The sequence below is a fragment of the Cygnus atratus genome, chromosome Z, assembly GCF_013377495.2.
Source record: "Cygnus atratus isolate AKBS03 ecotype Queensland, Australia chromosome Z, CAtr_DNAZoo_HiC_assembly, whole genome shotgun sequence".
NCBI classification, from domain to species: Eukaryota; Metazoa; Chordata; class Aves; order Anseriformes; family Anatidae; genus Cygnus; species Cygnus atratus.
The window spans coordinates 50,545,214-50,803,321 of record NC_066396.1 but is presented as its reverse complement, the minus strand read 5'-3'; the positions used below and the strand labels follow the sequence as shown (position 1 = coordinate 50,803,321).

The window sequence follows — 258,108 nt, the reverse complement described above, 5'->3', positions numbered from 1 at the left end:
GTCAAGGTTTTGTCCTGCCTTGCTGCCGAGGCACTGCAGCCTCTGCCACCATGTAGGGAAACCCTCTCCAAACAATCTGATGTTTGCAATGACAACTGCAAAACTCTTCGATATTTCAGAGTTGCATCTGTACATGCACATCACTGGGCTTTCCACGGGTTTTGCTTTAAAGGTCTGGGATGTGAAAATGATGCTTTGGTTAGAGGTAAAATGGTCACTTCTCCTGGCTGTGGTCAGGGCTGTCTTTCACACCGTCCCTTTACTGCATGACCCACTGGTCCAGCTGCAGGTGACAGCAGGTCCGCAGGGTTTCATGCTCACCGCAGGGTAAGCAGCCTGCAGCTTGCAGCTGCAGACTGCTCTGCACAGGCACCATTTGCACAAGCAGTTGCAGGCAGAGGAAACTCAATCCACCTAATCCTCCCAGCCAAGCCGCAACCATTTGACTGCTTTTTGGCACACAAGTGAATATGAGGTAATGATTACTGTAGGTCAGCCGGATTGAAGAGAAAACGATTTTGCCCCTACCTGCAAAAAACTCCTAAAACATACCCAGAGGGACAGGACTCGCCATCCTGGGCAGGGCTGCAGGCTGGTGCAGCTGTACCGCTTCTGGGGGAGTTGCTGCCCCCCAGCTCTAAGCGCAGGGAGAGCCAGCAGATATATGCCTGTCTCTACCAAGGACCTACCCCTACCCACGAGGCTCACAGACAGGCTGTACTTGCACAAGTCCTTAAGCAACCTGTGGTTTTCACCCGCAAATAAACACTATTTCCAATCCTATTGAGACAAAACCCAGCTGGCACAAAGAGCAATTCAGGAGCTCAAGTACACCACAGTTGCTTACGGCCTAACCCCAAACCTCGGCCTGAGCTTGCCCAACCTCATTAAATTGCCACGTTTTGTAGAGCTGATGAACTTCCACATCCGAGCTATGAGGCTGCCACCTCTCTGCCTTGCTTTCTGTGGCAAACAAGAAGTGGCAAGGCTCGTTAAGCTCAAGCAGCCAGGCCTTTAGCTGTCTTGTTCATGAACACCATGTGGACAATGTTATTAGCCACTGCTTTGCTCTGGGCAATATGGATTTGAGAACAGACTTCCTATCTGTCAGCATGCTGCAACTCGCTTCTAAATAACATCACTTCCAAGAGGAAAACAAAACAAAACAAAACAAAGAAGAAATAAGCAGCCATAGCCAGTGATCAAAGTGTTAAGGTCCCAGGAGACAGAAGTTTTCCAAGTAACATCCAGCAGTCACTTGGGCCATAGGCCTCCCATTAAAGCCAATTCACAGCATGCTACCGCTACAGTCCCTCCCTTCCTCTTACAAACCTGGTAGTGGCTTATGCTCTTTCCCTATCAATGGTAACTTACAGTGACCCAACTGGGTGCTAAATTAGCCCCAAACCAGTCCCACCAGAGAACAAAATAGCAGTTTTTTGGTGTACCTCCATGAGCCACCTCAACACAGAGCTGTCTGAGCACCAGCCTTTGGCCTAAGGCACACCAACGTACTCTTTCATTCACCTGGTGGCAATACCACAGCACCGTGGATCAGGCTGGTTTAAACCAACATGGACCTGCATGCTAAGTTTCAGCCTTTGCCTGTCATACACAACATGGGGACAAATGGCATTTCTCTCCCTCGTGGTCTGAATCTTTCCAGCACTGATAGTTTTCTGAAGGTCTTAATTATGATGGGAATGGGGCCCTTCAACAACTGCATGTTTATAAGGCTAGTCTACGTAACATGCTCTCTGTAATGCTCACCACGAGAATCAGAGTATTTGGGCTGTCAGTAGTTATTTCTTGACTGCCCCAGCTGATCCAACAGGACACTGTTTGAAGGCTCACCTTCTTCAAGGGGTGAAGAGACAAGCACAGAGCCTGGACCTGAGTTTGGTGCACACACCCTGTTCAGATTCCCACAAGGCTTCAGAACTGGTTCCATCACAGCAGAATAAGCAATTTTTGAGGAACCAGTTAAGGAACAGCCCTAGACTGCTCTCATGGTGTAGCTTCTCCCAGTTTGTCCGCCAGCTTACCTCCAGTGTATGTTCACCCTACAACACAGGCAAGCAGCCCTCATGCACAGACAGTGCAGGAGGCCTGCTTCCCACCATGCCTGTTGTACTGTGGAAAACACATCAGCCTGTTTATGATGCTTGATTATTTCTTTTCTGTCTTATAAGTACAAATTTCTTGGGCATTGAAAAGCTCTTTATGTGATTCAGTAGTCCAAAGCACAAGAAGGTCTGTGTAATAACTCTGTTTGCTATTTCCCAATGTAATAAAAATTTTTCTTTATTTTGTTTTTATATAAAGCATGCTGCTGAGAAGGGGACATAATTCAAAACAAGCAGCAAATGAGGGGCAAAAATAGAGAACATGTGGAAGTTTATAACGATTTTATTAAATATCCCTGACACAGTCAGAGCTACCACCACACTTATTACAGTAGCACATGCAGTTGGCTAAGTATGAAGCTCTACCACACCAAGCACTGCACAAACACAGAGGAAATACTGAAGTCCTTGTCCCAGATTGGTTATAGAGTACAGACAGACAATGAGCAGAGAGAGCAAAACACAAAATCAGAACGATGATGTTAGCAAAGATATCGGCTCTACCATCTATGTTTTGGCAAGGGAAGAAAAAGTGGAAGGCAAATACTGGCCACATGGAAAAATAGAAGTGCACGACGTCCAGGCAGAAAAAGGGTGAAGACATGGAAGTGTGTAAGGATGCTAAGGTAGCAAGACTGGGGACACAGACATATTCCAGGTCAGAAAGAGACATACCTGAGACACACTTAACATGTGGTTTTCTTACAATTCAGTGTTGTGTGGGTGTTACCATCTTAGATTCCACTTTAAAATGCTGTTCTTGAGATTTTTTCAATGGGGAAGCAAGGCCTGGTAAAACTATTTTGAACAAATGATTTTCATGTCAAAAACAGAGTGTTTTTAAAATGATGTTCTCCCACAGGATCCCACATATTTTTGACACATCCTTTTATTGGGAAAAAATGAATGAGGCATTTTGTCTTGGGTCTTTTTAAACCGAATCTAAGCATTTAGTTTCTGGGGGCCAACAATCTGTGAGCACCTAAGCTCTGAACCCCCTGCATCCCGCTCGTGAGAGGAGAGCAAGGGTGCTCAAAGAGCCTGTTGGGCTGAGATGGATTTGTTTTTTCTGGATGGATGGATGGATGGATGGATGGATTTTCTTTGTACCAAAGACCTTAACTTCAGGATGGAAACAAGTGTCAAGATAACTGAATTTTTAATAAAACAAGAAGTCCTGTTTGGAGAGTTTACGCAGGAGAGCTATGCAGAGACTTGTTAGTCTTCAGGAAGAAACAGCTCTTCCCTCTCTCCTTCCCACCTCCTCCCCCCAAAAACCAACAAAACCCTAGCAACTTAGACTCTCACCAGACCAGTGAGAGTTTTATACTAAATGATTGCCCGCAGCCACCCCGGGATATTCAGCTGAATTAAGTCAAAGAGACTGCTGGTAGGCTTAAAAATAGATGTGTTTAAGAGCTTTGCTGCTGCAGTAAAACAAAACAAAACAAAACAAAACAAAAAAAGCAAAAGAAAAAAGAAACTGAGGAGGCCTCAACCTGGAATTAAAAATATCATCAATATCTTCAAGACAGAAAATATAATTGGAATTAATAATTAATTCTGGTCTATAATGCCTTTCATGAAGCTTAACTGAGAGCAAAGTGAGAGTCACTAGCTCTTTTTCCTTCCTGTTATTCTATATTTATGCAAAAACAGGTTCAGTAATGCAAAGAAAGATAGATTCAAGACTCTGCATGGTGGGAAGGGCTATATCATAATAAGGGAAGGGAGGAATAACTGCTGTACTCAGTGGACTGACACAGCGAGGATGACATACAGGTGAAGCTTGAATTCCTTGATAAGCGTTCTACTTTGTATTGCCACTTTGGTGATTTTCATGACTTCGATTTTGTGACAAGCCTTCCTGCACAGTGTCATTAATATTCTTCCTTCCCCTAAAATGGTGACTGTAAGCAGCAGCCGTATTTCTTCCTGCCAGCTTTCAGAAGGAAAGGAAGACAGCCCCTCTGCAGAGGAAATCTGTTGTGCCTACCTTTCTAATGCTTTCACACACTTTTCCTCAGCATATAATCTATGTTCTATTTTAAACAAAGGATGCCCACAATGGCTCTTCTGGGCTTGCTCTGGTTAGCTGGAATCATCTTTAGGGTAATATATCATTCAATCAATAATGGTCTGAGGATAAATCTGTTCAAAAGGTTGGCAAAAACAACCCCTTTAAGGCTTGCATCAAGGGACCTGGGGAAAAACTAATTGCAGAGAGCAAGCTATGCAGCTGCTAGCTGTGTTTTCAAATGTAGATGAAGTTCCAATATTATGCACACCTCTGAATGAGTTTCTATCTACTGCAGAGATGCAAGAAGTAATACTCTATACAAATTCAGAAAGGTGTTTTAAGAGAGAGGGCAGCAAGTGTATCCATTTTCTTTTTAGAAAAAACATGTTTCAGTAGCATCATCCCAGTGCTTCCTCTTTCCTACTTTTCCTTCTGATGCTCTTCAGTGCAGCTCTACCTTACAGTGTCATGCAACGTACCCATTACAACTAGAGTTATGAGAGTCGGCTTTGGCATCAGAAGTACACATAGGCACCTAAATACAGAAGATAAATAATCATGTGTGAAGATTCATGTCACCATGATAAAAGCACGGCCAGTACCTGAGCTTGCTCATTGTACCCAGTGCTGCAGCCAGAGGTTCAGCAAAGCAGGATGGGCTTTTTCTCTCCATGATGTCCTATGTCATTCACATGCCACACTGGTCCCCTGCTGTGGGGAAGAGCAACTGAGCAAGCTTGAAAATTGCCTCCCTGACTTCCTCCTTATTTTCCATGTTTTCTCCTCTTGTCTGTCACACAGGCAGGGGGCTGCCCCCTACCTAGGGCAGTGTAATACTAGCTGTAGTACTTTTGGCATGGCTCTGCTAGAGGTCCTTGTTATATAGCTCCTGTTACCTCCTTAATCTTCACCTGCATATGAGACAGCTGAAGCTAATCCAACTCCAGCATTGCCAAAAGAGGCTGCAACAAAAAGAGTGTTTCTCTCTACCACCCAGCCATCCAAATGACTCATCTTAGATAGAGCCCTTATGGTCAGCATCTCAGTATCTGCACCTAACCAGTGGTGGAAGGAGGAATTTTACAAGTAAATTTGCAGCTACAACACAGAATGTGCTACCATACCTGCATCAGTTAGCTGTGCTATCTTTGAAGGAGCTCTCTTGCATTGTGGTAATGCTCACTGCCCTATGCCATGTTGAAATGCTCCCAAAGTCTAAATTAGCTGCTCACACAGCCTGGCTGTTTTGATGCATGCTCTATGGCAAGGTTCATCTAAGAGGGAAAAGCAGAACCATCCAACAAGCTGAATCACAGGGGAAGCCCCAGTGGCCACCAGCACTCCACCAGGTACCATTTTTACAGCCCTGTGTAGGGCTGAGGACACCCAGACACCAGACCCAAAGTATTTTCTCTGATTGCTGCTGAAGGCAGTCGCAGGTCAAGGCAGGTGACCCTCAGCAGACAAATTCAGGAAAGCAGAAGAAACAAGACTAAGCCATTTCCAATTATTAAAATGTCAATGACTTTTTAAACTGTACATAGCACACATCTCAGACTATCTGTAACACAGGAATAAACCAATACCCAAACCTGTGAGTGGTTGTCAGATACACTCCCCTCCCCCCCCACAAAAAAAAAGCCGCTTCTAATAGGTAAGTGTCCTCTGCTTTCGCTGATTTCAGGATTTTGAAGCAGCTGGATCACTCCGTAGAGCCTGAATTAGAGATCACCCAGTGTACCTCTTGCACACATTGCTAAGAGCCCACGTCTAAAGATGAATGCAACACAGGGTTAAAATGAAGTTCAAGAATCTGTGGATATGGAAAGCTAAACTCCTCCACACTCTGCAGATGGTACCGTGTAGTTTCATAAGCCCTTATATCCACAAGAGCCACACAAACCCTGGCTACTACTACTGCAAAAAAAAAAAAAAAAAAAAGGCAGAAGGAGGCTGAACCTCATGGATGGCTAGGGCTTGTTACAGCCTCTGAGGGTCTGTGTGTTTTTCTTTTCTTTCCTGAGGGGACACAGCCATGTGGCCAGACCTCTCAGCACTCAGGTGGCTGGGCCCCGTCTCCAGCCGTGGGCAGGTGGCAGTGACCACGCAGACCCGCTCTTGCCATGCTGCCAGCTGGGCTGCCCGCTGCTCCCCGTCTCTGGCTCCTACTACTCCACCGATGGGCACCCTGTCAGCAGCCGGGCCCTCGCATGGCCCCTGCTGCTGCCCTGGGCTGCGGCCTGCCCTGGAGCAAGGGGGAGCCCTGAGGTACCGATGCAGCTGCGGACCTCAGTGCAAAGGGGAGCGGTGCCAGGCCCAGGCTCGGATCAGCTTCTCATTGCAAAAAAGTTAAAACCTCAAAAACCCTGCTCTCAGTGGTCTTAAAGGTCTTACAGCTTTTCTGAGGCCAGCTGCATCTCTATGCCTGTGAAGTGGGTGTTGATGTCAAGGAAAACACCCAACTAATAAAAAAATTAATCTAAAGCTGTATCTAAAATGATTATGAGTTCTGAGACAGCAAACATGAAAACCTAAAAGAAACATGAAAAAAAACATACATGCTTGAAACTTTATTATTTTTTTTAAATTATAGACCTCCATTCGTACACTTTCCCAAACAGCCATGCTGTTTCTTCAAAAACAAATGAGCATCACAGAGCTGATGTAATACCTGTTGTGTTCTCTTAATCATAGAATGGTTTGGGTTGGAAGGGACCTTCAAGGCCATCTAATTCCAACCCCCTGCAACATGCGGGGACACTTCCCACCAGACCAGGTTGCCCAAACCCCCATCCAGCCTGGCCTTGAACGTTTCCAAGGATGGGGCATCCACAACTCCTCTGGGCAACCTGTGCCTCACCACCCTCAGAGAAAAGAATTTCTTCCAAATATCTTATCTAAATCTACCTTTTTTTAAGTTTAAGATCATTACACTTGTCGTATCCTTAAACCCCCTGACAAGAGTTCCTCCCCACCTTTCTCGTCACCTCCTTTAGGTACTGGAAGGCTGCTATAAGGTCTCCTCGGAGTCTTTCTTTCTCCAAGCTGAACCCCAGCTCCCTCAGCCAGTCTTCACAGGAGAAGTGCTCCACCCCTCTGATCATCCTCGTGGCCTTCCTCTGGACTCGTTCTAGTACGTCCATGTCTTTTCTGTGCTGGGGACCCCAGAGCTGAATGCAGTGCTCTCTCAGGTGGGGTCTCACGAGAGCAGAGCAGAGGGGGAGAATCACCTCCCCCACCCTGCTGGCCACGCTGCTTTTGATGCAGCCAGGATATGGTTGGCTTTCTGGGCTGCATATAATTGTGCATTAAAACACCAGGATATACTTTAATTTCGCTAGAAGCCTGATTATATTAGCCTGCCTTCCACCCAGTGGGAGGAAAAAAAACCCTTAACAAACAAACAAACAAACAAGCAAAAAACAGCTATCTTTGCACCTGACTGTGTGTTCCCCTCCAATGACACAGGTGTTCTTCCAGGTGGAAATGTAAGCTGCATACAGGTGCTACTTGTATACTGAAATAAGAGGATAGGACCTGACAGCGGTATTGGAGTCATTCAGCCTTGCTGTAACGCAGGTGAATTAAATGAAGCAGAAATGTAGATGTTCACTGGAGTGTGAACATTAATAAAATCACTGAGTATCCAGTCTTGCAGACAGATATGATGAGTCACGGTGGAGCCACTGTTGAAATGGATGCCTCACCTCCTAGGGTAGAAGCTTAAATCTATAGACCTATTAAATCTACGTATATAAATGTGGTCCCTGCTCACATTTTTAAGTCTCTGAATTTTACAGTGCAAGCAAGCACTTCAAGCACTTGTCTCCAACTAAACTGGTTGATTTGTGAAAAACGGAATTAATGAAGCTGGTTACCGTCAGGTTGGTGTCCTCTGTCCCATAAACCTCCTTCCACCACAGCGGTACAGCTCCATGGCATATTTGCTATGATATGCTTTCTGGATGAAAGATGTTAAATTTCATGGTCAGTGTAGAGCTACCCTTTTGCTACTAACTTGGGAGCAGCCAGCTGGCCATAATGTAGGGTGGCTTTGTTCAGTGATTTTCCCCCACTGAGGGGCATTGATGCAGAGATTTCTGTCACCTTCCAGAAAGCAGATCTTCAGGAAACTTGTAGGAATGTAATAGCTGAATAAAATTGTTTTATCACTTTGTCAAACTGGTCCATGGGCTAAACATTCCTGAAAAGAGACAGAGAGGAAAGGGAGAAGAGAAGGAAAAGAATTGTGCTGATACATGATTATGTGCTCTAAATCTCATTTCTTAATGGGATTATCACTTAAGTGACAAGCTAAAAACATATGGTATGAAGTAAGTTCCAGAACTAAAGCTGATGCTTCTAGACACACACATCACCATAAAATGTAGGTGCTTTCCAGTAATGCATATCATATGTTGTTCTGGCATCTTCTGCCTAGAAATGAATGTAGCTGTGTCTCATTTCAGTAAGATTTGTGTTTAATTGGAAGGGTTTTATTTTATATTCTGTGTAGTTTTGATCAACTGTATATATTCCAGAATGGAAAAACGTGGAGCACCCTCAGTTTCTGCAGTTCATTCCACAGGCAAAACAGACACCTGAGAATATTTGCCTCCTGGACAAACTCTATTTACCTTTTGAGATATCTTAGGCATGTGCCATGTAACACCTGAAGATAAAGATGAGGAACAAGAATATGATTTGAAATGCTATGAGAAGTGGGGATCAGAGGACAGTTTTGTTTTTCTTACCATGCTTTTTGCCAAGGAGGCACAAGTCAGTATCCAGCTGGAGTACTGTTCCCTAACTGCTGAAACTTTCTTGTTCAGGTGTATCTCACAACTCCAGTCTTGCCCAGCAGCAACTCAGGTTTGGATATTCAAGGTCCAATAACTTCTCAAGAATAGGACAGAACCTTCTTGCCAGCAGGATGATATAAAAACAGATTATACAGTATAGGGCAAAACTTACTAGAAACTTATGCTCTCACTGAACGAAAATAGGAGCTAACACTATCTTGCTAACACTTGCACATGTGCCTGTTTGCTTCTGCACATTGCTGCACTTGTAATTAATACAGATTGCCATGACTAGATTTCAGTCTTGCATACACAGAACTTAATGACTTGGGAGTTAGATGCTAATAGCAGTGTGAGAAACACAATATAGACTAGAATGATACTTTATTGAAAGTTTTCTTTGAGCAGACAGGAGGGAAATCTGGGATTGCGTATCACGTATATGGGAGGACACTGTCCTAGAAGTGCTTCACTTAGAGAAATGAGACAATCCCTTCTGTGGGCCATGTGTAATTTGAAGACACAAGTAAAGAGTCAGTAGAACATAAAACAAATGAGCCTGGTGGGTATTTGTTATTTATAGTTACTGGAGCAAGACAGGACATTGTGTATGTGCTTTTCAATTGGCCAGAAATAGGAAGTAAGTTCATCTCTTTTTACATTGCAGGGCTAGTACATTATGGAGCTTTGCATTCCTGCCAATGTTCACTGTCAAAAGAGTAAATTGCTAGTTTTCACAAAGTTGCATATGCCTCCATAAACACATATTCAGCAGGGGCATATGCCTTCTCATTTTGAAGTTACATTTTAACACATTTGACTAAGAGAGATGCCTGTGCTGGGAGCCTACTGCTTTTATTATATATGAAACAGAGGAAAACAAGTTTACATATGATTTGTACCTTCTTGTATTTGGAAGATGAAAGTGACAGACCCACTAGTCATGCTAAGTCACACAAGCACTTACTCAGTCTCCTTGCATGCCAAAGGAAGTGCGAAATAGTTAACTGTTTGAGGCAAAACTCTGGTCCTACTGAGGTTCTCCCACTTAGGGAGGACAGTGAAGATAACAGAGGAGGGAGTAACATCTGCAACCTTGACACAACCTAAATTTGCAATGAGAATCCTCCAGTAGAACCTGTGGCCTAAAACTTACTACCAGCCCCTTGCTCATCAGCTTGTACTTCAGGGCTTTTACCTGGCAATGATTATAGCTCAGCTCTTTGTCTGAGGCGTGCTACCAGTGCTTCATATTCATATGTTCCCATTTCCTGTCTTTATGCCCAAACTGATGAGAAGAGGGATGCCACTCCCTTGAAAGAGCAGAACAGCAGTGTCTTCTCAGATACTGCTGGAAGGTTTGGGAATTATATCCCATATTTTGGCTTTGGAAGGCTATGATGGGATTTTAAGATCCACAGTTGGAAGTGATCTTTCCACTCCACAGAACACCTACCCAGTTGTCTGGGCCTGTTGCTTGCACATAGGTCTACAATGACCATTCTCACAGACTTGTATTGAAAACGAAAATTGATGAGGCACACACAATACATGGTTGTGTTTGATTTTAAACAGAAAGAAGAGTTGGAAGAGGCAGTCACCCCTTATCTCTACATTATACACAGCTAGCACCTACAGCCAAAATAGAAAACTTCCATCTCACTGATAAAGTCTACACCACGGACAAAAGCTATTATAGAAATCCTGTTATCATTCATGTTACAAAATAAAGAGGAAAAAAAAAATCTGACAGTGACTACAGAAGAAAACCTCCACAGTCCAAATGAATAAGGAACAAAAGATTTATCATCTACTATATGATTAAGAAGCTTGCTTTTGACCTCCTTTTTTTTTTCTCTTTTTTTTTTTTTCCCCAAAGCAAGCCACATTAAAAATAAAGGAAAATTGCTCTATGATGGCTATTCCAGCCACTGTCAGTGTTGCATATTAGGAAATGGGGCAAGTCCACATGACTTCCATTCTCTTTATCTTTGAGATAATAATGGTGTATTTTAGAAAAGTGCTTGATGTATGCCTGAAAAGCACTATATGCCGGTCATTTTATTACAAAATCTCAGCAAGGAAGAACCAGGGCCCTCTGAAACCATCTCAGGTTATAGAAAGAAGGAAAATGGCACTTGCTTGCTTATACGGAGAAAATTCACACACATTATTTAACAGTAACTTGTGGTAAACTTAGAAATTTAACTGCAGCATTACGTACTGCGTAAAGTATACTTTTTTTTTTCCTCCTGTTGGTGAAAGCATTACATTTAATACTTTGTTGTGTTACTGGAGTTCAGTCACTTACTCCTGACAAGTTTCAGCTTGTTTTTTAAGTCTCCACAACTTACTCTTCATCTATAATGTAAACGATGATACCAGGGTAAAAAAGACAGGATCTAGAGGTAAAGTAAGGTTACAGAAAGTATAAAATGGTTACATAGAGTCAGGAAGACTGCTTTCCTTTAGAAGGAACAGTTGGCTATAATTTCAGTCTTGGACCAAACAGTTAATCAGAGTTGCTGATAAAAAGTTGAAACGGGTTTAATGAGATGCTTAAACGTCTAAGCTGGCTCTTGAGTTCTTGCAAACCTAGTAAATCCACCTCTGGACTGATACTTTTCTCTTTCCGCAGTCTTCTTGAGGAGAAGGAAGTACTATGAAATGAAGTTTTCTGAAGTCCTCTGAAGCAAATCTCAGGGTGTAGTTCGATGATGTTCCTGAACTTACTAAAGCTCTATGAAGAGCATAGCTCTCTGTTCTGGCAACACTCAGATATTTTCAGACCCCGTGCAGAGTAGATTCAAGCTGCTGAACTGGAAGAAAGTTCTAATTTCTCGCCCCCCTGTAAAATTTCATCTTGCAAAATTCATCATCATTGTGTAGTGAACAATCTGTGAAGTGCTGAAGACACTGCAGGATGGGACCATAACAGGACTGCCTACTTTCACAATAGAAGATTAGCTGGTTTCTTATTGAACCATACCTCAAAAGCTTAAGTCTGTAATGAATCCTAGTGAATTTCAATTTGCTGTCCTAACTAGGTTTTGCGTCTGGATTTTTCTCCCTGTGAAGACACCATCTGTTGTTTAAATTCTTAGTAAGTAGAGAAGATTGAATATTACAATGACAGAAAGAATAGAAACGCAGCAGGTATGGATTAGCTTCTGTTTAGGAAGTTCTATTAAGTAGAGCTTAAGTAGAGCTTTCTTCGGTGTATATTACAGACTATTCAGCTTAGAACAGTTGACTTATTAATTTGCCTTTCTCCTGCTCCTGACATTTAACTTAGGCATTCTGTCTGTCCACTTTACATTTTTTCATCACCAATAATGCACTAACAGAACTGCAGCACCCCTCCATAAAAGGATGTTGTTGCCAAATGATAAATGGATTTGCAGTTGTGTTGCAGAGTGAAACTAAATGTGATTCCTTTCTGTCAGAAAACATAAAGACTGGACTGAATTACCACAGAACTCTTGCCCAGAGGCCCAACCACTGTTCCCATAACACAATTAGAGAAACAAGTTTTCTCTGCTCACTGGGTTTGTAATGATGGAGAATTACGCCACAAGCATCCCTAAGCAGAGCAGAAGACAGTGTATTAGCATGGCTTTTGTTTTAGAATGTAATTGGAATGTAAGTGAGAATTCCCATTGTCTTAGGCTAGGAAAATTTTAAAGAAACTCTTTGGGTTTCTTGCTTCCATTTTATAGTCTGAAGTCAGTGGCACTAGTAGAAATTAGTTTGGAGTTAACAAATGTTGTTTTCATTACAGATTTGCTTCTTTTGGCTGTATTACACTTTATTTTTCTTATTTCTTTCTCAGAAGTGACCGGGAGTAATTCAAATACTAAGCCAAAAGCTTGCTGTAGTAGATACAATAGACTTAAGTGCAACACATTCATCCCACGAGAAGGAAAATAAACCATTTGGTGTTCGCATATGCATAAGAGCTATATCAAATTGTGCTGATTGTTCTAGAGGTATGACTGTTTCACTGAGAGTGTGCTGTCCTTAATCAGATGTCCTTTTCATTTACAGTACATTTACAGCCCTCTTCCTCATTTCAAAATCAGCATTTAGGATACACTCCTCAATTTCTTCATGCCTCTTAAAGACTTGCAACTTGCATGTACTAACAATTTCAATGCATATTTCATTTTATCTGCTGCTAGGGAGCAACATTTATTTTGTCAATGAAAAGCCAGTCCAGGATAACAGCAGATGCAGTAGGCACAGTAAAGGCTGCTAGTGGGGCTACGTGTATGGTTGACTAATACAAAATACAATATAAGTCACTCCATTTTTTTTAGGACAGGAGTACCTTAAGTTCTAATAAAAGTAAGGCCAGATAATTAACACAGTTTTATTCATGCCATTTATTTTGCACAGTCCTTTCAGAATCACATGAGAACAGTTTCATTTTCTTCAATGGTTTCCGTCATTATGCAACTCCAGCTTTGAAAGCTGGTCTTCAAACTTTTGAATGTCTACTCGATGCTTCATTAGGAACTTTCCATTTAAATGGAAAACAGGTATGTCATATTTGTACTTATCGTACCATGCAGAGTTCTCTGGAAGGGTAATATCCACCTCCTGCAAAATAAACTATGACGGAAACGAAATATGTTAGTACATACTAAACACTGAAAAACAATATCTGATTGTCTTTTGATCAAGATTCTTTCTCAGAAATGCACTGTGTTCATTGTGCTTTTGGATTTATTCTTCCAAGTCGCAGACAATTGCCCATTTTGTGGGTGCAAAAAATAAGCAGCCACAGTCTTTGGCTGGGTATCTGCAAACGACTCTTGCTTTAGTCCAGCAAGGCATTTTTGAATCCCTGTGCAGAACCACTCTCCTTTGAGCATTACCTACAACAAACATACAGCTGGAAACACAATAGCTTCATGTTAAGCTGCAGAGTGCAATACCTCTTTAATGTTGCTACTAACAACTTCTTCTTTCAAGAAAGACATCAAAACTTGGTTGAAGAACAGCAAAAGCTGTAACAAATATAGTTCAAATATTTGAAGCCCTGCATCAATACCAACATCCTTCCCGAATGATATCATTACATGCCTCATAAGAGTTGCAAACTCCTCTATTAGCAAGGGAAATAGTATTTATAAACACAGTGGTTCTAAAAACTTTTGCAATTAAGTGTATGTTGGTTTAGTTTGCCAATAGATATTAGAGTAGCATTGCTGCAAAATGTTTTTGGATAATGAGTTTTATGGAAATCAGTGCTGAAATTGTCTTGAAGAGGTCACCCATGAAAGAATACTGGATGCAAATAAATCCAAGCAATTTTCTTTCACAAAGAAAGAATCCTGATTAGCTATTCTTTCTGTATATGAACTGTACAGTATTACAATACATTACCCTTCTCTTATATGGCTCGAGCACTTCTTTTGCTTCATCACAGAGAGGGCAAGGTTTCTAAAGGAAAACATTCAGACCATCTTAAAGCATGCAGTAGAACACACAGATCATTTATAGCGTCAAGTGACATAACAGACAGGAGTGGTTATTACTGTAAATGTGGGTTCCCTCTCCCATTTCTCTCCTATGTCTTACTGCTTCTAAATCTTTACCGGTGCAGAATGGATGAAATGAAAAACTTCTCTTGCTTCACCCACAAAATTTATACATTCACTGTTATTTTTCTCATGGTACAAATTAACAGTTTTCAACTGCTATTCTAAAAGCAAAGGGCACAGTTTAGGTGTCGTATCCCCCCCCCCCCCCCCCCCCCCCCCCCCCAGTATACTTCAGCAGCAACGGGTATTGAAAGCATTGCCATCTCCAGCTGGAAACAACTGCTGGTACTGCTCTTGTCATGAAGGGGAATGAGGGAGTCACCATGACTAACTCCTAGTCTGCTTCAGATCAAGTCACTGGGGGCAGTTCAAACAGAAAAAAAAAAAAAAGTAAGTTAAAATAACATGGCCGAGTTTGCCTCATAGGAATTAAGCACAATCGCTTCCAACCTGCACAGCTGGGAGGATAGTGAACCTCCACCAAGGTGAACTGGAAAACAGCTTTGACCTGTGACAGGGTCAGATTTTCCAAGAAAACCTCTCCTTTTTGAAAATTCCCTAGACTTCCACTACAGTTATACAGCTGTCTTTTGCTGATCATGCATCATGATTGTTAGAGCAATGCATATCTGAAGAACATGAAGGCATGTTGCTTCAGCATTCAGTAGTAGCAGCATTTGGCCTACAACTCATAACAAAGTATACAGTGGCGAGTATGGTGGCTCCATCCCTCTGCCATGAAATACCACTCACAGCTGGGAAGTATTTACTTCTCTCCCTTCAACTTAAAATCTTCTTTACACACAGAGTTAATCTGAAATAGTTATTTCTTATTTCCCATGTGTGAATTAATTTGGATTAAGTACTCTACTTTTAATTCACATCTGATCTAAGCTGTCTTTCATACACAGACAAATCCTTACACTCTGAAAACCTATGCAAGATGCCAAAGTTCAACAGTCCTGTATTCCTGCTAGTTCTTGCTGCTTTTGCAGGGACTGATATATTAAAGACTCAAAGGTATGTATCAGTGACGGAGACAAATGCCCCAAAAACCTGTTTTGTAAAGTGTCAGGCTCCTTACAGTGAGAGTAGGATGTACACGGTTCTCCTGGGTTTGTGGAAAGTATTCTAACAGTCACACAAAAGCATTTGAAAAAATAAGTTGACTCTTAGCAAAGAATATGCTTTTACTCTTACTTTGTTGACAACCCTTAGCACTACGTGGCACTAACAAGATTGGAGCTGGTTTAAAATCAGACAGTAAACTATTTCAATGAACAGTGAAATTTATTTAAAGGTCCATTTATATTATTACACATTTTCAGTACAAGAGTGCCCAAAAGTAGGTCTCTGCCATGACTTTATCTTAATTTGTAAAAGGGCTGCCTGGATGAAGCTGTCTCAGAAAATCTCCCATCTGAGAGGTACATTACAGTGGCAAGTGGGACTCCTATTGCTGAGGTAGTAAAAATCCCTTCCTAAAGTGACCACTGTTGGGCTGTTAGCTAAATCTGTTAGAACGTACACATGGTGGAAGACAGAGTTTTATTTCTACAGATAATTCTCATTTATGCTGCATATTTAGACCGAAGTTTTGTGCTCATTTTAAGCTGGCACTGATGAACGAAGCAAGCCCATTTTCCTGCCACTGCTTCTTTTGTGCTGGCGTAAGTACTCATAAAGCTGCAAGTAAAGCTAGACGGCAGAACTGATCTGACTTACAGTAATCTTGAAAAAAAAAAAAAAAAGTGTTCTTTTTTTCCTTAATCCTGGAGCAGTTGTTATATGAATACATGTGTCTTGGCATAAACGGAGTCCGTGAGGGGGGAAACCATTTGGCAGTGCTAGCATCTACCAGTTTGAAGAGGTCACAGAAGCCATAACTCTCTCCTGCCTTTTCCTCCTTATTCTTAAAAATACAAAGGAACGAAAAATGTAGTTAAGTAGCATTAACTAAGAGTGCTGACTAAATTTAAAGCAGTCTGCATTTTGCTTTGCATCTGCCAGTAATATCAGACATGAAAAACATTTTACATTAAAAAGATGTTCAACAAAAGAGGTCAGTTTAGAGAACTACTTGAACTCTGCTCCCAGAAAATTTGATTTGATACAGTTTTACTAGTTCAAAATTTTATGACACAAAATGATACAAAAGAGCTTTTTTCCAATTATTAACCCAAAGCTAAGCTCATTATTCCCTACTTTATCACATTCTGACTGTGAGTGAACTGATGCTGAATCAGGCAGGGAGAGAAGAGACCTTTAACTTTAAAGTATAATACATCTTAAAGAATGTATTCCACTGATTAAGAAACAACTAGTAAAGTTTTTTTTTAAAAAATCTATTCCTACATTACATAGTTTAAACATTCCTTTATGGCTAGGGATGGACTGAACAAACATTGTGCAGGAGAAGGAAATCATTTTAATCAAATCCATCATCAACGAATACCTCCATACTGATTTCAACATTCTCAGTGCTTTGTATTTTTAGCTTTTCTCCTCTCAAAGACCCCAATGGCTATGTGAACCATACAAACGCAGCACAGACTGCAGTGTGCCATCCTGACTAAAAGTGAAGAAGACCTCTGCAGACAATGTAGGCCCTTAATAACAATTTGTGGAAGGTGACAGTTCACAGATGACCATTCCTGATCATGACATACGCTTAAGAATAACTGCTCATGCCACAGACAAAGCTTTTTCTGCATTTTATTCCTGTTAGCTTTACAGAGCCAAAAAAGCAAAAAGAGAGTGAAGCAGAATTTTCTTTTTCTTCATACACTATCAATACTGCTTTGGTATATTTACAGTCTCACAGTTAGCACTGAAATTAAACGTGAGTGCTTTGAAGAGCCTGCTTTGACTGCTCATGCTTGTCCTGAGCAGATTAGGTATGAAAACTCATCTGTGATGTCCATTTCCAGGATAAAACACTGGTAGTTACAGAACAATTTTCCACTAGAAAATGGACCATAGTGTCACTGAGATTCAGCAGTCTTGAAGTCTCCATTTGTTGCTTGTAACTACTTCTTTGTGAGAGGAGTGTGCTGTAAAGCCTAGAGTAAAAGACATCCCCAAAGCAGAATGCCCAATACTACACAAAAAGCCAAGCTGCTTCATCTGGGATTCACATATATCAAAGCTGATATATATGCAGCCTTGCCTAGCTTTATTTTGTAAACTACTTTTACCTTGGTGAACAAAGTCAACACTGGCTTATTTGAACCGGCTGAACACAGTTGTCTCCCCAGCAGACTGGATGAATATCTTGCTAGATGCACGGTTCCGCTTAGAAAACAAAACACCATTGTCCTATTAAGGCAAAAATAAAATGTGTAGTTTAATTGTTTTGTGGTAAGTTAAAACTCATTAAATTTAATTTTAAAATTAATGTGGAACAGTTCTAAAGTACACAATCAAACCATTTTCACAGCATTTTTATGTTCACAGTATCAATATATTAGTCAGAAAAATACGTCAGTATGTGATTGGCCAGAAAGAACTTGGGGTAGCTCCAGAACTGTAGCTCCATCTAAAAAACATTATACTTTCTTGCTGAAATGCCTCTTTTAAATTCTGTAACATCGATGCTGACATAAATGCATTATGGTGTTTCAACTCAATATGTGCCAGTAAGAATTACATGATATTAACAAAATGCAAAGTGAATGCTTTGAACCTCTGTAATCTTGCTACAGTGCTTGACATATTCTACTTAAAATTTTTCCATCAAACAAGTAATCTCTACTTAATCGGAATATTAAAATAACGCTTCCTGCAGCAAAAGAAAAGCTGTAGCCAAGACATTTTAACTCAGCAATATTAAAAACATGCACGTTGCCCTGAGTCCATAATGCAACTGCAAATTAATTTATGAAAGATGCTGATTTGTTTGTGGTTTCTTTGGGGTAGTTTAAGAAAGCTGATTAAAAGTAGTGTTGTTGAAGCGTGCCATACTGGAGTCTTGAAGTCATCTATTCCAAGTAACACTAATAACAACAGTGCTTCCTCCCAGGTTGCATCTTAACAGGATCTTTACAAGACATTCTGGGTCTCGGAGGCAAAAAACAGAAGCAGAAGGGAGACTGCACTGAGAAAGTGGGCAGAGATGATACACAGTCTACACTGTGGAAATCAAGTTGCTTTTACATAAAGCTAAATCGTTTCTGTTCAATTTCTGTCCAAGCACAACTTGCCTGAAGTTTTACTAACTACAGCTGATCACAAACATAATGTGAGAGCATATGTTACACATTTGAGCTCCTTAAGCGTGAGGTATAATGTGGAAGAAAAGAAGAACTGTTGCAATTGATAAGCATGTTTTAGGATGTGCAGCAACAAAGAGCCCAGTGCTTTCACTGGATTTCTCAGTACTGATATTATACAGTATTATATGTTTTAAAAGAAACAGTTTAACCAGCATATCTACTACAGAACAAAACATTGCAGTGGAGCCTAAACTTAAGGCTACGTTTCTACACAATGTTCACTATCTTCAGCTCTAATCTTCAGCTATGTTTCTACGCAACAATCACGACAAAAATCAAACATGCGACTTGACCCTACTCTACCTGCCTTAGGGCCACCCATTTTTCCATGGGACGTGGGTAAGGGTGCCCTGCCACGTTTCCAGAAAAAGTTTAAACAAAACAAATACAAAGAAAACTTACTATCCATTGAAAATTGTAACTGGTGTGGTCAAATTTCAGATGCTAGGAAATATATACATATAATTATTTTTCCTTTTTTTTTTTTTTCTTCTGACCACATAGAAAATGTTGTTTAAAATGGAATGTTCTGCAACAAACAGGTTTCTGTGTTTGGGTTTACCGTCTACCTTGGGCCAAAAAGGGTTCTTCAGCTGCAGGCGTCATGCTTGGCACCAGTTTGAGAGTCAGCTGCAGGGGCAGAGCAGTGCGCCTGCTGTCCCTGCAAAGCGGCAGGTGACCGGCACAGCACATGCTGCTATTCCTCAGGGTGCACGGTGGTGCATGTGTTTCACTTAGCCAGCTGGAAATCTAATTGTTCAGGATTTTACATAGCAAATACACAAATACAAAAATCAGCTTTGAGCATTTTGGAAAAAAAATGCAAATCTGAATGACAGTGACTAGCCTCAGTCATATTTAGAAATGCTTAGGTCCACAGCAAATAGCTGCCCAGAGAGGGTGCATTTTTGGCATAACAAAGTGCAGCATGTTGGCCAGCTCACATGCAAAATAAAAATGTCAGAACAAACCGTTTGCATTCTGGCAAGTTTTTAAAGGAATACTTTAGTTGCCAGCTTAGCAAGACACATTTTGTTCCCTCAAAACAAGTGAAATGCTCCTCAAATTGTCCTGTGACCAGCAGAATGAGTAAAGACCAGGTTTCCATGGATCTTATTCCCCCACATACATACATTATGTGTATAAAATGACTCTGGTTCCCTCCTTTATCCCCACTTTTTAGATCCCTCCATCCTTGGACAAACTAGAGACCAGTGGGACTGCTCCTGTCAAAACACCAGCTAAAGGGGAATGGATAAAACAGTATCAATACCTAAGCTTCAGGATCTCACAAGAATAAAGAAGCTAGTGCAGTGTGTTACTCCCCCAACAATTTCAAATAATCATAAGCAACACTACCTTGAGAATTCAGAAGCAAAACCTCATTGACCAGTACTACTACTGAAACAAGAGTCTGTCATTTCCAGAATTTGCATGCATCTGTCTGAATGTTTTTATGAATAATCTAAGGAAAACAGAACCCTGGCTGTCAATTTATTCACCTCTGGAGAATGATGCTAAGGCCATACTGTAATGGCAGTTACAAAGAGAATCTAAGGACTAATCCTGATGTATTAAATGACACCAGACTCAGTCCAGGCCTCAGACATGCTCTGCTCTTCCACCAGCACAAAAAAGTTTGAGACATCTAGCCCTGAGGGGGGTGAGATATCATCAGAGGGCATCATGTTGCTACAGCACAGAAAATACAGCTTGGCTTCCCTACATCTCTGAAGCCCACAGCTGCCAGACAGCATCATTATGAAGGAGAGCAGTCAGAAAAGCTGCATTTAACCTGGGCTAAAGCAAGGTGCTAGCACAGAGCAACTTGAGCTTCTCAGGACTGCAACTAAGGTTCTGCTCCAGCAGAAATTTGCTTTTAAATCAGTAGGATTTACTAATTTTGTTGGGTTAAATAAAAAGGTTTTGGATAAAACCGACGAGCTGTGGTGCTGCAGGAACCCTGAAGGTTTCTAGTATTGTGAAGGGTTAAGCATAGCTGCTATTGATCAGGAGCTGATGAAAGGGAATATCCCAGCATTCATCAGGCAAACCTACTGCAGCAGCTCAATTTATCTGAACGGCATCACATGAACCACTGGGTTCCCAACACTGGCCTGCACAGAGCTGGAAGGCAGAGCTCCAGCCTCACGGATCATTTGCATGCCAGTTTCATGGCTGACAAAAAGAAAGGGAAGCATCTCAGAGGTGCCCAGTGGCGTTCACATCCTGTTCACACTTGCATCTTATCTGTCTGTTGTCACACGGACTAAACTGCTAAAAGCAAACATAAAATCTTCGAATGTCATTATTCTGGACTTCTCCTTAGCCTACCTCCAAGTAATTATAAAGACTTGTTTAAGAGACAAAATTAACATGTAAATGTAAAAAGAAAGGATGTTTGTAAACTGAAAAGCTCTGCCTCCCCTATAGTACAACCGTACACAATGATTTAACACATGATGCTTGTAAATCTAAACTTGGCCCAGGGTGCATTTCGCAAAGCCAAAATGGATTCATTGCCTATTAACACAATTTCCACCACCTAATAAATTCTGGCGTGCTGCAAAAATAAAATGTGAGACTAAATCTAGCCGTTATTTGGATGAGATAATTACCTGTAAAAACCTTAGGTTAGCATCAATCATTGAAGGTAAGTATGGCTGACTTTTCCCCAACTATGTGCTTTTAATGATGCTATATACTCTTAAATAGTCTTAGCTTCAAGTCACCAATATACTCGTGCTATGTGTTTCTGAATGTTTTATACACATTATTATTAACGTTTTCAGACAAGATTACATCCTCTTTGCTTTCCAGGCATTTGTCTGTATACAGTGTACATTGATGTAGTATTTCATTTTGTAACCCTAATGTGGGGTTCCCAATTGATCAGGCCCCCCTGGAGAAATCAAATCTCTTTCTGCAAGACATCGGCAACATGAAAATAGTTAAATTTGTCTAAAATGGAACTCAGTCCTGTCCTAAACATTTCCTAGCTGTTTGTCTCAAAGAAACTTTGTCTATACTGCTGACTCCTACTCTCTGTTTAATCCTCATTCTAGCGTGACAAAGAAACAGCTTATAAAAAAGCAGAAAAGCAAGTAGATGCAAATGTGAGAATACAGGCTGATGGCCCAAGTGAGTGGCAGCTTATAACAATCTTTTTCTGCAGTTCCTGTTTCAAAACCAGCTATGGCCATCAGAGAGTGAACTTGCTGGCAGTCTGTTCTTTTCGGTTTGATACTTACCAGGGAAATGGCGAACAACAAAATAATGTGCCACAGCAAGAGACCTGTGAGTAGAAAAGCCAAAGGATGTGGTTGCTGAGATCCCCACAAGGCTTTTACCCACCAGCCTTCCAGAGGAGGCATGTGAAGTACAGGAAGACCTTCAACCTTTTTGTGAAGGCACGTAATTATAAAGTTTTTGGAGTTTTTACACTAACTCCAAAGGCTTTTATGTCAACTCAAAATTCAAGAACATCTTTGATAATACTGCGTGCTTCTGTGTGGTGCCGCTGTACATCAATCTCTATCCATTTCACAGAATCACAGAATCAGCTAGGTTGGAAGAGCCCTCCAAGATCACCCAGTCCAACCTCCGACCTAACACTAACAAGTCCTCCACTAACCCATACCACTAAGCTCTACATTTAAACGCCTTTTAAAGACGTTTAGAAGCCCGGCTGCCCCCGACCGCCCCCGCCGGCCGCTCCTGCGCCACCACCGCCCTCTGCCGATGGCTCCTCCAACACGGCGGCCGCCATCAGCCCACCCGCGGCCTGCCCGGCGGCCGCAGCACGGCAGGCTCATTCACAAGCCCTCGCGGCCCGGCCCGGCCCGGCCCAGCCCAGCCCGGTGCCTCCGGTGAGCCCCGGCGAGGCCGCGAGGCCCGTGCCGCGACACCCACCTTGCCGCCGGGGATCGGCGGGCGGCCAGGCCGGCCCCGCTCCGCGCCCTGCCCGCCAAGGACGACAGGCCTCGGCCCGGCGGGAGGCGGAGGGGCATGGCGCCGCTCGGCCGCCGCCTGCTGGCAGCGCCAGGGCTGCCGTCTCTCGCCGCCCCCATCGTGTGAGGAATAATAATTTTAAAAAAGGGTTATTCGCGGCGGGTCTGTATGGAAAAGCAGCCGGCTGCCTCACTGTCTTCTGCTCCTGCCCGCTCAGCACCCGGGTGCTGGCAACCCGCTCAGGATGAGGAGGGAATACCTCTGGATAAAGCAATCACAACGAACAAACAAACAAACAAAGCCAACCAAAAACAAACCCCAAAACAAACAAACACACACACAAACAAACAAAAACATTACCAGTATGTATCATTAAAGCACATAGAAATCACGAAGGTTCATAAACATACCGTAAAGGAATCAGAAATGTGTGGGGAAAATACACAGAAAAATTGCAGGCAGTTTAGACAGAAAGACACAAAATTTGCCCTAAGCAAAGGGCTGACCCTGCAGCACTTTTGCTCATGCTGCTTAACTGGCTTCAGGTTGAGTAAGTGAGCTTTAGTTCAATTTATTTCCTTTGAAAGTGAAATAAGTCTGATGTAACAAAAGGAAGCAGTGGACCTAAACTGTCTCTTTATCGGTAGGTAATTCAGTTTTAGTGAGACTATCCACTTTCCTGTGACTCAAGCAGCTGCAATATAGATAAAATAGATATTATTTTAAAAGACGTGATTTCTCTCCCCCTCCCTCCCTCCTTCCTTCCTTCCTTCCTCTTTCTCTCTCTCTTTCTCTCTCTCTCTTTCTTTCTTTCTTTTCCTTCCTTCCTTCCTTCCTTCCTTCGTTCCTTTCTTTCTACCTCTTAACCTCTTAACCTCTTAACCTCTTAACATTTAATGCAGACACCAACTATATTCATGACTGGGAGGAAAGTGGGGAAGAAGAGTGGGACACTACAGAGATCCTTTCTAAGCACAACACTCCACTTCTTCTATTTACAACTTGAAGCATTACATGTTATGTATGCTAAGCAAATTAGTGGATGATATGAAGCAGGGATTAGCAAGAATATTTTGGAGTATATGAATAAGTCCAAACTAAATTGTAAATGTAGTTTACACATTACAGATTATCACAATTGGATTCAATTAAGTAGAAAAGAGGTTAATCTAATAAAGCTATCAAGCTGACACTCATGAGAAGTCTTTCTCTACTGAAATGAATTGCCACATTCTTGTCTGAAACCATGACTTTTTTGTCCCTTCTATTGAGACAGATACTTGTCCACAAGAGAGGGCCCTGGGATCTTTTGATATTTGTCTATGTACAGAAATGGGCAGTGTTTTAGTTTCCAGGTGTATTGGTTTTCCTTTCTCCAGGGAAGTGTTTTAAATAAAAAATAACAAGTGTTCACCTCTGGGGAATGAAAGCTGTAGGATCATGTTCCTTGAGTTGTTGTATTTCTCTCAGGGGTTCAGTTGTGCTTTTGTAGTTATTCCTGTGCTGAGAGAGGGAGACAAACCTTTTGGGGTACAAATTCAAGTCAGCTTCCTCTCCTCATCTGTGCTAGGAGAAACACATCAGCATGCAGTGGGAAAGCCTGCAGGAGAGCAGTCTTACCCTGCCAATGTGACATACCTAGTTAACTAGCAGAGTAAACTAATGTGTCTGCTGAGGATTAGTCAGCTACCAGTGACTCATTTCCAAGCCTTATCTTAATCCCTTCAGTTCAAGAGAGGTGTAATGCTGGCAGCTAACTCTGGCTGTTCATTTTTGTGTCAGAATCAGAAAATCCAGTGTCAGGCTTGGGTGTTTGGCACTGGTGTAAGCCAGACCTGTACAGTCTCACTTGAGGCAGTGGGTGAATTGGCTCACACCTGGCTCTTCCCCAGGGAGTCTTAGCTCTGGTCTGCACCTGGTTCGTGTTTCATGGTGCAGAAATGTGCCTTTAGTGCTCGTTTAGGAAACCTTATGTCACGGATGGGGTGGAAAGGACTGGGGCCTTTAAATGCTGAAAAGGGAGTGGAAGGAAGACTTTTTGTGGAGAGGATACATTCAGAGGAGTCTGGTTAAAAAAGCAAGGATAGATAAAGAGGAAAGCATGTTGATGTCTCAGATACCAGATTGGTTTTGTGCCTCTCACTCCAAAAAGGAGTCTAACCTAATCTGGGGTCTGTATATAGGATTTCCAGAAGAAACTGAAAGAGATGGGCACACAGTCCCAGCCTGGCCTGTTTATTCAAATAGAACAGCTGCTGAAGCTGGGCTGTGCACTGGCCATGTTCGTTCCCTAACTTCAAGGTGATTGCCATATTGCTTAAATCAGTTCAGTTATTTATCAAACCACTAATTGGCCCTGCTAATGCAACTGTTCTGAACAACATTAATTTGATTGTGTATGCCGTTTTCAAGATAAAAATATTTTTCGACAGCTTTCAGTCTTACATTGCTTCTTATGTTGATTTGTTCTGTGTTTAGATGTATCTGGTGTGGGCTGGTTTCAACCGTAATCCAGTTTATTTATAATCTGAGAGGAAAAAAAAGAAAAAGAAAAGAAAAGAAAAGAAAAGAAAAGAAAAGAAAAGAAAAGAAAAGAAAAGAAAAGAAAAGAAAAGAAAAGAAAAAAGGGAAGAAGGTGATTCCTTATGCTACAACTTTCTGCAAAGAGCATTTAGGATTAAAGTGTTGTGTAATTGGCTGGTTTTGCTTTGGCAGGTTTTTGGTACATCACTGTGGATAGTTCAGCACAGAGATACTTTCAGTTTTCATACATTAGTTATGTGATGCATCCTCTTTAATGTTTGTAGTTGTTTGAGAAGAAAAATGTTACAGAGGCTGAAAGAGTTATTACCTTAGAATTTGAGTCACTACCACTATGCTTAGGAACATGATAGATTGCTGTGCAGTTTACTGTATAAAACATGTTCTGAGATCTGGAAGTAGTGCAACCCCATTCATTTTTCATTCTGGTGCATAGGATGTCTTTAAATATCAAGGGCAGCCATGGCTCAATGGTTAAATTTGCTGCATAAGCATCCTGCTATGGTGGACAAGCCTTTCTGTAAATTTTTTTTTTTTGTGTGTGTGTATTCCTTAAACAACGTCTGGACTTGCTTCCACAATTTCAGAGTAAAAAGAACTCATGTTGGGATGGATTGCTATTCCTAATGGCCTTCAATTAGGTACTCTTCCAGATTTCTTTTTTATTTCCCTAGTATTTTGATTTTATGTACAGCTTCACAGTTTTATATCTGGTATATATCACAATATGCTCTCCACTACTTCACATGGTTTGTTTGTATTGGCACATTTATTAAATACCATATTTAAAATGCAGCAGCATTGAGCTGTTAGAAGATGTATTGTGTACTCCTCTCTTCAAACAAGAAACTAAAAAAATAGGTGTAGTGTCTGTGGAGAGGATTTTAAAATTACTTTGACATCACAATTTATCTTAAATATTATTTAATATAATTTACATTTTCTGATGCACTTTAAGATTGTAGTATATGTGTGATAGTGCTTTTGACGCTTTATTCTTTGCCCTCCTATACACAAAGAGCCAATTGGCACTGTCAGCAGAGAGTCTGGATATTGTCAGGATTGGCTGTCATCTCTATTAAGCCATTTGTGATTTGCAAGTCATTATGTGAAACAGCCACATAATAGCCAAACCTGAAGCTTTAAAGTTAAAGCTTGAAAGAAAAATAAATAAATAAATAAATAAAAATAGTATGCTTGTATGGGAAGCTACAGCTATTTACATTTTTAGGGCTGAAGTACTCTCTGTTGAAGTTTATGCCAGAAAGAAATATACCTTTTCCTTCTCAGAAATCCTCAGTGCCTCTCACTAGGAGGTTTCTGGTACATTAGGTGCTGCTGTTCAGGTTTCCCCGAAGCCTTCTGTTGGAGACTGCAGCTCCTGTGCTTACAGGGTGCTCTCAGACTGTGCCAGCCCTGCTGAACAAAGCATGGTCAGGATGCTGGTGCCCACTTGTCCGCCTCATTTAACCACTGTCGGGCCCTTCTGTGCCACCAGCAGCTTTCCAGGTGGTGCCTGTGTACGGTGGGTACCGTGAGCACAGCTCAGGCCTGGCGCCACCCCCTGCAGGCAGCATCCACGGGTCAGAGTGAGCATCGGGGGTGACATGCCCTTGCTGTTGGGGACAGGGATCACTGGCCAGTTCTGTTGCCTCTCGAGAAGGCAGCCTCAGACCCCCTGGGGGCATATCTGGATATACTGGGTCCTGGCATGACTGGCCGAGGCTGTAAGACCAGGAAGAAGGAAGCCTGGGATGAAAGCTGCCCAGAAGTAACTGTGGACCACAGGTAGCTGGTGGGACCATTGTCCTTAGCCTGAGCTACGTAGTGGGAAAAGGAGAAAGGCGCTGCACTCCTGCCTGCCCACTGAAAATCTCTGTCTGTCTTTCTTATTTGGGAGGGCATCGCTTTGTATGTGGTGCAATGAGCCCTCATATCCAGGAGTCACCTCCCCCAGTTTACGTGTGAAACTCTGAAGGCACAATTAATTTAAATAATGAAAAATGTAACACATTCTGAGAACAATCACAGTGTCAGAGACTCAGTAACTGAAAGACTAGGGGAATGTCAGGAAAATATTTTAGAGAAGTAAATTTAGTTGTAAGAGTATAGCAATTTCTTGCAGTAAGGTATAATTGCAAGAAATGGTAGTTAGAGAACTTACCCTGAGGCAAAGCAGCTTGAGAAATATATTCAAAAAACCATGATGTGTTTCTTTAAATGATGAATGTCAGCTGTAGAGCATTTTCATTTGCTTTAATGACCTACAGAAGTGAAAGTTAGAGAACTGCCTGCATATGAACTTCCACTGCCTGTTAGTCCAGTGATCACCAGAACATTAGATATACTGACACATAAATCAAGTGTTGCGCAATAGTGGTTTGGACAGCACTTTGACTTAAGTTTTACATCTAACCATTCCTATTAGAACATCCCTGTGATGACTGCTAAAATATCTTCACATTTTGCATTGTCAGGGCATTTGGTTAAAGCCTAAGCCACGGCCCACTGGAAATTGACATCATTCTTTCCATTCTCTTCCAAGAGCTTCAGTCAGACCATTCATTTGCATGTAGCACTGAAAAGGAATCATGGTGTGTTAGGTTTGAATGCTAAAAGAGTTGAGCGTGTTTGCGTTTAACAGCTTTTTAATAGTAACGTTTGTTTTACACACATACTAGCTCAGTGGGGAGTATTTGCAGGACAGAAGACAGAAGTTTTTATGGAATTTAGGATAAGCACTAGCTTTTTCTTCAATTACTTTTAAGGCAGCTGTGATAAATGGCTGTAGTAAATGTCCCACTCCCCTCATCTCCAAGATCGCACATTTGAAGAATAAAAGGACAGTGAAATAATGTACATAATTTTGCTCCATGTATCCTCTGTAAATTATGTGAAGGTCTCAGCAATCATTTTTCTAACCAAAGTGTTCCCATCACATACTATTTCTTTGATTACTCATAAATGGTGCATTAACAAGTAGTAGTTGTCTGGCATTATAAAGTGGAGATTTGGGTTTACTCCTATACATTCATGTATTTTTTTCCTAGAAATGTCTTCATGCATTTTCAATAGATTGACCTGCTAAAGAAAAAGCTTTTCCTTGTGTCATACTGCAACACTGATCACTTGCACACATGAAAAAATATTTTATTTCTCAGTACTATTTTCTCCTCTGCTACATGGTGAATAATTGACCCACTGCTCTCATAATCCACTCTGTAACCCACCTCCTCTGAAGCCATGGGTTTTTTGGATAAGCATTTTGTATCAATTCACAGCAGTGGTAGCATAGTGTTTTGTGCCGATTTAAAAATATTTGAAAAACTGGTCTCCGACTTAAAATTGAAAGATGCAGAGGAACACCACAGAGTTTAGTTCTGGTATGGAAAGCCACCTATTCAATGTGTAGTTTGTTTTAATTGTTGGGTAATCTGATTCATTTTACCTTCTCACTGTGTAATAAAAGTACTGAATCATACAAGCTACAGTACTAACTAAGGTGACATGCAGCCGTCAGGGAAGTCTCCCGATCTTGCTCCTCAGGAGGGGATAGGAGTGTGCTCCTTTCTCCACCTGCCAAGGCGAGTATCCCCTCCCCATGCCCCTCACCATTTGATGTCTGGATGCATCACTCAGCTCTTTCTGCATCACCGGGCTGTGGCTCAGCACCAGCCCCGCATCAACACATCAGTTGTGTTACTTATTTTCAGGTAAAGGAGTTGTAATAAAAGTTATTTATGCATGCTAGTTCAACTGCAGAAGGGATTTCCATGTCTGGGGACGTTTTTTTATTTATGCTAGAAGGTTTTGCTTCCAACAGTAAGACTGGAAGATGAACAAATGGAAAACTCTGCATCTTCAAATCCAAAAAGAGCTTGTCCTCTCAGCAGAGCTACTTGAAGGGATAAGAATGGTTAAACAGTGGGTTTACTATTTGTCTCTTAAGTAATTACCGAAAGGCATGAAACAATGGCTTCATCATTCTCTTCTGGACCTTTACTTGGATTTTTCATTTTTTCTTTGTAAAATATGTATATATTTCAGCACCTGCTTTATTGGGCCAAGACCTCAGGGTGATGATCCATGGGTTTTGCTGCAAAAGCCTGGGGGACCATTAATGCATTGTGGTCAGGCAGGGGAGAATAGAAAGGAAGAAGCTAGTTTCCAGATTCATGGATGTGTCTGTTTTTGCGGTTATCTACACAACAACAATTTCTGTAGCCTGAGAATCTTTAAACACAATTTTTAAACACAATGTTTGTTTCTTGTAGCAGTCTCTTGTAGCAGAATTAACACGAGTTCAGCCTATGCTTGTTTACTCTACTTCTTGACTTAGGCAACAGCAGTATAGGTAGACTTATTACTTGTGTTCAAAGAAGTTGGATTGCCAAGATGAAAAGGCCATTGTTTTCATGCCTTTCAATATAATGTCATCTAGCTAAACATGATATTACTATGATTTCTCAACAGATGAGGACTCTTACTTTCTGTGCAAAACTTGTTACCAAAAATGTGTTGAGCTGTACAATCTTCATCATCTAGACATCTCAAGGATTTGGTCTCACAGCAGCAAAATTCAGTTATGGAATGGTTTTGTCCAGAGGAGATGGCAAAGATGATGAAGGGTCTGGAGCACCTCTCCTATGAAGACAGGCTGAGGGAGTTGGGGTTGTTCAGTCTGGAGAAGAGAAGGCTCTGGGCAAGCCTTATAGAGACCTTCCATTACCTAAAGGGGGCCTACAGAAAAGCTGGGGAGGGACTCCTTTGTCAGAGGGTGTAGAGACAGGACAAGGGGTAATGGTTTTAAAGTAAAAGAGAGTAGGTTTAGATTAGATATTTGGAAGAAATTCTTAATTCTGAGGGTGGCGAGGCACAGGAACAGGTACCCCAGAGAAGCTGCGGATGCCCCATCCCTGGAAATTTTCAAGGCCAGGTTGGATGGGGCTTTGAGCAACCTGGTCCGGTGGGAGGTGTCCCTGCCCATGGCAGGGGGGTTGGAATTAGATGGTCTTTAAGGTCTTTTCCAAACCAAACCATTTTGTGATTCTATGATTCCATTCTCCATGGATCACTGAAGGGATCAGCTCTTAAACTGCATTCAAAGCTAACCTACTAATCATGGTTTGTTTGTTTTTTGTTTTTGTTTTTGTTTTTGTTTTTCTAACATATGGGGCCATACTGCCCTGGTACTATAGACAGACAGATGGTGGGCTAAGTCATGCTTGGGTGTTGCTGTGATTATGATCACATTGCAGAGAAGTTACATGATGTGTTATATGATGGTGACACCTGATTATTGCTACAGACATGAAAAACCATCTATCCTAAATAGAAGGTCAGAGAAACTTAGCTTCACTTTTTTATCCAAACGTGGCCAGTCAGTATGATCAAGCAAGCCATCATCAAAGGAAAATGAATGCCAGAACACATACAAAAATCTTATATTAGATTAAAAATCAGAGGGAACAGGTGAACTTTAACTGCTATGTAAGTAAGGAGAATTAACTTGTATTTGATATGGCAGAAAAGCAAGAGTCATGGATTGAATGAAACTAGAGATATGACATGATGAAAGTAATAGGTAAAGAAAATTTTACTTACATTGAGAAAGACGCATAGCAAGAAAAAAAGACGGCACCCTTCCCCCTTCTCATGGTTTTTCTAATTCATAGCTGGGTATCTACAATGTTAGTGCAATACTAATGATCAAAGAAGTAAAATAACAAATGGAGTAACATCTGGATTTGTTATGATCATGACAAACTCGAGCTGTATACTAGTAATTTATTGTAGTCATTTTCTTTGTTGTAAGACCAAAGTAAACGGGCATGAGTGGGATATGGCATTCAGAATCTCTTTCAGAAAGTTTTCTTTGCATTTCTAGGATGTTCAGTTTTGATTCAGAAGCTATGGTGTGCTGTTCCTTTGGCTTCAGCAAAGTGGAGTACTTGTTTTGGTTTCAGCAATGTGGAGTACTTGTCAGTAAACAAAACTGAGCCTCAAGACTTTGTAGTGTAATTATCTTTTCAAGGACTTCCACTTTGTCAGAACAGAACAAAATACCATGATTCAAAGGCTACAACCAGCAGATACATGGTTCTTTTAAAACATGCCTATGATTCTTTAGTAAGACAATGTAATCAAGCATGTTGAAATAAGCAATCAAATTTTGTAGGTGAAATATTTAATTTTAATTAGCAATTCTTCACTCTAATGAGCTTCAGAATGTTTTTAATATTTGTCACATTTTCATAAAGACAAAGTTTTAAGTACTTTCAGTCTTTAAGTTTAATTGTAGTTAGCGTGTGCTAGCAGGGATAAAAAAATGACAGAATTGCAGACCTTTTATTTTGGTTATAAATTATCATTGTCTGAAAAAGTGGATGGTTACATAGTTGGCAATGAAATAGTCTTGAAAATCCTTGAATCCTTAAAGTCACCAGTTCAATGGCATCACTGAAAATTGTTTTTATGGGAAATATCGGAAACAAATTACAGGACTTCAAACAGACTCAGATGCAGGATCTATACTTGAAGAATTCAGTCAATACAATAAAGTAGACCGGATGACAAATAAAAGAAAATGTGAAGTCTCAGCTTTATGTTAACAGTATCGCTTCAGTAGTTATTTAAAGTGAAATGGGAAGAGTTTTGAAAACCGTTTTATGAAAGAAGAATTCTGGCTGCAAAACTCCAGCCTTTTAAACAAGGATTTTTATGCAATGAGTGGACTAAACTGCATCTGTTTTTAAAGTGTTGACAGATATAGCTCAACACTTGTAAAAATGAGATAACTGCAAAATACATTGTTTAAGATGTTATAAACATTACAGTAGTTTCAGAAAAATTCTAATTCTCTTGTATTGGCACTTCAAATCAGGCATTTTGAGGGCCTTCTGCTGTGCTTGTGGGAAATTTCTTCTAATTAACACCGATTTATTCCCTTTAAAAAAATCTATAAGTTAAACTGTTACAATCTGGCAATTAAATTACCTTTAAAATAAATAAATTTTGGATCCACTTAAAAATTCAAACTGAGCATGTATTTAAATACAGTTACAAATCTGATTTTTTTTTTTTTTTTAATTCTTAATACATCTACAGTGTTTTGACATCGTATGGCTTTAACATAAATTCAGGACAACATCTTAGTGAGTTTTATTTTATTCCCAACTTTTCTGAAATCTTTTTATTCAAATACTTACAGTCTTCAGTAATAGCACCGACTGCATTGACCTACCTGATGTTCCTGAGGAGCCTGTGGATAACTCACATGGCAAGTAATCAGTGATCATTATCAGTTACTGAATTTTAAAATATAAATATTGGCCATGAATTGGAAGAAAACTTCCCATGTCAGAACTAAAGAATTCTTGAATCCAAAGGAGACAAAACACATTTCCAAGAGTGTGATTTCCAGAAAGTACCAAACAGTTTGTTTGAAAATCTGACCCCTTTAAAATTATGCTTTGCTGAAGACAGTTAAGGTTTTTATTTTGTTTTGTTCACCCCCCTCCCCCACCATTTGTATTTTTATATTTTTATTTTTCTGGATACATAGTGATAACTGTATGGAAAGAATTATCACACAAGATAACTCGTTATCAATTTTTCTATTTGGTATCACTTTACAAATTGAAATGATGAGCTTAGGGGCTAGAAAAACTTATGCTTATAAATCCAGATAATATATCTACTGAATATCTTATGGTAAGTACTAAGGAAATTAAATAAATAACCTATATTCCATCCCTTCTTAGTAATACATTGAACTTGTCTGCCAGTATAGTAAGCATTCTAATTCAGTGGCATAACATTTTTCACAATCAGATTTTGATACTACCATTCTGATAGTACACACAGCAATATTTTATCCATTGCAAAGTTCATTGATATGTAATTTTATATTTGGCTTTACTGTTGGTTTTGCATTGCCACATGGAGGTGTTGATGACTGCTTCCTGTTCTTCAGACATCAGAACCCCAGAAAGGGAATTGTAGGTAAGATTCAAGTTTTCAGCTGAGAACTAAGATGGGGAATATGACCACCATAAATTCATTGATTCAAAGAATCGATACAGTGAGCTGAAGTTGCATAATCTTCTGTTTGTCCCACTTCTACAGCAGCTGATGGAGGAGGAACGATCAGAAGTTTGTGTGATGGTGGAGTGGAAATAAACCAAAATTGTTTTAGAAACTGTCAGTATCTGTCTCTGTAAGTTGTACTCCCTTCTGTAGTTGTTTCACTTATGCCATATTTCACTTCTCTTTCTAATGGTTTTAATTGTACTGGAGCAATCATAACAGACCTCATAATTCTTCAGGGAGAGTCATCAGGGTACCACATCGTTCCTTGGTTCTTCTAACTGCATTTCTAAGCACCGTTTACAACGTTTCTTATTGTCCTTTCTTGGGCAATAAAATGCAGAAAAATAGTGGTTGACAGCGGGAATAGCGGCACCCTGTGGCTTGTGCTCCACTTTGCAACATTTCAAATACTACACTGAAGTCTGCTAGATGATGGTTATTATTAAACACGCATGCAAATAGCTATTAAATGCAGATTTCATTTAGAAACCTTGATTCTCTGTGTATGAGATACAGTGTATTCAGAGCAAGAAAACGACTCCCACTTAGGAAAGTTATCTAAAAGAAATAGGTTTCACTCTGCTTCACCACTTTTCTGTTACTCACAGAATGATGCAAAGTCATCTCTGAGCACATACACATGCATATATATATATGCAGTGGTATGGATTATAGTGCATCAAATTGGTCGGGACCTCCAGCTGTGCTTCATTCATCTGTGCTTCATTCAGTGTTTTACCAGCCTAGAAACCCTATATGTACTATTTAAATTCAGGTGGGAAGTAAGCATGCTAGTCACAGAATGTTCAGATTATAGTGAATAAATGCAAGGACATATTCCAATTTCAGGAGGCCCTGTGTACCCTTTTTGGCATGTGCAAAGGGCTCTAAATAATGAGACAATGTTCTGTGCACCTTCCAGTGTTGCACCTACTGCACACTGGCATCTGGCTGCTGTGGCAAAGACTGGGAGGTCTCTGTAGCCTCTTTGGGTGTCAGTGTCATTAACGATGTTTTGACAAAATTCAGCCACAACAGTCACAAATATGAGACAGTGACATAGTGACAAAGGATGCTATTGTTTGTACTCTTACTCTTTTACTTACTCTTTGTAAACCAGTCCTAAAATCACTACAGCTTCTTTCAAAACTGGTGTAATGATATACCGCTCTTAATAAACACACCAGAGTTTGGTTCTCTACTTGGGAAGAAATGGAAACATTGACAAGGGTCTTCTTTTATAGCCACCAAATTTATGGTGCTTTGCAGGGTTCAAACAACAGAAGTCCTAGGTGGTGGATTTTGTTCCAAAATTACAAACTTTAAATCCTGGCCCTGAACACCCAATATAAACCATAAACTGTTTTTCTTGGTCAGTAAAGTATACCTAAAGAACATGGAGAAGTGTAAGGGATGATGTCTGGTCTGAGTTTGGGTGGAATTTTGGTTATATTGATGAAAGCATGGCTTAACATGTTGCTCAAAACCAGCCCAGACTGTGAAACACTTCTAGTAACAATTTTCAGTTATTTTGTTTACATACAGGTAATGCTGGAAGTGCTTATTTCATATGCTACATCCAAGCTAATGTATGCTAATTTTTCTCATGCATGCTAATTTTTCACTATTTTTCAGAGATTTGCCTTAGACATTGAAACAAGAACTGGGTAGGCTCTGATAACTGAGATTGTTTCTCACATACATTTAAATGAGGGTGACCATTTCAGAGTGAGCAACTGAGTCTGTTTGTGGCTGGGATAGAAGCAATAATACTGAGGCATGAAATCCCAGAGCAACTCAAAAGGAAAAAAGATAGTTACATAAAACCCAAAGGTAATAATGCTATCAATGCATGCTGAGCTGCAGTGTGGTTGCTGTCCAGTCTGAGACACACAGATGTTTCTGTACTTGATCTATTGCCCTCAGCACCATAGGGATTTTGCCAGTAGCACTGCATTGCTGCAAATATAATTGCCTTATTGATTTCTGTCCTCTGAGATATCAATGTGTGCAGCAGTAGAAGAGAGCTGTGCTGAACACAGACACAGTCTGCTACGTCTCAGAGTTGCATGGAATATCTGTATGTTTTCTGTGCAATCCTATTTCCATATATCCTTTGTAATGCAACTATCCCATTTATGTTGCATTCAGGGCAGCGGGCAACATTACTTCCAGATGTTCCACATGTTAAAAAAATGGAAATGTACAACTACATAATGAAAATGAGTGTCCAGGACTTGAGTTAATGCAGAGTGCATGTAGCAAATAACTTATGGCATATAATTGGTTTTCAGGCTATGGAATTACATTGGAGGGAATGTGACATTATTTTGCACTTTTGTTTTTCTAGCCTGGCAGTCTTTTCTAGACTTTGACAGAAAAATGTAATTATAAATATAGCTTGCATTAACTTTGAATAACATGCCTTTAGTGAGGAAGACTAATAAGATGTTTAACCTAAATTTGCAATTCAAAAGGCATAATCCCACAACACAATTTTCTTAAAAAAGTAAATAAAAAAGCACTAAATCTTTAAGGAGGGTTAATTAAATGCTCCACAGTTTTAAATGCTACAGAATCTGAAACACTTAAACATATATTTGAATATATAAAACACCTCTGACATTTCCCAATGCAAGCCAGTACGTCAGCAGTCAGTGCCAGGCAGCACATAGCACTCCAGTGTTTGTGGACCTAACTGAGTGATAATTTACTTCTGTTCCCTGCATGTAAAGGTTTGATTGATCTACACTGCACTCAGTTTTATGAGGCTCTGAACATCCTAATTTTTTTCTCCAAACTGTGGATGGATTTGTGTAAAAGTGCATAATTCATTACTTAGCTTTAAATTTTTGGTAAAACAGATTAGCTTTAAAACAAACAAACAAAAAGACACAAAACAAAACAAGACAAACAAACATAAAGTGAAGAAGTTCTTAACAGCCAATTTGCATATGAGTTTGCCTCATTTATCTCTTTTCTGTGTTCTTGTTAATGTTAAATTACTCAACATAGCATCCTCAGGATTTTTGTAGCTAGGTTGTCTGTCAAGATTTCTACTTGGATACCTCTGCAACAAATGAACAATTTCCTTAGCTTCCTTATGCTAATGTGATGTACCTTACTGAGAGGTTACAATGAACTGGAAAATTAATTCTGTTTTCTTATAAGGTACCAGAACGTGCAAAAGAAGCACTATATTCTTCCACTGGGTTCAGGAAAATCTTTTGCCTTTATGTAATGCAACAAAATTAAATGTTTAAATATGTTACTTAAAAAAATCAGAACTAACTTCAAACAATGCTCTTTATTTTTGTGTATATTTTCTCTACTGTGTTGTCTCAATGCTAGTTTGTCAACACCAACTTCATAAGCTATATATAAAATTACTTGAGAGACACAAGTGATGTTCTCGAAAATTACCGAGCTTATTCCTGTCCCCTCAAACCATGTATACCTCATTCATATACGTAGAACTTAATATTGGAATAGGATAAATCATAGTTTTATACTAGACACTGAATAAACAAAATTGCCATTACTCTTTTGACTACAGGCACTTCTCCTAGAGTATGTGAGCAAGTACAGAGAGCAGAGCCTCATCTATTGTCATCATGTTCATGAAAATGTCTTTACTAGATTGGAATTGTTTCTTGGTACGATTGACCACCATATATATTCTTTTTTGTTTATATGTAATGTCACAGACTGAAGACCTGCAATTGTTGATACAGAAGATTGTACGCTGGGCCTAAAGCATTTTCCCAGAAATGAAATTTGAAGACCTTACTAGCAAACGTGAAGAATTTGAAGTGGCAGCCAGTCAGCACCTAGTGCAATCAGAGATTTTGGGCTATGTTTTTCAAAAGCTACTTGTAATGGAGGCGGGGGGGGGGGGAAGGGGAAAAAGGATTCTCATAGAGAAGCTATTCAAGTATGGGATGGATGAGCCGACGGTGAGGTGGATCAAAAAGAGACTGAAGGACTGGATCCAGAGAGTTGTAGTCAAAGTCTAGCTGGAGACCAGCAATGAGCAGAGTACCAAAGGGGTCAATAATGGCTCCAGTTCTCTTTAACATCTGTGTTAACAATCTGGAAAATGTGGTAGAATGCACCCTCAGCAAACATTCAGACCACGTGAAACTGCAGGGAGTGGCTGACTCATCAGGTGGTCATGTTGCTATCCAGAGGAACTATGACAATCTGAAGGACAGAGTGGCTGGAAAGCTGTGCAGAGGAAAAGGATCTGTGGGTGTTGATCGACGCTCACCTGAACATGAGCCGGCAGTGTGCCCAGGTGGCCAAGAAGGCCAACGGCATCCTGGCTTGTATGAGGAATAGTGTAGCCTATAGTGTAGGTGATCGTCCCCCTGTACTCTGCTCTGGTGAGGCATCACTTCAAGTACTGTGTTCAGCTTTGGACCTCTCAGGTACAAGAAAGACATCGAGGCCCTGGAGCATGTCCAGAGTAGGGCTACGAAGCTGGTGAAGGGTCTGGAACACAAGTCCTATGAGCTGCGGCTGAGGGAACTGGGGTTGTTTAATCTGGAGAAGAGGAGGCTCAGGGGAGACCTCATTGCTCTCTATAGCTGCCTGAAAGGAAGGTGTGGGGAGCTGGGGGTCAGCCTCTTCTCACAGATAACTAGTAATAGGACTAGAGGGAATGGCCAGGGGAGTTTCAGGATGGAAATTAGGAGATATTTCTACTCCTGTAGAGTAGTTAGGTGTTGGGATGGGTTGCCCGGGGAGGTGGAGGAGTCATTGTATGTGGGTGTGTTTAAGGAAAGGCTGGACCTGGAAGTTAGGGGCACGGTTTAGTGGGTGATATCGGTGGTAGGGTGATGGTTGGACCAGATGATCTTGGAGGTCTTTTCCAAGCTTAATGATTTTATGATCTTTGTGGGTTCCCTCAACCTGGGGATATTCCATGATTCTGTTATACAGTAAATTGCCATGCTCAGCAGTAACGTTTACAGCAAGGGTAGAGACAGTGACACCAACTGTATTGTTACAAATACTGAGACATTTTCTACAGATTTCTTGGCTTTATTTGCTTTGTCTAAAAGCCTTGGACTGCTGTGAGCCTTCCGGTCCCCCCCCCCGGTTGACGGCATGTGTCCCACCTGCCATCTCAGCCTCAGCTTCACCAGCTCCTGGGGCACAGTTGGAAAAGAGTGGTGAGTGCCCTCCTTGCTCGCCCTCCCTGCGCGCACAGTTGTAGACGCATAGAATCTTCCAGGTTGGAAAAGACCCACAAGATCATCAGGTCCAACCATCAGCCTGACCTAGAGAGTCCCATCACCAGACTGTGTCCCTTAGGGTCACAACCACCTGTCTCTTAAATACCTCCAGGGATGAGGATTCCACCACTTCCCTGGGCAGCCCGTTCCAAGGCTTGAGAACCCTCTCCATGAAGAAATTCTTCCTAACAGGCAAGCCTGGTGCAACTTGAGCTGCACCCTACGCATTGCACGCTGGCTCAGCTTTGGCCATCAGCGGGTCCCTTTTGGGGGAGCCAGCTGTGTCCCACTTCTGACAGAAGCTGTCCCTGCCGCTCCCCTTCATGACCTTGCCATGTCAACCCGATACACTTCCCTGCTCAGTATTGCTCTGCCCAGTGCTGGTTACAGAGGGTATTATTTGTTTATTTTTTTGGAGGGTAAACTCTTTACCAGGGAGGGTAGGGATAGGAGAAGGGGTGACGGTTCTAAACTAAAAGAGGGTAGATTTAGATTAGACTTGAGGAAGAAATTCTTTGCTCAGAGGGTGGTGAAGCACTGCCATGGGTTGCTCAGAGAAGCTGTGGATTCCCCTTCCCTGGAAGCGGACAAGACCAGGTTGGATGGAGCTTTGGGCCTCCTGACATAGTGGAAACCGTTCATGCCCATGGCGGGGCATGGTGGGAGGGGCAGTGTGACTGGATGGTCGTGAGGGTCCCTTCCAACCCAAACCATTCTGAGATTCTATGGTTCCAAGGTGGTGTCCAGCAGGACCCCAGATCCTTCCCAGCAAAGCACTTATCCCCAGCTGGAGAGCTCCCAGCAAGTGCTGCTTCCTGGGGTCGTTCCTGCTCAGGTGCAGGACTTTGCCCTTCACCTCGTTGAACTTCTTGGGGTTCCTGCCTTGGCCGGACACAGCGTAGCTGCAGACGTGCAGGCCTGGAAATGGGTAGCATGTGTTTTTTGGGGAAGCAACTCAACAGTGCCTTGTACGTGGGGAAAAAACACGCCAGCACCAACACCCCAGCTGGCCCTGCAAAGGGCTGCATCGACGTACCCTTCTCCCACCTGTCTGAACCCATCGGCCTTCGGGTCCAGCGGACACACGAGGAAGCGGGGGAGTATCAGGAGGAAAAGGGGGAGAAAGCAGCGAGGGTAGGGACAGAGACACCAAGTGTGTCGTTACAGATACTCAGACATTTTCTGCAGTTTTCATGGCTTTATTTGCTTTGTCTAAAAGCCTTAGACTGCTGTGAGCCTTCCTGTTCCCCCCGTTGCTGGCGTGTGCCCCATCTGCTGGCCCAGCCCCAGCTTGGCCAGCTCCTGGGGCACTGTCCTAGCGTCGCCGGCGGGGTGGCCTCTTTGCGGGTGGGGCAGAGTCGTGGGAAGTGGGGGCCCTCCTCTTCGCAGCTCGCTGGGGCCCCCTGCGTCTTTGGTCCCCGCCCTGGCCGGCAGTGGAGGGACCAGCCACAGCCTCCTGTGGTTCCTCCGGTGGCACTTGTTGATCTCTAGGCTCAGGAACCGGCACGGATGGAAGGCGGCTCGGTCCCCCACGGAAGGCAGCATTTGAGGTCCCAGGGAGCTCCTCTGCGTTGGTTCCCTCGGAGCTCTCTGGGCCAGCTGATGGTGTCCCCAGAGATGTGGCAGTGTGGCTGGGGAGTGCTGCAGGGCTGCCTTCCTGTCCTCCGGCAGCACGGGAGGCCCCCAGGCCCAGGATGTTTCGGGCCTCCCCGCTGCACCGCTGCACGGCAGTGACAATGAGCCGCTGCACGAAGCCGGCCGTCTGCCTTCCCAGGGAGGTCCTCAGGAGCAGGGTGAGGGCCCCCCTCGTCCAGGCCAAAGAAGCGCAGGCCTGAGATGACGTACCCTGCGCTGCGCTTCTGAGGCTGCCCTGCCGTCATCCCCGAGGAGCTGCCCCAGCTCGTGGCGCAGCCAGGGCAGCAGGGGCTGGAGCACAGCAGGGTACAGCCGGAACAGGGACGCCCAGGCGACGGGCGTGGAGGCCGCCCACAGCGGCTGTGGGCACTGGTCCTGCAGCCTCTGGTCGGGAGGCTGGGTGGGCAGGAGCTCCGTCTGCCTGCTGGGCGGTGACCGGTGCCTCCGCAGGTGGTGGGATGACGAGCTCCTTGAAGCTGTTGTCCGCCCGCACCGAGTGCACGATGGAGCTCACCCATCCTCTTGCAGAGGGGGCACTCGGGCTTGCTCTCAGCCCACCGCTGGATGCATTTAAAGCAGAAGCAGTGGAGGCATGGCACCACATAGCTGGGGTTCACCCAGCTGTCCAGACAGATGGGACAGCGGGTGTCCAGCGCCGTGGCCATGCTGTCCACCTGCTGAGGTGAGCTGGGGAGAACTGGCGATGACGAGCCGCTCCCTCTCACCGCCGCTGCAGCAGCAGGTGTCACGCTGCAAAAGGCAGAGAAGAGGCCATGGTCATCGGCTGAGCCGGGGGCGGCTGGAAGAGTTGTGCAGGGGCCGCTCAAGGAGGAAACCCTTCCAGCTGCCCAGGGAGAGATGTCTCCGCAGCACTCACCTCTGCTGCTGCGAGCGCTCCTCCTGGGTCTCCTGACGGCCCGAACGAGGCAGAGCCGCAGAAGGATCTCTGATGGCTCTGGGAAGGGCACTGAGAGCTGCTGCAGCAACTCCCAGAGCACGACACCAGCACCAAGGCCAACCTTGCTCCTCACTCCAGACCTCGCGTAAACGCTCAGCCGGAGTGCGGGCACTAGCCGGCGGGGTGGGACTCTGCGCCCGCATATGAGCAGTGAGGGCCACGCAGTCACAATCCGTCGCCCCAGGCTCTCACAGTGCATCGCTCGGAGCCATCACAATGGGCCGTCCTGCCCCGCAGCGCTCGCTCTGGCAGCGCTCTGGCCCCAGCACATGCGTCTGTGTCTAGCACAATGTCACTTACCCCTCTGACCCACAAAGTGTTTGTCTTCTTCTCGGCATCGGTGTTATCCACCAGTCACTGGAGCCTTGGCCATGTCTTCCCAGTGCACCATCAGATCACCCTGGCCATGGCAGACACCTCCAGGGCCCATGAAGCAAGAGCGTCCATTCCATAAAACCTCGTGCCTGCCTTTGAGGCTGCACGACACAGTCCTCACACCGCTCTTCCTACACTGCAGCACAGCTGGCCAGCCCTCGGGTGCCCTGGTTCTCCCCACAGCAGGCTAATGGCAGCCCTTGGCTTGCCCTCAGGGATCTCCTTGATTTTGACCCTCTCTGGAGGGAGCAGGGCGTTCCCCTCTGCTTAGCACCCATCAGGCCTCATCCGGGCATCGTGTCCTCTTTGGGGTCCCGGGCGGGAGAGACGTCGACAAGCTGGAGGAGTTCAGGGGAGAGCACTGATGCGGTGGGGCTGGAGCACTCGCCCCGTGAGGGGGATGTGGGGCCGGGACTGGTTCAGCATGGACCAGAGTAGGCTTAGGGGCACAGCGTGGAGCCTGTGGGAATGGGATGACTGCAACGGGGACAAGACCTTCCCAGCAGCACGTGGCAGGAGGAGCGGAGGCAGATCTGGGCCTGGAGAAGTCCAGGCTGGTGATAGGGAAAAACAGAGAAGTCCTCTCAGGGTTATGAAGAACACTCAAGAAGTCCTGTCAGGCTTAGGAGTGGATTTTCTAGCAAGGTGGCATCACCCCGAGCATGGAGGTTTTCGAGACCTGAGGGAGCCAGCCCAGAGCACAAGGGTCACGAGCCTGCAAAGGGACACGCGCGGAAGTCCAGGGAGGGAAAGCGTCGCCAGCGTGAAATGGAGACGGGGTTTCCAAATGAGCTCATTGCAGCCAAGTCAAGACACAGAGGCCCTACAGACGCAGAAGGCCCAGCCCCGTTGGGCTCTCTCCTCCTCAGGGCCCAGAGCCCCTGGGAGAGCACACGTCCCCTCTCTGTGGAGCTCAGAGCAGGCTTTCGAGCCCTGTAGGAGCAGAGGGCCAGGTGCCATGGTGCTTGATTTAGGGAAAGAGCAAACATAAAAAGCCACGGTACCAGCAGTGGTGGGACATGAGTGAGTGGAAAGAGGTCCAGCAGGAGCAAGACACCCAACTCAGAGGTGCTCAACTCAGCACCAAGAAGCTGATGAGTCAATAGCACCAGGCCCCACAGTGCTCAAGAAAGGGAAAAGGTCTCCTGCAAGGTTAAAGGGCCCAGCTCCTTCTCCTCTGGAGCAAAATGCACCCAGAGAGCTCCAGGTTCAGGCCCCACGAGGGACAAATGGTGGCAGAGGCTGTGCAAGAGCAGGCAGAGAAGACCCACAGTGCTCTGCGGAGGACAAAGAGGCTCTGCAAGAGCAGTGGGCAAGGACAGCTGACCCAAATTGGCAAGAGGGATATCCCATACCAAACTGGGATACCAATACAGACGATACCAAATTGGGTGGAGCTGTTGACTCCATCGGGGGTGCTGAGGCCCTGAAGAGAGACCTAGACAGGGTTGGAGAGCTGGGCAATCGCCAACAATCTGAAGTTTAACAAGAACAAGTGCCCGATTCTGCACCTGGGAAGGGGCAGCCCTGGCTATATGTACAGCCTGGGGGATGAGATGCTGGAGATCAGCCCTGCAGAAAGTGGTCGGGAGTTCTGGTCAGCAGCAAGCCAAACATGAGCCAGCAGTGTGCCTTGGCAGCCACGATGGCCATCCGTATCCTGAGGTTTATCAGGCACCTAGCAAGTCAAGGTGTCGTTGGTCGAGTGGGTTTACGTGGCATGGTTTTGGTAGCGGAGGACTGCAATGGTGCCCTCTGTAAGAAGAGTCCAGCAGCTGCCCCATGTTAGATTAGGGCCAGTTGCGGCCAGATCCAAAGGGACCCACCGCTGCCCAGAACCGAGCCAGTAAGCGATGTCTTTTGCGCCTTTCTGAGAGCAGATTTAAGAAAAGGAAAAAGCAAACAAGCAAACAAGCAAAACAAAACAAAACAAAACAAATCTACTGCACAGCAGCAAGTGTGTTTTTTTTTTGTAGAGTGAGAGTGAGTGAGAAGCAGCACTGCAATCCCCCAGGACAGTGCAGCAGGAGGGCGGGAGGTGCTCCAGGCACGCAGCAGCAGTTCCCCTGTGGCCTGTGGAGAGGCCCCTGGTGGAGCAGGCTGTCCCCCTGCAGCCCACGGGTCCCATGGCAGAGCACCTCTCTACACTGCCCCATCTCAATCCTTATGATGATCTGGCACGGAAGAAGACTGGTGTGGCTGAACAGGGCACTTTTGCTGAGTCTCCAGGAGAAAGAGAGTCTATATCCAGTGGAAGAAGGGAGAGGCCGCTTGGAGAGAGTACAAGGAATTTGCTAGCATATGCAGAGAGAAAATCAGAAAGGCTACTACAGTCAAACATGAGCTCAACCTGGCCACTATGGTAAATGGTAACAAAAAATGTTTTTTTTTTCCAGATATATTAACAGGATGAGGAGGGCCAAGGAGAATCTCCATCCTTTATTGGTCTCAGGGAGGAACATGACTACTGAGGATAAGGAAAAGGCTGAGGTTCTTAATGCCTTCTTTACATATGTCTTTCCTAGTCAGACCACTTATCCTTGGGGTACTCAGCCTCCCAAGATGGAAGTCCGGGTTGGGGAGCAGAAGAAACCTCTCACAGTTCCGGTGGGAACAGTTGGAGACCTGCAGCTCCACCCGGACTGTCACAAGCCCATGGGGCAGATGGGATCCACCCGAGGGTGCTGAGGGAGCCAGTGGATGTGGTTGCTGAGCCGCTTTCCAGCATCTCTCAGTAGTCATGGTCATCCGCAGAAGTCCCAGATGACTTGAGGCTTGCTAATGTGATGCCCATCTCTAAGAAGGGTCGTAAGGAGGGTGCCCTGGGAACTACAGGCCTGTCAGCCTGACCTCGGTGCTGGAAAATGTGAGGGAACAGGTCATCTTGAGAGCAATCACACAGCATGTGCAAACAACCAGGGAATCAGGCCCAGCCAGCATGGGTTCATGAAAGGCAAGTCCTGCCCTGACCAACCTCATCTCCTTTTATGACCAGGGTGACCCACTAGCAGATGAGGGAAAGGCTGTTGCTGTAGTCTACCTAGATTTCAGCAAAGCCTTTGACACGGTCTACCACAGTATTCTCCTGGAGAAGCTGGCAGCCCATGGCTTGGACAGGTACACTCTTTGCTGGTTAAAAACTGGCTTGACGGCCGGGCCCAGGAGTGAGTGGTGAATGGAGTGAAATCCAGCTGGTGACCGGTCACCAGTGGTGTTCCCCAGGGGTCGGTGTTGGGGCCCATCCTCTTTAATATCTTTATTGATGATTTAGATGAGGGAATTGAGTGCACCCTCAGTAAGTTTGCAGATGACCACCAAGTTGGGGGGAAAGTGTCGATCTGCGAGGGTAGGAAGGCCCTGCAGAGGGACCTGGACAGGTTGGATCGATGGGCAGAGGCCAATGGGATGAGGTTCAACATGGCTAAGCGCCAGGGTCCTGCACTTTGGCCACAACAACCCCATGCAATGCTACAGGCTTGGGGCAGAGTGGCTGGAAAGCTGTGCAGAGGAAAAAGGATCTGGGGTGTGCTGATCGACGCTCACCTGAACATGAGCCGGCAGTGTGCCCAGGTGGCCAAGAAGGCCAACGGCATCCTGGCTTGTATGAGGAATAGTGTAGCCAGCAGGACTAGTGTCCAGGTAGCAGGGAGTGATCGTCCCCCTGTACTCTGCTCTGGTGAGTGCTGCACCCTCGAGTACTGTGTTCAGTTTTGGGGCCCTCAGTACAAGAAAGACATCGAGGCCCTGGAGCATGTCCAGAGAAGGGCTACGAAGCTGGTGAAGGGCCTGGAACACAAGTCCTATGAGGAGCGGCTGAGGGAACTGGGGTTGTTTAGTCTGGAGAAGAGGAGGCTCAGGGGAGACCTCATTGCTCTCTATAGCTACCTGAAAGGAAGGTTTGTGGGGAGCTGGGGTCGGCCTTCTTCTCACAGGTAACTAGCGATAGTGACTAGAGGGAATGGCCAGTTTTGGAGTTTCAGGGTGGAAATTAGGAGAAGCATATCTTGCTCCTGCTAGAGTAGTCAGGCCTTGGATTGGGTTTACCCAGGAAAGTGTGGAGTCACTGTCCATTTTTGGCTGTATGAGGCACAGTAATCCGCCAGTAGATCAAGATAAGTGATTCCTTCTATTCTAGAATTGATGAGCCACACCTGGAGTATTGTTTTCAGTTCTGGACCTCCCAGTAACAAGAGAGACCTGACCAAACTTTAAAGAGTCCAAGGTAAGGCCACACAGATGATGAAGGGACTGGATGTGGTTTTCTCCCTGTAAAGGACAAGGCTGAATACAGCAGGGACTTTTTACTCCTAGATAAGCGGAGAGTTCAAAGAGGGTCTTATCAATGCACTTGAACCTTAAAGCAAACCTCTGCTGAAACTTTTGGACCTTATAGATTGTGATGTTCTGTATTCCACAAGCAACACCAGTTATTAAATGAAGGAGACAATAGGTTTACTTCCAACAACGGGTATAAACATGTGGTAAAGCATATCTGATTGATTATGTCAGTGATTGTGTGCTATTCATGGCTTTATTGCTACAAGAGACATTACTAGCTTGGTTGCATAAGCTGGAAATAGCTTCCTTCTATTGCCTTGACTGTTCCACACATCAGAAATTGGTCTACAGTCTAGCATAGAGAGACATAAAAAAATCAGTGACATTAAAAGATGCTCCTCTTCTGAAAATGAATTACATATCTTTTAACATCTTATGTGGGAATACTGAACTTGAATTAAACTGAACTCATACTTTTGCATTAAAAAGATTTCAGGCAGACTGGATAACCAATCAGCCTGAAGTTTTTGCAACCTCTCCTGGTTCCTCCCTCCCACTACCCTTCCCCCATCTGCCCCTTCTCCGCATCCTCCCCCCCCCCCCCCAAACTTTGTGCATTACAAATAGTTTTTGTTACAAGTATAAGCATTGGTACAAAACTCTTTGGGGTAGATTGTAGCTCTGTTGCCCTGCAACAGAAGTGTACTTCACTAATGTGAATGCTTTGGAACAGTAGCATCATTTAGAAAATAGAAAGTTTATTGTACATAGATATTCTTTAAATATGCTGTTTATATTTTTAAGTGGAAATATGTGATTTTGGTCTGAGACAAATAAAAGGAACAGAAACATTAAATATTTTTTGCTAAAGATAAAAGAACACCTGTAGCATTGTTAACTGAGGTGACGCTTAGCTGTTAGATGACCTGTTCAGATTATTCTTTCTATCACTGCGTACCACTTAGAGGAGATAAATGCAATATCATATTGAAATATATATCTTTGTTGTCTGTGCTAGGCTTGACCATATTCTGGAGCAGTATGAAGAAACCCCTTTCTGGGTTTCTGCCACCAGCCTCTGTGCATTACTCTGAGCTGTTGTAAACTAGCAGAAAATTTGTATTGTATTGTGTGATCTGAACTGCTCATTTATCTTCTTCCAGAAAGTCAATAGCAGAGAGACAGTGAGAAGATATGGGGGGCACACTTGTGGATAAGAGCCATTCCATGGGGAAGGGGAGGGGGAGGACAAAGTAGAAGTCTCCTTGACTGGTGTCACCTCTGACTGGACTATAGTACCCACCTTGGGCATTACCATTTCTGTGTACTGGAATGTTACAGAGCAAAATCTTATCTTAAAAAAGAAAATGTATTGCTATTACATTGCTGGAGTGTTTTTTAAACAGAATGTATCTCTATCTCTGTCAGTAAGCCTGAAGATGCTGTTACAGCTGCTCTTTTTACCAGTGAGTAAACTCTGAGATTTACTGAGAAGCACACAAGGCAATGCATTTCATTCTGAGGTTTCAGAGCTAAAAAAAACAAAACTAATTCCAAGTTTCAGTGGTGGTGTGGGGCTGTGTGTGGGGAAGTATATTTGTAGCAGTGTAGAGGTCTTATGTGGTATTAGCAAATAGGGAATCAGGTTTCAAGGCACTCACACTCATTAGAGATGTTAAGATTGGAGAAAGCCTAGGCTGCAATGACCACACCCTGGTTGAGTTTGTGATCTCGAGGGATGTGGACCTGGCTAAGAGCAAAGTCAGGACCCTGAACTTCAGAAGAGCCAACTTCCAGCTGTTCAAAGAATTAGTGGATGAGATCCCATGGGACACGTTCCTTAGGGACAGAGGGTCTGATCAGAGCTGGCAATTCTTTAAGGATATTTTCTTTGGAGTGTAAGAGATCTCTATTCCCATATGTAATAAATCAAGCAGGGAAGGTAGAAAACCGGCATAGTTGAATAAGGATCTGCTGGTCAAACTTAGGCAAAAGAAGGAAAGTCACAGATGGTGGAAACAAGGCCATTGTGCCCTGGGAAGAATATAAAAATGCTATCTTGATGTGCAGGGATTGGATCAGAAAAGCTGAGGCACTGACAGAAATAAACTTGGCAAGGGATGCAAAGAATAACAAGAATGGGTTCTACAGGTACATTGGCCACAAAAGAAAGACTAGGGAGAGTGTAGTGCCTCTGACAAATGAAGACAGAGAATATGTCTGATGACATGCATCCCAGGGTCCTGAGGGAACTGGCTGATATAGTTGCCAAGCCTCCCTCCATCCTATTTGAAAGGTCTGGGCAGTCAGGTGAAGTTCCTGGTGACTGGAAAAAGGGAAACATCATTCTCATTTTTAGAAAGGGTAGAAAAGAAGACAAGGGGAACTACAGACCAGTGAGACTCAACTCTGTGCCTGGCAAGATCATGGAACAAATCCTCCTGGAGGCAATGTTAAGGCACATGCAGGACAAGGAGGACAGCCAGCATGGCTTCACCAAGGGTAAATCATGCCTGACCAATCTGGTGGCCTTCTACGATGGAGTCACTGCATCAGTCAACAAGGGAAGAGTGACTGATGTCATCTACCTGGACTTCTATAAGGTCTTCAACATGGTCCCACATGACATTCTGATCTCCAAATTGGAGAAAGACGGAATTGAAGAGTGGACTATTTGGTAGATAAGGGATTGACTCGATGGCCGCACCCAGAGGGTAGTGGTCAATTGTTCTATGTCCAGGTGGAGACCAGTAACAAGCAGTGTCCCTCAGCGGTCTGTCTTGGGCCTGTTTCTTTTCAGTATCTTCATCAATGACATAGATGATGGGATTGAGCACACCCTCAGCAAATTTGCAAAAGACACCAAACTGAGTGGTGCGGTTGATACCAAAGAAGGAAGAGATGCTATCCAAAAGAACCTGGACAGGCTGGAGAAGTTGGCCCAAGTGAACTGCATGAGGTTCAACAAGGCCAAGTGCAAGGTGCTGCACATGGATCATGGTAATGCCAGACAAGAGCACAGACTGGGAGAAGAACTCATTGAGAGCAGCCCTGTGGAGAAGGACTTGGGGGTTCTGGTGGATGAAACGCTCGACATGAGCCAGCAGTGCGTGCTTGCAGACCAGAAGGCCAACTGCATCCTGGGCTGTATCAAAATAGGTGTGACCAGCAGGTCGAGGAAGGTCCCCCTCTGCTCTGTCCTTGTGAGGCCCCACCTGGAGTGCTGTGGACATGTTTGGGGCCCCCAGCACAAGAAGGACATTGGTCTGATAGAGTGAGTCCAGAGGAGGACTACAAAGATTATCAGAGGGCTGGAGCACCTCTCCTATGAAGAAAGGCTGAGAGAGGTGGGGATGTTCAGCCTGGAGAAGTGAAGGCTCCAGGGAGACCTCATTGCAGCCTTTCAATACTTAAAGAGGTCTTATAAAAAAGACGGAGATGGACTGTTTACTTGTGTAGATAATGATAGGACAAGGGGGAATGGTCTTAAACTAAAAGAGGGAAGATTTAGACTAGACACTAGGAGGAAATTCTTCACTGTAAAGGTGGTGAGGCACTGGCACAAGTTGCCCAGAGAAGCTGTGGATGCCCCATCCCTGAGGTGTTCAAGGCCAGGTTGGATGGGGCCTTGGCCAACATGATCTAGTGGGTGGCATCCCTGCCTATGGCAGGGGGCTTGGAGTCTGATGATCTTTAAGGTCCCTTTCAACCCAAGCCATTCTATGATTCTATGATTCATATATGGTCTGTTTTAAGCTCTATCAGTCAGCCAGTCTGAGCCTCTGTTTACTAATGTATGTGAGATATATAAGAATCTCATGATTCTCTGAATTAATGCTTGCAAGAAGCTGAGAGTTTTTTGATAAGTAGTGTTATAAAAGAGTGAAGAAATATTTTTAAGAACTCTACTTAAGTTACTTCTGTTTGTCATTTTATTGGCAGTAGGATAAGCAGTCCTGGATTTTCCTACTACATTACCTTAAATAACACAAGCATGGCAACACTATTATTTTTCTAAGGAGGATCATTGCAATGTGAACATAATTTTTCTGTATATAGAAAACACCTCCAAAAAGCCAATACTGTAAGTTATATCTTATTTCAGCTTATTTTGTTTTGATGGGATGATTGTACAAGACTGCTTGTGCCTGCTGTACATGTTTTGTTGGGCTTGGAATGTTAAGTAGTTGTCTGCTGGCAGTACTATATATTTATTTTTTTTTTACCTGACAGTGTCCTTGGGTGTAGCCAAGGTGACCAATGTAAAATGAATAAAATCTGATTTTGAAGTTAAACATAGAATGTCTATTATTTCTTACACAGAAGAAAACTTAGGAATTCCAACAATGAATGTCTTTATTTTTTGCCTGTGTCTTCAAATAGTAGACAGTTCCATTATTACACTTAAGTTTTTGACATTTTTTATCTTACAGATTCATTTGAAAGCCTGTAATGTTACATCCCCAAGTCTACAACAAAAAGAAATGGAGAGCTTTGTTAAAAGAAAGAATTGTTGATTAGAATATTATGTTAAAAAATCATCATTGATTTTTAAACTGTTCCATTCTATTTCAATGTCACATGCCACAGAAGGATTACGTCTGCTACTTGTGCCCAGAAATAGACCCACAATACTATGCAATACAATACAATGCTGTAAAATGATAAGGAATTGTAAAAAAATATTGTTTGTCTTGAAATGCAGCATGGATTTAAAGTCCCTGACAATTCAAAAAACATTCTTGCATGTTCTCTTCTGTATATTTTTTCTTGCTCCTTTCTCCCTCCTTGTTCAACTTATTGCTTTGCCTTTTATCCTTGCTGTCTTTCTATTTTTCCACACTCATTTCCTTTCTTTCTTTACTTTTGTTCTCTTGTTTTCCCATCACCATTCCCCACAGCCTTTTACATTCAAGTTTATGGCCATCATTTCAACTTTTACTTCTGAAGGCCAAAGCACAAATAGGAGACAGACTGATCTCAGTGACCCCCTTCTTTTACTTTTTCTCTTGACTGTTTTTACAGTTTCTAACAAAGTAACACTTCCCCTATCATGAAAAAACAGAGTATAAATGAACCACTCAGGGAATGCAGCAGCATTACTCTGCTTTCCTGGGCCATTGAGGTTACGGGATGAGAAAACCACTTTGGACTGGGAGTCACACCATTTCTCTTCTTTGTACCTCATTTTCTGAGAAAGAATACGTCAACTTGAAATCACGACAGTGTGAAATTGTAGACACAATCTGGACTGTGATTGCAGGTTTTGTGTTCTAATGAAACATGTTGCTGTGTTGCTGTTGAGTTAGTCAACTTATTTATTTCCACGTGCAATTATTTTCAGATAAATAATTTTGGTTGATAAATTATTGGTGATAAATAGAAGTGGTCCCAGTCTAGAAAATATTGGGTAGGTGTATTTGTAGATAACACTTCTTGTGCTGTATTTATACATGCATATTTTATGCCTATGTAATTCTTTTTCTCAGTACACAGTGTTCAGCACCTTTCCTCTTCTGGATCTGTACTCTTCCTGTTGCTGTTTTACTACTACCCAGTGTCTCTTAGGCGTGTTGTGTTATATTATGAGTGTGCTCAAAGGCTTTGAGATATTGGTATGGCCAATGACGATCCCCCTGTGATTTCTAATTGCTATCTAGAATCCAGATGTTCCACAAAATAATTTAAAAGTTTTTCATACTAAAAAAAAAAAAAAAAGGAAAAAGAAAAAAAAAGAATCACAGACACCATCATACAATTTATTTTTTCTGGGCAGTCAAAGAGTGAGAATGGCTATTTTCAAGAGGTACATCTGTGGAGAAATAATAACACTTACATAGAAATTAATGTGGACCACATATGGACACTCCACCTGGAATGTTTTGAAACTAAGCCTTGTTGGTTGAATTGAAGGGCATTACTGATACCAGGAGACTGTAGACATGAGAAGTTTCATTCTTTGTCCTTTAATCCTCAGAATTATTAATACTGTTTAGCTCTCATTAACAACGGGCATTTTTATCATCCAGCAGTATTCAAGATATACAGCTTTCTTCTACAACTCAGAACAGGAATTACATCTTCATTGCTTCTACAGAGAAAGACTGCAGCTCACCATGAGCTTCTGGCTGGCAATCTGGATGCACTGCCTAGAACATCCCCAAGCACGCAGCATTGAGTGGCTTTCATCTCACACCACCTATCACTGTCTGAAAGCTAAACATCCTATCTAGGTCGTGTTTAGTCAGCAGTGATAGACAAACACCTTTAGAGGCCAATTCACCACATCCCAAGAGTAGTGTCTTACCACAGCTAAGCTGAATTTCCCTTTGCAATGATGACTAGCTTAACCTGATGTTTAACTTTCAGTGATGACTGTATTTTCTTATAATGTTTGATCTTCTACAGGTACATAATTTTTAGAGCAACACATGAACTGTCAAATGAGTTTGAGCATATTCCCTGAACAGTGTTACAAACTTTGTCTGATTAAGGAGGTCAGATTAGGATGGTTGAAATGAAAACACGATATTTTTTTACACTTGCAATTACTGAGAATAATATTCCAAATAACCATAAAACAGTGTAGGCTTTAAGACTGAGAAGTGCAAACTAGCTTCTAAAGCAAATAATGCTGTCTCTGTCCCTGATCTGTATATGTCACAGACCTCTAAAGTGGACACTGATTCTTAACCTGATAGTAAGATGTAGACTGTCTGAAGATTTCAGTTGGAAGCGATACAAAGAAAGAGGGAGAGAGAGAGAGAGAGGGAGGAACTTCTCAAAGAAGATGCAGTTTTCCAGTACAAGATCTCTGCATCACTTGTTGCTAAGTTTGTTCATTTTCAACTTGGTATGTGCATTTCCATGACAACTGTGATAAAGAGGAAGTTGTCTTCAAATGGGCACTTAGGGCCATATTCTTACAGCACAGTTCTTTCTGCAACTTCCCTTAAAGAAAATGATACAACTCACAGAAGAATGTGGTTCTCACTGTAAAAAGGGATGAGGAATATAAAGCACTTTTCTCACTATTTCATGTGCATATGCATACGTTATATTTGAACAAATGATTACGAGAAACAGCGAAGATGTCCTCCAGTTTATAAGAGATGTCAAGGAGTAGCACAGCACTGGCATAACTTTGTTTGATGTGTTGACTAGGATCTGAGAACGAATATATAAGAATATCCCTTTCTGACACCAAAAGTGGAGGAGCAGTGATTTGCAACTCAATTACAAATTTACCATTATTTGGAATGACTGTTGTGTTTTAAAACACTACTAAGTCTTTAGACACACATATTGAGAACAAACTGATACATTCTCCCGTGAAGGGCAATGAAGGTAAATTTAAGCAACAATCTCAGAAAAGAGAATAGTGATCTTTTTCACTTTGCTGGACAAGCTCCTTTTGCAGACAAATCCCAGTTTGTTCTGGATTGCCTTAAAAAGTCTAATCAGGATTTTTAATCTGTTTCAACTTGGAAATAAACTTTTTTATTTTTATTTTATAATATTTGCCATCTTAATGGTTTTTTTTTTTTTTTTAATCACTTAGACTTGAGATCTGAGCACCTTCTAGTGGGGGGTGTCCCCATGGCAGGCGGGTTGGCATTAGGTGATCTTCAACCCTTCAAACCATTCTGAGATCCTGTGAAAACTGCCCTTAGTTCTAACAGGGTTAGACACAGGTAATAGGAGTGCACGTAACAAGAGCGTTCGGGTCATCGATTTTCCTTTTTCTTTTTAATTTTGATCCCTGCGAGCTGAGGTGGAATCAGACCCGCGGACCTTCACCTGCCGGGTCTCCAGGTGCCCGCAGAGCCGCTGCAGCTCCACGCTGTGCCCGAGGGAGGGCGGAGGCGACCCGTCCCGGCAGGTGTCACTGCTCCCCGCCGCACCCAGCAGAGGTCCTCGGGCTGAAACCCACCCGCTCTGCCGGGAAGCCGGCGATGCTGCCGTGGCACAGCTTCCCCGTGCGGGAACAGCAGAGCCCGGACCTCCAGCCGCGCTCAGTTTGCCCTGCGCAAAGGGTTTCCCCTTGCAACAGCTAATTTGGCAAGTTGCCTACTGTCCTGGGTATTTATGGTTGCTTTTTTGTATTTAAAGCGTATCAACCAACGCTGCAGAAGCTGTGTTAAGAGGAGTTTTAGGGGATAGGATTGCGTTTGTCAATCCTTCTGGGGCTCTCTTCTGCAAGAAGACGCAGGCAGTGCTTGCTTAGCTTCGCGAAACATTTTCCTTCCACGTCCGATTCACCTGAAACGTGTGGGAAATAACCCCAAACCTCTCCCCACTTAATTTCGCGTGAATATACGGCAGCGGAAAAGCCGTGATGTCCTTCCCCACCCGAGCGGTGTCGAGGCGGGGGACACGGGACGTCTGTCTGTCCGGGGAGGGCTTCGCCCCTCGAGCACTACAATCCACCCAGCTTTACCAAACAGCCTCCCCGGGTAATTTTCACGTCGCCAGAAAGGGACTGCACGGGGATTATTTGGGGAGGTGGTGGGGGTTTGGCAGCACCCCTAGCCGCAGGGGGCACCACCATCCCCTACAGCGGCTGAGTGCCCGTCTGTCCGTCCGTCCGACGGGGCGGTGGGGCCGGGGGACGGAGGGGGTGGGGAGCGCTGGGCCGGGCCGGCGTTGGGGCGGGCGGAGGGAGGGAGAGAAGGAGGGAGGGAAGGAGGGGCAGCGCCTCGCCGGCCCCGCCGCACACACCGACCGCCCCTCGCGCGGTTCAGCGGCGGCGGGGACCCGGCGGCGGGGACCCGGCGGCGGCAGCCAGCGCCCGGTCGGACGGGGCAGGTGGGCACAGGGGGGCTGCGGGACGGAGGGGTGCGGAGCGGGGCTGGGGGGTCCTGCGGTGACCACCGGTGTCCCCCTCGTCCTTGCGGAGCAGCTGGCAGCGTCCCCGTGAGCATCTCGCCCCGCGCCGCCGAAATTTTTGGGGGTCCGGCTCGTAGCGGGGCTCCGGGTCTGGGGGTGTCGCTGCTGTCCCCCGAGCCCACGCTGCGGGGTAGGAGACAGCGAGAAGCTCACCCCCCTCCGCCGGCTTCGGGCGCGCTGGTTTGAGCGGTTTTATATATTCTTTTAAAGGTCACCATCGTTGTCGTGGAAAGCTTTCGGCAGTCCTGAACAGAGACTGGAAGTAGGGCGTACAGGGAGGGAGAGGGATGTTTGTGTGCGTATGTAAATAAGCATGACCTGCACATGGAAATGCACATCTGCCTAATAGCTTGACTTCGTTCCAGCGGACGTCTTTCTGCACAGGCTGCCTAGAAAAATTCGCACCTGTGTGGTATACCGTACATATTCTGTTTTGGCTGCAGTCGCAGAACTGTAAATATTTCCTTATTTTTGTTTCGGCCAAGAAGGAGGCTCACACTGGAAATGTAGGTACAAATCAGTTAGGAAAAACAAAACACCCCAAAACAGCTGCTTTTCCTAGAATGAGCTGGGAATGCCATTTTATTTGTAATCTTATGAATTACTTAAGTGTTGCTGCCAATCTCTGAGTGTTTTCATGTAGTCAAAGCAGATGTGCAATTCCAGTATCTCTAAATGAGCTCTGAAGTTTTCCTTGGGTACCCAACTTTTGATTAGACAGAGAGTTTAAAACCTCAACTTGTAATATGCCATCGCTACTGAAGGTGTCTGATGTACTTTTCTCAGGTTTGTAACTGAGATTTGGCAGCAGCAGATTAACATAATGACTATATGTAGGAAAAATGTTTTTATCCACTGGCTTGGAAGGAGAAAAAAAAAAAAAGGTCTGGAGAGGGACATTTTTTTCCCAGCAGATAAGCTACAGACCCATGTGGAAAACTCTTAGATGCTTTGACTGACCAGCATGCCTGTCGTGAGACTGAAACTGAAAGCTGGCTTCAGGCTTCAGCTTCCCTGTCGACACCCCTAAATGACATTTGTGCCCAATAACACAATAACGAGAGGAAAGCATACATAATTAGCTATGTGTGTCCTTTTTGAAGTGAAGGAGGGGCATATAACTCTGGAGACAGAATTTAGGGAAAAACAGGCTGGGTGGGCAAATTATCTCTATTGGTTGCTACTCTTTGGACCTACAAATAAAATGGTGTTAGAAAGCCTGTTTTTGTCTTCTATCTCCATTTCCATAGGAGTTGGACTTGAGGACCCTTATGGGTCCCTTCCAACTCAGGATATTCTGTGATTCCCCGATCTCGAGTCAGAAATGCCAGCTGAGCAGGTGTGGTCTGGACTTTTTAATAAGCTGGACAAACAGTGTAATTTAGGTCCAAGTTCCTAGTTGTTCATACAACTCATGTGGCTGCACAGCTTCAGAACATCAGACTTAATCTAGTAAAATGTATTTCACTTTTCTTACAAAGGCAACTGCAATCACCATGTGCCGTTGTCATACAATCAAATTTAAATGCAGATCACTCCCACAAGAGGTAGATCAGTTGCATCATGCTAACATTGATTGTTAACAATGCTTTGGAGACAGCACGACTTGGCATTTGAGTTCTTTGGATGCTGAATTTGTTAGTGTTACAGATTAAAGAAATCTCTGGTGGAAGCTGAGCAGCTCCCAGGATTGGCAGTGAATTTTCTGTTTCTTCCTTACTAGTTCAAATCGTATCTTGAAAAAAAAAAAAAATCACAACTGCTGGCTGCTCAGTGACCTATGGGAAGTGGGTTGGTTGTGTCTATTTAATTTTCCTGGAAATCACCTATCATTCTTGCACTGTTCTTCAGGGCAGGACTGTGTACGCCAGTTTCAACCCTCCATAGGCAGCACCAGTAGACAGAAACTGTGCTGCCTTTGCCTCTGTGATGTGATTTTTCACCCCCTTTGTATACCCTTAATTTTGCTGTTTAGCTGCTGTAGCTGAAATATGCATAGCTAATGCCTACACTTCAAACACGACTGTAAGCATGGACTTGTGTCCTCAGGTGGCGGGTGTCCAGGGAGGGCAGAAGGTGGAGGAGGAAGGAGCCCAGGGGTGACAGTTCTGGCCTTGTGAGTGGTCCATTGGTGGCTTTCATAACCATGTTTTCCACAAAAGGATGTTCTACTAAATGGGGGTGTACACCCAGGGAAGCAAAGGCACTTTAACAAAAGCAGTTAGCTCAGCTGTGCAAAGAGCACAGGAACCACACATTAACATACTTAAGTTTGATTAACATCTAACAGAGTTTGGAGTGGGCTTTTGACTGCAGCTGGTAAGTGTCCCTTGAATTTATATTCAGATTACTTGGCAGGAGTTTTGCACCATGTCTCTACATACCTTTTTGTTGTCTAGGCATTTTCACTTCTTCTCATTAGGGAAAGTAAGTGGCTTTTGAGGAAGGGAAAAAAAAAAAAGATTCTCTTCACATGTGCTACAATTTTAGTCAAAATTAGGGTAGGTTAATTCTTCTGTGGAGAATGCTGTAACATGGATGTGATCCAGTTCCTTCATTTTAAGGAATACAGAATATAGCAATAAAAATCTACAGTGAACCTTTCCTTAGGTGTGGGGTGGAATAGAGCAGTGGAGTTACAGTCAAGGTTCTCACACCCATATTCCCGTTAGGTGGTGCCTTGCTTGATGAATGATGCCAGTGGCACCAGATTTCGCTATATAGTAGTTATGTTACTGACTTGCTGTCAGCAATAGAATTTGATTCTGATTTTTGATATTAAGAGATTGGTTTCTGAGTAATTGGTACTCATATTTCTCTTCAAAGATTTGAAACATGCACTAGAATCAATATATCATGAACTTAGATATCATTGCATTATTTTTTCATCTATGATTAGATTCTGTTTCTGGATATTCCAAATGTTTTTCATATGAAAAGAGTAATGTATGATCTAAAGCCATCTGTCAGAAAAGTAGGAGGAGTATTCTGGGCAAGGATTGGCTTTACTAGAATAGCTTTATTGATTGTGTCAGCATTCTTGTTAATTAACCCATTCAAACTGTCTGGATTTTAATTGATGTTTTGCTTGTGTAAGGATTTGTGGTTCATTCCTTTGGATGTACACATTAGGTTTATATTAAAATGTAGACAGCCAGCTCTTAGTGTTTTATCTGTGTTTTGTATCTGATTGTCAGAGAAATTAGACCACAGTCAGCAATGAGGTGCTAATTCTGAGCCCTTTCAATATGCCAGACAATGAAAGAATATAGATTGGGAATCAAAACTCATAAATTTAACTTTGAAATTGACTTGCTGTGTGACCTCAGAAAAGTTGTTGATTTTTTTTTTCTGCAGCTGTAAAAGAACACTGCTTCTAATACAGCTACCAAATTATTTTTGTGGAAGAGATGCAAGTTAACATTTGCAAAGTTACTCAAATACAAAGACTTACTATAAAAGTATCTTATATTTAAAGTAGAAATACTAGCACTGCTAACAGCTGTAGGTTGTGTGGCTCTAGTAACAGGAGCTGTATAACAGCACAAAAACAAAAGCAAAAATGATCTTGCCTTTTATAGTCTAAAATCTAAGACAAGACAATAGAAAAAAAATGAAGGACAATGAAATCATGAAAACAGCTGTCAAGCCACAGTCATAGTATTGTTTAGAAAAATCATGAAAATGTTTAAAGAGGTTAATATAAGTTTTTTCAGCTACTAACAGTTCCTCGTAAGAGGGGGATCTTTAAACAGGTGATGGCACGAAACTATTTCCCTGCAAAACTAGTATATTTCCAGTGAGGGCTAGTGCCATGGCCCTTCCAAAAAAGGGGTCAGCATCTTGTTAGATACAAGAAATGATGGGTATGGGAAGAGGCCATGAAAACCATGAGTTGTGAAAACAGGAAGCAATATAGGAAGTGTTTCAGTGAAATAGCTGACATGTTGTCACATAGAAATGGGGAAACATTCTTTGTATCAGTCTTCTGAAGGTATATGAAGAAGTATTGATCAAATTTCCGATCCACCAAAAAGAAGCTTCAATGGTCAGATAGGTGTCAGACTGTACAAGAGTTTTGTGTGTGGATAGAAAGTTATAATTTGGACGTTTGCAGGAACATCCAGGAAATTTGAATTCAAAACATAGGAGTATTTAGAGAGAAAACTATGTCAAAGATGATTCACCAGATACTGGCCTGAATAGCTAAAAGGATGGTGTCCCACAGATACCGAGAAGGTTTTCAGAAGAGAGGAGAGCACTCCAGCTTTAGTGGTAGAGAATTTCATGTGATGTCCTAAGGGGCAGTAAGTAAAATAGCTTGAGACTGTGTGCTGGCTCAGAGGAGTCATGAGCTTATGGAGATGCAGAAGGTGGAGTTGTCAGCCTGGTCTAGAGAAAACCAGCAGGGCTTTGTGGTGTCGGTGAAGGTGTCCAGACATGCGGATGGGGGATCCTGACCTGTCCTTGTGGTGTCTTTCAGGGGCAGTGCTGGTCCAGGAGGGAATGCTTGAAACAATGACAGAGGATGCTGAGAGCAGCGAGGGCTGGTCAAGGCACCTAAAGAAAGAAACATGAACAAGAGAGCAATAATGTGTGCTTAGGGCAACTGACACATCTATGAGCAGTAATAGGATAGAATACAAAACCTGGGTTTAGCAGCAGTTATGCTGCTTTAAGGGACTGCAAAGGAAACAAGAATGAACTGGGTAGGAAACAAATAAACAAGCTGATAGTTTGTTGTTTCATGCACACTCCCACATCTTTTGGGAAGAAGTCATTGTTTTTTAAAGTTTTGCATACATTGCAAGCACTATACTGTAAGTTCTTGTTTTGCTACACTTATCTCTTTCAGGGTTAGATCCCGTAAGCCCTCTTCAAAGTGAGTAGTACTATATCCCATAAGCAACAGTATGAGACAAATATATGCAGCACAAAATGCTTCAAAGAGACAGTGAAGACATGAGGATGTAGTTCTTAAAATATTTCAATCTTAGCCTTGTGAGAAGATTTTGTATTAATGGAAACAAGGACATCTGTTTAGAGACTCAATGAGTTCAGCATGTGCACAGCATCTTTTGAAGTTTGTCTTACACTGAAATCTTGTTTATCTACTTTTCAGGACATTTTTTGTAACAAAGTCTGATCGGGTGCTCAGTAAATTTAAAGGATTTACGTAACAAGTAATAATATTTTCACCTGCTAAGTTACTCATTTATCTTGTAGAAATATTTTGAAATAGCTTTTATCTTGCAGGCATTTTTCTAAGGTACAGGAGAAAAATATTCAAGGTGGAGATAGCTTTGACTTAAATTTTTCCCTGTCTTGGCCCATTATTTGGAACAAAATACTTGCTGATCAAAAGAGGTTAGGTAAAGTCATGATGAGATCTTCAGCCATAGTTTGCAGCATGTCTGGTGATGCTGTCCACTGGCTGAGCTCAGCAGTCACACCGCAGCTCTGCCGCAGTGCTAGCCCAGGTTTTGGGAGCTCTCCCAGAGCTCCCCAGCTTTGGCATAGGTCGTGTGTGGGGGCTTCACATGAGGAACCAGCATGTGCTTGAGGAAGCCATATGCTGCAGTCTCGTTGTGACATGCAGTTAAGACGTGGTCATAATTCATATCTAAAGATCAGGGCTGCAGGGTGCATCTGCCTTGCATTATAGACCCAGCCAGGAACAATGAGGTTGTTAGCTGGTGGAACAAAGGGGAGGAATTTGCAGCTGTGATGCTGTGCTTGTCTTCTCCTAAGCTGGATTTTAGGGGGATCCCACTAACATGGTGGTATCCTTATGACATCACATACTGCAAAGGTGAACTAGATTGAACTTTTTTCTATGTTTTCACTCAGTGTTGGCTTTATTCAGACCTTTTGTACCATAGCCGTCTGTTTTCTTATTAACCACTTGAGTTTGATTTTGATTCATGCATAATGATTTAGCTGATGGTTATTTTACGTTATTTGCCCCTTTCTTTACATAGAGAAGTTTTAGAATCAGTTGATTTGGATGACAGCTTTTGAATCCTTATGTTTAAAGTTTCAGAATTGCTAAACTGATTAACTGCAGGAGCAAAAGAGTCTTCATCACAGGGCTCTGCCAAAAAGAGCCCCCAAAGTGAATGTTTTGTGTGAAAGCATGCCTTGCAGTTTAAGCCTGGAGTGACAATAATTGTAACACAACACTGTTCATGTGACAGCCAGACAAAGAGGCCATTATGCATGGCTGGCTGGCATCAGATCCTCCGAAAGCCAATAGTCAAACTAAGCTTGGTAGCCCTGAGAATGTGAATATACTGGAAGCAGTTGCATGTTAAAAAGAAGGAAAAGACATGTATGTGTCTGTGTGTATGCGTGTGTATGTGCCAAGGTCTGGTTAAATTGTACTACAAAATGACATAACTGGTTTGTGTATTGTTTTTGGAAGTTGCTGTCAGAAATCAACAAAAAAATAATGTAATGTAGAACTGAGAACAGACATGGTGGAAATCAGGAGTATGTCAAGAGACCATACAGATCTTTCAGTTCCTTTTGCCCTGTGCTACAAGGTTGATTCCATACAGTGCACTTCTAAGCATGCATAATTGAGTTATAATTTCCTCTAGAGTGTTTACAAAACTTAGAACCGCACTGGTCTGTCAACACATACATGTTATGGTTACTAGAACTTATGCACAAATAATGGTCATGTGTGTTTGTGGGAAGCATTTGTTTGGTGACTTAAAATCCCTCTTGAAAGGGTTCAAGTTGATATATGAAGAAATGTCCTTGACAACTTGTGAACTGCAGCAATCTTGGCCCCAGAGGCAGCATACTTGCATCAGCCATTGTAAATGTACTTAAAAAAAATAGGATACAGCAGCTGGAGTGGAAAGCTCTTCAATTAGAAATGTATTTGTATAATACCAACTGTTCTGCCTTTGCAGTCCTGAGGGCTGGATTGTCTTCTCCAGCGCACAGGCGGTTGCACCCAATGCTGGCCAGAGCTGCTGGGGATCATGCCCGGCAGAGGTGCCTTGGCCTCATTCGCCACCTACTGCCATGCGTTACCTTTTTGTTTGAATTCTGACAGAGGACTCTATTCAACTTGCCCCTAAGCCCACAGCTAAAGGGAAACATGATTTACAGGGGTCTTTGCCTATTTGTTGGTATATTGGTACTAGTATAAAAATAAAGCACTGTGAGGTCAGTATCTTAAATTTCCTGAAAGGCTCAAATATATGTTTTTCATTTGTGACTATTATAATTTTTGAATACAGAAATTCAGAATAAAAAATAATTCGGTATTCTGTGGTTGTGTTTTGTTTACACACTGACACATAATTCCTACTTTGTTTGCACTTTCCTAGTGAATATTTTACAATTTTACATTAGAAAAGCTTTTGAAGTGCTCAGAGAAACAGAAAGCTTCTTTTTTTTTTTTTTAAACTAGTAACAGAGTTGTATTAAATAATTCATCTTCCTATTTATTCAGTCCTCTGTCATAAGGCTTTTTAGTGGAGGGTTTTGTCTATACTTTTGGGAGAGTCTCTCACCAAAATTACCTATGCTTGTATTAAGAGTTTTGTGTCAGCAGAATTAAGCTGGAGAGGGTTAGGCTGTATTTTGTGTTTGGGGTACAAATGATAAATCAAAAAGCATGGTATATTGATATCTGTATGCTAACAAATAAGTGCCTGGAGAGCTGATGTTTTTGTTTCTTGCACTTGCACCAACAAAGGTCTGAGCTGTGCCCTGCTTCATCCAGCCCTTTGCCACCCTCACTTCCCACACACCAGAAACATAACTGTCAGGTGTTCTTGTAGGCTGTATATGGACTCAGCACAGATTATTTTTAATGACAAGTTGCTTGTGGTTGAGGGTCAAAACTGGAGACGTTAATGACTTTATCTGAATTTTGTATGTCAATAAAAAATCCCACCTAATTTTGACCTGACACTTGGACATTTTTTGGTGGTTGTTGCTTCTTTCTTTTACCTTTAGTATGCATGAAGGACACTGCAGAGTTTTGTTGGGAAAATACCAGGAGGTGTTAGTTTTGGGGATCAAGATGGGTGTAGTTAGACTCCAGACCAGCTTCTTCTCCAATACTTATCTTCTGTATTTTAGTAAATTTTTGTGATAGAAAAAAATTTATAGTGAGGATACAATTACCTTAAAGGAGGCTATAGTGAGGTGGGGATTGATCTCTTCTCCCAAACACCAGGTGATAAGACAAGAGGAAATTGCATCAAGTTGTGCCAGGGGAGGTTTAAGTTGGATATTATTAAAATACTTCACTGAAAGGGTTGTGAAGTATTGGAACAGGCTGCCTAGGGAAGAAGTTGAGTCACCATCCCTGGAGGTCTTTAAAAAACATGTAGATGTAGTGCTTAAGGACATGGTTAAATAGTGAACTTGCCAGTGCCAGCTTAAAAGTTGGACCAGGTGATCTTAGAGATCTTTTCCAACCTAAATGATTTTATGATTCTGTGATTCTATGATACAGGATACAGCCCAGCTGGCATCCAAGAGACCTAATCTAAGAAATTTATCCCATTGATAAAGAAACCTTCTGGGATGAGTGGTTTGTGAGTGAGTCAGGTGAATAAAGCCTTCCCAGTGGTAAAGCTGGGCTAAATGGGCTGCTTTTCTTTTTTTTTTTGGGGGGGGGGGGAGGGGGGAGGAGGGGGTTGTTGTTTTTCCCCAAACAGTACTCAAGAAAAGGGTTTGGTACTTCCCCATATTTTTAAACTGTGTTAGGAGGATGACAGCCTGCGTAGGAGCTGGGCTTCCCTTTTCTCCTGCAAGTGCTATGGAAATGACGCTTGTGATCTCTGTATGTGCTGCCACTAAAGGATGTTTGTAGGCCACAGCACAGCCTTTTTACTGCAGTGGATTTTAATTATCCATATAATTACTTTTTTTTTTTGTGTGTGCGTAAGAATCTCTTCAATTATAATGTCATTTCTAATGTCTTAAAAGTGCACATCATATGAAACAGGAAATTGTCCTTTTCCTAAAAACAGCAAAGCAAGAAGCCTCTTCAAATATGAAATCTGTTTTCTCATGTGGCCATTATTCTCAGTGAGAGGAAATTGTTTCCAAATACCAACATTTGGATTTGTACAAATGAACTCATGTCCCAAGTATGTTTTTCTGTTCAGATCACATCTGTCTGTACCGTGTTTGTTTCTGAGGCCACAAAAGCAGAACATTTGAGTATGTATTTTAAAAATTACGGGTAGGGCATAATGCTGAGATGGTGTTGTATGTTTCTTGTCTATTTCATACAGTTTGGTGTCACTGTCTCTCATGACATAAGCTCCTGCAGTCCTGCCTGATGCTGTCAGATTCTCCCATTCTTTTGGCATTTTCTAATGCATTGGAAGTATACAAATTACTTTGCTTGGTGACTATTATTATACTTTTATTACGTATATATTTTTCTTAATAAATACCAATATGTATAATGTATAAATAAACCAAAGTTTTAGTACATCAAAGCTTTTCTTAGCTTTTTTACATCAAAGCTTTTTTTCTTAGCTTTTTCTTTATCATATATGATAGAATCATCAAACAGCTTGGGCTGGAAGGGACCTTAAAGCTCACCTAATTCCAGCCCCCTGACATGTTCCCGGATGCCACCCACTAGACCAGGTTGTCCAGGGTCCCATCCAACCTCACCTTGAACATCCTCCAGGGATGGGGCATCTGCAGCTTCTTCTCTGGGCAACCTGTGCCAGTGCCTCACCACTCTCTGAGTGAAGGATTTCCTCCTAACATCTAATCTAAATCTCCCCTCTTTTAGTCTAAAACCTTACCCCCGTGTCCTGTCACTGTCTGCCTGAGAAAAAAGTTGCTCTCCATCTTTTTTATAAGCCCCCCTTTAAGTATTGAAAGGCCACAATGAGGTTTCCCCAGGGCCTTCTCTTCTCCAGGCTGAACAGCCCCAGCTCTCTCAACCTGTCTTCGTAGGAGAGGTACTCCAGCCCTATGATATATGAGTGCTTTTACTTCATCGTGGTTTACAACAATAATACCAATATAGAAAAAATGAAAAAGGGAAAAATAAAGAAATGAAAAAGCAGACAAGTAAGAGGGCGTTATCAGTTTCTTTAGAGATGACCAGGTAAAACACATTATAATAATTATTATAATGTACTTGGTTATTATCATTGCCATATCAGATTCTGGTTAACCAAATGATTGTTTCATGTGCCAATTAAAAAATAGTTTATTCTCCTGACATAACAAAGTTCTTGGCACCCATGACCAGACTGGTGCTGCTGCTGCTTTGTACCTGGGGTTGCCTTCCTGGCATAGCATAAAGGAAAGAAAAAATACTGAAAACTGCAGTTTCTCAGAGTCATGTTTACAAGCAGAAGAACTGGAAGCCAAAACCCACTCCCTCTGGAGCTTGCTCAGCCTGTACAGACTTCTCCACAGAGCTGGGCATTGGTGGCTGCGCGGGCGCAGTACCTATCAGTCAAGCCCGGCCTGTGGGGCCTTGTTGTGAACTGTCAGCCCTCCCTGATTGCCTCTGCGATCAAAAAAAATCCGAGAAAAATCGATTCAGTCCCCTGTGCCCATGCCCCCCCCTGCCGTGGGCGGCATGGTGGCTGTCTGGGCGCTGCTTCCTGGCGTCGAGGGCTCCCTGGCCCCTGCACCTCACAGCCCTGCCCGCCCTGCCATGGCACTTTGGTGCTACCCAGGCCCGCGCCACATGCGGGTGGGTGACCTGAGCAAACCCTGCGGGAGGACAGAAGCCCTGTTGTGTGCTCGCAGAGCAGTTGCTCAGAAGCTGGTGTACAGCTGTGGCCAGGCTTGTTTAGAAGTGAAGAGTAACTTGATCCTTTCATCTTTTTTTTTTTTTTTTTTCTTTTTTCCTTTTCCCCAGACTGATATTGTAAATAACAACTGTTTCTGAAGGGTATCTGCCAGTGAGATTGAAGTGTGTATTTTAAATTGAGGAATAGATGTCATGAAGATTTATGCTGTCTGCAAATATATGTATTTTAAATTTTACCTATTTTAATTTCTTCTAAAATAAAAGGCATAAGAGAACAGAGGCTGAGGGCCTGGTGTTCCCACTGGCGTCAAGTAAACCAGTCAAAGCTTAAGTGAAATCAGTGGTTAGGGGGTAGATGAGGCGAGGAACATGAATGTGGCATCTTCACACTTTGCCTGGGTAACATGCTGTCAGGTGTGTGAGCATTCAGAGATCCCAGTGCTGCGTCCACAAGCAGAACAACTTGTCTCTTTTAACAGATTATTATTTTTTTCTTTTATAGAAGAGCTGCATTGCCAACTCTGTGATGGACTCTGCTGAGGACACATAACATCATTAGTGCCCTGTGTGCTTCAGAGTCACTTTGGATGCAGAGCTAGGTGTTGTAAGTATTGCTGTGCAGGTATACAATGGGGCTTCACCACTCTTCACTTTTACTGCCATTAAAGACAACAAAAAATCCTTTTACAAATATATCAACGCGAAACGGAGGACTAAGGAGAATCTCCATCCTTTACTGGATGCGAGGGGAAACCTAGTTACTAAGGATGAGGAAAAGGCTGAGGTGCTTAATGCCGCCTTTGCCTCAGTCTTTAGTGGCAATACCGGTTGTTCTCTGGATACCCAGTGCCCTGAGCTGGCGGAAGGGGATGGGGAGCAGGATGTGGCCTTCACTATTCATGAGGAAATGGTTGGCGACCTGCTAAGGAGCTTGGATGTGCGCAAGTCGATGGGGCCGGATGGGATGCACCCGAGGGTACTGAAAGAACTGGCGGAGAAGCTGGCCGAGCCGCTTTCCATCATTTATCGGCAGTCCTGGCTATCGGGGGAGGTCCCAGTTGACTGGCGGCTAGCCAATGTGACGCCCATCTATAAGAAGGGCCGGAGGGCAGACCCGGGGAACTATAGGCCTGTCAGTTTGACCTCAGTGCCAGGAAAGCTCATGGAGCAGATTATCTTGAGGGTCATCATGCGGCACTTGCAGGGCAAGCAGGCGATCAGGCCCAGTCAGCATGGGTTTATGAAAGGCAGGTCCTGCTTGATGAACCTGATCTCCTTCTATGACAAAGTGACGCGCTTGGTGGATGAGGGAGGGGCTGTGGATGTGGTTTACCTTGACCTCAGTAAGGCTTTTGACACCGTTCCCCACAACATTCTCCTCAAGAAACTGGCTGCTCGGGGCTTGGACTGGTGTACGCTTCGCTGGGTTAGAAACTGGCTGGATAGCCGGGCCCAAAGAGTTGTGGTGAATGGAGTCAAATCTGGTTGGAGGCTGGTCACAAGTGGTGTCCCCCAGGGCTCGGTACTGGGGCCGGTCCTCTTTAATATCTTTATCGATGATCTGGATGAGGGCGTCCAGTGCACCCTCAGTAAGTTTGCAGATGACACCAAGCTAAGTGCGTGTGTCGATCTGCTCGAGGGCAGGAAGGCTCTGCAGGAGGATCTGGATAGGCTGGAGCGATGGGCTGAGGTCAACTGTATGAAGTTCAACAAGGCCAAGTGCCGGGTCCTGCACCTGGGGCGCAACAACCCCAAGCAGAGCTACAGGCTGGGAGATGAGTGGTTGGAAAGCTGCCTGGCCGAGAAGGACCTGGGAGTATTGGTTGATAGTTGGCTGAATATGAGCCAGCAGTGTGCTCAGGTGGCCAAGAAGGCCAACAGCATCCTGGCCTGTATAAGAAGCAGTGTGGCCAGCAGGTCTAGGGAGGTGATTGTCCCCCTGTACTCGGCTCTGGTGAGGCCGCACCTCGAGTACTGTGTTCAGTTTTGGGCCCCTCGCTACAGGAAGGGCATGGACGTGCTCGAGCGAGTCCAGAGAAGGGCGACCAAGCTGGTGAGGGGTCTGGAGAACAAGTCTTACGAGGAGCGGCTGAGGGAGCTGGGCTTGTTCAGCCTGGAGAAGAGGAGGCTCAGGGGCGACCTTATCGCTCTCTACAGTTACCTTAAAGGAGGCTGTAGTGAGGTGGGGGTTGGTCTGTTCTCCCACGTGCCTGGTGACAGGACGAGGGGGAATGGGCGAAAGTTGCGACAGGGGAGTTTTAGGTTGGATGTTAGGAAGTACTTCTTTACCGAAAGGGTTATTAAGCATTGGAACGGGCTGCCCAGGGAGGTGGTGGAGTCACCATCCCTGGAGGTCTTTAAAAGACGTTTAGATGTAGAGCTTGGCGATATGGTTTAGTGGAGTACTTAGTGTTAGGTCGGAGGTTGGACTCGATGATCTTGAGGTCTCTTCCAACCTAGAAATCTGTGTCTGTGTCTGTGTCTCTAAGACAGAAGATGGCACTGAATAGAAGTGAATTTCTGGGCAAGCTACCTAAACCATGAACTCACAAAATAATCAATTTTTAATTATTGAGTAAGCAGGTTGGGCTAGTAGCTGTTGAAAACAAAAAAAAAAAAGCACAGCAAGGAATATAATTCCTCACTGTAAATATCCCTGCTGCTGTCAGTAGATTTTTCCATCTCCATAACCCATTTCAGAGAGCCAGGAGACTTGGTCACATCTCTGAAATGGTATTGTTGTTCTGCAACTTTAATGCACTTTCAAGATGTGCTCAACCCTTTCTTGCTCAATGCTAGTTTATGCCAATTTGCACTATGTATGAATAATAACAGCCAGGAGTTGTGAAGTGAACCTCCAAGGATGCAGTGATTTGGAAAAAAGTCCAAATTTGCAGTCTTTGTCTGCACCACTAAAATACAGATATATATATATATATATATATTTTCAATCTTTGAAAACTGTCAAGCTTTCTATGCACACCCCACCCTTTTACAAGTTGAATTCTATTTTGACAGTGAATCAACTTCAGAAAATAGATTTTTGTTTGGTTTGGTTTAGTTTGCTAAAGTAGTATTGGGATGCAGGGAGGAAATGCTTTTCTCCTGGCAATGAGAAATGTAAAAAATTCTTAGCTTTCTGCTTCTTGTTATTTGGTAGGAAGCTGTTGGAATGAAGTAGAAATCCACTGCAGTCACTCCAAATATGTTTAGTGGAATTCAGAAACATCTGTGGAGTCTGCATGCGAGGACGTACTTGAAGCTTCCTTTTCCTCTCCTGTGGGAGTCTCTTACCACACTTCCAAAAATTACCCTGCTTTCTTCTGTATTGCCTATCTCCGGGGAAATACCAAAGTTTTAGTACATGGAGGTTTTCTCTTAGGCATGTATGTGTGTTTTTCTTCATTGCAGTTTACAACAAGAATGCCAGTGGGAAGAACAAAGAAATGCAAAAGCAAACAGATAAGGAGGCATTATTGGCCTCTTCTGAGACAAACCAAATCTGTTAAAAAATTCTCTCACTTGTGATTCTGTGTGCAGTGATTTCTTTGTGAATGCCCAGTAACCCCAAACCTGTCTTTCCTGGTTCTAATAATGATGCTACAGACATGGTAAGCACAATGTGGCAAAATAATATACTGGAGGCATTGAGTCCTGAGGGTTGGCTGAAAACAGGGACTAGGAGACCTAAATTCTATTCTCTGCTCTGCTGTTGATGTCTTTTATGAAATTAAATAAAACATCTAGACAGGAGTCTAAATACTTTGTATACACTGTGTGGTTCATGATAGTAGCCGAGAGAACAAAAAGCCTTACATTGTTGGAAAAAATGTTGTAGAACTTGAAGGGAGTTATGCTGATAAAAATACAATATGCAAGATTATTTCATGACATACACTTAAAAGTAAGTGTGCTTAAGTAAGCGAAGCCTAAATTAAAGAGAATAAGGGAGATCAGGTATTTGCAAAAGGCACATAAAAAGAAAGACACAGCAAGGTAGAGAACCACACAGGAACTTGCTGGAACTCGTTGTAGTCTGGAGTAGCTTTGGACTCCTGAGAGCACAACAAAGACCTTCAGATAGTAGCAGAGAGCATCTGCCCTGGCTCATCTCAGCCAGTGGGGGAGACTTTCCAAAAAATGGTCACTTATTGTCATGGAGGGAGTGAATTGGAGTGTCCCAGTCTGCCCTCCAGAGAGAAGAAAGGTTTATTCATAGATTAGTTCACAAGGCAGCTGATAGATTGGGTTGGATGAAGCGACTGTCTTTTGTCCCAGCCCATGGTAGGCAGCTTTTTTTTGGCTTTCAACATAAGGACATCCTGGTGCCTTTCAGGAGAGGATGCAATGGATATTGGTAGAGTTTTTGTTGCTCTTTTACGCATTCCTACCTTTCTTCTGACTTGCTAGCGCAGAGCAGAAAATCAGTAAGGAAGGTCAAATAATCCCTTGCTCCTTACTGGATGAACTGGATGAAAAGAAATAATTCTAAGCAATATGGCAGCTGGCCTGTCAATCTTCCTTGGTAACAATAGCAACATACATTTCTGTGCATTTAGTAAAAAGGCTGTGTGAAATTGGAAAAGAGCAGTTAGTTGAGGGAGAATGCCTGAGTAAGCTCAGAATCATTTTGTTATGTCAGGACTGGTAGATGTGAATCGTTTGGATTTTAGAGCCAAAAGAATATCAGCTGTTAGTAAAAACACTGTAAAAGTGGTCATATACCAGCCTGGGTGTGGAGTTGTCATAGTAGTCATTACTGTGAAACTGAGTCTTCAGTTACAAGAAGTCAGCTGTCAGCATCATCCAGCATATCGCCATGGGCAGGAGGAGAGATGTGCTTCCTCCCAGCATCAGGCAATTCCTCGGGGTGGCTCCTTTGATTGCTCTCACTAACATGGGCTTTTACCCTACCTGTGTAACGGCAGTTAGGTTTGCTATCCCTGCATGAAGTGCCCAGTTAAGATGCCTGGGGCATCCCTGCTGCAGTCAGCCAAGTGACCTGGCAAATGCTGGCAGCTTTGAGCTGTTGGGCTGCTCTGTATCTCAGAGGGAACAAGAAGTTTCATGACTTAATTCAGGTTTCATCCCAAATTTCCATACTGATCAGAGGAGAGTGTCCATGTCGTTTTTGTTCTTCCCAGAAGCTCCCTGACTGTGACCGACTCTGCAATCCCTCTGCAAATTCCGCACTGTTTTTCACTGTCCTCTCAGCTGGTTGCTCATCTGTTATCAAACTAAAACAGTAGTTGTACTACTCAATGTGAAATTTTGTCCTTGTTGGTTCTACGGATTGCTTATATCGCTCATTAATTAATGAGAGATGACACATTCACACATTCAAATGACCATTGCATTTCCTTCTGAATGTTGTAAATGCTTTAAAAAAGCACTTTTTTTTTTTTTTTTTTCCTTCTGATGAATGTCTGAACCAAGGCCAATGTTCATGTAACTTTAACTGAGCAGCAGCAGAAGTTGTAACAGAGATGCTGCTAATACCAGTTGGGCTACAAGTTATAACTCTGCTTACAAAGTTTGCCTGTTTTCTGGCAGGGTCTCTGACACATACACTCCAGTCAATCATGGTGAAGTGCCTAATAACAGATGTGGCAATTAAGCTGAAGAATTCTGTCTGTCTTTTAATTTTTATTACAGAGAATGACAAAGTACCTCATTAAACCCATCATCATAGAGATTCTTTGAATTTGGCATACAAATGTCTACAAAAATTAGATCTCTGAATAGGGTGCCTTGTTACTAAAGGTGCTTTGTCAGACAATGCTATCAATAGACCGTTTTTGTAGTGACTGATATGTGCTCATGCTACTGCTGTCCTTTTACAACGCATACTGCAAAGAGGTACAGATTTAAAGAATGCAACATGTGTCCTAAAGGATAACAATTTGAGGGATTTAGGGCCTTGTGCTCAAGTTAATAAAAATGCAGTCTTGATTCTTCTAGCTTCAAATTACACTGCTTTCAGCTGGAATTAGCAGCAGACATCATTTTTAGGAAGGTTTCAGATAACCTGGAACCAAAGTAAATTAACATATTTTAATAGGAAAATTTATCTTGAAAGAAATATTAATTAAAACCAGAAAGGTCTTCTTTTGATTGTTAGAGCTTCTAAGGCAATTGCCTTCATTAGTTTCTTTTAATGATGAACCAGGCACTCTTTTTAAAGGAGACTCTGGTTCATCATTAAAATAAACGAATTTAAGAATGTAATAATTTGGAATGTATTCAAAATTAAGGTAAGAGAAAACTGAAAATGATATAAATCATGACTGGGAACTTTGATATGAAATTACTTTCATATTATCAAAGTATTTTTATGCATAAAATGCACAGTTGTTTACTTTGTCATTGTTGGAAAGAACATGTTTTATTACTACCAATCACTAGTGCTGGGTAGCAGTTTTATTTCTTTAGAAGTAGTATTTTTTCCCTAAAGCACAGCACCTTGCCTTCCAGCTGCAACTAGTTAGCCAGTAGTATAGTGAATCTGTATGTGTCTGCGTGCATTTACCTGCATCTATATATATGCACCAGCGTGTGTGTATGTGTGCAGGTGTTCATGCATGCAAACATGGAAGAGAGAAAACCTCTAGACTCCATAGACATCTATCAAGCTGAACTTCTCTCCAGGGGTATCTTTTCTTCTCTGTTGACAAATAGGAACACCAAGTACTAAAATTACACGACCACAAACATATTTTTAAGTTTGATTTCTTTTTTTAAATAATGAAATGTTGAATTTAGGTGTCTTAAATGATCAGCTGTTCCCTAGCCCTTTGCTTATTTATATGTCTGCAGATATTACAGGCTACAGATGGGGCGATGTGACCAATCCAGATTGTTACTCAGTAATGTCAAGGAGCAGTACAAATCAAATAAGCTAGTCTAAAGTAAAGGTCAGGGATTATTTAGAGAGAAGGCTCACACATACAAGCATTGTTTTCAGAACTGCAGATGTTCATAAGCTTTACGAAGGGCGTACAGTTAAGAGTAAAACAAAGTCTTGCCCATGCTCTCCTGGGGGCAGAGGCAATGAGGTAGAGTGACGACCAGTATAAATGGACACGATGTGATCACTTGGCAGCATCTCTTAGGGCATTCGGATGTGGTAAATTAGCTGTGGTGAAGGAAAATAAGTGAGAGATGAAATGACAAGATGGGAAAATCAGCCTGATCTTGCACGTTAGTCTATATCTTGTTCCATTTATTCCAGCTAGTAACAAATCCAAAAGATGCACTGAAAGGAGCTCCTGCTGTTGTTAAGCCACTTTGCTGTGGTAACCGTGGTCTCAACATGTTGTTCGCTCTATAGGTTAGCCTCAGCAGGTTATCTGCTAGGCTCACTGAAAGCTGTTCAGAGAAGAATCGCCTTTGACTTTAAGGGAGTAGGATTTACTCCTTTAACTGTGGATTTGTTAAATAGAATTATTCAGGCTCTTTTGGTTTTGTATTATGGTCTTCCATTTTCCCCTTTGAGGAAAGAATGGAGGAGTACTATATCTATTCTAACTTTTGCAAAAGCCAAAATGTGAAAGAAATGAAGGAATGAATTTCACAAAGTTCCTCATTCTTTCATCAGAATGTTTTGGGTCTACTTTGCTCTGGGGAGGGAAGTCTTGTTCAAGTCATAGATGCTTTGAACTAGATTGCTGGAGATTGAAAACAAAAGTTGGTGAGTAATACATTAACATGTTGAGAAGCTCCATAGGCTGTTAAAATGAGTTGGCATCAGAACTATTTTTTTTTCCTTTGAAACTTGAAGACTGTAACAAAGTTATGTGATAAGAATTTCCAGAAATGAAATGCTCAGTCTAAATCATGAAAAAAGGAGCTAACTGAAATAACAATTTTGTTTGCTGTAGTGTCATATGTAAATAACATTTCCTTGGATGATTTAAAAATATAAGTGTACTGAAGCAGTATTACCAACAAACTTATTCACAAATTACAGCTACTTGTTAGCAAGTAGAAGATATGAACAAATGAGGGTGCTTATACCTGTGTTGTTCATAATGAAAGGGCCCAGTGAAAGGCTGTTGTAAGTGTGGGGAACTGCAGACTGAAGATTTTTGTCAGTGATGACAGAGGCTATGACAGGAAAGGAGAAGAATCTAATGTAGGAGGGCAATGTATGTGGAAAAAGAGAATGTGTATGTAATGGGGGAAGGAAAAAAACAACAGAGGAGGTCTTTGAAGAGAGCTGAAACAAGAAAGCAAAAGACTGTTACAGGAAGATGAACACATTTGAAATGGATCCTAAAATGCATAGGAAGCTAAAAGAATAGTCAGTCTTGTGGTTGTGCTACTTTATGCATTGGCAAAAAGTTGGATACAATGTCTGGAAGGCTGGTACTTGAGATAAAAGGAAAAGAAAGTTCACAAAAGCTACGGTCAAGAGAGGGTAAAACCATGAATGAAAATTTCCGCATAAGTGGAACCAGGGAATTGGTGTGTTTAGGCGACCACAGGATTGTCCCAGGCAATTTGTCAGCAACCACAAAGTTTTCACAGTTGCATCCATGAATACAATATCCTTAGGAAAAAATAAATAAAAAATCAGATGTCTGGTCATGTTATCTGATAAAGGGACTATGCTAAAAATTCAGTAAAGATTACTTATTGTGTTATTCTGTTAAAAACAGAGCTTTTATACATGCCAGTAGCATCTAACTTTAGAAATAATTAGCCCTAAACAAATGCATCTGGATAGACCTTAGTGCTCTAGCCTTCACCTGTACTATTGAAACAGTGCTGGGATTAATATACAGACTGATAGTCCAGGAAGGAGTACATTATTTGATTAAAAAGGGAAAAGGGTGGGGAAAGGTCTGTTTGTTTGGATATGGTTTCTGGATCGACTCCTGTGGTGTATAGCCTTTCTTAAAATGTATGTTATCTGCTTTCTGTTAGCTGTCAACAGCCACGCTGGGAAGGATGCCCAGGGCTGATGAGTGCCATCTGTGTATGGACTGAAAGCTGCTGGTGCATCTCTGAACAGTCCCGTGCCCGCCAGCCCAGCAGACTTGCGCCTAGTGCCTGTTCCCCACTCGCTGCAGCTCCCTGCACTGGTGGCATCATCCCAGCTGGGGGACGGCACCAGCCAAATCCCAGCTCCTGCATGTTCCTATGTCCTGCCACTGCTTTCTTCCAAAATGTGGTTGGTGGCTTCCCCAGGAGCAGCTGGCCAGCCATGGGGCCTTCAGATGCTGTGGAGAGGGGCTGGAAGGAGAGGAGGAGGACCTCGAAGGTCTGGATGGAGGGTGCAGGCAAAAAACAGCTGTAGTAGCTTGCTTGTGTTTAGGTGGTCTGCTTGGAAATGGTAACCTCTGAACAGCTACACAAAACTTGAGAGAAAGATCAGGCAAGACAGGCTCCTGTATGCACTTCACTTTGTGTGGAAGAGAGAGACCTGATCTTGGACCAAGGTTCTCCGCTGGTGAAAGCTGCAGGTTGTAGTGACCCTGAGGCAATGCTGCCATCAACATATGGACACAACCTGTTAAGATTTTCAGTGATCTCTGTTTACAAAACTAGCTAATTATAAATTCTTTCCAGAACCAATTTCCGTTTGTTTGTCCTTACTCATTTCACATGTAGCTTCTCTGTCCATCACTTACTCTTGTTACATTATTTGGCTTGGGATGAAGGAACATTAAACATCTTGAGGAATTTCCTTCTTTTTTTTTTTTTTGTTTACTTTTTCTGTGAGAGCTAAATAAATCATTCTCAAGGGATACCCAGACCAAAAATAGATGCTAAGATACTAAGTACACTTACTTGACATGGTTCACTTAATGTTTCTTGTTTAAAAGAAGTTATATCAGGATTTATGCTCTAGCTGCCATTTCATCTTCTGGAAGTGTGCTTTTCAGATACTTTGGCTTAGATTCTAGACAGCTTTAACTGTCTTTATTTGGTAACTTTTCATCTGAGTAGAAAATAGGTGGACAGCACATTTAGCCAAAAGATTTATTTGTTAACAATTCATCCTTTCAGCTTCCTATGTGAATAATCTTTAGACATGTTCAATGTGCCATTCACACAGTTCTGTGTGCTATGACTAACCTTAATGATCACAAGCTTGCATGTTAAAGACCTGTACTTGTTATCTTCCTGGAAAAAGAAAAAAAACTTTTAATGTGAACAGTGCTCTGGTTTAGCGCACAATGACAGCTACAGTGAAATGACCCCATGCTTGTGATGTTTGGCAGCCTTCCCCAGAGGAATAATAATGAGTCCATCTGCAAAGGATCTGGCATGCTGGCATTTGTTCTTTACCATGCCTCCTTGCCCCGTGCAAACTTGACTTCCACTGAACTTTCTTTTCCTCCTTTTACTATTGATCTGAGGGAGGAGAAGGGGACTGATGAATGGATGTATCATCCCTGGCAGCTTAACGCCTGTGGAAGTTCTCACTGTGCAGTCAGTGTGTTGCATGGCAGTAAGTGAGTCTGGTGGGCCAAAGAAAGTCTTATTTTTCAGGAGGCCTGAAGATCCTAAGGAAACTCCCATCTGGTCTTTTACAGTGAGACTGTATCTGCTCAATAACTTGCAGGGAAGTCTTGAGTGCTACAGGACCAGCTACGGAGTTCATGCCGGTGATGGAATAGCACTGTGTTTTGTGTCTGTACTGCAGTGTGATGCTGGGCAGCAGTGCTGCGGGGTTTCCAGCCGTATGGGACTGTGCTGCAGCGCTGGGTGGCACAGCTAGTGTAAAGCTGAAAGTTTGCTGAGAGTTAAAGATTTCTGATTCTTCCAACGTGCATAGTTACCTTATTTCATTCTGGAAACGGAAACTTCCTTGTAATTGAAGTCTGAGCATTTATTAGACAGTTCTGGAGCAATAAGCAGTGTGACACTAACCAGCCTCTCCAGGTTTCCACCTGAAAGTTTTCATGCTTAAGTAGAAGGTGCCTATTCCAAAACATAATTTAACAGATGCTCTCTGTTATTTAACATAAAATCATATATTACTCCACTTTTTAGTTTGTTTTTATTTATTTATTTACTTATTTAGAAGGAGCAGTTCAGATATGCAGGCTATGAAATGATATCATTTGTTAAAGGATTCTGATGCCATAGCTTCCAAATCAGGCATTTCTGTGAGTTATGGGCAAATAATGCCTGGTTATCTGCAGACTTGTGGGTTGTCAGTGGATTCTCTGGAACTTGGTGAATCAAGACTTCTTTCCCTCCATTAACTTCAGTTGAAATGACCAACAGATTTGGAATTTATTGGAACCATTGGGGCCAATACATATATGCAAATAGTGGGATTACATAAGCCTCATTTCTTTCCTTAGGAACCTATATAATTTAAAAGAGACAGAAAAAAATAATAATAATAAAAAAGTAACTCAATCAAAAAACAGTGATTCATTATTTGTTTTTCTTCATAACGTTACCCTTGAAAAAAATAGCAAAACATCTGTTCCCATAAAGGAGAATTTTTCCAGCACACTCAGTCTTTAATTTGGTTATTTTTCAGATATCAGCCTAAATTCATGATTTTTCCATTTAATTTTCATGGTCTGTTTTAAAAAGCTTTGGACTCTTCAAAGTTTTCATTTTTTTCAGTTTGAATCTTAAGGATGCTAGTTCTTAAGTTTGAGACTCTGTCTGTGGTGTAGCTGTTCGTGAGTGTCTTAAGGATATGCATGTCTTCATGCAAGACCTGCTAACAACTGAGAAGGGGTGTCTGGGACATTGCTATGTTGCCTTGTAGGCTTAAACTTGTGTTAACTGGTGTAAATGGCTGCCATGCCCTAGATACCTCAAGTATGAAAAAGCCATTGGAAGAATAAATGTGTGAGAAGTGGAAGGCTGGAGGGACTGTTAAGTAACTATGGTGTTGTAGGATGTGGAATCAGGAAATCAACACCCTCTCCTGTGGGAACAGCTTGCTTGGTGACTGGGTTACTACATGTCATGGCTAGTCATACATCTAGCATATTCAGCAAGCAAGGTCAGGTTGTCATTAAGCATGTGACTGAAATGGCCTGTCAGTTAGTAGACATTTGGATGTGCATTAATGCTTAAAAGTAAAGAAGCACAAGTTAACAGGGTTAACTCGATTAAGTTGCGCCAAGAAAGGGCCTTTTGTCATCTCTGATAATCAGGGTGTGAAAGAGTCCTGCAGTTTAGGGCCCTATTGGGTTATCATTTAGCTAATTGTCCAGGTTCCACACATGTTCTGTCAAGAAAAGTTCAGCCTTGCCAGATGAGTTGCAGTTTGGTCTCTTCTGCACTCCCCTAACTGGGGATGATGCCTTTGGAGTGACATTTTTTGAGCACTCAAGAAAAGACGGTTGCTTTATTTATGTTTGTTGTGATGTTTTTTTTTTCAGCCAGTCTAGGCTCTGTGTGATAATCCTGCTATTCAGGCTAGTTCATATCTGTTTTATGGGTGAGGTTTCATGTGACACCGCATCCAACTGACTTCCAAAGAAAAATCACCTCCTATTTTTCACCTATTAATTTTCTAATGTACTCAGTAAAAGTCACTTTTCTTTTTTTACTTTTTTTTTTTTCTCATGGAAGTTAACATAGGACTAAGCATCACTGACAAGATTAGGTCAGGTTCAGATTTTGCTTTGCCTGACGTTGGCAGTGTAGTAGATGATTTTATAAACAAATCGTGGCTCTGATGGAGGAGCTGAACTTTGAGAATGACAATACTATAATAATATGGAAAACACTTAACAGGAAGTGAAGAATCAAAGAATTCACCAGAAAATCTTTACAAAAATTCTTTACCTCATCTGGAGCTGTAATTTCTAGTGGCTACTAGCAGTCATTAAGCCTATTTTGGGTCTCTGGCTTAGTCATGGTATGGAGATGGTGAAGGCAGAGGTAGTAGCAACAGAGTCTCCAGTAATGAGTGTGTAGTTTACAGATTCAGTCTGGGAGTTCAGCTACAATGGACAGAATGAAGATTTTTTTAAATAGTATTTGCTGTATATGTAGGATAATGCAATATAGGCTTAATTAAAAACAACCCTTTGGGTTATAGCCCAGATAACATTGTTTGACATACTCGTGCTGTATCACTGCAGAAAGATGGAAATGAGTGTTGTAAAACCTTGGATACACCATCACGGAGTATGAAAAGCTCTTACTATCCTGAAGTTCTTCCTCCAATTATATTGCATGTTCTTGCTGCATTTTTTATGTTGCAGTGGTAAAAATGCTTTTGAAACAGTAATGAGAAAGCTACATCAGCATTTCCCTTGCTCTTGGGTCCATTATGTCATGTTAGCAACTGTATCATCGCATTCTGTATTGCTGGTGCAGTTCTAATCCTGCTTAATTCACTAGCAGTGCTTGATTTTGCTGACCATAAAATATTTGTTCACAGCCTTGAGCAACCTTCACTTTCATGTTTTGCATTGCTTTGTCTCCCTCTTCTCCCCCAGTTACATCCTATTTTTTTACCTTTTGTGCAGACCAATCTAAGGGAGAGCTGTGTGCTCTGTGTTCTGCTCGTAGCTCTGCTTGGGGCAGGTGGAGAAACTCATCTGAAATCATGACTCAGTTTTCAGTAGATGGAGGAGAAATGTTTGATTTTATTTTTTAGTTGTTTACTCTTTTTCTAGTTTTGATTTTGGACTGTACAGGAAAAAAGTGTACAAAACTGGCAGCAGTAGTAGTCACAGAGAAGGTGCCTACAAATCTCAGATCATGTGTAGCACTGCTTAACTGTTTGTGTTTATGCAGTACACATACAGGCTTTGCCATCTGCTTACTAGTGGGATGAATATAATTCATCAAACGTATTTTAGGTGAATACCTGTAATTTGTAGGAGTATATTTTTGGGGTAACTGTACACCTGTTATACCATCTTAAAAATGAACTTGATAGTAATTTTAATATGCCTTGGGATGATCAGAAGAATTTGTTAATATGACTATTATTGATGACTATTAATATCTTCATTTGATATAATAGAGAGATCACTAGCTAAATTTATTTAATAGGAGTAGAGAAACACATAGGAGTAATCTGCAGATGCTTCATGCAGCTGTGCTGTTCTCCTCTTAGCATTTAAAAACCATGGGCCTGTACTAAAGGTTGTGGAAACAGAGACAACTCAGAACTAAACAGAACTTGACCTCATATTGCACAGGCCTTGCCTTAAAGGTCCTGCGCAAATGGGAGTAAAGATGCAGTTTTGTCAACTAAAGTTTTTTTCTCCAAGAGTAGTATCAAAAATGTCAGGGGGCAGTAAGATTTTAGTGCTTTGTTCAGATATGTGTTCTGTCATGCACTGTGCTAATAGTACACTGTAGTGTACACTAGAAAGACCTGGCAGTAAAATGCCTTAGGCTCAGTTAAATTAATTGTGTGTTCAGTTGGATGTTGAAGTCATAGACTGAGAGAGTTGTACATGCTGGTTAACAATCAAAATGACTGGAATACGCATTTTGCTAGCTTCCCCATGACTTGGTCACTGCCATATTGTCTTAGCCAGCAGTTCTATAATTTTGCTGATTTAAATACAGTTTCAAAAGTGTCATTTTTTTCTGTATATGCAAACATGTTGCTGGATATTAGAGAGTGTTTGGGAACGACCATTTGCCTCTTTGAAGTTGTTCTTCATTGAGGTCAACAGTGCTTCTCACAGGAGAGGGCTGGATGACTTGTAGAAAGTGTTTATGGCTTGGGGACGTGAATTATAAATATATGCTGTAGTAGGTTGGAGGAGCTTTCTGTTTTAGACTGAATTACTATTTCCCTCATACTTGAACTAATCATTGATTTACATAGAGAAAGCATTCTGCAGCATGAGCACTTTTAGTACTGAAACCACAGGTACTATGTATATGTATTTAGACAGCAAAGACCTGATGTAGTATTGGGTGAGATGATTTAAGCAATATGCAAGAAGAAAAGTGAATCTCTGAACAGGGCATCTCAGTGCCAACTGCAGACAGCAAGAGTTAAATCAGTCATCTGCATTTTTTATTGCTAATATAAACACTTTAGCAATGCTAATCAGTGGTACTGATTTTCTGTTTTGATTTTCCTTAATAATTAAGCAAAAGATTGGGAATGCAATCAAGTTTTACACTAGGGGGTTCATGCAAATTATTAATTTTTTAATTTTAAATTTTGTTAAATGTATCCAAAAGGAAAGTTACTGAAGTTGAGAAGAAGAAAAAAAGGAAATACAGTTTACAGTCTGCATAATCGAAGTGCATATTTCTAATGAGGGAAATCACCACTTCGTTGAAATTATTAACTGAAAATACAGCTGCTTTTATTCCTTCTTAAACAGTTCCACATTGACAACTTTGCTATGCAGTGTTTGTGCACAGAAACAGTTCTAGACCATGAAATGTCCTTCAGCAGCCATGGTTTTTCAAGAGGGATTCAGCAAAATGGGATCATCTCTGTGTCCTCAGATATCTTAAATACAATATTTTCATTTTTTTTTTGTGAGCTTTTTATGTTGACTACTGAAGAAGTTCTTGTAAAGTAAGACTGTTACATCTCTTTATTTTCATGGATTAGTGAACTTTTTTTTGTCTTAAAGTAATTTATTGGTGTGTTTTACTCTATTCTGTTCCATAATATTTAAAGTAAGAATTTTCTATTTCTAGTTATTTTATTTTGTTAAAAATATTTAGAAAATAAAATTAGAAGTTATTTTCTTATTGTCCTATGGATTACACTCAATTATCTCAGTTTTTGGTGTGATATCAGAAGCCACATAGTATTAAAATTTGTGTGAAAATGAAGATAAAAGGTCAAATGTTTCCCAGAAATGGATGTTTGAATCATTACAGGTTACCTTCTGCCAGCTTTCATTCTGGCAATTGTGAATTAATGGTAGGCTAGATTTAAAGTGTTTTGGTATGCAAATCAAATCAGTTGCTTGAAAACTAAGATAGACCCAGTCAAAGTACTGGGATAATCTTTTAGATTTTTATGTTATAATAGTAACTTTTTTATGAGCAGAAAGCTTTTTCTGTTTGGGAATTGTACAACTGGCATAAAAGGGGATATTTATGCAAACTATACTGGGAATTCAACTTAAAAGAGCGTTAACACTGGAGAATAAAATGTGAGACTGACTGTTAACAATTTAAAGCAAAGTCATTTAAACCCTTCCCCTGACTGATTAATTTGCTTGCATGGGAATTATTAGTTAGTAAAAGGCACTGTGCCATTTTTAGCAAGTCCTAAGCTGACATTGTATCTACTAATAATGATGTTTAACATCTTCAAGGACTGAGAAGCATTCATGCATATATATATATATATAATTTCACGGACTGAGAAGCATTCATGCATATATATATATATATAATTTCACGTATACATTTGCGTAAAAGAATAGTACACAGACATACACACTCCCACCACAGAACACTATAACACTGCTTTTTGCTCCTCTAACATCCATCTCTCTGCATTACGCTGCTGTGTCACCCCACAGGGAGGCACCTGGGTTGAGGTAGTGCCCCGGTGTTGGGGTGTAGCCTTTCCAGAGCACACCCTGGGCATCACCCCATTGGTGGCCCAGGTACTCAGTGCTCTGGCATCCCTAGTGATGTGCAGTCACTGTGTGATTCGGGGGTGAGCTTTTCACAAGAAGGTGCTACGTTGGTTAAAGCTGCTTGAGGTGGGGCTTTATCTGGGGTTTTTAAGAAGTTGGTGCTGCTATCAGTGAATGCTGTACCATTTTGGTTAAGTGGTCTTCAGGCTTTCTGATGGCATGTTATCAGCAAAACCTTGAACAGGGGTGTTTCTACTCTTGTGGTCTTGAGCAAGTGCCAATCTGTTTTAAAACTGCAGCTCTGTTACCTGGTAGGGATGAGCCATCGCTAAACAGACTGAGCCTGGCTGCCTGCAACGTGGTAGGACCAGCTGGCTGCCCGGCTACTTGCATCAACTACTCTATTTGTCTTCTTCTACCACAATGGGCATGTATTTGCTGCCACTAGGCATGCTTCATGTGTTTCTTGAAGTACCTATTCATATATATCACCAAACCTTTGATTTTATGTGTAGCCTAATAAAATGAGTCAATGGTTTTGGCTCCTTTATTGTTTATGTAATAACATTAATGTATTATGTATATTTTTTTCTTACAGGTCACCTTTTTGAAAAGATGGTTCTTAACTCCTTTTTTGGCTTTCCTGTCATACTCCTGTACCATTGGGTAGGGATAACTTTATCTTTGAACCTTGAAGATCCAAATGTGTGTAGCCACTGGGAAAGGTAATAATTTCTTTTATGTAAGACTTGACACAAATTCTGATTGTAAAAGTTTTGGTTTGCTTTGCTTAGTACATTTTAATTGATTTATAGCTTTCAGTTAAATAATGATCTGGGAATAAAATTTTGCATAACCATGTGGGCAAGGTAAGTTCATGCATAACTAAAAGACTGTTTCACAGTGGGCTGAAATGCAGCCATCTTTGCAGTAGTGGTTAGGAAAAACACAACAGTGGCACCAGTAATATTACAGAACCATCTAGGGACAAGAAAGAAATTAAAAATAGCTTTTTTCAATTTAAGTGAAAAGGAGCTTTTACATATGCAAGATGTAATTAGCCATATTGGAGTTTGGCCAAATTTGATTATGCTGATTCTTTCCTTTTCAACATTCCTGGAATCTAAATTAAGATTTGTTGTTTAATTTTTTTGATGAGGTTCAGAAATTTATAATGTGCAGCTATAAATTCATCAGTTTAGTTAGTCCAATTGTTCACCCAATTTCAGGTTAATTGCGAGTGGATTGCTCACAGTGGGTAGGAGTGGTTGAACCGCAAGCATTTGTTGTAGTTTTCTTGAGCAAAGATTATAGTAGTGAAACCAGGCCTGAATGTCTCATTATTATTATTTAATTAAGCCCATGACTGATCAGCTGACCCCTGAGACAGTCTAACTGTTCATTTGAGAACATAAGTATTTCCTCCATTGGAGGTAAATTGTTTTTTTATGTTTAGTTGCTGGAAATGCCGCTGAGCCACTGTACATATATTTGCAATTGTTTGGGCTAAGTCTTTGTAGAGGAAGTTGAAACTTGTATTTAAATTTTTATGAAGTCTGTATATCAAAAAATGTACTTAAGGACTTCCCCCAGCCATTTATTTTAGCTTATGTGCAGCAAAGGTAGGAGCAGATTCTTGGTATGCAATTTGGCATATACGAAATTGTGTATATGAAGTAATTACCATACTAAATACCTGGTTACAATATTCAGGCACAAGCCTAGATTGCTACTTGATACGACTCCATATTGTGTATCATTTGTTAACTGTTCTTATCTATATAAGTGTTTTTTGAGGGAAGAAGCATCATAGTGAAAGCAAAATGGAAACAAACAAAAAAAAACCACAAACAAATGTTATAGTGCATAATGTATTTTAAAACAAAGTAATTAAAGTCTACAGAAGAAAAAAATACTCATCGAGTGTTTCCAGTTTGTTGAACGAACTGAAAGATCCATGCTGTGTCTCAGAGCAGGCAGCAGGGGAACATAGCTACGAATGAGTAAAACCACCAGATCCCAGTTCATTGCTGCTGCTGTCACTGGCAGCGCTATATGCTTTAAATAAACCTACCCCACCCTGTCATGAAACATTCTTTACAAATGAACTGCGATCACAGCAAGAACGGATGGGCTGAGCATCGTGTCCAACAACAAGCGCAGACGTTTTGTCGGGCTTGCTCTGACAGCTGGACAGATTAGGGATGCTTGCCTCTATATGGACATAAGGAAAACAGGGAGCAAGTGCTGGGCAGCGAGGAGTAAGTAGATCTGGACATGTTTTCTCTGAGTGTAGGTGATGACATTAGGAGGAGGAGACTGTGGCTTTTACCGTGTAGTAGGTGCTGAGGGGGTCAAAGACAGTGTGAGTAAAAGCCAGACGGGCTGTGCGCTCAGCGTTTTGACTGTTCCCGGGAACCAGCACTACAACAGGAATGGACCACACATTCCCATATTTTCTAAACCCCTTATGCAACCAAGGACTGTCGGACTGCCAGCACAAACAGTCTGTGCAAGAGTTTTCTAGGGTGATTCAATATTTTTCCCTTCTGCAGCAGGGCTCTGTTTCTCTGGCCCTACTGACAGCTCTGGAGGCTCTGGATTTTCACTACACTCATAATTTGACAGGCAGAAATAATAGATCTTCAGATAATAGATCTTCAGCATAGTACTTCTGACAAAAAAAAAAGTATACTTCTATACTAACACCCACTTTTATATGTAAGTACATTGAAAGACCTTTTCACTACTGATGAAAATGTTTTATTATGGATACAGCTACAGTTTTAAAAAGATTTTTTTTTTTCAGAAAATCCAGTGAGATTTTTCTGTTTTGTATGATAAAAGAAGAAATATAATTTTGTGTCTCTTAACTAGTTCTTCAGCTCTCCAGTGATGTTAGTAAAACAGGAGAAAATGTGCCACACATCTCATTGCCTTGCTGCTTCAGTTAGCTGCTCATTTGAGACAACAACTGCTTTTAAAATTTAGACATAATTACTTTTCTTTAAATGTCTTTTAGTACCATTTCATCAAATGTATTACACAGAGACATGATTGCTTTCTGCATGTGTATTTTTCTTCCCTTAGTGGATAAAAACCCTTTTAATCCATATATTCTGTTTTATAAAGTTAGCTGGTTCATATTTAGCCTAAACTTGCACTTGCTGGTTTTGTTGCACATGAATATTTTGTTATTTTTTTATACCATTATGTTGAAGCATTTTCTGATGAATTTTGATACATATTTTATGCCTACATTTTTAAAGAGGAAATTAAGAACTGGTAGCATTTAGATAGTAGATAAAAACAATAGCAGACTGTAGTAGATCCTTTGTAACAGACAGCGTTAGGCTGAAACTGACTAAACAACGTTGCTTGTGAGGGCTTATGGAACACCTTTTTAACAGACTCCTCACCTTAGAAAGCAAAGAAGCATTTGTCAAAGCCATGGTTGTCTATTGCTAAGTGTGCTATGACTGTGTGCACATCCAGGAGTTACAGGATGTGCCTAAAAGGTGTGCTTAAATATGTGCCTTGTTATCCATTCTAACTACAGCTACTTACTAGAACTTTGTAAAAGACTTAATAAAATCACTGTACTGTAAAGGACTTGCTCAATAATCTGTTCACTCTCTTTTTCCCCAGTTATTCAGTCACAGTGCAAGAGTCATATCCGCATCCTTTTGATCAAATTTATTACACCAGCTGTACTGACATCCTAAACTGGTTTAAGTGCACACGACACAGGTGATGTATAATTGCTACGATTGTCAAACTGCTGATATTGTAGATATGTGTAGAGATCTTGTGTCTGTTAAAATCAAGCATGGCATACAGGATATTTTATTTATAGCGACTTACTTGTGTAGCACTGATTGTCGGAGTCAACTGAAAAATGTCTGATCCAAGCAAAGTCACATATCTGTTGTCAGCATGTCAGGGTATATCATCCTACAGAGGACTGACAGAAAAAGAACAAGTTAAGAAAAAAGCATGCAATGCATGAAGTGAAATTCCCCAGATCTTACCAGGTGCATTTGTTCAAAAACTTCATGAGATACCTTGCTGCTTTGAATCTTATGTTCCGGGGAAAATGTGTGTTACTTGAAAAGGAAGTAAAAAGAAGGTTGGAAGGCACATCTGGAGGTTATCTGGTCCAACCCCCATGCTCAAGTAGAGCCACCTAGAGCAGGTTGCCCAGGATCATGTCCAGATATCTCCTTAGAGATATTCAGGATATCCTCAAGTGTCTTAACCAGCACTTCTCTTGTCTTAACCAGCACTGTGTCTCAGCCCCCAGAAACCAGACTCTCCCTTGTAAGGATAAACCCCAGTAGGCTTTCCTTGGAAACTGACACCAGTAGTGATCAGGGAAATGGATTTGTTTTGCCAGACTTTAATCTCCATTGGGGATGCTAGTGGTGAAGGCAGTGATACTCTGGTTTGTGATTTGGTTAAGTAGCCAGAATCCTTAACTTTACTGCTGTCTGTCCACCCATGGAAATAATGCTTGATGAGGAACCAACAAGACTATTAAATACAACAACAGATAAATAAAGGTCTCTTTCTGGAGGTTTTTTCCTCTCCTTTTACTGATATCTGAAGATTTTAAAAAATCTGTAAGTGTATAAATGATTTAGTTTCTGAACTATGAAATATAAGCAACAACCATTCATTCTTTTCTTTAGAATCAGTTACCGTACTGCGTACAGACATGGTGAAAAAACGATGTACAGACGTAAATCCCAGTGCTGCCCTGGATTTTATGAAAGCAGGGAAATGTGTGTCCGTAAGTCTAGCTTCTTTTTGCTTTGAAATTCCATACATTCATTGCAGGGCTGGTTTGGCTCCATTTCAGGGGTGATTTGTGGGAGCTGTGTTACTGGAGTCTCAGTTATTCATCAGTGGTGCGCATGCAGATCTCGTTGAAGTCAATTGGTGTTGTGCATATGGAAATGACAGGATAATTGGATCTCAGAAGTCTAAGTAACCAACCTTGATGTGATTCTCACTAATGATTATATGGCACATTACATCTCAGATAGCACAAGTGTCAGAGCATTTTTCAACACAAAAAATAAACACCGACAAAACCAGTAGGGAAATACAAGGCTGTCCTCCTCAGCATGGGCCCTGGTTGATCCCTGAGGAACTCTCTCTTGCAGATACGAAGGTCTGTAACAACTGTTTGAAGGCAGCAGCACCCTTTTGTAGGGCACATGCTGCTGTCTCCAAAGCTTTCTAAACCTAAACTTTGAAGAACTCTGTCCAGACTGGTAGTGCCCCTGGCTTGACTCTCTTTCTCCCTCTTGTATAGCCTTGTGAAGAACCTAGAAAGGTCTGATATTCATTCAAGATCACAGTAGAAAGGAAGAATGAAAAGAGAGGGTGTGTTAATCCAGAGCCTTGAGAGTGTATGTGAGTGGCTGAACACAGGTCACCTGGAAAGTTGTTCAAAGCTGTAGGGCAGGCTGAATAGCTAGGTGCTTGCACTGGCAGGAGTGACAGCAATGAGCTTGTAATAGGTGAGCACATGTGAAGGGCAGTGTGTCCTCGGAGATGTGTAAATGTGTACAGCTAAAAATAAAATTAATTCAGTAGTATTTAACATTATTTTCCCCTATGGATACACATGTACACAGCATGGACTGTAGCTGTAGGTTTTCCAGAAGTCAGGACATTGAATATGTCTTCAACTTTTAATTTCCTTGAAAAACTGGGCTTATCAGAGTCAGTCTTTTGTCAGTAATGTCATTTGCTATATTGACTGTGCATATACTTGTATTAGTTTTAGGGGACAGAATGATCACAGAAAGCAGCTATCTCCATTCATTGGGTTTGTTTCAGCTGTTCTAACGAGATTTTTTAAAAAACAGAGCAACCCTGATGAACTCTGTCAGAGGGACTGAGGCAGTAGCTGATTTGGGGGTGAATGTAGGTGTCTTTAAGAGCAGCCCAGTGAGGGGCTGGAGCCTCTGGATTGTGGGGGCTGGTCTCAGCTTGCTGCCCAGTTGCTGAGCAGGCCTGTGCTTGGCAAGCCCAGCCAAGGGAAAATTGTGACAAGCCCTACATACTGGGAGAGCCGCAGCGTGTATGCTGCCCTGTCAGACGTGTAGGCTGCTCATGCGTGAAGATCAGCCTCGTGTCCCCCCAGCCCAGGCCTGGCCCCCAGGGCTTGCATGGTGCAGCCTGCGGGTGGGCTCCTGCCGTCCTGGGGCAGGCCTTCGCCCAGGTCACCACGTCTGTCACCACACATCTCCTGTCTAACCATCTACAGCACGCTTCTTTACCTGGTGCTTTTCTCATCTGAGAGTGGGAGAAACAGAGATGAATTCATAGGTTTATTGTCTCCTTTACTGCTACAACGACAGTGGTGAAGCATAGTGTTCAATGTTTGGAGGAGCTTCTCCAGCAAAACACTCTGCAAAGTAATGGATAACAAGAGATTTGACATTGCTGCTGGATTTTGCAAACCAGTTTAGAAGTCAGTGCAGTGGATGCACCTTTGGTCTCTGGTAAACAGAGTCTGAAAATTAGTATCAGTAAGTACATTAAAATTATTTATTCAATATAAATGTGAAATAGTGCCTTAATTTGTTCAGAGGCATGGTTCTGTGTATTGTGAGGTGCATACTGGAAGTGACTGATTGGATTTATTTGTATTTTGGAAATTTGTACCCCGTGAATGTCAAAACAGCATAAGATCCTCATTTACTTTTTTGTTTTATGGCACTCACTGGAATTTGAAAATAAAGCAGTAAGATCTTTGATTTAAAATGTATTTTCTGCACAAGACAAAGCAAGGTCAAAATGATAATGGAAAAAAAAAAACCTACTTTAAAAGAGAATCAATCTGAGATCAGATCAGCAATTTTTTATGCTTTTTTAAAATGTATTTATTGGACTTAAAAGAACCAAATTTTGTCTATGTTTGGTTATTATATGAATGAGAATGATCATAGAATCATTAGGGTTGGAAAAGACCTCCAAGATCATCTGGTCCAACCATCCCCCCGCCACCAATATCACCCACTAGACCATGACCTTAAGCACCATGTCCAACCTTTCCTTAAGCACCCCCAAGGACGGTGATGTTTTTTGTTTGATGTTTTGTTGTTTGTTTGTTCCTTTGCTTGACTTCTCAGTTTAAAAAGCTCAATTAGAAAATTCTACTGGCAGATGATTTTGGTATGACTCAACACTTAAGTGCATTTAGTGATGAAGTGAAATCTTGTGACTTCCTTTTTAAAATACTAGTTAGGAATGTACAGCATGAATACTCACCAGTGCCAATTGTCCTACTGGTAGCACTTACTAATGATAGTGCTACTGCACTGTCGTGGGAAGAGAATTACTTGTCACTGTATAGAGTCATAGCAAGAATGTGGGAGCCTCACATTGCTGAAGTCTCTAAATGTTGTATTCACTAAAGAAAAGAATGACCAACAGCCAGAGAAAAGCATGGGCTGAAATTTAAGTGGTTTACATACATTTTTTTCATTTTTTCTGAGTTCAGTCTGAACATACGAATTTGAATTTGTCTTAGGATATAAGTTTTCTGTGGAACTGTGACTCTAACTTTCATACTTGTTCCTGAAAACTTTCAGTTTCAGGTGGTTCAGTAGGTGACACTTGTGTTAAGATTTCACTTTTCAGTAAAAATTAAATTTGTGTTTTGTTTTTGGATTCAGTAAACAAACTCATGTGTGGAAAATATATAAACAGGCCTTTTTATCACTTTAACAATAATTTGTATTTTGTTTGTTCTTCTCTAAATGACAAATAACTGTTGTAATGTAAACTATTCAAACCCAGATTCAGAGTTTTAGTATCATCTTTTAATTAATGCCATTAATAAGCCTATGTATCGTGCCACAAAGTGAAAAATCAACAATATAAGTACACGTATGATCGCTCAAAAAAATCCAAACTCTTGCACCTTTTAGCCAAGAAACAGTCAAGTAACACTAGTGGCAGAGACTATAACAGAATCAGATATTGTTAGCAGTATCAGCAGAAAAATATCATCACACTGTCTGTTAAGGTTGAGGTATTTACATGGATTGCAATTCTGACTTGTGTCTTTTATTTAGTTAAATGAAGGAAGTGTAACACATTGTGAATATTGCAGCTCTTGTTTTTTTTTTTTAATTTTAATTTTTATTTTATTTGGAATATGGATGCTACTCTGGGCTACATGCTGAGACCTTTTTATAAGAAGTGTATTATTATTATTATTTATTTATTTATTTATTTATTTTTAAATTTACAAAATCCATCCAATTTTTACCATGTTTCTGAAACAAAAGGATTCAGACTTTAAGATGTCTTCTGGTGGCTTTGCTGTAGATTAATGCACGTAAAGTAGATTCATCCTTGTAGCATTTTGGTAGTGTGAACATTAACTTACAGTTTCTGACAACATAGCAGGATTAAGCCTGTTGAATTTCCTTGAGAAAGAAAATGGAGAACAGGCAGAATATAGGTAGAATTAAGAAGCTATCTTACCACATAACTGAATTTCCCTCACCTTAATAAAAAACAGACGTTAAACACAGAAAAAAAAAAAAAAAAAAAAAAAAGGATTAACCAAAGGATACATTCTAGCATACAGTATGGAATTGAAGAATTTATTTGAAAGAACACATTTATAATGTACTTTAAAAGTTATGTGAATTTCATTTTTCACAGAAAATGCTGAGGGACCATATTTTAATTAATTTCAAGGAAGTTGAAGTTAAACCTTGTACAATATGTGGAAGAGTTCTTTTACATTTCCAATCTAAATTGGTTTATGCATTCAAATTTCATTCACAAAATTTTGAGGACTTTAACAGATAAAGAAGCTTATTTTTTTCTTGAAAAGGGATATATCTCTTCAAATTACTCTTTCTGAAGACTCTAGGAATCCAAATCAGGATACAGTGGTATTAACAGAAATGACAAACACAGAGCATGCAGTCATGCATGTGGTATGACTTCTTTTGTTGGAAGCGATTTATGTGAAAGAAATAATATGAAGATTTACTTACAACCCAAAAGCAGACCTTGTTCAGGTATCACTTTTTTGCTTCTAATATGAATTCTCAGTGCAGTTGATCAGAATTTTATTTGAGATTTATTTAATGAGATTTCAGGTATGAAATTTCATGAAATCAGGTATGTCTTCAGGTAGCTGCTTATCTGATGTTGTGACTCATTTGCTTAAAAGCTGAAAGTCTAAATTGGAAACCATAGTGTATTCTCCTGGTCATTTACGTACATAAATAATTACAGGCAAAATATCTCAAGCTTTTGTTTGTGTTAGTTGATCTACGCCTGGCTTTTCAAAGGGAATAAATGACAGATAATATAATCATAAAAATGCATTCATGAACTTCCATTAAAGATAAAAATAGCCTTTTCACATTTGATTACTGGAAATTCTTCTGTATCTTCTTTTAACATCAGAGAATGTAATGCACAGCTGTCTAGATGTTGTCTATGGTGACTTATCATTAAATAACTTCATATCACTTTCTTAATCACAGAGAGCAGATTCATAAAATGCCATTCAGAAATTTCAAGTCTTATCATATTCCGCTCTTCATACATGCTCTAGTTCAGAAGTGGAAGTGGCATGAGGCACTGGAGTTACTCCACTCAGCTGTGATACTTTAAGTAGGTATCACAGCGGAGGAGCAATCTGCATTTCCACCGCAGGTGGTATGGTGGAGCCCATCAGCATATAAGTAGGTGTTTGAATTGTAATCTTCTCTTGAGTTGGAGCAGTCTCTCCCTCCCTTCACTGGTATTGGTATGAGCCACGTAATCAGTATGTAAGAATGGCAACTTGATCTAAGATTGCATTACACGTCCTGTGCTTCTGGCACGACTGGCTTAACCCCCCTTAGTATGAAGCTATGGTGCTGCAGCATGTCTGTGATAATTTTTGTGAAGCCCTTGCCTCACATTGCTTTCAGCGTTCTGTACTAGTTTGTGCGGATGATCTGCACAGGTTACACGTTTCTTTTCATGTTGATTCACATTGCTGAGTTTTCTCAACAGGGCATTATCATTTGGCTGGGTGCAGAAACACCAGTGCCTGCAAGTGAGTTAGGAACAGGGACGAAGATACGCTTGTGTCTGGGGAACTGGGCAGCCCCTCCTGCACGTGCATGCAGCAGCAGGTGTTTTGTAGATACTTCAGGTTGGCTGATGATACTCTGTAGTCAGAAAAAGCAAATCTACCTTATGTGTTTAAGAAAATGAAAAAGATGTGATCTGCTGAAATACAGACCTATAAGTTGGACAAGGCAAAATTTTAGGGAAGATTTTGAAAGAAGCAATAAGATACAGAAGAAAATGGAAAATAAGGTAAAAAAGCAGGTATGCAAGTGTAAGCTCTGATTGCTTTTCATATGTTAATTGATTTTCCATTGCAAAAGAATAAGATATGACCTATGCAATTTACTGCTGTTAGTGAATTATTGGTGCTTCTTTACACTGCTCGTTTGATATCAAAGAGACTTCACATTAAGTTTTTCACCTGTTCCTGCCCATAAGTATTTTCTTACATCTTGTCTATGAGAAAAGTCTCTCTGTTCCTGATGTAATTCGGGTCTTTTCAGCTTGTTCACTAGTGCTTTTCTCATTGCTCTCATCTTAAACACTTTCTAGGTCATGTAGTAAATTGTGGCTCTCTTGTCCCAGCGTTCAGTGAAATAATCTTGGTATATATGCTGTCTCTTAGGAATGTTAACTACAATTCAGTTAATAAGAATCAGTTAGCCCAGTTAGTGTCTGGAGAGTAATTTCTTCTGCTTACAAAATAGGTATATCCAGAATATAGAAGGAAATTGCTCATTGATCAGATGTGTTTTGGGGCACTAAGTAACTTAAAAAAGAAAAAAGGAATACTGGAAAATTATTTTTTGTAAATCTTGAACATTTTTGAAACATTCTTGGCCTTTGTTTAACTTCTTCAAAGTAAAGGATTTCATGTCACCCTCCTCAGAGAAAGAAATTTGTGTATTTGTATGCCACATATATATATATATATGTGTGTGTGGCATACAAATACACAAATTTCTTTCTCTGAGAAGGGTGACATGAAATATATATATATATATATATATATATAATTTTAAGCGATCTTTATTACGTTTATTTGGAAACAACAGTATTTACATTTTAAAAGGTCTTTCAGTGGTCCTTATCTCATGTTTTTTTAATTGCTGAAGGTAGCAGAGGTTTGGCTGTCAAAAATGTATACAGTGGTAATGATGTTGGGTAATGCGTGCTGGTATTCAGTAAGTTATTCAAACGTGCACACAGCATGTATGTGCTACCTCATGTTGTCTTACAGTTTACTGGGAGGATTTTTCACACACTTGGTTTAGGGAGAGCTTCATTGGCCATGTCACCACTTATTAGGCAAGAATCTTCAAAGATGTAAGTAATTCATATCTAGATGTAAAACTAATGGAGTTGTGGGATGTACTATTTAGTCATTATTTCCATAATAGATAGAGAACAATGAAATGGCTTTAGGAGTATTAATACACGTTAATATTTTTTATCGTTTGACATTTAAAAATACATATTCTCCCTGTTGAAGGTCATTTTAACGCACATCTGGAAAGTAGCTTATTAAAACATAAAAGTTGCAAAGGGAACCTAAAGGCTGTAATATGTAATTAGTGGCTGGGATCCCAGATAACCAATGATTTAAGTAATATATACTGTTGATCTCTTTGTGGCTTTCTTTCTTTGTGACCACACAAAATATAAAGATGACTATCCTGCTTCATCATGTTTAATTAGAAAAAATATCACAGGACATTTTGCAAGTATTTGTCCCAATTATTGTATGGCATTTTCAATCTGTTCAGAACAGAAATGATTTGTGTGGTCTCATTAAACTTCTTGTAAACACCAGCTTTGTCTTTTCCCCATTGTTCACCTTGTATTCATTGGTACAGTGATCACATTCCTGTCATATTTTTTTTCTGGAAATGTAGGTACAAAGCAAATTCTCATCCTGTGCACATTTTTTAAGTTTTATTGTTGTTTGAACTGGATGGAAATAATTCCAGTGTATGTATTTTGGAAGGCTGAGGGCATTTCCTTAGGAATATGATGCCAACAAAGTTGATGGTTGCCAGTTCTTCCTCTTCAGTGTATTGTGAGTCAGTTATGTTGGTGTGCTGGATATAGAAGCCATTTCAAGTTTTCTGTGTGTCAAAATGGGGTGTCAAATAAGACTTATTTCAAAATAAGCCTTAACTGCAGAAACACAGACATACATTCTTGCAAATCGTAACAAAAATAATAATGAAAACTTTTAAGCAGCTCTGCTTATCACTTATTAAAAAGGTTGCAGTGATTCATAGGGTTTATACCTTGTGCCTTACCTTAAGTGTCATCAGTGTTTTGTTGTGTTTTATTTGAACTGTGCAACCATTCAGAAAAATCAATATTAAAATACTGACGTGTTGCAAATCATATTTTGTCCATGCTGTTGCAAGAGAACCACAGGTTTTTTGCTTGCAGTTTTCCCTCTTTCTTAGTGTATAAAGGGTTTGGTTTCACCCTTGCTCAAGCAGGGCCATCAAGAGCAGGCTGCCCATGACCATGTCCAGGCAGCTCTCTAACCTAAATTACACTGTGACTGTTTTTTCATTAAATGTGGACAATTTTCTCTTTGTTAAATGCAGAAGTATTTGAGCAGCAGCACCCTGGTTTAGTTGGATCCTTCAGAATAAGGAAAAATGGAAGAGACAGAAGTCAGATAACTTATTTTGAAGAGCAGCCATCAAACATTCATGTGCTAATATTTATTTTACTTTTAAACAGTATTTGAGGCATGAAACATCTGGAATGAGAGTAAGTTTTGAATATTTTTCCAAGTGTTAGGAGTTGTAATTTATTTTTATTTTTATTTCCTTCTCTGACAGCTCACTGTGCTGACAAATGTGTCCATGGTCGCTGTATTGCTCCAAACACCTGTCAGTGTGAGCCTGGCTGGGGAGGACCCAACTGCTCCAGTGGTGAGTTTTCACCTGCTTCTGCCTGTCTTGGGCTCTTTCCACTGTGTTGTCCTCTATTTTGGGTGGATTATCACTGATCCTGTGCTTGGTCTCCTGGTCAAGGCGTTTGTTTTGAGTTATCAGGTTACTATGTGTGGTCTGATTTTTTTCTTCATTTACTTGCAGACAGTGTTAACCTTGTACCAGCACCAAATGTCTAGAGCTATTTTGTGCTCAGAAACATTCCAAAAAGTACAGATCTTAGTATCTGGAGTAAGTAAATAGTTATATTTGAACAGTAAAATCTCCATTTTTTTATTTTCTTGCTCTGTGAAGAATGATGGTGCAAGGTCAGGTATAAAAGCTATAAGTAAATCTTCCAGACAACCCTATCTTCCTTTTTTTTTTTTTTTTTTTTTTTTTTTTTAAACCAGCTGTGTTCTTCTCTTCTCTGTTCTTCTCTTAATGCGTCCTCCCTGTTTGCTCGGTCTCTTTACATTTCTCTCTCACTTCAGTCATCTTTCTCCAACTACCTTCTCCTTCCCCTTTGCCATGAGAGTGTGTGCAGAAGAGAAGGGAAGCAAGAAAGGAGTATCGAGGACATATGTAGGAGGAGTCTGGGACACTTTGATATGGTGTCCTGGTTGATGTATGGCTTCAGTCACACATCAGCCAGCTGGTGGTCATACTTAATAAAGAAATTATGAAGGTGGAGGCCATCACACGCTTGATACAAGAACATAGCAAAACCATGGTGTGAAGTACTAAAGTAATAGCAGTGGATGACGTTTTTGGGCATTGCCACTTTCTGGACCCTCTGAATGTGAAACCAGGTGCTGCAGTCCAGGAGCCAGGCTGTAATAAGACAATGGGTCTTGACAGAGGGCAGAAACCCCTCCATAGTAGGAGTGGCATCTTTGTGTACTGTCTCTTCATCTGTCAAAGGTAAACAATTCATGGTCTGCACAAATTATTTTTTCCCTTTGCCCAAAATAGAGTTTCTCAGAGTAATTCTGTATTTTTGCTCATTATAACAGGTTATTTATTCAGTCTTTCTATTCTCCTTCATAAGGTCTTTGGAAGTGTTATGTTTAGTCTAACGCTAAACCACGTACTTCATTACAGTCAAGTTCAAAGTAGGTCACTGCTAATGACTATCCATTTGAAAGGAATGTATTTTTTTTAGTCAACAATAAAAGAAATGTTTATAATCTAAATTTCACAGACCATATAAAAATATAATTCATAACACAGAGCATATGTCTTGCATAGCTGTTATGCTACCAGTTTACTTAATATGGGATTCCTGTAAAAAATAACAACTGTGAAAAACATAGATAATCAGCAGGACAAAAATAATTTTGGTTATATTTTCACCCTCTTTTTTTCACTTAATAAAAATATGGATTTTTTTTTTAGCAAGATACTTTAGTGACTCTTCATCTGGAACTGATCATGTGTTGCTTTGGCAGCGTATTTTGTGAAATATGAGAGAGAGAGAATTAATAAATTACATGAAAAAGAACTTGCTATTTTAAAATTATTACATTTGGTGTACAGTCTTTGTATGTACTTACAAATGCTTCTTTTCATAAACAGCTCTAAAGAAGCAGCAAATTTTGCTTAAGGCATAAAATGGAAAGAGTTGGCATTGCAATGTTACGGTAATGCTGATCTTAATCTAGTGTGCTGAATTGTAAAAGGAGATTGTCAAAAAAATGTTATCTTTCTTTCTGAAAGCCTTATGAATTGAGCTCCTCTGTAACTAATCAAATGTACAAAAGAAATGTGTATCACTGTACAACCTAGAATGAGGAAATACTTTTATTTTTTGAAATTTCAAAGTTTGAAACTCACTGAAAGGGCAGTTTTGATGAGAGAGGAATCTCTAAATCTCTCTTTGGAAATAATTCTTCCTCTCACAGGATTTTGTAGAGACCATTTCCCTTACCTGTCTGGTATAATTCATTCTGAATACATGTGCAGCTATTTTCCTGTGCTTCTTCCTCAGTTCACTGCCTTTTACTGCTTGTCACGGCAGTCTCAATAGCAAAAATACTTCCTGGTGTGAATACACAACAGGCCAAAACTGAAAGAGCCTTTGTTCAAGCACTTTTGAACAGTGTGATCTCTTGAGAGTTTTGTGATCCTCTGAAGGCTTCTGCATGACATTAGAGCTAACTGGAACTGCAGAAATTTGTTTCAGATTGCTAGTGTGGCCCTAGAAGGGAGGTAGGCTAAGAAGGGGGATAGTTTTGTTCATATGTTACTGGGAGATTTGGCTTGGAATTTGTCCCATTCCATGCAGACAAATTTAAGTAAGATGTTGCTTTCACTAGATTGTCCTTTTGAGTGTGAATGCTGCTGTTTGTTGCTAACCATGTGTGATTTACTTGTCCATGTGTCTGAGAGCTACAGTGCAGATCACATCAAATTGTAGAGCAGAGAGTGGTCTTGGAAATGTAAGTTGAATCTCTGGCGCTGGCTTTTATTGTTGCTTGCCCTGTGTAGATTTTCACATTTTGCTTTTAAGTGTATTTTCTGCCTGCTCCCTGACTTGATTAGTTTTAGTAACAGAAAGGCACAATAAAGAGCTTTATTTTTATAATCATTTCTGTTGATACAGTAAGTTATTAATTAAAGCAAAATACATGTGAATTGCCATACTGTATTAATGTGCATCATATAAACACTTGATTACTTAATTGAGTAATGAAGAAGGAACAATGGTTAAGACATGCCAGTACTTTTGTAAGGCATGTAGTGGTTACTGATGACCAAATAAGAGTGTGACTGAAGGAGAGAGACTATTCTCAAAGTGTGAGACACTAGCCAAACTCTCAGATTTAGAACTCTGTTCATTTTCATGGACACAAATACCTTGGAAAAAACTGTTTTCTACCTAAGCACAGAACTTTTCATAAAACTTCAGAACTAAAGATTTTCTTCCAAAATACGAACCTTTCTCTATTGGGATTGATTATTCTCCTTACAAAGGAATTTCATTTGTAAGTATCTGAACAACACAGTTTGACCTGTTGCAGCATCTGTCCATCTGCAAAATCACACCCTATACTTGATTTTATCTGTTGTTTCTCAGTTCTATTTACCCACTTTGTTTAAAACAATTTTTTAAACCATATGCTGTGGCTTTTGTGTTACAGTGGATTACTAGGTGGTAATTGCAGACAAGTGCTTCCTGAACACTGTAATATTCTCTCTAAAAGTGATAGTAATTGCATGGACTAAATTGGTTTATTGTACAATAAAAGCTGGGTAATTAAGCTTCCTCCCCTATCTTTGCACACCACCACATGCTATGGTCTAATAAACTTGTCAGGGAATAAACTTTTTGGTAGACTCTCATTTCCTTTTGTGGCAACCTTTACATCCCAATAGCTTAGGTCAGCTGCTGCTTTCAGTTCAGGGGAAAGAGGGATAAAGATTTAAGTAGAATACTGTATCAATGTCTCTGAGGCTGTCCTCATTCAGTGCTTATTTCTTACCTAACCCTCATCTCTCCAGCCTTCACATCCTCTGCCTTTCTGAAAACCTTATATCCTACCCAAGAAAAACGTATGAGTGGATGTTTTCTTCTGTGTGTAGAACGTGGGTCATGTTTTATGAATTTGACTAATTAAATAATATCTCCTTGGAGAATGTTTCCTCTGTGAAATGTATTTTTTTTTCTTCAGGCCATTTTTTTTTCTAATTAAAGGTATTACAACCCATTAGATGGTACTTGCTTGGAGTGAATTTCAGTGGGAATTGATGAAGGAGATGATGCTAACATACATCTATCTGAAAAAAACAAACAACTACTTGAATTGGGATGTCACTCATTTACAGAACACTTCCATTCTAGCAGAAGGATAAAAGTCATAAAAAACAAGTTATTCTAATAAAGATTTATTGACTGAGCACAGTAGACAGATTAATGACAAATGAGTGGACAGAAGACATGTTGAATCTGTACCTTGAAGTGAGTCAATCAGCACAAACAGCACACTCTCAGCACCACTTTGAAGTGTTTTTGAACTTCAGGAGTGTAAGTTGATTGGTCCTGGGGAGAAGGACAAAACTCAGAAAGGGAGACAGATAGATATGTTTGTAGATGAAAAATGTGAACAAATAAATTTTATTGAAACGAAACATCAACCAACCAAGCCCAATTTTTCCCTTCTAAGCTAGATTATTGTATCAGATTTTTAAATTGCATGCGTCAGGTTGGGTTGTTATATTTATAAGAACATTTTTGACTATGGGCTGTGTATAGAAATCTGTAAAAGTTGCTAAGAGTAGTGATAGCTGGCTATCTAGACGTGTAGAGCAGATCAGACTGTTTTCCATTTGTAGATTACATTTTCTGTCCATTTTCTTTTGTCACTATTGGAACAGTATTTTGCTGTAATACATAATATACAGACCTCATTATCAGTTTTGAATGTGTGTGCAAGTTAGATACATATGCAGCCTAATGTGGATCCCCAGTAAAGCAATCATGACATTCACTTTGTTTTTCTTCTTATGCCCAGTAGTCCACAAATAATTCCTTCAAAATCAATAGGACAATTTCTGAATAAGCTGGAGCAGAGGCAAAAGGCCAAAATCAGTATTTCACTGGCATGTCTGCAAGGAATATAGCCTTCCCAATCCCCAGCTGGCTTGAGTAGTAAGGCAAAAAGGGAATGGCGTGTATTCCATTTTGGTTTATGACAAGTATGCTAAGATTGTCTATGGAAGCATGAATATGCACTTTCTGTTCTGTTGTGTAATCTCAGATTTGTTTGAATCATTGGATTTTCATTTGTAATTTAATTCTGTTGGTGATTAATAGAATAATATTGGGACTATAGTCCGAAGGCATGGAGGTAGAACAAGTAGCTTTATGGCGTTAAGCAATTTGGCTCCAGAGTTTTATAAAACATGAGAAAAGAACAGCTTTGGTTTTTTCTTTAGTATTTCAAGCTGAGTGTTTAAAGCTGTCAGCTCAGAAAAACATCTTTGTACCTTTAAATGCACCTGTTAAGGAAAGGTACAGTAGCTCTGCTACTGTCAGATTTCATTTACTCTCGTGGATGTTTATAAAGTTTACTAATTCCATGAAAATCTCACTGTTTTCTTCATGGCACTTGGCAGATGCAGAATATGGCAGAAACTGGATCCCTTGGCATAGGTTGTGTGAGACACTCACGTGAGTTGCAGACACTGCCAGTTTCTCAGTGGAGCTTGTAATATCCGTTAACCCTGAAGAGGTGGATGTGTGAATGTTTTCTGCAGACAACTTTGCACCCCAAATAAAACAGCCCCCAAATTCCAGGTGCAAGGCAAGGTGCCTAGGAGCATCTCATACACTTGACAACACAACTTGTGTATCTTGAATGCTTCTAAGGCATTGCTTTCTGTTTTGTTTCTCAAAAACATTTTAACTGAGAGCTTGCAAGATACACATAGCCTAGTTCTTCCTTAATTTTTCTAAGCCATTCAACAGGCAGTAGGAATAAGTTCTGGTTTTAATCACATGCTGGTGCTACAGAGGGTTAATTCACAGAACTTAGTAACTGCTAAACACACTAGTGAAACTGCAGAGTGTCCTGATGCAGAGCCATTTGTTTTTATGGAAAATGTAGAGAATTAGCTCATTCAAGTAATTTAGAACTCCCCTCCTGCCCCTCAACTTCAGAATGGCCACATGTAAATGCATTGTGTTAGCAAAAGTGACAGAACATCATAAACAGTCTTAAATTAAAATTTTTCCTATTATGCATATCCTTCCGATAGTTTTCACTTCCCTTAGGCGGAACTTCTATAATTCCGTAACTGATATAGCAGTTTTGCCAGCTGAACAATTTATTTTCTCCTCTAACAAGGCTAGTATTTTTGGGATGAGAAACCAACCCACCAGCAAGTTAGGACAGGTGCTTACAGGGAAAACAGGTATTAATGGAAGTAGCCATCATGTTCTTTGTCAATGGAGTCAAAACAGTGGCACCACGGTAGGTCATATCAAAATTCCCAGGGCTACACAGAAGCTGTGCTTTTCTGGAGTACAACAATGCATTTTAAATTATATTATTATTATGTGTAAGATCATTTCTATAAAGCAAGTGAGTTGCAAAGTTTTAGGGAAATTGATAGGATTTATAGGATGCTTCATTTTTTGTGCTGGATTACCATTCCAGTCTTGAAGTGAAAGCATAAACGAAAATGTATTTTCTACTAAACTGAGTTATCAGTTACAGAATTTACTTAAACTGAGATTTACTGAAAAAAGGCGCTGAAGTAAATGGCAATCGTTTTATTCATTTGTAAAAAAAATCTGGATCAGAGAAGCCTTTCATTTTGTCTTTGACCAATTTTTTAAACTCAGTGTATTTGTGGTTTTACCTGAGTTGATTTCTTCGATAACCTCTTTTTTCTTTTTTCTTTTTTCCCCCCAGTAACAATGCAGAAGTATTTTTAGTACTGGTTTCTTTTCAGTCTGTTTTATATATTTAGTCACTGGCTCATTTAGCAGGTTTTCAAACACGTGAAGGATAAGTATAACATTTTTTACTAACTTAACAATTAAGATGACCTTCAAGTTATTGGGAAAAAAAAAAAAGGAAAAAGGCTAATTTATGGTCCTACATGGAGATCTCTGGAATATCAGAATCATGGACAACAATATATTTTATACAATACAATCTTTTGTAACTTTTCTTATAATAGTGATTATTTTTAACACATTTTATCTCAGTACCAAGTAAATTGAACACCAAGAGCCATCTGTATGTGTTTTCCCTAGCCATTATCCAGACTTGTGTTCTGATGTCCAAAGCACTTTAAAGAGTCTTCTGAAATTTATGGCATGTGAAAGGCATATAGTTCCAGTCTTTTATAGGATCTGAAAAACACATTTTCATTGTTCTTCCGCTTCACGGATCAAAAGGCTTTTACAAAGTAATAAAATAAAATAAAATCCCTAAATTAAATTAAAGCTTAGCATTTTGAATAAAAATCCTTTCTTTTGCACAAAACAAAAAGGAAGAATGAAAAATATGCCACAGGGTAAAAGGCCTTCAATATACCAAATGAAATCAGATAGAAACAAAAGACTCAAAGGAAATTCAGATGTAATAGAAAGTGTGTTCTGAAAAAAAAAGAAAAAGAAAAAAAAACACTGTGCATTTTTGTGTCTAGGTTGTAGGCATACTAACTCTTTTAGTAAAAGTCAATGATATTTTATAATTATTATAAGTGATTCTTTGCAGGAAAAGATTTATCTTCTGATATGTACATGCATGAATTTTCATAACATCCTGAGGTGGCTAGAACAGCATATCCAAAAATATATGGAGAATAATCTCATGTTTTTACTAAATCAGACTTTGAAACTTTTCTAGAGGATATTTTTATTCTTGTATTCAGAATAGCCAGCTTTGTTTTTTGGCCATTTAGACTCATCTCTGAAATTTTTGTTTGTCATGTTCCATGTTTATTGTCTTGCAATCTGGGCTGACATACAGGTTGTTGGCACTAGGGGCTTATTGCATCTTGTCAATGTTTGAACATACTTGGTTATTTATAGATTTCAGAATCAGCAGGACTTGAATTTTATTTGGTTTTAATTCCACTTGGGAGATTAATTATCCTGCAGGAATGTTCTAAGGGAAAAAAATGCCATCGGTATAGATCCACAGCTAACCAAAGCATAGTATCAGAGAATAGTTTTAATGCTCTGTAAACTTTCCAGTAAGGTTGAGCTGGATTTACGTTAGTGACAACTTTCATATTTTTGTCATGGCTTTTGCTTAGTGAATCAACAGATATTGTTCTAAACACAAACACGCTCAGAAATAAAGATCATTAAGAGTAGCATCTGCATCGCTATGACTTTTCCTGTCCATATCAGCAAAGAGTAATTGAGGATCCATAAAGTCTTATCACATTTAGTTTTGTATAGACCAAAGTTACATCATGTATTAACATAAAATATGATCTGACTGCTGTTACATCAAGAATATATATTCTTTCCTGTCAAGAAGTTTATTGATCTAATTTTCTGACAAGATTTTAATCTGGAATATGGTGTATGCCAAGTCTTTGCAAATCTTCATATTGTAATTATGGCACTCTCCTTGGGGAAAAGAGTGAACACATGTTCATGTATGCAACACATGAATTAGAACTGAATTTCCTTTTTCCTGTTGACAATTGGAAGTTAGATAGGGCATCTCTTGTTAATGGAGAAAAGGGAAGTATGTGTGCGTTTCTTTATTGAGGTCATCAGAAGGATAGATGAGATGAGTGGCTATTTCACCTATGAATGGAAACACAGCCTTCATAAAAAGTCATTCTGTTTTGTTGTTAATTTCTTACTGAGATCCACCAGATTCTACTTAATACTGGATATCTGAGATATTAGTTCTATTAACATGTATTTAGGTTAAGACAAGCATTTTTTTCACTTCTGCAGTTGAGGAAAAAGAAGTTATTCCAAATTCAAAACTATGGATAGCTTTTGAGTGGTTTAAGACAGCCAGATTGTCAGTGGATTACTCCTTTAGATACATCAAAGTTTTCTCAGTGTTAGTCTGCTTCATTAACATCGTCTATTCTTGGCTGTTAGTAGCTGTTATTCCCTGATAATCAGAGTCATAGAATGGTTTGGGTTGGAAGGGACTTTAAAGACCACCTAATTCCCCACCTCCCAGCCCCTCCCCCCCCCCCCCTCCCCCCCCCCCCCGGCATGGACCCCTTCCTCTAGATCGGGTTGTCCAATGCCCCATCCAACCTGGCCTTGAACACTTCTAGGGATGGGCATCCACAGCTTCTCTGTGCCAGTGCCTCACCACCCTCAGGGTAGGGAAGATCTTCCTAATGTCTAATTTAAATCTCCCTCTTTTAGTTTAACACCATTCCCCCTTGTCCTATCACTTCACTCCGTGACAAAAAGTCCCTCCCCAGTTTTCCTGTAGTTGCCCTTTAGGGGGACTACGCCCCTTTTAGGTACTGGACGGCCACTACAAGATCTCCCTGGAGCCGTCTCTTCTCAGGCTGAGCAACCCCAAGTCCCACAGCCTGTCTTTGTAGGAGAGCTGCTCCAGACTCTTGATCATCCTCCTGGCCCTCCTCTGGACTCACTCTAACAGGTCCATGTCCTTCATGTGCTGGGGGCCTCAGAGCTCCAGGTGGGGTCTCACGAGAGCAGAGCAGAGGGGGACAATCACCTCCCCAGCCCTGCTGCCCACACTGTTTTTGATGCAGCCAGGATACGGTTGGCTTTCTGGGCTGCAAGAGCACATTGCCAGCTCAGGTTGAGTTTCTTGTGAACCAACACCAATAATGCAAATCACCTGTGGACACTCCTAGAAATGCTACTCTTTTCTTATTTATATCCTCTGCTCCAAAAGACTGGAATACTTTTTAAACAGGGTATGTTACAGTTGATGTACTCTTAGTTGTAGGTGATGGTGGTTCCTGGAGCCCTTGTGGACGTCTTGTCTGTTTCTGCAGGGTAGTCTTAGACTCCTTCTACAAGAAAAAATACAGAATAGAAAGTTGCTTCTGTCCTAGAGAACCTGTCATTGAAGGAAAGGAAAGGAAAAGAAGTAACACAAAGCTCAAAACACATAGGAGACGAGGAAGGAAGCAACACTGACAAATGACCATGGCAGATGCAGATTTCAATGTACTTGCTGCTTACATCTACTTTTCGTGGACTTCATGGGAAGGAGGAGTTATAAGGTAGGGACATGGAGAAGGGCAACATGACAGTTTTATAGCTTGGGGTTGTGGTAAGCTGTGCCAAGTAGAGGAAACTTGAGAAGCAAGAAAGACAATGGTCTGAAAATGTAACAAAGGGGCTAATGTCATGGACAGTGTAAATGTGGTGGTTGATATTTGGATACTGTATGAGAAATGATAGATGAGGGATAGACCGGAGAGGCCATGAAGTAAGGACAAGTCAATAGATATCTGAGAGTCAATGGAGGGATGCAAAGGGAGGCGCAAAGATTTAGACTTGTCCTTGATGTGGCAGCCTAGAAATGAAGAAAGGACAGCCACAGATATTACAGGCAGCTTCAGTTTTATTTTTCCATACTGGAGCGAGGAAAATTAACTTTCATTTAGAAAAGGCTGTGATTCCTTGAACATATATGAAGAAATTTTGCTGACGTTTTGAAGAGACAGAGAGAGAGGAATTCTGCATATTTGCCAGTGTTTATTTATGTTAAATTTGTACTTTACAATATTGTGTTTGCAGTGAGAGAGTGGTTTACTATGTCTCTGCCACTTGTGGAAGGGGATATTGTTTTAAGTTGTTTTAAAAGACCATAACAATACCATAGCCTACTGCTGTGCAGTAAGGGTCTCCTCTGTTCTGGCAACAATGTTATGTATATCCAGAAACACACAACAGCATTTTTCTGTACAAAAGCAAAGATATGTAAACTAAAATAAAATCTTGGTGCTACATGTAGGACCGCTGCAAAAAGCAATGGTAAGAAAAGTAAAGTTTTGCTGTGATTTTTTTCCTTTTACCTCCCCATTAGCCAAAAAGAAAGACTAAAGGAGAAGGAAGTCAGATATCAAAACAAACAAAACATTGTCTGACTTGAATGTGATGTTATAAAGGGAGCTATAGCATACTTAAAAGGTAGTTGTAAGTCAGAGTTTCTAAAGAGAATTTTCTTCTGAAATATTCTTTGACTTGATTTGATAGCCTTATTTTGTTCTCATTATGGGCCATTCTTTACAGAAGCATAGAATTGTAGGTGATCAAGGTAGGCTTGTTGAGAATACTTACTCATTCACGTTTTTTTTTGCCTTTCAATGAAATCAACTAAAAATGAAATGAAATCAACTAAAAAAAAAAAGACAAAAAAATGACAAATATGCAACCACATTTTGTTAAAACATCTTTGTTTAGAAGGAGCAGAAAGAAGTTACCAATTTTTTCAGATATGCTTCTAATTATTATAGAAACCAATATTATGTGATATAAAATGTCAGGGCTCCCTGAACCCAAATTTGCAAGTCATCAGCCGCTCACAGAAACCATTTGCATAAAACCACATCTCGCCTCGTATAGTAACTATGTGAGTTAAAGTTATAGGAAATACACAACTTTAATTTCTCAAAGATGCTACAAAAGGCCCAAGAATTATAGCAATTTGCGTCACAGATTTTAATTTTTTTTTCCTTGAAAGTGGTTTTTTTTTGTTTTTTTGTTTTTACTTGAATCCTTGAGCTTCTCCTTGTTCCTAAAATCATCATTCGGCACTCAGTTTCAGAGAGCATTTCTTTATGTCTGCAGACTGTATTATCTTAGATTTTCAAACCATTCTTGCTTATTTTACAGGAGGGTTTATTCAATGTGGTGTCCCTATTGCCAAAGGCACGCTTTCGCTTTCACTGAGCATCCTTTTGAAGGAAAAGTTCTCTATGGTATCTGTAGCACTGTATGACGTGCACTGCATGCACCGTGGAGGCTAAAAAGACGCTCCCAGATGAACATAATGTATAAAAAGAAAAACGGCAGCAAGATGTGGCATCAATATCACAGTGTTGTTAAACATTTCCTTTGATGCTTTTTTCCCCAGTGGTGTAAGATGAAGGTAGGGAGGATCCCGGGAATCTCCTACAAAAACTGGTAGTGAGCGTTACAGCTAGCTGTCTTGTCTGTTTAAGTTGGAAAAATGTGGGGGTGAATACAACATATGTGAAAAGGGGAAGGAGAGTGACTTTGTAAGAATGGTACTCTGCATAAAACAGCAATATCTGGCAAGTTCTATGTGAGAAATACAGCAAATTAACTGCGGTTTACAGATTGGGTTTTGCATTTCTGCAGTATTGAGACTGTTCCCAGGAGTTAGTGGGGCTAAGATGCATTGTCTGTTTGTTGAAACCATTCTGAAGAGAGGATTCCTCTCCCTATACTTTGCTTCTATTTCATGCATACCCTCTGCTGAGACAGATGACGTACAACCTCAGCTCTGTTCAGAAGCCAGGAGCTGGCACTTCGGTGTGTGTGTGTGCATGTAGTGTTAGCATATGCGCGTGTCTGTGACCTTGGTGCAGTCAGGACAGTGGAGCAGCTATTCTGATTAAACTCCAGCTGACAGTCTGTAACCTGACGATAGTCATTAGCACAAACACTATCCATTCCACCAGATTAGCAGCTGTGCAACTTCCAGTCCAGCTTTCTCAGTTTCTGAATACTAGGAAGCAGCAGAAATAGTCTGGTATTGTAGCTGGTAAAATTAACTTCTAATAACTAATTAAAAATAAACAGAAATCACCACAGAAAACATTTCTACCCTTTGCCCTTTTCTTTTTTAATAGTAAACTGCGTATCAGTTTCTGACAAATCACTTCAATTTCCTATGGGGAACATTATTGATTAGCAGTCAATGGACATAGAGGTAAAATACATGATCTATCTGTCTCATTCAAAAATACTGTTTTTTCCCATTAATCCTGCAAATTTCTCCACAGCTCTGCCCGTAACTCACAGTTAGGTACTACACTGGTGACAGAGCTTGCATAATGGACTGTTGTGCAGCCACGCTATGGTATGGCCATCATGATCCTGGTGGGATGCTTCACTGTTGTGATGTAATGAAAAATTACATAGCCAATATTTGTTACCCACCTGGCCATTGCCAGGAGAATGGTCATGAGACTGGAAATTCTATTAGCAGCCATACCATGCTTTTTATTTTAATGATTTCCTGCAAGCATAATGTGAAGATCACGTCAGGAAACTAATAAATTATTATGTACTGTGCAGTACATGCTCTTGCAGTAAAATAGTCTAGAGAGGTTCAAGTTCACAGACACAGCACGTTCACCTCAAACATCAGTAAATCTGCAGGTGTCAGCAGGATGCATCGAGGGAGGCAGACTGGGGATGGGGCTGTAAAAAGAGCAAGGGGGTACAAGGCTCCTATGCTTCACAAGTGAGGCAGTCTCTAGCAAGGCAATCTCCGTGCCTGGGTGTCTGATGCAATGGCAGGTGCGTGGTGGATGGTTTTGGTCTGTATGGCTCTGAGACTCATTGTGCTGGTTCTGCAAACAGCTATGTGTTGGACTCCACCATTTCCAGCTGTTGGTGGAAGAGCACAAGCTGGAATTTTTCAACCAAACACTGTCTGTTGTGTCTTTATATTATAGGGTGGGTTCAGGCTACGTTCACCCTAGAATGAGCTCTGCACGGGAACATCCATGATCTGTTGGTCAGTCTGAATTCTTCTGTTTATCAGACATCTCAGGACCTCTTTTTTTGTTTTAATTATTATTCCATGAGGAATAACTGAAATTGAAATTGTCTATTTTGTTTGGGAGCAGAAGGATGACTGTTATCTGAATCCAGACTAATCTGTTAAGTAAAGAAAAGTATAGGGATCAGAAACTGTCTCAGAAGTCCCACTGCCCTTACATGTATCTCCAAATATCTAGTTTGCTGAGGACAATTTGAGGACTGATTAAGCAGATTACATGTTCTGTTCCATGCAGACATTGAAAATAAGTATATACAAGTTTTGAATGAACATGAGTTATCAAGGGTAAAGGCATCTTGTGACATGCTGTGTGCCACAGACAGCAGTGTGTTGTGTGTATAGTTCAGAACAGAAAATAAGCATCTTCAAATAGGTAAATGGAGAAACTTTGGCAGTAATCAGATGGACAGTCACTCTGTCAGTTTGAAAGTACTGCTGAGTGCTTATAATACATACAATGCTTTAGGTTGCTCTGCATTTTCTTGCGTCTAGTTGCTACCAATATCGCCATTAAGCATGCGCATTCTTGTGACCTTTACTGGGGAAAAAAAGATCTTAAGGAAAAGATTCTTTAAAAGACCTTAATCCCTTTTTATTTGTGTAGCCTAAGTGAACAGCTCCCATAGCTCAATAATTCCTACCCTGAGGATGTGTCTTGAATTACGTTGTCTTACTCTCGGAAAGCGTGCCTGTTCTCTGCCTGGCTTTTTTGCCCCAGGAGAAGACGGGGAGAACAATGCTTGTCAGTCACCAAGGGGAGAGCCCAGACTACCAGTAGCTGCAATTGAGGCTTTTCTGTTGCATTGCTGTTATCAACAGAACATAAAAATAAAACCAGGTCATTTGACCATATGATTAGCACATTCCTGTTGAACTCTGGGTGACCTTAATCTTCCGGCTATTTACAGAATTCCCATGTTTCTGACTTAAGAAAAATTTCTTCCTAAACAATGTGTTTTTTCTTTTGATGCTGAAATATCCTGCCTGGTTTGATTGTAGGGTTTAATGGGCTGCATTGGGGCAGACGAGAAAAGATGCACTTGAGTGATTGTGACAACACGTTGGATAACCAAAACTGTAACATCCAGATGTTTTAACACCAAGTAGTTAATTTCTATTAAGGAGCTGAGGAAGCACCACATAACCATTTCTGGTTTATAATTTTTTTTCTTTTTTCTTTTTTATTTTTATTTTTTTTTTTTTATGGTTTACTCATAGTATCTTCAGTGCTCTACCACGAGCTATTACAAGAGTGCTATAAAGTGTTACTTCTGCCCTTTCAGCATGTGACCCTGACCACTGGGGACCTCACTGCAGCAGCCGTTGCCAGTGCAAAAACGGAGCCTTATGCAACCCCATCACTGGAGCATGCCACTGTTCCTCGGGATTCAAAGGCTGGCGCTGCGAGGAGCGCTGTGACCAAGGGACGTATGGAAATGACTGCCATCAAAAATGCCAGTGTCAAAATGGAGCCACCTGTGACCATGTGACTGGAGAGTGCAGATGTCCTCCTGGATACACTGGTGCCTTGTAAGCAGAGGGCATATTATATCCTGGGGGAAGGTTAAGGATTTAAATAGTGCTAACAGGAGAAATAAAGTCTGGAGTAAATTCTGCCACTGAGTTGGTGTTTGTTCTGCTGTGTAACACAGAGAAGCAGGGCTGGCTGAGAGGCCGCTGTGCAAACCGTATTTCAGTGCATCCTCAAGTCCTCTTGATCTGCACTGCTAAGTAAAAGCCACAAAAAGTAGCAGCAGGAGCTTCTTTATGACAACCATGAGGATTGTTTGGCTACAAGTTTGGAAAACTGCATTGAAACAGTGATTTGGTTTTGTCCTAGCAGAATATATTTTGAGCTTTGTCAGCAGAAGTGAATGAACACCAACCACTGCAGAAAAAAACATGTTTATGAAGAAACAATGCCTAGATTGCTGTGTCTGTTTCCTAGTTGTATTTTTTTGTTTTGTTTTGCATTTTCATGGATGCTATAGAATATTCAGTTTGCTTCTCTTTATTTTGGACTGCTTTCTGTTGCATGCTTTTGGCTAGAAAATGTAACAATAGCATTAAAAATGAAGAGGTGGCTGGAGACTGGGGCACCTGCTGAAGTAACAGTTGTCTGTTGTGCACCAACTCTCCAGCTGTGAGGATCTCTGTCCCCCTGGGAAGCACGGGCCGCAGTGTGAGGAGAGGTGCCCCTGCCAGAATGGAGGCATCTGTCACCACGTGACCGGGGAGTGTGCCTGCCCGTCAGGATGGATGGTAAAAACACTTTCTGAAATCAACACGGCCCCATAAAATTTCCATATTTGTAGATTTCAGGCAGCATCAGAAATGGATAGCCAATTAGTATAGCAAATGCAGTCTCCCTGTAGCCAGGAGTAATAAGAAGTGTATTTTAGCTTAAGGGACTGGAATAAAATACTTGCAAAACCATCTGTTACTGAAAGTCCTCCAGTTCTGTGCTGCCTTTTTAACCATGTAAGATTCTGGAATGCTAAGGACATGAATCACACTATGAAGAGACAATATCCTTTAAATTTGGTCTAGAAGGTGCTCATTTCTAGATATAATTTGATGCTTTAGGGAGATTATAATCTCCCTAGATACCTCCCTAGAGAAAGGGTAATTTTTTGAAATTTATTCATTGGTTGTGGTGGATTTTTTATTTGTTCTCAAGTGTATGGTATGCATACATTTCCAAGAAAACACCAAAGTACCATGTTAAATGGTTAAATGGTGGTGACAGAAATAGAACATCAGATCTTGGACATTATCTTTAGACTTCCTACCCTTTTGTCAGTGGGTAGGGAAAGAAGAATTGACCTCTGAGCTACAAATGAAATTCCTCGCTTGCCTGTAGGCTCCCTTACCACAAGGCTGCCATGCCAATTCTGAGTTGGAAAAAAAATGGAGTTGGAAGATGACCAAAAAGTTGGAAGTAATAAAAGCCCAACTATTTTCTTAAAATACAGTTGCAGATAATATTTATCGATTGTATTTATTAATAATTTTTTTTAATGTACATTTCCATGGTGGGTAAAAAAACACATTTATTGTTCTTCTAATTATCTCACAGTACATGAGGACTTTTGTGGTGGGGGTAAGTTTTTCACCAACTAGAGAACTTTTCAGAAAGTGGATGATGTCTCTTTGTGTGTTTGAATAGCACTGTTTACTGTCTCCCTAGCTTGGATTATGGTAATTTTTACTTTTTATTCCTCTTCATGATAGAAGAACAGAAATTATTGATAAATTTATGCAAATACTCAAAATATTTGCATAAATTCTTTACATTCTTTATTATCCTCAATGCAGCTAATGGAAAAAACAATATAGCTTATGAAGAAGTGATGGAAATTTTATACCAGTGTGTGTCTTAACTAATAAATTACTCGTTATGTATCTCATTGACTAATTTTCCATTGTAGTTATTTAAGCATAACTTGTTGTTAGTTTTAGATTTTTCAATTTTGTGAAACACAATTTTGTCAGCATAGTCTTTTTTGCTTTTCATGTAATGATGGCATGAAGAAGCCAGGTACAAGCTCTGTAGTATCTTACGTTTGCTAAAATTCCTGTGTATTTTTTGTCTGAGATGCTTGTAAATCTGCTTCTCTTGAATTAGCGTCTTAAAAGTCTTAAAGTCTGATACTCCTATCACTACATAGGTGCAGTTAATTCCAATGATGTAATTAGCAGTGCAGAAATTCAAAACCTGTGGAAAAGAAGCAGAAATCCTACCTCAGCTTTTAATATATACTGCTTTCAGTGAAATTAAAGAGCTTTTCCTTTTGTCAGGAAAAAAAAAAAGATCATGAAGTAGTATAATTGGGGCATTAGAGTAATTACAGATTTGTAAGCCACTATTCATTGGAGGGCAGTTCTGGATGTCTTGATGTATACTACTCCTGATAAAGAAATTGGGAAGAGATTGACATCAATTAGTCTTAAATGTCTGAGTGTTTTCACTGTTGCCTAGAGATAGTGTTTTCCCTGAGCTTTGGCCTGCAAAATGGAAATCCTAGAAGATTGTTCCTACATTGCTGAAGCGTACCCTGTGTTTAAAGCTGAAGAGGAGCCTGGCATTTCCAAGATCAGGACTAGATGGGTGACATGATCTTGATCTTCCTTCATTACAAACCTTTCTTCACTGTCCATCTGACCTGCAATTCCAAACCTGATGTTAAGGTTTTTTTTTTGTTTGTTTTTTGTTTTTTTCTGTATACACAGGGCACAGTTTGTGGTCAGCCTTGTCCTGAGGGTCGTTATGGGAAAAACTGTTCCCAGGAGTGTCAGTGCCACAACGGAGGGACCTGTGACTCAGCAACAGGTCAATGCCACTGCAGCCCAGGTTACACAGGGGAACGGTAAGTAAAAATTTTTTTTTGTGAGACTGCTGAAACTGCAAAGGGTCTGCTACAACAGAGAAAATTAAGAAGCTGTTAGAAAGATGAATGAGAATGCCCATGATATGAATAAGAGTTTTGTGAAATGTTTGCCATGTTGCTTAGCTGACGCTGGGTCACAAGTTAAAAAAGCCTATATGATTACTCTTCTGTGAAGATTTGCTCAGTTTCAGGATTTTTCTGCTGTGTCACAAGAGCTGCCAGTATCCTGTGTGTCTTCATTTGAGCGCTGTGCAGAATAATGCAGTTTGGGCTGTGGGGTAAGGTGGGAAGCTCTTGGTTTTGTGCAGATGTTTGGCAGTGGTAGTAGGAAGGAAAGCTCATCCAGCTCCTCTTCAAAATGAGCATGCTGAAGAGTTATCTCATAAAGTATTCCATTCAAACAAAGTACTGAAACTACATTATTTTCTGACTTTGCTGTTAAAAAATCTTTAGTAGATGTCAGAGAAATGAAAACATAGCAAGACATCATTTGTGAAGGCAGGAAAAAGGTATAAAAGAAGTGCTTTCCTGCATTTATTTTAAATAGCACACAACTCATTTGCTGAAGTCAGCAGTAGCTTAATCACTGGGGTCAGTCCCGGGGATCTCTGCCAACAATAGTAGGTATTATAACTATATGCACTTCCCACGCAACTGTTCACAGGACATGGGGAGAGCCATGCCAGGCATAAGGGAAAACAAAATCATGAAAAAGAGACACAATTAGTCCAGAGCTTGCCAAAATTAAATTCGCTTCTGTGAAGAAACGGTGCAGAAGGTAGCAGATGCATTTAAAGAAACACATTTCAGCTGGGAAATCAAATGAGTATCAATGTGAGAATCCACGTACCACTCTCTGATGTTTCTTAAAGCAGTTAAATTTTATGTCTTGGAATTAAAATCTGACTGTAGTCTGAAATGCCTTACAGGTTGCAGTATTTTGATCCATTTTGCAAGTCTGAGCTCCCTCTTTCCTGCAAAACAGGCTGTATTTGCAATTCTTTCGTTTTTCAAGATACTCTAAGGGCAGGAATGGGACAGAAGCAAGGCTGTAGACAGCTGGTTCTTATTTCACGTCAATGGATTGGCAAGGGATGGAAGTATTAAAAGAATTGTGTGGGCATTGGCTGCATGGACATACCAGCAGCAAAAAGGACAATCTTTAAAGGTGCTAAGCTATTCTTCACTTTTGTTTGTAACTTAATGGTGTTTGAGATTTCAGTGTGGTAGTGACTCCTGGAACTTGGTCTAACAGAAAGAAACAGAGGACTCCTAGGGCATATTAACACAAGGGAATGCAACTTAAACTAGAACTTTTTGAAGCTGAAGAAGATGAAATTAAAAAGAAGTAGGAAGGTTAAATTTTGTCCAATTTGCCTGGGGTCATTGATTGTCATTTGGAGAGATTTCATTCTCACCTTTATTTGTATAACTACATTAAGAAAGACTGAGACAGGGCTGTCCACTTTAGTGTAATGCTCCAGCTCTAAAGTAAAAGGGATTTTATTGCTGGCTCCACTCTGAGCAGGGATAGTGTTGTCCAGAAGTTTCAAGGTATTTATATCAATTTGAGGCAAATACTGCAGAAGTGTGAAATGAACACCTCTTCCTATTCTACCTCAGTCAGAGGGCTTTGCTAAATTGTTACATGTTGCAGTGTCTTGTATCACAGTAGTCTTTGAAACTTTCCTGAAATAAACCGTAAACCATAAAAGAAAAAATAATTACAAAAAAAAAATGCTATAAGAAAATGCATAAGAAAAATGGAAAGAGACCAACAGGGAGATTCTTTTATAAGACTGGGGAAATGAGCAGGTTATAATCTGATAAAAGCATTAACAGTGTGCCATATTATCAAGTGATCTGTAACTTGATATATTTTACAGGCATCCAAATTGCAGAAGATGTTATGTGTGTGATATTCCATGCTAAATTGACAGCAGACCTCAGACCTTCAGTGTCATCATGTTCTGATCTGAAGCTTTGATATTTAACCATTTTATTTTTTTTGTTTCTGTGGACTGGTAAACATAATTCATAGTTTATAGGACGCTTACATTGATGAATATGGGGATTTTCTGTGTCATGTAAACTATGAAATGTTGTCATCCCTGACCCCGAGGCATGAACATGTTTAGCTGAGAGGTCTACCCTGATGCATATATAAAATATTTGAAGTGTACTTATTGCTGGAAACTTTAGTTATGCTGTAGAACTATTGACAGTTAAAGCTGAAAAAAATAAACTTGCATTGTGTTTCTGAAAATCACCAAATGAACTTTATGAACTTTAGAAACCAAACGAACTTTTGAAACTCCTTAGTAATTGATTTGGAAGTTACAGAAGTGGGGTATTAGAAATTATTTTTTAGTAGTCAGGCTGGACATCTAAACATGCAGTCTGATAATTAAGTTAAATTTCTTTAATATGTAAAACATTAAAGAAATACAACTTAACTTAAACATCTGTCTTCTGAAAGCTCTGTGAATGAAAGGGAAAGGTTTGGTGAAGAACTGTCTTTATTAGGAAACATTCTGCTTAAGGAGCAACAAAAATTATTACTACTCTTCCATATGGGTTAAACCCAGCTTTTTTTCTAACATATGAACGTAAGTAAAGTCAGATGAAAGAAAGAATTTGGGGATCTTGAAGATTTTCCTATGTTGTTCTATGAGTTTTTGAAGGACAAAATCAACCTCAAAAAAAAAGTTTAGTGTAAAATTCTGAAAATAAAGGTATTCTGGAAACTTCACAGATTTGCAAACATAGTTAGAAAATACTCTCTTTGGAGTCAGATGATAGCAGTTGCTGGGGAACCTCCGAGCCTGAGTGCAGGGGCACAGATGTCTGCTGGCTGATCACAGTATTACTAAGTTGAGAATCCAGAACACTTAAAAAGTGACAATTTATTCCATTTCATACCTAAGATCTAATTTTGGAGGATTCATTTTTGTTCTGTTTCTTGAATGAGAAATGCAGTGGTCTGCATCTGCATATGCATGTTGTCTCCTTTATTGGAGAGAAGGGAGACCTTTTCCAGAGAAATCTGCAGAAGCAATGTTCTAAAGTCTTTCTTACTGAGCAGCAAAGGAAGCCAAAGAGACAGACACTTTTAAATATAATGTTATATAAATTCCTGCTCTAGCTATGACGAGTTTTAGACCTGTGTTAGAAATTCCTCATAAACCCTATTTCCCATAAATCCCCCCGAACTGTAGTTTATGGGAGGTAAACCTAATTTTTGTTTGTTTGTTTTTCTCACAGATGCCAAGATGAGTGTCCGGTGGGGACTTATGGAGTACGGTGTGCCGAGACCTGCCAGTGTATGAATGGTGGGAAATGCTACCATATTAGTGGTGCTTGTCTCTGTGAACCAGGATATACTGGAGAGCGTTGCGAAACAAGGCTTTGCCCTGAGGGAGTTTATGGTCTCAAATGTGACAAAAAGTGTCCCTGCCACTTGCCTAATACCTGGAGGTAGGCTTTACACGTTTTAGCGTGCTAGTCCTATGCATAGGACATAGAAATCAGAATCTGGAAAAAAAAATAAAAATCTGACGTAGAAATGTTTCCTGATGTACTTTCATGCAAACAGAAACAGCTGAAGATTTCTGAGAATGCTTAGTATTTTCTAACCATGTCAAGAAAGAAAACACCAATGCAGACCTTCTGAATGTTGGTGCTTGCAACTATATTTGATCTTAATATTAACCTCCATATTCAATCAATGATTCATGAAATAAGGCAAAGTATGACCTTTGTTTATATTTACCACATGAATAAATCTTTATATTGTTCACTATATGAAGCCAGTATTCTCACATATTGTAAATGAGAAGTAACTGAATTGAAATCAATGGAGATACCACATTAAGAGATACAGCATAAGAAGAGAATCCATTTCTCTTTCTCCTCTTCTCCCCCTCTATATGTATATAAGAATTGAAGTAGGTTCTTTTAATAAAAATTTCTGAAGTCCTAGCAACTGTAAATCTAGATTTCAGAAACACTTTTTTGTTTGTTTGTTTCACTTAAATATTTTTTTCTAGAAACAGCTTAAAATCTGATCCCTAGAAATCAAATGAAAATAGTTTTCCAGTTGGCTTACCTTCTAACATCTCTCCTCATCCAGGGATAATGAATCCTATTTTTGAGTTTTGTATGTCTTTGTGGATTCCACACTGCTTGAACATACTGTTATGAAAATCTAGAGACTAGCTATTCAGAGACAATCTTTCAGCTGTGAAGGAGGAATGTCAGTTGAAGCAAGCCAACATATTTATAGAACAATTCTTTTCTTATAACAAAACACAATTGTTTTGATGAAATACTTTGGTTGTTGTGCATGTGTTTATATACATGACTTTATTAATAATCACAGTACCTTATATAACTTTTGTGAGCATACTGTAAGGTTCAGCTGTTGAAAGCTGTTGTGGAAGAAATTTGCAGAAATCATTGACTGTTGCATAGAATGGTGCTGTACTTTGTATACAAGATGCAATTTTCCTCACAGATGAAACAAAAACCTTTAGTCAGAATTTAAAAGCGATGTTAAAACACTCAAGCACTTATGTGGAAATACCTGCTAGGCCTCTGTGAAAAATTACTTTGTGGATTGCCTGAGTTGTTCAACATATCTTTTGCTGGCAAACCGTGTGACAGCAAACTGAATTTACTTTCCATTCATACTCTTTCACAGTTGTGTGCTTGCACTTCTGTTTATCCCATTTACTTGAAAAGCCTTTTGAAAAAAACAAAACAAAACAAAACAAAAAAAAACCTGAGTTTTCAACATAAAATCAAGCCATTTATTCTCTTGGCAGTGCATTCAAGAATAAATGGAACTATAATGCTGACCTGTCCAGCTCTCAGATTATGCTAGCAGACTGAATACTATTGTGTTATGAATTATGGTTAGCTGCGTTCCTGAAAATTTGTCTGTAGACTGTTGCAGAAGCTTTGTTTGACAGGAATGCGTTACGTGTATCGTATTTCTGATATTACAGGGATTACTTCTGATTCATGTTCAACACAGCTGTTTCTTCATTTATACTGCTGCAAGACAGCTTGTGGTCAAATCAGATCACAAATGTTCACTTGTAAACAGTAACACATGGTTAGTTGGTCTTTTTTTGAACATTTTAACCTCCATATGACAAATCAAAACAGCACTTTAGATGTGGGAGCACATTTGCAAAGGCATAATAAAAGTGGGGAAAACAAAAATTTTCATGACTTTACAAGTGTATTTTTCATATCCATTTCATCCCCTAAGGTCAGGAAATGATTAAGACCACCGAATAAGAAAAATCAAAGGGTATCTTAGGAACAGAATGGAAGAGAAAGCTCCTTTGTGGACATGTTCCTTTACGCTTTTGAGAATCTTTTAGGAAGCCAGTTGTGCCTGGCTATGTTCATCTGTGACTAAATATCAGTCATCCAGGAGACAACTTGCTAAACACATCAGGGAATAGCCTCATCCCTTACTTGCTTACCACAAGTAATATTTAGGCTGGTAGTAGCCAAAGGATCTTCATGGCATTAACCATTTAGCAGCGTAACAGTGAGTAATTCCAGGTTACTTAAAAGGGGGTATATTTCCTTCTTTGAATAAACGTTGTGTGCCTGTACATCTAGTATTCTGATGGGACTTCTAGGAACCTTTCATCTGGGTATGACCACTGGTTTAGATGTTCTCAAGGAGGAGCTGTTGGTCAGCCTCGAGCCCCAGGTTATTGCTTATGTTTTTGCATAAGAAAATGCTCAGAAAATGAAATAAAGGTTAATTAAAAAAATGCTTAGCAGAAAAAAAAAATTGCTGTAAAATACGTGTAGTTAAGTTGAACCATACAAGAATGTAACTAGCCATTTTCTTCAAATATTTAAAGGGACAAATACATGATATAATCAAAAATATGTACTTCTATTCCTGTATATTGATTGAGGAAATTTCATCAGAACAGCTTTGCCAATCAGACTTTTTTTTTTTAAAAAAACCTGAGTCAATTTATGTTTTGGGTAGGATAAGCTACAAGGATTTCATTGCTGCTGTTGGTTTATAGCTGTTCCTGGGAATGAGAGGCATGCCCATCATTGTTCTTGGCTATATCAGCAGCAAAGCATTCCATAAAGGGTTAGATATACATGTACTTGAGAGATTTTGTTCCTTTGAGGTGCCCAGAGGACAGCAGCAGATAACAACCCTCTTGTGTCAAGTGATTTTTTTACAAATGGTTCTTCTCTGTTACATCTTGTCATATGGATGAAAGGATTTGAGCTAGAGCTCAGATCAGACACAGACTTCCCTCTGTTCTCTGTGACTAGGTGACACTGTTGGTTTTTCACCTTTTCACTAGGTAGTCAAGAATAAAACTAGAGTGAGAGCTGGTTGAGACTATGACCACATAAAACACTCTTCTTTGATAGGAGCAGTGCTATGAGATGGTATGAGCAGACCAATGTGTGCCTGCCACCCACACCCACTGCATGTGGGGCTTGTTAAAACTTGTCGTTATGATAATCTAGTTTGCAGGAATGAACACAAAAGACTTCTTGATCTGCTTTTGTCAACATTACTACTTCATTTTTTACAGAAGCATTCTAGGCTAAAACACGACTAGGCTGGGTTTCATCATGGCTTTGCTCAAGTAACACCTAATGATTGTTTCAAAAATTTAAAGAGATCAGATTGTAGTTGCATATTTATTTAGAAGCTTTACAAAGGATTTATATTACACCTGTGTTACTGAATGCATACTGCTTTCAGCTTGATCTCCAAGCTAAATTTGATCTCTTCTGTTAAGCTCTTTCTGGAGATCTTTCACTACTGCTTCACACCTGTAGGTAGTATCATCTGGGGTCATTCTGGATCACCAATGATTTCCTACAGTTCAAGGCTGGAGTTAGGGTTTATTCTTGACATGAGCCCTAATGGCATTTCTGTTGTCTTATGCCTTTTCTGAGAAACATACAGTTGAAGGAAATTTTATGATGTGATACATGCTTAACCCAGGTAGTCTGGGGGTGTTTTTAAAATCAAGATTCAGGCATCTTGTAATTTTGCATTTTTCTGATGGGCTTGTACATACATGTAGAACTTTTCATGGAAATTTTGTATTGCATAAATCGATACAGGATTTCGGTGTATCAGGTTATTGTAGCAGTTTAGAATCTATATAAATCACTAGAAAATGATGAAGTTCATCTAAGTCTTCCTAATATATATTATCAACTATCCACAAATATTTTTTGTCTGTGTATAAAATAAGGTTGTATTTCTAGAAAGTGTGAACAAAAGACCAGGAATAAGAGCAAATGTACTGGCAGCATCTCTCAACATCTCTTTATTTCCCTATCTTAACATATAAATCCTATTGCCAATTAAGCTAACTGCATGAGAACCCATCAAAAAGCTTCAGAAGTGCTCCAGCTTCCTACATCTAATTACAAATTATGGAATACTAATTTTGGTGTCAATCAATATATGTGCAAGTGTGCCTTAGTAACACTCACTGGGGGGCACAGAATATCAATGCCTCTGTCTGCTTCATACCCAATGTTTGCTCATGCATGTAGTCTCCTCTTCTCCTGAAGGGAAAAAAGCCAACAACAAATAATGCTGGGATTTATGTCTTAAAATGACAGTACTACTAATTTTACAATTTAAATATATTCTAATTCATATTCTAATGACTAGTCAGTTATGGATTGAACCATCTTTCCATATGCCTGTCCCTGTATTCCTCTGCTGGTAAGAAACAGGGGAATTGGATCCAAAATGTCACTTGGGTGCCTACAAGAAGGAGTTATGACTAGGGTACAAATCTGATTCTCCTGCTGTATCATGTGCTTTCATAATCTCATGTTTGTTTTGTACGAGAATAGTTCTGTTTCAGTTTATTCCACAGTAAGTATACTTATAGCTGAATAAATAGCCAATACTGTTGACTTTGAATACCATGAGTTTCGAACCAATTCTGCACGTATCATTTAGTTGAAAAGACTTTTCCTCTCACTTTATGCAAACTAGCTTAATACTTTTAAAAATAGATTTTAATTTCTTCATAATCCCCAAATTCTTGGAGTTTTATAGTGTAGGCAATAATATGGAGACATATTAATTATGTAGGCATAATATCATCCCATACCTTTACAATTCGTGCTTTCTGTGATCATCACTACATTATCAGGTGGTTGCGTTTGTCAACAGGAAATTTCTGGTTTGAAATAATATACCTTGAGACCAAGAACAGTTGCAACTAATACTGCTTTTCCTTGTTGTGATGCAACTTTTCCAAAGAACATTGTTATTACTTATATCACCTATAAGTGTAGTAGGTGTTTTTTCAAACTTTCAGATGGTTAGAAAAATACACACCCCCACACAACATGTCAGCAAGTCTTGCAGAATCAGGCTCTTGTCATGGATCATTTAATGTGTCTGGACGAAGGCACATTTTTTCCAGCACACTTAAAGGAACTTCACTTCAATCAGTGGAGACAAATATCTTTAAACAGTCTTCCCATTGTAAATATATTGGATTTGGATATTAAGGCTTTCCTTTGGTGAGAAGTAAGCAAGTGCTTTGTCTGCCAGAGCGCTACAGAGCACCCCATTGTGTCCACTTTTCCAGCACATATATCTTAGCACAGCTGATGATGTCCATTTGTCATGAGGCAACAGCTGTCTGACTGGCCCTTCAATGGAACTGCTGTTCCAGGTAGGGACAGCTGGCCTCCTACCAGGTATGGCCAACACAGGGGAGATACTCTTCAGAAGGTCACAAGTCTGATGGTATATCTGAAGTTGCTAGTTGTCCTCTTTTCAACCAAAGGTTTATCAAAAAAGAGCGTGCTTGCTATTGATCAGATGTTGTGTTATTATTTTAGCATTGGATGTTGTGATATTAGTTTTGTAAAGCATCATATTTCTCAGACAAAACACTGATGAATATAGGTGGAGTTATGAAAAGGGTCTCATTTTACCTACAATGGAAACCTAGTGATACATTTTGGGGAATTTAATGCTTTCGTCACATTAATACTTGTAACTACTGTTATGCATTTTATAGTAAAACCTATGTTTTAAGACAGAAGTTTGTTTTCAGCAAGCCACAGAAAAACGATCTATCTTTTTTTCTTTCCATGTTCTACCAAAATGTCTAACTGTTGTATAATGCTGCTTTTTCTTATCTTAGTTAGCATGCATTTATATATCCCCTCTGTTCTGTGGTTTGGGGAGGAAAACTGTCTCTATGCATAGAATGCAAGATCCTTTATGCAACCTATCTATAACAGCATTTTGTTCTCTGGAAAAAAATATTGGTGTCATGTTTAGCTCTGAATTATTTATCTTTTCATCCGCTCCTGGCAGCTGTCACCCTATGTCTGGGGAATGCTCCTGCAAGCCTGGCTGGTCTGGACTCTACTGCAACGAGACATGTTCCCCGGGGTTCTATGGTGAGTCTTGTCAGCAGATTTGCAGCTGCCAAAATGGTGCTGACTGTGACAGTGTGACTGGAAAATGCACCTGTGCCCCTGGATTTAAGGTAAATACATTTCACTTTCACAGTCCATTTTCATCTGCTCTGCCTTTAGTTAAGTGTGAAATTGTTCAAGATGCCAGAGTGCCTTGTCTCTACCACAGGAAAGGAGAGAGAAGGGTGTTTGGGTACCACTAGCTGTGTTACAGGATAAGGCCCTAGAACGGCAAAATTTGTGATTAGCTCTCAGTACTGAAATGAAACCATTTTAACAAAGAAAAGTTCATTGCTTTATAAGACATTGGTACTAATGAGGAGTTACTCCTCATGAGGAGGTACTCCTGAGGTGTAAAAAAGGAAGTATAGTTTTCAGTCATTATCCTACTGCATCAACTCCTCATGCTCCATTCAGAGAAACTCTAGACAAAGACATTTGTTTTTACAGTTTGGGATTCAGTAGCTTTTACACATTTGCTGTTGTCTGTGCATTGGATCCTTATAACTAACACAGAGAACATTTTACAGTATGACTGTTCTTCTAGGAATAATAGTTCAACCAAATTAATTAAAAATATCTTACAAGCCATATTATTTTCTATTAAACTACTATCTTAGTGTGTTTTGGTTTTGCAAAAGGCTTCCTTATTACTGAAAATACCGTGCATTGATCTCACCATGTGCTGTTCACTATGTGTGATGAGCTCTCATAACAACTAATAGAAAACTAGTGGTTTTATGTAGACCTAGAAGCCATGAAGAGCCCAGCACAAAGGACTCCCTTTTGCTAAATTTAGAATAACTTAGGGACAACGTAGAACAGTCATGAGTTGTATGTTTTCTGACTGTTGTAGCACCTGAGTCAGTGATCACAGTCAGTCAATCCCATGTCTAGGTCACTTGTTAAAGATACAATTGTATTGCCTGATCTTCCTGGAAGAGTTTTTAGACTCTGTTTCTTGTATAATCCAGGGTGCTGATTGTGGTACTCCTTGTCTTCCGGGCACATATGGAGTGAACTGTTCTTCTGTGTGCAACTGTAAAAACGAAGCCATCTGTTCACCAGTAGATGGTTCTTGTATCTGCAAAGCAGGTAAGTATTTCTTCAGATTAACTTTCTATAATCATAAAATCAAGTTGGGTGTTTGAAGTAGAGAGGAAGCAGACATTTGATTAATAGAAGACACCCTAGAAGGCCATATATTCAATACTTTATGCTTCTGCTGAACTGGGAGGTGAAAAATGGGAGGACATCTGCTCAGAGAGAAGAACATGTACTTTGTGTTCATTCTGAAAGATATGGATACCGTGGCTTGATGAATTACTAGTATTTATTTACTCAGAGATGGGCTGCCACTTGTCTCTCATGGCAGGGCTATGAGCTGCTAGAATGACTACTGCAATTTATGTGTTGTCAGCCTACCTAGCCAAAACACTTAGCCCCATTTCCACTCCATCTGGATGAATACCACCTCTGCCTGCTATCCTCACCCATCTCAGTACCATGGAGGCAGTCTTCTTTCCTGCCATTTTAGCACTGACGTGGATATCTTCCGGCGAGTTTTTCTTCTTGAATACTGTTTTTCTCAGCAGTTCTCTGACAAATCTTTGTCTAACCCCCTTATTAACTTCAGGACACCATCAACAGTGCTGTCTTCTGCTCCCTGCTTCCAAAACTTTCTGCATCTACCAGCATTACTGTGAGTGGACTCAGGCCTTTCAGCCCCTCTGCTGAACAGCTCTCCTCCTAACAGTAATTTTGATAGTCAGCATACCTCCTCCAGAAACTGTATATGCCCGCCTGCCTCCAAATCTCCCAGCAGCATATGCTTTTGGCAGGAACAAGGATGCCTGACACCCTCAGGTGCATTTTGCAGAGATCTTTTCACATACTAAGATCCACAGATCTACATGGAGTTCCTGTTTAACCAAAAATATAATTCTAAACTCCACTTAAAGATCCCCTCTTGAAATACACACTGATAGCCTGTTGCTTTTTTTGCTTTGTTTCTGCTGTGAGGAAGGATTTAAAGGCAAGCATCTCTTAGCTGTGATGCTGAACTGCTTAGAAGAGAGGGGGAAAGCTGTTGAATGCTCCCAAGCAAATCCTATGCCAGAAAGGTTGAGAGTGGAGAAGAAATGTTAGAGGAAACGTAGACAAATGGCTGCTGATTTTCATAGGATGGCTCAGGTTGGAAGGGACCTTAAAGATCAACTAGTTCCAACCCCAAATTTTGTTGGGGATTGTTACAATTAAATCAGCCCTGCAGTGAATATGCAGAGTTTCCAGCTTCTATTCTTCTGTTTTCTGTCCAGAGACAATGGAGCATATTTGACTCTGTTGCATGTCTACAGAGTAGCTGCATTGTGAGGAGAGAAGCTACTTGAGCCACAAATCATCCTATCTTCTTGTGCATTTTAGTCATGCTGCAGTGGAAAAGTACAGCAAATGGTGAAATGGATTTATTGAACTGAAACCCAACACTTGTCATGTAAAAGATGTTGTTGGATCAAAGCACTAAGTCAAAAACAATAACATAATGTATCTTTCCATGTTGTCCCTAATAATTAGAGGTATTTCCCACATACGGAATATCTCAGGTGCCCAGCGTTTTGAAGGTTGGTATGACACCACTGAGCCAGTGATGAAAATCCCGTTGATTTCAGTGAAGTGAGAATACCTTCCAGTTTTTGAATGTTGCATATAACTACATATCTTCCCTGCTTCACTCCATCTTTAAGAAAATCCTGCCTCTGCTTTTTGAACTAATAGTCACATTGCTGTTCAGGCATTATGTTAGGAATGAGGCAGCTCTAGCTCTGAGCAAATCAGGTTAGTGTGGGTGGGTCAGCACGTGGCTGGAAAATATAACCTGTCTGCCTTAGAAAGATTCCAAACCTGATGTTATTTCTCATGGGATTGCCACTTTTAATAGTGCTTATGATATGGGAAGCTCTTTTAGGAAGTGTAGAAGGAAACTTTAAAAAACTTGAAAGACACTTAGAGAAAATATCTCAATTTTCTATCTACTACAGTATAACATTTTCCTGAAATGACCCCTAAACTCTGAAGTTATCAATCTAGGGCACGAGGCAGCTTTATTTCAATACACGTGTTTTGCGTAGTTAATTGATTAGGCTCAGCGCAGAATTATTTTTCCCTTCACTTAGTGTAAACAAGGTACAAAATTAGCAACTTGGCCTGTGTCATTGCTGTTGATAACATATGACTGGCTCACTCAGTTTCTGTCATATCCAATAGATGATCACATTTTTGAAAACCTATTTACATTTCTGTCTATCCAGAGCACAGTCTGTGAATCATTGCTATCAGGCATAATCAGTGGTGAATGCTGCATTTTAGAAACACTTTCCATTGCAATCTATTTTGTATTTGGAGAGAAGTGTAGAAATCATCTAAAATGTCTTCTATGTGTCCTTGAAGAAATCCAGCCTACACTTTACTTTGCTGTTATGCTTTCTCTATAGCGTTTTTTCTTCTTTTTTTTTTTTTGGGGGGGGGGGGATTTTTATTTTTATTTTAGCAGGGAAGGGAGGCAGGGGTTGGGAAGAGTCTAAGATTTCTGTTAAAACTGTGCTGCAGAACTGTCTATTGAATAATGGTGGAAGAATTATGAAAGCAGCAGCTTAAGTGTAGGGAAAATATTCCTGATTTTTTCAGGCTGTCCTTTAAAACTTTCAACATAATTTGGTGCTTCTCAGCAAAATTTCAAGGTGTCTGTGTTTTCCTTTCAGATCTCTCATCAATAGCTCTCATACGTTGGCACCCATCTGCAAAGTATGTGCTGTGCACAGATGTTACAAGGTGCCCTTCAGCTCCTTTACTCAAATCCGGACAAATCAGCTGAAACAGCTAATACTGTCCTGTAGTTAATGTTACTGGTACTGTGCATCTCAGAGATTCCAAATGGGACATGGAGGGAAACATGTCCTTAGTGAGGAATGGAGGGAAACCTGATTCATTTGTCACTTTAATTCTTATTCTTGGCAGGTTGGCATGGTGTAGACTGCTCAATCAATTGTCCCAGCGGTACCTGGGGACTTGGCTGTAACTTGACTTGCCAGTGTCTTAATGGAGGGGCTTGCAATGCTCTGGATGGAACCTGTACGTGTGCCCCAGGCTGGAGAGGAGAAAAGTGCGAACTCCCTTGTCAGGTAGTTTAATAATTTTGCTCAGTATTGCACTGTGGAATACTGGGCAAGGGGATACTCCTGTGATTCTCGTGACTTCATGGGTGTAAATCCTAAAGAGCTCTGTACCTGATAGCCCATATTTTACTGGGTTCAAGATTAGAAACACACACCAAAAAATCTTCTGGAAGAATCCTACCATGCAGCACACTAAAGCAAACAGAATAGATAGCCACCCAAAAAATGAATACGTACAATGAAGATGCACAGGTGAATATTTCTTCTGCTTTCATACTGGAATGTTTAACCTGAGACTTTTCACAAGCTCCTGTAGAATATGTGGAAACACTCAGTACCAAATTTTTTATTTTTTTTCAGCATCACATGCCATCCAAACTGCTTCTGTTAAACTATTTCTAGGAAAAATGATGAGAGAAAAATGTAGCAAAAATATATTCCACATCTAACAACATAATTTTAATTAAATTATCTTATATCTGTGATAAACTTTCCTACCTTCTCAGCCACACATGAGAAAGCATTCTCTTCACCCAGTCCCATGACAGATCTTTACTTTTGTATCAGCACTCGAACTTCCATCATCTCCCAGACTTTGAGAACGGCACAATTAGAAATCACTGTGTAGATGAAGACAAGTTTCTAATCAGTTTTGTTCCACATTGCAATCTGTAACCGAAAGAAGCCATAAAAATATTTAATTTCAAAATATAAAAAATTGGAAAATGCAAAAGCAATTTACTATTCAATTGTTGTAAGTACATTTCATAAAGAAAAAAAAAAGAGAAAAAAAAAAAAAGAGAAATTTTCTGTGTATAAATGTGGCTTTCCAGATTCTGTCTTTTCCAATGGCAGGGTTCAATTTTCTGGGAGATTTTAAACAAACTTCAGTGTGTTTTTTTTTTTTTAAAGTTCCCTCTGCTCTCCTTTACCTGTCCTTTGAATTTACATGAACCATGTAAATTCTCCACCTATGTCGTATTCAAGCTTCTGTCATTTTGGATTAGATCTGTTTAGCAGTAATATGATAAAAGTACCCGAACTACAGCATATGACTGGAAGACACACCTTTGTTTTGAATAAAAATTTGATCTGTTGAACTATTGTGGTATAGCATATGCTGATTCTGATATAGTAAGTTAAGTGGCAAACAAATTCTGAAATATTCTGGAAAGCTGATTAGAATGTCTACGGTGTGTGTTTATGCAGTATTTCCAACAAATGCATCTCCATCAGAAGACTATTTTTTTTTGTTTCTAAAGCTGCTTTGTTTATCACTTAGTGTCCAATTTTGAAGATTACCCAAGCTCATTAACTTCCAAAAGTAACTTATTAAAAAAAATAGGTATTGTTTTATGCCATTTGTTCCATTGTTCCAAATATAGCAAAATAATGCTCAAAAGAATTTCTGTCTCAAATAACTCAGCATTCCCACACTCAGTGTCTTAGTCTCTCTCTTTTTCCCGGTTTTTCTCTCTCTGCATCAAATAATGTCCATAAACATTTACACACTGTAGTGCATATTCTACCTCAAAATTCCAGAGTGGAGAATAAAGAGAAATATAATTCTCATGGGTCCAATGTCATCTGAATGTTTTTCTTGTTTGAGCAACATATGCAGACAGTTTATTTAAATTGATGGATTTCAATATGTTTCATTAAGTTTAGAAAATCAATATCCTTGCTCAGATTGTTAATCAAGATTTGACTGAAGTTTGGAAAACATACATAGCAGACTAGAATTACCTCTTTTCAACAATATATTTGAGAGTTTTCTTTCATTCTTTCTCTCCAAATCTGATTAAATGCATAGGAATTGCCTTTCTTAATCTTTTAGTTTTCTCTCTATAAAAATGGATTTTTGAGATGGGCAAAACACTACTTATTTTCAATTAATATTTGATTTTTTTCTACTTGAGACTTGAAAGACTGGGGATTGAATAGCTAAATCCTGTGTAACTTTACAGAAATGTAGGCACGAACATCAAAGAACAGCAGATGAATTTTGATACAGTTTTATTCCAGTTTTTAATGTGACTGTGACCAATTTTTAGTCTTGAATGTAAATGATTGGTTAAACCTGACATGCTTTTTTTCCCCCCCTTTTTTTTTTCCTTTGGTGTGGATAGCCCGAGAAGTATTACCTGAAATTATATTGTATATTTCCTTGGTCTTTCTTCATTTTTTTTTGCAAAGGTTTTGCTCTTTTCGTTTTCTTAGAGTGATTTTGTATGGAATTATTGCCTTGAAGTATGTGCCACCTTCTACTGAAGAAGGAGAAAGTCAAATTCAAATATTCAGATATAGTGCCATGAAAATTGGCAATGTTCTTTTGGCACAGCTGAACACACTGAGAAGGATATTCAGCTTGTAACATTACATTCAGCTCTTGATAACCTTCTTTGTGGGTTCAAAAATGCTCCACAGCCAAAATGTAATTTTATTTTTTGTTCTATGTCATACGCAAAGAACTCTTTTTAACATAGTATATAATGTAGTGCAGAAGAAAAGATTGTTAATTAAAAGAAAGTAGTATAGTTTGCATTGTTTATGCAATAAACTTCACTCTGTACATGTATTTTAATATAACGTTTTGCACCTCTCTTTTAGAAATTATGGCTTTACATGGCATCCTTTTTTGGCAAATATGGAGATGTCAGGGTCTGAGACAGAAAGGAAACTGAACTACTTTCCCACATAGGACCCCAGGGTCCCAGAGTAGGGACTCAGCTGTAAGCGAAGTTAGAAGGACAGTACAATAGAGCTTTCATTGCTACCACTGATAACAAACTGTTATAAGAACTGTTTTCTGAATCACAGTTTCCAGACCCCTTAGTCTGTGATTTGTCAAGAGAATTTAATTAATTCTTTATCTTCTCCTCTTGGATGAAAAAATGAAAATGTACAACATTAAACTTTTCCAAAAGCCAGAAGAGTTTTATATTAAGTAAGCTGATTACAGACTTAGGAGAGATCTGAGGTTTCTTTCTGAGGCAGGACTGACCAGAACTTGTTCTCCTCTAACTCTCAGTTCTCGTCATCTCTCTTTTTTTTTTTTCCTTTTTTTTTTTCCCTGGCCACAGGACGGCACATACGGCATGGATTGTGCTGAACGCTGTGACTGCAGCCATGCAGATGGTTGTCATCCTACCACGGGTTACTGTCGCTGTCTACCAGGATGGTCAGGTACAAAAGAGACTGTTGCAAAGTATGATGAAAGGTTCCAGTATGACAGTATTCTATCTTGCCTTTTTGTGGGTAGAGGAGGAATATGTGGGCTTGGAAGAAGAAAGGGCCAGTTCTGTGGCTGTTGTGTCCCTTCCTGTGATTCACAGGCATGGAAACTTTGTTGGGTGTGGGTTCCACAGAAAACTGGAAATAGAAGGCGAAATCTTACAGCTTGGGCACCTCCACAGTATGACTTCTCATGAAACTGGGGAACAACTGTAGATAATCAAGATTGTGCTGGCAGTTTTGGTAGGGAAACATCATATCCAGAAACTGAGGAAGCTTTGATCAGGCAGCCAAAAAGATTGTAAATCATGCAGAAGCTGTGTTGCCATATGGGTTTCTCAAACTTTTGAAAAAAAAATCTGTGTGTGTGTGTGTATATATATATATATATATATTATTGTGTAAACAGTTGCACTTTTTTTTTTTTTACTAGGTTTCTCCAATATTGTCATTGTGGCTTTAGGAAATGTGTGTATTTAGTAATTTATCAGATTCATGTTTTGCACTGATGTCGCCCTCTTTGTGGAAAGCAGAATTTCTGAAAACATGATGAAACTATGCTGAAGTGTGAAACATCATGAAATAATTAGTCGCTTTAGGAGATTTAGTTCTCACATAGATCTCTACTGTAAGTGATAGAAAAGCTCTTCCATCATCAGTAATGACTAATTGACACTGTAAGTTTGTCTGTTCGAGTGCTCAGGACTTTGCGTCCCACTGTGATACTGTACTGTTGCAAGCGTCTGATTTCAAGGAGGGACTCATACCATTTAAGTATGAGAAGTCAGGAAGAAAAACACACTGTTTTGTTTCTGCTGGTTTAAGAAAGGATTTTTTTTATGCTTTCAGGTATAATAGAAATCTAGGCAAATTAGAGGGCTGGGCAATCACCAACAATATGAAGTTTTTAACAAGAGCGAGTGACAGATTCTGCACCTGGGTAGGGGCAACCCTGACTATACATACAGGTCGGGGACAAGAGGCTGGAGAGCAGCCCCACAGAAAGTGATTTGTCTGACAGCAAGTTGAATATAAGTCATCAGTGTGCCATGACAGCCAGCAAAGCCAACTGTGCTCTGGAGTGCCTCAGTCACAGCACTAATAGCCAGTTGAGGGAAGGGATTATCCCTTTCTGCTCTGGGATGGTGTGTTCTTACTTTGAGTGCTGTGTGCAGTTTGGGGCAGTACAGTCTAAAAAGGACATAAAACTAGTAGAGAGTGTCCAAAGGAGGGCTGCAAAGATGGTGAATGGTGTAGAGGGCAAGAGGGAGGAGGAGCAACTGAGGTCCCTTGGTTTGTTAAGCCCAGAGAAGAGCAGGCAGAGGGGAGGCCTCATGGCGGCCTGCAGCTCCCTCACGAGGGGAGCGGAGGGGCAGGCGCTGAGCTGTGCTCTCTGGGGACGGCAACAGGACCCGAGGGAACGGCATGGAGCTGGGACAGGGGAGGGTCAGGCTGGGTGTTAGGGAAAGGTTCTGCACCCAGAGGGTGGTCGGGCACTGGGACAGGCTCCCCAGGGCAGTGGTCACAGCACCAAGCCTGACGGAGTTCAAAAAGTGCTTGGACAATACTCTTAGACATCTGGTCTGATTTTGGGGTGGTCCTGTGTGGAGCCAGGAGTTGGACTCGATGATCCTTGTGAGTACTTCCAACTCAGGATATTCCATGATTCTGTGAATATAATATGGTATTGTTCTTTCTCTGATACTTCCAGACATGCTAAATGGAGATGAGCAAATAACCTGCAACAAGTTATCTAATGTACAAGTTTAGCAAATTATTCTGCTCAAAAAAGTTTGCTTTGAGCTTATAATGTCCTCAGAAACAATCACTATTGATCTCCTGCTCCCCTCCCCGCCTACTTTGAGTTTCACATGTTTATTTTTTTAGCTCTGTAGATGGATCACAAACATTGTGTTCAAGGTACTAGTGCTCTGTGTCTGCAGTTCAGGTTGATTAGTACTTACCCATTCCTTATTTGTGCAATTTGCTTGTAAGATTCTGCCAAGTCCTTTGGAGAGGCTTTTCTCCTTGTACCTCTCTCTTGTTGCTCTTTTCAGTGTGAAAGAGAGAGGCTTCCATAACCAGCACTCAGCTAACTGTTGTAGGATTTGATTGAATTTATTCTTTTCCCACAAGCTACACTGTGACTTGCAGTCAGGAACTCAGATACCTCTGGGAAATGAATACCACAAGAATGCAAAAACAATAGAAGTGATTTGAGGGAATTGTAAACAAAACAAACAAACAAAAAAGATAAAAACATACAAACTATAATTCCATTGATTAATATTTCTAGAGATGCTGCTTTGTCTTTTAGGTGATCATGTTATGACTTTAACAGCCTTTGATGCTCTCGTTGTCAGGTAGTCTGAGTAGCATGTGTGTGTTTGGGCATACTTCCTCAAATTTTTTGGAACTGTTTAAAATATGATTTTTTTTAAAGTTAATAGATGTATTAAAGAATACCCACATTAAAAAGTATGTGATCAGTTGCTGATCTTGAGCAACCTTGGTGTAGACAGATAGGGATGTTCACAAGCTTTAGAGGTACTGTCTGAAATAAGTCTTACAAGTTTTCTAATACTGAGAGAAATCATCAGAGACCAAAAGTATGTAAATGAATAAAGCCAGATTAAAAGAAGTGGTTTTGAAAGGCCATAATAAAAATCTGGCAACTTTTATAACAGATTCAAAAAATTTCCAACCAGTGCAGGATAGCTAATGAAGCATGTGACAAGAACTTCAGGCTTAGCAGAAATCTTGACTGTGCTTGAACTCAGATATTGAAAAGGATAAAATATTTTTGCCTTTAGTAAAAGCTTGTTTCAATTTCATATTTAGAAAGGAAAAAGATTTCACTAGGAAAAGACTTCTTGCGTGATTATAGATATAATTGAGTATCTGTCCCTGGATGATGTCATCTCAACAGCGTGTGTATCAGACTAGTTTCAACATGTTGGTGATGTCTAGACACACAACATGACATAAATGGGATAGTTTGCTTTATACTGAGTGCCTGGAAAAATCCTACTCCCACACTTCACATGTCAGAGCAGTACCCCATGAGGAATCTGTTCTTTGTGTAGACACTTATATTTAGAATAATTAAAAAAAGGAAAGAATATCTTAGAAACAGGTTCTCAATAGCTGTACTGGAACGTTACATTGCAAGGATAGCATTAGTCCACAGGATTAAGAAAAGTTGTTGAATACATGTGTGGATGCATAATACGTGGAGAAACTGATGGAGAATTTGAGTTTGGATCAGTCTAATGCTTATCTGACCCAAATGAAGGTTTTTCTTTTTCCTTTTCTTTTTTTTTTTCTTTTTTAACAAGAATAAATTGCTGAATCCAAGGCAATCCAAATGTTTTGATACCAACAAAATCATATAAAGCTTCTGAGAAGCTACTTTAAATGCAACATTTTTCTCAGCCTTCTGAACAGGGCAGTTTTCTACTGCTCTGTTCTCCAGGGAATTTCATCAGAGGGAAGAGTTTATGTAACTTTGCAGAAATAAGTCAGGGTTGGAAGATTTTTCCCTTGCTGGATGGCACAGTTGTGCCACAGTGCTGGGGAAGAGGAAATGCACTGCCTTGGTGGCGGTCACCGACCCAGTAGGGTGCATCCTCTGATAGTAAGGGAGCTCCCTGCTTCTGAAGCAGGCACAAGTGCTGTTGTCATGTACCAAAGAGCAGCCTAGCTGACATGCTACCCTGTACTTTGGTCTCAAGACAGAGCTGCAGCTGAGCATTATGTCAGCAATGAGGTCCTCTGTGGCTTAGTTTCTTAATGAAGCTTTTCTTTATTTTTGAAAACACTTGATGTATTATCTGGAAATTGTGGTTATGAATGAAATGGTAAGTTCAGTTTCTGACTACTGCAGTGTCATGAGCTGTTATAAAACTCTAGAAATAATTAAAATTATTTTTATTGACCTTCTGATTTTAATTTAGTTTCTTTTACCTACTCAGATTTTTCATCCTAAACAAGTCACTTCGTTTATAGGACTCCTGTTAGAGGTCCTACCCTCTGCAATATACTGAGTGCTCACTGTAGAGCAGCTTAATTCTGCTGAGAAAAACCAGAGTTAAGGGTGATGTTTTTTTCCTGGCAATCTCACCATTCCATCACGTTCCAAGAGCCACATGACATGATGGTACAAATGAGAAACATCCGCCCACACTGAAGATGATGTCTGCCCCAAACACTCTTGTCCCTTGACATTTTCACTATAACTTATAAATAACTTCTCTTCATTTAGAGGGAGTGCAGTAGTCAGACAATAAAAAAGAGTAAGAAGCATTAATATACAGAGCCATGAAGTAGAGGAAGGACACAGAAAATGTAACCCCCAGTAGATAATTAAGTCTCCTGGTAGTTTATACCAAAATCTTAAGTTAACTTCTGTGAAAGAAACACCTCTACCACTTCTCTCAATAACCACAATCCATCAAGCACCACAGTATCTGTTAATTTCATCCCATCATCTTACCTGTCCTGCAAGCAGCTGTCAAAACGCAGATATTTCAAATTGCCTGAAATATTAGAGAATTCATATTCTTGCAAACTGAGATTTTTCACAGAAGCATTGTAAAAGAGGTAAAGGTTTTCTTCCAGACAGTTTGTGTATTACACTGCAACATGGGTGTCAGTGGTAACACATTAATTCCTGCTGTGTTTTCTTGGATACAGTTCTGTTGGACATTTCTGTTTGTGAAGAAATGTCGTGTCATACTAACAACCACACTTGTTATTTTTAAAATCAATTTAAAGGTTGTGTGGTGCCAGGGATTGTGAAACACCAGTAGTCTGCTATCTGAACCAAAACAATAGCATTAGTTTATGGAAAAGACAGATGCAGAAATATCAGCCTACATTTTACCAGCACGCATAGTGTTTATCCGTATGCTATGGCAGATAGGATATTGGTGACTTTCTGCTGTCTCGGACACCTGCTGATGCTAGTCAGATTGTCCATCACCAGATGTGTTGTTGCTGTGAGGAAGTGCTGTGTCTTTCCATGTGCTCCCAACATTATTTCAAGAGGCACATTTGTTACTGGATTATAACAGAGAGGATTGTCATCTGACACCCACCCCACTTATGCAAATAACCAGGTCCCCAGGGAAGCACCAACAAGACCTTTCCTATGCTCCTTAGCTTTTAGTGTATACACAATTATTTTTTTTCCCCACTACATAGAAGAAAAAGACACAAAAGTGTACTGTCATAGGCCTTTCTCACGTTCAGACTGAGAAATGAGATGCTGTTGAGAATGTACATAGTGTTTGTGCCTTCATGCACCCAAGCTGGCAGCCTCTTCCAAGACACAGTTTTTCCTCTATGTCAGCTGATTTTACTTCTGCTTCTGAAGCATGAGTTCATATAGCTGCGAACATCCAGTGCACCACGAAGTGAAGCTGTGTCATGATAAACTGTGTGCTTTCCAAACTTTAGTATTCAGTAAAGGCATATACTCTACCTCCGGACTTTATTGTGTCTGCATCTCTGTTGCCTATACTTTGCAATAGGTCTTTATGTGAAATAAATAGTACTATTTTAAAAGAAAAATGTTACATCAGTAAATTAAGTGCACTTATTTGCTACCTGTCAAGAAGGCAAGAAAAGGAGAAGGTTTTTTTTTTTTTCTGTTTTTTCCTGTGGTAGATGATAAGAAAAGTATCACTGGGCCAGACAACAGTATGCAGCAACAATACAGCCTTCAGAAAGACACCAAGCTTATCTCACAAGTGATTCTTCCACTAAAAATTACAGATACTGATGTTTGCTTTCAAGCTGATACAGCACTGGTTTTTTAAAGAAGCATTTGTATCTGGCTTCCTGTCAAAACTCCTGGGCAAAAACTATTCTACTGCTGCCAGTGAAGAAGCAGCAGTAAGAACATCTAGAGAAAAATCTTTGATCCCCTCCCTAGCTCCTTAAAGAGACAATTCTATTTAGTCTTCTGGCTATCTTCAGCTATGGAGCAAGGCCTTCTCTTCCCCTAAGGACAATGAAGGTACTTCTACAGCGTCTCTGAAATGTTCCACCACTTTCCTGTGTTGTTACTTCCTTTTGGCTCTCATCCATTTGACAGAGAAGTAGGGAAGGAATTCTCTCAGTTGTCCCGCATCAGAAGTCTCAGACTCGTTTAACAGCAGTAATCTAGTGCTTAACAGTTTTTCTCAAATAATTAAATATAATTAAATAAAAATAACTTTTTATTGTTTGGATAACTTTTATCAGACTAGTGGAAACAAAATAAACTGGGAAGTAGTGCTTAGTCCAATAATAACTTTAACTTGGAAGATCATAAGAAATAATTGGTATATTTTTCCACTTCAAGTGCTAAAACCCATTAACTCTATGTTGAACTGACTTGGACTGATCATTGAGTCTCAACATATTAAAAATATAGTATAGGGAGTATTTAAACACTCTGCTAGCATGGGCAGAAACATTCCTATCCTTAAATAATTATTTTCTTCATTCATGCAATCACAAATGCTGGGGGAATGCTGATTTAGATGTGGGGCCCCTGGCATAAAGCACTGGGCATAAAATGCATGAGCATTTCTTCAGAGCAGCTTAGCTGAAGTTTATCATGACCATTCAGCTATTGCCTAGCAACTTGTGAAGGCCATCAAAGAGCTCTTTGTCCATTGCTCTGGCAAAAACATTTCCTCACAGATATCCTTATCACTATCAAAATCAACATGAAAACTTATCAAAACCAATTTTGTTGCATAAGAAGTTAATATTCACTTAAAACTGTATCAGTCGTAAGCTTGCTGATACCATTGTGAAAGATGAGTCTAATCTTGCTTCCAACTTCTAGTAAAATGTTATTTTCTCCTCTCTAATGTCTAGATTTTCTCTAAAAGCATAGCTGTTTTTATGGAAATATAAAGCATCAGACTCAGGAAAATTCTTCTTTTCTTTTTCTGAACCCTTTTAATATTTCCAACCTATTCTTTCTCAAAAATGCATATAATTAATTTTGGGAAAATTTTAAACTCAGTTTCCCATTTTTAAATGCCGTATGGGCTCATCTAAATTTCAGTGAGTGAGTGAGACTTAAAACGATTTTGTAAACAGAGATGCAGTAAATCCCTGAATCAATTTATGTTTCTGCCCTGCTACATTCATTCTGGGCACAGGAGTGTAATTAATTTTGTTTGTTGATCAGTAGGAATTTAACGAAATTCCTTTTATAGTGAAACAGATGCCATATGCAGCACTCTTTCAGTACATTATGTTGTCACAACTATTATTCAGCGATACCTAGGATGCACTGTTGCTTTTCAAAGTAGAGGGATGTCATTCCGACTACCTCCTCATAGGTGGTGAAAGTGGGGAACAAAAGCTAAATTTCATTTTCCCTGATGCATAATTTTCCCTGATGTGTGCTGGAGGAACTTGCTCCTTTTTCACTTTTAATGGTGCTCTTTGGCTCTTTTAAGTGTAGTGGATCTGTATAGCATGGGGTCCCTTGTCTCTTCTGTCCCAGTATGCCCAGTATCGCCCTTTGACACTGCACTGCCATAAAGCATCCTCTGTGCACCGATCAAGACGATATAATTGAGCCTGGTGTTATTGTATGTCACTGGTCTACATAATCTCAGATAATGCTCTATGGTAACTCTTGGCAACCACTGACTTGTTAACAGTGACCATTGTATATTGAACACCACTGAAACCCATTAAGACTCTGTGAAAAATGCCTTTTCTCTGGCAAGGTTCACTGAGTGAAGCTCTGTATGATATGACAGATAACACTCAAGTGAACAGAGTGTCAGGCTCAGCACTGAAAGCCCCTGCATGTGTCAACTTGTGCTTTCACAGACATAAACCCAAGTTTTCAGATTTGGGAACTTCAAGCAGAGACGTCTGAAGTGTCTGAATTAAGTGGTCTTGTTTCTAAAATATGCAGTGATCTCATCCTGCTCATGTGCATCATCATCTCTCTGAATCAAACCGCTCTCTTCTATCTGTTCGTGCACAAGTACAGACTTTATGAAAAAGTTGTCCCAGACTGCTGAGAAGCCAATGTATGCTCTCTGCCTCTCAAATGTGGATGCAGCTAGGAGAATGGCATTGCCCGTGCAGGCAAAAATAAAAAAAAAGTAATGGTAGAAGAAACCTTTTGTTTTTTGTATGTTTGGTTGTTTTTTTGGCAATAAATTCTTTTCAGGTCAGTATTAACTAAATGATGTTGTACAAATTAGGCTTTTAGGTGGCCCATGTACTGTGTGCAGATGGTTAGTACCTGGCTTCTAAAAATCAAGTGTTTTCTCTACTGCCAGCATTAGTTGGTGCAGTCTATTGAACCACATATTTGATTATTCAATCTGTTGATTTTCTTGCAAAGAAACAAACAATTTGAGTGTCTGGAGTTTCACCTTTCCTCTAATTAGAGACTTGGTCTTCAGATATAGGCAGCTTTACACAGCACATGCTGTGGGGGTTGGGGAATTACCTCTGTGCCTGGCCTATGAATAAACACTGTAATTATTTTTCAGTGTTGCTACAAACACTGGGGTTTGCTCTTCAAAGTTAAAGATTTTTTCTTGTCACATGTGAAACTGTTTTGCTTTTTTGGGATCCTGGCAGCCACTGGACCTGTGGCATATTTTGCTGGAAATACTTACAAAGCAAGACATACTTGTGGCTGGATTCAGTCCACTTTTCCCTTAGCGAAGGGCTTCATTCAGTAGAGGCGCTACAATAATACTTAATTGTTAATGCAAAGTACTGTAGACACAATGCGGTCTGAGTTCCACAGTGAAGCCTGCTGGCATTTAACATGCAGCGTACTTTGTAAAAGCAGATAGTGTGAAAAAGAAACAGGAATGTTATATTTCATGTTTCTGTGCTGCAACGGAAAAAAGGCGATTAGGTGATGATAGTTAGTGGTTTGTGTTATGGCTCATGTATGGGGGTTCACGTTGTGGTGATCTTCTAATCAATTCTATGCCAAAAATGGTTAGACAAAACACCAACTGACCAGCATCCTTAACGCTGTTGCAGCTAAGCATTTTGGAATGCTCACATGGTGTGTTTTGAAACTCTTTGTGTGCACTACATTTTTCCATTTGGTATGAGGCTTAGCAGTAATCAGCTCACTACTAATTAGAAATCATTCTGTGTCCTGCACCCCATTATTAGACAAAATTATCTCAGAGTTGAAGAATTTTTACATTCAGGAGGAAAAGTTTCTGCAATACCTTTTCATCAAGTATTTCCCTCACAGAAAATTTGAAAATAAGCATTTGCTGTTTTAAAGCAGTCATTATGGAGGTAGCAAAAAACATTGTTTTGCTACATTTGAATTACTTTCTACTTTCATTTCTCTTTATTGATCCCGGTGGTGAAAGTGAGAGGAATAAAAGACTTTTTTTTTTTTTTTAGTATAAATGTATAACAGTCCTGGAAAATGATGGAGCTCTTTATAATACCGAGAAATTTGCATTCATCTTTGTAGTAGATCTTAAAGTGCTTGTGGGAAGGAAGCCTAGAGTTAGCATCCCATGGTGCTCTTATGTTCCATGTGAATTGGCTACGGAAGTGCTTTCCTGTTACGGAGCTCAGGATCAGCCCTTAAGTACATCTCATCAAACTGGAATATAAAAGAAACTCACTGTTTGGGGGTCTGGGGAAGGCAGGAGCAGAGATACAGGTTTACCTTCTCGTTCTATTCTCCTGATTTTGGCAAAGTTTTCATAAACAGTTTTTGTTAGTAGTGTTTTAAAAAATGAGTCCTCTGAGAACCAAGTTTAAAACAGCTATGCATAAGAGTGCTTTCTATTTATGGGCTGACCTTTTTTTTTTCTTTGTTGTTGCAGGCATACACTGTGACAGTGTGTGTGCTGAGGGACAGTGGGGTCCAAATTGCTCGCTGTCCTGTTACTGCAAAAACGGGGCATCTTGTTCTCCAGATGATGGAATCTGTGAGTGTGCACCAGGATACCGAGGCACCACTTGTCAAAGAAGTAAGGACGAAATAATTGCTTTAAAACTTCTGCTTCTTCCTCCTGTAACTGGAATACATAAGATACATGTACGTTGTTAATTGTCTTGTCAAGTACTATGAAACAGTCCTCGATCAGACATTTTAATTGTCAAAATGTATGAACGCACAGAAATGTGTTATGTGAACTCGGTAAATGTTTCCAACTAGTAGTGATCTTCTCTTTGTCGTTTAACTTTACTTTTATTCACATTCTGTGCAGTGACATTGTTATGCACATGACTTTTTGAGAAACAAATAGAGTAGGGGACTCTGTTCTAAGGCTGACATTTCCAAATATGATTGACAAACGTAAATTTCACAATACACATTTTGGCAGGTAAATAAAACATCCATGAGTTTCAGAAGCTTAAAATCCTTAGCTTCCCACTGAATCTGGTAGGAATCGTTAGTTTAACTATTGCTTTTTTTTAACATTTATTTTGAAGCATCAGAGAATGGCTAATAGGATCAGGCCTCACAGTAGGTAAAGGATAACATAGGTATGTATGCTTGCATTTAAAAAATTTGTCCTTGTAAATTTTAAGTGTTGCAAGAGGAGAGATACAGATGAACTGAATTCATACCAGAAACAAGGAGGGAAAAATAAGATGATGTGCAGATATCTACCCAACCAAGAAAATATATCACCATTTTCCATCAGCCTAGCTTTCTTCAGTTTACATTGTTGAAGCTCTGAGGGAAAGGTGCTCAGGGCAGAGAAATGTGAGTCCTCTGCAAATGGAGGGTAGCACTGTTTTCACAGGTCTCCCAGAAACAGGGTCAAGAAGCAGGGGGAGTAAGGCCCAGTGGCTACGCTACTTGGTCCTCTAAAAGTGGCAGAAAAGGAAGAAGGAGACATGAAATGATAACCAAAAGGTAGACTGAGAACCAGAGGAAGACGGACAGTCCAGGAATGGGCAAGATTTCAAGCTGAAGAATGTGATTGCCTCTGGTACTACTAAATCCCACATCAATGGAGCATTAGTATTCCTTAAGCATTTCTAAGTAAGTGCAGTAATTATCCTCGCTATCTAATCTCTAAAGACTTGCAGTTAATCAGATAATCCAAAGGTAGAGTAAATGTAACACTACATGCACAAATGTTCCTTGTGTTTTGGAACTATGCCTAAAATCAGGACAAGTGACTTCCATGCCAGTGCGTCTCAGAGCCCCTCTCTGGTGCATGGTCTGGAGGCCGGATGACAAAGGCCATAGGAATAATTTGGATCCCAATCAGAAAGTGCCTTTTCAGTAAACAGGAAGACCTTTTGGCACTGTTTCACTTGGAAAAGTTAGTCTCTTAGAGAGATGTGGCCACCTAACTTGTATTAAGTGTATAACCAAAAGACTGAATCTTGAATGAAATTGAAATATCAAAAGATTTCAAGAGAGTTTTTGTCAGTGCTGATTGCTACTGTGCAACATGTATTTCTCTTGATGTATCTCATAATATTCTAATTTACAAGGAAGAAATGCTAAAAGGAATTAGAGCAACTAAGAAAGAGATTTTATGAAAAACTCAGGCTCCCCCACCCCCCACCCCCCCAAAGAAACGAGTACCTTTGGCATAAGAATTAAGTGGAGCACTTTGGATTTTTCATCTCTTCTGTAAAAGCTAGGTGATGTGTAGTTGTCTGCACAAGGTAATGAGTTACGGTGAGTATCTAGATGAAAGGATGACTTGAAAACATTTGTACATTTTTCTCAGTGAGGAGATGGCAATTTGTTTGCCAGGTTAGGAAACACAGAAGAAGTTAAGGTTTAAGGTGACTGTATTCATCTAGAGATAAAGCTAAACCTGTTTTTTAAGGTACTTTTCTTCCAATATACTTTAAAGGACATTCACATTGTAGAGGGCATATAATGTATAAGCATGTATGCGTAATATATGAAATATATATGGATATCAAACATAACATAAGTAAAATATGGCCTGAGAAGTTATATAATGTCAGATAAGTAGTTACTGACTAGAATACAGTAGGCTCCATAGGAAGATGAGCAAATCTTACACAGTTTTAAAGCATTGATCTGTATGAGTAACAATGACCATTGCAACCTTTGCATATTTAGAAAGCAAAGCTAATTAGAAGTTAGAAACAATTGCACTGAAGAGCATTTCATAACTGTGTATAAAGTGCAGGAATCAATGGCAATTTGTTCTTTCTGATTCCAGTTTGTTCCCCTGGGTTTTATGGACACCGCTGCAGCCAGACATGTCCACAGTGTGTACACAGCAGTGGCCCCTGCCACCATATTACTGGATTATGTGACTGCTTACCTGGATTTACTGGAGCCCTCTGTAATGAAGGTACAAGCTATAGTAAAGACTCTGTGGGATGCAGAGACCAAGCGCTGTTTTTCATTCCGTCTGTGGTTTCTGTTGTGGTATGTGCAGTTTGTAAATATAGAATCTTAAGCAGTTTAAAGCTCTTTGAACACTTGATCCATAAGTATGAAAAATACCTTTCTTCGAAACAGCACTTTATTCTTATATATATTATTTGTATAATCAGTATGTATAATGGGCTTACCAGAATTTGTAATGCATACTGCTATATTATACTAAGAAATACTTTTCTTGATCCAAATATAAATCTCTTATTCTTGAAATAAAGAAATCACAATTTTGTGCTGATTACTAAGGAATTCTAACGCTGGTAACTTGTTCTCAGTATGTCCCAGTGGCAGATTTGGCAAGAACTGCATTGGAATATGCACCTGCACCAATAATGGAACGTGTAATCCTATTGACAGATCCTGTCAGTGTTACCCTGGTTGGATTGGTAGTGACTGCTCTCAGCGTAAGTATCAGCTTTTTTTCTTATATATTTGAAACAATCAAGGTTCAGCTATATAATTCTCTCCTTGTTGGTAAAGAAATGCTGTATAAGTCAGAAATTAGGACTTCATGGAATTTAATGAAGAGATCCTAAAGTTTTCTGCATTTTGTTTGCACTATCATAAACACAATGAATTTTCTAATAAGTGGGCTGGAGCATACAACTGGGTAATCCATTTTCAGTCTTCCTCTGCCTAAAGAGGAGTTTTAGAGAATATGCACCAGACTTGTCTCAGAAGTGCACTGCCAAAGGACAAGAGACAATGCTCACAGGTTACATAAAGGGCGACTCTTACAGGATGCAAGAAAACAATTCCTTGCTGTGAGAGTGGTCAAGCATGTCATCTGTCCAGAGAAGCTCCAAAGTCTCCATTCTGGAATAAGTTGTGAAATTTTTATTGTTGGAGATCCTTGGAGTAGGATATTGGACCAGATGATTCCAAAGGTCTCTTCCAACCTGAAGCATTCTGTGATTCGTGAATCTTGCATTGTGTAGAAGCTACATGACCTATTATTTGCTTGTCTGTGCAATTATGTAGTCTCCTCAACAGTAGTGTTGTAAGCATCCCATGTTTTGTATCCTCAGGTCAGTTTTATGAATATTTGTGGCCATTTTGTTTTGTTCAGTTTTGTTTTTTAACAACCCTTGCATAGAGAGCTACAGGCAAGGCTCAGAACAAAGCCAAGACTTTCTCAAGTAGCAAGTCTGTACTGTGGTTGTGAGAACAAGCTCATTGTTCTTAAACTTGTTAACATCTTATTAGGAAATCTCTTTCACTATGACTTTTTGTAAGTACTTTTTTTTATTATTTCTTCCTTTCATAAAGGAGTTTCACAGATGCACATTCTTAGTGTTGTTCTACCTCACTTGATTTGTGTACAGTCTGCTAATCAGTGAAGACTTGGTTACTGACATAAAAAGAAGGGCTGGGCCCTGGTTTTCTTATATTTGATCAAGTTATTTTATTAAATAATTACTAAATAAGGCATTCTCCAGATGCCTTACTGGATCCATACAAATTACTATTGACAAGAAAGAACTAGATGAAGCAAAATTGTCAGAGGAAGCATAGCTAATTGTATAAGGTACCAAAATCCACACAATCTCCAATGCATGCATGTAAAAATTTCGGTCAATGTTACCCACTAAACCATGTCCCTAAACACCAAGTCCAACCTTTAATGTAGCATTTAAGAGTGTATGTAGCATCTAACAGTGGAAATTCAGGGAGTAATCTTAGTATTGTTCTTCAGGTGTAGGCTACAAGATATGTTTCAAACTTCCCTGTTCTCCTTCACATCTGGGGCTTAAAAGGCTTATCTCTTTAACTGTGCTCAAGTTGTCTTCAACTGTCTTTCTTCAGATGAACTTAAGGAAGCTTACATGGCTTTCTCCACAAGAAAGCTGGTGTTAGTGTCCTAGTTACTAAGAATGGAGTATGTATCACTGGTTTCATACATACAGTCTTTTTCAGCACTTTTTATCTTTAGTAAAATGAATCCATAGCTTAAAAAAATCTGGCTATCGGCTCTAAATGGAGCAGCCCAAAATATTTGTTTAAAAGAAAAAACAACAAACCCCAAACCAAACAGCCCTCTCATGTGCTTGTAAGCAGCTCTCCATTCATGAGTACCAAAGAACTTGTCATTTATGATTGATTACTTGCTCTGGGTCGTTTCAGCTTGCCCGCCTTCTCACTGGGGACCAAACTGCATCCACACGTGCAACTGCCATAATGGAGCTTACTGCAGTGCCTACGACGGCGAGTGCAAATGTACCCCAGGATGGACTGGCCTTTACTGTACACAGCGTAAGTGACTGTTATTGTCCATTCATAGTCTCAACATGTCTACAAATCAGTGACAGAATTTTCTTTTGGGACTTTCACATTTTGTTAATTTCTTCCCCTGCTGCTAAACCTTTCTGATCAGAAGATGCAAGGCATAACCTCCATGGTTGCAGGGGAAGGCCCTGTAAAATCACTGGAGGCTTGCTGGCCATTGCATTTGGGCTCCTTTTTAGCCTTCCTTCAGAGGAAGACAACTTCTGGCCACAGGCAGACATCCCAGTGGAGAAGTCTGTCATGTGCACATGCAGAATGAATGACTGCCATTCAGGTGCTACCGCTCTACATGTGCAGTTATGGCTGCAGACCATAGTGTGGTTGATGTTAGCTATGTACCAGGCAAGGTGGTGGTACCATGTAAATCTTTCCCTCTCTGAAACCTCCCCAAGAAGTATTGTAGCAGTGGAGACCCAACAACCAAGATAATAACGTAACACAATGCTGACAAGAGCCATGAGAATAGCATCTGGCTTAGCTGTGGCTGTGATCTACTGAGGCGTAGTCCCTGTTGGCATTGCAAAATGGTCAAACTGTACATCTCTCACCTGTAGCTGTTACATCCAGGGGGCAACTGCAACAGCAGCTGTAGCTCAGTAGCTGTAATTCACATTTCTACGTAGAAACGATTTTACTTGGAACATAGAAACATAAATTCACTAAGTTGTTATTCTATCATTTGTTTTGGATTTTAGGTAATTAGTACATTAATACTGATTTTTTCCTGAGACCTTCACTTTCCAAGTGAAAATGCAAAAAGTGCAGCAACTGTGTAGGCATGTGGCACACATTATGTGCTTGGCAACAGTTCATACAAAGTTTGAGAGAGAAACATTAGATACTGACAAGTTGTCTTCTTATCTTTATCATAAATTATCAATTAATGGCTTCAGTTTGGTTTATCTTCAATATAGGAATCCACACTTTCTGTAATCCAGGCACATCCATTATCTTCAAACTAAGGAAAAATAAGACTACTGACGGTTTTGCATTCCATGTTTAAATAACGTTTTCATAAAATCAGAACTCTCTTTTTCAACTGAACAATGTCATAGTGGCAGGAAGTAACACATACATTATATTGCCATATGGATGCAGCTCTGGAAAACACTCACTGTTTTGGTTCAGCTGTCAGCTATCACGGTTATTTTGCTTCCTGCTGGTGAATAACGATCTCTTTGCGGTGATATATCTTCTTCATACTGAAATGGTATCTTTGTGAGGAGCTGAGATTCAATATGTTATTATTTTTATTATTTTATGATTCAACATCAGCTGTGTATAAAATATGTCCAAAGGTTCATTCATCACTAATCAGAATCACTGCTCTGGCTCACAAAGTGCCCTGTTTCTCCTTAAAACATATTTCTTCTAGGAGCCCTTCTTACTGCCTTCTTCTGATCATCTGCTGTCCCCAAAATTTGCAATCTCATTTTTATGTACTTGTTGCCTAATGAATATTCTAAATCCCTTACAATGAGGTAGGTCTTAATCTGTTGTGTTTATAGAATGCCACATTGAAATGGCTTTTCAATAACATACTTAATCAGAATATTTGAATTTTATTGCTAGAGCACCTGTTTCACTGCTTTCCCCCCCCCCCTCCCTCCTTGTTTTGCAGGATGTCCCTTAGGGTTTTATGGGAAGGACTGTGCATTGATATGCCAATGTCAGAATGGAGCTGATTGCGACCACATCAGTGGGCAGTGTACCTGCCGCACAGGATTCATGGGGAAGCACTGTGAGCAGAGTGAGTAGGAACTCGAGCTGTCCATGCTTGATAACAAACACCAAACCCTGAGCCAAGCTCCTGTTATTTTGGCAACTGTTCTGATGCAACCTCCTGGCTTCAATGAGAATCTTGACTGTGCAAGAGCTTTAGGAGTCAGACCCAGGCTATTTTCAAACAGATAAATGCCCACAGAATTAATTATTAAGACTGATTATGATAGTGGTGGTTGTTTCTTTCACCTTGTAGCTACATTTCAGAGGCATTTGTACCACATTCTAGCTGCTTTGGACATAATGCTTAAAAAACAACAACTCTGACATTTAAAAGTAACAAATTCATCTGAGTAATTATTAGCGTAAAGCACAATCAAAATTATTAGTTAGAAAACTATAGATAAGTAGTACCACATCTTTACTAGTGGATAAAATTAAAATTTGCAATGTGTCTTTACAATTCAAATGGATTAAAAAAGCATAATGTCATTTTATTTTCCTACATGTGATTCCTTACCCGAGAAAATTAAGAATAGCACCACTGACATCAGTGGTGGTATAATGTTGTACAACATTAAAAGAATAATCAGGCTTATAAAGACAGAATGCTCGTGAAGACAGAACTCTATTAGTCCAGCATTAGCTAATATCGAGTGAGTGGTGTTCCCAATCTTCATGCATTAGTGCAATGTAAAGCAATCGATTCAACACAAGGTCCCACATACCCCTATTTTAACTTAATTACTATTTTGAAGATTTAAACTTGTGTTTGGCATCAGCACTGCGCATAAGGCTTTGGTTTTGATATGCGGGGGTTGTTTCTTATTATCTACAGCACGTCACACCAGGCAGTACTCTAACGGAAGGGAGGGGAGGTTACCATATACTGAACTTTACCCCTGTAGACACACTTTATTCCCTCAGCAGTGAGCCTAGCTCCAGCTGCAACAGGTGTTTTGTAGGTAAGGCTAATGGGCACCTGGGGTAGAACCACTGAAAATACAGAAAAGTGTTGTTTGTTTTTTTTTTCCTAAGAAAAATACAGTTACAATGAAATCTGAATATTTTGGAGGAATATGTTTATTTCAGTGAAATAATACATTGCAACATGTAATTATTAGTTACTTAAATTTTCTTATTCTACTCTGATGATATCAGGATGTTTCACTTAAAAAGGAGAATAATGTTTAGGAAAAGATGAAGATTTTAAGATCCTCTTCTGATATCATCATATCAAAATATTACTTCAAATACTTTGGCAAATCTAGCTGTGTTAGGATGTTTATAGATTTGACATTTTATACTGTAATTTGGTAATAATGATTCAACAATATTAAACTAAGTGTTCTGATATTTATGAATTGGAACTTCAGTTTTAAAAAATGGACTTTTCATTCCAGTTTAGATTTCAAAATGCCAAAATATATCATGGAATAGTATTTTTTGCACAGACATTGACTTCAGTGGTGCTAATATTGTTTTATGGAATGTAACCAAGAGAAGAAGGTGGTATATGAGCAGGAAATTACACTTGCGTCTGGATTTATCAAGATTGCAAAGAAGTTTCTTTGGCACCTATTGTGTTATATTATGTCATAAATTATTGTAAACTAGGAATAAATAACAGATGTGCTAGATTTTTTTTAAAAAAAGACAAATGTAGTTAGAAAATTGTGAGGTTCAGAAATTTGAGTCTCAGAAAGAGAAATACCACCCTTCCTCAAACCATAGGTACTACAACAATGTAAAAAGCCACAGAGTAGTAACACAGGTGTCAATATGAAAGAAGTAATTTTTATCAGTGTAGGATAATTTTCTATCATGCTGATTATGTGATGTAGGAGACGCTTTGATTGGTAATTATTTATTGTATACAAATCATTCTGGGAGAGACAAATGCATGTCAAACGGTTCCAATTAACTAATTTTTCATAATTTAATATTTTTCTACTCCATGTAGTTTCTCGGTGTACACATTATGGTATCAAAGTATGCCATAAGCAGTCTGGGACCAGTTTTATTTTTATTCAAGTAGATGGCACATATTAGACTCGTGATCCTAGTCTCTTGCCCTGTCACCACATTAGCACATCTGTCATAGACATGACACCCGCAGGATGTCTGGCACCACTCATGATTACAGGGTTCTTCACGCACTTGGATCTGCGTGATCTGTGAGACCAGGCATGCCTGGGCAGAACTGTCTTCACTGTCTTCTGCCTTTCTAATCTATTTTTTTTCCACTTTTTTTTTTTTTTCTGTTTTCACTTTCTTAGTGGCAGCAAGATAACAGGTAAAAGAAAGTCACTTTTGAACGCAGTTTCTTTCTCTGTCTGCGTGTGCAAACACACGTAGAGCGTTCCCCTTCAGAAAATCTTCTCAGGTCTACCACTAATAAGATATCGCCATCTGCTGGCCATGTGCAAAAACATACGTGGTTAGGCAGCAAATGGCAGCAGGTGTAGTGCTGTGGGTCTGTAATACATACAGATCTGTATACATTTCAGAAGTGATAACTATGTCTGCTTTTCATTTACACGTATTTTGTTTATTTTTGTGCAGAATGCCCTCAAGGTACCTATGGGTACGGATGCCGGCAGATATGTGACTGTCTGAACAACTCGACCTGTGACCACATCACAGGGACGTGTTACTGCAGCCCAGGCTGGAAGGGGGCCAGGTGTGATCAAGGTAAGGCCTACCTAGATGCTGAAAATTACTGTAATTATTTTCTCTAAAACTTAGTCAACCTATTTGAGGTCATCTATGTATCAGCCATAAAATTAATTTTGTGTGTGTTTAATATGTGCTTAAATTGTCTTTTACTAAATTGTATACATTTTGTAGATTTGTAAGTGTTAGATGCCTCAGTGGTAGTTTATTGGACCAAAGCACTTAGGTGCTGATTGCATGAAATGCTTTACAGTGCTGTACTGTGCAAAGCTGCTGGTAAGAGCATGCAAGTTATCTGCTCTGCACTTTTGCCTAGAGAATTTCTTTTCTTTTTTTCTTACCTTTTCACTTCTTTCTGTGAAGAAGAATGATTTTCGTCAAGGCTAGGGTTGTTTTTGTGCTGGTTTCTGACATAGTTCTATTTTGGCATTGTGAAGTACAGTTCAAATTAACAGAAAGAAAGATTGAGAAGTGAAATATTGTCTTCTGCTCCTGAAACGTAAGCCTCATAATTTATGTAGTATATTTTCATTTCTTTTTGTATTTCAGCTGGTGTAATCATAGTGGGAAACTTGAACAGTTTAAGCCGTACCAGTACTGCCATCCCTGCTGATTCTTACCAGATAGGGGCTATAGCAGGCATTGTCATTCTCATCCTGGTTGTGCTTTTCCTGCTAGTGCTGTTCATCATTTACAGACAAAAACAGAAAGGGAAAGAAACAAATATGCCCTCAGTGACCTATACACCTGCTATGAGAGTCATCAATGCAGATTACACCATTTCAGGTAAGTGAGATTTAGAACAGATTGTTTCCTCTGTCTCTTGACTTTATGTTTTCAGTTGAGCACTGACGGGGTTCATATAACAGGGTTGAATGTGTGTGTTTCACCTTTCTACATTAGTGAAGGCTGCTCTGAGCAGGAGCCTATTTGTTTCCAGAGACTGCATCTACAAGTCTGCTTTGCAAGCCTCCCTCAAAAGAGAAAGGGGAGGGTTCTTCCGTCTTTGGGAAAGAGGAGTCAGACTCACTGCTCCCAATGGTGCTTTATAGCAGAGCAGCCCCTGGGACCACACCACTTGCTAGTAAACCAGCACACCAGAGCAGTGGTAGGCTTGTGTCACCTTCCAGCTGCCAGAGACGGTTCATCAGGGTTCAGAAGGATGCTGGTTCAGCATCTGTAGCTGTTTAGTTTGTTCTGTATCGTAGTCATTTCATCTGTGCATTTAGTACAATAAAGCTGGTATATGCTGGTAAAATATGCTAATTGCCGAACAAAGGTTCAAGTGATCATATATCTTGCTCTACTCAGGAACATTTTACACCCCTAAATATTTTTCTGTATTAACCGGTGGACGTATAGACTTCAGTATTCCTCTGTGCCTAGTTTTAAACGGACTTGGAAAGTGTGGCAAAATGTAGTTTCTGCTGAGACTTTAAATTCAATGCCAACAGCTTGTATACAGAAAGACTGCTATAGATTGAGAAAAATCAGAATTTCACACTACCTGCAGCAAGGCTGTGTAGAGGGGCAGAGTGGTCCAAGTTTGAAACAGATGAGGGGAAAGAGCAATGTTCCTGAAACAGGACAGGAGTTTTCGATCCATGGATGTGAGTTGGGATGCAGGTGTACATGAAAATTCAGGTGATCCTGTCTTTTGCACACAGCTATTAAGGAAGCTGGCAGCTAAAGAAGCCAGCAGAAGCAGTTGTCAGAGCAGAGAAAGATGTACCAGCGAAGACAGTGGTGCTGTTTAAGCACCAAAAAAATGTTGCTGTGAACTCTATGGTGAAAGTGTCTATGACTTGGACAATGCCATGGTTACAGATGCAAAATAAAACAAGGGATCAGAGCAGAAAGGCAAGGCATTAAGTAACACTTGAGAATGCTCTTTGCTAAAAGTGGGGATGCAACTAGTCAGTTACTGCTCTGTATCTCTTATTCATTTACATGTATGCAAGATTTCTAGATTTTTATTCAAGAAACTCCAGACTAGATTCTGAAATCAACGTAGCACTATGGAAAACATAGCTTAGCAAAGAAATCGCATGTTATTTTAAGTTGATCATTTTCTTTTCTTTTCCTTTTCAGAAACCATCCCTCATAGTAATGGTGGAAATGCTAACAGTCACTATTTCTCTAACCCTAGTTATCACACTCTAACACAGTGCACTACCCCACCTCATGTCAACAACATGGACAGACTGACCCTGGCAAAGGTAAAGCAGAAAAATCTAGATTCTTCTGTGTAGATTAGCTGCCAATTTATTTTACTGTGTTCCCTCTCATTGGATTTATTTTGCTTTCCCTGATTATCTCCTAGTGGAATGCAGCAATCCCCTACTAGTTTCAGTTTCTGTTATCTGTCTTTCTTTGAAATAGGCAAAAAACAATCAGCTGTTTGTGAACCTTAAAAATGTGGAACCCAGAAAACGAGGCACCATCATGGACTACACTGGAACACTGCCTGCTGACTGGAAACATGGGGGTTACCTCAATGAGCTCGGTGAGAAAAAATCAATGTTATTTTTATTGTAGCTGAGATGGAGTAGAAAACAGATTTTTTTTTTTTTTTTTCCGTGTAGAATGTGTTCTCCAGTCAGGGTATCAGAATGGTTCTTCTGCGACACTAGTAAGCCTTGTTCGTAATGTCAGGTTTGTCAGATTCTGTGAGGCTCAGGGTTATAGGTTTGTCCTTCCTTTAAGGCAGTACCCTGACAGATGAAAAAGTGACTCCTTATGAGGGACTGTCAATCAATCTGATGCCCCATGGAGATGTGATATGCAAAATATCTCATTTTTATAAAAAGTTTTTCATATTAATTAATGTCATAATGCAATGAATGTTTTACAGTAGTGTTTTTGTTTGGCAAAATTACAATTTCTTACAAAATAAATGAGAGGTTGCATATATCTTTTTTTTTTTTTTTTTAATCCCCACTATCTTGAATCTGTTTAAAAATAGTTTCTCATCATCTGACCTGCTTCAGCTGTAAATTCTAGGAGCATCTCCCAAGTTAAGTCTCTCATTTGCCAAAACAAAGGACATCTTAGGAAGAAAAATTCACAAGTGTTAAGTTACTGTATCCTGCTTTATGCTGTCTTTTGCTGTCTTGTCATCATTTCCCAATTTCTTGCATTCCAAAAAGGCTGGATTATATTGACTATTATCACTGACAAGTGAAAATTTTGTAGGGGTCTTTCAGTGCCAGTACAATTTTGAGTATCATTTTCTTACCTTCATTTCTGGTCTTTAACAGTAGCAGATTCTGGGAATGAGAACAATAGTATAGAGCCCTTATTTATCATGCTCATCCATGATCTTTTGCTGACCACAACTGAGGCTCAGATCTGGTCTGTAGAAAAGGGTTTCAGTCATAACGGTGGTCAACTTCACATTTTCTTAGTCAAGAGTGTTTGTAGTAGCACATTAAGCTGTGGTTAGTCCACTGCAGTGTATCTTGAGTAACAGGGAGATTCGAGAGGACTGGGTGAGTGCTGATATTATGTTTGTTTTCTAGATAAACAGATGGGATGACTTGGGTAACTGTAGGCTGGTGACCTGTGCATTAGTCTTAGCAAAAACAATAGAACAGCTAATGTGAGATCTAATCAGTGACTTATGGGGTAGGAATAGAATTCATTGTTTTAGGACTTCTCAAATAGCATAATTTCGTTCTTGGAAACAATGACTTTTGTCTGTAGAGATGCTGTATAGATAAAATGGTTTTAGGCTTTTGTAACCCTTCTAGCATACAGTCTGATGAAAAAATTAGTACTGCATAGTATCAATCAAAGCTTTTTGAATAAATTAACAACCAGGCAAGTACCAGGTCTCTGAAAACAGTTGTCAGTCATTGCTGATGTTTAGATTGAGATTTATATTGAGATAAATTTGCTCCTAACAGCTAATTGTAAAGCTGTAGACCTAGGCACTAGTAGTTCAGGCCATTCCCTCAGGTCAAAGAGCTGTAACAGAATGACCTTGGACAACACAGTGGGAGTGATTAACTGTGAAAGCAAAATACCAAGAACTGGAGTGAACTTCCATACTCTGAGGTTTTCAGGTCAAGATGGGATGCCTTTCTGGTAGATACAGTTTACCCAGACAGAAAATATACGTTAATCAAACAGCAGTTATTAGGCTCATTCAAGAGTAACTGGGCAAAATGTAATGGCCTGTGACATGTGTGAGGTCAACCAGATAATTTAATAGTCCTTTATAACCTTACCCACCTTTCTTGTTCAGAGAGGTACTGAAAGTTGCAAATACTAACAATGCTTTTGCAACCCTATACTGGGCAGTCTCACGGGGCTTATGAGAGAATACTTCCACTAAGGTAGAAATCAATCCCAAAGCTAATTTGAAAGATATAGAAGCTGTTATGTAATTGGTTTTCTTTGATTTTAAAACTGCTCTGTTTTTGATATCATTTTTCTCAGGTGCTTTTGGACTTGATAGGGGATATTTGGGAAAATCCCTGAAAGGTGAGTTTTTTTCTGGTGCGTTTAGATGAAATGACATCAATAATCAGTTTACTCTTATAAATTATATCTGGCTTCTGTGCAAAGAGAATATAAAATAATTTTGGACTAAATTACTGTGTCATTGAATCAATGCCCTAAATGCATGAATTTTTATTTGTGGATTTATTTTTCTTTCTTTTGTGAGGGTAGGTTTCTTAAAACAAAACAAACCACACACACGCACAAAAACAAACAAAAAACCTCAAGGCTTTCTAAGTCCCTTATGTGTCCCATACAACAAATGTTTCTGTAATGCACGAGGCACAAAATGGCTCTATTCTAGCCATTCTAGAGGAACTTCAGCTTAGTGAGCTAGGTAAGGATGCATGCTGCCTCAGATGAAAGGCTTTAAAAGAGAACCAATTCCTCTTGCAAATGGCATGGACAGTGTAGGACTGCATAATCACAAGCAAGCCTGCAATGCTTCAACATGCTCACTGCAGGACTTTGGAATGTTTATCAAAGTATGAATGCATAGAGAAGAATGAAAACCTTAGGAAATTCGGGGTAATGATGGTATTTTGATATTCTGAATTATCCAGTTTACTCATAAGACTTTATACTGCACCATACTTGTGTATGCAACTGTTTTTGTTTTATGACTGAGGTATAGCAAGGGTGATTAGAATGTCTGGATATCCAAACAATAAAAAAAGTGCAGCTAAATAAGTTAAATATGTTGACAAGAACAGCTGGTTTGTCACCTTATTTATAATACTGGACAATTTAAGCTGGAGAAGTGATTTGCTATATATTGCTACTTGAGATTCCCTGGTTTTGCAGAACTAGAGGAATCTTAATGTAACATATCTTAAAGGAGACACAAGTTTATGAGCACATATCCACTGGCAGGTTTACCGAAGTCATTCTCAAGCTGGATCTTCACTCAGGAACCAGTTGAGAAAGTCTCAGCTCTAAAGTTTAAATAATACAGCATACCACAAAGCAACACAGAGAACAAAGTAACACAGACACTACAGAGACTCTTCTCAGCCTGAGAAGATGCCTCTTCTCTTAAACTATGGCAAGCTGTCCTTCACCTAAATCCTGAAATGATAAGACACTTGGTGTTTCTTTTTCAGCTTTCCTATACATACTTCAGAGAAACTTCCGAGAAACTGGTTACTCTTTTGTTGTGGCTTCATGCTCAAGTTTTGCACCAAATAGGCCATCTCTATAAGCCACCTTGCCATCTGCCTAGCCATTGCTATCAGAAACAGTCTGTTAGATCACTTACTTTAATCGTGTCCTTAGTTCAGCACTTGCAAAGGCAAAAATATTCTGAAGACTGTATAAAAAATTGATTCTACACATTGCCTGTATTTAATGCTAGCTTCTATCTTAATCAAAAGTGAAGTTGCTCAGATGTTTTGCTGATGGCAAGATCAATCTCATAAAAGAACAGACCAGTAGAGGTGCTTTCATTAACTGCTGTATAACAATTGTGAAGTGTTATGATTAGTTTCAATTTAAATACTGAGTGACTTTTAAAACTCAAGATGAAAGAATGTCTGTATAATTTCAGAGTTGTGTAAAAGTGGAAATGCATTTTGCTCTGTTTAGTATCAATGTCCAAATTATGTAGTGTACTTGAGAGAGTAGTTTGTTTTTCTTTTTTCAGATCTAGTGAAGAACTCGGAATACAATTTAAGCAATTGCTCATTGAGTAGCTCTGAAAACCCATATGCTACTATAAAAGACCCACCAGCTCTTGTACCAAAGAGTTCAGAATGTGGATATGTTGAAATGAAGTCACCAGCACGCAGGGACTCCCCGTATGCTGAGATTGCCAGCTCTGCTTCAGCCAATAAGAATGTTTATGAAGTTGGTAAGTAGAAATTCTGCGTCGAGATTTTGAAGGTTAATAAGAGGAAGCACAAAACTCTTTTCCTTTGAATCAATTTAATGAAAACACATGAAAAAATACTCACTGAAAAAAATTGTGATGCTTTCAAATCTATTTTCTGCTCAAAAGCTGTAAAAACAAACTCATTCTTTTGAGATGAGTGGTGTAATTCACAAGAGCACCATTTAAAAATACCTTCAGGTCTGTGCTCAATAACCCACAGCTACCTCTGGATTTCCTTAGTTTGAAAGACTTTCTGTAAACAACAGCAGAAGGTATGCTCAGCATTTAACTGCGATATAATTCATATCTGTTAAGTACTGAACACAGGTGGAACAAGTGTATGGGAGGGATAGAAAAGGTCTGTTTCCTCTCCTTAAGCAGAAAAATGCATTTTCACCCACAGAAGTGGGTTTTTACTGAAAGGGTTCCTATATGGTTGCTGCATTACTGTAGTTACAGAAAACATTGGGGTCTTGTAGCATATTATTTCCCTAATGGTCTCAGGACCAGAATAATGTGTCACACATTACAGGACACCATTTTCCATTACTGTCCCCAGTTAGCTATTCTTCTGAAATCCATCACTATCTGTGTTGTATTTTTAAGGATTTTTATAAGATCTTGATTTAAATCCCCCATTTTTTATTATTATTTTTTTTTTGTCCACACACAGAGAACAGATGCTGATCCACTTGGTCCTGTCATTAAATATACTCATGGTAGGTCCTTGATGCAAGCTTAGAGGCATTATTTAGTGTAAAGCTGGAACGCCTTAGCATCAACTTACCAACACACCTTCATTTCAGGACTCAGCATGACAAGGAATCTTTGTCTTGGAGCAGATAGGACAGAATATTTTGTAATGCAAACTGCAATGAAATACAGCGTCATCTCTTTGCCATTTCTTGTGATGAGTGTATGTACTCTCTTTTATCGCAGAACCAACGGTGAGCGTCGTCCAGGGAGCATTCAGCAGCAGTGGACGTTTCAGCCAGGATCCTTATGATCTCCCGAAAAACAGCCACATTCCATGTCACTATGACTTGCTACCAGTTCGAGACAGCCCCACATCCTCTACAAAGGAGGTTGGCAGTGAATGACCCCAAAAGCTGAAGTGTAGCACAGTGGGACTCTCAAGGGGACAAGTGGCATGGCTCCTTCCTCTAGTTTACCATCCTGTGGCTCCTAATCTGTCCAGCAGGCAATTGCTGTACATAAAACAGGAATCTCTACATGAAGTTTGTATTGTGTATACAAGTGATGGATGGACAAATGCCACACTTGGGAGACCCTGATTGTTCTTTTCTTTTTTTTTTTCATGGCAGTTAATTTTATAGAAACAGGTATACAACACATTTATACTGTAATATACTGGCTTAAAAATCTTAGTTTGCAGGTCGGTTTTGCTAACAGATCCAACTTCAGCTACTTTAAACATGGACTTGATATTTGTCATGTTTCAAAGTAGAAATACTCCCAGGACAGTGCAACTTGCCAAATGCCACTTTATACAGGTGATTAGTTATGTAGAAGAAAAACTGCCTTGCCAAATTTTACCTTCCATTCTGATCTTTAGTCAAGACATACTAAGAAACAAGATCAGATGGGGTGTGAGTAAGCACAATACTGCAATTGTTTGGGAATTCCATCATCAGGCATTTTTTGTCCCCTACTGGTGGTGGGAATACTTTGCTTGAATAGTTTTGAAGATGACAAAAGCATTGCATACATCAATATTATATGATGCCTCAAGATCTCTGGGTACTCCAAACCCAGCACCAGTCCTCAACAAATCTTTTGCTACATTTCAACTCCATATGCTGCAGTTCTGACCACTATTTCTTCCATACACAACTAATAATCCACAACATATCAGTAATTACTTCATAAAATATGTAAATTAAATCAGTTTATTTTTGTCAGCATGGACTGAGTGTGTAAGGAGTGGAAAAAGGTGATGAATTATGTAAACCTGACTTGCAATGAACGGTTTACATTTTATAAACAGGTAGTAATAATTACTGTAATATAGGGTAAAAACAGTTAAATGTTGTGATTTTTTTCTTAGAAATAAGTAAGCAATCTCTGTGCATACTTGCTAAAGGCACCTTTTCTTTTTTTATAGTTGATGTAGGGAAAAACATGCTTAAGCTGGTCTTTTGCATTGCTAATAATGTGACACATGTACCCCCATTCTTCATTAACTTCTGTCTCAATTTTTAAGGTGTACGTCTGTGTTTCTAGTGATCTAGCTTGTAATTGCAAAAATATTCTACTGTGTGTCTTTTTTTTTTCTTTTTTCTTTTTTTTTTCTTTTTTTCTTTTTTGCATTTTTGCCAACTGGCCTTTACTTTGTCTGGTTAAAGAGACCTCTGGGTGGAGGAAGAGGATTAAAGTAAGGATAATGTCATACTGATACTATAAGAGGTGGTTAGCAATTACATAATAGTTTAACTTTATGAAATGAATTCATTGGAAAAATAAAATATCAAGGTGTTTTGTTGGGGATAGTAACAGCGCAGAAAAAGTAAAAAAAAAAAAAAAAAAAAAAAAGAACAGACTCCCGCTTTGAAGCTTAGCTCATTCTGTTGACCACATCGATGGAGACCATCCCTCCAAAAGACTCCTTTCTCTGTTTGAAACAGTCTGAAAAAGTAAAGATACCTTTAGAAACCTAAAAAAGATATTCTCAGCTGTGGCAATATTACTTCCAGCTGCTTCTGCTGTCAGTGATGCCATCCGCTGACACGCTTGTGACACAATCCCAGCAGTCTTCACCCTGCTCTAGTACCAACTCTGTAGCTTGTTATGAGGAGCTTAGGGATATAGGTAGTTGCATTCTACGGCATATAATGGGAAGCATAAAGTCCTACTAGTCTCTTCTTTCTGCACTGGAGTCACATTTTGGCACAGAGACCTGTGATACACTCACTATATGATGTGAAGTGGAGCTGATAGGTCAGTAGTCTGGTGTGTGTGCCAGCTCAGCACAGGGACTGCTGTGACAGTTTTAAGGCTGGACTGCAGCAGAGCCTGAGACAATGAATTATCTATCATGGTGGAATAGATGTACTCGTGTGAAAATCACAACCAGTTGCCTTTGAAATACTAAATGCAACAGAGTATCAACTGGAAAAACAAACAAACAAACAAACACACGCTTTCGGAAATGTTTTTGAAAACAAACCCCTGGTTTGAAATGGAAACACCATGCGCTTTTATTTGTTGTCATTGAAGTGGTGATAAATGAGAGTTCTGCATCAGAGACATTGTAGCAGGTGTTCTTAAACCCGGGGAAAGCATATGCCTGTTTGCAGCACCCCTTAACATTCCTGGTTCTTACTGGTTGTAAGCACTGACCCTTGCACATCCTTGGAACAAACAACTTGATCAGCTTTGGTCATTGTCAGCATAGCAATTAAATACAAGGTTTTAAAAGCCAGTCACCATTTAATCCCTCCATAAAACAAAATATTGACTGGATTTGTGTGCATATAGGAACATCTAGCGCTAATGGTATATACATGTGTTTGTACTGTGTGAAACAGACTTTAAAATAAAACCTTTCTTTGAAGCCGTGAATAGAAAATGCTGTATTTGGCAATTGTAAGCTCACAAAAATTATTTTCTTACTCTGTATAAAATTTGGAGACCTCTAGATAAATAAATCCTCATTATAGAAACAGTTCTTTTTTAATATGCGGCAACAAAGAGCTCAATACATGATTTTTAATTGGTTTGAAAATCTCCAGTATGACACACATTTCCTCTAGTGATATATTCAGCCAGATATTTGTGAGAACAAATGAATTTCTGATACTTTTGCCTATTGTGTATGTTCGAAGTATATACATAGCCATATATACATAACCAGCCTTTCTGTGAGTAAAAATCCTGCTGTGTAGTCAGCATAAGCAATGTCTGAATATGTCTGAGCTATATTTGCAGTACATCTAGGTCAAGTAAATGACTTGTGAATTCACTTCAGCGGATGGTTGTTGGTAGACACTTACAGAATGGGTTGCCTGTAGGGGTAATACATTCCTCTTGAATGGTATCTTTATATCATTCGTTTGAGAGGAAAAAAAGCACCTGGGACTTCTGTTTGCAATCCTTCCATCTCCTGCATGGCTGTTAGGGAGGCTAGCTCTGGAGTACATCTGTTGTCAATTTAACAGATTCAAAACTCAACTCTCATGACTGTAACAGTCCTTTTTGCAGATCATAGTACGTTCTTAAAGAACTAGAATACTTTTGAACATCCATTCTATATTCTGGTGGGAACTTAATGAGTAAGTTGATGCAATAATTTTAGCAAACACCAGCTACACAGAGAGAATTGGCTTCACCACAGATAGGATTGGAAAGAGGTGCTTGTTTCTACATGTTCACATGATAAGAGTGAGAAATATAGCACTGAAAAATTGAGGTAGCTATCCCCTAGCAAGTTGTTTAGCAGTTTAGTAAAGTGCAAAATTCTGCACAAAGTGAATAGCTGATTTTAAAGCATGTGGTAAGTATAAACTTTAAGTTTAGATAGTACAGGCTTATTTATTCTGGTCACTTAGAAGCATAATAAACTGCAAGGGCTTTTTATTTTATCAAATATTTTTAATCAAAACACACTGTTATGTGTAAACTTTGTCCTCATCTTGATCTACCCAGAGAACTCCCATCAATTTTAATTGCAAATGCACATACAGATTAGAGGAGAATGAAGATTTTGTTGTAATTGTACTTTCTGCTGAGACAATCTGCAAAGTCAAGTTAATACTGAAATTAGAATAAAAATTCAGAAGCAGAAAATGCATTATTTAACATATGTTGAATTTTCAAAGTACTGTGACTACAATTGGATATTTTAATTAGATGTTTCCAAGTAGTAATCCTTACGCTGAAGCTCCATAATCCAGACTGAAGAATACAGAGCTAATTTTGACAAAAATGCTTTATATTAAAGATTGTATATATAGTAGTTTAAATGACTGAAAACAATTGTGTGTGTGTTTATTAATTACTGTATAGAAAATCTTTCCATTTTTGGTACGCTTACACTAGTGCTAGAGCACTGAACCTAACACTTCTATTTTCAGTTTTTTAGACCACATGACTTCACTTTGATAAGACTGAATTGTAATATATTTTTAAAGAAAACCTATCAAGTATGTCTGGATTCTTCTTTTTTTTTCGTAGCTGTAACAAAGACAAAAACCTGTTTTGTTGTTAAAATATATCTATTTTCCAAAGATGACTGATGTTCATCATTTTGCCCTTCACTACCGTTTATTTCACTTCACATACTTGTAGGTTAACATAATAAAGTTTCTAATGAAAGATGGGAAATGGTTGAATTTATTCCTCCCCCCCTCCCCCCCTCCTCCCTTAGGTCCCTTAGGATGAATATTAAATTGAACAGGAAATATAAATAATGTTAGCATTGCCAACAAGTAATGTATTTTATTTTCCCTCTTATAAAAAGCCAGTAGTTTCTGAGGTGCTTTTCAGAATAGCAAGGTTGATTTTGGATTTTAAACTGCTGAACTTTTGTTATTACTGTCAGATCACACAGGAATCAACTCTGTGAAGTGGGTGATTCTTTCAAGGCTGTCTCTTGAATGCGTAAAGCTTTACCTTTGAAAAAGACGTGGAACTGAACTGCCAAAAGCAAGGTGTTTTCCCATTTTTGTAGGACAGTAACCTTTGACTGACCATTAAAAAGCTAATAACCAAAGTACAAACACGGGGTAAAATGAGATACTGTTTTGACTTTTGACTCTCTATATGAACCTAAAAGCAGTGGCTACAAGTAGGTGGTGTGGGAAATTGTTCTTTGCTATCACCGTTTGCTCAAGGATGAGGGATTTAGCATTAGGTACTAACGGGAAAGTGTTACATCCCACAGAAGATTCTTAAGGACTGGTTCAATTATGTTTCGCCTTAAGCAAAGAAGTAGTAGTTAGTCACCATGACACCTCCACCAAACATCATGCCTCAGATATGTGAGTGATTGTGTGGGTTATACGGATTACTTCTGGGATTCTAACCACCAGTAGAAAATAAAGGGACTCTCTAGTTCTCCCAAGACCCTTGAAAACACTGAGTGAACTGCCTTCAACAGGATAGCCAACACTAAATGAAATGCCTCAAACATATTTGCACGTTTTCCAAAAATGACAGGATCTGATGATATTTGCATGGGTTAAATTACCTCATTAACACCTTAAATTTGTGGTGAGACTTTACACTGCAATCAGCCAAAGTATAACCTCAGCAGCAGTTGAAAGGTAGTTTTTCACACCGATCACCTGCCTTTGAACAACTGCCTCACCTCACTACAGCCTCCAGCTCATCCCTTCTCTTCAGAGATAACTATCAGAGATAATATAAAGAAAATTTGATTTCCATTCACTTTAATCTTCCCCTAAATCCCTATCACGGCAGTGGTAATGGTGTGTAGGATTTTGTTCCGCATAAACATAATTTTAAAATAGGAAAGTGGAAAAGATAACACTTTGAAAACTGCAGCAAGACAAAGAAAAGACTGGATACAAACTTTTTCTAGCCATTGGTTTATTTTATCACCATGGAACCCAGAGTGGTTAATGTATGCTCTGTGTGGCACATGAAGATGAAGAGTGCTCCATCAATCAGATTCTTACTGTCATGAATCTGTGACACGATCAGCATTAATGGATGGTAATGCAGAAGCTCTGCTACATTTTTCTGAAGAATGAAAACAATTTCTGTGTACCATTATGGTTAAAACCTGCTTCTACTTATTCTCTGAATAACAAAAAAGTATGTTGCAAAAATATTTGCAAAGTAAGGTATTACCAAATGTGATCTAGAAAAGCACTTTATTCTTTTCTTCAAAATAAAAAGGAAAACCTGCACTTTGTTTTCTACTGCCCCTTCTTAGTATCTTCCTACTCTTTTCCCGTTTTGTCTATGACGTTGACTGTGACTGAGGATGGGTAAGAGCTGCAACATTAGCTCCTGAAATGACAAGACAGCACTATTGTGCTTTTCACACTGGCCAAAACAAAAACTTACCAAATGAAAAAAAAATAAAAAGAAAAATAAAACAGATTAGGGAGTTACTAGTTTGAAGAATAGGGTATGTGAGTCACCACTTTGACTGCTTCTCCTCCTCCCTATAAACTTTTTTTAGCTACCTCTACAGTCTCCAAAGAGGGCCTTAAAATGTCATTTCTATTCTAAAAGAAAGAAATCCATTCTGCACACAAAAACATGTATAACAACACTGATTTATCAATGTTTTCTTTGTAATCACTAACTGACTTTCCTTTTGGTTTATTATTTTAAAATGTGCAGAATATAAGGTTCATTTGATGCACCAAAGACATCTTTGAAACCCTATATTACAGTCACTTAAATGATATGGCACCAAATGATTTGTACCCCTGTTCAGAATCTGATCAGAATTTGTAGCTGAATGAAATTACCCCTCATTTCAAACATGTTATATATAATTAAAATCCACAGAATCATAGAACATCCTAAATTGCAAGGTACCCACAAAGATCTTTGAATCCTACTCCTGGTTCCACACAGGAACAACAAAAAAATCAGACCATGGGTCTGACTGACACCTTCTCCCCAGCTTGGTGTCATCTGCAGACTTACTGAGGGAGCACTCAATTCCCTCATCCAAATCATCAATAAAGATATTAAAGAGGATGGGCCCCAACACGGACCCCTGGGGAACACCACAGGTGACCAGCCTCCAGCTGGACCTCACTCCATTCACCACCACTCGCTGGGCCCAGACGTCAAGCCAGTTTTTAACCCAGCAAAGAGTGTACCTGTCCAAGCCATGGGCTGCCAGCTTCTCCACTAGAATACTGTGGGAAACCATAGCAAAGGCTTTGCTGAAATCTAGGTAGACTATGTCAACAGCCTTTCCCTCATCCGCTAGGCAGGTCACCGGGCCATAAAAGGAGGTGAGGTTGTTCAGGCAGGACTTGACTTTCATGATCCCATGCTGACTGGGCCTGATTCTCCGGTTGTTTTGCACATGCTGTGTGATTGTCTTCAAGATGACCTGTTCCATCACCTTTCCTAGCACCGAGGTCAGGCTGATAGGCCTGTAGTTCCCAGGTCCTCCTTACGACCCTTCTTAGAGATGGGCATCACATTAGCAAGCCTCAAGTCATCTGGGACTTCTGGGACTTCTGCGGATGAAAATGACCGCTGAGAGATACTAGAAAGCGGCTCAGCAACCACGTCCACTGGCTCCCTCAGCACCGTCGGGTGGATCCCATCTGGCCCCATGGGCTTGTGACAGTCCGGGTGGAGCTGCAGGTCTCCAACTGTTCCCACCGGAACTGTGAGAGGTTTCTTCTGCTCCCCAACCCGGACTTCCATCTTGGGAGGCTGAGTACCCCAAGGATAAGTGGTCTGACTAGGAAAGACATATGTAAAGAAGGCATTAAGAACCTCAGCCTTTTCCTTATCCTCAGTAGTCATGTTCCTCCCTGAGACCAATAAAGGATGGAGATTCTCCTTGGCCCTCCTCATCCTGTTAATATATCTGGAAAAACATTTTTTGTTACCATTTACCATAGTGGCCAGGTTGAGCTCATGTTTGACTGTAGCCTTTCTGATTTTCTCTCTGCATATGCTAGCAAATTCCTTGTACTCTCTCCAAGCGGCCTCTCCCTTCTTCCACTGGATATAGACTCTCTTTCTCCTGGAGACTCAGCAAAAGTGCCCTGTTCAGCCACACCAGTCTTCTTCCGTGCCAGATCATCATAAGGATTGAGATGGGGCAGTGTAGAGAGGTGCTCTGCCATGGGACCCGTGGGCTGCAGGGGGACAGCCTGCTCCACCAGGGGCCTCTCCACAGGCCACAGGGGAACTGCTGCTGCGTGCCTGGAGCACCTCCCGCCCTCCTGCTGCACTGTCCTGGGGGATTGCAGTGCTGCTTCTCACTCTTCACTCTACCACTTGCTGCTGTGCAGTAGATTTGTTTTGTTTTGTTTTGTTTTGTTTGTTTGCTTGTTTGCTTTTTCCTTTTCTTAAATCTGCTCTCAGAAAGGCGCAAAAGACATCGCTTACTGGCTCGGTTCTGGGCAGCGGTGGGTCCCTTTGGATCTGGCCGCAACTGGCCCTAATCTAACATGGGGCAGCTGCTGGACTCTTCTTACAGAGGGCACCATTGCAGTCCTCCGCTACCAAAACCATGCCACGTAAACCCACTCGACCAACGACACCTTGACTTGCTAGGTGCCTGATAAACCTCAGGATACGGATGGCCATCGTGGCTGCCAAGGCACACTGCTGGCTCATGTTTGGCTTGCTGCTGACCAGAACTCCCGACCACTTTCTGCAGGGCTGATCTCCAGCATCTCATCCCCCAGGCTGTACATATAGCCAGGGCTGCCCCTTCCCAGGTGCAGAATCAGGCACTTGTTCTTGTTAAACTTCAGATTGTTGGCGATTGCCCAGCTCTCCAACCTGTCTAGGTCTCTCTTCAGGGCCTCAGCACCCCCGATGGAGTCAACAGCTCCACCCAATTTGGTATCGTCTGTATTGGTATCCCAGTTTGGTATGGGATATCTCTCTTGCCAATTTGGGTCAGCTGTCCTTGCCCACTGCTCTTGCAGAGCCTCTTTGTCCTCCGCAGAGCACTGTGGGTCTTCTCTGCCTGCTCTTGCACAGCCTCTGCCACCATTTGTCCCTCGTGGGGCCTGAACCTGAGCTCTCTGGGTGCATTTTGCTCCAGAGGAGAAGGAGCTGCGCCCTTTAACCTTGCAGGAGACCTTTTCCCTTTCTTGAGCACTGTGGGGCCTGGTGTAATTGACTCATCAGCCTCTTGGTGCTGAGTTGAGCACCTCTGAGTTGGGTGTCTTGCTCCTGCTGGACCTCTTTCCACTCATTCATGTCCCACCACTGCTGGTACCATGGCTTTTTATGTTGCTCTTTCCCTAAATCAAGCACCATGGCACCTGGCCCTCTGCTCCTACAGGGCTCAAAAGCCCTGCTCTGAGCTCCACAGAGAGGGGACGTGTGCTCTCCCAGGGGCTCTGGGCCCTGAGGAGAGAGAGCCCAACGGGCCTGGGCCCTCTGCTTCCACAGGGCCTCTGTGTCTTGGCTGCAATGAGCTCATTTCATTTGGAAACCCCGTCTCCATTTCACGCTGGCGACGCTTTCCCTCCCTGGACTTCCGCGCGTGTCCCTTTGCAGGCTCGTGACCCTTGTGCTCTGGGCTGGCTCCACTCAGGTCTCGAAAACCTCCATGCTCAGGGGTGATGCCACCTTGCTAGAAAATCCACTCCTAAGCCTGACAGGACTTCTTGAGTGTTCTTCATAACCCTGAGAGGACTTCTCTGTTTTTCCCTATCACCAGCCTGGACTTCTCCAGGCCCAGATCTGCCTCCGCTCCTCCTGCCACGTGCTGCTGGGAAGGTCTTGTCCCCGTTGCAGTCATCCCATTCCCACAGGCTCCACGCTGTGCCCCTAAGCCTACTCTGGTCCATGCTGAACCAGTCCCGGCCCCACATCCCCCTCACGGGGCGAGTGCTCCAGCCCCACCGCATCAGTGCTCTCCCCTGAACTCCTCCAGCTTGTCGACGTCTCTCCCGCCCGGGACCCCAAAGAGGACACGATGCCCGGATGAGGCCTGATGGGTGCTAAGCAGAGGGGAACGCCCTGCTCCCTCCAGAGAGGGTCAAAATCAAGGAGATCCCTGAGGGCAAGCCAAGGGCTGCCATTAGCCTGCTGTGGGGAGAACCAGGGCAACCCGAGGGCTGGCCAGCTGTGCTGCAGTGTAGGAAGAGCGGTGTGAGGACTGTGTCGTGCAGCCTCAAAGGCAGGCACGAGGTTTTATGGAATGGACGCTCTTGCTTCATGGGCCTGGAGGTGTCTGCCATGGCCAGGGTGATCTGATGGTGCACTGGGAAGACATGGCCAAGGCTCCAGTGACTGGTGGATAACACCGATGCCGAGAAGAAGACAAACACTTTGTGGGTCAGAGGGGTAAGTGACATTGTGCTAGACACAGACGCATGTGCTGGGGCCAGAGCGCTGCCAGAGCGAGCGCTGCGGGGCAGGACGGCCCATTGTGATGGCTCCGAGCGATGCACTGTGAGAGCCTGGAGCGACGGATTGTGACTGCGTGGCCCTCACTGCTCATATGCGGGCGCAGAGTCCCACCCCGCCGGCTAGTGCCCGCACTCCGGCTGAGCGTTTACGCGAGGTCTGGAGTGAGGAGCAAGGTTGGCCTTGGTGCTGGTGTCGTGCTCTGGGAGTTGCTGCAGCAGCTCTCAGTGCCCTTCCCAGAGCCATCAGAGATCCTTCTGCGGCTCTGCCTCGTTCGGGCCGTCAGGAGACCCAGGAGGAGCGCTCGCAGCAGCAGAGGTGAGTGCTGCGGAGACATCTCTCCCTGGGCAGCTGGAAGGGTTTCCTCCTTGAGGGGCCTGCACAACTCTTCCAGCCGCCCCCGGCTCAGCCGATGACCATGGCCTCTTCTCTGCCTTTTGCAGCGTGACACCTGCTGCTGCAGCGGCGGTGAGAGGGAGCGGCTCGTCATCGCCAGTTCTCCCCAGCTCACCTCAGCAGGCGGGAGAGCATGGCCACGGCGCTGGACACCCGCTGTCCCATCTGTCTGGACAGCTGGGTGAACCCCAGCTATGTGGTGCCATGCCTCCACTGCTTCTGCTTTAAATGCATCCAGCGTGGGGGCTGAGAGCAAGCCCGAGTGCCCCCTCTGCAAGAGGAGGGTGAGCTCCATCGTGCACTCGGTGCGGGCGGACAACAGCTTCAAGGGAGCTCGTCATCTGCACCACCTGCGGAGGCACCGGTCACCGCCCAGCAGGCCAGACGGAGCTCCTGCCCACCCAGCCTCCCGACCAGAGGCTGCAGGACCAGTGCCCACAGCCGCTGTGGGCGGCCTCCAACCCCGTCGCCTGGGCGTCCCTGTTCCGGCTGTACCCTGCTGTGCTCCAGCCCCTGCTGCCCTGGCTGCGCCACGAGCTGGGGCAGCTCTCGGGGGATGACGGCAGGGCAGCCTCAGAAGCGCAGCGCAACGTCATCTCAGGCCTGCGCTTCTTTGGCCTGGACGAGGGGGCCCTCACCCTGCTCCTGAGGACCTCCCTGGGAAGGCAGACGGCCGGCTTCGTGCAGCGGCTCATTGTCACTGCCGTGCAGCGGTGCAGCGGGGAGGCCCGAAACATCCTGGGCCTGGGGGCCTCCCGTGCTGCCGGAGGACAGGAAGGCAGCCCTGCAGCACTCCCCAGCCACACTGCCACATCTCTGGGGACACCATCAGCTGGCCCAGACAGCTCCGAGGGAACCAACGCAGAGGAGCTCCCTGGGACCTCAAATGCTGCCTTCCGTGGGGGACCGAGCCGCCTTCCATCCGTGCCGGTTCCTGAGCCTAGAGATCAACAAGTGCCACCGGAGGAACCAGAGGAGGCTGTGGCTGGTCCCTCCACTGCCGGCCAGGGCAGGGACCAAAGACGCAGTGGGCCCCAGCGAGCTGCGAAGAGGAGGGCCCCCACTTCCCACGACTCTGCCCCACCCGCAAAGAGGCCACCCCGCCGGCGACACTAGGACAGTGCCCCAGGAGCTGGCCAAGCTGGGGCTGGGCCAGCAGATGGGGCACACGCCAGCAACCGGGGGGAACAGGAAGGCTCACAGCAGTCTAAGGCTTTTAGACAAAGCAAATAAAGCCATGAAAACTGCAGAAAATGTCTGAGTATTTGTAACGACACACTTGGTGTCTCTGTCCCTACCCTTGTGGCAGACAGTACTCCAGGTGAGCCCGCACTAATGCAGAGCAGAGCGGTACATACTCTTCCCTCAACCAGCTGGTAATGCAGTGTTTGTCATAAAAGGAAACTTAGTTCATCAAACACAACTTTCCCCTGGCCCACCCATGTTAGTGGTGACCAATGGCTGTATTTTCTTTCAAGTTTTTTTCAGGAACTCTCAAAATAATCTACTCTATAATTTTAAGAAGCACTGAAGACAGACTGACAGACTTGCAATTACCAGGGTCTTTTTTCTTCCCCTTTTTGAAAACTGGGACAACAACATTTGTCAGCCTTCTTACGCCTGGGAGCTCCCCAGATTCCCAAGACCTTGGAAAAATAATTCAGAGGTCTCTTGATGGTATCAGCCAGCTCTTTGAGTACCCTGGGATGAATCCCATTTGGCCCCATAGACATATATGTATCCAGCTGGAGTGGCAAATCATGGTCAAATTCAGAGCTTGCTGGGAGTTCATCATTCTTGCTGTTATGGTCTTTACACTCAGTGCTCTTGTGGTCCCAGGGCTCATCATGGATTTTAAAGTCAGAGGCGAAGAAGGCACTAAATGCCTCTGCTTCATCTGTGCCACGGCTTGACAAGCTGCATCTGCATGTTTCTTTCAATGTCAGTCCCTGTTACTGAAGGATAGAGGAAAACAGTATTTATTCTCCTGATCCTTTATGTAATTGTCCCAAGGCCCCAGAGTCTCTTCTGATTGCCTTTGGACTTCTCTTTGCAACTTCATCACTGCCTACATTAAAAATCAAGAATAGATAATAATGTGAGGGCTGTACCAGGCTAGGAAGTCTTCCAGTAAAATCTTTCACCAAGCCCACAGGGAGGCAGCACAACCCCTATGGGTTGTGTTTCTCAGAAGGGAGTCACCAATGACAACATCTTGTTTTTTCTTAATGGAGGTGAACATGATGTGGGGGTGCCTTGCCCATGGTGACCGTTCCAACCTGGATGGGTCATCGTCCACATTATTGTCTCTGCGTCCTTCAAGTTCCAGAGCCACACACCTCTTGTGCAAGAGTAGCTGGGAAGGCAAGGTAGGCGAGAGGGGATTCACCTGCCACCCCCAAGCAGAAACCGGCTTCTGTTCCCCCTTATCTCTTAAGCCACCACTTTCTACCTGGTGGAGAGAGAATAAGGGGTCCTTTGTATCATGTGTGACAATGGTTGACACGTCTGTCCCTGGAATGGTAGAGTATTACTCCATCAGCTGATCTCTTCACAGGCTCCCTGATGCTCCTCAGCCTGCCCACCTTCTCCAGTAGCTCTGCCGTCATGCTGAGCAGTTGTTCTACCTGGATGCACCTCCTACAGGTGTGCTCACTGCTGTTGTTAGCTACTGAGAGACTAAATTGGGCAGACCCGTAATAATACATCTGTTACAACTTCAGAATAACATGTTGTGGAATGAAACTAGGATTTTAAGGATCCCAAGAACAATTATTTTTGGATTAATATAGAAGCAATTTAGAAGAATTTGACTCCTACACTTAGCTACACTTAGCTGATTGTTGATGTAGTTTTTGAAAAAAAAAGTTTCTGACCTCAAGGCACTGTTATTTTGCTGTTTTATACATTTGTGCAAGTGAATGATCAGTATTTTTCCATCATATCCATTTTGACTGACTCTCTTCATTGTTTCAAGAGCCAGTTTCACAAGACACATTTTCAAATGTTCCTACTTTCATAAAGATTTTCTTTTAACCTAATCTACTTTTCAAGATACCTGCTTTTAGCATGTCAGTTACTGTGGTTTAATATCAAGAACATCTCAGTAGTTGTGCCTTCCTGAACCAAAAGCATACCAATTTTTGAATAGCTTACTACCTTGAAAATTAAAGAGTCACAATTTAGACACTTCGGAGGCTAATTCCATCACTGTGAGGATTGTATCTTTACTCTTTGCACTTGAATTGATTTGATTCTGCTGTTTTCTTGCATCTTCGCCCTGACTCAATTATATAGGACTAAGGAAGTGTTTTGTGTGCTCATTTAGCCATGACTTCTATAGGAAGGACATAAAGGACATATCAAATAAAAGACAACCTATTATTTGATTTCCCATGAATGAACTTAACACCATTGTGTCAATCTCCCTTGTGACATTTTTGCAACTCCAGCAAGGGTATTTGATATTTCAATAAATCTCATTGCCTTAAACTGTTCTATATAATTTCATGTTATGATCTTAAAAAAACACTTTTTTTTAATAATTTATTTTTTCTTTTAATTGACTCATCAAAATAAAAACACAAAAGCCAAGGAAACTGAAGATTCCTACAATAAAGCAGTGGAAAGATACCATAAATGAAATATCTGTTTTATTTTGTCTGTAACAGCTTAGACAGATTTAGATCCAAACTGAGGTGGCTCTGCCTTCCGTCTTCCTGTCTCTGCCAGCTCTAGCATTCATGTAACTCAGCAGTAAACTGGTTCAGGAATTTCACTTTCATGTAGCTGAAAAGCAACTCTTTTTCTGTAAAATTCTCAACTGCATCTAGCACATGATGCAGTCACACAGCTGCTAGCTCACGTAAACAGGCTTATTGACTGCAGACAGATTTAGGTCACACTGCCGTGTTCTCAGTTATTGGCTGTTTTTTGCTTGTTGCATATTCTACGCACACACTACAGAAATAAATGGTATACAGGGACTGAAAAATGCAGGGAGTTTTCTTTTTCATTAGCACAGACATATAGAGAAATAGTTAGCGTGATCGCTTTTAAAGTGACATCTCTGTCATTTGAATTTACACCCATGGAAGTGAGAGGAGCAGCAAACACTTCACAGACAGTACTTCAGGTGCTCTGCAAATTTAGGAAGAGATCATTCTGCATTTGCTTCACATTTCAGAAGTATTTTTGGAGGTCAAATGACCAGAGGCTAACCCTGCATAAAACCTCAGTTTTAATCCAGATTAAACTTTTTTTTATATATATAAAAAATTAAATACATTTATGATTATGTAATAGATGCACATGGACTTGCCAAAATGCAAAACAAATTACCATTAACATAAATGGTCTAAGAATAATAAATTATGTGTCCTAAATGAAGTTCTGAATCTGACCAACCCTTCCTGGTTAATCCTTCATGGCTGAACCTCCTCCAGAAGAACGTTAACTGAACCTTGGGGAACCATGCACTAATTCACTGGCACAATTTTCAAAGTTTCTGCTAGAAATGAAAACATAGGCTGAGGCTGCTAAAGAAGCATTGTAGTAACAGGTTTCCCTGACCAGCATCTGAAGAACCATTCATGTAAACAGTGGCAGAAAAAGGAAAAAAACGGGAGTTCCCTCTACCCAGCAGGAAGGTAAACAAACTTATTATAAAAGAAAGGCCATGTTTATCAAGCTTTCACTGAGCTTAAAAATAAGCTAAGTAATGGATTTAAAAATATCCTCTGAATACTTAACTGATTATGTTTCAAGCTTCCCATAAGCTGAGGAGCAAGGAGAACCAAACAACATGACCCTGAGGAGTATGGTTATTCCAATTAAAACAGGAGGCACTCAACTGCTGCAGTGAGGGAATTAACATCAAACCCCCTTATGGCTCTAGTCCTCAATTACAGTCTATCACATAAAAGAGATGACACAATCACCAGATAAGTAATCTTCAAGACCCCTTCCTCTGCTTGCTTCCGAAATACAAGAGAGTAACTCAGCCTGCGCCATCTGTTCTGGCTCTACAGTGCAAGACATGTCACAGCCTGTGTCCCTGTGATTGTCCTGCTCACAGCCCCTCTGCTCACCGGGAGGTGAGGGAAGCTCTGACACTGAGGTCTGGCAGGCCACGCTGTACAGGGGACGCTGCTGGCTAGACCATCCCTTTACCTGTACACCTCGAGTCATGGTCAACACCAAGAGATATTGTTTCTTGAAGCACTTTAGATACAGCTGCAGCTATTTATTATTTCCACAAGATATCTGCACAACTACAAAACTCCACTGTCATCAGAACACTGAAGAGTATGCTTACATGGGAGCAAATTAAAGAACAAAATGTTATTAAAAAGAGGAGAAATAAAAGTTTCCTGAACTTTTTTCCATTTTATTCCTTTATTTGATAGTTACCCCTGGGCTGTTTTTTTTGTTTTGTTTTTGTTTTTGTTTTTTTTTGTTACATACTTCATAGAGGTAATCATAACCATTTCATTTGTGTTCACTGTATCATTTAATAATGGGAATGACAAGACTTATGAAGGTACATTTTAAGTTTGCAAAGCAGTTTTGAAAAAAAATGGATTAAGGAAAATCAAGAGTTATGTCTGTATTACAGAAATTGTTTCAAGAACATGCTATTAATTAAGCTGGTTGCCACAGAGTTGGTAGAGGCCAGACTGAGATCAACATAACAAAACAATTCTGAATGGTTTCCTAAGAATGGGGAATGCAAAATCTTCATTTACACAAATCAATGCACTTGGTGATCTCAGCAATGTCACGATGAATGCTGAGCAGTTTCTGATGGGTTTATACTTAACTTTCAAATAATCACATACCATGCTGAAAAATGATCGGCATGTCTTCCATTTAGCTAAATGAGGGAGTGACTAAATGGCCTTTTATTTAGCAACAGCTAAAATACTGGAATGTTTCAGCCAAAGACAAGGGTGAATTCAACTCAAGTGGATACAGAGTATTTGGCTTTCTGAGGCATGGAAGACAGAACACAAAACGCATCTTGCACACAGGATACAGTAATAAAACCGCCAACAAAAAAAAAAAAAGTGAGAAGGCAAGTTCTCAGAGCCTAGTGCAAAGTGAAAAGGCATCCTCTGAACCAAGAGGAAGGGAACTGACTCTTCGATCTTATGAGGATTTTGCATATAGTACTTGTAAGAAAAACTGCGTTTTTCTATCCACTTTTCCACTTGACAAGCTGATTCAGACAAAAGGGGGAATGATACAGCCAAGGAATAGATAAAATTAGTCCCCCTGACACACATGGCTGGTTATCTTTTCATTACTGAAATAACATGGAGCAAATAATGATGGTTCTTGAAAAGTTAAGAAGTTTTTCCTAAGCTTCATTTGGTTCAATTGCTCCGAATTCCTCAGCCAATTCTCTATTGCACTGGCACTTTATAGTTTTATCATTAAAGTCACTTCTTTTTTTTACAAACCCTTACTGTACTAGGTTGTTTTACACAAAAGATTACGTTTTCGTATTAGTCTGTTGTTTAAGTCTGTCAGTTGATGATTCATTCTGGCATTTCTGAACTGAGCCGGGTCAGATCGATGTTAGTTTACGTTCTGTGGCTGAACACGGAAGTCCATAACGTAGTATTGATAAAAGCGAGCAACGAAGCGTTTCAAATATGTATCTTAACATCACATCGTCCATGTACTTGAATCATACAACTGTTCACGGTTGTGTATGGCCATCTCCCAGCAAGAAGACAGAAGCCTGTTAATCTGAACTCCAGGGTGCCCAACGGCATGCTCAGACTGTAAGTCCACCACGCCAGTTTTTACCTGGTAGTGAGAAGGCAGGGAGGGTTATTTGCACGCATAAAGCCGGCAAAACGCGTCATTACGAGCGTTAAGGCGAAGCAGTAAAACCAACGGCTCCCATCTGGCGTTCGGAGCCGCCGTTGAACGTGGCACAAGGGGCGTTCCCTTCCCCCACTCCCCCACCCCCCACCCCCCCCCCCCCCCCCCCCCCCCCCCCCACCCCCCTTTAAACCCTCCGGCCGCCATCTTGTGGGGCAGGCAGGGGCGGGGCTCCGTCCGGGCGGCGGCCGCGGGAGACGTGGCAGCGCGTGGCGCTGGGCGGGGCCAGGGCGAGTGGGCGGGCGGCAGTGCGCGTGCGCCGCGCCGCGGGGGCCGCCGGGAGTTGTAGGCGGCGGCGGCTGCGGCCCGGGTCCGTGCCTCGTTCGTACCGGCGGGGCGCGGGGCGCGGGCTGCCCCCGAGGCCGCGCGGCGGCGGCGGGGGCCGGGCGGCGGGAGCCGGGTCCGCGGGGGGTGCCCGCAGCGCGGGGCTGGGGGGGCCGCGTTGGCAGCCGGCGGCCGGGAGGGAGTGGCCGGAGGGCTGGGCAGGGCTGGGCCGGGCCGGGCCGGACGGCGGGGTCGCGCCGCTGCCGTCGCTGCCCCGCGCTCACCGGTGCCGGCTGCGGCGGTAGGGCCGGGGGAGGGCGGGACGGGGCGGGGGGCTGGGAGCCGCGGGAGGCACCCCCGGGGTGGGATCGTGCCTGGCCGGGGGCTGGGAGTGCTGGTGCGGGTAGGGCTGCGTGGTTTCGGCCTGTGGTGGTGGGACCGGGCGTGGGGATCTCCCCGTGGTCTGTGCGGGGCTGGCCGCAGGGGATGCCGCGGGGTTGCTGTAGGCAGCGGGAGCACTGATAAATGGATTTACCCGCGATTTATACGATGGATGTTTACTGTCTCATGAAAAAGGTATTTCTTTTTGGGGAAAAAAAAAAAAACAAAACCACTCTGTAAGTGCAGGAGCTGTTATATTACATCACATCACGCGGTGTAGCTCTCGCTGCAAGTTGGTGGGATGTACACGCTTACCGCTTTTTGTCTGTTTTAGATGGTGTAATGTAGTCAGATAAAACATCCTGTCCTAAACTAGTAGGTTTGGTCAGCAATGATCAGAGGTCCTCGGTGTTGTACAGGCATTGTGATATTTAAAAATAAAACCTCTGTGGTCAGAGTGCATGTGGTCTGGAACAAATCCAGAGGGGTGGCAGTGGTAGTGAGAATCCGGGAGACAGAATAATTTACAAAAGATTAGAAAGCTTTTGGAAGAGTAAAAACGAACGATTTATATATTGCTCAAAGTGGAACTTCCTGGTTTTTTTTAGTGTTATGTATGAACTATGATATCCCTGTCTGCAGTAGTCTCAAATTAGGGACAACCACTGCTGGCATGCCTGGCATTTTGTTCCGCCTTGGTGATGTGATAGGTCTGAGGCACACTGGATTCTGATTGGTGATCGGTAAAGGCTTTTTTTTCTTTTAAGTGAAACGTTGATGTGGGTGTTTTGATTGCCGTTATCTATGCTATGAACATAAAATGGCTATAGGAGGGTTCAGATCATTCTTTTTTTTCCCTTTGCTTGCCTCTCTTTAGAGCTTTGGGCTTTAGGACAAGTCATTTAACACCAGGTTATTAAAATGGTCATCCCTGTATGCCCTTCCTTTGGCTTCAGTGTGGCTTTGTATGTCCTCTAGGACCTGTCTGCAGATTCTGAAGGAAGTCTTATCCCTGGCTCTCTCTCCCTCTCTAAAGTAGAATAAACCAGCGTGAGGAATGTTTCAGATGAAACTTTAACTTCTCGTGTTGAAAGTACGTTGCCTTCAACCAGCATCAACTTCATCTTTAATAGGCTGTCATTCATCTTTGTCATTTTCTTTATTGCTTTCTCCTTGGTCAGTCAGTCTGTTCTGTTTCTAATATTTTATTTGAATCTTTGAGTTCTTGGGCTTTTTTCCCCCTTGTGTTTCTGTCTTGTTCAACGGAAGTATGTGCCTGTGACTCAGTCAATACAACCTAGGATGTACCATTTTATTTGAAGTGGTGTTTGCTTTGGGTGTATGACTCCAAACAGTTGATTTGTTCAGATAAATAAATAAATGGCCACTGCTTATTCTGGAAAGCTGTCAACTCGTGTTTAGCCATTACTAGAGTGAGTAACCACACATAGTGTGTTTCACACTTTAAGTAAAATAGTTATACCTATTGTGATTTACAGATGAGAAGTTTAATAGTGTTTGAATTCAATATTCGAGCTGTACTTTTTTTCATTTTAGGCTCTGCTTGGAGAACAGTTTTGCCCCTTTGAGCTCTTGAGTATGTTGTGTGTCTTTTTTAGCAGGAGTATCTACTGAAATACAAGAAGGGGTTAATTAAGAATGACTAAAAGTAAGACCTTAGTATAAACTCTAAAGTATGACTGATTTCTGGATAACGTGTTTTTATCCATGTGAAATTTGCTAATCTCCATTTGTAGGTAATCTTATCATTAACTGTCAATTTCTGTATATTAGAGTAATAACCTGAAGAATGCTTTTGAAGTATGGTTATGTCATTAAGATTATTGCTGAAATATGAAAGCAAATGTAATCACTTCCTATTAAACTTAAGTCAAAAGATGATTAATTTCCCAGCTCAGCCTTTTAGTCTCTAAATCGAATGATTTAGTTCCTGCTTTTAACATCAGCTCCGTTAAAATTTTCAGTTGGAGCTTTAGCCTGATTTTCTGTCAGCATACACAGGCCTTGCATTTGGGAATTGGGTTAATGGCTGAGATTCATCTGGTGAGAATCAGTAAAATACAGTTACCAGTCAGCTAAGGACAGACCTTGCAGATGTGGCACACTTTCTCTCTGTAATGCAAGGATTAAGCGTCTTCCCTAATGCATCCTATTAATACTGATAAAGATTTCTTTTAAACCAAACAAACAAACAAAAAAAAAGATGGAAGCCTAACAAAAGTAATGTTTCTCCTTAAACGAGTTATTTTAAGGATGGCTGGTCATTGGGAATGTGGGGGTGGTGGTGTTTTTTTCTCCATTTTTCTTTTCTGTATCACTTCTTTTGCTTTTGTATAAGCATAAGTAAAGGTTTTCTTCCAATTAAATGTGGTGAGATTATCAAATTTGCGATAGCAACTTCTGGTCAAAAATCAGTAGATGGCAGTACTGCTGTAATTTTCACCTAATTGTACGTACTCCAATTTGCTTGTCTCAGAGTTTCTCCTTTGTCTCTTCAGCTTAGTAATGCACAGTGTTCCAGTTTGCAGGAAGGAATATAAAAGTCTGTGTATTTAAATTAATTTTTGAAGTCATTTTTCCATCTATTCATGTTGCATTACATGGCTATATTTGCTTGAAAAATATTTGCTGACCATAAAGGAGCGATCGAGGAGAGGGGAGAAGTAAAGAATGTAGTAAGATGCACATTAGCATTTATTTTTTGGCAAAACAGACTGGCTTGCAGATTTGCAGCATGGCTGGCTTTGGTGAACAGTATTTTGTAGAAAGTTAGGTGCAATAAAAACTGTGTATGTAAAAAGCAGAAAACCTCACTGTAGCTTCTATAAAGACTTATATCGTTAAGAAATGAAGCATAGTTTTCAGGGGCTACTGATTGTAAATTGGGTTTGGCCTGTAGTACAAATAACGATTTAAACATTTATTTTTATTTTTTTTAGAAATCACTAAAAGACAGGCTATTTCAAGCAGTAATTAAGGATTTGTAGGATTTACTGGGAAACTGCTGCCCTGCAGCTTCTCTGAGGGAAGCTGGAAATCCTCATTGGAAACTTTGTTGAGGACATTGTTTTTGAAGTTTGTGGTTTCCTTGTATTTTTTTTTCTGTTCTTACACATTTCTCATATACTGCTTGCTTCCCAATTTCTCACATATAACTGTGTTCAGACAGGCCATTTAGATTCAAGTGCTAACCCATACATGCTGCAGAATTAGTTTTAATTATATATAATGCTGGACTCTTTTGACATGATGAGCTATTATCTTCCAATTACATCTATTGTATTTTTCCTTTCGCGCATTCCCTTCTCTCGTCTTATCTCTTATTTTTCTCTTTAACTTTTTTTTTTTTTAAGTTATGTTTACGCGTGCAGCACATGCAAACTATGACTGGCTTATGTTGAGAATTCAGTGTTTAGAAAGCTGTTACTTGTGCAGGCTGCCAGGTCAGGACTTCACAATGAATTTGACTGTTGTGTGACATTTCTCAGTCTTGTGTTCTTCATAGAGCATGGTCTGTTTCCCTCTCAGAGCTGCTTGGGTGCAAAAGAGTGTCTTGGGGCAGGGGTGTATCAGGGAGTAGGAGCTCACAGAAAACATGAAGACACATGTAAGCTACAAGGTAGGGGATTGGGTAGATGGAAAAAGACAAGAGTGAAAGTAATGAATTGAGAGGGGGAGGAAAATATTACAGGCTGCCCTGGCTGTGTGTTATGTGAAGGAATAAAGAAATGTCTGCCTTTCCACGCAGAGGTGGGGAGAAGTTGTCTTTTCTCCAGTTATTGACAAAAATCCCAATGGATTATAGGGGACAATATATGATGGAGTATATGATGTGTTAGGGTCAGAGGATAAAATTTGAGGCAGACAGAAGGGAGGCAGAGCAGTATACTTGTGACGGGGTACCATCAGGAAGGCATCCAGGCTACTGGGGACGTTGCCTGGTGGTGCACACCCAGAGCTGTGGAGCCCAGGGGAACAGGAACAACCCCACCACTGGTAGGGTTCCCCTCTTGAGCTTCTGTCTGTGACCAGGCTGGGTTGGCAGATGGTTGGTTGTCCTGCAGAGTCTCCCCAGTGAGGGGAGAAAACGTGAAACCACTGATTTTTATTTTTTTTAAATTTCAAATTTTGAGCCCCCTCCTTTTTTTTTTTTTTTTTTTTTTTTTTTAAATCATTCTGCTTCAGGAACTGACTTGCAATTTTTGCTGCAAGTTTGCGGGTGCTGTAGCAGTTCTGTTATTTTAAAGGCAGTAGAGAAAAGTAACTACAGAGTCTATTTACATTACTGCTTATCCCTAGTTTTCCAGATGTCAGTTCAGGTTTCTTTTTTTCGTCAGCATCTTTTTTTGGCCCCACCTCCCCTCCCCCTTCCTGAATCTCCAATGTCTGTCTGGCTTTGAAAAATGTTCTGTGTGGAGTTTTTGAGAAGTGGCCCTGTGGAACCTTTTCAGTCACTCTGCATGGCCACGGTATTTAATTTTGGTATCAGCTGCATTCAAGCAGCAGATCAGCGGAGCCTCGATGAAATAAGATGTTTCTAGGAGGTTTGGTCAGTGATTACTTCAGTTGCACAATGGAAAATTCTTTCTGGCTTTGCAGTGTATAATTGGAAGAAGGATGACTTAGAAATGCTTTTACGGATGGAATGTAAACTCACGTAACCTGATTAAAAGACAGAAATCTTATCATTGCAAATTCCTCTGCGTAGTGAAGTTTAACGGAAGACTGTGTGCAGTTCCTTTGTAAGGGACGATGAGATGGATGTGCTAACTCTGTAAGGACGGTCTGTTCCCCACCAAGCAGTTACTGACCCATCCTTCCTGCCTAAAGTGAAGCTTTTAAATGGATTAAAGAGGTCCCCAGAAACTGAAGTCTTTCCCTCATAAGAGTTTTCATGAAGAGTGCTGTCTGTATATTATATACCATGCTTATTGGCTTTCTGAGGCTAGGCTCATTTAATATTGAATCATTGATGCAAAGCATAGTGGTTTGGCAGAGGGTCTGGAATTTCTTCTCCCGTATGATTTTGATGCTTTTGTTGCTTTTGGAGATATGTTACAAGCCTGGCAGGACTAAAACTTACATCCTATGTTTGGGATTTTTCAGTTTGGTTATAAGAGTTAATATGTAGGAAAAAATTAAACTTAGTGTTGTCTGTGCATTTAAAACAACAGTGGGGCAGTGAGGATATAGGTTTTTCTTTTTTTTTTGTTTGAGAGAGAGGAAGAAGTGTATTTTTGCATGTGGAATTACTTTTATATAAATGTGGGTATTCTTACTCAACACACTATCTACGCCTTTTCCTCTATAAATTGTTAAGGGAATAATCTGGCACTCCTCAGTAGCTGCTGATGTAATGGTTATGGTGGAAAATATTTGAGTGTCTCAGTTTTTCATATGTATAATTATGTAGGATTTTTATTTTATTAAAATTTCCTTAAGAAATGTTACTTCAGAGAGTGATACAAATCTTTGCTGTGTAGCTTACCAGGCCTGGGAGAAGCAGGGCTTTTTGTTTGCTGCCTCTGCACTGAAGAACAAAATTCTCCAGGTGTTCTTGAGTCTTGATTTTTATTTTTTATTTTTTATTTTTTTTACCTCTCCTTTTCTTGTCCTACAGCTTTATACATTAATTTTAAACTTTTAAATGAACGCATAGCTTTACTTTTTCAGTAGTGGTATATTTTGAAGGTTTACTTAAAAGCGTTACAAGATAAACTTGGTCTTCAAAATAAAAGCTGAATTTGTCGTTTGTCTTTGTTTCTGACATTGTTACCAGAGTAGTACGATGCATGGATTTTACAGGAATTGGCTGTACTGGAAATCTTATATTTAGTGTACTATTCATAACTTTTTAAGTTTAATTGATTTCCCTGTAATTTTAGCTATATTTGAATTAAATCCTGGCTGGTTTCGTTTAGCTTTTCTGGGGGTTAATTCAGCTGACCCAAAGTACTTCCTTAAGGTAGGTGAGCTGCTGGTTAGAGCTTAGGTCACAGAGTCAGGAGCTTCTGGGCTGGTTCCCTGCCATGCTGATTTTGTTGTTCGTAGTGTTCAGCCAGGTGCTTTGGACCAGGTGTGATGCTCAGCAGCATCTGCTGAAATTCCTAGGCCTGAGGTGGTTACAGCTTCATGTTTAGTCCTGGTTCTCTGCTGCCAGCAGGGGGAGGCTTTGGTCCTCTGTCCTGCCCCGGTCGTGTTTTGCATCCTATCCAGCCGTAGCTCAGAAAATAACAGGTCTTTGAATTGCTACCACTCAATAATGCAGCAAAATACCGCCTGGTAGATAAGTTTGTCTTACAGTGGGATGAGGGGGTTGAGATGGGTAACTACTTCTGTAGTATTACTCATCTAAATGCCATTAGTATGTATTAGACACAGTAAGTGGGCATGCACGGTAAGATTTTTAGAAAGATGCTCAGTGTCTGACATATTATTACAGTGCTAAAAATAAGGGTAAGGTGTAGGAGAAATGAGACGTACTAGATAATTATGTACTTGAAAGCAGACAATTTTTTCCTTTTTTCCTAGAGTTGAGATTTCTCCACTCTGTTGGGTAACATAAATCACTGTGTTGTGGCCCTCTCATTTTAAGTTAATTTTTTTTGTTTTGTTGCTGAAAGCATGCTTTTTATTTTTTTCTTGCAGGTTTTCATAGCTGAAGGAAAATGATGGAAGAGAGTGGAATAGAGACAACTCCACCTGGCACACCCCCACCGAGCACAGTGGGGGCTACTGCTGCCTCTGCTACACCTGTCTCATTAGGTACCAAAACTTATTTTGCAACTTGGTCACGTTTATTCATGTGTTTTGAAGCACAGCCATTCATCCAAAAATATTGCAATCAGCATAATTACAGTGCTCTTCTCCAGACTAATTTGAAGGATTTAAATTGTTTCTTAATCATGGAAGTGTGCTTATCTGATGCACATTTGACACAGAATATTTTAAACTTTTTTTTTTATTATTGAAACTTTTTTTTATAAAGTTAAGTGGGTACACTTGTGTTTTTTAAGGATGTGGTCAACTATTAAGAAATAGTACCTTATGCTACAATGCACGGTTAGAAGATCAGCATAGAAGGGAGTTATAGTAGTAAACCTGAAAAGTAATCACTTTTTTAGTACTGTGGGTGGAAGTCAAAGCTGTATGTGCACTTTATCTAATTTTTTAAAAGGATCTGAACACCATATGCTGAATACCAAATATTTTGTTTTTCTGACATATCTGGTATTTTGTGCAGTGGTCTCCAAAGTGCTATGTGCTTACTTCACAAGGTGCGCAAGACTATTCATTGGGGTGTGAGAAGAAAACATTCAAACTTTTATGGACATTTATTTTTATCTAAAAAATAAAGCAATTAAGCTCTTTGAGCATTTAATATATGCCTTGACACACACCAACCCGAGTGAATAATCCAGTATTTCAGACAGCCAAGTTGTGTATGGTACAGAAGGTGTCCTTACAGAAGAGTGGGTGTTCCATAACACAGAGGGGTTGACAGTAGCAGCCTCACTTGTTATCTTGCTTTCAGTGTATTGCAACATTGTGTGTCTGGTTTAGTGTAATTGTGGATTGTATTACCTAGTTTAACTAAACTAACCGTCACAAAATGGGCAAGTGTTTTAGAAAGATTCCAGCAAAGATACCACAGATTGAAGATAATGCTAACAATATGAACACAAGCAGGCAGCAGGGAAATGACAGAGATGACGCTTCTGCACATTGTAAGAACTCTTCGTCAGCCACATTGTGAGGTAAAAACAATGACAATCTAATCAGATCAGAGAAGAAGTTGGCCAAAAAAGTTTCAAAATTTTCAAGATTATTTGAAATACGGTTTTGTAGCCGCCACTGTTAGGGATGAACCTTACCCTAAGTTTATATTGTGCCTTTTGATATTAGCTAGTGATAGCATGAAGCCGTTATAATTAGCAAGACACTTAAAAGCTAAGCATCCAGAACATGAAGACTAAACTTTACAATTTTTTGGGCAACATTTCAAGTCGTATGGTGCTCAGTCCAGTACTGTACAAAATTTCACTACAGTTAATACTAAATTTTTAGAAGCCTCTTTAGAGGCTTCTTTTTTAACAGTGAAAGACAAAAAGTTATATACCGTTGGGGAAACACATGTTCTTCCTGTGATGGTAAAAATGGCTGAAATAATACTTGGAAAACAATACGGTGACAGCACATTGTCAGCAAATACTGTTGGAAGATGTATAGAAAACATTGCTGAAGATTTGGAGAAACAAACTATGCAGTGTGGGAGGTTTGCCATACACTTGGCTGAAAGTACAGTTGTTCCTAGCATGTCTCAGCTTGTGGTGTTTGCTAGATTCTGTTTTAATAATGATATACAAGAGCTATTTCATTGTGAACCACTAAAGGAGAGATGTGCTGTAGAAGATACATGCTCAACAGTAAATTACTTCTTTAGTAAAAACACAGTTTTATGGGACAACTGCGTAAGAGTAACCACTGATAGAATGGCTGGCTGCTTTGGGTGGAATTAAAAAACAGATGCCAGCGTAAGGTTACAGAAGTATCACCAAATGTGAAATTTATTCACTGCATTGTTCATGTCAAGCTATTGCAGCAAAGAAATTGGAGCCAGAAGTGCAAAGTGCTACAGGATGTTATTGATGTGGTTCGCTTTATAAAAGCAGCCTTTAAATAGCAGAATCTTTACAATAATTTGCAGTGAGATGAGGGTTGACCAGCAACATTTTTTGTATGATAGAAGGGTTTGATGGTTATCTTGTGGCAAAGTGCTTAAAAGAGTTATTAAGCGAAGGATGAGTTCCATGTTTTTCTGGTATGATAAGACAACTTTTCCAAATTTTCTAACCTTTTCTGTAATGACAGTATCAGCATTGTGCTACCTAGCAGATACTTTCAAAAACTAATAGAAAAAGGTAATGTATCCCATAGAGGTAAAGGAGGAGTTTTAGCAAGCAATGAGAAAGTATGCTTTTCGTTAGAAACTCATGATACGGAGAGAGCATTTTGCAAATAGCTGTTTGGGAACGTTTCCTTTATTATGTGATGCTTTTGCTGAAAAGTAATACAAGTATGTACCTGTGAAAACTCTCATATCTGTACACATAAATTTGGATAGAGAAGTTCCTAACTTGTTTAAAAATCTTCAACAGAGTTTCTGTGGATTTTGAACTGATCTGTTAAAAATATGAAAGTGCAACATTAGTTTGCATTCTGATTAGCTTATATGAATTTACTAGCTGAATTTCAAGAAAAAAAAATTAAATAATTAATGGATGGAATGGAAAAGAAGAATCATGATTTAGAAAGCACAGTGAATGATGCACTTCCTCCACTTGGATCTACATCTACCATCTACTTGGATCTTTGTGAGGTGTTTTTTCAGCTATGACAGATAGTAAATCCAAGTGTCAGATTAAACTGAGCATAGAACCAAACCTTTTAATCACTATATTGCAGTGTTAGACCAAGACTTCAGAAAATAATGAGGCTTACTCAATCACACTGCTCACACTAAAGAAAAAAAAAACAAACACAAATTAAAGTATTAAAAATAGAATTATATACTATATTAATACTTGGACATGAGAGGAGGATCAAAGATGGGCAGAGAGCTGGAGCATCTCACTTGAGGAGGATCAAAGATGGGCAGAGAGCTGGAGCATCTCACTTAAAAAGACAGTAGTAGAAAGGTGGGGTTGCTTAACTTAGTGAAGAGAAGGCTCTGGAGACATCTTGCAGCTGCCTTCCAGTGCCTAAAGGGGGCCCACTGAAAGCTGGGGAAGGTCTCTTTACCAGGAAGTGTAGTAAAAAGTAGTGTTAAAGGCTTTAAACTAAAATAGGGTAGATTTAGATTAGACATGAGGAAGAAATTCTTTACTGAGGGTGGTGAGACACTGGCACAGGTTGCCCAGAGAAGTGGATGCCCCATCCCAGGAAGTGTTCAAGTCCAGGTTGGATGGGGCTTTGAGCAGCCTTACTTAACAGAAGGTTTCCCTGCTTATGGCAGGTGGGTTGAAACAAGGTAGTCTTTAAGGTTCCTTCCAAACCAAACCATTCTGTGATTCTAATAGTTACTAATAATATATTAATAATAAAAAGTTTTAGAGCAGAAAGATGTTTGTACTACTACTAAAAAAATGTTTAAAAAATGTCATTCATCTTTTATCTCATCCTTTTAAAATTTATAATTTTGTGTTTGTTTTATAATGTACATGATATGCTAGTACAGTGCTAAAAGAAAGTAATTTATAAATAAAGAAATGTGTATGTATTGGATGGTGCTTGCTCAATTTTTTATTTTATTATTTTTTCACTGAGAGGGGAGTATGAGATCAATGCATTAATGTAATTCAACATATCATTTAACTATTGATCATGTTTAGGCTGAGGTGCATGAATTGCTTGAGCTGATCCAGCAGTTTGTTGCTATCAAAAAAGATTGTTTTTGTTTTTCTAACTTAATTTTCTGGCTATCCTTGATTTAGTGAGCAAAACTGGCTTATCCAAGGATCAGGTGGGGCCAGACTGAAACAGAGAAAGCATAGGGTTTATGAGGCTAGATACCAAGGAATACAGGTCTGTCTGGTGTTCAGCATACCTTACAGATTGACACCTCTGAAGTAACTACCCTAGGCCCATATCTAAGTTGAGTATACATTTGATTTTTCTTGAAGATGGACAGTTCCTGCATCACCTTAAGTCCTGTTGATTAAGCATTGACTTAGGAAGAACGGTGCTAGCTAGAAATTTCTGCAGCAGCCTTCAGCAGCTGTCCATTCGGTAGACAAATGTTGACTCATCTTTTTCTTTTTAGTTTAAGGCAAATAGGGTAATGCAAGAAAAAGGGACATGGATTACATTATACTGTCACAAAAAAATGAGTGGAATTAATGTTGTGTGCAAACTTAAGCAAAACTAACATTCCCTTTCAAGGGAAAAAAGCAGACTTGTTCAAAACTTGCTTTTAAAGTTATCTGACCAACTCTGTAACTGAATTTCTGAGGTTAAGGCTTGGTATTACTAAAATACATTTTTTTTCTCTCTCCTAGCTTTGTCCAGTCCCCTTGCTACACCAAGCATGTCATCTTCTCCAGCATACTCACCACCCATGCCAGCTGCAGTGTCTCCACTTCCTCCTCCTATGATGACTTCGGCTTCTCTTCCATTTGTACCTTCCGCAGCAGTTTCTACTATTGCACCACCTTTAGCTCCTGCCCCACCTCCTATTGCCCCTTCAGCTTTTAGTACCTCCCTGCCCCAGTTCTCTACACCTCCTCCATTAAGCTCTACAGCTGGCTCTAGTCTTTCTGCACCTCCCACTGGTCCACCTATTTCAGGATTTTCCATGTCTTCAACCTATGACATTACCAGAGGTCATGCTGGTCGAGCACCACAGAGCCCACTGATGCCATCATTTTCTGCACCTCCGGTCACAGGTATTTTTTTTGCCCTTTTTTTTTGTATGCTTTCATGTTTGTGAGACGTGGAGGGTGTTGACCTCCTGGGTGGTGGTCTTTTTTATTCCCTGCTCTGCTAGAGTTCTGCAAGTTTAAGTTCTTACTATTCCAGGTACACTTAAGTAATGTAGCCGCACTCAGAAGAACGGAGAGTAGCCTTTGAAATACAGTCATGGTCTAGAACAGAGTCCCCTTTCATGGAGGTCTGCTAGCATTCAGGCTTGCAAAAGAATCCTTGAGAAATGTGGGTTTTGTTAACCTGTGCAGAAGAATCAGACTGAATGTGGAGACGTATCTTTTGTTTAGGACAGAGGGTCAAGTACAGGCATGATATTTCCACAGTATGGTATGACATTGCAGGCTGTAATCTCGTATTTTAGTTTTATTTTTTAATCTGTAGTGAACTGCTCATCCCATGACACCAGCTTCTATTTTCTTGTTTCAAGTCACTAAATTTCATTAGGACAGCTAAAAATACATACCTTCCATGCAAGCAGTTTCTGTAGTTGCTTGCTCTACTGATGTCATTTTCTGCTAGTGGAATGGAAACTTGGCTGTTTACTTGCAATTGGGCCAGGCTTTTACTGTTACTGGTGATATCTCTTTTAAGTGTTCTGTATTAGGAAAATGTTTAAAAAGACTTATCTGTTGGGCAATGTAAGATAAAAATAACTCTTGATTAGGGCCTGTGTTGGAAAATCTGTTAAAATAGACCTGAGTAATGGGGTAAAGGCTCAAGCTAAAATTTTCTATTGTTTGAGTTTTTTTCTTTTTTTCCTTAAAAATACGTAAAGCTTTTCATTTGTTTGCTCTTTTTTCTATTGCTACTAATTTCCAGCACTCAGGGTTAGAAATTTTCCTACCTCTCTTTTTATTATGTGTGAGAACGTTCCTGTCTTTTTATTCAGAGAGCAACACCCATTCCTCTTTTTCCTCAACTGAGGGCTTATGAAAATTTGAATACAATAAAAAGCACCACTATTGAACTAAGCTCTAATGAAAAAAAACATTGTTTAATTTTATACATAATGTACAGGCAGTCTCAGTTCTATTAGTAGACATTGTTGAACTCATTTACAGTAGTTATATCTGCTAACCTTTAACAAGCAGAATTGTTCTGGGGCCGTAAAGAAACGAAGCAAAACAGCCCAGTATTCTTAAATTCTTCCTGCTCATTTTCCTGTTAAACAATGCATGTTGCTACAGTATAACAAGTTAAATGCAATAGAATAAATGAACACTTGTGTTTTATTTCTCCCTTTTACAAGGTGTTTTGGCAGATCCTATTACTCAACAAGCATCTTTCTCATCCCCTTTGGCTTCTGGAACTGGAAGTGGTTCTGCAATCACTTTTCCTGAGGAACATGAAGACCCCAGAGTGTCTACTACTCAGGGTGGAGCACCTGCTGGAGGACTGTGGGGGTTTATAAAGGTAAGGTTTTTTTTCTCTTGTTACCTTTCACAAGAAGTTACGACTTCTTACTGACTGCAGTAGAACATACCTTATTCTTTAAATGCATATTAATATGAATCCTGTCTTTCCTCAGGTCTCATGTGAAAGGTGGTCATTTTTAGTAGTGATGTTTGTTGAAGTTAATGCTTTTTCTCTTCCTCCGCATAGAAGAGGAAGGACTGCACAAATGCAGGTGTTCTAGGTTAATTTTAGTTTTTGTGACAGGAAGACTTGCATGCCTAACAGGTTCTGTCACCCATTCTTAAATCAGGTGACGTTTTAGAACATCTGAAAGCTGCTTTGTACTTCACAGCAATTGGATGCAGAAAAACGATAATCTGTTTTACCTCATCAGAATTGTTTATTTCCTTTTTTTATAATTCCCTAATGAAGTGAATTTGATTTCTTTGGGATGCAAGTCCTGCCTGTTCTGTAACAGACAAGTCTCTTCAAGGAGAGACCAATAAAATCTCTTCCACCAAAGAAAAGTTTACCTGAGAAATGCCTAAGATATCTTGTACGATTTTTCTGTTCTACTAGAAAATGTGGAGTATATACTGAAGAGTAGCTGCTCTTGGAGCAGTCTCATAATCCTGAGGAAATAGGCAGCAACATCCACAAGTAGAATTTATTAGTCTGTAACCTTTTTGAAGCTTTGGAAAATGCTATGTATAAGTAGCTTTGTGTAGGTTGTGGCAAAATCCAAGGACTTTTAATAAATGCTGAACCCCATCCTCAAGAGCAGCACCATCTTCTTTGCTGGTTTATGCCAAACCTGAAGGAAGGATCAAGAGGACTAATGTCCTGATGGGAATGTAGAGTCTTGGAGGGACTTTCAAGCTCTTTTGAGTGTAAAAAGCTGGGAGAAAAAGTTGTGGGATGGCAAACTCTGCCAGCAAGGAATATACATCTTGACAGTGATACAGCTTTGAAGCGCCAGATTAAACCTCCATCACTACAGTGAGAGCAGAGAGAGTGTTGTGCTGCCCTTTTCAAGGAGAGATGTCTTATGATTATGAAAATACGTGTTTTTTCTTCCCTTAATTAATAATGTCCTTCTCTCAGTCATCATCTTTATTTTTGTATGTGCAATAGGTGTTAATGTTCCAGAGGAGAACGTTCTTGTGGCATGGTTTTGTAGCCCTTTTGAAAGTACTAGAGCTTGCAGTTGCAAATTATCAGAAAAGCCAATCTCATCCCCATTACTGTTGCCTTTTTACCAGGAAGGTTCAAAAGGTGTCCTGTTTCCATTTTTGGAGAAAATCACTATCTGACATCAATAATAAAAACTAAATCTTTATTGACATATTAAATGTTCCGTGTGGTCCATGTGCTCAGTGGCCTCTTTTTGAGGACTTTTTAGGTCAGAGAATAAGGAGTCATTAATTACAATGAAGCCATCAAGTTCTTGATGTTTGTCAGCATACATCAGACTTTTTCTGAAGATGAGCTGGAATATAGGAGACAAACTGGTAATTACTGTAGAAATGCATCCTGGATTCCATGTTGAAGAACTAAAACAGTAGTTGCAGCAGTTACCCTTATTTCTATTCTGGATATAGTCTGAACTACTTTTTTCTCAGGTGTTCTTAAGATGTATGTTTATACCTTTCTTCCAGATTCCCTTCAAATTAGGTAATACTCAAGATTGTGACAATCTAAGATTAACAAGTTGATGGTCTGGAATTGAGTGAGACTGCTTCAGTTCCCTGGATCTGTCAAAGGTGGCCGAGGAGTCTTACAGATATATTCCAAGATTGGTTCAGAAGCAAAGTTAGACGCTAATGCAGTCATTGCACCTCATGGCTAGAGTATTTGACTGGTTAAGCAAAGAGGACATCAATACCTAAATTTTCAAGAGATTGTATTTGCAGTCTTCCAATGTTAAAGATTCCACATCTGTTTGGATTTATGTTGACTTAGCAATGACTTCGCAGAAACTCCCAATTTAACTACATTATGGTTCACAGTGTTTTGATAACTTCATGTTTTGCACTGATAGAAAAATGCAGGTTATTTCTCCCTGCTTTGTGATAGGCCAATGACCATAAGGTAGTCTGCAAAGGCAGAAGCAGCTGTTTCTTGCTCTTCAGGAACTTGATTACCTGCAGGAGATGTGTATTAGTTATTAGTTAGGCAGCCAACCTGGAAGTGATCGGAGAAGTAGTTTTGGGCAGACCTGTGCGGTGCCAGGAGTTGGACTTAATGGTCCTTATGGGTCCCTTCCAGCTCAGGATATTCTGTGAAGTACTGCTTGACTCCAGAACTGGAACTTCCTACTGGCAGCGTTTCTGCGGATCTTATAGCATTCCCTCAGTTCTCTTCTTACTTCTCCTTCACTTGAAGCAGACAAACCTCAAATTATGAGAGGATTGAAGAAAGAATATTAGTGGCCTGCTCATGACAGGATCCTGTGGATACATGAGAAATCACAATAATTTACATATTACTGAGTGATGCTACCATTCAGAACAGTGTCTGGGGTTGTACGCGTGGGAAAGAAGTGGCTACCATGGGCTCTGCCTTGAAAAAGTTTCATTATGCTAACATTAGAAATTGTTTTGTTTTCTTTACCAAATTCTGTAGTCAGGCTTAATGTTCTCCATGGTGATGAGAAGAGTACCTGAACTCAGCAGTGAGTTATTTCAGTGTGAGATGTGGGTAAAACAATCCTTATTAGTATCTGTGCTATCTCAGTAGATGTAGGATTGTGCCTTTTTTTTCCTTTGTTAAGTTTGCAACAAAGAAATAGAAAGCATTCGTATTTGTGGAAAAGAAGCTTTGCTGAGCAGAAGTTATTCTAAGATAATTAAAGCTTGTCTGATTCTGCAGTTCACTGAAATACGTGTTACATATTAAGCGAGCACTTGCCAAAAAAAGTGCATGCACTGTGCTTCCCTGCATAATGCTTGTGCGGAAGAGAAGAAAATGTAAGCATCTGCATTTTTAATGTTAGACTTAAAGCAGCCTGCCTACCAAAGAAATGTTACAGGTGTTATAGTTCTTAAGTTATAAATGTTACAGTTTCCAGTGCTTTATCCCTCGCAGATTAAGCATTGTTGTCTTTCTGCTTTCACCCTATAATCTTTCCTGGATTTAAGTAAACTTGTGAAGAGATACAGACGTTCATTAAGACTATTTGCAAGACACAGGACAGTGTTTGTGTTTATATTTAATCAACTTTGAAGTCTGTCAGCAGCTCCACCTATGATTTGGCTGGAGAGTACAGTACATTTTTCCAGTATTGTTTAGAATCTATTTATAAATTGAAGACTTTCAGCTCAGTTGCCCTAGAAATATTTCTTAGTAATGGACAATACAAAAATAGATCCTATTGTCTTTATGAAGGTTAGAAAAGAGAGTTCTTCAGCTTAAGTTAGCACAGTCTAAATCCAGCTGCATACTCTGATGGTGCTTATAGTTAGCATTGGGAATCTACAACCTTATTAAATGCTCACGGATTCCAGTCCCAGAATAGGACCAGATCAAGTGTGTTGCACGCTATCCCTGGTGGAGATGTTTCTTTTTAAGTCAATTTGAGTAATGCATTAATGCAGAGGAGGATGGTGAAGACAATACTTGAAGTGTGTGCTCTGACTAGAGTCATGCAGTGATAGTCATCTCCCGTAGCATATATGCTGAGGAGTGAGATGCAATGTTAAAAGGAGAAAATGTGATAAGAAAAACACAAAACTGCTTAATATTTGAAGGGAACTTTTTGTTTGTTTGTTTTTAAACTGTAACACCTTGGCATCCTGATAGAAGATAAATATGGAAATCTTATTTGCTTGAATTTAGGGTGTAGCTGAGAATCCCATGGTGAAGTCTGTTCTTGATAAAACCAAACATTCAGTGGAGTCCATGATCACAACACTGGATCCTGGGATGGTTCCATATATCAGTAAGTATTTGTGACAAGCCATTACATAATACTTGTAAATAATAGGTTAACGTAATAGCATGCTACTTATACACTTGAAGTTTGTATATCATAGAATGGTTTGGGATGGAGGGGACCTTAAAGATCACCTAGTTTCAACCCCCCTGCCATGGGCAGGGACACCTCCCACTAGACCAGGTTGCTCAGAGCCCCATCCAGCCTGGAATACTTCCAGGGATGGGACGTTGACAGCTTCTCTGGGCAACCTGTTCCAGTGCTTCACCACCCTCAGAGTAAAGAATTTAAATATGTGGTATGTTAATTCAAAGCCACAGCATTGTAGTGGTTTTTCAAGTGTATTTTCCAATGAATCACTCACTCTGGAACCTGGCTTCTTTTCTTTGTGTCTTGAGGTTCATTTGGCGTTTGTATTCCACTATAGTTCATGTAGTGGCATAGTAATATAATTTTAATACAAATTGTGGAAGATGAGGAGAAAAAAATAAAAACGATTAAGAGGACTTGTCTATAATCCCTGAGTTCCATACTTTTTTTTCTCCCACTGTATCTCCATTTAAGTGTTACAGAGTTTAAAGTACACTTTAAGTATCAATCCTATTAGATCACATGATTAAATACTAATATTGTATAAGGTACCATATTCAAATTAAAACAACTTGAAAAGTGGACAGACTCAGAGAGGCAAAGGACAGAGGTATTTACATGGCTTTTGAGGCTTTCTTCTGACTTTGACCTGTTCCACTTCACTACTCTGCTAGTATTTATACTATTTTTAGGAAATCTGACAACCTTAAAGCAGCAGGAAAGTTAAAATTTTAAAACAGTCTAATGAGGTCTGAAGTATTGCTGGGCATTGAGCTATGAAGGAAAAGCATTGCATTTCAATTAGTTTGAAAATTATTAGGAGGGAGAAACTTTGTGGTATTCAACGTTTTTTGTTTTACTGAAGTACATTTTATGCCACATATAGTGACCTGAGATTTCCATTTCATTAAATATGGAACAGAAGACATGTTTTATCCAGGGTGGTGGTTTGTTTTTTTATCCTTTTTTCCCCCTCTTCCTTCCAGCAGTACTGTAAGCAGTCCTCCCTCTTTTGTTGTGCCAATACTGCCCTTTGTCTGAATGTAGGTCAAGCTGATCAGGAAGCTGATGTGGCTGAGAAATAACTATTAATATTTTTTGCATTTTGTTTTTTGGAGCTGTTTTTCAGCTGGACTGGCTCTGTGATCAGGCTAACCATATTGCTGCAGTCTTGCACTAATGCAGTGGACAATATGTCAAATAAAAGGGGAAGATGGCCTGATTAGTGAAAGTAGTTAATCATCTTAAATTTAAGTAAATATATCCCAGCAGTTCATTCATTAGTGGTGAGATAGAGGGATATGAAGTCAGTGAGAAGGCCAGCCAGTAATTGAGAAACTGTTGAGTGGAGTAGCAGGAGGCAAGGTACAGTAAATGATGATGATGCGCAATTAGGGGAACTGTAGTTAAGGTTTCCATTGCAGTCTTGACTGTCCCTTTTTAATATGGAATCTCTCAGAATCCACTGACAGTTTGGACAGTTTGATGCAATATTCATTGGACAGAACAGCATTACCTAGAGGAGGAAGTCATTTTAATAAAATGCTTTGCTTGTAAGATTCTGTTAGAGAATGGAAGCTCAATGGTTGTCGCAAAGTTCTCCGAAGTCATGCTGGAAGGGAAAGCAGCTGTGTACATCTCATTTGTAGTTGCAAGTTGTGGAAATAGGGCAGAAATTTGTAAACTTAGTATTTACCTTTTTCTAGAAATGTTTTCTGGAATCAGCAGAAGTCATGCTGTCAACAGAAATTGGCCCCCTTCTCTCTGCTCTCTCTCCATTGCTGCAATTCCAAACAAATTTCAGATTTTTCATGCCAAAGCCTGAAAGTACCAAAGCTTGTAGATGAGGTGGTCGAAAGAATATTTGCATGTGAAAAAACGTATTTCTGTAATCTCTTCCTTGAAAACAGCTAAACTGTTTTCAGTGGCTCAGGGTAAAGATCTCAGTCTGAGTTAAGCACCTGGAATGGAATATCTCTGTCTGCACATTAAATGCTTGATCAACTTATAAGCATAAAAAATCCGACGGCAATAGTTTTAGAACAAAAGAGGACAGGGAATCTCAAATTGTCTTTGGAACCAGCATTTCAGTAACACACAAGGTGTAATGCAATTTGATGTACAGGGTCTGGACCTTAACTGAACGTGACAGTTCTGTCTCAAATATACACCAATACATTCAAATTTTTACACTTTAGATTTTAGTATTTCCATATCACCATAATGTGTGACAGACTCAGTCACAAATTTTCTTTTAATGCATGTGTTACCTTTGTTTCCTTTCTGTGTTTTCTGTGGTGGAAAAAGATAAATGCTTTTGTTACGTGATGATACTTAATACAAAAGCACATAATCTAAATTCATCATGTGCAGAATACAAACGTGAGTCAAAATTACCGTTCTTAAGTTAATATGTAGTGACTTATTATTAGATATGTTTTGGGTTAGTTTTCAGTTGCCTAAAAAGCTCATCAGCAGTTTTTCTATCCCTAGGCCACGCAAAACAAGGCTAGCTTCAGCAAAAGCCTGCAGTCAATTTTAAGAACATTTACTTAACTTGATTTTTATCAAGAAGGAACCAATGAAAAAAAGATATTTTCAGTAATTTCCCTATTTTTATTAGCCTGTTGTTTTGCTATGTTGAAAATAATTGCACAGGAGTTCATTGATGTGTACATCCAATTCCATTCAGTAAACTAATTAATATATAAAAAGATTAAAAAAAAAAAAAATTTACTACTGTTCTGGCATACCTCTGGCAATTCTTCATAAAAAGAAGATATTTCCTGTAATCGAGGTCTGCTGAGTAATATGAGCCAAAGAATAAACTGTTCTTTCCTTTAAAATTTAAACTTAAAGCTTTGTTTGGAGGATTTTATTTTAGATCAGGATAAATACTGCAGGCTTTATCAGCATGTGTAATTAAGTGGAATTTTCTGTTTAGTATCACAGAACAGCTCGGGTTGGAAGGGACCTTAAAGATCACCTAGTTCCAACCCCCCTGCCATGGGCAAGGATGCCATCCACTAGATCATGTTGCCCAGGACCTTGTCCAATCTGGTCTTGAACAGCTCCAGGGGTGGGGCATCCACAACCTCTCTGAGCAAGATGTTCCAGTGCCTCACCAACCTCTGTGTGAAGAATTTCCTCCTAACCTCTGTTCTAAATCTACCCTCTTTTAGTTTAAAACCGTTCCTCCTTGTCCTAACGTTATCTGCACAAGCAAAAAGTGCTCTCCCTCTTTTTTTATAAGCCACCTTTAAGTTTTGAAAAGCTGCAGAGAAGTCACCCATAGGAGAGGTGCTCCAGCCCTCTGATCATTTTTGTGGCCCTCCTCTGGACGCACTCTAACAGCCCCACATCCTTCTTGTGCTGGGGGCCTCAGACCTGGATACAGTACTCCAGGTGGGGCCTCACGAGGGCAGAGCAGAGGGGGACAATCACCTCCCTTGACCTGCTGGTCACTGCTCTGTTGATGCAGCCCAAATGCAGTTGGCTGCCTGGGCTGCAAGCGTGCTCTGCTGGCTCATGGTGAACCTTATGTCCACCAGAACCCCAAGGTCCTTCTCTCCAGGGCGGGTCTCAGTGCGTTCCTCTCCCTGTCTGTACTCCTGTTTGGGACTGCCCCAACCCAGGTACAACACCTTGCAATTAAGACTTGTTGAAGCTCATGAGGTTCACGTGGGTGCAAACAAAATCACTGGACTTCGTTCTTTTTTGCTTGCAGGTGCAGCTTGTTTTTCTACAGTCGGTGGGTCTGGGTGATAACAGGTTAAAAGGCTTTATTAGTTCGCTGCTCTTGTCCTAAAAATGTCCTGATGTGTCACAGAATCACGAAGTGGTGGAGGTTGGAAGAGACCTCTGGAGGTCATCTTGTCCAACCCCCCTGCTCAAGCATGGCTACCTAGAACCATTGCCCAGGACCGTGTCCAGATGGATTTTGAAGATCTCCAAGGAGGGAGGAGGCACCACCACCTCCCTGGGCAGCCTGCTCCGTTGCTCAGTCACCAGCACAGTGAAAGCGTTTTTCCTGATGTTCAGAAGGAACTTTTTGTGCTTCAGTTTGTGCCTGTTGCCTCTTTTCCTGTCACTGGGCACCCCTGAAAAGTGACTGGCTCTGTCATCTTTGTTCCTTCATTTATTTCTATGCATTGATGACATCCCCTATGAGCCTCCTCTTCTCCAGGATGAGGAGTCACAGCTTTTTCAGCCTTTCTTCATAAGACAGATCCTTCAGTCCCTAAAGCATTTGGATCAGACCAATGGTTCATCTAGCCCAATTTTCTGTCTTCAGTAGAAACAAAAGGAGATGCTATTTAATAAATGAGTAGATCTGGTGACTTTGTACTGTCGCCTTGTACTCCACCGTCATTCACAGCCATTGGACTAAGGATTGTAAAAGTCATGTCCCAACCCATTATTTTTAGTGCCTATTTGTGGACATGTCTATGAAGTTGCCTCAGTTCTTTAAACTTTGTGATGCGATTTATTTATGTAACTTACTCTGAAATATTCCGTGTTTGAAAAAAATTAAAGCTGTTCTTAAGAAACCTTGTCACAGCAGAGACAAGTTTTCAGAGATATTTTTGCATATATTAAGTTTGACAGTAAAATGATTCAGTGGTGATGGAGAGATGCAAGGTACATATGCGTTCATGAGTCTTTTGGAGTAGTCTTAGATTTCTATTAGTTCATGTTTTTGTTTTATTGTAAAAAAAATAAAAGTGAAAACTTGCCCTTCTTTATGAAACTCATATTTTTCGTATGGAAGTTCTTTGGAAATATTGACAACTTTTTGATCCATAGATGTTTAATCTATAATCAATATAAAATTGTAGGGAGGAAGACGAACAACAAGATATTGAAATTTGCAGTCCAAGGACCACTAGAAAGTGATGCAGTCCTTTCTTTTAAAACTTATGTAATTTGACATTTGTTCACTGATTCTGTTAACTGAATTCTTGGTCTCTTTCATAAGGACAAATTTCTGTGTCACCAACATTCTTTACTGCTTCCCTGAATATCAAAACATCCTTAGAAATGGATGTCTGAGTTACTCTTCTAAATCCACGGACTGTCATATTTAACGAGGAGTCTGCTTTTTTTCAGGGTACTGAACATTTCTCAGTTCCCGTTGTCTTTTTTTTCATCCATAAATCTCTTAGCTATTCATCTAACTCTTACTTTCTAGTTTCAGTTACTTCTGCTTCATGAAAGAACTTTTGTGCAGTGCATGGGAAAGAGAAGACCAACTGGAGCGTATTCTTAAGATATAGAACATATTTGAACTAGCTTATAATGTGAACATGGAGAAATAAATACCCACGTTATATGTATTTTACAGAAACTGGTGGAGAACTGGACATTGTGGTTACTTCTAATAAAGAAGTGAAAGTTGCAGCAATTAGAGATGCTTTTCAAGAAGTCTTTGGAATGGCTGTTGTTACTGGAGAGGCTGCACAGTCTAACATCGCACCCCAACCTGTGGGCTATGCTGCAGGTTTAAAAGTAAGTTGATATGTAACAGCAATAATGTTTCTCCAATGCAAAGACAGATTGTGGAAATGTTCACTCAAAGCAACCTTATTTCCCATAAAGGGAAGGTCAATTTGTAGTACAGGTGAACCTTTGCTTTTTTATGGTCTGGATCGTTAAATGTTTTCAAGTAGTTTGTTGAAACAAGTTTTTATTTCTTGTTGCAAACGCATTCATTGCAGATGAAGAATGGTTTCATCAATTTCCTTATAATGTCTTTTGTTTCCCTCACATCTAGCATACTTTGTGATATTGCTCTAGTTTCTAAGTATATCACGCATTTGTTCTCCGGCTATTACTAGCACAGTATTTTGGGAATGTTAGAAATGAAAGGAGACTCTGAGGCTGAGGTTGTCTCTGCACTAATTCTGTAGGTCAAAGATAGTTTGATCAACACTTGTCACAGGGATCTTCCCAAGCAGATCTATGTTACCCTTAAAAGGTAAGGATTAACTGTGCAGCCTCATTAACAGCTGTACTGGCCCAAAGAAATGGTTAGCAAAGGGTGTTTCACCAGATTTTAAACTGCATGATTGTTGAGTATTTATATATAGGTGGAACCATCGCCTGGCCAATAACCAAAAATGCTGTAAAAAACTACTTAGTATTCTGTTTCTTAAATGTAAGCAAATCATTTGTTTATTCTCAATTAAGTAATTTCTCCTAATTGTTGGGGCAGTGTTCACAGCTGAGTTAAGACTACCTTCATACCTATGTATTAGCTGATACAATTTCATACTGAGGTAAAGGGGGATAATGTATATGTTCTTTACCTGCTGTACCTCTTCTTTCCCTTTAGCTACCGCTGTGTACTTGTAATATTTTTGTTAAAACCTCAGAGTGATAACAGATTTGGGGAGGTGATTTCTAGATCTGACTTGGAGGGGTACCATAACACAGAGATTCTCCTTTGGTCTTACAACATTCATAAAGGATCTAAAACAGACAAATATTAAGCTGCAGAAATGGCAGTGTAAGTAAAAGGAATATATGCTTATGCTTTAGCTGACAGTGAAACTTGGTGCAGTTACAGATTAGGAATTCTTTGTATGCTAGTGTAGGTCTTTTTCATGGAAAAATAGCAAACTAAAAACATTGAATTAGTCTTATAGTTTTTGTAACTATTGAGGATTCCCCTATGAGCTGTTTTTTTAATGTTGAAATAAGAGTAATTTTTCCAAATCTCTCATATTGTTTAACTTGAAAAGTACATTGAAGAGTTCTTTTTGTATTCGTCTGCAAGTATTGTACTATGTTGTGAGTCAGAGACTGTTGTGTAACAGCTTACATTACTTTCTAGGGAGCCCAAGAAAGGATAGACAGCTTGCGTCGGACAGGAGTAATACATGAAAAACAACCTGCTGTGTCAGTGGAAAACTTCATTGAGGAGTTGCTTCCTGACAAGTGAGAACCTTATACCTATTCTTGGCGGGGGGGGAGGGAGGGAATATTCTTTATTGACTTAAAGGGGCCTACTATAAGAAGTTGTTAGCATTATCACTCTCTCAGCAGAAGACAGGAGGGAGTCTGTTTTCAGTATTGCTTTGGCAGACTTGATTTTGGTGAGGTTATTCAGCTTTTTGGCCAGACATGTTTAGAGCTGAATAGACAAGATCCTTGTCAGCTTTATCAAGACTCACATTACAAAAGCACGATGAAGTTATACGAAACTGACAAAATTAAGGAGCTGTAAAAGTTGAAATCTGGCTAATGACTTCCTTACTCTTGTGTGTGTGCATTCTTTTCTCCCTCTGAAACCATATTCAGTTCAGAAAGTATATTTAGAGATGTTCTGGTATTTGTAGTAATGTAATTTCCTCAGGTACTATATTATGTATTTTCATTTCACCAGGAGTGTACTGCTTCTAATCTGTGCCACACAGTTGTAACATATCTGAAGGCACAATAGTTACAACTTGATTTCATAACATGCTTTTTGACAGACAGTTCTTGAAGTAGTTTTATAATTATCTTCCAAAACAATGAGACAATATCATGTTTCCTTGATGCAGTCTTAAATAATTTTCTTTCTCATCTTTGTACTGTTGTTCGTGTAATGGGCTTTGATTCATTTTTTGACACACATTTGCTCCATTTTTGAAGGTACCTCTAGTATCCTTAGTGGAAGAGGAATGGTGAACTTTCTAAAGTAAAGAGAATTAGGAAGTATTTTAATTTTTGTTTAGTATTTATTTCCGCCTAGTTCAGTTTAGATGTTTTATTATGTTTACACAAAGGAGTAACTGTGACAACAAGGTCTCTGTTTCAGAATAATTGCTATTCTCTTCATTTGAATTTACTCATTCCTAAATCTGAGAATTTTGTATAAAATATTTGAAATGAAAGAGCTGGCCCAGGAATATCATTGAACAGAATGCTAGCTTTTCTGTCCACACCATACTTGCCCCAAGAACATCGTAGTCTTCAATATTATTTACAGTAGAAACAGAGAATTACTTGATGCTTGCTTCATCCAACAGGTGACTTTGAAAGTTTCCCTGCATGTTGTTACAAAAAAACATCTGAACTATTTTTGGCCCTATTTTTTCTGCAATGAAATAATAGATCATGGTGTTAATAATTGATAAATAATAATTCTGAAGTGAGTGTTGTGGTGTTGCACTTCAGTATTAGGGATAGAGTTTGTGTTCTGCTGATATCATGCTTACAAATATCTGAAAGGAGAGCAGTGTTTCCAAATAACCACCCAGTTCTCAATGGTCTTTCAGAGAGCTGAAGGACATTACTTCCCTTCCAATTGCGCATTCTGAATACTGTTTGCAGAATAAGTTGCAAAGTCTTTTGTCTTCTTTCCCTTTAACAACTTTTTTTTTTATATAAATTGAGAGTGCTTTATCCTTAACAAAGTCTTCCATAGTTGCAAGTGAGAGTAGTGCTGTATCACAGGGCATTCCAGTGCTCTGTTTCCTCCTACAAAAGAGGGTGCAAATGAAGTACTTTTTCCCGTCTCACTCTACTGCACTCTTGCTCTGACATTAAGCTATTGTCACCCCCCAGACAGTCATTTGTTAAATTTGAGTCTTGCATTTCTATTCATAACAACATTCTTGTTTCCCACACTTTAAAGTATAAAATTTAACTTATATGTAGACACATGTATAATATGTAGAAAACAACAGCTGCAATATTTAGCTTTCTAAATCTTTTATGATTTTGGCCTTGCTTTTTTGTTTGTGTTTTCCGTGAAGTGTGTTTCTCCTGTGGCAGCTCAACTGTAAAACTGTTCTGGGAATTGAATACAGTGAGGCAATGATGATGCATTGCCCTTAGTTTTGTTTGGATCGTATCAGTGTTGTAAGTTCGATAGGGAGAAATTGCTTATTTTTTGCAAGCTAGATAGAGAAACGTTTTTGGTACTGCTTCAGCAGTTTTACTGTGCCTTCTGCAGCAGGCACCATTTTTTCTGAAAGGTGCAGAACTGTTCTTCTGACTAAATCATTTAAGTGATTGTAGTAAGATTAGATATACCCAGAAAAATCTTCTGAATATAGAACGCGAATGAGAATTAAGGTTTTTGATTGTTAGGGAAAGTTAGTTTAATGAGAAGCATTATTGCAAAGATTGCATGAAAACTGTAACATAATAAGTAGATCTGTGCACGCCCCCTCTCCTTCAGCTTTCTGTGTTTCTTTGATCTGTTTCATGTATTTTGTATAATTTTAGTTATTTTATGTTTATTACGTGCATACTCATGCACTATAGTTACACATACACTAAAGATGATGTATACAAATTTTATTTAAAATATGCAACACACTTCAATGAGACTTCATTACATATAGTTACATATGTAGCAGAATTTGTAAAATACCTGAGTTGTAATTCAACTACTAAGAAATTTTCAATCAAGTGATACATAGTACTAAAAAGTGAATTAATTTGCATATTATTGCAGGTGGTTCGACATTGGATGTTTAATTATTGAAGATCCAGTTCATGGAATTCATCTGGAAGCTTTTACCCAAGCAACACCAGTGCCTTTACAATATGTTCAGCAGGTGAGTTTTCAGGTTTCTTACCGGTGTTGGATTAACAGTCAAGACATAAGACTTAAGTTTTCATTTGGTTTATGATGTCAGTCCTTATTGTTGCTCCACTTAAATCTTTCTTTATAAATGAGGATAAAAAGTGCTTCTAAGTCATAGGTAAGTACAACCTAAAAATCTGTAGGCATTTGTGGCAAAGTAGTCCTTGCTCAGGAGTCTCATTCTGCAGTATATGGCACATGGAAGCATTAGTTTTACTTTTCTATTAATCAGGAAGAAATATTCCAAGAAGAAATTAACTAAGAGGAAATATTAACCAAAAAGAAATTAACTGAGAAAAAATATTCCCTCAAAAGGGAATATAATTTTAATCGCTATACTACGTCTGTCAGTCTGGTTCAGTGACTAAAAATAAACCTTACCAATCTTCAGATAAAATAAGAATACTCACACTTCCCCCGGTCATACAGGAAAGCCTTGCAGCTCAAGAATGCACTAAGCAAATGCACCAAGTACATACAGTAAGCACTCTTACCCAAGAAAAGGAGTGCTTTCCTTTTCTTAACTTCATGTACATATTGGAGTTTCATCTGAGGTAAACAAAACCGTGTAATAGTGGAGTGTCTGTGCACACACGTGCACCAAATCAGTGAAGAATCTAACATTACATTGAGGCACAAGTATATAAACTGAGACCACTCCGTTTTTAATAAAGCTCATAAAACCTAGGTATTTTATGTTGTTAATTACCAGCATACTAATAGGATAGCATACTGTGTTGGTTAGTGTTCCTAAAACTTATTTCTAATAAATTGCATATACCTTTTCATATTTGTGCGTGGACCTAATTCCACAACATACAGACTCTTACCTAAAAGCAAGACAGATTTCCTCTTCTGAATGTGCTATTCTCACAAAGATTTAAAATTTCTGAAATAGAAAGATTTAAGTCTTGGAAATTCCATGGGTCATCCCACTGAAAATAACCCAGTACTGTGCAGTTCTTAAACCAACAGAATTTTTTCATGAGATTGCTTACATTACTTGGGCCACACTGGGAATTACTCCAAACTCCAGTCACTGCATGTTGCCTGACTGCAGATATGAGTCATCCATTAGTTAACTCTGGTTTGCAAATTATTTTTAATGTTTCTTTGAAGAATTTCAAAACAAAACTGTTTGGAGTTTGATCTGCAGAGGATTGTTTTGAGAAAACAAATAGTGATTGTTTAATTTCTTGTGTGTGTAATACCAGTTCCATTAGAGTGGACATTTGTGGGATTGATTTAAAAAAAAAAAAAAACAAAAACATCATGATAGCTGTCCTTCATTTTTGTTTTACAGAACAATGTTTTGTCATTTAAAAGCTACTGTTGATAGTTTAACTTTCTGAGTAATGTCTTCTCATAGGTAAACATACTTTTCAGTTAATATATGGATGATGTGTTGTAGTAAATTGTTGGGCTCTTGACTGTGTGTGTGTGCACCAGTTGTTACCTTTATTCCCATTATGTCTCTTCCAGTTTCTCTCAGGGATGTGTGAGGAACTTTGTATGAATCCAGTTCAATATCTGTAATTAAAATCTAGATTACAGAGTGGAGGAAAAAAAACAACAGTAATCGTACAGTGGTATTTCAGACTGAAAACAGAGAAGAAATGTGCATTGGATGATAGATATTATATAGATAGATATTATATCAGTACAAAAGGTATAACAGAATACATGAAAAGCAATTAAATTGCTAGCTGTGTGTTCTGTTGTTTTTGTAATAAAAGTAGTGATAAAAGCATCTTCATAGAATAAAACTTTTTAGAATTAAAATATAATTCTTAATGTCTTTACTAATGGCATAAACTTTTCTGAGCACATAATTAGAGACTCGTGGCTGTTTATAACTCTTAAATATTGCTTGATTTGAGATAAAGGTGAATTTGAGATCTTGTTATGAGAAGCTTTCTCTGTTAAGAGGCCAGATGTCATCTTTTTTTTTTTTTGTCAAAGCAGAAACTGCAAGAACATGGGAAAATACTAGGCATTTATTTTTTTATATTTTATTTGATGTTACCTGATATTTAGCATCAAAAATTCTAAATTTGTCTATGGAATTATGTGCAATTATGGATCATAATAGAGATACCATAACAGATATTCAGTTCCTACTGTCAGGTAAATTATTTTCTTACTGCCGATATGTTTGGATTAATAAGAAGTGTTGAATTTGCTTTTTCCTTACAAAGGAAGGTCTGTGCCTCTGGAGAGCAACGAGTTATTTCCATTTTGGATCAGATTGTATATTCTAACAAATTTATATATGGGATTGGACTAGATGATTTTTCAAGGTCCCTTCCAATCCCTAACATTCTGTGATTCTGTGGTATATACTGTTACTTTACAAGACAGCAGTTGTAGGAAGGCTGGAACACACTGCTGAACTTTAGTCTGCTGCACATGCAGTGGAAACAGACTAACTCAGTTATTTGTCAAAACAAAAGCTGTATGAAGAATTTGGCCCATTGTGCAATGTTATGAAGAAATACTAAGAACAGCCTTTCCTAGGCTGAAATTCTTCTTCGTTATATGTGAGAGTGGCCAGAGGTGGTTGTCTGGGGTGAGAATGAGAACAAATAAATGTAGTGATAATTACACCACTATTTCCCATCTGCATCCAGCCTTGGGGAATTACAGTGTATGCACACTCTGTGATCTCATGCAAATAGCTCAGTCCTCTTTTTCTGCCAAGCTCAGTTTTCTTGTTACTTGTCTGCTCCAAAAGGACATTTTAACCATTAAAAAAAATAAATCTTTGGAGTAAGAATTTACTGTATGAATATGTATTGATACTGATTCCATCTGTTGGCTACTTCAAAAGAGAAAACTACTTCATACTAATAGCAGAATGTCTTTATGCCCTCAAATGTTTCACATTTAAATTGTTCAGATGTCACTTGGATCATGATAGACACTAATCTAAAAAGTGTAATTGGCTTGCAAAATTACAGGGCAGTCTGAGATTTGGATTTTGATACTCTTTTATTTGCCATGTAGTCCTATTGTAAGAAAGTTTACTGCTAATATTGGTGAAGACAGAAACAAAACTACTCATTTCATGCTCATTCAATAATCACTTCTCAAAATGTTACACAGGCTAAGAGTCTCACTCCTCAGGACTACAATCTGAGATGGTCAGGCCTGTTGGTGACAGTGGGCGAAGTGCTTGAGAAGAATATACTGAATGTCAACAGGACTGATTGGCACATGGTATTCACTGGCATGTCCCGTCGACAGATGATCTACAGCGCGGCCAAGGCTCTAGCAGGAATGTACAAACAACATCTACCACCCAGGACCGTTTGAAAAAAGGCTGATCCATGACACTAAGGAATACTGGCTTTGTTTCTGGTGAAAACTACATATTCTAATTCTCAGTGGGGATACAGCACAGATTTCTAATCTACCTGTAAACTGTATTTTACTTTTTAAGACGTGGAGGTAGTTTCCAATAGTGGAAATGAGCAATTCCAATTTTTAATAACCATGGGATTTCCAATATGATTCATAAAAGAGGAAATCAGAACAAACAGATATATTTATAAATAAGACAAATAACATCACAGTTTATAAATTGGAATGTGCTATTACTTGACACCTTCATAGGCATTTCTGAAATGTTTAATATTTCAGTTACTCAATGTACTTTTTTAAAGATGGGGATCATTGTTTAGCTACTTCTATTACATTAGTAATATAAACATGTTGACAGCATAATATGTATGTTATATGTGCATTTCAATCTAGAGAGACAACTTCTGTATTAGATGTTTTGTTGGGGCCTGTGCTTAAGTGGTATTTTACACATCAGAGGTTTGGTGTAAGTTTGTTCGTTCTCAGGACTGATGCTGAGTAGTTTTTTTAACATGTAACAGTGAACTGCTGAAGAACAGCACAAATCCATGCCCAGTTAATTTGAGTCTGGGCTAAATAATTCTTGAAATCTCATTTTCCAAGCTGTATCTTTTTTATGTATAGCTTCTCTGTAGCAGAGATGAAATCATCTCCAGTTAAAACACACAGCAGATTTCAAGTTGCTTCAGTGGCTTTTAGATCAGGTAGCACATACACATGAAATTATCTCAGCATTGCATTTCAACATCATTTACTACAGTATTTCCAAACCACACATTTTATATGGAATTAGTATAATTTCTTCTATCAAGTTATGGTTGTCAGCAATTGGATGTGGAAAATAGTGAGATGTATATCACTTGCTTTGCTATTCTGCATTTTCTAAACATTTATAAGTCTTAAATGCCGTCTTGATGTCATGGGCTCACTGTTTCTCATATAAGTTTTTAGTCTTCTCTGATTTTTTTCATGGCTTCATTCCTTCTATCTATGCTCACACAATCGTAAATCTTTATGCAGAAATATGGAAGTAATTGTGAAAAGAATATTTTGGTAATAATACTTTTTTTAAGAACAAAGAATAAACAATTACTTTTTGTTTGCCTTAAACAGTTTTTCAGCTTGTATTCTTTTGCTTTTACCTTTCTTGATGCTTTCAAAGGACATTTTTATATGCAATACTGTTAAGCCAGTTCGTATTTGTACCCAGTGAAAGCCTGTCTATTTCCAAGTAATATATTTTGCCTTAATTGGCTTACTCTGTAATTTAGTTGAATAAATGTTTTTCCTCAAAGATTGTACCTGTTATAAAGATTTACTTGTTTTTAATATAGCTGATGAACACCTTGATGGCGAGAAAAAAAAACACATATCTGACTCTTGAGGTCATGAGGTTTTTCAGTGGGGGGACTTCTTAGTATCAAAAGCTAAAAGGATGATACTGGGACTTCTGTTTGTCATCAGGAGTGAAGTGAAGCTCTTATAATCTTATGGGAACCTGTAAGTGACCCACTACATTATTTGAACGTTCACAAGTCTATGAGGCTGGATGGGAGTCATCCAAGGGTACTGAAAGGAGCTGGCAGAAGAGCTCACCAAACCACCTTCAATACATTACCAGCAGTCCTGACTAACTGGAGAGGTCCCATTTGCCTGGAGTTTATTGAATGCGACTCCAGTCAACAAGGGCAGGAAGAAGGATCCAGGGAGTTGCTAGGCCTTTGAGTCTGACCTCAAAGCCAAGGAAGGTTATGGAGCAGATATCTTGAATGATCATCACACAGCACATACAGGACAATCAAATGATCAGATGCAGCCAGTATGGGCTTATGAAAGGCATGTCCTGCCTGACTAACCTGATCTCCTTCTATGACAAGATGATGCATTCAGTGGGCAAGGGAAAAGGCTATGGATGTCTGCCTGGGTTTTAGTAAAATGTTGGGCACTGTTTCCCATAGTATTCCCCTGGGAGAGTGGCTGCTCATGGCTTGGACAGGTGTATGGTTCTCTGGGTGAGGAACTGGACAGATTGCATGGCTCTAAGAGCTGTAGTGAATGGAGTTCAATTCAGTTGGCAGCTGGTCACCCATGGCATTCCCTGGGGCTCAGTATTGAGGCCAGTTTTGTTTAACGTTTTTATCAATTATCTGGATGAGGGGATTGAGCACATCCTAAGTAAGTTCGTAAGTAAGATCTTAGTAAGGATCTGGATGGGCTAGATTGATGGGCTGAGGCCAATCACATGACATTCAGCGTGGCTAACTACTGGGTCCTGCACTTGGGTCATAGCAACCCCACACAGCACTATAGGCTTGGGGAAGGGTTGCTGGAAAGTTACCCAGCAGAAAAGGATCTGGGGGTGCTTGCTGACAGCCAGATGAATGTCAACCAACAGGGTGTTCAGGTGGCCAAGAAGGCCAATGGCATCCTGGCCTGCATCAGAAATAGTGTGGCCAGCAGGACTAGGAAAAAATTTGCTCCCTCGTACTCAGCACTGGTAAGATCACACCTCGAATATTGTGTTCAGTTTTGGGCCCCTCAGCACAAGAAGTGTATTGAGTTACTCAAGCATGTGCAGAGAAGAGCAATGAAGCTGATGAAGGGACTAGAACACAAGACAGAAGTGACTGAGGGAGCTGTGGCTGTTTGAAGAGGAGGCCGAGGGAAGAACTCGTTGCTCTCTACCTGAAAGAAGTTTGTAGCAAGGTGAGTGTCAGTCTCTTTTCCCAGGTGACAAATAGTAAGACACAAGGAAAAGGTCTCAAGTTGCTCCAGGGGAGGTTTAGATTGTGCATCAGGAAGAATTTCTTCACAGAGAGGGTGGTCAAGCATTGGAATGGCCTGCCAGGGAAGTTGTGGAGTTCCCATCCCTGGAGGTATTTAAGAGTCATGTGGTTATAGCACTAAGGGACATGATTTAGTGATGGGACTAGGTCAGGTTGATGGTTGGACTTGGCGATCTTGAAGGTCTGTTCCAAACTAGATGATTCTGTGAACTCATTGTTCAGTGCAGGTATCTTTGCTCTTAATGTCTTTTCAGCTTGCAGTGTATAATATATTAAATGCTGCCCTTTTATTCTCTGCTGCAATATCATAGAATCATTTAGATACGAAAAGACCTCTAAGATCATCAGGTCCAACTTTTAACCTGTGACTGCCAAGTCCACCATTAAACCATGTCCCTAAGCACTATATCTATGTATTTTTTTGAAGACTTCAGGGACAGTGACTCAACTACTAGGCAGCCTGTTCCAATACTTCACAATCCTTTCAGTGAAGAAATTTTTCCTAATATCCAACCTAAACCTCCTCTGGTGCAACTTAAAGCCATTTCCTCTTGTTTTATAAACTAGTATTTGGGAGTAGAGATCAATCCCCACCTTGCTATAGCCTCCTTTAAGGTAATTGTAGAGTGATTGTATCCTATGTGATAAAAAGTAGAAGAGGACATGAAATTATCGGTAGGTTTGTGTGTGCTGAATTAATTCATTTTAATTTAATGAATTAAAACTGAAGATGAAATTGTTTTCCTTCTCCCTTGCATGTTTACATTTTAAAAAAATAACAACTGACATCCTGTGTTAAATTTATGCTGAAATCAACTTAGTGAAGCACATGTCAGAACACATTTGGACATGTAAGGGCAATTCTCAGCTGCTTGTCACCATTGTAAATACAGAGCAGAAATAATTGCTGCTGCTTTGTGAATGGATGTCATAAGGAAAAAAAATATCAGGAAAGCTCTCCCATTTGAAGATGGAGGATACATCCAGAAAAAAGGGAAAACAGCTATATAAGGAAAGCAGAGTTGCTGTACTTTATCTCCAGATATGGAGTTGCTGTTCGTCTTTTTGTTTACTATAGATTTTGTAGCAAGCAGCATTGAAAGCAATTTTTTCCATGACCATGGTCTTTTTCAGTACTATCATGATGTTTTGGAGATACTTGCCTCAAAGAAATCGTAATTGTCTCAGCAGGAAATATACGTTGATAATCACACTGTAGAAAGAACATAACGTGGTATGACCTGCTTCTATTATAGCTCCTGCCTCACTGCAATCAAAGTTATGGCACTGTACCAAGCAGGTTGCAGAAGGTCAGGCTGTGAGAGATGGTCTGCATCTTGTAGGTATGCTGAAGAGTAACAATGACTGCATGCTCTGCTATGACATTGGTGACACTGTTTTTTGCTGCACACCTTTATAATGGTACTGTAATCTCCTTCACTATCAGCATGTGGTCAGTTCAGTTACTTGAGGCTAATTGCACCACTGCTTCTCAGCACTGCATAGTAGCTTTTTCATGACCCTGACAAAGACGTCCTGATTAAAAACCTTTAGTGCCTGTATGCATGTCAAAATACATAAAAAAAAAAAAAAAAAAAAAAAACAGATAAAGCCAAATCTTTACGGCTTGAATTAAATTGAAGGTGATCTACCTGGGGCAGAATTAAGGCTGAATCTTAAAAAAATGTTGGGGACTATTCATTAGCTCTGCTATTTGCCTGATACCCTACCAAGCAGCAACACTTGCTGCTTTTGTGTAGCCCCTTCAATGCTAAGTGTTTAAATATACTGCTTAGTACAAGTTAAGGCAGTGATTCATTTAAGTCACTTGGAGGTTGCATGGTGATAGCATTTTAATTGATGTTATGGAGAATACTAATTAGCAGACCTGTGATAAATTCAGGCTGAACTTGAAAGGATCTGTACATGCTAGTAAGAGGTGGATCAGTCTTCAGGAAAAAATCAGCACAAGGATCTTCTCTACAGGAAGAATATGGGATTTTTAAATTTTTATTAATTTATTTTTTCCTGAGGCTGAAAAATAGTTTCAGGGCTTAGCGAAATTGGTTAAAAAATGAGATCTAGCTCCTGCTGGCAAGTTGAGGGCTGAAATTCATTATTATGTATGTGATGTCAGTACTAAGAGTTAGTGAAAGATTTTTTTCTGTTTTTTCCTGCAAGTGAGATTTTAGTACATAAGAGTGAAGTTTAATATATATATATATATTCATTTTTTAAATTCGGATTAGTATTCTTTAGGGAAAAACAACAACAAACCAAAACCAAAACTGCTATGTCAAGAGCCATCCTGTTAAAACACCACTGTGTGGTCACTTAGACACTTTCTGTATCACGTTACTCCTACTGGCCATTTTTTGAGCTTTTCCATTTCTAGCAGCTGTTTGGGGTGTTTGTTATTATCAACAGGCTTAGGAAATTTATTTATTTATTTATTTAATAAATATACTCTTCCTGTTTGGTCCAATTCCACAAGTAACCCTCACAAAAAAAAAAAAAAAAAGTTTAAATTAAAATAAAACTAACAAAAAAAAAAAAAGATGACCTCAGCTAGGGAATAGCCCCATAAATAATCACATGCATGCTGATAACTTCAGTGGGCTGAGAGGTTGCCTGGAGCAGAATGAATTAATTATGAAAGTCTGACAAGACTGTGTGACTGAAAATCTGGGAAGCCAAAGCTTAGAAATGAAGTTTCTCAGAGTTTTGGTGCAAGCATTTAATTTGCCTTCCAGTCTGGGTCAGATCATCTAAACAGACTGAGACAAGCTGAGTGTTTAGGAGAGAGTGAAATATTTTTACGTCTCTGATTTATCTCTTTTTCGTGATATACCTAGAGATTATGTTCCCATAATTAGAAAATACACTCTGTGCAGAAGCAGGACACCCCATCTATTTCGAAATGCCTGCAGCCTGCATAATAGTTATCCAGCAGAAGTCCAAGTGGAATGCTTTGTGAAAGGAAGCTGTGCAGTTTTCTCATTAGTAGAAAGTATAACCTCAAAAAGAGGAACCGGTGCCTACCTGGTTACAAAAGTAAGAAACAAAGAGCACATGGGACGGCAGCAGAGATAGGTTTACCTGTGCTAAATTTATTCTAGTTAGTACAGATGACCACAGAAGGAAAAACACGGAAACATACTTAGTCTCTGGATACTTTCAAGCTGGTTGTTATTCTGTGGTGAAGCCTTTGGCACTGCTTTTTTAAAACAGTTGTTAATTGTGTCAATGTACAGGTTGCAAAAATGTGGCTGCTTGTGCCCCCTTTCCACTTATACCTCATTAAGTTGACCTGCTAAGTAGGTCATGAATATACATGACTCAGGAGACTGCAAAAGTCAAAATGAGGTGTATGCTCCAAATAGGTGCTGGGGTCAAATTCGGTCCTGTTGCAAATGATTTGATTTCACTGAAGTTAAAGCAGTGATGAGTAAGAGCAAATAATTACTACTTATTCATTTTAAGCAGAGAATAATCTATATTACATAATATTCCTAGCAGAATAAGCTCTCTTTACTCACAGCCAGCTGAAGTTACCTGGGGCTGCTCTCACACACTGTTTGGGCTGCAGCTAGACTGAGTTGAACAGTTACTGCTCTGGGCTCAACATCAGCCTTTTCATCACATTCATCATTGAGAACTACAACATTGTTAGAAATACCTTGCTTGTAGAACTCTCCACCCACCCGTTGAAACTACTCTGGATAAATTTCATCCAGCTACCTTCTTCAGATTTACTCTAATTATCTCTGGAGAAGAGTAGGGTATGTAGGGCCTGCAGAAACAGCAGATACAATTTATTTAGGTGGACTGTCAGTTTATCTGAAATTAGAAACAAATCACTTTTGAGCCTATACACTTTCCAGGATGTTCTTCTTTAACAACAGGTTTTCAGAAATGCCTTCCAAATTCAATCTTCATTTTTAGACACCTGCTCAGTTTGGGCAAGTTAGTGAGACATGGCAAAAGAGGGCAAAGAAAGGAATGAAGTCAAAGGATGTGATGGAAATCAGGATGTACCAGAGAAGTAGGAATGTTCAGTGAGGAATGGAGAACAGCTAAAACAAAGAAGGTAGAACAGCTTAATCATCTTTTAGAGTTATTCAATGCACTGAAAGCAGGAAGCAGTAGAGTGTAGCTGAGATAGCAGATGGGAATACAGAGTAAGTCCTGAATCCCTCTAAAAATTCCTTGGGTGTGTCTGCTATTGCTGAATTTGGCCAGCTTTAGAAGAGCATCCATGCAAGTCTTGCAGTAGAGAGCTCTAGCATGATTGTGATTGAGTATGTACGTTTAATGAAATTTACAAGTTACCTTTTATGTTAATCCTTGCATATGGTTTTTCAGTGAGTGATTTTCAAGTAGTAGGTTTCTGAAGGAATTGTACAAATAGAAACCCGTGAAAACTGTAATTTTAGTAAAAATCATTCAGCAAATTTGTAAAAATAGTCTTTTTTTTTTTCTTTTTCAAAATAACGTAATGTAAACTTTGTATATGGAAAATAACAGTTTATCTCTGAACATTATTAACTGTCAAAGCTGGAAATTTATGGGTCTAGTTTACAATTACATTTAATATTTGACCAAGTGGTTAAAAAACAAACAAACAAACAAACAAAAACTTTATTTTCTTCTTCCCCTTAACAGACATTGGAACAAATAGAAAGATGAGAACATTCTGTAACCTATCAAAAGTTGTTAAAAGATTTGAAAACCAGCATAGCATAGCTTCAGACATGGTTAATATTCTGGTGTGGATCTTCACAGCCACAATTAAGTCCGTCTGTAATCTATCAAAGCCTCACATTTTGACATCATGAATCTTGGAGCCATTTGGCTTTGACTTTATGGCTCTGTTCCATCCGTAGTTATACAATTAAGGAAAAACTATTCACGTAAAAGTAATGGTGTATAGAGCTGCAGTTCCTAAAAGGAAAAAATGCCAGTTGTTTTGATTTATCATCTCATTGTGTAGAATTCTGTCAAAGCTTTAGATATGCTAGCCAGTTGACTTTGTAATGTAGCCAGACTATGACCTGGTAATTAAATTGTGAATACACAGTGCTGAAGACAAATGACATGCAAAAACACTCAGCTGCTGCTTCTGAACTAATGCAGTCATTTTTCATAAACTGGAATCAAAGTAAATGTAGATTTAAAAAGGTTACAGACAAATTTAAATATTTCTCATTGAAAAAGTGATTTCCAAGTGTCTTGGCATTCTAGAAGTATGAGTGAATGTATCCATGGACTTTTCTGTAAAATAGGGAAGTACCTCATATTATTGAGGGGAGAGCAAGTGAGTTAGTTTTCTAAGGTTAAGTTGGCTTTCTTCAATGCAAAAAGAGAGAGAATTCTGTTTTACGTCAGAGTTCTTAATCACAAAAACATGCTTCCCATACACTGTGACAGGAGTGCAAGTGATTTTTTTATTTTTATTTTAAACATAGTGCTAGTAATGATGAATTTAGACTCTCAAATTTATTTTAATCTATTTTTGGTAGATCAAAGAAAATAGCATATATTTGATAAAAATCAAGCTTAAAATTAACTAGTGTAGAAATTTTGTTGTGAACAATGCATTGAGACACCGAGTCAAATTTCTCCTTCAACTTTCTGTTGTATTCTATCACAAATTCTCTGAGATTTAAGTTTTCACTGGAAAAAGCTTATTTTGAGTATCTACAGGGGCATGCTCTACATCTTATGCAGTTGAGTCAATTGTACTCTGAATTTTTAGAACTATTTCCTAATGGAAGAAAACACTTTTCTCATCTAAGAGGATACTGAAAGGAAATACCTTCTTTTCAGTTCTGTAACAAAAACAAATAGATGTTGCATTGTTCGTATGCTAAAATTGGATTAATTACGTCTGCTTGTGAGAAAATGAGTACATGTAAGATATAAGTTTAATTAAACTCTCATGATTGGCTGTATCGACAAATGTGAGACAGGCTGTGTAAAACATATCATTCAACTGCAATGAGATGCACTCTACTTTATTATTTTCTTTAAGTATCATGCATAGTATTTAAAGATAAGTTTCATGATTTAACTCTTACAATTGCAGGAACAACTGTTGCAAACAATAGGTGATTTTTACCACATGTCCTTGGGAAAGTGCAGGAAGTTGTATTTTGTGTAAGGAAATGTATTATGATTAGTCATGGGATTTTGAATGGTAGTTATGCCATCCAAGAAGCAGTAAAAATAGATATACTGCAGAGTAACAGGTTTAGAAAGTCTGCCTATATAGGTCAAGCAGTTACACCATAAATTCTACAGAAGGGATTCATCCCTGGGTACTCTAGGAGCTGGCTGACATCATCACAAGACCTCTCTCAATTATTTTTCCATGGTCTTGGGAATGTGGAGAGGTCCTAGTCAATGGGAAGGTGGTAAATGTTTTTCCAGTTTTCAAGAAGGGTAAGAAAGAAGACTCTGGTAATTAGAGGCCTGTCAGTCTCACTTCAGTATCTCTTTTTATGGAGAAGGTTTTTCTGGGAGTTACTGAAAGACAATGGAATCACTGGTTACTGCCAATATGGGTTCACAAGGGGAAAGTCCTGTTTAAGGGGATTGTTATTATTATTATTTTTTAATTTCCTTTTACGACAAGGTTACCTGCCTGGTTGACCAAGGGAAGCCAGTAGGCATACTCTTGTCTATCAGCAAAGTTTTCGGTACTGTCTCTCACAGTATCCTTCCGGACAAAATGCCCATCACACAGCTAGCCAAGGACATAATATGATGGGTGAACAGTTGGCTGAATCTGAATTAGGAGAAGTTCAGATTGGATACTAGGAAAGTTTTCTTCACTGGGAGGGTGGTTGCACTGAAAGAGTGTCCCCAGGGCAGTGGTCACAGCATTGAGCCTGTCAAATCTTGGTAAGCATCTGGACAACACTCTCAGACACACAGTCTGATTTTTGGCTGGTGTGGAGCCAGGAGTTGGACTCAATGATCCTTGTGGGCCCCTTCCAACTCAGGAGATTCTATGATTCCATGATCAAAATGGCTCTCTCTCTGCCTTGTAGATGCAGTCCTTTGTATCTCCTGTAAACTCCTTTGCAGAGTTTATTCCCTTGGACATTCCAGCTCCCTTCAACACACTAGTACCAGACAGACAAAATCTGGTGATAAATTGCTAAGTCTAAGAAATTAAAATTGTTACTGAAGCTAGGGTGTTGTGGTAGTGCTCTACTCCAAAAAGGTTAGGAGCCACAAATCCCATGGATCTGTGACGACAGGTTCTTTTACTATGAGTGACAGACAAATAAGTAAGCGAATAACTTTGAAAAACTTCATGTTTTCTGGATTCTTAAGTACAAACAAGAAACAAAAGAAACATGACCTGTAGATGCCATGTCTTACTCTGGGCAGATTTAGAAGTTTCTCATTAGTTGTATAGGAATCCACCCATGGTGAAAACTGTACTTTAGCCTTAGGAAGGTGAGGAAGACCTAAACGGTGACAAAGTATGTAGAACCATGCTGAGAAGGGAATGAAGTGTATAAACCTCACTTATGATGGTATAATGATAAGGATGAGGGAAAGCATGAAGTTGGAGCTGTGTTTTGGGGACTCTATATGTGAAGGAGAGGTGGGTGGAAGCATGGGGTCATAGCTGGTGCAAAGTCTAGCTACTCTTGATGACACTACCTATATTTTGTATCAGAGTATCTTTGCTTGCCACTGAGACTATCCAAACTAACACTGGAAGACATTGCATGAGGGATTTTGCTTTTGATCATTATTTTTGGAGAATTGTCTAATGCTGGGTGAAGGATGTTCGAAGATATGTATTCAAAGTTTAGACCGATGCATGGAAACAGAATAAGGAATAGCTATGCATGTGAAGCAGTACTAGCAAAGTCCATAGAATACTTGCATAGAGTCATGTGTGTGAATGCATGATTTTAATTTGCTTTGCTAAATTCAGTTACCTCTCACTGCTGCCTGTTTATATTACCTGCAATTTGCTCTCTATTTTCTTGGTGCAGAAGCCTCTCTCTCCCATTTCTGTTGGATGAAAGCATGAGTTTGTAAACAATTTCCCTTGCTAGTGTTTCAGGCTGTGATCAAAGTCACCCTTCTAGTTAGTGCTAACAGAACTCATCTGGTATTAAAGAGAAGGGCTGAGTAAACACTGTTTTGTGAGAGCAGATCTCTCCGGTCAGGGTTGACACACGTTTTCAGGCTGAAGTTGAGCAGAACTTCTTGCCTTTGACAACATAGCATCCTTCTAACTGCAGAGTTGCCTGATTGCCTATAAATTTACTTTTCAAAAGAAAGGCCTATTTTTGCTGATTTTTTTGAAGTAGTTCAGAGCACATAATAAGAAATTTGCTACTGTATTGCAAATTCTAGCAAATTCCTAATAACTTGGTATGAATAAAACAGTTATAATAATATAGTTTCAGTGCATACTTTTTAATTTACTTAGGCTCATACAGTAAGAGGGAAGTTGCTAGCAAATAATGTAATTATATATCCAACACATCCTCAGTGCAGTAGTCACTGCAGGAAAGCAGCTTAGAGGCAGAAAACACAACAGTCCTCTCAAACTTTAGTAAGCAACGACAGACACCATGTGGTTTTGCACACTCTGCCTAGGCAGCTACATAAAAGTGATTGTTGCTTGCAAAAGTATCACAACAGAGAGAAGGTGTATCTGTGCATCTATTTATTCACAGTCATCCCATTGAGTCTTAGTACCCTAAAGCACTGAAGATTTTCCTTCTTTATCTTACTTCATTCAGTGAAGACATACTATTTGTGAGAGGTTACAGTTAAAATAACCCAAAGGTTTGACATTCCTCTAATGGGCTGGGGAGCTGTCTGCTGAGCAAGCTAGATTGCTTGTACATGCGACATCAATCCCTTTCAGTTTGACTATACCAGTGTGTTGGTGATGGCACATTCCCAAGGAGCAAATGCTTATGTTCACTTCCTTCATTCTTTGCATGTATTTAGCACTATTCATATGACAGCCCTAGTGCTGTACTTCTATGTGAATTTGTTGAATAAGAACATTGAGGTTGACAAGGTTTCACACTTTTCACACACATTCAAAAAATCTATTTGGTTTTGATTTTGGATCAAGGCAAAGCATCTCTCAGTCTTCAGAGGTCTGTTTTTCCTCAAGTATTGAGTCACACATGAGAGGTGCTGGACTGAAGGCAGTTGGTATTTTAAATTTTGGATATACAATCCATCACTGTGTATTCTCTTCTGTGTATTTCTCCAAGAGAGATGAGCTACTGTGAAAGCAATCCTGTAATTATCCACTCCAGGGATATCAGTGCCAAGACAGCAGAGGAAAACACAAGAGGTGCCAGTGACTGTAGCCAATGCAGCCATGTATACCTGGGGGCTTCCTCCCACCTGCTGGAAAGGAATGCTGACATATACCTGCCATGCTCTGCTCCAGCTGATGCCAAGTGGAGAAGGTTTTACAACAGCTTATCGTGGGTGGGTGTAGGTGCTACTTTGCAGGCACAGCTGATGAAAACTTTAAAATGAAGACAAGGTAAGATGTGATATATGTGAACATAATGTGAACATAATGTCTTTGTGACTCCCAGCTGCCTTGCACTGGTTATGCTGTCTCCAAAAAAAAAGAACTGCTGGTTTTGTTGTTTATCTGGGTTTTATTTGTTGCTGTTATTGTTCTTAACAAGGACACTTCTATAATCCTTCTCTGTTTTGATTACCATGTCAAACACTTATCTGCAGGCAACTTTAACAAGCACCAGAAAAAAATAATTTCTAGGCATCTAACGGATTTGTTCAGCTGTACTTTTAACCCTCATTTCCTGATTTGTATCATTTCAACCATCCTAATCTGTCTTTCTATTAATTTCCCCTCAGCCTGCTCTGGTTAACTGATGCTCCCTTACCTCGCCTCCACTTCTTCTTTTAATTCTATTCACCTGGTTTTATAGGCTTACATTCATTTTAAGGAAGTCTCACTGCTGTGGTAGGCCTGTCACCCTCTCACTGGATCCCATTAGGGACATGTTAGCTCCTCTACCCTTTGACAAAGCTTAATTCTGCCCTTACTCCAAAGAACAACTTGGTCAATGCTGCTTGCTTTTTTGGCCCTCTGCCTGTGTCTTTGACATTTAACATCACTGAGGAGGGTTGATCTGGCACTCAGAGATACATGCTTAACACCTCAGGCTGTTTTTCTCCATTATTATTATTAATTTATTTATTTTTGTAATACGTTTGAAGTGTCCTTCAAATATTGTAAGGAACTGTTGCTCAGAAGGCCCTAAGAGCCAGGTTAGCAGCTATGGAGATGTTGATTTCCTACAGAGGAGGGCAGTGTTGTTCATGCAGTAGCCACCACAGTACAGTATTCACAGGAGACATACAAGACTCTACTCTAGTAAATGTTTGATTTAAAAACTTTATTTTTGGGTATTTTTTATAACATTCACCCATTTCCTGCTGGTGTTTGGCTCCCACACTTCAAATCTACCAAGTGAACAAGATACAACCTGAGACTTTCCAGAGCAGATGCACTTAGACCTTTGTCTAGTTGGTTTTTGAACCAAACTCTATCTATTTTAACTTTATTTTTTTTTTTAATAAGCATTGACAGAAAACCTGAATTTTGGTGTTTTCTGAATTACTCTTGTATAATTCTTTATAAATAAGGGTGGGAGTAAGTGTGACGTCTTTTATTTTAATTTAATTTTATTTTATTATTTTATTTTATTTTATTTTATTTTATTATTTTATTTTATTCTATTTTATTATTTTATTTTATTTTGTGGAATAGTAATGTGTCTCAAGTTATATCTTGGCTAAGCAGCCATCAGAACTATGTTCTTATGTACAGGGCAGACTCTTTATAAAACCACAGTTTTATATAAAAACTTCTCCCCAAAAAGGGGCAAGAGAAAAATATCTTTCTAAATTCTATTTAGATTATGATATTTAAAAACTATGTGTATTCTTCATATAACAAGTATGAGAGAGAATAACCCTTGAAGTGATTCATAGGGCACAGCATTACATGATTTATTGAGAATATTTTGCAGGCTGCTGGTGATTGTAAAGAAGTGCTTTTTAACAGTGTTGAGAGAGGATCTCACTCAGCTCAGGTGTGTATAGAGAAAGTATGAATGCAGAGCATCACTCATGAGGAACTAAATAGAATTTTAGGCTACAGATGGACTGCAACTTTCTGTTTAGTTGACATTTCACTTTTTTTTTTTCCTTTTTAATAGAAAAAGGAAAAATGCTATTGTTTTCATTCATTATTTAAAAAAAAAAAAAAACAGGGAAAGAATGTGAAGCAGATGGAGGGAGGTACAATGGAGAAGGTTTCACTCTAGCTAATAGTTGAACTTTACTTTTTATATTTACTGACTCTACTGAAGCTTTAGGTAACAAATTGCAAAGAGGTGATCCTTCCCCTCTGCTCAGCATTGGTGAGGCCATACCTGGAGTGCTGAGCCCAGTTCTGGGATCCCCAGTGCAAGACAGACATGGACATAATGGAGAAAGTCCAACAAAAGGCCACGAAGATGTTTGAGGGAACTGGAGCATGTGTCCTTTGTGAAAAGGCTGAGAGAGCTGGGACTTGTCAGCCTGGAGAAGAGGAGGCTCAGAAGAGATATTATCAGTGCAAATAAATACCTGCAGTGAGGGTGCAAAGAGGAGAGAGCCAAGCTCTTTTCAGTGGTGCCCAGTGCCAGGACAAGAGGCAATGGGCACAAACTGGAACACAGGAGATTCCCTCTAAGCACCAGGAAGCAATTCTATGCTGTGTGAGTGACTGAGCACAGACACAGGTTGCCCAGAGAGTTGGTGGAGTCTCCCTCCATAGAGATCTTCAAAAGAAACCTGGACATGGTCCAGGACAACCTGCTATAGTTGTCCCTGCTTAAGTGGGATGGCTACACCAGATGTTCTCCAATGGCCCCTTTTAACCTCAGCTGTTCTGTATTCTGTGATAATGTTACTAATACATCTACTTTAATTGAAATATTGTTCTTTCTGGAAATACTCTCTCCCAGCTAAAATGTTGGCAGACATTTCCTTTTCTGTTTGCTACAAGCTGTGTTGTCTACAAGTGAATGTTGATGTAGGATGTGAATTGGAAATACAATAGTTATTTCTGAGTAATTGAATGTGTGAATGTTTCTGTTTCAGAAGCCTGTTTTTTCCCGTTGAACTTAATGCCACACATGGAGATGTGCAGGAATGAATCTGTGCAGACAAGTTCTGTATCTCATTCAGTTCATTTTCTGAAGGGAAAAATGCTCTGTTCTTGAAGAGATTCTTATGTTGGCACCATTACCAAAAGTGTCTGAACATACTTTCCAGACCAGACTGAGAGTCAATGGGATGGCCATATTCCAGGTTTGCCAGTCCAGTCCCTTCCTCTCTTAAAGGAAGATGTCTATTTGTGCTCAAGAGGTAAGAGATGCAGACTGTTGAAGGTCTTAGATATGTTAAAATCACAGGGATTACTGTGGAAAACTTCACTACTTTAGGAAAAACTGTTGTTATAGATTTTTTTAAGGTTGAAATAAAAATGTGTCATAAAGTTTTGTGCTCACACAAATATGTTGTGGGGAAAAATAAAGAAAAAAAAAAAGAGCGTTAGCCAAGGTCATTGCTCTGCATATCAGCTGCAGAGTCAGAACAAGTATTCTTTGAGGAACTAAATCCTGGTAAATCAGAAGTGTAAATAAGTTCAAAAAGAGTTTAACAGAGAAGTACAAAATGTCATTAATCACAAGGATATAGATACAACTGTATCTCTAAACTACATCTGTTAGAAAATGGGAGGCCTCAGCATGAGAAGTTTTGTTGTGTGCTGAGCTGCTCCTATGTTATTTCATATGGAATCAGCTTCTGACCAGGGTCAGAAATATGATGCATAGCTAGAGGGATCTTTAGCCAGACCCACCATGGCTGTTTTGATCTTATATCACAAGAGAGCTGCTGACAAAATCCTCTAAAACTCTCTGGAGATTGAATAAGAAAATGAGCTTTCAAGTAGTTCTGCCATTATTTTCTTAAAACAAACAAACAAACAAAAAAAAACAGACAACAACAGCAAATAAAAATATTCACCAGTCTGTGTTCTAGTTCTTATTCCTTAGTGACTAAGAAGCTATTGGGTATATATTTCCTGCAACTCTAACACAGTCTACAGAGAGACATCTGTACCCGCATGACCACATATTCTTGTGTAGTATCATTTATTTCTCTTGTCTCTTCTGAAAACAAATACCTCCTTGGCTTCCTGCTGTTTCTTTTCTCATGTTCACCCCTTTGGCCTCCTACTATCAAGTTTCCCACACCTGAAATACTTGTTTTTTTCACCCCTGTATGCCAAATAGCTGGGTGCTTTCCATTCATTCTTTCTCTCTGTAATCTGACAAGATATCCAGAAAGCATCTAAGTGAAAGAACAATTCCAACCCCCAGACCTGTGCTCTAGGTTGTGTCTGATTTCCCTTGGGTCTCAGATTCCTGCAAAGTTGAACTCTGTGTGGAGATTCACTGGTGGGCTGGGAGGCAGCCTTGTTACTGGAGGATCAGGTAAAGAAATAGTTGCTGTTTTCAATGAGATTTGCAGGATGAACTCCAGGAGGCAACCCTGCCCTACTCATTTTGTTGTGGGGGGGAATTATTGGAGCCTGTCTGTTGTACTGAAATCTATCTCTTGATTTTCAGCTGTGCCAGTTCCCTAAACTGGCCTACATGGCAATCATTATGGACTTGTCCAGAACTGTCAGTTACTTGCTCAGTAAGCAGATGAAAATATTGTCCATGCCTAGTAAATTATCACTACATAAATGTTTGTGGAAACACACCCATCAGATAGGACTGCTGAAGGAAAAGGTACCAGCAGGCATTCAGAAGGTATCAGAATGAATAAAATGGGTCATGGGATAAAGAAAATAAGGCTAAATGCAGGACAGGTACTAAAGCACAAGTAAGCAGTCTGAACTTGGTGACTTGACAGAGAATTTATGGTGCAAGAAAAAGATGAGAAATAGCTGGGAAAGGGCATGAAAAAGGGTCAAATGGCTTTGAATGGGAGAAAACAGCTCAGGGACAGTCTAGGAGAAGCAGAGGAAAAGTATATATTGCCTGCTCTTACTGCCACAGAAGTTTAGTAACACGTCTCCTTTGCATGTGCAGACTCCAGACAGAACAACTGTCAGAAAGGAGGAGGCTGGAGGGAGGGCTTTCAGGGACAGTCGGGCAAAGACAGACACTCAGAAAACTATTCAGAGATCCCTGTTTGGGAGCCTGGTGTGAAGAGCACAGCAACCAGTTTGCTGCAACATAGGATGTATAACCTGAAATTTCACTAGAGCTGTTGTATCCCATCCTCTGTGGTCATACTACACAAGCCTGTTCATTTCTCAATCCTCAAATAACTTCTCAAGGCTTTCCCTGGCCCTGACCACAGTGGTCACATTCAAATCACTTCTTGATTTTGGTCCTCACTTGTGGCGCTGCCAGGCATCATGATGCAGAGCACAGTACGGCATATGCCAGAGTGATGCTCATGGGTGTGCTACGGGTTAAACACACTGCAGGGCAGTGCTTAAGCCTCTTCTTTGATTCTGCTTATTTACTAATACAAACATAGCCTAAAGACCAATCTGCTGATGCTTCCTTCACAATGAATCCCCCTAATCTATTCACCACTGACATAACCTGTGGTAGCTGATAGATAACTGGACTGTCTTACCACGCCCCTCTAAATGAAGCTGGGCGAGCTACAGAAACTTGGGCAAAACACAGCAGCAAATGTCCTTTCATCAACCAAAGTCTGGTTGCTTCTGGTTTTACTGCTTTGATTTCATATTTTGCAAACTATTCATAATACTATTGTTGTGATTTAACCCAGCTGACAGCTAAGCACACACAGTCATCCACTCACTCCCCCTCAGTGGGATGGGGGGGATGGGGGAGAGAATAAAAAAAAAAAAAAAAAGATAAAGCCTGTGGGATGAAATAAAGACAGATTAATAGGACAGAAAAGGAATGAATAAATGAACAATTAATTAAATAAATAAATGAATAATAGAATATGGAAAACAAGTGATGCACAATAGAATTGTTCACCACAGGCTGATCAATGCCCGTTCCATCCTCAAGAAGTGGCAGCCTGCTGCATCCCACCAATCCTCCCAGACTTATTATTCAACATGACACCATACAGTGTTGGAAATCCCTTTGGCCAGTTTTCTGTCCCTTCCCAGCTCCTTGTACACTCCCAGCCTCCTCGCAGGTACAGCAGCTTGAGAAACTGAAAAGTCCTTGGCTCAGTGTAAGCACTGCTCTGCAACAACTAAAACATTGGTGTGTTATCAATATTATTTTCTTCCTGAATCCAAAACACAGCACCATACCAGCTACTAGGAAGAAAATTAACTCTATCCCAGCAGAAACCAGGACAAGTATGCAAAAATATATACATATAAAGAGGATAAAATTAACTTTCTTATTTGAAAGCTTTTTTTTTTTTTTTTTTTTTTTTTTTTTTTTACCTCCTAGAGCCATGTAGAACAGTTCTACACTATGACACAACCTTTCCTGGCTCCACTGGCTCCCAGGGAAAGGCAGTTTCTGCAGATTGGCAGGAGACTTAGGAGACTTGGGTTTTGTTGTATTTGTCTTCTGTTAAACCAAACTAGTGCTGGCACACAGTGTTTTGGCACAGCAAGAATGATTTGTCCTTAAAGTATCACATTGGGTTGCTTGAGACTGCATTAGGTGGGGCGATAACTGTTTTCCCTTATTACTTCTGACCTGAGAGGTACTGTTAATGCTTTCATATCCGAGCAAAGATATATAAAGACAAATGTAGAATTACTGCTCTTCCACTTGTTCCAGTACAGGTTCTGCTTAGAGGCTTGATGACTTTGAACATGCTGGAGTGTACAAGGAAAGCAGAAGGCATCACATGGACTTTAGATTTCATTTTTTCCTAATGTACAGACATTATCCTAACTCATTCTAGTTTATTAGAACAACTCTTGCCAACATAAAGTGGCAAACTGCGGTTAGTTTTTGGGCCTTTGACACCTGGTGAAATATAACCATTCATTTTCTTTGGTTTACAACTTCAAACAATGTTTGAGTCATAGTAATGAGGCAGACTGCAGGCTATCTGCTTGAATAGAGTTAATGTGCTGTTGCTATTATTCTGACAAGAAAACCCATCATGGATCTACTTTAAAGAAATACTTGTATCCTGCTTGTTTGAAGGTCACTTTGACCTCTGCAAGATTTGCTATGCAAAAGCCAGCTCTGTATGTTCTCTGCCAGGAAACCTACAGCCAAAACAAGTCAGTTCATAGCACTACCTGACATTTGCTAATAGGAGATTCAACTGTCATCTGTATTTTCTAACCCTTCACCTCATCATTCCACTTTGTTCTTTTGCAAATGTATGGGACTTAACATGTCTGAGGATTAAAACAAAAATTGTATGTATACATAAGTCTCTCTCTCTCCCTCTCTGTCTCCATGAATAAAAGACAAACATTTTTTTTTCTTTTCCTGAGGAGGTAATCTGCAGCCTGTTCTTTAAGGAAAGCCACTGAAAAATGTGATACCCACTAAATTCCAGTGGATGATGCTTGCACACCATTTTAGACAATTAGGGCAAAAGTGACTCCATCCTAGTTTAAGAAAGGATTGTTGTAGTTTAACCTAGGGGGAAGATGTGGCAGCTAGCAGAGCAGATCTTTAGTTAATTGCCAAGCAACTTAATAATCTTTTTTTTTTTTTTTTTCATTTTTCAAAGTTGGTTTCATTATTGCAAATACAGTTGTTGTTTTTTTTTAAAAAAAGTTAATGTACTACTTTATCCTTAGGCCTTGGCTAGTGATAAATATAAAATGGGGAGATCTGGAATGCAAAAATGTAATTCCCAAGGATCTCCACGGCTACAGAACCAAAGCCTTTGGAGAAATGTTCCTCAATGTGCTTCAGGCATCCAGTCAGTAACAGGTCACATCTCCACATTATGGACTCCTGTCAGGAGCACCATGGGGTCTGGTCCTGTAAGAAATAAATGACCTCCACCAGCCAGCGTTAGGGAGACAAGTTCTCTGCCATCTGACAAATAAATGCTAACCATGCCCTAAAATCTGAGATCACCTTGTCAGCCATGAATTTGAAATGGAAAGCTCAGCAATGGTAATGAAAAAAGTACATGTAGCTTCTTTTAATGTCAACAATGCTGTTATTTATACCTAAGATTCTGTTACGTCTTGGAGATTGTTTTCCTCAGGAAGCGTTACCTCTGAAGCAACACCTTGGAAATTACTCAGATCTATTCCCTTTTCTGGAGCTTGGAGCCACCACCAACTAATTGTAAAAAAAGTTCTACTGTAGTCTGTGAGGGAATATAGTTAAATCCTGTTGAATGTTTCTCTTAAATTATTTGGAAATGCTCAGAGAGTAAGTTTTGGTCAAAAGAAACATGAAAATACTGGAAGTATTTGGGCAGAAAGTTTTACTCTGGCCATGGAGGTCCTGTAAGTAAAATTGTTTTTTAGATTTAGTTGGCTAAACAGAATGAAAAATTCTAATTAAAAAATTGAAGAGATGATCCCCCAAGATGATAGATCTCACCTGCAGGGAGTATTTCAACTCTTTATCATTCCTTCCCTGAGGGAAACATTTCTGTAGGTTTTTCTTTAATTTAAGCATTCAGATCTTTTGAAGGCCACAGACATGTTTATAGTTCTTTTCTTCTTCTTGGATTTTATTTATTTATTTATTTATTTTTAAGGGGGATTTTTTAGCATGTGTTTCCAAGGAAATCGAAACATACTGGATCAACAATGGTACACAGGTATTTTTAAATAAAAGATATTAATTAAACCCAGCTATTTTAAATAATCCTCTGTATTTCAAATTTGACCCAGTCCAGAATGCCATCCTGTAGATTCTTAGGTGGCTTACGTCCATATGTAATCCAGAAAGCATAACTAATCTATAACAACGGAGTATTCAGCTCATTGTTTCAAGCTCCTGCAGAAAATGCTGGAAAAATATATATTTATTTATTTATCTATCTATCTATTTATTTATTTATTTCCTATGAGGTCTTAAATAGAGACTGTAACAGAGAAAGATTCATGCCCATTACTTCCTCCAGCCATATTTATCAATATCACTTTTCTCTTTACCAACATTGACCCTGAACTGCTATGACAATGTTAGCCTTGCTACATTGACAGAGTTTCTCCTATGTCAGGTAATGTAAAAATTTGTCAAAATTCTTCTCTGTCATATACAACAGAATATATTTTCTTTGATTTTGAACTAGACAGAAAAGAAAATGTCACCATTTTCAGTATTTTTAAGAAATAGACATGGGAAAAGGCAGGTCTATTTAATGTCTCAGTGCTGTGGCTGTTTGCAAAGATATTAGACATTAGTATGCATTTAGTTTACTGATAGCTCATTCATTTCACTTGACTAGATATATCTGGCAATTTTGCTCAGAGATTAGTCATTGACCTAGCTAATTATTTCTCTGTTAAGCGAAAAATAAATGTTGGATTATTTTCTCTTCCTATTAACTCGATGCCTATTCCGGTCCAGGAATGTAAACTTTGATACAAAACTTCCACTTCCTTCAGTGTTGACTATTGGGAAACAACACAAAACTGAGTGTTTCGAGCGCTATCTATGGCATTTACTCCCATCCTGTCACTACTCTGGAAATATAAGTCATGGTTAACAAACAGTCACAATACAGTCATTGAACAAGAGGAAACACCTGGATGCAAGCACAGTTGGCAAGGAAACATGCGCTACTTGCCTATTCCAGAGAAATGCTCAGAAGCTGTGTGATCCCAGAGCAGTTGCAAGGAAACCCTATTTCTAACACCATTCTTATGGGAAAAGTGCCAGCCATCATGTATTTGAGAACTGATCTCTCCAGAGGGAACACCCTGCCCATCACACAGAATTTAAAATTTAATTGCATGCCAAACAAGTGCTTCTCTCTCTCTCTCTCTCTCTCTCTCTCTCTCTTTTTTTTTTTTTAAATCTATCCATGTGCCCTTGCTGACATGCCAAAGAGGAGAGCTGTGGGGAAGATGGGAATCACATTCTATCGCAGTGTGTTTTCAGATGTCAGAGCTTCAGGTGGTCTTGAACAGGAATGAAGGCCAAAAAGTCTGAAATTCTCCATCCACAGAGTGGAATTCTGGGAAAAAAGTACGCTTTGCAGGAATCTCACAAAATATATATGGAGGCAAATAAATTTTTGTATTAATTTTGCAATTTTGACAAAATTTTGTGTCATCATGGGTTGACAGATTCAGTTGGTTGTATATCTATACTAATAAACCTGTATATGCCCTCTCATGCACACTTTCTTTCATCCCAGAAACAATTTCACAAAGAAGTCATCCTACTCTCTTTTAGAAATATCTTCACTGTTTGTCATTAGAAAATCAATGTTGGTGGCTTCATATAAATTTCAGTAAGAAATTCTAAATTTGGGAGTAATATTATCCAGATATTTTGAATTGGGAAGGTATGAAAAAGAAACAAAACCAACCAATATGCAACCCAAAAATGTTTACTTTTAGCATGTTCGTGTTCCAGAATTTTTGATCTGTCATTCACTGACTGCAATAATGAATGTAAAATTAGAATGCACTAATCTGCATCTCATCTTATTAGCTTATTTTTAACATTTAAACTACTACAATCTGAATTTCAACTGATTTGAATAGTTTATTATTAAGCAGAGGCAGCTTGGATGTGGTAACTAGAGAGGCTGGCTTTCAGAAAATGTTTGTAATAGACTTAGGGTTGGTTTTAGATAGATACTGCTGTACTTTTAATGAATAAGGTGAATCAGTGCAGGAAATGGACAAAGACAAATGTAGATTGATCTACTTGTGAAAAATCTCAGCTTTTTGGCATCTACATTATTTTAGTATTCAAATTTTGCATTTTGAAAAAAAAAGTATAGCACATGAAAGTTGTGAAGCCAAGATATATCATATTTACATTATATATGTATATATGCATATATATTCATATTTATTTATATTGTAAGTTTCTGCTTCAATGACAGAGGAAGAGAATAATCTCAAGGGATCACATGTAACGTTTGTGGAATTCAATAATTCACATGGGTTACATCAAATAATATTCTCCAAGAAAGCATCTATCAATCCATTACCACTGTCCCCTAATGCTAATGTTCTTCTCACCTATCTATAATAAATAAAAACCATGTTTTCCTCCAGTCATCTTGTGCTTTTCCATAGCTACATGGACTTTCTGAAGAAGTAGCAAATAACGAAAAATTGGTGTGGCAACTGACTGACTAGACTTACTGCACAGCTTTTTCTGATTCATTGTTTAACTTCTTTTCCCCACAGATGTCAGTAAGGTTAGTTTTATTACTCAAATAAGCAGCTGAACTGTCTTTTGATGCTAGGCTCACCCATAAGCAACAAGAGCTCATGGGAATAAGGACCTCATCTGTGGTCTATAGAGATGGATAGCACAAAAAAGGGACACCAAGAACCTAATTTAAGTGCTATATGTCTTAACTGGAGAAGAATCTGCATTAAATATACATGGTAAAAGTACTGTATTCAAGCACTGTAGTTAACTGTTAAAATAAAATATTATAAATACTCCAGAATATTGTAGATTAATTTTTATTGGAAACCTATGTCACAGCTTCACAATTTTTATTTATTTATTTAACACTAGGATCCTAAATATACCAGAGTCAGAATAACATTTTTCTCAGTTGCAGCACATGCTTGCACTCATCTTGTGATCAGGTGTATACACCCATGTCTTTCTTTTCCCCTGTTAGTGAATTCTCAGCTTCAAACAGAAGTTTATTCATCCCCATGTGCATTATAGAGGTCTGTTACTTGTAAAATTTAATCCTGTTTCAGTTACTTACATCCTCATATTTTCTTTCTAATTATGTTAGAAATTATATTAGAGATCTTTTCTCTTCACAAGCATCTTTGTGCTCTGTCCCTCCTTTATTTGTATGTTATACTTCAGATTTTTTTTGTTCTTCCTATCTCCAATATACAGACTGAAGAAGAAATGCTACTAATACTAGGATGCTCAGTTACCCTAGGGCTTATGCCCAGTTTCATTCTTCACCAAACATTATGCCAGTGAAAGGCCATTGTCATTCTATTTCAGTAAGGGTATTTGCTGATGGCGTGTGCACTAAGATGAAAAAACGAGTTAACTTCAGATTGTTTCTTAGCTGTTCTTCTAGATCTATCGGTATGAGTTTAAGGGACTTAGGTACAGTCCATTTGTTGAGAAGATAAAGCTTATCACCTTCTATAACCATCTTTCAAGAAACCAAATGTAGAACAACCAGTTGACCTTGGTCTCAGTTTTGTTGTTGTTGTTGTTGTTGTTGTTGTTTTTTCCTCCAAGGAGTGTTTGATTTCTCTGGAAGATAACCTGAATCTTCTCTCCTTTCCCCATCTTTGTCAACACAGTTACTATTGACACCTCGTTCTTTATTAGCAGGATTTTAACAATATCATTTTTCAGAAGACCATTTTGTGTTTCAGTCTCTCTTGAGACTTTGCCTGCCCAGTTCTTCTTTTCTTGAGCACCAGCCTCTGCTTTACCAGGGTTTGCTTCCTTTCCTATCTTCCTTGCTACATAGATTTCTGTAACTGCTCCTTTCTCAGCAGAGCAGCAAACTTCTTTTCTTGCTTTGCTAGGTCTTTTATTTTTCTTTGACTCTGTGATCAGTTTTCTCTCTCCAGCCCTTTTCTCTGTTTACTACCGTGTGTGGAAAGCCCTCTGGTTCAGCAGCTGTCTGCAGATGAGATGATGCCCATGTAGTTAAGTTCCATAATCTTCTTCATCACATTTTCAAGACCATGTCTATTTTATTTTACTGTTGTCTCCCAATGCATTTATGAGCACAGATGAACCTCTTGGTTTTATATTTAGTAGGTTTTGTTTGTTTGTTTGTTTGTTTGTTTCCCTGCCCCTAGCTCACAGGAAACTATGATATGTTCCTTAAAGATAGGCTCCACTTTTCTTGCTTTGGCAGGTAGATTTCTAGGAAAAAGTGCTACAACAATACAACACTTGAGAAAATGTCAACCTTTCCTTTCTGAAACATGAAGTATCTGAATGTGGAACACATAGTTACTAGCAAAAGTAGATTTGAATGAAAACTCTGACACATGTTCTCTTCATTTTTTCTCATTTGTGGCCATTTCCTTTCTTATTTTCTTTCTTTCTTCTTCCAAGGAATCCTCACATCTCTTTGTTTTATTTTTTATTTCCATATCACTTTCCATCTGCATCTACTTTCCTTCAACCTTTCAGGTCCATGAACATGCATTATGTTTTCCTTGTATTTATTTATTCCACTCTTACCCTTGAATTAACCTTTTGTAGTCCTGTTCTGAATTATTTACCCCTCCAGAAATACATTTTCAAAATTGCATCGGACAAGCCAAAAAGTTATTTTATTTTACCTTATTACTTTTGGACATGAGGACTCTAGCAAAACAGACAACCTATCCCCAGGTATCCAGTGGATATCTTAGCAGAAAAATATGATGTTATTCACGAAAACATTGCAACTGCACCTTAAACTAAGCCTGTCACAGATTCAATGATTAATAGTAAGAAGTGCACAGATTTTCCTTATAAAAATGTGTGGAGCTATCATGTGTCACTATGAAGGACATCTAGGAGCTCAGAACACTTCCAAACAAACTTACATCTGAAGAAGCATTGTAACACAGTTTCACAATATGGGGTCTGTGCTTCTTGGTGGGTAAAGACAGTAATGACAGTGATTTATGATACTGCTCTTCAGAAAACCAGTTGAGCCTCAGGACTGCCAAATTAGATTAAGGTGCAAAGAGAAGTTCTCAAAATATGGTCATGTGGTTTTTGTCTGTGTGAGTCAGAACATCACTTGAGAGGTTTCAGCTACACAAAAAGTTGCCTGCTTTTCTTTCCCAGCAAGCTAAGACAATGCTGCCAACTCCTGCAATTTAATTTTGGCTATCTGATGTTTTAATTAAAGCCCAATTCCTACTGGCATGTGACCATGTGAGAATTTCAGCTTCCACTTAAGGAATAATGAAGATTCTAGCCATCAAAATGCAGAAATAAGCACTCAGTAAGGATCCAGATGCACACTAGTGGCCCACAAAATGAAGGAGGAGGAGGAGAAGAAGCATTCTTTGTCAAATATTAGACAAACATCTGCCAGAATAATTTTGGTGTAGTTGGGCTTGCCTTAGGAAAATCTCATGTTGGTTTCAAATAATGGGACTGAAAAGACCACAATTTCAAGTTTTGTTTGTAATTCTGGGAATAGGCTATGAATTGGACAATGAGATTTTCATCTCTATTTTTATATTTTAAAGAATAATTAGTTTTGGTATTTTTAATGCAAAAATATTAAAGCACTTTTTTGTTGTTTTTGAGAATTTTCAAAGAAATGCATTTCACTGGGAAATGCAGTATCTGCAGAATCAACATAATTTTCAGGAAATCAAATTCTCACAAAGTAAAATTAAATTCAATCTATGATATGAAGACACTTGATACATATATTACAAAACATTAGAGTTTTTCATTATATCATCAGATCTTTATAAATGATCTGTCAGAATAGAGTCTCCTTCCTTTCTCACAGAAAAAGCCTTCTCTTTGTGACATATTGCTCAGATTATGTGCAGAAAAAAACGAAGTTGAAGTCTACCAAGAAACTTGTAGACTTTCTGAACCAGAGCTGAAAAACAGTCAATGAGAATGTCTTTATATGCCCTTTCAATAGTAATAAAAGATTGGGTGAAACTTAGAGGCATTAAATTTAAAGCTAAGAGAAAAAATATAGGTCAGTAGTTAGCTCACTGTAGAACTCATTGAAATGAAAGACACTTAGGTAAGAAGCAAAGCAGAACAAGCCAGAGAAATAGATGATTTTGCAGCTGTTTCTAATATGAACAGTGTTTGCAGCCACAGCAAAACAAGGCTGTATTTTTTTGTGTACGGGCATTGCTTTAATAAGAAGCAGGGAGTATGGGTTCAGGTGAAGTACAACCAGTGCAGCTGTACTCTCAGCTTACTCTGAGAAAGCTCAAGTACCCAAGGTGAACTGCAGTGTCAGTGCTATGAAGGCACCCTCATTGCCTCTCAAATGTGAATGCAGAGGATCAGCTGTTTCACAGAGTGGCTACTCTCAATCTGGTTAGTGTGACTTGAAAAAAATTACTTGAGTGCAGTGGTTTTGCACTGGTCCTCTGCTAGAGGCATAAACTAAGTGGATGTTGCCTGTGTGTACCAGAAGTAGATGTGACTGCAAGGCAGTAAAATCCTGCAGAGGACAGCAGCTTCATTAACGCTTTCTGATGAGATCTGTGTCAAGCAGCACTCCTTAGGTGGTAGGGGAGATAAAATAGCAGGGTGAGACACGGAGGTCTATGCATACAGATTTTCACAATGACTGCGCGTAAGTAGAAAATGGGAAGCAAGATTAATAGGTTTGTTGTTTTGAATGAGTAATTGCAAAGCCCTTAGAGGGGTGATCTTAGTGCATGTAGGCTGCTCAGAGATGGGAAGAATCTTTATTCTTGATGTGCTTTGAGTAAGGGAGAAGAGGTTACTAAATGTGACCTGGCACAGCTAAACTGTGATTTGTTCTTCCTCATTCCTTCAAAGGAAATAGTTCAAGTAATTTCTGTTGGCACAAAAAAGACTAAATTTATCAAATAAACTAGCTGACTGGCATTAATAGCAATATTGGCTTCTGAGAGATTCATGCTATCGGTTATGCTGTGTGCAGTCTAATGAATATTCTATTTTGAATAAAAAAACAGAGTTATCTATTTGAAGTCATATAAGGATTTGGTGAATATCTCATTTTTCTTGCTGTTTGTTGGCAATAAAAGACTGAGTTAGAGGTTAAGGAGTTAATAAATCAATATTAACTGTTTTTATCCCCATCAGATTTACCGCCAAGCTAGAGGAAAGATACGTGGATAGACAGGATGAGAGAGATACTGTTGTACTGTTGGAAATTATGAGAGATAAAAACTTTCAGTCTCCAGTTCTGTTGTCAGTTTCTTTAATAAGCTTCACAATTGTTTCAATACTATTTAATATCTGAACTTTAAACTAAATTAATTTTAAATGTGGTTTTATCATCTGGAAAGCCTTAAGGGCCACATAGTTCTAATGTCATCAGAAAGCTTTATTGGTAAATATACGTGCTGATGAAAGCCGTGTGACAGAAAGCAAAGAAATGCTCTTTTGGTAGCATTTTCAGTGTTCATGGCTGTCAGCCACAGCTGGAAGCTCCCCCAGTACCTTATCTGAGCCTGCCTTTCACTAGACTGCAGTCTTCCTGTTACAATGCTGAAGGTCAAGATGCTGGAAGCTGACTTTCAAAACACTGTATCATCCAGTGGCTGGGACTAATCAGAACTATTTAAGTGAATTGAAATATATTTTTTAAAGTATTGTGGACATCTTTTTCAGCTTTATGATACAAAAAACGATCTCCCAGAACAAGGCTTGTTGTCCCTTTCTTTTTTGCTTTGTTTTTAATCTTTGACTTGTCAGATGTATCAAATAGATTTTTTTCTTTTCACTAAAACAATTTGAGAAGGGTAGAAAACACAAGGAGAGCCTTCAGATATTCCTTTTATTTTTCTTTAAGTGGAGAAAGTAATCTTATAGGGCTTTATTTTTTAGTATACCATACTAAATTTAAAAACACGAGAAAGCTATTTTTCACATGATAGAGAAGCCATCTCCCAAATGGAGTTTTCCCCTCAGTTTCGTATGTGTGGCCTTATCGTGACAACCTAAGAAAAATGGGGCCTCAAGGAAGAAGTGAGCTTCCATCTTCTTATTCTCTTGAGTGATAGCAGATGTACAGACAGTTCCCACAGGACCAGGGCACCTCATGGCCGGCAGTGTTACTGCTGGTGCCGGCACGGGGTGTACAGATAGTGTAGAGCAGTGGGAGTATGGATGGCTGGGAGTCTTGTCGTGCACCATAACAAACCTGTTGCTGTACCAGAAATGTCTTCAGTTTGCAGCATGATTACAACCTTAGTATCATACTGCATATTATTTGTGTTTGCACCTATAGAAACAGCGCATTAACTGCTATTTTCCTGTGACTTCTTCCCAAGCATTCTAATACGCAGAAGACTCCTATTCCTTCCTCTTAGACTTCTTCTTAGACTCCCCTCTTGCTCTCAGGCACACTTAACTGAAACTGTGGTTTTGCAATTAACTCCTTCAAGTACTGCCATTTAACTCCTTCAAATGCTCTCCTTCTTCAGCCTTCTTCCCTACAGCCTCTCCTCCCTATCTCTTCCTACAGCTCCTCACTGCATGCATGCAGCTCCTCTGCAAACCAGCTGAAATCACCCCAGTCCGTCTGCAACTCCCTTCCTTTCCAACCTGGATCTGCTACAGTCCTACTGCATATCTCTACTAGAGGTAGCCACAGCTGCGGCACACCCGTCGACCCTCCCATCTGTTTGAATCTCCTTCTTTGTCTGTTTCTAAGGAGAGGTCACTGAGGAGTCATTATCATTCCCAGCTTTGCAGGAAGGCTTAGGATGCAGTTTCAAGTTCTAGCTAAACCAATCTAATAATGAGCTGCTGAAAGAGACAGTCCTGCCCCTCTGTTCCTCCCTCTGCACCCATCTCTTGAGATGCTAAATGATCTGATGAGATTATTTTTTTTTGCTTTGTTTCATTTTTTTTTTTCCAGTTGAATTTTCCATACCTGATTTATGATGTAGTTGCACAATAGCTGTGTCTGATGCAAAGTGTGTGGTGGGAACCTTCAGAGTTGGAAGGTGTTTGGGGAGTGAGTTTGCGTCTTTTTGTCAATAGCTTGCACACTGACTATGCCGCAGTGTGAAATGGCTGTCTTGAAGCAAGAATTAGGGAGATACAAGGCTGGCTACAAAGGTCATCAATTCCTCTTGTCTAGTGGCTACAAGGGAGTAAAGTACCAAGGGATGTGGGCAACCTTGATGAAATTGTAAGAGGGAGTGGAAAGGGGGAGGTGTAACTTCTTTTATGCTGCCCAGCAAAACCTGTCTAAAATAACTTTAATTCTGTTTGTGATTTTGGTAATTTTTGTTTCAAAGCAAAGGAAGAAGGCTGAAAATTTTGTGTCATTTGAGATCATTGCAGGTTATTGAAATACCAACCTAAACAAAGTGAAGGATGTACAATCAACTGCATTTCAAAATAGGAATGTATATGGATTTTGTTGATATGTTAGCAGTTATAATATAGTTTAAGTTGAAGGTTATACATTTTCAGGTGTATTTCTACACCTTCTATTTGTAGATGGCAAATTTATTGATACGTAAAAATGCAGTAATGCAAAAGGAAGCTTTATTGCTTTAGAAATACATTTTGCAATGTAAATTTGAGGACCTGGTATACTCTTCCTTTGTTTGTCACAGTTCAAGAGCATACTACCTTCTGTAGAGAGTTTTTTAGATTAATTGTGATTAATGTATGAAAGAACCTTTCAAAGGAAAATGATTACATTTGCTACCAACTCTTAAAATAGAACTAAAACAATTGCCCCAGTCATGAAAAACGTGAACTTATCTCAATTGTAAATTAACTGCAGTGTTAAATAACCCTATTGTCTGTCTGTGTGTGCATCTCTGTGAGTGCTCACATGCTTTGAGTTCTAATTAAAGAGACTAATTTTAGTTTCAGAGAATTATAAATTCCATGAGACAGGACAGTGAGAGGTAGAATTACAATATGCTAGTTATTATGCTATTTGGAAAAGAGAATTGCACAACTAATCTTTTGTTACGTGAAATTCATTATGCTTACATTTGAAATGTATTGTTTGTAGCCTTTGTGTATATAGTATTCCCTTACGTTGGATAAGTGTTTTTTGAACATTTACATAAATTACTTAATATTATATTGTGTTATTTTCTGATATAAATGTGTATCACTTATGTATCATATTATATCAATTGCAGTATTATACGTTTAGCTGTGGGGAAAAAAAGATCCATCTCATCTGTGTCCGTTTGACCTGTTGTTCTGCTGGAAGTGTGAAGCATTCATTATGGAAGTTCTGTGATTTTTACTGAAAAAGCACTGTCACCTTTGGCATTTCTGGGTTAGCCAGCAGGATGACTTTCATTCCTTTAAGGCCCTAACTTAACTAAATCAGTGGATAAGAATCACTTGGGTGTTACCAGCTTCCTCAGCTGGAATTCTGTAGCACATTGTACAGAAATTTATCTGTAAGGGTTTGTTTAAGAGATCTACCTTTTCCTTTCATGACACACTTTCAAAGGATGACATCGGTGTGACAAGGGGCAGGTTTTGTAATGGAAGCAGGATTTTTGAATGGGAAAAAGATACTCATCATTCCAAATTTCTCTGAAGGTCAGCAGTTATATCACTGTTACACTCAGCCTCTGCTGAGACAATACTCTCTTGCTTCTCATCAGTAGCTCCCAGTTCTGCAAAGTTATTGAAAATAAGGACAAAATCAAATAGCAAAAAAGCCAGTGTTATGCTCATTAAAGTCTCACACGTATTTTCAAACTTGTTATACCAAAATCTCTTTGTTATTCTGAGATGACTTTTAAGGCAAGCTAGTTAATATGGGGATGGGAATATAAGGTAGGGTTTATAATTTCTTAAGCAATAAAATCTGTTCAGTGATGTTATTCTGGGTTTATTTTAATGTGTATCAGCTAAAAAAAATATTCCTTTACTGACATTACTGAGCTGCATTATACCAAATTGTAATTGCAGTATTCCAGTGATGTTTTTGGAAATCCTCACTCAGTCTCTTAGTTTTCAGCATCAGAGTAGTAAAATTGCACATTGCATGTTTAATGGCTAACAAACTTATGGAGTAAAGTTAGAACTAATTGTACACTTCTATTTTGCTGTGTCTGTGCAAGGTGGAAGTTTAAATCATTGCTTTTCTAAAGCTGCCATTCTTAAGTACTCTCTTACATGCAGACCCAGTCAGAATTTTACATGGCTCCCTATGTAAATCAAATATAGAAGAGAAGTTTTTATAAAGCTTTGGTTTTTAGCAGCAGAAATGCTGTCATGTTGTGTCAGGTGTCACATCTAGGCTGCATTATGACAAAATGGGGAAATAGAGAAAAATGCAAAGAAAGTCAACTCCCTTTGAAATCTTGTTTTTATGATGAATTATGTAAATGATGTTGGGGATTGTTATTTAATTATTTTTTATCCCTACGCTGCAAACTAAAGAATACAAATGAAGGAAATATAAATCAATACTAGTGAAATATCATTTGCAAACATGGACTGTGAGGTACTAGGGTGTTAGTGTATTGAATGCCACCTCCTTAAGATGATGGCTTATGGCTCTTCATAGGTATTACACTGAAATCCATGGTGGCCGACCCCTGTTCCTGCCAGCCTCTGATGTCAATCAGAGGTGAGCAACCCAATTGCACTTCAGAGCTTTTTGAAGCAGGACAGGTTTTGTCAGCTTTTGTGGCAAAACCGTAATGGAGATGCTAAGCAGGATCCTGAAAGGGGACCCATGGGGCACAGTCATACAAAACTAAAACACACAAACAGGAATGTGAGAGCTTGATTTTCCACTGCATATATCATGCTGATGCTTTAGGCATCTCCTGACAACTACAACCCTACAACTTATCTTTGTTCCTTTTTCCCCCTTAATTCTCCAGGTGCAACAGCCTCTCCCTGCACAAAGGAGTACTGTTTTCACCTTGTCCTTAAAAAAATTTCAGAAGTCATTGCAGATTAGGATCATATAAACAGCTGTCGACATTGGTGGTCAGAATACGAATGATGTTTACACTGAATGCAAAACAAAATTTCTCCTTGCTTTCTCTGGCCAAGCTGAGACTCCTGGCTCACGTATTTATTTGATCTTTGTGCACTGGTTGGTATTAAAGATTACAGAAGTAGATACAAACATAAGATAACCACTTTTACAGTGGGACAGGTGAGCAGAGAGGCTACATAGTCTCCAGAGTAAATCTCAGTTGTAATATGACTTTTCCTTCAGATATCTGAGTGCTTTACCCTTCCCACTTTGCCTTGGCAGCAGTAAATATCGCTTTTCAGACTGAGGCACCCTTTACAAATTTTCCATTAAAAAAAATATATTTTAATTTCACTGGGTCCTGCAACAATAGCTTTAACGTGCCAGACCAAACACGTATGGGAGGGCTGAAGCAACCACCACAGAAAACGCCACCAACAGAGGTGGGAGTGGGCAGAACGGGCAGGCCGAGGAGGCAGGCTGGCTGGACTTGGCCTAGCCCAGCCCCAGGAGTCGTGCTGCTCACCTACTGCATCTATTCAGAAAATATCTGAACTACCCTGTTATTTGGCATTACCTATGCAAAGCACTTTTGCACGCCCTCTGAAAAACACTTCTCCCTGCAAAGACAAAACAAGGAACTGCATTGATAAGACAGTGCAACGAACCCAGAGTGGACTTATGGATGTAGTGGGCAGATTTATTTTTCAAAACGTTCTTTGCAGTGGATGTAGGGGAGCCCCAGCTGCAGCGCTGCAGGGCATGGGAGGAAAAGCAGGGCTGGGCATCTCGGTGTCCTGCCAGGGACCACTGGCCAGATGCTGTGCCTGCTCTCGGGATGTTTACAGCCCCTGACAGCCCCTACTTGCTCATCCAGCCAAACACGTGTCATGGGGAGGGATGCCTCCAGATGTCAGCAGCAATTAAAGCCAGCTGCAGGAAGAAGGGAGGTTCAGTGAGGTCAGCAACTTAACACATGACCCGTGGACTGAACCCACCAGGCATACTCCCCGTTCTTGGGGAGAAGAGGCCAAAGGGGCTGATGATTTTCTCCTCTGCTTGACCTCTCCCAGCCTGGTGCAGGAAGCCCCATGGTGGCATTGGCCAGAAGGGCCACAGGTGGCTCAGCAAAATCACCTGGGACTGCATATCCTGCAGGAAAAAGCAGGCTGCACCTTCCCAACCCGATGGTAAAGGGCCTGCAAGGGGGACATCTCCCTCTGCGCCCATAGCATGCCTCTGCTAACACAGCATGGTGCAGGCTGCACTCAGCAGTACCCAACCCAGAGAGCCAGCAACAGGTCTGTGGGTGGATGGAAACAGAGGCACATTAAAAAGCCTGCTGGAGTGTCTCCCAGAGAGTTGAGATGAATGCCTCATGATTGCATTTATGACTTAATCAAAATCCATTTGTTTCCTGAAAGCTTGCCTTTGTTTACACCTTTTGGGATCAATACGGATTTTGGAACTGAAGCCCATGTGAATACCAAATATAATTATTTTCAAGTCTCTCCTATTTCAAGAAGTTATTAAGGGTGAAGCACAGCTTTATAGCAAAGCAAGTCAGGGCTATGGAAAATATTTTAATGGTACTGGCTGAGAAAAACTTTCTTTGAAGAGCAGGAAAGGAACCTTCCTCTTAAATAACTGGAGATGCAAATTCATCTTGTTACCAGTGCAGTAGGAAATTACCTGAAATACCAATGTTTCTGATATTTATTTCAGAAGTCAAAGCTATTTCCTTTCAAAGGCATATGCTCATCATTCTATTTTCAAATGAAATAAGGATGTAGGAACTTGTAGTCACTGGGGTTGCATATTATACACTCATTGCACCCCTTGGAAGACTGACTTACGGTGTCTGATAAAAGCAAAAGGCTCACTCAAAACCTTTAGCAGCCTAAAGCAGCATCGAGTGGACTATAGGAAACTGACTAATATCTGCTTGAACTCTGTATGCTGTCCTCTTATCTTCCCTCTCTGACCAAGCAGTGGGCCCGTGTGACACACCCCAGGACTTTCGCACTCAATTCCTGGCTCCTGTGTGTACCTTTTGGGGAGCAGACCCTAGCAAGAGCACTGCAGAAACTTCCTCAGTGGTCCAGCTTACACTATGTGGCAGCAGCACCCAACTTTTATATGTTAACCACCTGGATCCCACAATTACTTCTGTTCTTTTTTTTTTTTTTCCCTTCTATCCAATAAAATGCATACAGAACAATAGGAGAAAACCTCCTCTTCTATGGGAGTTCCCTCGTTGCTGAATAACGTATCTGTGTTCTTATAATCTGTCTTCCTGTAAGAAATGAATCATTCCTTATTTTCTTACAAAATTGCTAAGCTTCTTGAAGCTGAGTGGACGAAAACATGCATCATGGTGAGGACAGTTTAAAAGGATGCAGGTGATTAGGAGTTTCTCTGCAACAAAAAGGTGTACCCTTTAATGCCCACCAGCTTGCCTGGATCATAGAGCAGTGGTGCTACACTAGTGTGCTGTTGAGACTGTGAGACTTTTTATGATGTGAATGAAGTTAAATGCAAAATACAAAACTTCTGCCTAATGTTATGAAATCACTGTCATGAAATTTTCTGGGAATGTAATCCAGCCTCCTTTATCAAGTCTTGTCATGAACCTTTCAGACCATGAGGGAGGAGGGGCTACTAAACCTTGGCAAATACCCTTCTAGCAGTTGCTTGCTATAGCAATGGGGTGGATAAAATATAGATTATCTACTGGATTTTAGGTTGAGAGAGTGGAAAATCCCCAAAGAAATAAAAGAGAAAATAAAGTTTGACTCTTTAAAGTCACAAAATGAGAAGTTCTGGTGGGACTAAAGGAAGTGTAGAAGAGGGCTTAAGATACCCTTTTGGAATCCAGTTTAGAGGCACAAGATCCTGAGGGACTCAGAGGATGCAGAACACAGCATCAAAGCTGACGTGCATGTGTGCAAGGAAGAACAAGGAACTGGAAAGTCCTCTCTAGACAGCAAGAGGAGGTGCTTTCCTCTTTGTTTATTGCTTGCAAAGCATGAGAAGCCATGCTGTGAATGGGCTTAAGACAGACCCCCTCATGAGTGTGTAGGGGTCTCTGATTGTCCATGTGGCTGTCCATAAAATGTCCGTCTCTGTTTTGTATTAATCTGGGTGGCAGCTTTACATCCTTTCTGAAACTATATTTTGCCCATTATATGCACAAAACCATGGTCCCACACTACACACCATTAAGCCTGCCACCCACAATGCAGCTGGAAAGGTTAATGATCTAAAATAAAGGACGCTTCAACAGGAAAAAACTGCAAGGGACAGAGAAAGGGAGATAGATGGGATTTGAGTTTCAAATCTATTTTCCACATTAGAAGCCTCATGGAAAAATAAGAAGAGGATAATATACCATACTCTTTTCTTGCTCTGTGACAGTATGGAATATATAAAAACTTAAATTCCCAGTAAAAGATCAAAACAAATGGCATTCTGTCACCCTAAAATGGTTCAGGTTTCTGTGTGCATGTGTGTTTGCTTGCTTTTAAGTAGAAACTTGGGGGAAACAAACAAACAAACAAACAAAAACTTACATGTTTAATCTGTCTATTTGACAGACGTTCTAAAGCTGACTTTATTTTTTCCCATGGGAAAGGAAAACAGGAACCTTCTTATTTTAGTTATTTTCCTTCAAAATAAAACACAGCTATATCAAGGACAGCAGGGTGGAAACATGAACAACTCTCAGGGCCAAAATGTCAAGATAAAAGTTGAGCGGTAAATGCTAGGGAGTGTATCCTCTCCCATTGCAAGGTCAGTTTATTTTCTAAAGAAATATGCCATAGGAATACATATGACATGATTACATTTTAATAAGTGTTAATTCATGTATGTATAGTCTTATTTTCAAATTGCAATTTATAATCATTATGTAAAGGTTAATGCATTTGAAGATCACAAATTGTAATAAATATTCAGATTGTCTGATAAATGCAGAGTTTACTGCCATTAAAAAGAAAGATTGCTGACAACAATCAGTGTAGAAGAAGAGAGAAATGCTAGCAGATTATAGCTCTGATTTTGCAAAGGTATGGGAATACCCTGTGATTTTTATTTATTTATTTATTTATGGTACGCCTTTTGAATGTTAATGTTCTGCTGAAGATGGTTTCAGACAGCCTGTGAGGCTACTGCTGTACTTGGTGAAGCAGAATCCACTGAAGAGTTGCTGAAGGAGAACTGAAATTATAGCCTCACTTTCAAGAACAACAGTATTGTCAACTAATTACTTCTAACACACAAGTAGGATTCTCATTCCATTTTTTGGGGAGATGTTTCGTTGATTTTTTGTTTGTTTGTTTGTTTTGTTTTTGTGATAAACTATAAACCTTTAAAAGGCAGCTTTTCATCTTGGGTTTTCACTGGTTCCTTGGCAGTCCTGATTCTTTATGCTTAGAAATACAAGAAATGTACAGAAGAATGGAAACTAACGATACAACTTGTAACTACCTGTAATTTCTGCAGTGGGAAATGAGTCAAGTTCTCTCTCGACTAGATGAAGGTATTTCTTTCACAGAAATTGCTTTCCTAAATTTCCTTATTTATTTTAAAAAGTTATAACCTTTATATTGCATATGCATGGTTAACACTGTCTATATATAACACATCCTACATAGCAGGTTGGGAATACTGACAGCAGATTAAAAATTACAATAATTAAATGAATGTGTACACCAATTATGTTGTTGCATATTCCTTGTTTTCTTTCTAGAAAGTATATTACAGTATATCATTTACAGACGTTACAGATGTAAGAAAGGGTAATATAAAATCCATTTCATGTCCTTTTGAGCTACAAATGGCTTAATTTTATTTTATTTATTTATTTAGATAAGGATTTATGACTGTTAAGACTATAAAAATTTTCTACCTGCTGATTCACATAGGAACCAGACTACAAGGATTTTAACCATGTTACTCGTTTTTAAGGCTTTAGCATTTTTTGGTTATTTTATTATTACCATACATTTAAATATTCATTGTGGAGAAGACTTGCAATACTGATGCCTTTGTATCTGTATATCTTCTTTTAAAAAGAAGAGGGCATGGAGAGGAAGGAAAACAGTCTGTTGGGTGCATATTTCAAACCACTGCACAGGTGCCTGGATGGTATAAATGCATTGGTGTTTCACAGATTCATGCCTTCAGATCTTCACAGGTAGTATCTCATAAAGCTAGCAATTACTTTAGCAAATGCAGTGAGTAATTCAAGCTTTTAGGGTAACTTTGACTTTTTCATGTATAAATCATCCTCACATCTTATACTATGTGTGTGCATTAATATTTTAAAGGTGAGGATTCATTTTAAGCATTCCATGGTGCATTAAATAAAAGTGAGGTGCATGGTATTGGATAGAATCTACAGAAAAAAAGAACCGATCAATTTCTGTCTTTGTTTTATTGCTGAAGTTAACCCCACCAAGTTGCTTTAATAATGCCAATAGCTGACAGGCACACCAAGTATGTCTTCTCCCACACAAAGTCTTTAAAAGCTGTTGAAAGGACAATGAAGATATGTGTCTGCAGGAAGAGCAATGTCAGTTTTGATAACAAATTTGTAAAAAAGAGGATGAAGTATAGCCAAAAAAGGGTATTGTTAATACATCCTCGTAAAGTGTGCAGTTGCTGTTGCAAATTACCATACAGGATGAAGTACAAGTGCATACAAGGCACATTTGAATACAAGAGTAGGGCATATGTCATTTAATTTTTAGCTTTGTTCTTTTCTGTTATCAAGTTCAGTTTATTTACAACAGGTTCAAAATGCCAGGCACAACAACTGAGCTGTGGGCACATGGAAATATCTTCACTCAGATAGTTTGTGTACAGATGTTTGAGCCTGAAGAAACTTGCCATGTGTTTTTGTAGCTAAGGAAGTGAGTAATCAGTGAAACTAGTATGGGTGGTATAGGAAAATCATGCACACAGGCTTGGCACAGTTGTGTGCTTGCTACATTCCATGGGATATTTCATAATGGAAACCCAATTGCTCCACTAGCATAGGATACCTACATATCAGGCATACATTGTAAAGCACCCAGTGCAGTCACAGGACCACATTTTGCCCTTACACGTTGATCCAGTAAATCTCGAGTGAACAAGAAAAGGACAAAGGGAATACTCCAGGTGCTTAAAGCAAAGAATATTCTGTTTCATCTTAGTCTTGATGTGTTCATTGCTTAATTGTCATTTTTATCACTTAAATTTTACTGGGCCAAACGTGTAACTAGACAAGATGGTAATTAAGTCAGCAGAACTCTAGCAGTATACTTGGCCTTGGGTCTAGTTAACAGGTCAAACATATTAAACCATATATCCCCATGAGTTGTTTTTGATGGTCAGATTCTTCCTTTCAATCTGCTTGTTTCAAAGGTCTCTCTTTTTGTTTTATGTGATATAGACAGAACAGTGCAATGAAGGATCTGCCAAGAAATAGAAATAAAGAGATGCCACCACTAAATGATGTTTCATTCTTAATGTTTGTTGTTGTTCTAAAAATTGAAATATCAACTTTAAATCCATGTACACATAGATTGTGTATGTCACGTTTTAGTCTGGATGTCTTCAATAGATTTTTGAGTCACCATTTCTGCATCTCTTTTGAAAGATGAAGGGCCAGTAATGCTAATCCGAGTGTACCTCAGGCTACGCTGGGACAACTTCTGGCAACTGAAGGTCACTTCCAGAGCCTCTCTTGTGTCTCAGAGTGTTTGTGCCATACTCCAGCCACACAAACAGGATCACTGGAGAGTTTATGAACAGGTAGGATACAGAAATTGTGAAAAGGGCTGAAGTGAGATTCTACTCAGCAAAATGAGAATGTGATTACCTTCTCTTTGGTTGTGACTTTTCACAAACATAAAAGGCTTTCATGAGAAGAATGTACATATATGAGTGTTGACACAAAACGTCATTTATGTTGTATATGGTAGTAAAGAAAGGGCACTTTAAACAACAGAACAACACCAAATTTAATTGTAAGTTTCTAGAGCTGCAGATCTTGTAGCCTATCTTTCCATTAGTCCTACTGTTTTCAAAGTAAGAAGCTTTCAAATATGAGCCCTGAGGAAATCCTTTAACTACAGAGCAATTTTCAACTAAAGTCAACTTTGAAACAAGTGAAATGCAGAAAGCCCTGAAAGACCAGTCAAAGGTACTGTGAACAAGTTTTAACTCTCGAGAGTCCTGTGAATTTGTGTCTTTCATACCAATGTGTAGATAGCTCTATTAACTAATTCAATGTCATTTTAATTTCAAAAATCTTAGTGGCTTGACAATAAAAGCTGTCTTTTGGTGACATTTGACCAGATCTTTTGCTAATAGGTCAGCTTCTGGGTTGAAACTATATAAAAGATATTAAGTCTTGGGATGTGCCAAGGACTAACACGTCGATTCAATGCTGCTAATAATATGCAACTTCAGTTCTGTTTCTTTATTACTTTATAAATCTAGTACGTTCGAATGTAAGCACCACCTCAGGGAGATCTATAATTGAAGTACCTAATGGATGTGTGCACACTGGCAAGGAGAAATTATAGTAACAACCTGATGTGGATAGAGCGATGTGCAATTGTGTACTTATTAAACAAAGGATTAGTCACATCTGCAAGGAACCCATTACAGAAAGTAATTGAATAGGGCATCCCTGCATTAAAACAAAACCGTAAAAGCAGGGCTATTTTTTTCTTAAGTGAAGGATAATTTGTTCGTGCTATCAATTTTATCTGAGATGTAAAAAAAAGAAAAAGTGGGTCTGCACCTAGTGGAATCTTGGTTACATCAACTACTTTTAAACAACCTTGAGGATTTTCCACCCATACCATAACCTGGATCATTTCTGAGTGACTGGAACAAGCTGAAAAGAAATCTCCTGTCTCCCCTGTCAGCCTTCAATCTGTACCACAGAGGTGTGATGGAGTTCAGGCCAGCTGGAGGAATTCTTACAAGGACTGCAGAGATCCTTATACAAGAAAATACACTTTAAAGTTATGTTACCATTTCTGTGTGGTCTCCTACATAGGTAACATTTTCTATTGGAAGAAGTTTCTGGTGCCCAGCTCCAGTGGAGCTCTCCTGACACAACCGAAAATGACTGGCAGGGAAGAAGATGGAGGGCTCAGGGTCTCCCTTGCACCATCCACCAGCTGCTGCCTGTTCCAAGTCTAACTAATTACTTGTGCCTAGAAATAACACCCAACTAATGTCATTAGCTGGTTAACTTCTGCTTTCAAGTACCTATGTACTTGTATCTGTAGAGACAGTTAAACATCATTTTGATGCATAGGAAACAGTCGATGATATCACTAAAGTTCTGGCTTGCAGAATAGGGCAAAGGTTGTGATGATGCTGAGTATTGTGCCTTTCTATGGAGACAGACTACCTGTCCCCAAAACCTTATAATTGTATGCAGTGATGAGACCAAAGCCTGGGAAATACATTCTTTTCAGCTTTGCAATGTAGTCTTGTTATTTTCCCATATATAATCTATAGCATAAAGATTAGCATTTGGAGTGTAAAAAGCTGCTAAGCATAAAACTATCAGACATCCTCCCATTCCTAAAATAAATGCGTAGCACTTAATGTTATGAAAATGAAAATGAGCATGAAATGAGTATGAAAATGAGCATCTGTATTATCCAGAATAGGTGCCCATACAGAGCCTAAAGGAAAATAATTAACTGTATTTGATTATCACTGAGTCGCTAATTGCACATATCTCTCTGAAGTCAAGTTTCTCCAAAAACTGGAAAGATACTATGTGCTGAGTCTATGTGTATTCCAAGTTTGACATTTAAAAGCAGCATGTCAAAAGCTGATCTTTCCTGACAGTTGTTTTCTCCCACAGTCACCCGCAGCATTGACACAATGCCTAGAAAAATGTCAGGAAAGCATTTCCTAAAACACTCAGATCTGTGAGAGTAAGTATGGAATACTACATCTTGTGATTGCAGGTTTAGGGAAGAGTGTTAAGTGTGTATAATATGCATATAGCTGACAGTGTGTGCTTAAATGACATGGTAATCCATGACATAATGTGTGAGTGTTACAGTTTTCTGTAGTCAAACTACCAGAGGTCTTTAAGAAGGGGGCACCACTGCTTTTGACCTTCACTGTAGTATCTCTGCCACCATGTTACATGCCTGTCTCAATTTATATATTTCTTCTTCTTTTATAACAAGATTTTTTTATCACCAGAATTATTTCCTCCACAAGGTATCATAAAAAAAAAATAAAAAAAAAATCAGTCAGTTTTATTAAACTGGGTGTTCCTTAAGTTTTAGCTCACTGTTAGACAGTCCTCTGCATTTTTTATCAGTTGGTAGATGAAACATGCTTTCAAAAGATGAGAAGTTAAAATTTCAAATTTGCTACCCTTTCATTCATAAATTGAATCAGGCAATAACAGTTGTGCAATTCCCATATTTTTGTTGCTTTAATACTTTCTCTATTTTGTTTGAGGTATGTTTTTTAGAATAATACCATCAAAATGATAGTGTGACTATGCTTTCTGAATCCACTTATACCTGTTAACTGGTTTTGCTGAGGCATGCTTGTCACTAATTACTGACCCGAATCCAGTGACAGAATAGCCACAATCACTTGCAAGTTCCACTTGTGCATACTGGGCATTGCGTTGTGTTCTTTTCCTATTTCTTCTGAACATGTTCAACTGAGAGAGTGCTGTCCTTCGACCTTCAACACTTCTGTTCCCGAGGTCATTTCTCAGGTAGTGTCGATGACCAGGCCTAAGCTGTGGCATCCAGCCGTGCTTCCTTCCTACTGGAAGGAAAACCCAGTGTGTGAGGGAGGAGGAGGCAGCAGCTGGCAGACACCCAGACAGACAGACATAGCAGCAGAAGTGCCAGGCCAGCGGTAGCACAGCATGTGCTCTTCTGTCCAGAAACAGCCAAGCTCAGTCACAAATCTTGGTGATTTTCTTGATGCCATGGAGCAGGTGATATAAAAGACATTTTCTTGCTAACTATATTTGTAAACCTCATCGTGATTTTAAGTAAGAAGAGGAAACATTTGCCCTTGAGCTGCATTAGTATTTGACTTGTTTTAGACTGCCTTCCTAAATGTTTTCCTCTCATTTCAAACACTATTTATGCCCTTTCCTTATAAATGCTGCAGTGTTACAAACACTGGGTTGTTGCCTTCCACCTTGGAGACACATGCATTTTTACTGTCCTGCATCAGATCCTGGTCCATCCCACCTCAGAACATTTCTGGTCACTGTGTATAAAGCCATAAATACACTTGTCTTTCAAGTCCCCCACGTAGAGTAGTATCAATTGCAGTTCGTCCATCCTGCAGCAAGGAATGCAATTTGTTTCCCAATTGCCGTTTCTGTAGGTTACCCACTGGAACACTGTGATTAAAACCCTCATTTACCCTTCAAGAAAAGAAATGTTCTACCCCAGTCCAAATGATATAGTAGAAGGGAGAGGTTCCTGCCAGCTCAGTGTCTAGTGACATGTAATATCTGTGACTGAATTCTGCAATGCCAACAGAGCAGTACGGGATTTCTAACATGTCTCTCGTATGTGACACAGAGGCAGGCAGAACTGCTGTCAAGTCCTTTCCATCTCATTTTTCTCCACTAGGAGAAAGTTGCATTGAACTAAACAAAAGGGCTATTCACAATTAACATTGCTTCCCCCTTGCTCTACAGATAACAAAGTGCATCTAAATGGCTTCTACTCTGACCTCAGCAAACTAATGATGAAAAGAAGGAGACTGTGGGATTATTCGTTTCAGCTTCCCTGGACGATGGATGGAGAGACATTCAGTGCCACTTTGGTGCCATCTGGGAACATGACACCAGATTCTAGCATGATCCTGGAACAGAAAACAACCTTTGCCTTTGTGATTTTATTATTTATTTTCTTGGGAATCCTCGTTGTTCGCTGCTTCCGAATTCTCCTTGACCCCTACCTCATGTATGCCAACCTCAACCTGGGCTGATGGACTTGGTGGAATGGAGAAGGGCCAGTTTGATTATGCTCTTGCTTAGAGACTGAGAATTGTTAAGGCTTATTTAGCACACTGATAAAGAAAGAAAATTTCAGGAATGTATCTTATTTTGGTTTTGCTTTATATTTTATCAAATATTGTAGGAGTTACAATATACACATATGGACACAATTTTAAAAAAATTAAATATAAAAACAAGTAAAATTTTTGACAGTAGTTGAGTGAATCTTCCCATAGGAAAAAGATACAAGTTGCATTAGCAGAATGGTGCTTCAAAATGCATTGGAACAATACATAGTACATGTGATCTCTTATAACTGGATAAGAATCACTAGAGCAAATGTTTGGTTTTGTTTGTTTGTTTGTTTCTGGGATATTCTTTTTATCATTAACCAGACTCTGTGGAGGAAAGCATCTTATAAATGTGGCAAGAATGTCTTTTTATGATCTGTACATAGCAAATAAATTTCTCAAGCCCCACAAGTCTCATTTTTTAATCCCATGCTCTGAAGACAAGTGAGGAAGTTTCTTGTTCTGTAAGATAAGTATGAAAGCTCTAGAAAATTTCAGGAGAAAAAATGCCTCAATTTTTTTTCCAAGGTTTAATGCTCTTTCTTAGCATTAAACAGTGATTAAGCTACCTAATACTAACAAATCACTGACTGTAATCTTTGTTGTGAATAAGATGTGTAATGACTTTGGCCTATCTTTGTCTTTTTTGACAAAACTGATTTCTACTAAGATAAGTTTTTACATTGTTCTTACAACAGCTTATGCAAACAAATTTCAGTCTTGCGTGAATTTCAGACTGTGTATTTCAAGCATTCAGTCAGTCTGTATATTTAGTGTGCAGGTCACATTGCATTGTTCCTGTTTCCTAATTGGATGACTGAAATATCAGCAGTGAGAATCAATGAAAAACCACCACCCCCTTCATAGAGAAGTATCTCTGAAAGTGCTTGTACAATGAAAAAATATTCCTAGAAGTTAATGTAAATAAAAACGTATCTGCATGATCGATTGAGGGAAAGAAACATTTAAAAGATGGCATAAAATTCAGTAGAATGACTTACAGTCTAAGTGGATGTTTGCAAGCATGGTTTAGCAGTACTGAAATACCACAGTGGAAATAACATCTGATGTACTGCCAGGAAGTAAAGGCCACACTCCTGAACACACAAGAATCGTGAAAACAGTCCTGGTGCTGCCTGGCTTGTGAAACATTTCATGGAGTGGGGAAGGGAAGCAGCATGCTGCCTGTTTTAAGAAAAAGCCTTAGATATAGCTATTTTGCACTCAGTATAACAATGACAGGCCATTGGGAAGTATTCCCTTTGTGCTTTGGCTTGCAGCCTGTAAATGGAGGAGCAAAGCCAGCGCCATAGCTGGTACAGCTGGGGCTGTCCTGACTCACCCGCACTGAGGCCCTGACTCTCGCTGTGGCACGTGGAGCTATTTATTTCCTTTTGCTGCTTGTCCTATCCATTGGTTAAAGGTTGCAGCTATTTGTGGCAGAGGCAGTGGGACAGGGGGTGGCTCATCACTGTGGCTATCACAGTTCACAGGAAGGCAGTGAGAGCTCCAAACTCAGCTCCATGATGAGAAAGAAAGGAGCAGGGCTACAACCTGTCACTGCTGGCATACAAGCACAGCTCTGCTTCTCTGTGTCATGGGGGCAGTAACCTTTGAGACAGAGTGGGCAGAAGGGACGGTATTTTCCAGAAGTCATGAGGTACTACTGGCTTTTGCTACTTCTTAAGCTGTACAAGGGCACCTCGATCAAAGCTAACACAAATTTCCAGACTATTAACCAAAGGTAATGACAGGGTGGCATACAAAAAATGTTGCTGTTGTTGCATCAATACTGCCTAAAGCAACGTGTTGTCAATATTTATGAAGCTGCATTAACAGCGTTTCTCTCTCTGGCCTAGGATTTCTCTCCTGTACCAGGGTCTGTTTGTTTGAAGACACTATGGATTTGATTTTATTTTAAAAGAAGACAACTTTTCTTCATAATTACACTGAAAGAGAGAGGTAATGTCTTCAACCAAAAAAAGAACGTAGACCGGTGTTCAAGTGAGGCAATTTGATTCTTGTGTGGAGCTTGGAAGTCGCTAGCTGAGGACTATTCTGGGGACTGAGCTTGCCAGCATCTCTGGTATGTTTGGAGGCATTCCAAGGAGATATTTTTGTAAACCACTGGGATAAGTCAGTCTGTTAAGGGGAATTTAATACTGCTGGGCAGTCACTTTAAGTCAATCTGTCTGTGGATGTTGCTAAATTCATTAAGCAAAAAGAGGAAATTCACACCAATTCCCATAACGCAGCACAGGATTTTTCCTTAGCACTCTCAAAGTCCAGCAGAAGTTTTCTGAAGACATGCTGGCAGTTCGGTTTTGTGATAGCTCACTTTTACCTTCCCTGGAGAAACTGGACCAGACTTTGAATGGAAACAGTACTATTTCAGTCCACAAAGCAGTCTCCGGCACATTGCTGTGCCTCAGAATTAGTGTTCACTGTGGAATGACCTGAAATATTAATGAGACTGGAAAGAGAGGATCTGTGCGCTAATGCAGCTGTGCTCAGGCCGATCTGCAGCTCTGCATCACTCTGGTACAGACTCTCGCTTATTACATTGGTTTCTGTAGAAAATCTTATGCAATCTTTAAAAACTCTTATTGAAATGAGTATTTCTTGATGTTAGTGAAGCAAATATACTTATGCACTGTGGACAAAGAAGTAGTATGTGTAAATTTTTGCAAATAGCACATTTATGTTGGTTTGTTTGGCAAACAATCTAACTGTGAGGAGTTTAAGTTAAAGGCTACTGCAGAGAAAGAAAGCCAAATAAGGACAGAGAGAAGACGCTTGGTAGGCATGAGGGAGTAAAGCTGTTGTACTCCAGATGAGATTTCAAGACTTTTATATCTCAGTTATGACCCTTAAAGCAAAATGCTGGCCCAAACAGTGAGCTAAGATGGGAGCCTGTTCTCAGCAATGTCTGGGGTGTATGTGTGTGAGAACTGCTCTGATGCTATTTCTCCACTGCAGTCAGAGGTTTGGATGCAACTGGTGTTGAGCTAGCTACAACGTGAGCTAGCTTTAAAGTACCCACAGAAATCCATAGCTCTGTGTGCTCTGCAAGAGCCATGCAGTGGTTACTGCTGTATATGTTCTCGTGTGCTGGACCTGCACAGAAATGTCTGCTATTGCCATGCAACTAGCAGGATCTGAGCTCTCCTTCAAAGATAGGTGAAGTTGGGTGACCAGCAGGTTGAGAGGAGTGATTCTCCCCCTCTCCTCCACTCTTGTGAGACCACACCTGGAGCACTGCGTTCAGCTCTGGGGCCTGGACATGGACCTGTTGGAGTGAGTTCAGAGGAGGGCCACGAGGATGTTCAGAGGGCTGGAGCACCTCTCCCACGAAGATAGGCTGAGAGAGTTGGACTTTTTCAGGTGGAGAAGAGAAGGAGCCAGGTAGACTTTATAGCGGCCTTCCAGTGCCTAAAGGGGGCCTACAAGAAAGCTCTTTGCAAGGAAATGTAGTGATAGAACAAGGAATAACAGTTTTAAACTAAAAGAGGGTTTTTAGACTAAGACAAAATTCTTTGCTGTGAGGGTGGTGAGGCACTGGCACAGGTTGCCCAGAGAAGCTGTGGATACCCCATCCCTGGAGGTGTTCAAGGCTAGACTGGATGGGGCTTTGAGCATCCTGATTCAGTGGAAGGTGTCTCTGGCTTGGAAGGGGAGTTGGAACTAGATGATCTTTAAGGTCCCTTTCAAACCAAATCATTCTACAGCTTTATGATTCTGGGTTGGGATCCAGAAGTACACCTGTGCTAGCAGAGAGAGAAAAAGAACCATCAAACAACTGATGTAGTTGGCAGCAAGGCAGACTTCTCCCTCACCAGAGATGGACTTTATAGAAAAGAATTTGGTGTTAATAAGAAAAAATGTGTAAAAACAACTTGTCTTATTTTCTCTTTGCTCTGCTTGCTTTGTATTCTGAAGAGACACATAAAGCTTGATTTCAATAAATAAATAAATAAATAAATAATTCTGAGAATCATAGCTTAGTCAGCTTTTACCACCCATGTTTCCAGAAGAAATGCTTGTGGGTACTAAATGGGTCTGGACCTGTGAGCCTGATGGGATTGTTACACAGGGATTTTGCAGGTTGGAGATCTATACAGAAATACTAGAACTACACATGTCAGCAGCAATCTCATTGGACATTTTCAAGAGGTCTAGCTTGGGAGATGTAAGCTTTGTTATGATCTGTAGACCATTTGCTAGGAATTTACACTCAGTTAGTTTGGTGCAAAGATCAACAAATTGTCAGCCCTTGTCAGTGACCACCAAGAAGCAGCCCATAGATCCCAAGGACTGCAGGAAAGAATCCCAAAACCTTTGATCTACAACATGACAGGGTGTGTGGCCATGAACAAAAATTTCTTTGATACAAAATCTCATTTTTTTTCACCCTGGCTTATTGAAATATGCTTAGTCTGTAAATAACATGTTAATGTTATTTAATGTTACAGCTTTCATGAAAACAAAGCTATTTCTTTCCTACACTTTACATCCTATTTTCAGTGCTTCTGGATTTCTACAGAATTTCAGAACTACTTTCTGCAGCAAAGTTTTGGATTTTATTTTATTATTTTTAAAATATAGATTTGATGTCATTTCTGCAGCATCGATAACTGTGGCTGCCATGGCTCTTGCTCTTGTGTCAGTGTTACAATGCAAGCAGCTGACACTTCATTGCAATTTCTCTTTTTCCCCTTTTGGCACACAGACTAATCAACCCCCATCATGCCTTCAGAGGTCTGCATTGTTATCTCCATGGTCTAGCAGGAACAGAAGGGAGTGAAAGGTTAAGGGCTTTTCAAGGCAGATACAAAGAACACTTATCATCAGTGCTAAGACAGGATCTGTGAAGCATAGGTTTCTGGCCCATGCTGAAGTCACTGTGCCTTAGACAACAAGGCAGTAGAAAATGTATCTGTTTTATATAGTGGGAAAGGTACTGGTGCTGTAACTTCTCCCAGCATGTTACTTAGGCTAGTGCAAAAACTCCAGGGGAGTTGTGGGATTTGGTGCAGCATTGTCCTGGCACCTTGATAACCAGTCCCTGAATTAGCCTATACTTTCATGTTATGGATTTGATTTTCATTGAGATTCTCCATTTTTGGTAGATTGTTTTAAAAATCTTGCCTTGTCTCTTTAAATCGGTATTATAGGTTTAAATTTGGAGAAGTGATATTGAGAATTAAATGTTAACATCCAAGCAAAGAACTACTTTGCACACAATGAGGCCATGGGGAAAAAAAAAGATTTTTTACTGTCTATTCCATGTGGACAAAAAATGACAAAGGCTGGAGTGGGAACATTGCATCTTAGAGTATGTTTAATTGTCCCCAGTTTGAGACAGCAGAAAGACTTATGTGAGTTCCTAATCTTTGTAATCCTGCATCTGATTCTGGTGATCACTTCAGACTCCAATGTAAATCAAAGCAGACCTATGGTACTTTAATCTTGTGACATTAGTCACAGTATCGTTGTCACAGAAAAAGAAGTGAATTTACAATGTTTATGTATTTGGAGGTTCCCATTCTTATGAGTTGATTCCATGTGGCCTTGGTTTCTTGTGATCAACTTTAGCAGCATTACTTCAGTATAACTGAGAATCAGCCTCCAAACTTCTGAACATATCAACAATGAATTGGTAGTGCTACACTGATGTTTAATACATGTGCAGTCATTTATTTAATAAAATAGTTTTTGAGAAGCAACATCATTGGTTGTTATCCTTTAATAGGTTCTATAAGAACCGTAATATTATTATGGGTGATGATATGCTTTTTTAGAGGCTTTATGACATGGCAGAATGTAGATTTCTTCCTGGTATTTGCCTGACAGTCAAGGGGTGAGTCTCATAAAGGAGGAATTAGAATTACCATTAATAGCACCATTTCTATTCTGTCACTCTGTTTTTGGCTAGGCATTACCACTGGTTGAGATTTGGGTCTTTTATTTTAACTATTTTATTTTGCTTTTTATATTTGTTTAAACTTTAGACAGTTTTTGTCAGAGTCTTGAACGTTGCCTCATAACCTATATAGACTGGCCATAAAACATTACTGTGTAGTTGCCAGTTATATAAAATGAGATGTTTCCTCTCTTTACCATTTGGATTTCTCAGTGTCAGGAGACTGTATTATAACATTTCTGCTTTCCTTTCCTAAAAATAGTTGGCATAAGATCAGTTTTTTCTCTTCCTTCTTCGTCATTTCAGATATTTCTGCCTTAGTTTCTTTACTGCAGTTCTTTCTTCTGTTTGTGACTCCAAGCTCAGATGTTCCTGTCTGCTTGTTCCAAAGCTTTACTTCCCCGAGAAAGGGTCATTTCCAGGTGTCACGAAGCAAAAAGACATGTTGCAGTGGCCAAGGTAGCAAAATATACAGTGAAAGAATTTTAACAATCAGATATTTAAAACAGTTGAGAACTGTGATTTTTTTTTTTTGTGTCTCTTTATCCCTATGACCTAAGCTTATGGGTTACCCTATCAAAAGTATTATATGTAGTCATTGTAGCTCCTACTATAGATGTGGACAAACAACTTCCATTATTGTTAACTTCAAAAGACAACCAAAAGACTTGGTTGTGTACAAAAATGCAGCTTCTTCCCTTGAAGCATCATAAGATGTTGGTGACACAATTACACCAGCAGTTATAACAGTGTAAACTTGCCATATGGTGTACTGTTTTCAACTTTTCCTGAGTTTCTCTCTAGCCACCGAGAAAATGGCAGTTATTAAATTAGAGGAATGCTTATTTATACAACAATTAAAATTGGAGTTCAGAGGTGATAATGGAATGGTTTTGTGGAATTTGATTGATAGTAAGCACTGGTTGGCTGATGTGTTCTTAGTTGCATAGCAGCAAACAGAAATAATAAAATCACAATTCAATAAATTTGTCTTGAAGTTTAAGCCATAGACTGAGAAAGATCTTGCCTAAAACACATGGATAATGTAGAAATAACTTATAGAATGGTATATCAAGATTAGAAAGCTTACAGTATTTAGAAAATAATTATTCACAATTGCTAGTTAATGCATTTTATTAATCTTATACAGCATTACAAGTATGCATACCTGTATGCTAGCGGGTATTAGTTTACATGCTTTGAAATGTTTCTTAATCTATTCAACCTCATATTTACCAAAAGATTCTTTTTTTTTTTTTCCTTTTTTTTTTCTTTTTTTTTTTTTTTCTCAAAAAGAAACCAGTGCATTTACATAAAGAAAGATGTGGTTAGCTGCATACAACTAAACTCATGATGCTATTACCTGAAGCAGTCACTGCTGTGACATGTGTATACAGGCATGTTTCTCTAACTGGACATGTAACAGCATAAAATCCTAATGCAAGCAAGCACAAAGTGGCTATTTCAGTACGTCCACTGGAAATCGCTACTGTACACCTTCATTGTGGCATCTGAATCTACATCTGTGTAATATAGACATATACAGTATGTCTACTATCCTTGTAGTTTGTGTAGGAAAATACACTTCAGCTCTTGAGTAACAAGTTCAGTATTACTAGTAGCATGGCCACAGCACAGAAAAACATTGTGGCTCAGCATTGAACAGATCCTGAATAGGATCAGCAGCTCTTGCTAAGCCCTTTGTAGCTGCTTAGTGCTGATAACCAAGATACAGGGTTTACAGTGAAATGGAATAAACCTTACAGGCACCCCCATCCCTCTGGACTGTAGCATGAGCCATAGTCTCTGTAAATCTCAGAATATAAAGTCTTTGTGCCTGCTCACTATTACAATTTTATATTTAGATGGCTGTCACGATGTAAAAATAAAAATAAAACCCTGGATAAGACCCATTAGTTCCTATTATAGGACAAAATAGTGTTTGTGAAGTATGAAATTACGCTAACATACAAATGATGTATCATCAGGAAAGATCAAGAGAGGATTTATTTATTTGTTTATTTTATATGTGCTCAGAAACATTAGCAGAATATGTTGGTTAATACACAGAATCACAAAAATTAGAGGGCATGTAGGGAGATATGGTTAGATGACGTTGCTCAGGGCTGTGTCCAGTTGTGTTTTGAATATCTGCAAGGTTGGAGATCCCACAGCTTCTTGGGCAGCTGTTCAAGTATTCAAATGTTCTCCAGTGGAAAAAAAAATTTTTTTTGGAATCTCCTGTGTTGAAACGTTTGCCTACTGCTGCCTGTCCTTGCACCTCTGAGAAAAGTCTGTCTCCATCTTCTCTTCGTCCTCCAATGGGATCAGCTGTAGGCAGCAGTAAGGTCTCCTGTGAATTTTCTCTCCTCCAGGTCAAACAATCTCACCTTCTTCAGCTTGTCCTCACTTGTGAAGGGCTCCAGTCTCCTGACCATCCTGGAGACAGCTGGACTTGTTCCTGTATAGCCATGTTGGTCTTATGCTAGTGAGACACAAACTGGACACAGTTCACCATACATGATGCTGACCCTAGTGCCTAATAGAGAAATATCACTGTCCTGGTTCTGCTGGCTACACCATTGCTACTACAGCCTGGGATGTGGCTGGCTGCCTTCACCGCAAGAGCAGAAAGCTGGTTTATGCTGCTTTCTTCCCAGCAACACTGTTCAGTAACTCTGGGTGCATTTTCTTGCAGTGAAATAGTCACGCTGGAAGCTCAGCTGCCAAAAGTCTACTGTGATGGAGATTATTTTACAGGGCATTTTGTTTCATGTGGGGAAAACTAGATAGAGGGTGTATTTGTTCTTTGACAATTTCAACTATAAGTTTTCAAATTTAGAGAAACAATTGTGGATTATGCCAAACACCACTTTAACAATCTCATTTTCTTCACCTCTTTGTGAAGAAGTACAGCAGGGGCATATTTGATGATTCTGTACTGGCAGCATGCAAAGAAATCAATTTCCTTTTGATTTACAGTCTTTTTCAAATCTTCCTTGAAGACCATATCCATTCAGTCCTCCTCTTCCTCCCACAACAAAGTGAAAGAAAACAAAAAACATAGAAATCCACCAAGACCAACAGAAAAACACCCTTTCTGCAATCAATTTCAATGGCTGTTTGGGCATGCATGGATTGATCCTGTCTTAGCATGCCAATCGGTAGCTGGAAAAGGGAGGAGGACTGGTCGGTAGTTTAATTCCTCTTCATAAAGCTATTTGGTAAATCCTTTTCAGTAAGTTGAGTACCTAAGTATATCAGTTACTCTAGTAAAGCTCATTACCTCTTCCTAGAGTCTTCCTAATGTGCTTAGATCACTTTGTCATAAATGACAATAGCGCTATTAAAAACCAAGGTATTACGCAGTGACTGATGGTTGAACTGATTTTCCCACAGCAGAATAGGAGAGCCTCCCATGTAATGGTTTTATGAGTGTTGCCAACATACATTTTCATTTTAGCAGCTAGATTTTGAGAGCAGGGATTAATGACAAATCATTATTGCTGCTGAAATGCAATCTACCTATAAGTAACCATAAAGCTATTTTCCCTGTCCTGTCAAACATGTATATCAATTGCTGGATATGCCAGAGATTGTGTGGACAGCTTTTAATTTTCAGTGTACGGGACTTTGGTTTTCCACAGTTCCACTCAGCTAACACAGTTTAGATAACGTGCACCCAGGGAAATTGTCTTTCCATTGCACATGAAGATGTACAGCTACCATCTATATTTTGATAGCAAATTTATTAGAAAGAAAGACCTGCCTGTGCTGAGTGGGGCTAGGTCAACAAGCAGTATTAATTTTTCAGACGTAACAAGAGGAAATATAAATATTTTCTTGAAACCTAAACGATTGTGTCATTTCCTGCCATTTTACTTTCAAAAATTGGAAGTGAAAGAAGTGCATATTCTAAAATCCTTCTGGAGTACCAGAGCGTGGTTCCTGGGAAATGGCTCAGTTAGGTCCCTTTTCTCCTTATTAGTTATGAAAATCCTGCCCATTATTTCCCTAGGAAAGGGATTTCTAAATCTACAAGCCCTCTGCTGAAAAGAGAATTTCATCTCTGTAGAATCATAACTCAGGAAGTTCAATAATCTAAGCAAATAAAATGAAGTAATTTTATTTGGGTTATATTATTAATTGTGATTATTGTTCTAGACCACTGGACAACTTCTATTGATTTCAGTTTCCAAAATCAAGACAAGTGTGTAAGATCTGTATTTTGTCTTTGCTTATTGCCAGGACTATATCTGATCCCCATTTGACAGAGTTATATTATGAGGAAAGAAAGTTCACATAAGATCAGTTCTGTGTGGATAAGACAGTGTGCTCAGCTTCAGGCTGTAACACACTGCGTGCAAATTATATTTTCAGGGGTTGAACTCACAGCTAGAAGAGCACATGTAGATGTGGGAGCAAATGAAGGACATAACATAAGGCTGTGAGTGAACAAAACCTACCTCCTGCCACCTGAACACTGTTTACTGTTGATTCAAGAGCAGAGTT

The 258,108-nt window shown here is 39.9% G+C and overlaps 4 protein-coding genes across 9 annotated transcripts; 3 read left to right on the top strand and 1 right to left on the bottom strand.

Annotated features, from left to right (window-relative positions):
* Positions 1–13,318: 13,318 nt before the first annotated feature.
* Positions 13,319–22,856, bottom strand: CZH5orf63 (chromosome Z C5orf63 homolog). Its single transcript, XM_050716288.1, has 4 exons — positions 22,684–22,856; positions 17,695–17,815; positions 14,340–14,396; positions 13,319–13,562 (listed from the first exon to the last, which is right to left on the bottom strand). The coding sequence occupies exons 1-4, from the start codon at positions 22,839–22,841 to the stop codon at positions 13,383–13,385; spliced, it is 516 nt and encodes a 171-aa protein (XP_050572245.1). The 5' UTR covers positions 22,842–22,856; the 3' UTR covers positions 13,319–13,382.
* A 31,697-nt stretch (positions 22,857–54,553) lies between these two features.
* Positions 54,554–160,267, top strand: MEGF10 (multiple EGF like domains 10). Of its 2 annotated transcripts, XM_035569395.2 has the most exons (26): positions 54,554–54,648; positions 66,000–66,101; positions 82,616–82,742; positions 85,666–85,767; positions 86,709–86,809; positions 94,959–95,051; positions 109,582–109,828; positions 110,440–110,560; positions 112,532–112,668; positions 115,954–116,166; positions 122,066–122,240; positions 123,144–123,264; positions 126,184–126,347; positions 129,425–129,527; positions 139,424–139,570; positions 141,767–141,901; positions 142,266–142,394; positions 144,115–144,243; positions 145,898–146,026; positions 148,564–148,692; positions 149,224–149,460; positions 150,766–150,893; positions 151,057–151,180; positions 153,118–153,162; positions 154,823–155,029; positions 155,990–160,267. In XM_035569395.2, the coding sequence occupies exons 3-26, from the start codon at positions 82,633–82,635 to the stop codon at positions 156,148–156,150; spliced, it is 3,387 nt and encodes a 1,128-aa protein (XP_035425288.1). In that variant the 5' UTR covers positions 54,554–54,648; positions 66,000–66,101; positions 82,616–82,632; the 3' UTR covers positions 156,151–160,267. The 2 variants fall into 2 exon arrangements, with proteins under 2 accessions (XP_035425288.1, XP_035425289.1); XM_035569396.2 differs by lacking the exons at positions 54,554–54,648; positions 66,000–66,101; positions 82,616–82,742 and adding an exon at positions 84,660–84,738.
* An 11,892-nt stretch (positions 160,268–172,159) lies between these two features.
* On the top strand, positions 172,160–205,213 carry PRRC1 (proline rich coiled-coil 1). Of its 5 annotated transcripts, none has more exons than XM_035569380.2 (9): positions 172,160–173,301; positions 180,719–180,835; positions 185,128–185,514; positions 186,804–186,967; positions 190,787–190,889; positions 196,318–196,481; positions 197,809–197,912; positions 200,425–200,527; positions 203,662–205,213. In XM_035569380.2, exons 2-9 carry the CDS (start codon positions 180,739–180,741, stop codon positions 203,869–203,871), a joined length of 1,332 nt encoding a protein of 443 aa, XP_035425273.1. In that variant the 5' UTR covers positions 172,160–173,301; positions 180,719–180,738; the 3' UTR covers positions 203,872–205,213. The 5 variants fall into 5 exon arrangements, with proteins under 5 accessions (XP_035425273.1, XP_035425271.1, XP_035425270.1 ...); XM_035569378.2 differs by lacking the exon at positions 172,160–173,301 and adding an exon at positions 173,629–173,714; XM_035569377.2 differs by lacking the exon at positions 172,160–173,301 and adding an exon at positions 173,859–173,969.
* Positions 205,214–247,320: 42,107 nt separating this feature from the next.
* On the top strand, positions 247,321–247,641 carry CTXN3 (cortexin 3). The gene is given in 2 exon segments (XM_035569388.1): positions 247,321–247,562; positions 247,564–247,641. Coding segments are annotated over 2 exon segments (294 nt in total). The 5' UTR covers positions 247,321–247,346.
* Positions 247,642–258,108: the final 10,467 nt, after the last annotated feature.

What these genes read in the sequence shown, in the direction of transcription:
- CZH5orf63 (XM_050716288.1), bottom strand. Translation starts at nt 22,841, where the DNA reads ATGGGGGCGGCGAGAGACGGCAGCCCTGGCGCTGCCAGCAGGCGGCGG. An exon ending in TGTTGACTTTGTTCACCAAG is followed by an intron (nt 14,397 to 17,694) that starts GTAAAAGTAGTT and finishes GTTTTCCTTTAG; the next exon opens with AAACCTTGCCCTCTCTGTGA. An exon ending in TCGAGCCATATAAGAGAAGG is followed by an intron (nt 13,563 to 14,339) that starts GTAATGTATTGT and finishes TTTCCGTCATAG; the next exon opens with TTTATTTTGCAGGAGGTGGA.
- MEGF10 (XM_035569395.2), top strand. Translation starts at nt 82,633, where the DNA reads ATGGTTCTTAACTCCTTTTTTGGCTTTCCTGTCATACTCCTGTACCAT. An exon ending in TTTAAGTGCACACGACACAG is followed by an intron (nt 85,768 to 86,708) that starts GTGATGTATAAT and finishes TCTTTTCTTTAG; the next exon opens with AATCAGTTACCGTACTGCGT. An exon ending in AGGACCCAACTGCTCCAGTG is followed by an intron (nt 95,052 to 109,581) that starts GTGAGTTTTCAC and finishes CTGCCCTTTCAG; the next exon opens with CATGTGACCCTGACCACTGG.
- PRRC1 (XM_035569380.2), top strand. Translation starts at nt 180,739, where the DNA reads ATGATGGAAGAGAGTGGAATAGAGACAACTCCACCTGGCACACCCCCA. An exon ending in TTCTGCACCTCCGGTCACAG is followed by an intron (nt 185,515 to 186,803) that starts GTATTTTTTTTG and finishes CCCTTTTACAAG; the next exon opens with GTGTTTTGGCAGATCCTATT. An exon ending in GCTATGCTGCAGGTTTAAAA is followed by an intron (nt 196,482 to 197,808) that starts GTAAGTTGATAT and finishes ATTACTTTCTAG; the next exon opens with GGAGCCCAAGAAAGGATAGA.